This window comes from Salvia miltiorrhiza, chromosome 2 (assembly GCF_028751815.1).
Source record: "Salvia miltiorrhiza cultivar Shanhuang (shh) chromosome 2, IMPLAD_Smil_shh, whole genome shotgun sequence".
NCBI lineage: Eukaryota > Viridiplantae > Streptophyta > Magnoliopsida > Lamiales > Lamiaceae > Salvia > Salvia miltiorrhiza.
The window spans coordinates 74,458,309-74,730,900 of record NC_080388.1 but is presented as its reverse complement, the minus strand read 5'-3'; the positions used below and the strand labels follow the sequence as shown (position 1 = coordinate 74,730,900).

The following is a 272,592-nucleotide window of genomic DNA, read 5'->3' as shown; positions in this document are numbered from 1 at the left end:
GAGGTAAGATCGGTCGTGTTTGCATAAAATCATACATCTGTGTTACAAATAGAGTTAGAGGGATTTTTAGGACAATAACTTAGGTTGATTTGGAAATTAGGACAATAACTTTCAGACTTGTAAAAATAGGACATTAATTAATAAGTGTTGCATCCGCAGGACATTTATGGGCCAATCATCGAATTTTGGGACTTTTTTCGCACGGATCAAGCACATGACAACTCGCATGGAGGACACGTGATTTTTACGGCTCCGGGTAGGATGTCACGTGCTTGGTCCATGCGGGAAAGTCCGAAAATTTGATAATTAGCCGAGGAATGTCTTGCGGGTGCAACACTTATTAATTAGTGTCCTATTTTTACAAGTCCAAAAGTTATTGTCATAATTTCCAAATCAACCTAAATTGCTGTCCTAAAAAACCCTCTGACTCGTTACAAATATACGTGGTCGTTGGGTGCAGGGTTTAAGCATACTGAAAGCGGCTCTTACATCGACTACTGCTTTGACAGATGGCCTCATCAAGCCCTTTTTGAAGAAGAAAGCTCATCCAGAAATGGAGGTATTTTGATTGTATCCTTTGATCATTGTTAGGTGATGTTTTTATGTCTTTCACATGTTGAGATTCTGTGATTTCTGCATATTGAAGGTGTCGAAGAAAAGACCGAAGCTCGAATGCTGAATAGGGTATGGATCAGTGGATTGTTTTTAGGTGCTGCCATTTTCTGGAACTCTGCTTATTATGGATGGATTTTACCTAACTGAAAACAAGTGATTTTGGTGTATTCTGCGCTGCTTGTTATGAATAAATCCAGCAGAAAACAAATGATTTTGGTGGGATTTTGATGTAATCTGCTGTGTTTGTTAATGATGGATAAATCTAGCAGAAAGCAAACTCACTGCTTTAGAGCAATTGTTAACCATGTTAGATTTCAATATCAAGATCATCACATCTCATCAATTTATGAATGCAATAAAAGATGAAACATGGAACTACGTACATCTTTTGGTAATAATATTGTTAGTCTGAAAATCCCTTCACTTTTGCATATGTTTAATTACGGCCTTACGGGTTATTAGCATGTAAATACACGAACTTTTTTCATTTTCTGAAATTTAACATGACTTTTATTTTCTGCCCACAAATACATGAACTTAGCATTTTTTCTGATTTTTGACACCGACAAGAAAAAATCTCTAATTTATTGTTGACGTGTAGGCCGTAATACCATGCCATTCACTCTCCAATCAAAATGATGAATACAACTACTCTATTCAAGTGCATATTCCGCAGTCCACGTCATGTATTCCGACCTCCACGTCAATGGTAAATAGAGTTTTTCTTTATCGGTGTCAAAAATCAGAAAAAAAAAAAGCTAAAGAGCTTTGCCGAAAAGAGCTTCACAACCACTTTTCTCTTGAGCTCGGCTGGAAATAGGAGTTTGTGGCGGCGATGGATGAAATGGAGAGCAGAAAGAGCTTTGCAACCACTTTTCTTGAGCTCCATTTGTAGTTTAAAGGGGTTATAGTAAAAAAATACACTACCTTCGTAAACAAATTGTAATTTTCAATTAAACTTTCAATGAAGTTAAAAAATATATGAATTTATGTTTTTGTTGTAATTTTCATCTAAAGTTTGAATTTCGGTGAAATTAAAACTTAATTAACAGCCAAAAATTCATCTATTATTGGTCTAACTTCTGATGATTAGGAGTATTTAGAAGTTCAGAGATCTAAAAATGCAAGAATTAATATATTTGACTTAATTTTAACTGTCAACTAAGCTCTAATTTCATCGAATGTCAAACTTAAATGAAAGTTACAATAAAAATATTGCTTAAAAAAAATTACAACAAAAATATGAATTTATGAAATATATTTTTTGACTTAATTAAAAGTTTAGATGAAAATTGCAACTTTAAAAGATACGCGTGATATTTACTTAATTAGTTAACTTTAATCACATTCTGAATTTGTATACAAACATAAAATGTAACATGATAATTATCGAATTACTGATTTAATCTTATTTTGGCTAGCTGAATAATTTACGTGACATAATCGGCGAGGGAATAAAACGTACGTGTGTTATTACACATCACAACCATGCACTATTTAAAATTATGCAAAATCAGATTATTCGACTAGCAATATCGATAATTGGTAGAAAAATCAGATTAAATCAATAGTTCGATAATTACCATGTTATTTTTTTTAAGTTTGTATGCAAAATTAAAATTCGATGAAAATTCATTAATTATCACGCTGCCTTTTAACTTTCGAATGCAATTTCTTAAAATTTGTATGCCAAATCAGAATTCAATGAAAACTCATTAACACGCCATCTTTAAAAGTGTGTATATAATATTAAAATAAAAAATTTAATAAAAATTCAGTATTCTTACATGCTTTAACTCTTATTTTAATCAAATAGATTTTTTTTTTTGACAAGAATTTTAATCAAATAGATATCACATAGGATTACAACTAGCTGGGTATATATAAAAGCAGTCCAATTCCAAATAGACCGCCATTATCATCCCTCCAACATCTTCTCTTCTGTTCGACTACAGACTTCGTAAAATACCGCTAACCCTGTGTTGTTCACGGCGGCGGAGACTCACGCTGCGTCGCCAAAGTAAGTGTTTCTCAACATCTCTCATTGCGTTTCTCAATATTTCGACCGAGAATGGGGGTTTCCTCGCGTGGTTCCTTATCTTGTTTTGATTCTTTCCCCCTTCTTTTTTGTGGAAGGTAGGGGACGACTTAGGGTTTCTGGAGCTTGTTTTAATTTTGCGGGCTCAAATTTGCTTCTTTATAGTAATGATCTTTGATTTGATGATCATATATGCCTAGTTAATCAAATTTTTGTGTCGTGTTTTTTTATCCGTACATAGTTCAATCCTTTGTGTGTGTGTGTGTGTGTGTGTTTGTTTTTTGTTTGAATCAATGTTATGTATAGAGTGTAATACTTTAATGCTTTTGGTGGTTGTTTCTTTCTTTTTGATGAACAAGGTTACTGTAATAATGTTCTTGTAGAAGTAATTCGTGGCACTGTCTTTAAATTTACTTACTCTCTCCGTCCCCAAATTTATTCTTAGAATTTTTCGGCACGAATTTTAATAAAAGTGATTGAAAAAGTTTTACCGAGTGTATTGATAATGAATAAAAAGTATTGATAGTAGAGAAAAATCCGACCTTGAGAGTATGGATTGTAGAGACAGGGTAGTGTCCCAAAATAGAAAGAGAATACAATTTGGGGACAGACCAAAAAGAAAATAAAAGAATAAATTTGGTGGACGGAGGGAGTATTTAATTGTCAATTTATTGAAGAGGAAAGAAAAAAAAGGATGTAGTTTCTTTGTAGAAGTGATGATTGTGGTTTCCCTCTTAGAACTAATGATCCTTCTCTATTTTATATGATTGTAGGATGTATGAACCTTTCCTTGATTCAGATTCCAAGCAGAATAAACGAAGCCGTAAAAAGTCCATGGTTTGGGATCACTTCACGGTTGAAACCGTTAATCCTGATTGTGTGAGGGCATTTTGTAACCAGTGCAAGAAGTCGTTTGCTTATATATCAGGCGCAAAGCTATCCGGAACGAGTCATCTAAAACGTCACATTTCTTTGGGGATCTGCTCTGTTGGCCGTAGTAAGCAGGCGAAAGATCAAATCGTTCCCCACGTACCAAGAAAACGTTGTCGTGCTTCAAATGCAGCCCCAAGGAGTCATTTTGATGGTGATAGCTGCAGCTACGACCTTGCAAAAATGGTAATTCAGCACGATTATCCTCTTGGTTTGGTTGAACAATCTGGTTTTGTGGATTTTACACAGTCTCTCCAGTCTCAGTTTAGTATTCCTAGCGTGAGCCGATTGCAAGAGCAAATTATGGTTGTATACGAGAGAGAGAAGCAAAGGCTTGTAGACCTTCTTAGTGGAATTCCGGGGCGTATAAACCTTACTGTAGAATTGCTCACTTCAAATCAGAGCTTTGCTTATGCATTGCTAACAGCTCACTTTACTGATCATGATTGGAAGTTGCAAAGAAGGATCTTCAATGTTGTACAGTTTCCTGATTCTGAGACAGCCTTCGCGAATGCTATCTCTGCTTGCTCAGGCGATTGGGGCATCGAGGATAAGTTGTTTAGTATCACTCTCGACCTCAGTCGTGCCACTGATCAAAGTGCAAGAAAAAAGATTATAAATCTTCTGCCTGTCAAGAACTCCACTATTCTCAGCTGTTATGCATCTACGGTGAGGAGTCTGGCTCAGGATTCTATATCTGCAATGAGGGAAACCATCAAGAAAGTGCGGGAGAGTGTGAAGTATGTAAAAACCTCGTATGCGAATGAGGAAAGATTTAACAAACTGAGACAACATCTTCAAGTTTCCAACACGAAGAGCTTGATGCTTGATGATTTGTTGAAATGGAATACCACCTACCAAATGTTGGTGGCTGCTTCTGAGCTGAAGGAAGTGTTTCATTGTTTGGATAGTTATGATCCGGATTATAAGCTGACTGTGACCATGGATGAATGGGGAGAGGTGGAAGCTCTATGCTCGTACTTGAAAATATTCAACGAGGCAGCCAACGTGCTAACCTCACCTGTTTATCCAACAACGAACTCATTCTTTGATGTTGTGTGGGAAATTTACTTTGAGCTACTGCACGCTGCTGCGAGACTGGATTCGTTTGTAAGCACGCTGACAAGGCCGTTGCTGGATAAGTTCACCGGATTCTGGGAAGATTGCAACTTGATTCTTGCAATTGCAGTGGTGATGGATCCAAGGTTCAAGATGAAGTTTGTGGAGTTCAGCTTCTCGAGGATATATGGTTATGGTGCCGGGGCTTGGGTCAAGGCTGTCGATCAGGGCCTGCACGAGCTGTATCTCGATTATGTGATGCAGTCCCTTCCTGCACCCGTCGTAGGAGCAGGGGATGGCGTTCTCTCCGATGATGGTGGCTTCTTGGATTTTGATGTGGATATCTCGGATATCGTGGGTGAAACGCACGTCAAGTCCGAGATCGAGCAGTATCTCGAAGAGCCGGTGTGGCCCCGGGTGCAAGATTTTGATGTATTAGGTTGGTGGAGGGTGAATAGTTTTAGGTATCCGACTCTGTCGAAGCTGGCTTGCGACGTGCTGTCTGTTCCGGTCTCGACCATCCCCCCCGAATCGGTGTTCGATTCGGGGGAGAGGAAGATGGATAGCTACTTGAGTTCATTGGGACCTAAAACCATTGAGGCCCTCATGTGTGCAAAAGATTGGCTTCAACATCAGCAAACATCTAATCTGCACACTGATTTTTTGTAGAGGTATAGGTTAATATTATTTTCTCTTCACACTGATTTTTTTTAGAGGTATATTATTTTTGATAGTCCATAGGTTAATATTCTTTGTTCATTATAATATGTAAATAAGAATATTTTTCCCTTTGGGGGGTTTAGCCATGTTTTATTTTTGCATATATAGGTTGTCTTATTATGCTTTTCCCTTTTTAGGCTTCTCCCTTATGTGCATATGGAGAATAATAATATACATGAAATAAAAAAGATAAAAAAATATTATTATGGACCGAGTAGGGCTAGTGTTACGTTATTTTGAATTAAATTGATGGATGGAAAAAGGAGGGATAACAAAAATTTATGCCTTTAAATGTCTACTTTTTTATCCCACATTTTACACAAAAGAGAAATTCGCCATTTTTGTGTGATAATATTATCTCTCCTTGAAGTGAAAATAAGTAAAGAAAAATGGTGAGCTTCTCTTTTGCGTAAAATGTGAGATAAGAAATGAGACATTTAAAAGCATAAATTTTTGTTATCCCTTCTTTTCCCGTCCATCAAAGTGAACACACCCTTATAGTATAGCATATAAACTTTAATCGTCTAAAGAATTGAGTTGCCTAATATTCTTAATTCAACCCAGAACCTTTGGCCTTGGGCATTAACAACCTACCACTAGGCCAACGGACACACTAAACACATGATCTTTCGATCAAAAAGTTGCTAAACAACTAATTAAATCACTCATTGGTAAAACAAACATGATGTTTAAACGTGCAAACACATTAGAATTTGAAGATCAACTTCTCTAGCAATTATTCTTATGTTGAGACATTTTCGTTTTTTTTTTTTACTTAGGGAGTTGGGGAGGAGGAACAGTAGGGTTTGAACCAAGGACCTCACTGTTCACACACAGAAAGTCGCACCGCTTAATGTAATTCGCACTAATTGATCATTACCCAATATCTAGAATTTTGAACATTGAATTAATCCCTTACAATAATAGTTGTGTCCAATAACCCAGGAGGCAAAAATATCATAAACTACCATAAGATTTCAATCATGAATCATAGCATCATCAAGCCTTGAAGAGAAGCTCTCAGTATCTTCAAAACCTGCATCACCACACCAAACAAGGTATAAATTAAACATATGATAAAACCAACACACAAACACACACAAAATGATTTTGAGGGGGCTTAAGCCCCCTCCCAACTACATGTGTCTTCTTCATTGGATCTCGATCGACCTCGTTTCATGGGAATGATCAATCCATTTGTTAAAGCTGAAGTTGATTCAAGAGAAGCTCTCAGTATGCTCAAGCCCTTCACAATCCATCACAAGAAACACAATCAAACATGATAGAATTAACAAACACACATTAAAAAAAAAAAACCAATTTCTACCTCTTTCAACCCAATCTGCACCTCCACTTGTTCCACATCATATGAAGGGACCTCCATATTTCACCTAATGAAACTGATTGAGGAAACACACAACGGTTTCACAGTTAAATCGTCGTACACCATAAACATCTTGGGTTGCCTCGCGTAGCATCCTTGATCGCCCTTTGGGTCTTTGTAACGCATCCAGAAGCCTTTCTCGACTGTCCGGTTTGAAAAATCTGTAGCACTCTCGTGGTAATATATATGAGGAGCAATTTGTTCAGACAGAGAGAAGATTTGGTTCTTGGAAACATAGTAAGGAGGGAGCTCTGGTTCTTGCAGCCTTCTCTTCCCATCTTTTGTAATAAAATGTTTCTTTTTGATGAGATTTGTTGTGCTGTTGTACAAATTGTTGATCCCCTTGAAGCAAGTCTTGCCCTTCAAAAGAGACTCAACTCCTCCCAATGGGATAGTCAAGAAACTGAGAATGAAATCCACAAAATCATCCTTTGCCTCAACAAACAACAATTTGTTTGTAGATTTTTGCATTAGAGCTGTCACAGTCATTCTTGACTCCACCTCCATCTTGTCTAGTAGAAAATCATCTTGCACGAAACCCGTATTGTCTTCGTTGCTAACACGAAGAACGACATCCGTTAGTGGAGTCTCTGAGAGCAAAGATCCCTTGAGCAAATCCACAATCTGATAACATAACACAAAACAGATCATACAAGAGTCATAATATGATAAAAACAGAGTTCAACTGAACTTGCCTCATTGTATCCAAGAATCACATTCAACTCCTCCGCGCCTTCTGCCACAAAAATGCCAAGATTGATGAGAGTTTGGATCACGGATCCCGGCTCACAGGGGCTCAGCCGAAGATCATCAGTTACTAAACAATGCAGCCCTTCAACAAGAATCCCATCACCACCTGGCTCGACTATTTCACCCATAGCTCTGTTCAACGCCTTGCCACAATCGCAGGTAGCTGAATCATAGTACATGCTCACATTCGGGGAGATTTTCTTCTCACAGGCCGCGTCTCCACATCTGAAGTGCTTCACTGGTCCACTCATGAATGAGCTTCTTGGATTGAGTAGCATCTTCCTACCACCGTCTGTCCAAAAATGGTCGCTTCTGAGATGATCCGTTAAGCCCGTGTACAGCGTGGTTAAGCTTCCAACAACGGGCTGCTCATCCGCGTATCTCTCCTTCAAGACTCTCACAATCTTCCCCAATGGCAGCACCAGAAAACTTAGAATGATCTCCGCGGATTTGCTGTCGGCTTCTGCAAAGAGTACCTTTGTTTTCTCTTTATTCATCATGACTTTGAGAGAGATCTTTGCATCCTTGGGTAGTGCAGAACTCATGTTTGGTTCTACAATGTTAAATTGAATGGCTTAGTGAATAAAATTTCCATATTTGCAATATCATAACTTAGTAGTACTATCAATTAGTAGCATTTTTTTTTCTTGCTTCTATATTAATTTGTTTCTCACATAACTACAACATGAATACTCAGCTCATACATTCCATTTTCTTTATATCAAATTCTGCAGCATGATTCCATATTTGTTTCACATAACTACAACATAAATACTCAGCTCATACATTCCATAAATATCAAATTATGCGAATATCAAATTCTGCAGCATTTTAAACCCTTGAGTAGGGTTCTTGGCCTTGCATTAAAATAAAAGAAATGATATTAAGTCTTGAAAAGCTAAACCTACCTCAACTTTTCTGGCCGGAAATAGGAGTTCGAGGCGGCGGCGGCCGGAAATAGGAGTTCCTGGCGGTGTGGAGAGCTGAAAAAGTTTCACAAGAATCACAACCACTTTTCTTGTAAAAGATAGGTCAACGTGTTTGTTAAAGATGACCTTGATAATCTTTTCAAAAAAAAAAAGTATATCTTGATAATCGTTGAAGATAATCGTAAATCTTGATACACGGATTTTTCTGAGACAAGTATCTATATTGTTTAGTATGAAAAATGAGAATTTTGTTTTTATATATAAATTGCTTAAATAAATAAAGAAATTTAAAGATCGCCGTAACGAAGGACTCGAATTCAAGATCTTAAAAAAATGAGAATTGTTATAATATAACGAGTATTATATCATTTACTTTAAAGATACATTTGGTGTAAAATACATAAACTTTTAACAAAATTTGATTTTTCCCACAACCTTTAAAATTTGAAAAAATATACCACATTTTGATTTGAGTTGGAAAAATAAAAAAAATCGAAAACGAACGGGCTGGCCCGGTTGACATCCCTAGTGACTAGGGCTGCGTCTTGCCTATAAAAACGCAGTAAAGGGAGAGACGACTGTGGAATTTTTGTGAGACTACAGTCAAGATTCCATGAGCAGAATGTCCAATTACGGCAAGGATGCGGCGGCGGTATCGTTGGCGGTTATGGTGAATAAAGAGAGAAACAAGGTGCTCTTCGCCGTCGCCGACAACCACTTCGCAGACATTTTGATCAGCTTCTTGACCTTGCCGTTGGGAAGAATCCTCAAATTCCTCGAAGCAAACCACAACGCTGCTAAGGGGCCACGCACCATTGGAAGCTTAAGCAGTTTTTACCGCAGCATAGCGAATCTCGACGCCTCCGAATTTGTGACGGACGGCGCTAAGCAGGCGCTGCTCAACCCAAGAAGCTCATTCGAAGCCGACTGCGAGAGGCTGAAACTCGACATCTCTCGAACTCCGCCGGCTGAATATTTCCGTTGTGCCAACAATGATCATCCAAAATATCGTAGTCTAAGCTTGTATTATGATACATTGGGTGGTCTTGTTCTGTGCCCCACCTATCGCCGCTGCGGAATTATGACAAAAGTAGTAGCTCAAAAGAGCTCTGCATTTAGAGTCTTCACTAAGCAAGAAGCATCTTTCATAATATATGATGATCTGCAGATATTTCCAAATGACACAGGAATCTCTGGGATCATGAGCTTTCTTGGCATTGGAGATTGCAAGGCCGAGACTATTGAAGTGTGATGCATTTATCTAGAATATTCTAGGTGAGAATAAGCTATGTATATTCTAGAGAATTCACCACACTCAAACCTCTATATAATCACCTCCATTTTCTAACAAGTGGCATCAGAGCTTGTTCGATCATAAGCGGGCGTTATGGCGTCGTCAAGTCTCTCCATCACGACTCCAATATTCAATGGAGAAAACTATGACTATTGGAGTGTTCGTATGAAGACTTGCCTTGAATCCCATGATCTTTGGGATGTCATTGAAGAAGGAATCACCATGCCGGGAGAAGATATCGACAAGACATCCTCATCCGAGGTACGTAAGAAATTAAAGCAACAAAATGCTAAAGCTCTTTATCTTCTCCAACAATCTGTTAGTGATTCTATCATGGCAAGAATTATTCGAGCCACTACTGCAAAAGAAGCTTGGGATATCCTTAAGGAGGAGTTCCAAGGAAATGTTAAAGTTCGAACCATTAAACTGCAAAGTTTAAGGCGAGAACTAGAGAATCTTAAAATGAAAGATTCAGAAGCTGCAAAAGATTATTTCTCAAGAATAATGGAAATAATCAATCAAATGCGGTCATACGGAGATAACGTCTCCGATGAAAGGATCATACAGAAGGTCTTAATCAGCCTTACCGAGAAGTATGATCCAGTAGTGGCGGCGATTGAAGAATCAAAAGATTTATCAAAAATGTCTGTCGCGGAGCTGATGGGTTCCTTGGAAGCACACGAGCAACGATTGAGCAGGCGACATGAAAGTTCACTAGAGAGTGTCTTTCAGTCCAAGCTCAACGTTAGAGGCAATAAGTCAAGAAGCGGCGGAAATTTTAAAAGCAATCACAAGGAAGGAAGCTCCAGCAACAAGGAGAGCAAGGCAAATTTTCCACCATGTGGAATTTGCAAGAAGACAAATCACTTGGAGAAAGATTGCTATCATCGAGGAAAGTCACAGTGCAAAAACTGCAAAAGGTTCGGGCACATGGAAAAAGATTGCAGAGATAGAATAAATCATCAAGCCAACTATTCAGAAAAACAAAATGAGAAGGAGTACATGTTCTATGCATGTCACTCGGCAACGGAAGCAGGAGAAGAAGAATGGTACATCGATAGCGGATGCAGCAACCACATGACATCCAACGAGACCATCTTCCGTGAGTTAGATACTTCAGTCAAGACGAAGGTGAAGATGGGCAATGGAGAACTGGTGGAGACGAAAGGGAAAGGTACAATTGCCATAGAAACTAATAAAGGTACGCGATTTATTAGAAATGTTCTCCTAGTACCTCGTCTTGCACAAAGTCTATTAAGTGTTGGCCAAATGATGGAAAGTGGATATGCCCTCCACTTTGAGAAAGATTCTTGTCGAATTTACGACAAGAAAAATAACCAAGATATTGCAGTAGTAAAAATGGGAAAAAATAGAAACTTTCCCATTCAATGGCAATATCCACAAAAGGCAATGGTGGCTCAACTCGACGATACGAGTCTATGGCACCGGAGATTTGGGCATTTCAACCTAAATGCCTTAAGGCTACTTCATCAGAAAAATATGATGAGAGACATGCCTCTTCTAAATGAAAGAGAAGGTGTATGCGAAGGATGCATGATCGGAAAGCAACACAGACAACCATTTCCAACGGAGAAAACATGGCGAGCCAAGGAGATACTAGAGCTTGTCCACACCGACGTTTGCGGTCCAATGCGCACACCTTCAGTAAACCAAAACAGGTACTTCATACTCTTTATTGATGACTACTCTAGAATGACTTGGGTATATTTTCTCCAAGAAAAATCAGAAGTCTTTAGAATCTTCAAGAGATTCAAGAACTTTGTGGAGAACCAAAGTGGTCGCAAAATAAAGAAACTGAGAAGCGATCGAGGTACCGAATACAACTCAAAAGAGTTCGACAAGTTCTGTGAAGATGAAGGTGTGGAGCATCAACTAACCGTGGCCTACACTCCACAACAAAATGGCGTGTCGGAAAGAAAGAATCGAACAGTCATGGAGATGGCGAGATCCATGTTGGCGGAGAAAGGATTGCCAAAGAAGTTTTGGGCAGAGGCAGTGTATACATCAGTCTACCTACTCAACCGATGTCCAACAAAGGCCGTGCTAAACAAGACGCCGATCGAAGCTTGGTCAGGACAAAAGCCTTCAGCCAAACATTTGAGGGTCTTTGGAAGTATCTGCTATATCCACATTCCCTCAGTAAAAAGACACAAACTGGAGGACAAGACGGAGAAGGGAATCTTCCTCGGCTACAGCTCTAAATCCAAGGGTTATAGAATCTACAATCTTGAGACCAAGAAGCTGGTGACAAGTCGAGACGTGGAATTTGACGAACAAGCCTCCTGGAATTGGGAGACAGAAAGTGTTGAAAGGCAGACAACAACTACACTGCTGAAAGAAGTCACAGAACATGAAGAGCAAGATCAACAAAGCCCACCAAGGTCCTCTTCAGAAGCCAATACCTCAAGTGGATCCGACTCAGACTCCTCACCAGACTTTCCACCTTTTCGGGTAAGAACTCTAGCAGATTTATATGAATCCACTGATATATATGAGACATGCAACTTTTGTTCTTTGGAGCCAAATAACTATGCAGAAGCATCCAAAGAGAAAGTTTGGATTAAAGCAATGGAGGAGGAGATAAAAATGATAGAAAAGAATGATACTTGGGAGTTGGTGGATCTTCCAAGTGACAAGGAAGTCATTGGAGTCAAATGGGTGTTCAAGACAAAGCTGAATCCTGATGGTTCGATCCAGAAGCATAAGGCAAGACTTGTCGCAAAAGGATATGCTCAAATACCAGGAGTCGACTACACAGAAACGTTTGCTCCAGTGGCACGGATGGACACAATTCGAGCACTCATAGCTCTAGCGGCTCAGAAGAAATGGAAAATCTATCAGCTTGATGTTAAGTCGGCATTTCTCAATGGAGATCTAACAGACAAGATATATGTGGAGCAGCCAGAAGGATTCACAAAGCAAGAAGGCAAAGTTCTTCGCCTCAAGAAAGCACTCTATGGGCTCAAACAAGCGCCACGAGCCTGGTACAGCAAAATAGACGGATATTTCACCGGTCAAGGATTCAGGAGGAGCAAGAACGAAGCAACTCTATACATCAAAACTCAAGGTACGGACATCCTGATTGTCTCTCTTTATGTTGATGACTTAATTGTCACAGGAAATAACACAAAATTGATCGAGGATTTCAAGAGAGACATGATGAGCACCTTTGAGATGACGGACTTAGGATTAATGCACTATTTTCTCGGAATGGAGATAAGTCAAGAGGAAGAAGGCATCTTCCTATCACAAAAGAAGTATATTGAAGATATGCTCAAGAAGTTCAAGATGCAAGACTGCAAGCCAGTGGTTACACCTCTCATTCCAAATGAGAAGTTGAAGAAAGAAGATGGGTCTAGACCGACGGATTCTACCAACTATCGAAGTTTGATTGGGAGTCTACTATATTTGACGGCAACAAGGCCTGACATCAAGTATGCAACAAGCCTTCTATCCAGATTCATGGAAAGTCCGAAGGAGACCCACTATGGAGCAGCAAAGAGACTTCTCAGATACCTGCAAGGTACGCTCAACTATGGTATCTGGTACAAACCAAAGTCTGACTCACAGATAAGTGGATATAGCGATAGCGATTGGGCTGGATCTCAAGATGACATGAAAAGCACATCAGGCTATGCTTTCAAGCTCGGCTCAGGAATTTTTTCTTGGGGATCAAAGAAGCAAGACTCAGTTGCACTATCAACAGCAGAAGCTGAGTATGTTGCAGCAGCCGAAGCAGCATGTCAAGCTATATGGCTTAGAAGAATACTAGCGGATATGGGCGAACCGCAAGACTCATCGACAGAGATCTACTGCGATAACAAGTCAGCTATAGCAATGGCTAAGAATCCAGTTCAGCACAATCGCACGAAGCACATCGACATCAAGTATCACTTCTTGAGAGATGTTGAAGCAAAGAAACTTATCGAGATGAAGTATTGTCCAACAGAAGAACAGTTGGCGGACATCTTCACCAAAGCACTACCAAGGGACAGATTCCAGTTTCTACGAAGAATGCTTGGAGTAACCGATAAATGCATCAAGGAGGAGTATTGAAGTGTGATGCATTTATCTAGAATATTCTAGGTGAGAATAAGCTATGTATATTCTAGAGAATTCACCACACTCAAACCTCTATATAATCACCTCCATTTTCTAACAGAGACAATCAGAATGGAATTTGGATTCGATGAGGTGATTCTTGTTTCTCTATATATCAAAATCTTTGTTTATATATACTCGAGGATGTGCTATCTTTCATGGGAAAGAGTAGAAAATAATTACTCCCTCTGTCCTGCGAAACGTGAGTTGAGTCGTGGTTAACATGAGTTGAGTCGTCGTTTCTTTTGGGCACGGAATTTGATAAAGTAGTATTTATTAGTGTTAATTGTGATTGGTGAAAAAATGAATAGAAACAAGTTTTGTGGATGGCCTAAAAGAGTTGAGTCTTCGTTTCTTTTGGGCACGAAATTTGATAAAGTAGTATTTTCTGTGTTAATTGTGATTGGTGAAAAAATGAATAGAAACAAGTTTTGTGGACGGCCTAAAAGGAAATATGACTCGTATCCAAGGCCCCTAAGTAAAAATACAAGTTCATTAATATTTGCGTTCTAGTATGTCTCGATAAAAGTTAGATGGGTTAGCGATTTTATGCATTGAACATGAGGGTATTAGAAAGGTTTGGTCTTGACGAGGTTGATGAGGTTATTGATGATTTATTTCTCTGGATAGGTTTCCTTTTTAGTCTAATCGTTGATAATAACATTATCACTAGAGGGGAAAAACTCAAAAAACATGATAAAATATTCTCACAGCAATATAATATTATCATGAATACTAGAGTGAAAAAGGGACTGCCCCAATTTTCTTTATCTATGCTACCTAACATGTGAAAATCATGTTTTCTACTCTTATTGTTTTGTGAATTGTTTGTTTTGTGTATTGTTGTTAGATTATGAATTTGTTTTTGGCATCCTTGACGTCCCCAACTCCATTGTCGGACATCATCTTAAAGAAAACAAGAAACACAATCTCTGCAATGCCGGAATCTAAACCAAAGATTCCATCACATGATGTTAAACAAGAAGAAAATCCTAAACAAGAAGAAAATCCCAACTCTAAGAATCTAAGCTTGAAAATGACGATACAAAAATCTACTGGCAAGCTGCTGTATGCCGAAGCCAAGAAAGAGTTCGTAGAGTTTCTGTTTAGTCTCCTCTTTATCCCACTAGGAGGAGTTGGGAATCTTCTTGGAGGTAACACTAGTTTTAAGGCCATCGACAACTTGTACCGGAGCACAGCCAACGGAGAGATCTTCGACTCCGGAGATATAAAGGAGAGACTAATGAAATTTAATCTGGTTCATGGCTGTATTTCCGAAAGCCACATTCTTCCCATCACTGAAGAAAATTGGCACAAAGATTTCAAGTCGTTTACTTCTGCTAAGTTTCCTAATGGCAAGGGGAGTTATCTTCAACGACCAACTTATAAGGTGATGGATGATTTAACTGTTGTGCCCTATTGCTTAGTCTCCATCCTTTGTTGTCTCAATGAGCAGAAGATCCTGATATCTGATGTCAAAGAAGTCGAGCTGCAAATCGGATTGAAAGAGGTAATATATTGAGTTAGATTATAGTGAGAATGCCCAGGTTGAATGGTTATTCATGCATTACAAGTAGCTTATTCAATCGTATATATTGGTTTATTCATATCACTTCTCATATATACTGGTTTATTCATATCAATTCTCATTCTCACGAAAGATAGTATTCTCACTGGATCCTTTTTCTCTCTGTCTCTCTCTATATATATGTGTCTGTGTTGAGATGAAGTTTATTTGTTGGCGCAGGGTTGGTTATTCATGCATTACAAGTAGCTTATTCAATCGTATATATTGGTTTATTCATATCACACCTCATATATATTGGTTTATTCATATCAATTCTCATTCTCACGAAAGATAGTATTCTCACTGGATCCTTTTTCTCTCTGTCTCTCTGTATATCTATGTGTGTGTGTTGAGATGAAGTTTATTTGTTGGCGCAGGGTTTGAGCATATTGAAAGCATCTCTTACATCCACTTCTGCTCTCTCCGATGCTCTGCTCAGTCAAACATTGAACAAACGGCCTCTTACGTCCACTCCTGCTCTCTCCGGTGCTCAGCCCAGTCGAATATTGAACAAACGACCGAAGACTGAAGTCTGAGTCGTCTCTATACGCAGGGGCGGACGCAGAAAAAATCTTTTGTGGGAGCTATGTTTTCAAATTTTTCTTTGAGAATATACATTTTTCATGAGATTTGGTTCATTAATTGGGGCTTTTATAAAACAATTTTGCACAAATTCAGTTATTTAAAGATCCTATAAAGTAGATTTCTTTTTTTGGCTTCTCATACTCATGTGCAAATTGTTGTTTCTTTATCCGCTCTGAAACGAGTTTTTTGAAGGCTAGTATTGTAGTCATAGTTTATGAGTTTTCACAGAGGTATTCTTCCATGTGTCTTTCTAAGTGTTTGATTGATGATTCTAATAGTAATACATGGTTTTAAACTTTTAATCAAATCTTCGGAGATGATTCCAAGTGTTCGAGTAAATTGTTTTGGCAATCTGCACAATAATTAAGATTAGTATCAAATTGTTATCTAGATGAAGACTCTTCGGCTATATATAAAACACTAATTATTGTTATTGAAAAACTAATTTCATACTTCATATAACTAATTAATGGTACGCTTTAAAATTTGAAAAAAATTATGTCACTTTTTGATTTTTTCTTATTTTTCCCAATATAAAATACCCCAATAAAAGCTGATTTTAGGACTTTTGCCTTAGATTTTTTTGATACCTAAGCGTGAAAGAATAATAAAAAAATTATGCCACTTTTTGATTTTTTCTGAATTTTCCCAATATAAAATACCCCCAATAGAAGCTGATTTTAGGACTTTTGCCTTAGATTTTTTTGATACCTAAGCGTGAAAGAATAATAAAGGTGATATAACAAAAATGTATCTATGTATTGAAAATCCTCACCTTAAATATCAAAAAATTTAAGTCAAAAGTCCTAAAATCAGCTTTCATTTGGAGTATTTTTATACATGTTGGAAAAATAAAAAAAAATCAAAAGATAGATGTATTTTTTATAAAAATTTTAAAGGTCATAGAAAAAACCAGAATTTAATATACGTTTGGAAACTAGATACTAAGAAGTAACTACATATCCTAATCGTATATAACGAGGAATTCTTGTATTATTTGATTCTTAAAATTTTATTAATATATGAGGACGAAAATTCTTGTAATATAAATGACTGATCGTCGAATTTTAAATTTAAAACTAATTCTTAAAATTTTAAAATATTAAATTATATGAGCACGAAAGTAATCTAGTTCTTAAAATTTTAAAATATTAATGATACGAGGACGAAAGTAACCTTAGTCAACTCATTTTTCTTTAAGTTCATAAATTTGATGCAAGTGTCTAAAACAAAGCGAAATGTATTAATTAAAAAACATACGGCATATTTTTTATTACAAAAATATGATTATTTATATATTATAAAACACATAAAATTGTAAATTTGCAGGCCCAACGAACTAGCCCGAAACCCAGCGGGTTAGAGTTAGGGTTAGGATAGAATTATTTTAGTCCGAAAAATAAAAAAAAATCGATTAGCCCGAACCAAGAAACAGTCCAAAATCAAACGGACTGGCCCGATTGACATCCTTAGTGACTAGGGTCGTCTTGCCTATAAAAACGCAGTAAAGGGAGAGACGATTGTGGAATTTTTGTGAGACTAGGATAATTTCTTGGCGATAAAAAATCAAGATTTTATGAGCAGAATGTCCGATCATAGCAAGGATGCGGCGGCGGCGGTGTCGTTGGCAGTTGTGATGAATGAAGAGAGGAACAAGGTGCTCTTCGCCGTCGCCGACAACCACTTCGCAGATATTTTGATCAGCTTCTTGACTTTGCCGTTGGGAAGAATCCTCAAACTCCTCGAGAAGCACTACGGCAAGGAGGCGCCCGCCATCGGAAGCTTAAGCAGTTTTTACCGCGGCGTAGCGAATCTCGGCGCCTCCCATTTTGCGACGGAGGGCGCTAAGCAGGCTCTGCTCAATCCAAGAAGTTCATTCGAAGCCAAATGCGAAAGGCTGAAATTCGATGTAACTGATCCTCCGCCGGCTGAATATTTCCGTTGTTCCAACAACAACCATAAAAAATATCGTAGTGTAAGCTTGTACTATGATACATTGGGTAATGTTCAGTGCAGCACTTGCTGCTACGGCTCTGTGTCGAAAAAAGTAGTTGAAAGCTCTGTGTTGAAAAAAGTAGTTGAAAAGAGCTCTGTATTTACTCCTAGTAGTTGTGGAGTCTTCACTAAACAAGAAGGATCTTTCATTATATGTGATGATCTGCAGATATTTCCAAATGACACAGGAATCTCCGGAATCGTGAGCTTTCTTGGCATTAGAGACTCAGATTGTAAGGGCGAGGCAATCCGAATGGAACTCGGATTCAATGAGGTGATTCTTGTTTCTCTATTTATCAAAAATTTCTCTTAAATAATCACTCCCTCCGTCCCGCGAAACATGAGTTGAGTCGTTGATTTTGGGCACTGAATTTGAAAAAATAATATTTTATATGTTAAGTGTGGTTGGTGAAAGAGCGGAAAAGTGACAAGTTTCACGCGAAACATGAGTTAGAGTGGTTTCTTTAGGGCACGGAATTTGAAAAAGTAATATTTTGTGTGTTGCGTGGTGAAAGAGTCAAAAAGTGAATAAAAAAAGTTTTGTGGGACGGCCTTAAAAGAAATATGACTCTTATTTTGTGGGATGGAGGTAGTACAATTTTCGTAACCAGGGTCGAATGACCCCCTAAATAAAAATACAAGTTCATTAGTATTAATTCTATTAAAAGTTTCATATTACTTTTTCGATGTTTTTATTATATATAGAATATTGTTGATTATATGGCTTCAGCACTAAAATTGATAAAATCATATTTGCGTTCTACTATGTCTCCATAAAGGTTAGATGGATTAGCGACTTTATGCATCGAACATTTGGTATTAAAAAAGTTTGGTCTCGACGAGATTAGTGATGATTAAAAAGGTTGTGATAAACTTTTTTTCTACCTTAGTATGATAAAATTTTCATCTTTTCTTATCCTTTTTGGTCATGTTGCAATTTGTTTTTTTTTATCTATCCTACCTAACAAGTGAAAATCATGTTTTCTTTTTCCAAAAAAAAAGAAAATCATGTTTTCTTCTCTTTTCCATCGAACAGAAACCAGACTTAGTTGTTTTGTGAATTGTTTGTTTTGTGTATTGTTGTTTAGGTTATGAATTTGTTATTGGCATCCTTGACGTCCCCAACTCCATTGTCGGACATCATCTTAAAGAAAACAAGAAACACAATCTCTGCAATGCCGGAATCTAAACCAAAGATTCCATTACACGATGATGCTTCAGAAGAAGAAAATCCCAACTCTAAGAATCTAAGCTTGAAATTGACGATACAAAAATCTACCGGCAAGCTGCTGCATGCCGAAGCTAAGAAAGAGTTTGTAGAGTTTCTGTTTAGCCTCCTCTTTATCCCACTAGGAGGAGTTGGGAATCTTCTCAGAGGTAACACTAGTTTTAAGGCCATCGACAACTTGTACCGGAGCACAGCCAACGGAGAGATCTTCGACACCGGAGATATAAAAGAGAGACTAACGAAATTTCATCTGGTTCATGGCTGCATTTCCGAAAGCCACATTCTTCCCATCAGTGAAGAAAATCTGCCTAGTTACTACAAAGATTTCAAGTCATCGTTTTCTTCTGTTAACTTTCGCAATGGCAAGGGGAGTTATCTTAAACAACGGAAAACTTATAAGGTGACGGATGATTTAACTGTTGTGCCGTATTGCTTAGTCTCCATCCTTTGCAGTCTCGGTGAGCAGAAGATCCCGATAACTGATGTCGAAGAAGTCGAGCTGCAAATCGGATTGAAAGAGGTAATAACATTGGGAAATATATGAGTAGTTTTTCGTAATTCAGTTAATTGATGAAATTTTTGCTGAACTCAGGTTTGAATGGTTACTTATGCATGACAAGTAGTTTATTCGATCGTATATATTGGTTTATTCGTATCAATTCTCATTCTCATGAAAGATAGTATTCTCACTGGATTCTGTTTCTATCTCTCTCTATATAAATATGTGTGTGTTGCATGTGATGAAGTTTATTTGTTGGCCTAGGGTTTGAGCATATTGCAAGCGTCTCTTACATCCACTTCTGCTCTCTCCGATGCTCTGCTCGGTCAAATATCGAACAAACGACCTCTTACATCCACTTCTGCTGTCTCCGATGCTCTGCCGAGTCAAACGTTGAACAAACGACTGAAGACAGAAGACAAGACCGAAGTCTGAGTTCTCATGTATGCAGGGGCGAACGCAGAAAAAATCTTTTGTGGGAGCTATGTTTTCAAATTTTTCTTTGAGAATATATATTTTGGGGACTTTTACATAACAATTTTTCACAAAATCCAGTTATTTAAGGTCCTACAAAGTAGATGTTTTTGGGCTTAGTGGGGGCTTAAGCCCCCTCCTCACACACACCCATGTGCAAATTGTTGTTTTTTTATCCGCTTTGATATGATTTTTTTGAAGGCTAGTATCGTAGTCATAGTTTATGAGTTTTCAAAGAGGTATTCTTCCTTGTGTCTTTCTAAGTGTTTGATTCCATGTTTGGAACCTAAGGAACAATGATTCTAATGGTAATACATCGTTTTGATCAAATCTTCGGAGATTATTCCAAGTGTTCGAGTAAATTGTTTTGGCTATCTGCACCATCTATATATTACTCCCTCCGTTCCACTTTCTATTTTGGGCGTCCCACTGTAAGTGTGACTTTTTTCTTTTTGGGTAAAAGTTTTTCCCTTTAAACACCTTTTCACCTACACACAAAATACACATTTCTTAATTCTCGTGCCCAAAAAAATGTCTCACTTACAGGGGACGGAGGGAGTATATAAAAGATTAGTTTAATGACTATTTTTTTCCTGTCATAATTTAATAATTCAGTTATTTTTAAATTTCAGTTGTTATAGTATATTTTTTTTTCCAAGTTAAACTTTGTAGATGAAAAATTAGTTATATATGTTTAAAATATAATTTCAAATGTAATTTTTTATTTATGTTTGTGTATGAAAAGATTTATTTATTTATTATGACGTTAAATACTCTATAATAATACTAATTATAATTATCATAATATTTCATATAAAATCGAAAATTTATGTTTTCAATAAATAGATGATATTGATTATTTTATTTTATTTTATTTTTAAAACATATACATACAATCTTCGCTTGTACTCGACGATTTCAACTTAAGATAATCTCATCATACATAGTAATGACTAATGAGTGCATAATAACCAATAACTATAAACAGTACTCACATATTAAAAATTACTAGTTAAAAACCCCTCAATGTCGTCATAAATTATTCAAAAAGTACTTGCATTTATGTGTTTTATATCTCCAAGAAAATTAATACAAACTAGGATGTTAAGAATTTACTAAATCCCTTTAAATCCACTGCAAGAGCGGTGAATTGCACCATTAAAAGAAAAAAAAAATCATGGGCCTACTATAAAACATATTTCAGGATACGAAAATATAAAACTATTAAATAAAGATTATATAAAGTGACAAATTTACCAAACAAAAAAAAATTACAACTACTCTAATTACTTGATAAATATAATAAAATCAAATAATGAATATATCTAATAAAAAGAACACAAAAACTCCTATGAATGGCGAAAACCGTTTTCACCATAAAATCGGTTCGGTTTTACAGGAGACCACCTTCCATCTGAAGAGAAAATCTAGATAGTCTGTGCGTTTTCAAGATATCACTGCCTTTGATCTCCCATTCCATACCACTGCTTCTGATCTTGAGGCGCGGCGCAACGAAATCACAACCAGCACTAATTTTAAAATTTTGAATATTTGGAACATCAAACTCCCCATTCCAGATTCCTTCCCAGAATCTTCTGCTACAGAATATGCGTAAGGTTATGCGCTCAAGCGACGTGCTGCAAATTCTCACGTGATCGGAGCTGTAATCCCAAATCACCAACACTTTGAGGGAAGGAGACTTGTTCCACAGCTCATCACAATCATGCAGTTCAGCACCCAAACCAATCAAACGCAAACACTTGAGATTACGAAACTGGTCATGAGAGGGACTCCATCTTCTTCTTCTTCTCTCTTCTTCTCCAAACAACCTCGTGTGAATAACTGTTAATACCTCAATGGCTGGGCATCTCGAGATCAAATCCCTAATCAAATCACCTTTCACACTCGAATGGGATAACCAGAGGTGCTTCAGATTGGGACAAGCTACTGCTTGATTCCTCCTCTCGAGATCAATCCAGAGCCCTAAAACGGATAACCTAACTAGGGTTTTGGATTCGAGCACCTCATCTGGTAGAACAAAAAACCTACGAGCCTCCGAGAATGGAAACTCAATGGTGAGATCAGTAGCTCCCAGTTTGATCGCTGTCAAAATCAATTCTCTAGCTAGATCGGAATCGTCGTTAGCTTTTTCCATCCTTTGCTTGGAGCTCTGCATAGTCTTCTTCTTCTTCCTGAATATCGCTTTCAAAATCCGTGCCCTAGCCGGAGGATGATCTTGATGATGATCTTGATGTCGCTCCCTCATCATCGTCATCGTCAGCCTGAAACTCTTGATATTTAGGTTCAAGTCTTGATACCTCTGCATGGTCTTCTTCGTGAATATGGGGAACTCATCCACGCGATTCCGGAACATGATTTGATCGAAACTGAGGTTGGGGCGCGTGGTCCACGCGCCGTACCAGGACTTGGATAGGAGGGAGGTTCGAGCAGCTTCTTTTTCGAGCAGAAGAGATTGTATGTGCTGAATGATTTCTTGTGGAAGTTTGTCGGATTCGCCATCTGCATCTGCAGCAGTTTTCCTGTGATCATTCCCCGTGATTTCTTCTTGAAGTTTGCCGGCTGCTGCGATTTTGCTGTGATCATTCCCCATGTGATGAAAACCTCCAAATTTTGAATGGTTTTTTAGGGTGATTTTGCTGTGATCATTCCCCATGTGATGAAAACCTCTAAATTTTGGATGGTTTTTTAGGGTGATTTTGCTGTGATCATTCCCCATGTGAAAACCTCCAAATTTTGGATAGTTTTTTAGGGTTTCAAATCTTGGAAGGCTTCTGTCTCTCTTCTTGCCCCATATATATAGTCTTCCAAAATTTAATACGAATTGAATTCATACATAAAACTTTTCTTCTTCTTTTTTTTTGAAAGGGAGAGTCCTATAATAGGACTCTCCTTTGGATATATTTATAATGGTAGATGGATCAAACAAAATCAATGATACATATAATGGCTTAGGTTATTACGATAGAAGAAACTTTTATTTGAACCACCTCATGTATATTTACGTGTTAAACTCAAAGAAGATTGTGTGAAAATTATTGTATATATTCAATATTAAGGAGACATATATCATCTCAATCTTCTTTGAGTTTGTATGAAAATTAATATTCAAAATTATTCACAATTGAAATTAATTATTATATTAAATATTTAATATATATTTTAAGTTTTTTATATTAATTATATTTTATTTTTTATATTAGTTTTTATGATTCTATTTACATTTTTTTAAAATTATAATAGTACTTAGTTTTTAGTGCAATTAAGAAGAAAGAAATTATATTTATTCATTTTAAAAATCTTTTATTTTAAAAAACATAAAAATAAATTTAGAATGGATAAGTTATGTTAATTTAAAGTTTTAAAATAATTTTTTTCTCTTTACTCTTGCTCTCTTTAATGTTTTTTTCTCTCCTTATAAATGACATGTTTATTTTATTTCTACTATCTTAATTTTATTTGTTTTTCTATTTTTCTTAAAGGGAAAATAAGTAGATATCATATTTTTTGTTTTACATATTTTTTTAATTATAATAATTTAGACTGTATATTACTGGTGAAGGAAAATATATTGGTTTATTTTAATCTCTTTTTAAAAAATAAACTTTTTGTGTTAATACATTTTCGAATTCGATTTTTAAAATTTGAAATCAATTTGTATTCTCTCTTGATTTTGTTTTATTTTTTGTTATATCCTCTACTTTTTTTTTCGTTTAAATATTTTTATTATCTTTTGTATTTTGATTTTATCTTCTTCTTTTTTGTGTATATATGTTTAAGTATAATTTCATAGATATATCTGTAACTTTTTCTTTGCTAAGATTTCATAGAAATTTTAAGAACTTTTAAAATTTCCAAATCATAAAAATAAATTTAAAATAAATAAGTTATAGTAATTTAAAATTTTAATTTTTTTTTTAATCTTTCCTCTCTACTCTCTTTAATGGTTCTTTTAACCCTCCCTGCTTAATGAAATATTTACTTTTTTCTATTAAGTTTGTTTCTATATATGCATTTATTTTTATTTTTGTGTTTTAAAAGGGAAAAATAAGTAGATAACATGTTTTGTGTTTTATATATTTTTTAATTTTAATAGTCCGATATCGCCTGAAAATAACTCGCAACCCTATAGGGCTAACCTGAAAATATTGTGTTCGCTTGATTATATTAAATTTTTCTTGTTATTTGATTTTCAACTTCATTGTTTTGCTTATGCAAATTAGCATAATAAGATATTTTTTTCAAAAATTTATGATATATATTTTGATTCAATATTAAAAACTCAATATTAGAAAGTTATACTCATCATTTAATTTCTCTGTATTTTTAATTCAATACTTCACATAAAATATTTATTCGTAAAAGTTAAAAAATGATAATTATTTAACAAAAATATTACTACATCTTCATATCTCCAAGAGAAACATATTAGTAATTTTTTTTAATAAATTTTCAAACCCGACTAGCCCGATGGATTAGTCTAAAACCTGAACATTTAGGGTTAGAGTTGAAACCTGAACCCGACTAACCTGATGGATTAGTCCGCACTCGAATAACTTGCTAAAATGCGCTCTAACCTCCAAAACTCCGTTGACCGACGTGTTCATCAACTCCGGCGCGATCACCACCCCGGCTCCGGAATACGAGCACGGCGTTTCGTCAGATCATATTGAGAAACAAGCAGACCGCAACATGATGATCTTGAAGGTTTTTTCGCAACACTCTACCGGCAAATTTCTGTTTGCATTGGCCAAGGATGATTTCCTAGATTATCTTCTTAGTTTCCTTACAATCCCGTTGGGAAGAGTTTGTAGCATTTTGAAAGGGAAGACTTGTCTCAACAGCATCGACAACTTGTACAAGAGTGTGTTAAATGGCATCGATGCCAGCTATTTTAAGGAACCTAACGCCGAAGCTAGCCTAATCAATCCGACGCTAGCTTATATATTTGTGAAAACCCGTTTCTGCCCCTGGCTCATGAAAATCCTCCTCGTCGGGGATGCTACGTGAGGAAACCGACGGAGTATATTTTGCGCGACGATTTGACGGCGACGCCTTATAGTCTAGCATCGAGGATTTCCATTCTCAAAGACCTCCGAGTCCCTTTGTGTGATGTGAAAGAGAGATCGTATTCCGTTGGAGTGAATGAGGTAAATCGAGCTTATGCCCCATATATATATATACTCACTCCGTCCACTAATTCAAGACCTATTTTCCTTTTTGGTTCGTCCATCCCTTTTTCCACTCAATTAATAAAAATACATTTTTTTTAAAACTCGTGTTTTGCCTCTTAGGTCTTGAATTAGTGGACGGAGGGAGTATGTTGTTTATTTCGTATATAAAGTGATGGTATGCTTTGAGGATGTTTTGTGTTCGGTTTGATGAATTAGATATAATTGTGTTTTGTGATATACAAGAAAACATGCCGGACACCGACGAAATATTTGATTTTACGATAGAATTTTTTATTTTATCGACAATTTTTTTTGTCAGTATCTGACCAATTTTTTGTAGTGGTATGTATACTTGGTTAACTCGGTCAGTTCAATTTCAGATAATCTTGAATCAGTTTAATCTGATTAAACCGAACACCCCCTTTGTTGATTTCATATGATGAAGTCCGGATTTTGTTGGTGCAGGGATTGAGTATACTGAAAGCTTGTCTTACTTCATCAACTGTATTGACTGATGCTGTCATCAATCCTGTGCTGGAGGAAGAAGAAGAATATTAGAGGTAATAACATTGGGAAATATATATATAGGTTTAGGATCAGTTGATGAGAACTAAGAACATATGCACAAATAAAAAATCGACTCAGATTGAACGATCAAATAAATATAACACATGCACAACCATAATGGTCATGAATGTTATATTTAATTTGTATATGTTGAGGCTAATTTTATTTGTTGGTGCAGGGTTTGAGCATATTGAAAGCGTTAAAGTCACAAAATTTACAAACAATCAAGTTAAGACAGAAGACGAAGTCTCATATATGCTTCCATATCTTGTGTTGTTATTGTTTCTTTCTGTAGGGCTGGTGAACTAAGAAAAAATCATTTGTGGGAGTTATGCTTTCTAAATTTTCTTTGACAACATATACTTTTCATGAGATTTGGTTCATTAACTTTTTCACGAGATTTTGATCATTAATGGGGATTTTTACATAACAATTTTCCACAAAATTCAGATAATTTAAAGATTGCAAATTGTTGTTTTATGAAACTAAGGAATAATGAATCAAATAACCAAACTAATTCTAATAGTAAATCTTTCGTGCGAGTGTTCGATTCCATGTTTGGAAACTAAGGAATAATGAATCAAATAACCAAACTAATTCTAATAGTAAATCTTCCCCTAAAAAAAATTTGTAATAGTAAATCGTGCCACTCAATATTTTAATCAGAATTAAAATTATTTTAACATAATCTTATTTAATTGATTAGTTTGTTCAAGAATTAGGCTATACTTGGGATTAAATTGGGGCATAATGAATCCTATTTTTGGGTCTCTCAACTAGTATTCTCAAATATATTTTACAATTGGTTTTTGTAATAAAAGTTAAGTACAATTTATAATATTATAACGATTTTTTAACAAAAAAAATTATTAAAATATTAAAAATAATAATAGACACACTGACATACAAACGATTTAATAATAAAATGATGGATTAATTGCCTGTAAATACACGAACTATACTCAAAATTTGGTTTTTGATCAAATCTATTTTTTTGGTCAAAAAATACATAAACTTTTATATTTTTGGAATTTGACCGAAATCGAAAGTTCGTCGGCTAATAAATTGATTGTCTGAATTCTGATGGGCAATCTGAAGGTACCGTTAGAAAGCTCTTAATGTTATCTTTCTAATGATACTTATATTGGTGGGTTTTGATAACCGGAAGTGGTAAAAAAAATGGCATGAAAGTCGAGGTCACGAAACTCTATATTTTTTTCTTTTTTTCGACCACTTCCGGATACCAAAACCCAGCAATATAAGTATCATTAGAAAGACAAGGTCAATAGCTTTCCAACTGTACATTTAGATTGGTCATCAAAATTCAGTCATTCAAGTTATTGGCCAACGAGCTTTTGGGGTCATGTCAAATTCCAAAAAATTAAAAGTTTATGTATATTTTTTGACCAAAAAAATAGATTTGGTTAAAAATCAAAATTTGGGTATAGTTTATGTATTTATAGGCAATTATCCCTAAATTAAAATATATCATATTCACTTTTGTATTTATTGTAGACGGAGGGAGTAATTGTTTTCCACCTTTTTTCCATTAAAGAGGATACACTTAAGTGTAAACAAAAATATATAGAGAAACCAAGAAAAGAAAGATATATAGAGAAATAAGAATCACCTCATTGAATCCGAATTCCATTCGAATTGCCTTATAATCCGAGTTTCTAATGCCAAGACAGCTCATGATTCCTGAGATTCCTGTGTCATTTGGAAATATCTGAAGATCATCACAGATTATGAAAGTTGCTTCTTGTTTAGCGAAGACTCCACTACTACTACTAGGAGTGAATGCACAGCTCTTTTCAACTACTTGGATCTTCAGATATTTCCAAATGACACAGGAATCTCAGGAATCATGAGCTGTCTTGGCATTAGAAACTCGGATTATAAGGCAATTCGAATGGAATTCGGATTCAATGAGGTGATTCTTATTTCTCTATATATCTTTCTTTTCTTGGTTTCTCTATATATTTTTGTTTACACTTAAGTGTATCCTCTTTAATGGAAAAAAGGTGGAAAACAATTACTCCCTCCGTCTACAATAAATACAAAAGTGAATATGATATATTTTAATTTAGGGATAATTGCCTATAAATACATAAACTATACCCAAATTTTGATTTTTAACCAAATCTATTTTTTTGGTCAAAAAATATACATAAACTTTTAATTTTTTGGAATTTGACATGACCCCAAAAGCTCGTTGGCCAATAACTTGATTGACTGAATTCTAATGGCCAATCTGAATGTACAGTTGGAAAGTTATTGACGTTGTTTTTCTAATGATACTTATATTGTTGGGTTTTGGTAACCGAAAGTGGTCGAAAAAAAGACAAAATATAGAGTTTTGTGACCTCGACTTTCATGCCATTTTTTTTACCACTTTCGATTATCAAAACCCAACAATATAAGTATCATTAGAAAGATAACATTAAGAGCTTTCTAACAGTACCTTCGGATTGCCCATATCAGAATTCAAACAATCAATTTATTAGCCGACGAACTTTCGGCTTCGATCAAATTCCAAAAATATAAAAGTTTATGTATTTTTTTTATCAAAAAAATGGATTTGGTCAAAAACCAAAATTTGAGTATAGTTCGTGTATTTATAGGCAATTAACCCTTTAATTTATAATTTTTTTGATTATTTTATCTTACTTTTTCTTCCTTTTTCACTTGATGATAAAATTATTATGAAGAGAACTGTTGTGCTAAGCTTTTTCTCTACTTTATAGAACATGCACTAAAATGTGATTAAATGTTCATATTTTCTTATCAATCAAATATATTCAGGGAATTAATAACATGGAAAAATATTATCATGAATACTAGAGTGAAAAAAAGGTACTGTCCGAATTTTTTTTATCCATCCCACCTAACATCTGAAAATATATGTTTTCTACTCTTTTCCATCAAAGAGAAACCAACCATAATTCTTCTGTGTATTTTTTTTAGGTTATGAATTTGTTGAAGGCATCCTTGACGTCCCCAACTCCATTGTCGGACATTGTGTTAAAGAAAACAAGAAACACGATCTCTACAGTTGCGGAATCTCAACCGATTCCACTAAAAAATATTAATCCCAAGTCTAGGAATCTATTCTTGAAAATGGCGATACAAAAATCTACTGGCAAGCTGCTGCATGCCGAAGCTAAGAAAGAGTTCGTAGAGTTTCTGTTTAGTCTCCTCTTTATCCCACTAGGAGGAGCTGGGAATCTTCTCGGAGGTAACACTAGTTTTAAGGCCATCGACAACTTGTACCGGAGCACAGCCAACGGAGAGATCTTCGACTCCGTATATATAAAAGAGAGACTAACGAAATTTCATCTGGTTCATGGCTGCATTTCCGAAAGCCACATTCTTCCCATCACTGAAGAAAATTTGCCTAGTTACTACAACGATTTGAAGTCGCCGTATTACTACAATGATTTGAAGTCGTTTTCCTCTGTTAACTTTCGCAGTGGCAAGGGGAGTTATCTTCAACAACGGCAAACTTATAAGGTGACGGATGATTTAACTGTTGTGCCGTATTGCTTTGTCTCCATCCTTTGCAGTCTCAGTGAGCAGAAAATCCCGATATCTGATGTCGAAGAAGTCGAGCTGCAAATCGGATTGAAAGAGGTAATAACATTAGGATCACTTGATGAGAATTAAGAACACATTCACAAACACAAAATTGACTCGGATTGAACAAATAAATGTAACACGTGCACGACCATATTACTGAAGTTCGCTAATTTGGTGCAGGGTTTGAGCATATTGAAAGCGTCTCTTACATCCACTTCTGCTCTCTCCGATGCTCTGCTCAGTCAAACATTGAACAAGCAACCGAAGACGGAAGTCAAGACAGAAGTCTGAGTCTCATATATGCTTCTATATTTAGGAGTGAACGCAGAAAAAATCTTGTGGGAGCTATGTTTTCTAAATTTTCTTTGAGAATATATATTTTTGCATGAGATTTGGCTCTTTCTTTTTTTTGGAGACAATATATATGTTTTCTAAATCTTTTGGCTATTTTTTTTCTGAATATAAAATTTTCATGAGATTTGGCTTATTAATGGGGAGTTCTACAAAACAATATATTGACACTTTGTTTATAAGTTTTCAGAGAGGTATTTATTCCATGTGTCTTTGGAAACTATGATACCTTGTTTATAATTTCTACAGCTATATTGATCCATGATAAGAAGAGAAGATACATCAAAATATTCCCATCAAAATAATCTGTTTTCTGCTAGAGAGATTTATACATAACAAGTAGCTAGAGCAGGTTACAGCAAAATCATATGTTTCCAGCTAGATTTATACATAACAAGCAGAGCAGATTGCATCAAAATATCTATCCATAATAACCACAGAAGTTACGAATGCCATCGCTTTGAGCAGAAGTTATAACCACAGACGCCTTTGTGAGGGGTTTGATGAGGCCATCTGTCAAAGCAGTCGTTGATGTAAGAGCTGCTTTCAGTATGCTTAAACCCTGAGCAAACGAAACAAATGGATACTTCAGCACAAGAAATAAATAATTTCATGTAATATAAGTAACACAGATTCCAAAGAAACAAACATTTTTACCTCTTTCAACCCAATTTGCACCTCCATATATTTGACATCAGAAGAAGGCGCGTTCCTCGTTGAGAGAATGAAAGAATATGAGAAACGACATTCTGTGACAGTTAAATCATCGTATATTCTAAAGATATCAGGTTTGACATAGCATCCTTCATCGCCCTTGGGGTCTTTGTAACGCATCCAAAACCCTTTGTCAACTGTCTGGTCAGAGGAGTCTATAAAGCTCTTATAGAAATATATAGTTGGAACAATTTGTTCAGATAGAGGGAAAATCTGGTTCTTGGAAACATAGTAGGGAGGAAGCTTTGGTTCTTGCAGCCTTCTCTTCCCATCTTTTGTCATAAAATGTCTGTCTTCGATGAGATTTGCAGCGCTGTTATACAAATTGTCAATGCCCTTCAAACAAGTCTTGCCCCTCAAAAGGGAATCAACTCCTCCCAATGGGATAGTCAGAAAACTGAGAATGAAATCCACAAAATCTTCCCTTCCCTTTACAAACAACAATTTGTTGGTAGATTTACGCATTACAGCTGTTACAGTCATTCTCTTAGAGATGATTGATTCTAGATCAATCTTGTTGAGTGAATCCTCTAGCACATAATCAGTGTTTTTGTTGCTAACACGAAGAATGGCATCAGTTAGCGGAGTCTTGGATTGTAAAGACCCCTTGAGCAAATCCACAATCTGATAACATACAACATTCATAGATAATGCTATGATGCATAATGGCACTGGACTTGCTAAGAAAGATAAACACACACACACACAAAAAAAAAATTGAACTGACCTCATTGTATCCAAGAGTCACATTCAATTGCTCTGCGCCTTCTGTTACAACAATGCCAAGATTGATGAGAGTTTGAATCATAGATCCTGGCTCAGAGGGGGCCACCTGCAGATCATCAGTTACTAGAAAATGCAGTCCTTCCACAAGAATCCCATCACCACCAGCTTGAGGTTTGGATTCAATTTCGCCCATAGCTCTATTCAATGGCTTGCCACAATCACATGTACCAGAATCATAGTACATACTCACGTTCGGCTTCTTCTTACAGTCCATGTCTTCACATCTGAAGTGCTTTTCTGGTCCATTCATGAATGAGTTTCTTGGATTGAGTAGCATCTTCTTACCACCATCTGTCCAGAAATGGCCGCTTTCAATATTCGTTAAGCCCGTGTACAGTGTGTTTAAGCTTCCAACAACGGGTTTCTCATCCTCGTATCTCTCATTCAAGACCCTCACAATCTCCCCCAACGGCAATATCAGAAAACTTAGTATAACCTCTGCAGATTTGCTGTCGGCTTCTGCAAAGAGTACCTTCGTTTTCTCTTTATTCACCATAACTTTCAGGGACATCTTTACATCCTTGGGTATTGCAGACCTCATGTTTGGCTCTACAAGCGACGAAATCTCAGAGACGCTATCAGCAGGGGAAATTTTAAGCCACTAATATTGTGTATTGAATTGAATGGCTTAGTGAATGAATGGTGTATATTCATAACTTAGTAGTATCAACTATTTTTTCTCCATATTTGTTTCTCACATAACTAAGACATAAATACTCAGCTCATACATTCAATTTAAGAATACCAAATTCAGCAGCATATTAAACCCTTGTAGGGTTCTTGGCCTTGCATTAAATTTAAAGATAAAGACAAATCAAGAGGAAAATGAAGAATCTTGTCAATGCTAGCGGCACACTATTTCTACCACACAATCAATAAAACAATTGCACAAGCTTAAACCTTTTCTTTGATCTTGATCTCTTCTAAGATAAAATCATCTAAAACAATTTTATGAGATCATACCACTTCAACAATTTATGGATCTGGTGTGTGTGTGAGTGTGTGGTTAACATCTACAGAAGCTAAGCTTGCAAAGAAGAAATGATAACAAGTCTTGAATAACTAAAACTTACCTTAACTTTGTTGGCCGGAAATAGGCGTGTTGTGGCGGCGGTGGACGAAAATAGAGACCGGAAAGAGCTTCGCAACCACTTCTGCGTGAGCCCCTTTTAGTGTTCCATTGAAGATGATCTTGAAAGGAATGATTTTTCTGAGACAAAAGTGTCTTTTGAGTCTTTGAGCGGAAGCCACTTTTGTAAGAAAGTCTAATTATATTTTAAATAAAATATATAAAATTATACAAAAAAAAAAAAAAAAAACTATATCAATATGCACAAAACATTGAAACTCCAATTTTATTTTGAACCAAAACTTTAAATGAATCATTTTTTTTTCATTTTGATTAGTTCATAATCCACTATAACGTGGCTGCATAGATTTATTATAAAATATGACGAGTACTCCCGTCGTCCAACACAAAATTATCATTTTTGTCTTTCTACTACTTATTTCATATTTTTATTTTTAGTAGATATACCTCACTAATTATAACTATCAATATTTCTATATATTTATTAATATTGTATTATTGGATTTATTACTTAATCAAATTAATTTATTTAAAATTATAATAAAAATAGGACTCTTATTCCACCCACATAATTTACTTAATTATAACTTTTAGTATTATCACTTATTTATCGATATTGTCACTATTGGACCTACAACTTAATTAAATTAAAATTACAATAAAAATAGAATTTTTATTCTATTCACAAGATTCAACTAAATATTAAAACTCGTGCTATTATGAAATGAGTATTTTCATAGTGGACGGAAGAAGTATTATTTATCATTTACTTAAAAAAATAACTTTTTTATATAATCTAATTATAGAATAATTAACTATTAAAAATAGAAACTAAATACTAAGAAGTAACCAGAAATTCTAATGGTGTATAACTAATAATTTACGACAGTCTTGTGTTTTTAAACGAGTGATTGCTGAGTTTTAAAAATTTAAACTGATTCATAAAATTTAAAAAATGTTTATAATGTCGAGGATGAAACTAACCTAGTTAATCATAATTTTGTGGCCATAAGCCATGTTATACTTCCTTCTATCTCATAAAAATATACTCTTTCCATCCACCAAAAATTTATCACAATTTCTTTTTTGATAATTATCTTTCAAAATGTGGTAAATATTTTATGAACGAATAGAGTATCACATTTTTCATTTTCGTTCGTGCCAAAAAAATATTTATTTAAATTTAAATAATAATAATAATAATACGTAATAAAAGTTTTAAGAAGACTTTGATTCTAAATATAATTCAGACGAAATGTTTTATTTGAAAATTTATTTTAAAATCTTTCTCCATCAAAATTGAAAAATAATGTATATTCTATTTGAACAAATTAGTAGGAAGTTGAATCGAATAATATAAATTTTTGAAGCGAACATTCGAGATACATTGTTTAAAATACACTTGTAAAAAAAATAAAACGAATATTTGATTCGATTCGATTTGAGTATTCACGAATCAATATGTGAATCGAATATGATAGTAAATAAGATTCAAAAGATATTCGAATACCAATTTAAATATGTCATTATTTTTATGAATATGAATTGAATCCAATGATACTCGATTCAACATCCTACTTACATCCATTCGACACATTATTTACCAAATATTTCTTAAAACTCACGTCATTCTTCAAATGATACATTTTTATGGGATGAAGGGAGTGTAAGATTAACATTTCTAATCTAATCTGATCCTTGTAAAAAAGAAAAAACATAAACTCAGATAGTTCAAAATATATACAAAAATTTAAATGGTGTGACTAAGTTTTAGTATCAAAGCAAACCAAATCGATCTTGGGTTCCATCAAATTACCCTAGATCAAATTAATTTGTGTACAGCTAGATTTATCCATGATAAAGCATATACATCAAAACATTCCCATCAAAATAATCTGTTTTCTGCTAGATTTATAGATAACAAACAGAGCAGATTGCATCCAAATGTCTATGCATAATAAGCAGGATCCAGAAAATGGCCAGTGAGCAAAAACAAATTCTAATACAATGTACAGCATGATCAGTGAAGCTCACAGTGTCACCTCTGTCTTTACCCTTTTGTTTGATGTTTGCTTTTGAATGCCATCGCTTTGAGCAGAATTTGAAGCCACAGACGCCTTTGTGATATGTTTGACGAGCCCATCCCACAAAGCATTCTTCGATGTAAGAGCTGCTTTCAGTATGCTTAAACCCTGAGCAAACGAAACAAACGGATACTTCAGCACAAGAAACAAAACATTCATGTAGTATAAGCACCACACACATTCCAAAAAAAACAACCATTTTTACCTCTTTCAACCCAATTTGCACCTCAATTTCTTTGACATCAGATGGAGGGACCTTTATCGTGCAGAGAACGAGAGACTTTATTACATCATAATCATATGATTGTAAGACAGCTAAATTAGGGCATATCATAAACGTCCCAGGATTGACATAGCTTCCTTGATCTCCCTTTGGGTCTTTGTAATGCATCCAAGAACCTTTTTCAACTGTCCGGTCGGAGGAATCTATAATCCTCTCTTTGATGAGATTTGCTGTGCTGTTGTACAAATTATCAATGCCCTTGAAACAAGTCTTGCCCCTCAAAAGGGACTCAACTTCTCCCAGTGGGATAGTCAGAAAACTCAGAATGAAATCCACAAAATCTTCCCTTCCTTTCACAAACAAAAATTTGTTGGTAGATTTTTGCATTAGAGCTGTCACAGTCATTCTCTTAGAGCTGGCTGATTCTGGCTCTATCTGGTCTAGTAATAAATTCTCTACCACATGACCCGTGTTTTTGTTGGTAACACGAAGAATGGTATCAGTTAGCGGAGTCTTGGAGAGTAACGATCCCTTGAGCAAATCCACAATCTGATAACATAAAACAGTAAAAGGTAATGCATAATTCATAAATCCATGGACTTACTAAGAAAGATAAACACAAAAAATTTCAACTGAACTCACTTCATTGTATCCAAGAGTCACATTCAATTGCTTTGCGCCTTCTGTTACAACAATGCCAAGATTGAAGAGAGTTTCCATCACAGATCCCAGCTCATAGGGGGCGAGCTGCAGATCATCAGTTACTAAAAAATGCAGTCCTTCCACAAGAAGCCCATCACCACCAGCTTGAGGTTTTGGCTCGATTTCGCCCATAGGTTTGTTTAATGGCTTGCCACAATCACATGTACCAGAATCATAGTAGATGCTCGCGTTTAGGAATCTTTTCTTCTTACAATCCATGTCTCCACATCTGAAATGCTTTACTGGTCCACTCATGAATGAGTTACTTGGATTGAGTATCATCTTCTTACCACCATCTTTCCAGAAATAGTCACTACAAAGAGTTGTTAAGCGCCTATACATCGGTGTTAAGCTTCCAACAACGGGTTTCTTATCCAAATAATGCTCCTCGAAGACCCTCACAATCTCCCCCAATGGCAACATCAGAAAACTTAGTATAACCTGTGCAAATTTGCTGTCGGCTTCTGCGAAGAGAACCTTTGTTATCTCCCTATTCACCATAACTTTAAGGGACATCTTTACATCCTTGGGTATTGCAGACCTCATGTTTGGTTCTTCAATGGCAAAGACAACAAAAATCAGCAGGGGAAATTATAAGCCATCACTAATGTATATTGAATTGAATGAATGTTCCATATTCATAAGTTAGTAGCATCAACTATTTTTTCTTGCTTCCATATTTGTTTCTCACATAACTAAAGCATAAATACTCAACTCATGCATTCCAATTTTTTTAAAAAAATTCTTCTTACGCGAAAGAATACAAAATTCTGCAGCATGTTCTCGGCCTTGCATCAAAATTTAAGGGGAAAACAAGAAAAATATAGTAAATAAAAATCAAGAGGAAAATGAAGAATCATGTCAACGCAATTTCTACCACTCAATCAATAAAACAACTGTACAACCTTAAAGCTTAAACCTTCCTTTGATCTTGATGAGCTAAAGTCTCTTCTGAGATAAATTCATCTAAAACAATTTTATGAGATCATAACACTTCAACAATGTATGGATCTAGTGTATGTGTTAACACAACTACAAAAGATAAGCTTGCACAGTAGAAATGATAACAAGTCTTGAATAACTAAAAGTTACCGTAACTTTGTTGGCCGGAAATAGGAGTTCGTGGCGGCGGCTGCGGCGGCAGCGGCGGCGAAAAATAGCTTCGCAACGTGGGTCCCTTCTAGGGCTCAATTGAAGAGTTATTTTTCTGAGACAAAAATTCTTATGGCAGAAAATCAATATTAAAATATAATGACTTTTTGAGCGAAATTAAAGGATATTGATAAAGTTGAAGATAACTCATTTTCAGTTGTAAAAAATTAAACTTCCATTTATATACATAACGATTTATAATTTTAATTTTCGAGTTCTCATATAGTGGTGCAAAAAAATATTGAAATTTAATACTCCCCCAGTTAAAATGTCTCATTTTTTATTATAAAAATTTAAAAAGGGCTCAATTCATAGATTGAGAAAAAATATACTCCCTCCGTCTACGAAAAAACTTCCTACTTTTCCTTTTTGGGACGTCCACAAAAGAACTTCCTACCTATCTATGGACTATACCCCACCACTTATAATCCTCTTACTTTTCACTTTCCACAACTCTCAATATTAATTATAACACATTTTCACCACTTCCAATACACTTAACTACCTTTTATCCACTCTCAATACACTCAACAATATTTTTTCTTAAAACCCGTGTCACTCCCTCTTAGGAAGTTCTTTCATGGACGGAGGGAGTATATCTTTAATTTTGGATTGTTTCATTAGAAATATCTCATTTATATTTTTGTCACACAATTTTTATATTTTATGCTTATTCTTTTGAGACATTTCAAATGAAATAGAGAGAATACTTCCTATGTTCCAATTAATTTGACGTCTTAGTATGCTTTTGTTTTAAGATTATTTTATTTAATTTGACCTATTTTTATTTGAAATGTTTAATTTTTATTACAATAAATATGAACTCATAGAAGTGATTACAATAAATTCACCGAGACTCAAGAGTCCTAATTTTTGTGTGCGTGTGTTAATCTAGTAGTAGGAGATTAATATTCAAGATTTAGTGGAGTTGTTTGTTGCGTTATCTTAAAAATTTCTTTAAATTAGCTATGCAATTTAAAAAGAAAAATCCTAAATTCTTGGACCTTGTGCATTCAATATTTTTTTATGAGCAAGAGTATTTAATTAATCGATACTTATTTGATTTGATTGCCCGCCGATTTCCAAGAAGCACTCGAGTGTGCCTAGATATATGAGCATGACCAACTGCACAAGGCATCACGCTAGTATTAATTAATGCTCCTCCGTCAACTCACTCAAAACTTTTCGACACAAAAATTAATAAGAAAGTATAAATATATTAAAGTGATAGAATCTTTACTTTTTTAAAGGGTTAAACTTTATGAAAAATAAGTCATTTATAATGAAACGATTCAAAATAAAATATAGGCCACAAGTGGAACGAAGAGATTAAAAGAAATTAATGATAAATAATTACTCGATGCTATGTAGCATTGTTGTCTAATAAATTAGGATAAATAATTACTTGATTCGTCCCCCAAAAATGATGATCTTATTATTATATGAAAATATCTTTAAAAAATTTGGTCTTTTTTTATTTAAAATTAATTCCACATTTTTTTTACTACTCCCTCCGTCCACAAAATGAGTACTCATATTTCCTTTTTTGTCCGTCCACGAAACGAGTACCCATTTCCCTTTTTGGCAAGTGTACCCCACACATTTCTTTAATTAATACACTCAAAAAGTGAGACCCTTAAACTATTCACACTACACTCCATACATTTCTTAAAACCCGTACCGTCCACAAATGGGTACTCATTTCGTGGACGGAGGGAGTATTTATAAAGAAAGTGTGGATCATACTCACTCCGTCCAAATAACAATAACAGCATCCCAAATTTTTTTATTAAACATTTCATTTATAATGTCTGAATTCAAGATATGAAATAATTTATTTTATCTATTTTCTCCTCGTTTACTTTTATTTTTTTTCTTACTTTTTCACTAGTCATTATATCTCTATTTGCATATTTTTTATCCTTTTTTGAATATATATCTCTCTTCTCATTTATTTTATCTTTCTTTTTTCTTTTAGGTTTGTACTTCTCACTTTATCTCTCTTCATTTAATTTAAGAGTATAATACTCCCTCCGTCCCAGCTTAAATGTCTTGTTTCTTTTCGGCACGGAGATTAAGAAATGTGTATAAAGTAGATAAAGTGGGTTGATGGAAATTACTCCCTCTGTCCACGAAAAAGTGCCCTACTTACCCCTTTTTTTTTGTCCACGAAAAAGTGCCCTGTTTACCTTTTTGTACATTTATACCCTTTACTTTTCAATTTATTTACAACTTATGTCATTAATAAATCCACACTTTTATTGAATCTATGCAATTAACCCACACAATTAACTCACTAATTAAAAGTTTATTTATTTATTTATTTATTTTCTGTTTATTTAATCTATGCAATTAACCCACAGAATTTATTTATTTATTTTCAGTTTATTTATTTATTTATTTTCTGAATTTCAAGTTTATTTATTTATTTATTTTTGAATTTTCAGTTTATTTATTTTCCAGTTTATTTATTTCCAATTTACTTACTTATTTATTTATTTATTTCCAGTTTATTTATTTATTTATTTTCTAATTTTTCAGTTTATTTATTTATTTATTTTCTGAATTTCAAGTTTATTTATTTTTTAATTTTCAGTTTATTTATTTATTTATTTATTTATTTATTTTCGAATTTTCAGTTTATTTATTTTCCAATTTATTTATATATTTATTTTCTGAATTTTCAGTTTATTTATTTATTTATTTTCTGAATTTCAAGTTTATTTATTTATTTATTTTTGAATTTTCAGTTTATTTATTTTCCAGTTTATTTATTTCCAGTTTATTTACTTATTTATTTATTTATTTCCAGTTTATTTATTTTCCAGTTTATTTATTTATTTATTTTCTGAATTTTCAGTTTATTTATTTATTTATTTTCGAATTTTCAGTTTATTTATTTTCCAGTTTATTTATTTATTTTTTTTCTGAATTTTTCAGTTAATTTATTTCCAGTTTATTTATTTATTTCCATTTTATTTATTTATTTTCTGAATTTCAAGTTTAGTTATTTATTTATTTTTGAATTTTCAGTTTATTTATTTTCCAGTTTATTTACTTATTTATTTATTTATATATTTATTTCCAGTTTATTTATTTATTTTCTCAATTTTCAGTTTATTTATTTATTTATTTTCGAATTTTCAATTTATTTATTTTCTGAAAATTTTATTTCCAATTTATTTATTTTCCATTTTTTTATGTATTTATTTATTTTCTGAACTTCAAGTTCATTTATTTATCGAATCAGCACTTTTGTTTAATGTTTTCTCATTTAAATGCTTTCATTTAATTCACCTAATAAAATAATGCCAAATAGTTAGTGCAAGATTAGTAAAAGTAACCACAATACATTAACACTACCCTTTTAGTCTTTTACACCACCTTTACACCACCTTTACACCACCTTTTTCAGCTTCCTTAAAACCCGTGTCAGCACCCAAATGGGGCACTTTTTCGTGGACGGAGGGAGTATTTAAATATTAAGTATAGAGAGAGAGTGTTTGCCAAAAAAGGAAACAGGACATTTCAGCTGGGACAGAGGGAGTAGCTAGGAGATGAATGCGGCTATATTAACTCTGGTGGCTCTTGGAATTTGGTGTCCCTTGCATAATAATTTCTCAATTCTCAATGCTCAATTCTCTTGCATAATCTCTCTTTAATCTTCGTTTTCTGCCATTTTTTAATTGAGGGACTTTGTTTTTTACCATTAATACTAGCAGAATGTGTGAAACAAAGGAGGATGTGAAGCTGTTCTTGAAAGCGATAATCAACAAAGACAAAAACAAGGTGTTCTTTGCAGAAGCCGACAGCCATTTCGTCGACATTTTGTTGAGCTTCTTAACTCTGCCGTTGGGAAGAATCATCAAAGTCCTCGACAAACACTACGGAGACGAGGCTCCCGCCATCGGAAGCTTGAGCAGTTTGTGCCGTAGCTTAGCCAGTCTTGATCACTCCCATTTCTGGGAAGAGAATGCTAAGAAGGCTCTGCTCAATCCACCCAGTTCGTTCGAAGACGAATACGGGAGGCTGAAACTCGACATCGCCGAGTTTCAGCCTGCCGAATCATTCTATTGTCCCAGATGCCTTTATAGTTTTCGTAGTGTCAGCATGTACTATGATGATCTTGTCGGTCTTTGCAACAGTTGCAGTAAGGGTTTCATGAAGAAATATGAAGCTTCAAAAGCATCTTTCACAAGCTGTGATAGGGTTTTCGTGGATAACAGAGCTTCCTTCATAATCTCTGATGATCTGCAGATTTTCCCGAGTGTGATGGGCCTCTGTCAAATCATCAGCATTCTTGGCATTACAGACATGGATGAGGCTAAGGCGATCAAAGTGACGATGGGGATGAATGAGGTGATTCTTGATTCACAATTATTACATTTCTTTACTGTTTATACTTACAAATTGTGCTTACATATGTGTTAATGGTTAAAAATTCACACTTTTATAAAAAACTTGATCATAAGTGAAGGGTTTAGATCGATTTTGTGTAAAGTCTTACACTTTTCTTACACGAGTATAATTGTGTAAGAAAAGTAGGCTGTCGTCCGGACGACTATCTCGCCAAAGGCTACTTTTTCGATCGATAACCTACTTTTTCAATTGAAAATTTTAATTTACTATGAGAAAAAGTAGTCTTTGGCGAGGTACGCATCTGGGCGGCAACTTACTTTTGTCTTGCAAGTATATTGATCGAGACATTAAGGAAGAAGTTGCATTTTTCATTACAATTTTAAGAAAGTAAGCATTTTTTAATTATTTCTTGCGTATTGTGATTAGATGATGAGTTTTCTGAAGGCTTCCTTCATTTCCCCAACTCCATTGTCAAACCTCATACTAAAGAAAGTAAGTGTAATTCTTGATTCTGAGCCAAAGACTTCAGTTGATCAGATTGAAATCCAAGAAAATCCCAAGTCGAAGAACATAGTATTGAAGGTGATGGTGCAGAAGTCTAGCGGGAAGTTTTTGTATGCTCAAGCTGAGAAAGATTTTGTTGAGTTTCTATTTGGTCTAGTCTTTATCCCACTAGGAGGCGCTCATCATCTTCTTTCCGGTGAGACTTGTATTAAGGCTATAGACAACTTGTACCGGAGCGCAGCTGATCTCATCCACGACGAGGATTTCATGAGCCCGGATACGAAAAACAGGCTAATGAAACCTAAGGTGGTTCATGGTTGTGTTTCCGAAGACTACATTCTTCCCCTCAATCAAGAGTGCTTGCCTGCTTCTTATGTTAAATTCTCCGGGTTTCGTTCTACTATGTTTCCTCAAGGGCGGGGGAGATATCTTGATCGACCCACAACTTATCTGGTGATGGATGATTTAACTGTGACACCTTTTTGTATTTTTTCCATCTTTTCCAGTCTCAATGCGCAGAAGGTCTCTATGTCTGATGTCAAAGAAATCGAGGTGCAAATTGGAGCGAAAGAGGTAAATATTACTCCCTCCGTCCACGACATGTGTTTTAAAAAAACAGTGGAAGATGTGTATAAAGTAGAGAAAAGGTCCCACCAGAAGTTGAATTGTTAGTTAATTAATAAATGGTGTGATGAGTTTTTTTTGTAAATATTGTGTGTGAAATGGTATTGTTGTTTTTTTGGAATGTGTGTTGGTTATACTACATGTATTGTTGTTTGGTGTGGCGCAGGGTTTAAGCATACTGAAAGCAGCCCTTGGATCGACGACTGCTTTGACGGATGGGCTCGTCAAACATATCACAAAGGCGCCCGTCGCTTCAAATTCTGCTCGAAGCGATGGCCTTCATAATAAGACATCAACTTCTGCTCTCACTGATGCTCTGCAGAAGAAACAACCAAAGACTTCTGCTCTCAGTGATGCTCTGCTGAAGAAACAACCAAAGACTTCTGCTCACACTGATGCTCTGCTCAACGAAAGCCTAGAGACTACTCTGCTCATGAGCAAAGCTGGTGCTGTGCTCAACAAACAACCAAAGACTTCTGCTCTCAGTGATGCTCAGCTCAACAAAGAAGCAAAGAGTGACAGGTTGAACAAGAAACGAAAGACAGGTTTATGAGTTCTGCTTTGTTTTGTTTTGTTTGCAAATTATTGTCGTTTATTTCCTAGTAATTTCTATGTTTATGTTCATCTTGTAATCTATTACTCACCTCTAAAATTGATGTTATTGTGTTTGGTGTGATTGTACCTAAGTTTTCTCATTTATTGATCATCAGTTAGGTGAGAAGTCTACAATTTGGAGTGCTCTAGCAATGAAGAAAATGCAGATTCAGTACAATGAAGTTTTTTTGAGCTAATAGATAAATCCTTACATTCTGAAAGTGTTGCTTGGTCTGGAATACAATGTTGTGCACGATGTTGGAACAACACGCACAACAATACAGAGTATAAAGCAGCGGAAATTTAATGAAAAATGTGATACAAGAATGAATTTTTCCGCAAGTTATAATTATAACTTGTGGATGCCAATGTGGCGAAATAATTCACTAAAAAAACTTGGTGAATTTTTACAAAAACAAATTCCTAAACTTGGTGAATACAAGAATCGTCTTTGGCTAGGCTCACAAGCTGAGAAAACGACACATTAAAACACAATACAAGATCTCCCGCTTCACTCGTGACTAACCAATAGCAAACTAGCGTGAAACACAAGACGTTGTAAAGAATGTTACGAAAACACACTCAACAACGTACGAGATTTCAACAGAATCTCTCGAACTTGATGCACACTGAATAAGAACTCTTTCCCAGCTTTGTACATTTGTAATTTTGTTACTTTCTAATTGCATTTGCATTGTATCTAGATATCTATCATTATTTTCTTTTCTTTTCTTTTGAAAAATTAAAAATATAAATAAAATAAACAAATCAATTGATTTTTGAATGCAACATTTGCAACGAATGCTCAACATCACATTGTAGAAGTCCAAATTTCCCCAAATAGATATCGACAAGTTTAGAAATCGTTTAAAATTATTCTAATAAAAATGAAACTCTTATTTTACCCATACAACTAACCTTAATTATTTTATATTGTCATTATTGGACCTATCATTTCCCTAAATTAATTAATTTGATGCTATAATAAAAAAGACACCCTTATTTTACCGCCAATGTATCATTATTTATTATATACATATAAAAATTAACTTTTTATATATTCTAAATATACGTTAATTAATTATGAAAAATTATAAACTAAATGCTAAGATGAACTAGAAATCCTAATGGTATATAATGAACCTAATTAATAAGTAATTTACAAAATTCTTGTGTTTTTAAACGATGCTGGCTAGAGTTGTAAATTCATACTCCCTTCGTCCCACGAAACATGACCCAGTTTCCTTTTTTATTTGTCCCATGAAACTTGACATGTTTCTAAAAATGGCAAAAAATTTACCATTTATTCATCTTTTCACTTTTTTACCTACCATACTTAACAAACAAAATACCAACTTCTTAATTCTCGTACCGAAAAAAACTGGGTCATGTTTCATGGGAACGGATGGAGTATTTCTTTGTGTTTTCTCCGTCTTGTCTCACTTGGGTTTGTTATTTTTAGTACAGTTATTTTTTGAAATAAAATTGTAATGTAAAAATATATGACCCATATTTATGATAGTACTAATTGATTACTTATAAAGAAATCAGATCATAAATGTGACAATTCTAAATGAAAACAAGCCAAATAAAGTAGAACAAACTCTCTCAGAAAAAGAAAAGTAGTCTCATTTGATAGGTAAATTGTGTGATCCACCAAAAATTAAGCAATTAAGTGTTCTCTTATTTTTTTCTTAATCTCATTTGATTACTTTGGTCATTGAAATGCATAAATCCTTTATTCCTTTCTTCATCATATTCTGCCAAAATTCACTCGTCCTCAAGCTTCAAGCAACAACTAATCAAGAACCCATTTCACAAAAATTATTCATTTCACGAAATCACGAAATCAAGAAATCATTCATTTCACGAACCCATATAATGCCTAAATTCATTCATTTCACGGAATCAAAAAATCAACTAATCAAGCAACAAGAACTCATCACAAAAATGAACGAAAATTACCCATTTCACGAAAATTTCTAAGAACTCATCGTCTTCCTCAGAAAATCAAGAACCCTAAATCAAGAACTTAGAAATCAAACTATGAGAAAGAAAATTCGAGATCAGCAACCCCACCAAATATCTGCGGTTTCAGCCACCACATCGTCTCCCTCACCAGATCTGGGGATCCCGGTGTACGCGGTGGAGGCGGAGAATACGGTGGAGGTGGCTAGAGACGGCGACAGAGGAAGAAGAAAATGGTGGAGAGGAGACGGCTTGGCAGAGGTTTCGGGATCTGGAGGGGGAGAAGACCGCCATGGCTGGGAGATGGGAGAAGGAAAGCGGCAGAGGCGGTGGAAATGGCGGTGGGGTTGTGAGTATGGGCAGCAGCGGTGCTTGTGGCCATTGAAGAATCGACGGAGGCGCTGGGAAATGGCGGTGGGGTTGTGAGTATGGACAGCAGCGACGCTCGTGGTCGTTGAAGAGTCGGCAGAGGCACTGGGGACTGTGTGGCCGGAGCTCTGGAGAGTCAGCGGCGACGCTCGTCGTTGAGAGAGAGAAGGGAAAAGGCAGAAAGAGTGAAGAAAAAATGGGAGCTTTTAGGGTTTTAATTAGGGGTGTATATCTATTTAATTAAGTAGTTATAATTTTAATTAGAGCCCTAATTATTTCTAATTTTAGACTGGGCCTATTGGAGTGTGACGTCCCAAAAAGGAAAACGAGTCTATTGAAGTGGGACGGAGGGAGTATTATGAATAAAATAATTTAATTAATTATCATTAACTTTTTTAATTCGTGGGATTTTTTTTCACTGATTAAATATATAATTTGCTTTTTTTTTTAACATAATTTGATTTTCTTAAAATTTAATTATGCTTACTCTTTTAGAAAAATTGTGCAAGCTTGATTATAAAATATTATCTTAAAAATTATATTCATATATTGATGCGACTAGCAAAGAATTAGTTATAGAAAATAACACAACATTATCCGGATTAATTTATAATTTTTGCACCACTTTAATTAGAATGTCATAATTTTACTACAATTGTAAAACTCGGTTTTTTTTCCATCAAAAATTACCTTGAATGTGCAGCTCAACGACAAAACAGTTTGATTGACGATGAAACAATTTTATTAACAAAAAAAAAAAATGTATTCCCTTCGTCTTATGAAGCATGATCCAATTTTTTTGGGCACGAAAATTAAGAAATTTGTATTTTATGTGTTAATTATGGTATGTGAAAAAAATGAAAAGGTGAATAAATGATAAATTTTTTATTATTTTTAAAAATATATCAAGATTCGTGAGATAAATTAAAAAAGAAACTGAGTCATGTTTCGTGAGATGGAGGCCGTAAAATTTTGTTGATAGGAAATTACACACTTTTACAATAATCTTATGCTAATTCCAACTAATTACACTTGGTTAAAGCTTAAAGGTAAAATTTGAAAAAGATAAATTAAAGCGATGCGGTGGAATTGGATAATACTCTCTCTGTCCCTGAAATAAGTTCATATTTTTCCTTTTTGGGATGTCCCTCAAATAACTTTCTCTTTCTTTCTTTTCATTTTTGGACAACTACCCTACCACTAATAATAAGTACTTTATTTATTGTTATTTTTCACTTTTTCACCACTTCCAATACTAATTATAATATTTTTTCACATTTTCATCACTCCCAATATTAATTATAACATATTTTTCTCCACTATCAATACACTTTACTACTTTTTCTTAAAACTCGTGCCGTCCCGAAAGAGAAACTTATTTTAGGGAATAAGGGAGTATCAAAGCTCAAAGGGGAAGTGAGGTCATTCATTTTTTTTTCTCTCTTGAAGCAAAACAATCAGTCTTTTTCAATTTCCAACAGCCTATGCTCTACTGCTCTAGCGTATAAAGGAGTATAACCTATTTGTCATTTATAAAAGGAGAAATCATTAGAAATAATTGTTTTCCTTGTCTAAAAGTTTTTTTTTTTTTTGGTGTGTGGGGGTGTGTGTATTTATGAATACCAAACAAAGACAATTATATTACGAGATTAGATATTTCCGTCTGTGTATATATTATTTTTTAAAAAATGTATTTTTATGTATAATTATTTTATTTTTATTTATTTTCTCCGTCAACGGAATATTTTTCTAAGGGAGCGTGAACACAAATTTTAAGAAAATTAAATTATGTGAAAAAAAATTATATATTTAGTTAGTGAAGAAGAGATCTCACAAATAAAAAAAAAAAACGATGATAATTAATGGAGTTATTTGATATTGTATATGAATATGTAATAATTAGTGAAGTTTTTTTCAAAAATAGATTATGTTTCGCAAATGGATAAAAACAAAAACTTAGAAAAACACTTCGTAGGATGTAGGAAGTACTCTCTCCATTTTAGTATATTGAGCTCTTATCTTTTATCCCTTATTTTCATGCTTATTTACAAAAAAATCATCATGGTTCACCACTATTTTTTCTTAATTAATTCATTACTCTCGCAACACTTTTTAAAGTGGGACTCATTTTTCACTCAAAATAATTTTTAACTAACATTTATTAAAATTCGTGTCACTCCTAATTGTTCATTTTTTTGTGAGACAGAGGGAGTATTATTTTTTTTATAAATATTTAAAATATTACTTAAGTAGAAAACGATAATTAAAACAATTCAAATGGAGTATACTATTGAACATTTTAAAAAAAAGATGATTAATTGTATGAAACCGAGAAGGAAGAGTTAGTACTTATATTTAACTCTAAAAAAATTATGGACGTATCAAATAGGAAAAAAAAGGGTACTAATATAATAATAAGAATGGAAAAAACAATAAAATTAGCAAATTAAATTATTATTTTAAATAAAAATATTTTTTAAAGGTTATATTTTGTCCATTTTAAAAGTTTTGCTTCCACAGTTGGCTTCCGCTGAAAGACATTTGTCTCTTGAAAAAGTAAGTGATTTTGCTCTTCTCGTAGAAGGAAAGATTGATTTCACAAGTCTTCCTTTTGCACCACTAAATACTAGTAGCAGAATGTCTGAAACTAACGAGGATGTGAAGCTGTCGTTGAAGGCGATGATCAACAAAGAGAAAAACAAGGTGCTCTTCGCAGAAGCCGACAGCCATTTTGTCGACATTTTGTTGAGCTTCCTGACTTTGCCGTTGGGAAGAATCATTAAAATCCTCGACAAACACTACGGAGACGAGGCGCCTGCCATTGGAAGCTTGAGCAGTTTGTACCGTAGCTTAGCAAATCTCGACAGTGCCCATTTCGTGACAAAGGGTGCTAAGCAGACTCTGCTCAAACCCAGAAGTTCATTCGATGAAGAATGCGAAAGGCTGAAACTGGATATCTCTGATTCGCATCTTGAATATTTTCACTGTACTACTTGCTCTTGGGAAATCTTTCGTAGTGTAAGCTTGTATTACGATAAATGTATTAGGCTTGATTTTTTTTGCTCGGGCTGCTCTCATTATAGCAGCACCAGTACAAGGGTAGCTGAGAAGAGGCGTGAAACAGGTAGTGTTGCAGTCTTCACCAAACAAAATACATCTTTCATAATCTCTGATGATCTTCAGATACTGCCAAACGAGATGGGGATTGTGGGAATCGTCGCCTTTCTTGGCATTACAGACATGGATAAGGCTGAGCTGATCAATGTGGATTTAGGGTTCAATGAGGTGATTCTTGATTCTTGATTCTTTATCTTTCTCATAGCATCTGCAAGTTTTTATTACTTATTTGATTTTGTGTGTATTGTTGTTAGATTATGAACTTGTTGATGACATCCTTGACGTCCCCAACTCCACTGTCGGATGTCATCCTAAATAAAACCAACACTTCAATCTTGGAATCTCCACCACTACTGCAGAATGTTGCAACGGAAGAAAATCCCAAATCTAAGAACTTAAGTTTGAAATTGATGATACAAAAATCTAGTGGTAGGTTTTTGTATGCTCAGGCTAAGGAAGAGTTTGTAGAGTTTCTGTTAGGTCTCCTTCATATCCCACTAGGAGCAGCTGAGTACCTTGTTGCTGGAAAGACTTGCATTAAGGCTATAGACAACTTGTATCGGAGCGCAGCTGATCTTGTCCTTGACAAGTATTTCAAGAGCCCAGATACGAAAAAAAGGCTAATGAAACCCAATCTGATTCATGGTTGTATTTCTGAGAACTACATTGTTCCCCTCACTCAAGAATGCTTGCCTGATGACTATAGTTATAAAATGAAGTGGTTTCCTTCTTCTATTAAGTTTCCCAATGGCCAAGGAAGTTATCTTACACAGCCTCAAACCTATCGCGTGGCGGATGATTTAACTGTTACACCTTTATGTATTGTCTCCACCCTTTCCTCACTCAGAAAGCAGAAAATCCCAATATCTGATGTTGAAGAAGTGGAGCTCAAAATTGGGTTGAAAGAGGTAAATATCTTTTGGTGTATATTTTTTAGTATTATGTTTACATGTTGAGATTGATTTTGTTGGTGCAGGCTGTGGGCATTCTGATAGCGTCTCTTACATCCACTTCTGCTCTTTCTGATGTTCTATTGAGGCACAAATCAATCGAACAAGCAAAGGAGAAGTCTGCTGAGTGAGAACCATGCTTTTGGATCTTGTTTTGCTGCTCATATATGTGCCATTGTTGGCTTAAGTTGATAGCTATGCGTGTTGCTTTATTTTATTTCAACTATGGTTCTTGTTTTCCAGTCATCATTTTCGAACTATTTTTCACCTTTTGTACTATTTGCCAACTGAATGATCATTTTTTCCAGTCATCAAATTAATGTGAGTTGTTTTCATGTTATAATTTCATTATTTAATTACTATTCTATACTGAATGATCATAATACAAGTCAAGTGAAATTGTTTGAGAATTTCTACTTACTCATAAACTCATAAACATTGTAGCAATCTACAAAGTAAAATTACAATCTACTTAAATATTTTTAAGACATTATGCATCATATATACACAGTGCATTCAACCTGAACATACATCGAGGCATATACAATGTACATACAAAAGACAACCTCAAAACATTAATAAAATGACACTAACATGGTGTAGTACTACCAAAAGTAATAGATAGAATTGTAATACAAGTGTTGGTGTTTAGTTAATGACAAACAATAATTAATGTATTTGCATACTATTCTATATCGTTGATGACTTCATTTAACTATTAACATCGTTGTTTCCATGTGGAATATTCACCACTATTATACTCACCTTTATTTTGCTCGACAACCACTGCAATGAACATGTGGAAATAAATTCAATCACATAAAAATAAGCAGCAACCACCCCAAACAAGTCTTTTACGATTTCCTTTTTCATGTACTCATTTTTTACTCTGAAAACTCTTGCATACTAATCAACTTTAGTTTCTAGTCATTTTGATGTTTTTGTTCATCTAGTAAATCGATTATTCACCTCTAAAATTGATGTTCTTGTGTTTTATGTGATTGTCTTGGTTCTCTTTATTGATCATCACTTCCAGCGAGAACACTACTGCTTTGGAGGGCTCTAGCAATGAAGAAAATGCAGATTCCTTACATTTTAACCCCTAATGAGCCTTAATCCGTGATACAAATTAAGGTCATCACACATTCATTTGATTCAATTTGCACAATTTTTCATTTACGAAAGACGTTTAATCTTCAAAATTTCCCCAAACAGAGACTGACAAGTTTCGAAAGTAAGAGGCATTCAGCTTTATCTCAGCTGCATTTCATCGAATATATTGCTTACAATATTTTTCATACAACACCACCACTGCTGCATTCAGCATAATGCATTAATATTTCCATAAAACTCAATGGATGGTTCCTGACACGAATGCTTGAGCTCTCAATGAAAGCGGCAATACGATTTTCGGCGATGGATTTGGGAGACGGCTGAGCATGGGAGTGATTAAGGCATCAGTCAGAGCAGTTCTTGATACCAGAGAAGCTCGCAGACTCTCCAAAGCCTGCACCAAGAAAATTAATCACAGTCGCAACGGCAAGATTCCCTCATCATAAAAAATATAAATAAACACAAAAATGTGAAATAAGCAATCACCTCTGTCTCTCCAATGTGTATCTCCGTTTCTTTCATATCGGACAAGGAGATTCCGAGGCCGTTGAGTTTCAAAACCATCGTTGCTATACTAAAAGGCTCCACTGCTAAATCATCATTTACAAAAAACACGTTTGATTCGTGATTGCCATCGGTTTCTACAATGTGTTTCAAGGAAAAGTAACCGCGATCAATTTTGGGATTGAGTAGACTTCTTTTGGTGTCGTGATCCCTAAAATATTCTTCGTCGATGAAATCTGCAACACTCATGTATAGATTGCCAATATTCTTGAAAGGAATGTTACCATCCAAGCGGCGCACAGCTTCTGCTAGAGGAAGAGCGAGTAAACTAAAAAGAAACTCTATGAAATCCTCCGTAGCTTCAGCAAACAAAAATTTATTCGTCGATTTTTGCAACGTGGCTTTCAAAATCATCTTGGCAGGGATGATATGCTCTCTCCCAATGTGAATAGGTCGACTCTTTGTTGCGATGAAGTTACTCCGAGAGTTTTTGAATACCAGGTCCGTCAACGGGGTCGAGGAAATCAAAGACAGCTTCAGCAGATTCACAACCTAATGCAAACACAGTTAAACGAATAGAACAAAAGAATTAATGATAAATCTGAAATACTTACATCATGAATCCCAAGACTCAAGCTAATTGGCTGTGCGCCATGGATGTCTGAAATGCCGAGATTGCTGAGTGTCTGCAAGAAACCAGAGCGCATAGGGGCGACAAGCAGATCATCGGAGATTACAAATGTGGCCGTCTTGATTGTGAGAGCACGACCACGTTGAGGTTCTCCGCAGACGCAAATACCTATTTCAGAAACCTTGTTTACCTTTGTGTCTCCAGAATGCGGGCAGTTGGAGTCTGAGCAAATAGGATCAGCTAATGGAAAAATATCGTATAACAAATTATAGAATTCCGATCCCAACGACATGCTCCCCATATACACCGGCTGCTTATCATCGCTCACACTCAAATATTTATTGTAATTAAGTATATTTAAGTACACAGAGCTTAAACATCCAATAACTGGTTCCTTGTCGACGTATAACATATCATACTTTTCCAGAATTCTCAAGATTTTTCCTAATGGCAAGGTGAGGAAGCCTAACAGAGCGTCGGCCACGAAGCTGTTGGCTTCAGCAAATAGTACCTTGGATTTCTGTTCGTTGATCATGACTTTGAGAGACAACTTTGTACCATCAACGCGTGACATTGTGTGTGAATCTTGCAATAGAAGAGAGAAAAAAGTGGTACAGAAGATCTGATAAAATGAGACCAAAGTCAGGATACAAGAAGTCACTCAGTCAATTAATAAACTATGTAACAAAAAAAGAAAAAGAAAATACTATTATGAGAAAAATTAAGATATCAACTCCAAAAGCTGCAATAGCATGAGAACATCGGTGGGAGCACAAGCAAGCAAACCGAGAGGGTATCAATAGAAACTAATCAGACACCTAAAATAACGATATCTCTGAGTAACACAAAGTAATGAAACCATAAAACACCTAGGGAGGTGTTTGGTTTGGTGGATGAGATAGATAAGATTGATAAGAGTAATGGATTGGAGTGGTGATTAAATAATCCACCCAACTTTAGGGTGATAAATAATCACTCATTTAGGTGATTAGGAGCGGGCCGAATTATCAATCACGGACTCAATCATGCAAACCAAACACTTGATTAAAGTGGATTATTTTATCAATCATAATTTATCACTCGAACCGAACGGCTCCCTAAAGGCTAGAGGCGGAAAACCAATCTGGGCCTAATCCTAGAGTAACAACTGCATCCCCCAAACCTAAAAACAAGCACTATCACAAAATGATCATGCATATTTAACAACAATGGAAGAGGGCAAATCCATGAAGACAAAGTATTAGTGTATTACAACACAAATAAAAAGTAAAACAAAACTAAACACACTTTGGAATCTTGAAACCAGTGCCAGTAACTCTAATCCAGATCAGATAATTAAGAAAACTAAACTAAACTAAACCATTGCCAATATATGGCTTATATAAAATGAGTGATGGTTCTGATTGTGATTGAAAAGGTAGGATTTTGAATTGAGATGTGGTTTGTTTGTACATTTGGCATGATAATTTTGGGCTATATATATATCTGCAGTTAAGTTTATATAACCAAATTTATGTAGCTTAAGTCGACAAGAAATAAATGATTTACAAATTAAAACTATATTCCATTATTATCAATTAAAAATTGAGTCTTAATTTTCGGCGAATAACCCAAAATTCAGCCGAAAATCAGCAGCCTCCGACCAGCAACAACACAAGAAGCCTAGCCCCACTCAAAAACTCTGGTCAAGACTTGATTTTTTGTAAAACAGGGAGCAACCTTTCCTCTTTGATTTATTAAAATCATATTCGTTTCAAGTTTTCGTGATAAATATATAGTTCTAGGGTAAATAACAAAAAATTAATGAAAGGAAAGCAGGTTTAAGAAGATATCAAAAGCTCACCTTTTGTTTTGTTGCTGTAATGGCGTTTTCAGAAGTACTTGTTGGTTGAGCTTGATCTGACTTTGCACCATGGATTTCAGGATTTGTAGTCAATTTCTTAGAGTAGAATTTGAAAAGAGAAAGAAGCCATAGAAAGTAAAAAGGGGGTAAAAAAAAATCATCGGCCTGTGAAGTGTGTAAGATAAAATCACTAGCTTTTAAAAATCAGCCTCCAAATGGCATAAAATTACAAAAATGCCATGATACATTAATTTTCGACACTAATAACATTCCTACCATATTTTTTTTTATAAATTAATATTATTAAATAAATAAATTTAAAGACAGGGTCGAGACTCGAATTTAATAAGATCTTTGATTTTAGGCATTAAATTTTTATGGATCGTTCAACATATGCACACCACACTTCTTATTAAAATTGTTAAATATCAATATTCAATGACATATACTCCATCCGTCCACTAAAGATATGTCACAATTTTTTTTTTGTCTGTCCACAAAAAATATGTCACATTTATTTTTAATAAGGGAAAATTGCACCTAAATACACAAACTTTGCCAAAAATCCATATTTGACGCGAAATTAGGATTTTACATTTTAATACACCAACTTTCGTTGTTGTCCAAATTTGACACGACTTGATTCTTAAAAATTCAAAAAACAACCCATTTTTGTAAATAATTATACAAAGACCCACTTATGTTATAATTTGGGACATTTAAACCAAAATAAGATATTTCCTTATGATATTTTCTTTAAACCATTTTAGGCGCGTATCAAAGATTAAAAGAAAACCTCATAAGAAAATATCTTGTTTTGGTTTAAATGTCCCAAATAATAACATAAGTGAGTCTTTCTATAATTATTTACAAAAAGGGGTTGTTTTTTGAATTTTTAAGAATTAAGTCGTGTCAAATTTGGACAACAACGAAAGTTGGTGTATTAAAATGTAAAATCCTAACTTCGCGTCAAATATGAATTTTTGGCAAAGTTTGTGTATTTTCACGCAATTATCCCTTTTAATAATAGGATCCACACCATTCCACTCATATTTAAAATGAGACCCTTACTCCAATATCAACTTCATTCACATTATATTAAAACTCGTGCTGAAAGTAAACTTCATTCACATTTTATTAAAACTCGTGCTAAAAGTAAAGTGATATTTTTGGTGGACTGAGGGAGTAAGAAAGAGGTGATCTTGGGTACACCCGAATGTACCGTGACTCTGAGTTGTATTTTTACTTAAACTTTTAACCCATATCGTGACTCAAACTATATAAAAAACATTATTTTAAGTACGGATCAACGTGTACCCAACATTATTTGACTGTTGGTCAATGCCACATCGTACTGTTCCAAGCTTTCAGAGCAAGCTTCAAAGCCCCGACCATATTTTACCGTTCCAAGCTTTCATAGCAAGCTTGAAGCTACTTTTTTGTATATTCCACTCGCCACCGGAGCTCCGCCGCGCTCAGCCAGCATCTGCTGCGTTTTTTCTCCGTACCTCAGGCTCCAAGCCTTCCTATTTTCGTCAAAATCCTCCGTTGTCGAGCTGCAGTCGCCGGTAACCCTAATCCCCTTTCCTCTGTGATTAGGTAAGTCGCGATTCTAGATCTATAGATCTAAACCTCTTTAAATTTCTTCTTTTCAAGAGATTTTAGAAGAGATTTAAGCTGTGTGATTAGCGGCATTGACATTATTCTTCATTTTCCTCTTGACATTATACCAGCAGAATGTCTGACGATGTGAAGAAGGATGTTACGTTATCGCTGAACGTGATGATTCACAAAGAGAAAGCTAAGGTTCTCTTCGCAGAAGTCGATAACCATTTTGCAGACATTTTGCTAAGCTTCTTAACTTTGCCGTTGGGAAGAATTGTCAAAGTCCTTGACAACCACTATGGAGACGAAGCAGAGGCAGCCACCATTGGAAGCTTAAGCACTTTGTACCGTAGCTTAGCAAATCTCGATAGCTCCCATTTTGTGACTAAAGGTGCTAAGCAGACTCTGCTCAATCCAAAAAGTTCATTTGAAGCTGAATACATAATGCTGAAATTGGATGTCAGTGATTCTCCTCCTGCTGAGTATTTCCACTGTACCAAAAAATCTTGTCACAATGAATTTCGTTGTGTAAGCATCTACTACGATCAACTGTTTCATTGTAGCAGTTGTAGATCTTTCAGAATGATAAAAAAAGTATTTCCAAAGACCTATGTAGATGCTGCTGCTGCTGCTTCCTGTGATGGAGTCTTCACTCTACACAAAGATTCTTTCATAATCTCTGACGATCTGCAGATCTTGCCCAATGAGACGGGAATCTTAGGAATCAACGCCACTCTCGGCATTGCAGACATGGATGAGGCTGAGATAATCAAAGTCGATTTAGGGCTCAGCAAGGTGATTCTTCACTCTCTTTTAATCTCAGTATCTTCTTCCAATCTGTGTGATAATATATTACTCTTTGAGGTGAAAAGAAGAAATAACAAAGATTGATTTTTGTAGAAAATGAAGGGAAAAAAAGAAGAATTTAAAGGGAGAAAATTTGTTTGTCTCTCATTTTCGCATCATAAATTTACATCACCCTTATAAATTGTCTATCTTTATTAGATTACGAAGCTTTTAAAGGCATCCTTGACGTCTCCAACTCCATTATCAGACCTCATTATGAATAAAACACAAGATATGAACATAAACTCTAGAATGATGGAATCGGCTCAACCAAATATCTGCTTACCTGAGGTTGCAAAGGAAGAAAATCCCAAGTCTAGGAAATTGAGTTTGAAAGTGATGATACAAAAGTCTTCGGGTAAGTTTTTGTATGCTCAAGCTAAGGATGAGTTTGTGGAGTTCCTGTTTAGTTGCCTCCATATTCCGCTAGGAGGAGTTGAGCATCTTCTTTCCGGCAAGGCTTGCGTTACAGCTATAGACAACTTGTACCGGAGCACACTCGATGTTATAGATGGCAAGTATTTCAAGACAAATACCATGAAAGAGAGACTAACGAAACCTAATGTGGTTCATGGTTGTATTTCCAAAGACCACATTCTTCCCCTCGTTGAAGAACCCTTGCCTGATGCTTACCATGAAGATGATTTCTATCCTTCTGCTTTCCCCAAAGGCCGTGGGAATTATCTTCGAGGACCGCGAACTTATGAGGTAAAGGATGATTTAACTGTGGTGCCCTTTTGTATTGTCTCGATTCATTCCGGTCTCAGGGCGAAGAGAATCTCCATATCTGATGTCGAAGAAGTGGAGATGCAAATCGGACTCAAAGAGGTAATACAATTTGAAATCTTTGTCATTTGATTCATTATGTGTATGTTTAGATGTTGAGATGAATTGTGTTGGTGCAGGCTTGTAGCATACTGAAAGCCTCTCTTACTTCTTCTACTGCTCTCACTGATGCTCTACTGAGTGGCAAATCGTTCGAACAACCTCAGAGAGAAGAAGAAGTCTGCGTGTGATATGATATCCATGCTTCCAATTATATTTTGCTGCTCCTGTATGTTGCAATGCCAATTGTGCTGCTTTTTTTATTTTGAATTATGGATCTTGCTACTCCAATCATTTTGTCCTGTAAGAAATGACTTTATGGAGGCTAGTATTTTGGCTGTTATGTTTTTCAAACTTTTTCACTAATTAATGCAACATGGGCTTTAATTATGGGATGAGACTTTGTAATTATGAAGACTTTAAATATGACTCCCTCTGTTCACGATATTGTTTCCACTCTAGTCATTTTGGTCCGTCCACAATATCATTTTCACTTATGTTTATAGTAAAAGAGTCCACAAACTTCACTCACAACAATATCAATTACTATCCACCACTTTTCTAAAACTCGTGCTGTCCACAAAGTTGAAACGATATCTGGAACGGAGAAAGTATAATTTTACAGAAAGACAAAAATGATAAAAATATTTTTTTTTTGTTGGACAAAGGAAACACTCGTAAGATTTTACAATAAATCCATGTGGCCACGTTGTGACTGGCCATAAATTAATCAAATTACAAAAAAAATGTGATTTATATGGAATTTTGGTTCAAAATAAAATTGGCGTGTCAGTATTGTGTACATATTGTAGCTATTTTTTATTTTTTTTTTGAAAATAAAATATTGAAAAACTACAATATGCACAGAATTCTATTTTGATTTTAAAAAAATTAAATAAATCATTTTTTTTTTAATTTGGTTGATTTTATGGCTGGCCATAAACCCAAACAGTACCACTCTATATTTTAATATTGAATTTCTTCCATAAGTGGCTTCCACTGAAAGACTCAAAGACACTTTTGACTTTTGTCTCAGAAAATCAGGCCTTTGAAGACCATCTTCAATAGAACTCTAAAAAAGGGGCTCACGGAAAAGTGGTTGCGAAGCTCTTTCCGGCCTCTACTTTCATCCACCGCCGCCACAAACTCCTATTTCCGGCCACCAAAGTTAAGGTAATTTTTAGTTATCAAAGACTTGTTATCATTTCTTCTTTGCAAGCTTACCTTTTGCAGTTGTTAACACACACTAGATCCATACATTGTTGAAGTGGTATGATGTCATAAGATTGTTTTACATGAATATATCTTAGAAGAGATTTTAGCTCATCAAGATCAAAGAAAGGTTTAAGCTTGTATCCTTGTACGAAAACTTGAGCTTTATATTTTGGCAATAATTTAGTTTAGTTTTCTTAATTATCTAATCTTTAGTAATAACTTAAGTTTTATTTATAGATCTGAAGAAGAGGTCTGGCGTCCATCCATCATCATCTCCATTTTGTTCAATAAAATGGTGAACAAAATAAACGAAATAAATTCTGAAGGATCTTCATCCGGGGTACCCGTGGTAAGAGTCTACAATTTCGATTCCAATCTATGAATCTATCACCGCAAGTGTTCTATTTTTTTAATAATTTCGTAATTGCATGCTTAGATTGCTCAAATATGGGAAGAATTAGGGCTTATGTATTTTAGTTGGAATTCTGAAGTAGAAAATATGTAGGCCATATTCTTAGTTTGTAGATTTCTTAGGATAAAAAAGCATCTTTAGTTGAGGGTTGAGGTGTGGTTTAACAGAATAAGAAGGGTTTTTAGGCTAAGAGGATAAGTTAGATTTGTTAACATGTAACAAAAGTAAAGTATTTGTACATAGTAGATTTCTTAATTAGGGCTTGTGTATTTTAGGAATTTGAATCTCTACTGTGTAAATTTTGATATAAAGAAAGTTTTTCTTCAAGTGTGCCATTTGATCAAATACCTTTACTGAACTTTTACATACCTTAAATCATCAATGCAAAAACGAAAGTGGATTCAGGAGACTTCTTCTCAGGTATTTATTTCATATGTTTTAAAGATAGTTTTTCGAAACGAAAGCGGATTCAGGAGACTTCTCAGGTTTTTTCTTATAATCAAAAAGTAAACAGAAAAATCAATCAAAATTCGAAAAAATATTTAATTTTGTAAGAGTTCTAATTATCATACTAGGTTATGAAGTTCTTTTACGAAAGTTTATATAGCTTATTAGTAGTAAATAAACATCACTTAGGGTCCCACAATATATAGCTTAACCTAATGGCTTGTAAATTTTGAAATGCAGAAACGAAAGCGGATTCAGGGGACTTCTTCCCAGGTATTTTCTTCATATGTTTTAAAGATAGTTTTTCTTCAAGTGTGTCAATTGAATATCTTTACTGAACTTTTACATACCTTAAATCATCAATGCGGCTATATCAACTCCGGTGGGTCTTGGAATTTGGTGGGGCTATATTAACTCTTGCATAATTAATCTCATGCTCACAAGTAGGGAGTGAATGCGGAAGGTCTCGGAATCTGGAGGGACTATCGACTATTACTTTAACTTCTTCCACCATTGAAATACTCCATCTTTATCCCTCATTAGTCTTTGTTTTGTACCACTAATACTAACACAATGTCTGATTCTAAACAGGATGTGAAGCTCTCGTTGAAAGTGATTACAAATAAACAGAGAAATAAGGTTCTCTTTGCAGAAGCCGACAACCATTTTGTCGACACTCTGTTGAGCTTCTTAACTTTGCCGTTGGGAAGAATCATCAAACTCCTCGACAACCACTGTGGCGATGAGGCACCCGCCATTGGAAGCTTAAGCAGTTTGTACCACAGCTTAGCAAATCTCGATACCTCCCATTTCTGGACAGAGGGAGCTAAGGAGGCTCTGCTCAATCCAAAAAGTTCAGCCGAAGTTGAATACGAAATGCTGAAACTCGATATCAGTGATTCTCCGCCCGCACGATATTTCGATTGTTATGGGATCCGTTATACATTTCGCAGTGAAAGCATGTACTATGATAAGGCCAGATGCAGCTTATGCAATTGGTTACATTATGTGGTGGAAGAAAAAGGCGGAGAGCATGCGTGTCCTTCTGGAAGTTTCATCACTAATATAGCATCATCTTTCATAATCTCCGATGATCTGCAGATATTCCCCATTGTGACAGGACTTTGTCAAATCGTCACTGTTGGTGGCAGACAAAACTCATTAAGTGGGAGACATCACTTTTGCTTTTACTGTTTTGCTTTTTCTTTTGTTGACTTCTTTCCATAGTTGTTTGGGGATGTGTCGTGAATGATTCATTCCTAGAAAAAATTCAGACGAGAAAAAAAAGTTGAGCGCAGAGAGAGCTGTGAGAGAAAAACAGAGAGATTGGGGTGAGATATACACGAGTGATCGTGAGGTGATTTAAGAGGGTTTTTCCAGCGTGGGTTTGAGAGTGTACGAGAGTGAGAGGTTGATCTCATCTTGGGTGTAATTCTCGATTCATTGTGTGACGAGTTCGCGGGTTGTGCGAATCGTCGGAGTTCTTCAATATTGCGATTGGTGTTGCTCCCGTGGACGTAGGCATTTGCCGAACCACGTAAATCTCTTGTCTCATTTATCGTCTTGCATATTATCTTGATTACTTGTGGAGATTTTCTTGTTTGCTAAGATTGGGGACGTTTCTCGGTTGTATGTGCGTTATAAATTGTTTCCGCTGCATTGGTATTATTGTATGGATTTGCATTTGATACCAACAATTGGTATCAGAGCTTGATATCAAATTTGGGTGGTTGAGCTCACATTTGAGGGGTATTGGGCTGGTCCTAGCAGAGGCGCATACCAGGTGTTCGACGAAATTCCTGAGAGAAACGAAAATCTGAAACAAGCTGAAAAATGACGTCTACGAGTGGTGCGGTCAAGATAGGAAAGTATGAGATAGCAAGGTTCAATGGGAAGAATGATTTTTCCTATTGGAGGATGCAAATGAAGAATTTGCTAATTTCACAAAAGCTACACAAAGCTTTGGCGGGTAAAGAAAAGAAGCACGAAGACATGTCGAATGAGGATTGGGAAGAGTTAGATCTTGAAGCACGAGCGTCGATCATTCTCTGCCTAGAGAGGGATGTTGCTTTCTTGGTGGACAATGAGGTAACCGCCGCGGGAGTATGGTTGAAGCTAGAGGCGAACTTCATGACGAAGACTCTAACGAATCGGATCTACTTGAAATCCAAATTGTACACTTGCAAGATGGAGGAAGGTACACCTATTCAGGAACATTTAAACAAGTTTGATAGGTGCATATCAGACTTGAAGGATATTGATGTGAAGGTGGAAGATGAGGATCAAGCTCTCATGCTACTACTCTCATTGCCAAAATCGTATGAAAATCTTGTACAAACCTTGATGCTCATGGGCGACACTCTGACGATGGATGAGACTAGGACTTCACTCCTAGCGGATGATCTTCGAAAGATTGCAACTAGTGGCATGGCTACTAGTGGGAGCAAGGAGCAGGCACAGGGATTGTATACGAGGGGCAAGACAAGTGATCGAGAGAAAGACAAGGGAGGAAAGGCTAGATCCAGTCCAAAACCTCTTGCAGAGAGACCATGTTTTAAGTGCGGGGAACTTGGGCATTTCAAAGCGAATTGCCCCAGCAAGAAGACAACTTGGAAGAAGAACAAGAACAAGTACAACAACAGCGGGAAGGGAAAAGGAACACAAGAAGCTGGTTTTGCTTCGCAGGAAGGGAATATCGGTGATTGTTTCAATGCCACGGGTAACGAGGAAAGCGCCGGTAAGTGGATACTTGATTCGGGATGCTCTTATCATATGTCTCCGAATAGGAAGTGGTTTACTACCTATGAGGAAATAGATGGTGGAACTGTTTTGATGGGAAACAACCATTCCTGCAAAATAGTGGGGGTCGGTTCGATCAGAATCAGGATGCATGATGGGGTTATCAGAACCTTAAAGGATGTGAGACATGTCCCGGAACTATGTAAGAACCTTATTTCCGCTGGCACTTTGGACTCCGGTGGATGCAAAATTATCACTTGGAATGGAGTCATGGAGGTTGTTCGGGATTCTTTAGTTGTGATGAAGGGTATCCGTCAAAGAAATTTGTATACGCTTTTGGGTACAACAGTGACGGGAAGTGCGGCAGTTGGAGCAGATGGAACTAGTAGAAATCCAGGGGACTACACCCGGTTATGGCACAGGAGACTCGGACACATGTCAGAGAAGGGCCTGCATCTACTTTGTCAAGAAGGTTTGCTGAAGAACTTGAAGAAGCCTTGCATGGAATTTTGCGAGCATTGCGTGTACGGGAAAACACACCGAGTTCAGTTCAGGGCCAGCAAACACAGGAGCAAAGGCATCTTAGATTATGTGCACACTGATGTCTGGGGGCCAGCTACAGTTACCTCCAAGGGAGGCTCCAGGTACTATGTCACGTTTATTGATGATTATTCTAGATATGCTTGGATTTATTTCTTGAAGCATAAGAATGAGGTGTTTGACACATTCAAGAAGTGGAAAGCAATGGTTGAAAACAGGACAGGAAAGAAATTGAAGACATTGAGATCTGATAACGGTACAGAGTATACAGATGGTGCCTTCAAGAAGTTCTGTGACCAGGAGGGAATTGCTAGGCACTGGACTGTCAGGAATACACCGCAGCAGAATGGGGTCGCGGAGAGACTGAATCGCACGCTGCGAGAGCGAGCAATGTCCATGCGGTCTCATGCAGGGCTAGGCAGAGAATGGTGGGCAGAATCGATGTTTACAGCACTTCATGTCATAAATCGATCTCCACATTCGAGCTTAGGTGGAGATACTCCATACAGGCTATGGTCTGGGGAACATGCAGATTATGAGAGACTCAGAACTTTTGGATGCACAGCATACTATCACGTCAGCGAGGGAAAGCTTGAGGCGAGGGCCAAGAAGGCAATATTCTTGGGGTATGCAACTGGAGTGAAGGGTTATCGCTTGTGGTGTTTAGAAAATTCAAAGTTCATAATCAGCAGGGATGTTATCTTTGATGAGTATTCCATGGCAGCTAAGTTTAAAGCTACAATGCCCGGTGAAGATGAAAATGAGACGGTCAAGTCTCAGGTGATCGAGATAGAACCTAAGGATCAACCAGGTTCTAGTCGTGTTCAAGAAGCAGGTCATGGAGACACTCGAGAACAGAGTGATGAGGAGTCTGAGCTCGAGGCTCTTGATCAAGAGAATGTAGATGTTTTACACCAACAGCGGCTCTCGGATGATTTGGCTTCCACTAGGCCAAAGCGAGCATACAAGAGAGTTCAAAAGCTGGGGTCAGATCAGCCTTTGAAGCATTATGGGCAGGCAAACTTGGTCAGGTGCGCACTACCAGAGGATGATGCGGTACCAGCATCATACCAGGAAGCTATTCGGGATAAGAATAGCGCAAGCTGGTTGGCTGCGAATGAAGAAGAGATGGAGTCTTTTCGGAAGAATCAAGTTTTGGAAGGGGTTCTACCTTTGCCCAAAGGAAAGAAGGCTATTGGTTGTAAGTGGATCTACAAGAAGAAAGAGGATAATTCTGAGCTCGGTGGGATCAGGTACAAGGCGAGGTTAGTAGCAAAGGGATATGCACAGAAAGAGGGAGTGGACTACAATGAGATTTTTTCTCCAGTAGTGAAGCACACTTCTATTCGGGTGTTGTTGAGTGTTGTGGCTCACAGTGATCTTGAGCTGGAACAACTCGATGTCAAAACCGCTTTCCTGCACGGAGACTTGGAGGAGGAGATTTATATGCGTCAACCTGAGGGCTACAAGGTTGAGGGTAAAGAGGATCATGTTTATCGCTTGAGGAAATCCATGTATGGATTGAAGCAATCTCCTCGACAGTGGTACAAGCGGTTTGATTCTTTCATGCTGAAGCATGGTTATTCCAGAAGTGATTATGACTGTTGTGTCTATATTCGGAGACTTCCTGGAGGTGAGTATATCTATCTTTTGTTGTATGTGGATGACATGCTTATTGCCTCGAAGAGCAAGGTGGAGATAGATAGACTGAAATCTCAACTTGGTAAAGAGTTTGAGATGAAGGATTTGGGCGTTGCTAAGAAAATACTGGGTATGGAGATTAGAAGAGAGAGGACAAACTGTGTTTTGTTCCTGAGCCAGAAAAGCTACATTGAGCGGGTTGTGCAGAGATTTGGGATGCAAGATGCAAAATCGGTGGCAACTCCATTAGCTCCTCATTTCAGGCTCTCTAGAAAGCAATCTCCCACTTCACCTGAAGAGAAAAAATTGATGGAGAAAGTGCCTTACACTAGTGCAGTTGGCAGTTTGATGTATGCTATGGTGTGTACACGTCCGGACATTTCACAAGCAGTTAGTGTTGTGAGCAGGTTTATGGCTAATCCTGGAAAGACACACTGGGAAGCTGTGAAGTGGATCCTTAGATACTTGAAGGGTACCAGCGACACAGGATTGTGTTTTAGTGGAAATACATGTCAGGTTAATGGGTTTGTGGACTCGGATTATGCGGGTGATCTAGACAGACGACGATCTACTACGGGATATGTGTTCTGTGTACACGGTGCCCCCGTTAGTTGGAGATCGATGTTGCAGGCTACAGTGGCTCTTTCCACTACCGAGGCTGAGTACATGGCTTTGGCAGAGGGGGTTAAGGAAGCTTTGTGGCTGTGGAGTCTTCTGGGTGATTTTGGGATTAAGCAGGATCGCGTGGACCTGTGGTGTGATAGCCAGAGTGCTATACATTTGGCAAAGAATCAGGTTCATCATGCTCGTACCAAGCATATTGATATCAGGTATCATTTTGTGCGGGATGTCATAGAGGAAGGTGATATTTCTCTTATGAAAGTGCACACTGATGAAAATCCAGCAGACATGTTAACCAAGGTGGTGACGGGTGGTAAGTTTAAACACTGTTTGGACTTGCTACATATCAACCCGTGTTGATAATCAAACGGGACAGCCTTTCGGGGCGGTGATGGGGTGAGGTGGAGCTTATCCTTTTGTGTTCGAACTACAGGAGCTTGATCCCTGGATTGGGTATGTAGGCAACCATGGAAAAGTGGTGCAGCTTGTACGGGTGTCCATGTTCGTGGGCGGTGCTCGTATTCGTCCTACATTTGAGGTTTATCAAATGAAGTACGAGGTGGAGAATTGTTGGTGGCAGACAAAACTCATTAAGTGGGAGACATCACTTTTGCTTTTACTGTTTTGCTTTTTCTTTTGTTGACTTCTTTCCATAGTTGTTTGGGGATGTGTCGTGAATGATTCATTCCTAGAAAAAATTCAGACGAGAAAAAAAAGTTGAGCGCAGAGAGAGCTGTGAGAGAAAAACAGAGAGATTGGGGTGAGATATACACGAGTGATCGTGAGGTGATTTAAGAGGGTTTTTCCAGCGTGGGTTTGAGAGTGTACGAGAGTGAGAGGTTGATCTCATCTTGGGTGTAATTCTCGATTCATTGTGTGACGAGTTCGCGGGTTGTGCGAATCGTCGGAGTTCTTCAATATTGCGATTGGTGTTGCTCCCGTGGACGTAGGCATTTGCCGAACCACGTAAATCTCTTGTCTCATTTATCGTCTTGCATATTATCTTGATTACTTGTGGAGATTTTCTTGTTTGCTAAGATTGGGGACGTTTCTCGGTTGTATGTGCGTTATAAATTGTTTCCGCTGCATTGGTATTATTGTATGGATTTGCATTTGATACCAACAGTCACCATTCTTGGCATTAAAGACGCGGATGAGGCTGGGGCTGAGGCGAACGAAGTGACGATTGGGTTGAATGAGGTGATTCTTGATTCTCTGTGACTCTATCTACAGTTTCATTCTTTTTCTGTTTTTGCTTACAACTCTTTTGATTACATATTGTGATTAGATGCTGAGTCTGCTGAAGGCTTCCTTCATTTCCCCAACTCCATTGTCAAACCTCATACTAAATAAAGCAAGTGTAATTCTTGATTCTGAGCCGAAGATCACTTCAGTTGATCACATTGAAATCCAAGAAAATCCCAATTCGAAGAACATAGTATTGAAGGTGATGGTGCAGAAGTCTAGTGGGAAGTTTTTGTATGCTCAAGCTGAGGAAGATTTTATCGACTTTCTAGTTAGTCTTCTGTATATCCCACTAGGAGGCGCTCATCATCTTCTTTCTAGTAAGACTTGTATTAAGGCTTTAGACAACTTGTACCGGAGCGCAGCTGATCTCAAACACAAGTATTTCATGAGCCCAGATATGAGAAACAAGGTAATGAAACCTAATGTGGTTCATGGTTGTATTTCCGAAAACTACATTCTTCCCGTCTTTGAAGAACCCTTGCCTGAGTATAGTGATTTCCTGATGTTGCCTTCCTCTAAGTTTTTCAATGGGCCGGGGAGATATCTTTGCGAAACAACTTATCTGGTGATGGATGATTTAACTTTCGTCACACCTTTTAGTATATATTCGATGTTTACCAGCCTCAATGAGCAGAAAATCCGTATGTCTGATGTGAAAGAAATCGAGGTGCAAATTGGAGCGAAAGAGGTAACTATTATATTCGAAATCATTGTTACCTTTGTGTATGTTTTAGATGTTGAGTGATGAAGTTTGGTGGTGCAGGGTTTGAGCATATTGAAAGCAGCCCTTACATCAACTTCTGCTCTCACTGATGCTCTGCTGGAGAAACAACCAAAGAGTGACATGTTGAACAGAGAAGCAAAGAGTCACAGGTCGAACAAGAAACCAAAGAGAGGATTATGATTTCTGCTTTATTTTATTTTGCTTTCAAATTGTTGACGTTTATTTCCTAGTCATTTCGATGTTTTTGTTCATCTAGTTAATCTATTATTCACATCTAAAATTGATGTTCTTGTGTTTTACTATGTGTTTGTACCTTTGTTTTTCTCTTTATTGATCACCACTTTCAGTGAGAACTCTACTTCTTTAGCATTGAGCATTTTGGTGTGCTCTAGCAATGAGGAAAATGCAGATTGAGTACAAAGAAATTGCTTGAGCTAATAATTAAAAATAATCCTTTACATTTTTAGCCCCTAATCATACATTAATTTAATTCAATTTGCATGAAGATCTGGTTCTTGGAAACATAGCAGGGAGGAAGCTCTAGTTCTTGCAGCCTTAAAATGTTTGTCTTAGATGAGATTTGATGTGCCTTTTTACAAATTGTCATTGTTGTGCTGTCGTAGAGCATCTACAAGAGAGAGTCACTCCTTGCACAAAAGGAAATTTTATTGATTTTTTTATCTTTGATGACAAATTTTTTATAAATTAAATCAAATTATCATCAAATTTTAGAAACAGAAATTTATTAAATTTAATTCAATAATTGCAATATTAAAAACTAAAAATATATAAAAAAAAAAGAAGAAGAAGAAGAAGACAATGTTGAATGGTCAAAATTTAAAAAGAAAACATTTTTTTTTAAATAGGTGTGTGTGTAAGCATGGTTAATTCTCTGTAGCAGAAAACATATTATTTTGATGGGAATATTTTGATGAATCTGCTCTTCTTATCATAGATGAATCTAGCCGTAAATATGGTTAGTATTGAAGTGTGATGCATTTATCTAGAATATTCTAGGTGAGAATAAGCTATGAATATTCTAGAGAATTCACCACTAGCTAGATTAATCTAGAGTATTCTAAATAATACTAGGACAAGTATGAGTATTCTAGAGATTAGATATTTTTCATATAGTATCTAGAGAATTCTTTAAGTAGATGCTAGTAGAAAATTCTAGATACAAACTAATGTAGTGGGATCTAGAGAGATCTTCCCACACCTATAAATAGAGCTCTTGTGAGCCATTTGTAACCAATCTCACATAATCTAAAACATCTCAAAAACATCACTCTATCTAATATTATCTAAGTTCTTTGGAGACAAGAGCTCCACTCTAAAATCATTCTCTCTATCTTCTACACACACTACACTCACAATATTCTCTACACCACTTCACTACAATCACTCACCACACTCAAACCTCTATATAATCACCTCCATTTTCTAACAAGTGGCATCAGAGCTTGTTCGATCATAAGCGGGCGTTATGGCGTCGTCAAGTCTCTCCATCACGACTCCAATATTCAATGGAGAAAACTATGACTATTGGAGTGTTCGTATGAAGACTTGCCTTGAATCCCATGATCTTTGGGATGTCATTGAAGAAGGAATCACCATGCCGGGAGAAGATATCGACAAGACATCCTCATTCGAGGTACGTAAGAAATTAAAGCAACAAAATGCTAAATCTCTTTATCTTCTCCAACAATCTGTTAGTGATTCTATCATGGCAAGAATTATTAGAGCCACTACTGCAAAAGAAGCTTGGGATATCCTTAAGGAGGAGTTCCAAGGAAATGTTAAAGTTCGAACCATTAAACTGCAAAGTTTAAGGCGAGAACTAGAGAATCTTAAAATGAAAGATTCAGAAGCCGCAAAAGATTATTTCTCAAGAATAATGGAAATAATCAATCAAATGCGGTCATACGGAGATAACATCTCCGATGAAAGGATTATACAGAAGGTCTTAATCAGCCTTACCGAGAAGTATGATCCAGTAGTGGCGGCGATTGAAGAATCAAAAGATTTATCAAAAATGTCTGTCGCGGAGCTGATGGGTTCCTTGGAAGCACACGAGCAACGATTGAGTAGGCGACATGAAAGTTCACTTGAGAGTGCCTTTCAGTCCAAACTCAACGTTAGAGGCAATAAGTCAAGGAGCGGCGGAAATTTTAAAAGCAATCACAAGGAAGGAAGCTCCAGCAACAAGGAGAGCAAGGTAAATTTTCCACCATGCGGAATTTGCAAGAAGACAAATCACTTGGAGAATGATTGCTATCATCGAGGAAAGCCACAGTGCAAAAACTGCAAAAGGTTCGGGCATGTGGAAAAAGATTGCAGAGATAGAAGAAATCATCAAGCCAACTATTCAGAAAATCAAAATGAGAAGGAGTACATGTTCTATGCATGTCACTCGGCAACGGAAGCACGAGAAGAAGAATGGTACATCGATAGCGGATGCAGCAACCACATGACATCCAACGAGACCATCTTCCGTGAGTTAGATACTTCAGTCAAGACGAAGGTGAAGATGGGCAATGGAGAACTGGTGGAGACAAAAGGGAAAGGTACAATTGCCATAGAAACTAATAAAGGTACGCGATTTATTAGAAATGTTCTCCTAGTACCTCGTCTTGCACAAAGTCTATTAAGTGTTGGCCAAATGATGGAAAATGGATATGCCCTCCACTTTGAGAAAGATTCTTGTCGAATTTACGACAAGAAAAATAACCAAGATATTGCAGTAGTAAAAATGGGAAAAAATAGAAACTTTCCCATTCAATGACAATATCCACAAAAGGCAATGGTGGCTCAACTCGACGATACGAGTCTATGGCACCGGAGATTTGGGCATTTCAACCTAAATGCCTTGAGGCTACTTCATCAGAAAAATATGATGAGAGATATGCCTCTTCTAAATGAAAGAGAAGGTGTATGCGAAGGATGCATGATCGGAAAGCAACACAGACAACCATTTCCAACGGAGAAAACATGGCGAGCCAAGGAGATACTAGAGCTTGTCCACACCGACGTTTGCGGTCCAATGCGCACACCTTCAGTAAACCAAAACAGGTACTTCATACTCTTTATTGATGACTACTCTAGAATGACTTGGGTATATTTTCTCCAAGAAAAATCAGAAGTCTTTAGAATCTTCAAGAGATTCAAGAACTTTGTGGAGAACCAAAGTGGTCGCAAAATAAAGAAACTGAGAAGCGATCGAGGTACCGAATACAACTCAAAAGAGTTCGACAAGTTCTGTGAAGATGAAGGTGTGGAGCATCAACTAACGGTGGCCTACACTCCACAACAAAACGGCGTGTCGGAAAGAAAGAATCGAACAGTCATGGAGATGGCGAGATCCATGCTGGCAGAGAAAGGATTGCCAAAGAAGTTCTGGGCGGAGGCAGTATATACATCGGTCTACCTACTCAACCGATGTCCAACAAAGGCCGTGCTAAACAAGACGCCGATCGAAGCTTGGTCAGGGCAAAAGCCTTCAGCCAAACATTTGAGGGTCTTTGGAAGTATCTGCTACATCCACATTCCCTCAGTAAAAAGACACAAACTGGAGGACAAGACAGAGAAGGGAATCTTCCTCGGCTACAGCTCTAAATCTAAGGGTTATAGAATCTACAATCTTGAGACCAAGAAGCTGGTGACAAGTCGAGACGTGGAATTTGACGAACAAGCCTCCTGGAATTGGGAGACAGAAAGTGTTGAAAGGCGGACAACAACTACACTCCTAAAAGAAGTCACAGAACATGGAGAACAAGATCAACAAAGCCCACCAAGGTCCTCTTCAGAAGCCAATACCTCAAGTGGATCCGACTCAGACTCCTCACCAGACTTTCCACCTTTTCGGGTAAGAACTCTAGCAGATTTATATGAATCCACTGATATATATGAGACATGCAACTTTTGTTCTTTGGAGCCAAGTAACTATGCAGAAGCATCCAAAGAGAAAGTTTGGATTAAAGCAATGGAGGAGGAGATAAAAATGATAGAAAAGAATGATACTTAGGAGTTGGTGGATCTTCCAAGTGACAAGGAAGTCATTGGAGTCAAATGGGTGTTCAAGACAAAGCTGAATCCTGATGGTTCGATCCAGAAGCATAAGGCAAGACTTGTCGCAAAAGGATATGCTCAAGTACCAGGAGTCGACTACACAGAAACGTTTGCTCCAGTGGCCCGGATGGATACAATTCGAGCACTCATAGCTCTAGCGGCTCAGAAGAAATGGAAAATCTATCAGCTTGATGTTAAGTCGGCATTTCTCAACGGAGATCTAATAGACAAGATATATGTGGAGCAGCCAGAAGGATTCACAAAGCAAGAAGGTAAAGTTCTTCGCCTCAAGAAAGCACTCTATGGGCTCAAACAAGCGCCACGAGCCTGGTACAGCAAAATAGACGGATATTTCACCGGTCAAGGATTCATGAGGAGCAAGAACGAGGCCACTCTATACATCAAAACTCTAGGTACGAACATCCTGATTGTCTCTCTTTATGTTGATGACTTAATTGTCACAGGAAATAACACAAAATTGATCGAGGATTTCAAGAGAGACATGATGAGCACATTTGAGATGACGGACTTAGGATTAATGCACTATTTTCTCGGAATGGAGATAAGTCAAGAGGAAGAAGGCATCTTCCTATCACAAAAGAAGTATATTGAAGATATGCTCAAGAAGTTCAAGATGCAAGACTGCAAGCCAGTGGTTACACCTCTCATTCCAAATGAGAAGTTGAAGAAAGAAGATGGGTCAAAACCAACAGATTCTACCAACTATCGAAGTTTGATTGGGAGTTTACTATATTTGACGGCAACGAGGCCTGACATCAAGTATGCAACAAGCCTTCTATCCAGATTCATGGAAAGTCCGAATGAGACCCACTATGGAGCAGCAAAGAGACTTCTCAGATACCTGCAAGGTACGCTCAACTATGGTATTTGGTACAAACCAAAGTCTGACTCACAGATCAGTGGATATAGCGATAGTGATTGGGCTGGATCTCAAGATGACATGAAAAGCACCTCAGGCTATGCTTTCAAGCTTGGCTCAGGAATTTTTTCTTGGGGATCAAAGAAGCAAGACTCAGTTGCACTTTCAACAGCAGAAGCTGAGTATGTTGCAGCAGCCGAAGCAGCATGTCAAGCTATATGGCTTAGAAGAATACTAGCGGATATGGGCGAACCGCAAGACTCATCGACAGAGATCTACTGCGATAACAAGTCAGCTATATCAATGGCTAAGAATCCAGTTCAGCACAATCGCACCAAGCACATCGACATCAAGTATCACTTCTTGAGAGATGTTGAAGCAAAGAAACTTATCGAGATGAAGTATTGTCCAACAGAAGAGCAGTTGGCGGACATCTTCACAAAAGCACTACCAAGGGACAGATTCCAGTTTCTACGAAGAATGCTCGGAATAACCGATAAATGCATCAAGGAGGAGTATTGAAGTGTGATGCATTTATCTAGAATATTCTAGGTGAGAATAAGCTATGAATATTCTAGAGAATTCACCACTAGCTAGATTAATCTAGAGTATTCTAAATAATACTAGGACAAGTATGAGTATTCTAGAGATTAGATATTTTTCATATAGTATCTAGAGAATTCTTTAAGTAGATGCTAGTAGAAAATTCTAGATACAAACTAATGTAGTGGGATCTAGAGAGATCTTCCCACACCTATAAATAGAGCTCTTGTGAGCCATTTGTAACCAATCTCACATAATCTAAAACATCTCAAAAACATCACTCTATCTAATATTATCTAAGTTCTTTGGAGACAAGAGCTCCACTCTAAAATCATTCTCTCTATCTTCTACACACACTACACTCACAATATTCTCTACACCACTTCACTACAATCACTCACCACACTCAAACCTCTATATAATCACCTCCATTTTCTAACAGTTAGTTATCTACCATATTTAGTTTTCTACCATTATTTCTTTTCGTTTTTCTTTTTTGAATAAAAAAGATATATATATAAAAAAAAAAAACAAATCAATTGCTCTTCATCCCCCTAACCCCTCCTTTATTCTCTATCACACCATGAATTTGTGGGTAGCATTAAAACGGGAAAAAAAAGGGATCTTGAAATTAGAATTGAAACCAGATTTCATAAAGCAACATTTGCAACCTTGAAGAATTCCGAATTTTCCCCAACAGATATTGACAAGTTTCGAAATCGTTTCTACACTCCACAAGAAAATTGGAAGCATTTCATCGAACAGATTGCCTACACTTTTTTCACACACCACCATCACAGCTGCATTTTACCGAACAGATTAGTTGCATTCTCGAGCTGTGGTTTTGGGAGTCAGCTGAGCTTGGGAGTTATTAAGGCATCAGTCAGCGCAGTATTTGATACCAGAGAAGCTCGCAGAATCTCCAATGCCTGCACCAATAAAATTCATCACTATCGCAACGGCAAGATTCCCTCATCATAAAAAAAAATTGAAAAATAAATAATCACCTCTCTCGCTTCAATTTGTATCTCCGATTCTTTCACATCGGACAAGGAGATTCCGAGGCAGTTGAGTTTCGAAACCATCGCTGCTATACTAAAAGGCTCTGCTGTTAAATTATCATATATTATAAACACTGTTAGAAAGTGTATAATAACCCTTTTTTTTGGCTTCCAACTTTTAATTTTTCCCTTTTGAAAGTTCTTGGATTCCAAGGATAAAAACAAAATGAAAAAATTGAAAGTTGAACGCCTAAAATACCAAAGGATTTCAAGTGTCCTTTAATTTTCTGGTCCCAAGACATTCTCGAGTGGTTCTTGGAAATCGGTGGGGCAATCAATTCACAGTTATTAATAAAAATTTAAAACGACTCTTGGTTTAACTTCATCTTCCACTATTAAAACGGGAGTGGTTGCAGAAGAATCTTAATCTCTCATTAGTCTTTGTTTTGCACCACTAAATACTAACAGAATGTCTGATGCTAAAGAGGGTATGAAGCTCTCGTTGAAAGTGATAACAAATAAAGAGAGAAATAAGGTTCTCTTTGCAGAAGCCGACAACCATTTTGTCGACATTTTGTTGAGCTTCTTGACTTTGCCGTTGGGAAGAGTCTTCAAAGTCCTCGACAACCACCGTGGAGATAATGAGGCAGTTACCATTGGAAGCTTAAGCAGTTTGTACCATAGCGTAGCAAATCTCGATAGCTCCCTTTTCGTGACGGAGGGTGCTAAGGAGGCTCTGCTCAATCCAAAAAGTTCATTCGAAGATGAACACAAAAGGCTGAAACTGGACATCGCTGAATTCCAGCCGTATGAATTCTTCTATTGTCCTAGCGGCTGTAGTATATTTCTTAGTGAAAGCATGTACTATGATAATGCCGGTCAATGCCTAAAATGCAGATATGGTTTCTCTTCCATGAAAAAAGAAGTAGTTAAAAAGGTGCCTCAAGCTGCTTTTGAAGACGGAGTTTTCACCATGTATAGATCGTCTTTCGTAATCTCTGATGATCTTCAGATATTCCCCAACTTGACAGGACTCTGTCAAATTTTCAGCATTCTTGGCATTGCAGACACGGATGAGGGTGAGGCGATCGAAGTGACGATTGGGTTGAATGAGGTGAATCTTGATTCTTCTATCTGCAGTTTCATTCCTTTATCTTTGTTTTTGCTTACAAACTGTACCTGCATATTGTGATCAGATGTTGCGTTTGCTGAAGGCTTCCCTCATTTCCCCAACTCCATTGTCAAACCTCATACTAAATAAAGCAAGTCTAGTTCTTGATTCTGAGCCGAAGGCTTCAGTTAATCAGATTGAAATCCAAGAAAATCCCAAATCGAAGAATATGGTTTTGAAAGTCGTGGTACGAAAGTCTAGCGGGAAGTTTCTGTATGCTCAAGCTGAGAAAGATTTTGTTGAGTTTCTATTTGGTCTCCTCTTTATCCCAGTTGGAGGCGTTCATCATCTTCTTTCCGGTGAGACTTGTATCAAGGCTATAGACAACTTGTACCGGAGCGCAGCTGATCTCATCCACGACAAGTATTTCCGGAGCCCGGGTACTAAAAACAGGCTAATGAAGCCTAATGTGGTTCATGGTTGCATTTCTGAAAACTACATTCTTCCCCTCGATCAAGAATGCTTGCCTGATGAGTATACTAAATTCTGCGGGTTTTCTTCCAGTATGTTTCCCAAAGGGCAGGGGAGATATCTTTACGAAGCAACAACTTATATGGTGATGGATGATTTAACTGTGACACCTTTCTGTGTTTATTCAGTTTTTTCCAGTCTCAATGAGCAGAAAATCCCTAGGTCTGATCTCAAAGAAATGGAGGTGCAAGTCGGATTAAAAGAGGTAAATATTATTTGAAATCATTGTTACCTTTGTGTATGTTTAGATGTTGAGTGAGGAAGTTTGGTGGTGCAGGCTTTGAGCATATTGAAAGCGTCTCTTACATCAACTTCTGCTCTAACTGATGCTCTGCTGAAGAAACAACCAGAGAGAGAGCTATGATTTCTGCTCATCTATGTAATAGTTTGAACTTGTTATTGATAGCTATGCTGCTTTATTTGATTTTGCTGACAAATTATAGTCCTTCATTTTCTAGTCATTTCCATGTTTTTGCTCAAGTTTATGGATTAATGAATATTCACCTCTAAAATTGATCGATGTTCTTGTGTTATATGTGATTGTACCTTAGTTTTCTCTTTATTGATCATCACTTTCAGTGAGAACTCTTGCAATGAAGAAAATGAAGATTGAGTAGAAAGAAATTTATCAAGCTAATAAATAATTTCTGGCATTTTACCACCTAATGGGCATCACACATTCATTTAATTCAATTTGCACAAATTTTTCATTTACGAAAAACGTTTAATCTTTAAAAGGATATGCTTTGCAATTTTATGAGTTTTATAATAAAGTGCAATTAAATATAGGGCAAATAGTGCCAAAATTCACGAACTTTTACCTGATTTTCGTTTTTCCCATGACTTTTAAAAATTAGACAAAAATATATAACCTTTTGATTGTTTTTGATTTTTCCCAAGATGAATTTTTCCAGCAAAAATTAAAGTTGACGTGGCTTGATAATGCTAATGAGGATACCTTTTACTGTTTCATGTTATCAGATTGTGGATTTGCTCAAGCGATCTTTACTCTCCAAGACTCCGCTAACGGATGTTATTGTTTGTGTTATCAACAAAAACACGGGTTATGTGCTAGAGGACATTTTACTAGACAAGATAGAGCTAGAATCAACCAGCTCTAAGAGAATGACTGTGAGTCTGTGACAGCTCTAATGCAAAAATCTACCAACAAATTGTTTGTGAAGGGAAGGGAAGATTTTGTGGATTTCATTCTCAGTTTTCTGACTATCCCATTGGGAGGAGTGGTGTCCCTTTTTGAGGGGCAAGACTTGTTTCAAGAGCATTGACAATTTGTACAACAGCACAACAAATCTCATCAAAGACAAACATTTTGTTACTAAAGATGGGAAGAGAAGGCTGCAAGAACCAGAGCTTCCTCCCTACTATGTTTCCAAGAACCAGATTTTCTCTCTCTGAACAAATTGTTCCTTCTATATATTATTATGAGAGCATTACAGATTCCTCCGATCAAACAATTGGAAAAGGTTCTTGGATGCGTTACAAAGACCCAAAGGGAGATCAAGGATGCTATGTCAAACCTGGGATGTTTAAGATATCCGATGATTTAACTTTTTTAAAATGTTTTTTCTCAAATTCTGCCATTCTCTCCAAGTTGAAGATCCCTCCATCTGATGTCAAAGAAATGGAGGTGCAGATTGGGTTGAAAGAGGTAAAAACGGTTGCTTTTTGGAATGTGTGTTGGTTATACTACATGTATGATTTGTTTCTTGTGCTGAAGTATCCATTTGTTTCATTTGCTCAGGGTTTAAGCATACTGAAAGCAGCTCTTAGATCGACGACTGCTTTGACAGATGGGCTCGTCAAACATATCACAAAGGCGTCTGTGGCTTCAAATTCTGCTCGAAGCGATGGCCTTCATAATAAGACATCAAACAAAAGGCCAAAGACAAAGGTGTCACCATGAGCTTCACTAATCATGTTGTGCATTGTAGTAATAGAACTTGTTTCCTGCTTATTATGGATAGATGTTTTGGTGCAATGTGCTCTGCTTGTTATGTATAAATCTAGCTGGCAATATTTGATTTTGATGTAATCTGCTCTACTTGTTTATGTATAAATCTCTCTAGCAGAAAACAGATAATTTTGATGGGAATATTTTGATGAATCTTATCACAGATAAATCTAGCTGTAAATATGGCTAGTTATCTACCATTATTTTCTTTTCGTTTTTCTTTTTTGAAGAAAAAAGATATAAAATAAATAAACAAATCAATTGCTCTCCATCCCCTAACCCCTTCTTCTTTATTCTCTCTCACACCATGAATTTGTAGCTAGCATTAAAACGGAATAAAAAAAAGGGATATTGAAATTAGAATTGAAACCAGATTTCATAAAGCAACATTTGCAACCTTGAAGAATTCCGAATTTCCCATAACAGATATTGACAATTGTCGAAATCGTTTCTACTCACCACAAGAAAATTGGAAGCATTTCATCGAACAGATTGCCTACACTTTTTTCACACACCACCATCACAGCGGCAATTTACAGAACAGATTAGTTGCATTCTCGAGCTGTGGTTTTGGAATTCGGCTGAGCATGGGAGTGATTAAGGCATCAGTCAGCGCAGTTTTTGATACCAGAGAAGCTCGCAGAATCTCCAATGCCTGCACCAATAAAATTAATCACAATCACAACAACAAAAAAATGAAAAATAAATAATTACCTCTCTCGCTCCAATTTGTATCTCCGTTTCTTTCACATCCGACAAGGAGATTCCGTAGTCGTTGAGTTTCGAAACCATCGTTGCTATACTAAAAGGCTCCACTGTTAAATTATCACTTACAATAAACACTTTTGATTCGTCATTGCCATCAATTTGAACAATCTGTTTCAATGAAAAATAACCGTGATCTATTTTGGGATTGGTTAGACTTGTTTTTGTGTCGTAATCCCTAAAATATTCTTCGTCGATGAAATCTTCTACACTCGTGTATAAATTATCAATATTCTTGAAAGGAATCTTCCCATCCAAACGGCGCACAACTTCTGCCAGAGGAAGAGCGAGCATACTAAAAAGAAACTCTACGAAATCCTCCTTAGCTTCAGCAAACAAAAAATTATTCGTCGATTTAAGCAAAGAGACTTTCAAAATTATCTTGGCTGCATGGTTAATAATTCCTCGCCCCATGTGAATAGGATCAATCTTTGGGGAGATGGAGTTTATCTCAGAGTTTTTGAATACTAGATCCGTCAATGGAGTCGAGGAAATTAAAGACAGCTTCAGCAGATTCACAACCTAATGCAAAAACCAGTGAAATTAATAGATAAAACTATCCACATTTATGTAAAAAAACCTACTTCTATATAAATATGAAAAAAAAAGGGGGAAATAATGCGAGGCCATACACTTTTTTAAGGTTAATTTTTGTTATTTATGAAAACACACCAGACAATTCAAAATGAAATACAATCCAATTTTAGTTGGAAACAAGAAAAAAAAATTACATATAAAAAAAAAACATTTCAAACAATCAATGTCAAAGCATTACTAATTTTCCAGTTAAAATTATTTCAGGCCATTATCTTAGGGCGATTTGCATGCTATTTTTCGGACTTGCAAAAATAGGTCAATTATTTAGTTTTTGGTATTTTTAGGCCACATGTGTACCCAATCAGACTATTTTGGGCCACATTTTGACCCCAAAAAGTGGCCTATAAATGCTGAATTGAGCTCAAATATGGCCTAAAAATGCCAAAAACTAAAATAATTGGCCTATTTTTGCAAGTCCGTAAAATAGTGGCCTATTTTTGCAAATCGCGATAATGGCCTAAATAATTTTAAACTCCTAATTTTCACGATAATGTTACTATTCAATTCAAGAGCTTCAAATTATACATAAATAATGTGGGTATTTTTAATTTTCACCAAATTAATATTGTTGTCAAATAAATTAGGAAAAATGATGAAAGAGAATGAATTCTAAAAACTCACATCATGAAACTCAAGATTCAAGCTCTTCGGCTCCGCGCCATGGATGTCTGAAATGCCGAGATTATTGAGCGTCTGCAAGAAACCAGAGTGCATAGGAACGACGCGTAGATCATCGGAGATTACAAATGTCGCCGGCTTTGTGAGAGCACGACCACATTTAGGTTCTCCACAGACGCAAATACCTATTTCAGAAACCTCTTTTACCTTTGCGTATCCATAATGAGGGCAGTTGGAATCTGAACAAATATAATCTTTTGGAAAAATATCGCCTAATAATTTCCTGTATTCAACTTCCAACGACATGCTTCCCATAAACAACAATTTATTATCATCGTTTTTACTGGAATTATCACTACAAAATAGATTTATGTACAAGCGGCTTAAAGATCCAATGACTGGTGCCTTGTAGCCGTAGTACATCTCATGATATCTCAGAATTCTCAAGATCTTTGCTAAGGGCAAGGTTAGGAAGCCTAACAAAGCGTCGGCGACGAAGTTGTTGGCTTCTGCAAATAGTACCTTGGATTTCTGTTTGTTGATCATCACTTTGAGAGTAAACTTTGTACCATCAACGCTAGACATTGTGTATATATATATATATCTTGTAAGGGAAGAGAGAAATCAATGGTGATTGATGTTTTGATGCAGCGTAGCGTCACGCAGAGAATAGGGAAAACCCTAGATTTTCATTCATAAACTTTTCTGTCTTGCATCATACGTAAAACTCATACTTATAGTAAAAAATAAAAGGCCAAGCCCACAAGTCTTGAACTATAAACTAAATACTTAAAGAAAAAAGCCCATAAGAATTATTGAAAATAAATAATGAAATCACTTCTTTGCTTCCAACTTCAATAAACGACCATGTTTTTCCATGAATGCACAAACAGCTTCATCTCCATCATGTTTAGAATTGGTAGAGAGACGGCCTTCTGGTTTTATATATAAGTGCAAGAGAATTAATCAAGAGTCTCTTCTCTTGTCTCACCAAATTCTACTACATCTTTTCAACTGCTTTCATCATAACTAATTACATTTAATTAGTGCAACATGGTATTTAATTACGGAATTATGAGCCTTAATTTGTAATTTCAATTTTTACTTTTTTTAGAAACACTTCTGATCCAAAAAAAAAAATCGGATGGGATCATTCGTCCAACAATTCATTGTGTATCATCGTGTCTCATTCTTTTTTTTTTTGGAAGGACACTGTGTCTCATTCTTAATTTCTCTATTTTTAAGTATTAATTTTACATAAAAAAATATTATTATATGATGAACTCTAATTAATATTTATCATTAAAAACTAAAATTTCAAAAAATATATATATCCTAATTATTTGAATTAATTAGTTCAAATAATCTATTATTAATTCAAATAAATATAAACATTAATTATAAACACTAATGAATGGACCCTAGCTAATTATATTAAAATTATACTAAAATATAATGAATTAAAATTTTAAAAATAATTATAAATATAAGAAATTAAGAGTGAGATATGGTAGTACACATTAAATTGTGAGAGGATCCCATTCAAAAATGGATAAAATAAAAATAACAAAAGGGAAAAATTAAAAGTTGGACGCCTAAAGTTCTAGAGGATTCCAAGTGTTCTTTAATTTATTTTTGGCTTTCTCAACAAAAAATTGGAACTACAAAGGCTCATCCCGTAATTAAATCCCATGTTGCATTAATTAAGTCTAATTAACTGATTCAGATGAAAGCAGTTGAAAAGTGTAGTAGAATTTTGATGGACAAGAGAAGAGACTCTTGGTTAATTAATTCTCTTGCACTTATAAAACCAAACGGCCATCTCTACCAATTCTAAACATTAATCACCATTGTTTTCTCTCTTCCCTTACAAGACATATACACACACAATGTCTAGCGTTGATGGTAACAAGTTGTCTCTGAAAGTGATGATCAACAAACAGAAATCCAAGGTACTATTTGCAGAAGCCAACAGCTTCGTCGCACGCTCTGTTAGGCTTCCTCACCTTGTCATTAGGAAAAATCTTGAGAATTCTGGCAGATTTCATCGACGACGAACCGATTATTGGATGCTTAGAGTACTCTGCGTACTTCAATATGATTATTGATTATACTCCCTCCGTCCACCAATTCAAGGCCTACTTGCCTTTTTGGGACGTCCACAAGGCCTACCTATTTTTGGTAAGTTTTTATTCATTATTCACTACAAAAAAACGCGAAAATAGCGGCCAAAATTACCGACGGCGGCGCCGCCGCCGGCAATTACCGACGGCACGGCGGCGGCAAAAAAGGCGACCCGCCTTTTGACTATTACCGGCGCATTACCGACGGCAAACGGGCCGCCGCTAATTAGCGGCGGTTACGCCGCCGCTAATTTAAATATATATTAATATAAATATATATTATTTATTACCGACGGCAATTGCCGTCGGTATTTACCGGCGGCAACCGGCCGCCGCTAATCACCACCGCCGGTTACATCCGGCGATAGCACCACCACCGTCCGGCCAAAATTACCGACGGCATTTTTCCGCCGCTAATTACCGACGGCAAATGTTAATTACCGAGGGCAAATGCCGTCGGTAATATATTATTTTTTTTTTTTTTTTTTCATTTTTTTTATTTTTTTTTATTTTTTTTCATTTTTTTTTTCATTTATCATCTAATAAATTGATCAAAGATAAAAATACAAAAACATTAAAATCAAATATATATTGAAATACAAGTGAATTTAAACATTGATTATTACTAATCTAAGATTATTACTAAGAATTCAAGATTCTTGGTAAGAAACTTATAATTATAACTTAAGAATGTTAATTTGATTAGTGATTCACTCATCAATCATCACTAATCCAAGATTATTACTAAGAATTCAAGATTCTTAGTAATAATCTTATAATTATAACTTAAGAATGTTAATTTGATTAGTGATTCATTCATCAATCATCACTAATCCAAGATTATTACTAAGAATTCAAGATTCTTAGTAAGAATCTTATAATTATAACTTAAGAATGTTAATTTGATTAGTGATGCACTCATCAATCATCACTAATCCAAGATTATTACTAAGAATTCAAGATTCTTAGTAATAATCTTATAATTATAACTTAAGAATGTTAATTTGATTAGTGATGCACTCATCAATCATCACTAATCCAAGATTATTACTAAGAATTCAAGATTCTTAGTAAGAATCTTATAATTATAACTTAAGAATGCTAATTTGATTTGTGATTCACTCATCAATCATCACTAATCCAAGATTATTACTAAGAATTCAAGATTCTTAGTAATAATCTTATAATTATAACTTAAGAATGTTAATTTGATTAGTGATTCACTCATCAATCATCACTAATCCAAGATTATTACTAAGAATTCAAGATTCTTAGTAAGAATCTTATAAGTATAACTTAAGAATGTTAATTTGATTAGTGATGCACTCATCAATCATCACTAATCCAAGATTATTACTAAGAATTCAAGATTCTTAGTAAGAATCTTATAATTATAACTTAAGAATGCTAATTTGATTTGTGATTCACTCATCAATCATCACTAATGTTATGAATGTTGTATAAACTAGATTGATAAAAAAAAAAATCGAAAATTATTAATAAATTAATTAATAAATATTTTTCCGACATAAAAATAAGAACGGAAACGAGCCCAATCCGTAATTAACAACATTTTTTGTATATCATCTCGACATATATCTAAGGTTATGAATATATATGATATTGTATATTGAAGTAGACTTTAAATGAATTAATAGATACTATATATATCAATAATACGAGTGTTCTGTACTGGTGACCATTCGAAAAGAACTTCAAGGTTAAGCGTGCTTGACTTAGAGCACAACTAAGATGGGTGACCGACTGGGAAGTTCGTCTAAATTATGCAATACTGTATAAATACCGAAATAAATTGTGGATATACAATAAAATAAATAAATAAATAAAATAAATAAATAAAATAAATAAAATAAAAAAAATAAATTAAAAAATATTACCGAGGGCAAATGCCGTCGGTAATGCCGTCGGTAATTACCGACGGCATTTTGCCCTCGGTAATACCGCGAACAACTCCGGCGTGTGCGCCACCGCCGTCCGGTGGGACTTACCGACGGCGGTCGCGCCGCCGCTAATTAGCGACGGCAAACGCCGTCGGTAATTTTCCGGCAACTCTCCGCCGTTCAACGGCGGAAATGCCGGCGGCTTCGCCGCCATTAATTGCCGGCGGCGGCCGATCGCCGTCGGTAATGGCATTGCCGACGAACCGTTTAGCGACGGCGAGTTGCCGCCGGTAACACTATTTACCGGCGGCCGTCTTTTGTTACCGACGACATTTTGCCGTCGGTAATTCACGATTTTTTTGTAGTGATTTAATCAAAAAAGTCAAAGATTCTTTACAAAAAAGTGGGACCTTTTCTCCACTCAACTAATAAAAATACACTTTTTCTTAAAAAAGTGAGACTCTTTCTCCACTCAACTAATAAAAATACATTTTTTCTTAAAACTCGTGTTTTTTCCCTTAGGCCTTTAATTGGTGGACGGAGGGAGTAATAAATATTTCAATGTGATCGATGATAAGCCGCCTGTGTATATTGGAAGCAAGTCGTTGGCAGCTGAATTGCATGAGCATTTATACGATATTCTTCGAACAGCAGATCCTATTTGCTCAGACTCCGACTGCCCGCATTCTGGAAACACAGATGAAAACTATGTTTCAGATATAGGTGTTTGTGTCTGTGGAAAACCTCAACTTGGTCGAGCTTTTACAATCAAGACGGCGACTTTCGTCATCTCCGATGATCTGCGTGTCGTTCCTATGCACTCTGGTCTCTTGCAAACGCTCAACAATCTCGGCATTTCAGACATCGATGGCGCGGTGCCGAAGAGCTTGACTCTTGGGATTCATGATGTGAGTACTCTTTAGAATACATTTTTCAACATTGATTGTTTCAAATGTTTCATTTTTGATAAAAGTGGCTTGTATTTTCATTTTGAATTGTCTGGTGACTCTGGTCTGTTTTCATAAATGACAAAAATTAACCCTTAAAAAAACGTATCTCTCGGAATAGAAGTAGGTTTTCTTACATAAATGTGGGTATTTTTATCTATCAATTTCTCTGTTTTTGCATTAGGTTGTGAATCTGCTGAAGCAGTCTTTAACTTCCTCGACTCTGTTGACGGATCTAGTATTCAAAAATGAGCCTATTGGAGGGGGCTGAGGGAGTTATAAACATTTATTCTACTCCTCTTGTCCACAAAAATAGTCTCAATAAGAGGTACTGCGGATTTTAATAAAAATGATTATTGTATTGTGAGTGGAAAAATGATTATACTTCAAAAATTATATTTATAATGATAATTAATTGTATTGTGAGTGAGAAATAAGGCCCATTATTACATGGTAGATAGTTTCTGAAACTGAAAATTGATTAATTTTTGTGGATATTTAAAATAATAAAAATAGATTATTTTTTGTGGGAAGAGGGAGTATTTTTTTTTTTGTATTAACATTATTTGTGTTCAACTTAAAAAGAAAATATACAATAGTACTTTTTGTGAAACCTGGGTTCGATCCCTCTTGGGAACGAATTGAAGATTGGAGATATAAGGTGAATTTTGGTGAATAGAGAGATAAGGTGGTTCTTGGAGTGGATGGGGAACTAATTACTAACATCTAACATGACTTTGCCCGATAAAAAAAAAAAAAGTACTTTTTGTGAAACCGACAAACCAAAAACAAGAAAGAAAAAGTTGAAAAACCGAAAAAGAAGTTCAAAAAAAAGGGGAAAAGCAAAGATTCGCCAATGGTGACTGTAGCTCGCAGCATGAAGGAAACACTAAACTTAACTTTTTTTTTTTTTTTTTGAGGAAAACACTAAACTTAACTTCAAAGCATTAACAATTGGCATAGTGGCAAATATTTTACTCTTTTCTATTGGCAAAACTATACTGTTTGCTCCATTTTGCTTTAGTAATGCGAGTGCTTCTCTCTCTCTCCTCTCTTCACTTTTAGCAGCTCAGAACCACCGCCGCAGCCACCCTTCCTCCGCCGCGCTCTCAGCCACCCCCATCCAACAACACTTTTTCTTCTGGGTTAGACTTGAAGATCAGTATATTTCTCTGAAAAAGTGAAAATCCCCAATTTTTATAAATTGGAAGTCAGGTAATTCTTGACTTATTCATCTCTTGTTCACTGTGTCTATTTTTTTTTTAGAATTTCACTGTGTCTATTTTTAATTGTTCATTAATTAGTTAATTAATTAGTCGCTGAAAATCCCCAATTGATTGTGATTAGGTAAGTCGTGGTTCTATATTAATCGATTAAAAACCTCTTAAAATTGATGTTTTTAGTAGAGCTAACACACAATCACCGCAGCTAATTGCTCTCCAGCTCCTCCTCAGGGAAAATCTCATAGTTCTAGGTTAGATAAAAGAACTGTTTGTTCTAGAAATTTCAGTAAATACCTTATTGCATTCATCCTCATTTGATAAATGTCTACCTTTTACTTTGCATTTTACTCTGCTTTGCTAACAGATTCGTGCATTTGTAGAATCACCAAAAATGTCTGATGCATTTGTAGAATCACCAAAAATGTCTGATGCTGAAGAAGTAGAGTCTTTTTTGAAAGTGAACGAGAAAACTAAGGTGCTATTAGCAGAAACCTCCATTTTGTAGATGTTTTGTTAAGCTTATTTTGTAGATGTTTTGTTAAGCTTAATCAATCCAACGAGTTCACTTCACTCAGCTTGTGCACACAAAAATTTGCCTTTAGATTTTTGTATCACTTTCAAACTTAAATTCCTAGACCTGGGATTATCTTCACTTGTAAATTGTAATATGTGGTTGAGATTCCACAATTGCAGTGTTCATCTATGTTGTTTTATTTAGGATGACGTGTGACAATGGAGTTGGAATGTGAGAGTGGGACTTGTGAATAAGGAGTGAAAGCAGAAGGTTGGTTTTGAAGTCTTCATCTGTAATTTCATCCCTTGCACCACGGTTACTTTCAGGATGTCTGATTCCAAGAAGGATGCTACGTTCTCGTTGAAAGCTATGGTGAATGAAGAGAAAAGGAAGGTTCTATTCGCAGATGTCGACAGCACCTTTGCAGATGTGTTGTTGAGCTTCCTCACATTGCCATTGGGAACGATCGTGAGAATCTTGAAGAAGCACTATGAAGATGAACAGCCTGTGTTTGGAAGCTTAACCACTTTGTACAATGGTTTAGAAAATCTTGATAGTGTCCATTTTTGGACAAAAGGTGCTAAATCGATTCTGCTCCATCCACAAAGTTCATCCGATGCTCCACGTAAAATGCTAAAGCTTGATGTTAGTGATTCCCCGCCAGCTGAGTACTTCGTTTGTGAAAAGGACTGCGATAAAAGTACTAGGTTTTACAGCAAAAGCATGTACTATGATAATGTCATAGCATGCAAATACAGCAAATCTCATTCAATGAAAAGAAAAGTAGCTGGTACTCCAACTGCTCCTTGTGATGATGGAGTTTTTACCATTAATACAGCGTCTTTCGTTGTCACTGATGATCTACGTATAGTTCCTACTTCTTCGGGGCTGTTGCAGATTGTCAGCTTTCTTGGCATTACAGACATGGACAAGGCCAAGCAAGTAAATGTGACTTTTGGGTATGCTGAGGTTAGTCTTGATTCCTATATCAAACAATTTTCTTTAACTTTTTGTTGGTTATTTGTTGTAGTAATTTTACTATGATATATATTAGGTTATGGCTTTGCTCAAGGCTTCCTTGATGTCCCCGACCCCATTGTCGGATGTCATATTCAATAAAACAGGACAGATGAAGTCTACAACATTGAAACTTCAACATATGACTTTATCGGATCAAATTGGAAATGCACCAACATCCAACTCCAAGAAGATGACTTTGAAATTGGTTGTACAAGAATCTACTAATAAGGTCTTGTATGCTCAAGCCGAGGAAGATTTCGTAGAGCTTTTGTTCAGCTTCCTCATAATCCCACTAGGAGGCGTGCAGCGCCTTCTAGCGAGTAACTCTCTTAATAAGTGTATGGACTTATTATACATGAGTGTGGCTGATCATATACACAGAAAATACTTGAAGACTGGTGCAAGAAACTTGCTAATCAAGCCCAAGATACCTCACGGCTATGTTTCCGAAAACCACATTCTTCCTCTCCCTGAAGAAGGCTTGCCTGGTTTCTACCAAGATATGTTGAATCTTTTTTCCTCTGTGAAGTTTCCAAATGGCCGGGGGAAATACCTCAAGGCACCGAGAACTTTCATGGTGACCGATGATTTAACTGTTACACCTCTTTGCATTACTTCGGCGCTTTCCTTTCTCAACGAGATGAAAATCCCTATGTCTGATGTCAAAGAAGTTGAACTGCAAATTGGATTGAAAGAGGTAATATAATTTGAAATCTTTGAATTTCTTGGTCATGTCATATTTTCTGGTCATATTATATACTACTCCATTTGTTATTTTTTTGGTGGTGCAGGCTTTAGGCATATTGAGAACATCCCTTACATCTGATTCTGTTTTATCCAATGGTTTGAATCTGAGCAATCAAATATCTCAAAAACAAAAGAACCAATTGTTTGAATCCCAAGTTGGCTTATGATATTACTAGTCATATTTTGTTTCGTGGCCATTTTCTTAAGCAGATTGTGTAGATCTGCTTCTTAATTTTCTGTCATTTTGTATCTGATTTTTTGGCCTTGCTTAATCATATGTTTTATATATTTATTGATTATAAAATCATCTAGTCTTCATTGCTATCACCGCAAGTCAAAATTTACTGACCTTTAGTATGTGGTTAAGGCCCAAGGCTTGAGATTATAAGTTTGAGTCTAATGTTGTGTGATCTTTAAATTTATTTATTTACTCATGTAATTTATCAAAAAAAAAAAAAAAAATCTGACCTTGTGTGTGTTGGCCTAACTAGCGGAAAGTGGTTAATATCTAAGGTCTGAGGTTTTGGGTTTGAGTTCACTGTTTGCGGTCTTTAAATTTTTTTATTTTACTATGGAGTAATTTATCAAAAATAAAATAAAATTGATGTTAGCAACAATTGCGGCATTCGAACTTTTTATCGAACATTATATTTATTTAACAATCTTTCCACCAAAACACCGTACACTCAGTCTTGCAGTTGTAATAACCAATGATCACTTGTCATCTTTCCTTAAAAAATATAAAAACACTTACATTCGTTGAGTCGGTTGGAGGCTCATCTACGAATTAGTCGGTTATAAGTCAACCCCCCTGCATTAATCGACTCATCCACAAATCAACTCATTCAGATAAAAAGTGGATGAGTCGGCTATGAGTCGACTACCTACATTGGTTGAGCCCGGATCATCCTATAAAAGTGGCGCTTACATTGCACGCACATGCATAAAATAACGGATGAGTCCAACTCATCCACACGAGTCGAGCTCAAGTCGACGATGGCCTACATCAGTCGACTCATCGGAAAATCGGCTCGAGTCACCCTGGATGAGTCGACCGATGTGGTAGAGCCCGATGTGAGTGCTCTAAGTGATTTAATTTTTCTCATAAAATTAAAAGATTAATTAGTAATGATTAATTAAAATATTAGTGGACGATTACTTTGATGTTATCGAATTTTAAATATTGAATCAAATATAACCATGAATTTTCTTAAAGCCACAAAATTGCCATCGAATTGATTTCCAACCCATTATAATTTTCATCTTCTTGGTAAAAAAAAATCTATTCAAAAATAGCAAATCAGTCCTAAAACATAAAAAAATGATCAAATTTAGTGGTTTTTTAATTAATGGCCAAATATTGTGTTTTCTTCTTCAAAAATGATTATGAGATTATATTGTTTCATTAGATTTTAACAAATAAAAATAAAAATTAATTTAACAAAATCGGAAATAAATACAAACATAAATATGGCAAAAATCTCAACATTAATTCTATTCCAAGCTTGGCAAGCTTCAAGCTACTATTTTATCTATATAATATTCCAATCGCCGCCGCTTCAGTCGCCGATAATTCCCATTCCTTTGTGATTAGGTAAGTCGTAATTCTAGATTTATAGATCTAAACCTCTTTAAATTGTTCTTATTAGTAAACTGCATATATCTCATTTAATTCGAAAATTGTATTTGTACTGCTCCAGCTCTTCTATCTCTTAGTTCTAGGTTAAATAAATACCATCATGATTAGACAAAATTAGACAACCTTTAAAAAATTAGACAAAAATACACAACCTTTTGATTGGTTCTGATTTTTCCCAAGATGAATTTTTACAGCAAAATTAAAGTTGACGTGGCTTGATAATGCTAATGAGGATACGGCATCGTTACAATTTAAAGTAAAATGTTGTTCTATCATAAATTCTAATCCTGCCCTTATTTTATATCCCAACAATTGTATTTCTTTTTGATTTATCTTCTTCGAAAGAAGCATTCATCATGTTGCTTTTCATCCACCAACTCTCTGGTTCTGGTTCTCTTTTCATCCACCAACCCTCTGGTTCTTAGATGCTCCAAAGCATTGTCCCTTTCAAGCTTTAACTTCTGAAAACAGAGCTTGTAATACAATGTAAGCTTCGGATCAATCCATTTGCATAATTTATGAGTTGCAACCAATTTCTACGATTTTTAACACAAAAAGAGAGTGTTTTTAACAGCTGTAAACAGCGTCGTTTGATTCGCCGGATGACGTTGCCATGTTGGCAATTCCGTGTGCCACCTAAGCTTTAAATTGGACGAAATTAACAACCGTGGGAAAAATTAGAATCAATCAATATGTATTTTTGTCTAATTTTTAAAAGTCGTTGAAAAAACGAGAATCAGGGTAAAAGTTCGTGAATTTTAGTGCTATTTGCCCTTAAATCTATTTCATTTGTGGGGATTGTGTGATGATAGGGAGAAGGGAGTAGTAATTTGTTTTCAAAAATTTAAAAATAATACTCCCTCCGTCCCAATCAAGATGACACATATTTCTTTTTGAACTGTCCCAATCAAGACGACACATTTCTATATTAAAAAAAATTAAAAATTTTAATTGCATAATTATAATCAATTAATCACTCTCTTATTATCTTCCATCTCCTACTTTATCACTTTTATACTATCTACTTAGGGCTCTACTTTATCACTTTTATACTATCTACTTATCTTCCATCTCCTATTTTATCACTTTTATACTATCTACTTAGGGCTCTACTTTATCACTTTTATACTATCTACTTATCTTCCATCTCCTACTTTATCACTTTTATACTATCTACTTAGGGCTCGTTTGGTTTTCAGTAAAGGATTATGTAGGATAATTTGTAACCAAGATTTGTAGCGTGGATAATGACAGATTATTAATATTGAGTTGGTGTTTGCCATCATGGCTAAATACAAAATATTCTGGTTTAAGTTAATCCTAGGGGAGAGGTGATATTATTAATCCTAAGAAATCTGGATTAATAATACTGGGTCGTGAAATTAAACCGGGTCATCCGCATTATTACTAAATAATACCAAACACTAAACTGATCTGTACTACATTAGTTAATACAGTGTATTAGCCAATATCAAACATGCCCTTAAAATATTAATCTAAAACTCCTTAAATCTCGTGCCAAAAAGAAATGTATTATCTTGCTTACATAAAAATTAAAGGGGATCTAGAAATTAGAACTGAAATCAGATGGGAAAGCAACCAGCAAATGCTCAACGTAATCTAGTAAAATTCCGAATTTCCCCAAACAGATATTGAAAGTTAAAAAGCATTTCATCGAACACATTGCCAGCACTTTTTTGCATACACAATCAACACAGCTGCATTTTGCAAAATGTATAAATAATTCCATAAAACTCAATGGATCGTCCCTGACAAGCAAACTTGAGCTCTCATCGCCGCAAAATTAGGTGCTGAAAGCGGCATTACAGTTTTAGGCGATTGATTTGGCATTACAGTACTGAAATATTTATTATAATCAATAATCATATTTAAGCACGCAGAGTCTAAACATCCAATAATCGGTTCCTCGTCGATGGATAACATATCATGCTTTCCCAGAATTCTCACGATTTTTGCTAGTGGCAAGGTGAGGAAGCCTAACAGAGCGTCAGCCACGAAGCTGTTGGTTTCTGCAGATAGTAAGTACCTTGGATTTCTCTTTGTTGATCATCGCTTTGAGAGTCAACTTGGTACCATCAACGCTAGACATTGTGATTATATATGAGTTGTAAGGGAAGAGAGAAAACAATGGTGACTGATGTTTAGAATTTGTAGAGAGATGAGCGTCCGGTTTTATAAGTAAAAGAGAATTAACAAAGAGTCTCTTCTCTTGTCCATCCAAATTCTAGACTTTACAAGATTTAATTACATTTCGTTAATTTAATTACATTTCACTAATGCAATATGAGATTTAAATAAATGTAATTAACTGATTCTGATGTAGTTGAAAAGATGTAGTAGAATTTGGATGGACAAGAGAAGAGACTCTTGCTACTAATTATAAAAACCAGACGGCCATCTCCTACCAGATCCAAACGTCAATCACCACTGTTTTTTCTCTTCTCTTACAAGATTTACACACAATGTCTAGCGTCGATGATACCAAGTTGTCTCTGAAAGTGATGATCAACAAGCAGAAATCCAAGGTACTATTTGCAGAAGCCAACAGCTTCGTCGCCGACGCTTTGTTAGGCTTCCTCACCTTGCCACTAGCAAAAATCTTGAGAATTCTGATATATCATCAGATCTTCTACGGCAACAAGGCACCAGTCATTGGATCTTTAACCTTTGCGCTCCTAAATCTATTAGTAAATCGTAACTATCTTAGTAAAAACGATGATGATAAATCGTTGTATATGGGAAGCATGTCGTTGGCAGTTGAATTCTGGAATTTATCAATCAATGTTTATTCAAAAGAAGATCATGTTTGTTCAGACTCTAACTGCCCTCATTCTGGAGACACAAAGGTAAAAAAAGTTTCTGGAATAGGTATTTGCTTCTGTGGAGAACCTCAACGCGGTCGTGCTCTCACAAAAACGGCGACATTTGTAATCTCCGATGATCTACGTGTCATTCCTATGCACTCTGGTTTCTTGCAGACGCTCAATAATCTCGGCATTTCAGACATCCATGGCGCGGAGCCAAAGACCTTGAATCTTGGGTTTCATGATGTAAGTTTTTAGAATTCTTTCTTTTTCATCAATTTTCCTATTTATTTCACAACAATATTAATTTGGTGAAAACTAAAAATGCCCATATTTAATTACTCCCTCCAATTTTTTATAAGTGTCCCCTGCCATCCAAAAACGTATACTAAGGAAACTATTAAATTTACACTTGTAACCCTATTAATTACTTAATTTTTGCATGAAAATCTATCCCTCTTTTATTTTATAAATTCAATGCATTCTATCATTAAATTTTTAATCAAAAGTAAATTATGACATCCACTTCTACGGCTCTCTCCTATGACTAAAGGTAAGGCAATTTTTAAATATTTTCATTTTTAAATTTTTAAATATTTTCATTTTGCTATATAGCGCCAAATCGAAAAAAAAATTGTATAAACTATGGAGAAATCACAAATAATCATATGTATATTCTTGTGAAAAAGCTCAAAAAAATGTTTTCAAATCCACACAATCATTCATCTTTGCAAGAAATTGATCCAAATAAAAGGCAAAATGTTTTCAAATTCACAAAATGTTTTAAGCAAAATACATGAACAATCATCAATCCTCTAGTTCTTTGGCATTTCTTCATTTAAGTAGTAAATAAAAGGCCATTTTGTTGAAGAAGTCAAAAGGAATTTTACTTGATACATGCATACATCTATTTATTTTAGTCAAATTACGAGAATGCTTAAATATGATTGAGAAATATTGAATAGGGTTAAAATGGGAACAATACGATGAAAATGTTCTAAATTTTTTAAATAGGACACTTATTGAGAAACAAAAAAATGAGCTAAATGGGACACTTATAAAAAAATGGAGGGAGTATGTGTCGGTAAAAATACCAATTTCTTTATGAAATGTTAAACACACTCTTGAATTCAACAACATTTTCGTGAAAATTAGTGATGCTTTGACATTGATTGTTTGAAATGTTTTTTTTTTTTTATATAAAAGTGGCTTGTATTTTCATTTTTAATTGTCTGGTGACTCTGGTCTGTTTTCATAAATGAAAAAAGTTTAACCCTTAAAAAGGTGTATCTCGAATAGTTTTCATCTTTTTTTTTTCTTCATATTTTTATAGTAGGTTTTATTTACATAAATGTGGATAGTTTTATCTATTAATTTCACTGTTTTTGCATTAGGTTGTGAATCTGCTGAAGCTGTCTTTAATTTCCTCGACTCCGTTGACGGATCTAGTATTCAAAAACTCTGAGATAAACTCCATCTCCCCAAAGATTGAACCTATTCACATTGTGAGAGGAAATATTAACCATGCAGCCAAGATAATTTTGAAAGTCTCTTTGCAAAAATCGACGAATAAATTTTTGTTTGGTGAAGCTAAGGTGGATTTCGTAGAGTTTCTTTTTAGTATGCTCGCTCTTCCTCTAGCAGAAGCTGTGCGCCGCTTGGATGGAAATATTCCTTTCAAGAATATTGACAATTTATACACCAGTGTAGCAGATTTCATCGACGAAGAATATTTTAGGGATTACGACACAAAAACAAGCCTAACCAATCCCAAAATAGATCGCGGTTACTTTTCCTTGAAATCGATTGTTCAAACTGATGGCAATCACGAATCAAAAGTGTTTATTGTAAATGATAATTTAACAGTGGAGCCTTTTAGTATAGCAACGATGGTTTCGAAACTCAACCTCCTCGAAATCTCCTTGTCGGATGTGAAAGAAATTGAGATACACATTGGAGCTAAAGAGGTGATTTTTATTTTTTTTATGATTCTGCGAACAACGATAGTGATTAATTTTATTGGTGCAGGCTTTGGAGATTTTGCGAGCTTCTCTGATATCAGAAACTGCGCTGACTGATGCCTTAATCACTCCCATGCTCAACCGACTCCTAAATCCATCGCCTGAAACTGAAATGCCGCTTTCAGCAACTGAATTTGCGGCGGTGAGAGCTAAAGCATGCGTGGCAGGGACCATCCATTGAGTTTTATGGAATTATTTATACGTCATGCAAAAAGCAGCAGTGATGGTGTATGAAAACAGGTGTAGGTAATATGTTCGATGAAATGCATCTGTGATGGTTGTATTTGAAAAAATAGTAGGCATTTTGTTGGATGAAATGCTTCTTTCTTGTGTGATGTCGAAACGATTTCGCAACTTGTCAATATTTGTTAGTGGAAATTTGGACTTCAACAAGATGACGATGTGAATTCGTTGCAGGCTTTCCGAAATCTGATTTCAGTTCTAATTTCAAGATCCCCTTCATTTTTAAGGTATATCTTTTAATTATTTCAAAAAAAAAGAAAATAGAGGAAAAGAAATAAAGATTTTTTAACTAATAATAAACTTTTATTCTACTCCTCTCGTCCACAAAAATAGTCCCAATAAGAGGTACTGTAGATTTTAATAAAAATGATTATTGTATTATAAATGGAGAAATGATTATCCTTCATAAATTGTGTTTTTAATGATAATTAATTATAATGTGAGTGGAAAATAAGATTCATTATCACATGATAGATAGTTTCTTAAAATGAAAATTGATTATTTTTTTTTGGATATTTAAAATAATAAAAAGAGATTATTTTTTGTAGGAAGAGGGAGTATTTTTTTAATTTTTTTTTTTGTATTAACATTATTTGTGTTCAACTTAAAAAGACTTTTTGTGAAACCGACAAACCAAAAACATAGAAAGAAAAAGTTGAAAAACAGAAAAAGAAGTTCAAAAAAAAGGGAAAAAGCAAAGATTCGCCAATGGTGACTGTAGCTCGCAGCATGATTGCATGAAGGAATCCCTAAACTTAACTTCAAAGCATTAACAATTTGGCTTAGTGGCAAATATTTTACTCTTTTCTATTGACAAAACTTTACTGTTTGCTCCATTTTGCTTTAGTAGCCAAATAATGTAAGTGCTTCTCTCTCACTCCTCTCTTCACTTTTAGCAGCTCATAACCACCGCCGCAGCCACCCTTCCTCCGCCGCGCGCTCAACCACCCCCATCCAACAACACTTTTTCTTCTGGTTTAGACTTGAAGATCAGTATTCTGAAAATCCCCAATTTTTATAAATTGGAAGTCAGGTAATTCTTGACTTATTCATCTCTTGTTCACTGTTTTTTTTTTTTTTTTTTTGAGAATTTCATTGTGTCTATTTTTAATTGTTCATTAATTAGTTAATTATTATGTTTATTAAGGGAGGTTGTGCTCCAACTTTAGAAATTGGGCTTTGCTTCCGTTGGATTTGTGGGTGAATTAGTCGAAAGGGGAAAAAAGGATAGAAAAAAAAAGTACCATTATTTGTGGCTTATCAAACTGAAATTAAATGAAAAAGATATTTAATTGCATTCTTTTAGAAACTAGATTTTGGTTTTGGAGGATGATAGGAATTTGACGAAAATCAATTTTTATGTTATTCTTAACGCTGGAATTTTGTAAATGAATAATTGCACGTGCAAATTAAATCAAATGAATGTATGGTGACTTAATCAGTTTGTTAGCATATTGAAGATCTGCCTTCTTACATTACAATTGAAGTCAATCTGTATCTTCTTCATTGCTAGAGCACTCCAAAATGTCTGATGCTAAAGAAGTAGAGTTCTCACTGAAAGTGATGATAAATAAAGAGAAAACTAAGGTACTCTTTGCAGAAGTTGATAGCCATTTTGCAGACATTTTGTTAAGCTTCTTGACATTGCCGTTGGGAAGAATTATGAAAATCCTCGAGAAGCACTATGGCGATGAAGCACCTACCATTGGAAGCTTAAACACTTTGTACCATAGCTTAGCCAATCTTGATAATGCCTATTTCTGGACAGATGGTGCTAAGCAGACTTTCCTCAATCCAGCAAGTTCGTTTGAAGCAGAATATGAAAGGCTTAAACTCGACATCACTGATTACCAGCCTGCTCGATATTTTGTTTGTACATATGGTCATAGATTTCGTAGTGTAAGCATGTACTACGATAGTATCAAAAAATGTACAAAATGCCATCGTGATGTGTTTGGTGAAGAAGTAGCTGAAAAAGGGCCTCAAACTGCTTCTAGAGATGGAGTTTTCACCATACATACAACATCTTTCATAATCTCTGATGATCTGCAGATACTGCCAAATGAGACAGGAATCTTAGGAATCTTTAGCATTCTTGGCATTTCAGACATGGATAAGGCCGAGCCAATCAATGTCACTTTTGGATTCAGTGAGGTGATTCTTGAATCTCTACCAACAGTTTTCTTCAAAATTTTTTGGGTTAGTAGTGTTGTGTGTCTCAAACTTTCAACGTTTTCTATAAAAAGTCCCGAATTTTAGTTTTCTCCTAAAAATCCTAGAACTTTCAGCATTTTTTAGTAAAATGAGAACTTTCATTTTCTCCTAAAATACTTCGAACTTTCAAGCGTTTTTCATAAAATGTCCCGCTATACAAAATTCAGTGACAGAAATATGACTTTTTTCAAACTAATTGCAATCAAGTTATGAATCCTACATCAGCGAGTTGATAATTCAAGACTTCTCCAGCAAGATGAGTCGTCTTTCTGTCACAGAATTTTGTATACCTCGATATTTTGTGAAAAACGATGAAAGTTGTTGGATTTTTTAGGAAAAAATGAAAGTTATGGACATTTTATGGAAAACACTGAAAGTAAGGAGATTTTTAGGCAAAAAACACTATCAACCCATTCTTTTTACCTATTCTAACCTTTAGTGTTCTTACTTCTTAGATTATGAGTTTGTTGAAAGGATGCTTTATCTCCACAACTCCATTCTCGGACCTCATACTGAATAAAACAAGACAGGCGAACTCTGTAACTGTGGAACCTGAAGCCGAGACCTCATCACTAAACCAGATTGAGAATGAACATAATCCCGACTCCAAAAAGATGATTTTGAAAGTGATTATACAAAAATCTACGGGTAAGTTATTGTATGCACAAGCTAAGGAAGATTTTGTAGATTTTCTATGCAGTTTCCTCTTCATCCCACTAGGAGGAGTTGAGCATCTTCTAGGCGGTAAGACACCTATCAAGGCTATAAACAACTTGTATCAGAGCACAAGTGACCTTGTAAACGACGAGTATTTCAAGACCCCAGATATGAAAAATAGGCTGATCAAACCCAATTTGATTCATGGTTGTACTTCCAAAAACAACATTCTTCCCCTTGCAGAAGAATGCTTGCCTGTTGAGTATGTCTCACGGTTTTCTTGTGTTAATTTTCCCAAAGGCCAAGGGAGTTATCTTGAAGGGCCACGAACTTATAAGGTAACAGATGATTTAACTGTGGCACCCTTTTGTATTGTCTCTATCGTTTCCGGTCTCAATAAGCAGAAAATCCCAATATCTGATGTCAAAGAAGAGGAGCTGCAAATCGGGCTGAAAGAGGTAATGTAATATGAAATGTTTGTTGATTTCCCCCTCGAGTTGAGTAAGACGATGTTTTTTGTACATATGTTTAGATGTTGAGACGGATTTTGTTGAGACGGATTTTGTTGGTGCAGGGTTTGGGCATACTGAAAGCGTCTCTTACATCCACTACCGCTCTCACTGATGCTCTGCTCGATCAAACTTCGATCAAACAACTGAAGCAAGAACTCTTAGTTTGATCACAAGATTTCAATCATTTTACTGCCTAGATAAGTAATCTTGTTTGCTTGTATTTATAGCTGCAGTTCTTGATTTAGGACAGGGAAATCTGTTCACTATCTGAACTTTAAATCATTTTATTGAGGGGTCAGTTTTTTCTGATATATTTTATCATCTTGTATTGTGATCATTCCAGTCTTGAGCAAAAAATGGAGAGCAAATGGTTGCAGCTACATTTACACATTACAAACTAAAACAAGATACAATCAAATAAAACACAAGATCATCAATTTTAGAGGTGAATAGTCAAGTAACTTGAAGAACAAAAACATCAAAATGACTAGAAAATAAAGCACCATAGCTATCAATAACAAAGTTCAAACTATTTCATATAGGAGCAGAACTCATAGTTCTCTCTTTGTTGTTTGTTCAACATGTCACTCTTTGCTTGTTTGTTTAGCAGAGCATCAGTGAGAGCAGAAGTCGACGTAAGAGACGCTTTCAATACGTTCAAACCCTGCACCACACCACCAAACTTCATCACTCAACATCTAAACATACACAAAGGTAATAACAATGGTTTCAAATAATATTACCTCTTATCAATCCGACTTGCACCTCCATTTCATTGACATCAGACATAGGGATTTTCTGCTCATCGAGACTGGAAAAGATCGAATGAATACAGAAAGGCGTCACAGTTAAATCATCCTCATCCACATCCACATCCGTGTCTGTAATATCCGCAGATCATCAGAGATTATGAAAGATGGTGCTCTGTAAATGATGAAATCTCCATCTTTCTAAGCAGCTTGAGACACTTTCTCAGCTACTTCTTTCTTCATAAAATGTCTTCTGCATTTCTTGCAACGACCGGCAAGATCATAGTCCATGCTTACATTGAAGTATATTGTTTAAGAATATTTTATATTTCCTTTAGATTTTAAAATTGAATTTTTTGTGTTAAATTGCAAAATATTTGCTAACATACTGCAGACAGAGCATCAAGGAATTTATTGGTTTGGTCAGTAAGAGATGACTAATTTTTTATTTTTTTTGTAAAATTTACTTTTAACAGTATTAAATTGGATATTATGCTTAATCATGCACAAATAAACTCGAAGCAAACGAGATAGTATTTGCATATAGAAAAAAGATTCAAACGAATGGAAAATCAAGATACATAATTTATGAGTTTCCAAAGAAGTATTCTCTTGTGCCAGTTAATTAAGATCTTCGAGTCTAAAATAGACGTCTTAATTTTGTTATTTGTTCATTTATTAAAAACTCTGATTTTGCTAATATCACTGTGGATCTAGTTTCCACCAATTTATAATTTATTCATAGTGTGTTTAATTTCACATTTAATATAAATTAATTTCAAAGCTATTTCTAATTAATATAAAATAAATTAATTATTTTATAAATATTGTATAACAAAATTAGTAATTATTTTAGTTTTTACTTTTTATTTGTAATTTTTATGCTTTAAAAATAATAAATTTTTTAAAAAATATTAAAAATTATAAAAAAATAAAATATGGAGAAAATAATAAAAATAACTATTTTTTTAATCAAAAGTTTTAAATAAATATATTTGTTAAAGTATTTAACTACTTTTTTGTTCAAACATACTACCTCCGTCCGCCAAAAGTGGACCACTTTGGCTCGGCACGGGATTTAATAAAATTGGTGATAATTTTAATGTAGTGGAGAAAGGGTCCCACCACTTTATGAGATGTGTGGTTGAGATTGAATTTGAAGTGATTTTTTTGTAAATAAAGAGTGTTTGTAAGGATAAAAGATTAAAGTGGATGGTGGGACCATTTCTATAAAAGGAAAGTGGTATACTCTTTGCGGACGCCCAATATAGTAAAAATGGTCCACTTTTGACGGACGGAGGGAGTATTAAATTACAATTGCGTCAAATAAAGTCATGCAATAGTACTTTTTGTGAAACCGACAAACCAAAAACATGGAAAAGAAAAAGTTGAAAAACAGAAAAAGAAGTTAAAAAAAAAAAGTGAAAAAGCAAAGATTCGCCAATGGCAGTGCTTCTCTCTCACTCATCTATCCACTCCTCTCTTCACTTTTAGCCGCTCAAAACCACCGTCGCAGCCGCCCTTCCTCCGCCGCGAGCTCAGCCACCCTCATCCAACAACATGTTTTCTTCTGGGTTGACTTGAAAATCTGTCTTTTTCTCTGAAAATCCCCAATTTTATAAATTGGAAATCAGGTAATTCTTGACTTATTCATCTCTTGTTCACACTATGTCTATTTTTAATTGATTATTAATTAGTTAATTACTACTATGTTTATGCGTAAATTGCCGCAAAATACATAAAATTTAGACGGATTTTGATTTTGCTCGCAATCTTTAAAATTTGAAATAAAATACACCAAATTTTAATTTTTTTCTGAAAAATAGGCTTTGATATAGATAGAATTACCCGAGTAAGAGATGTTTAATTCGAGCTTCTTTTAGTCTTTATGAAGGATTTAATTGGACTCTCAGGAAACTAGATTTTGGTTTTGAATAATGACAGAATTTGACGAAAAGATGGGTTTTTTTGGGTCCATGAATGAATAATTTTAAAGATCATTTGGCAGGGGATTCGAACTTAACAAATATATACAAAATAGAATTAATTTAAAATTTTCGATTTAAAAAAAAAAAAAAAATTAGCTAGTTTTAAAATTTTGTTCACATTGTAGCTGTCTTTATTTTTAATTAACTAAATTAATCCTTTTTTATTTTGAGCCAAAATTTTTAAATTAATCGATTTTTATATATTTGACCATTTTATATATGAACATATTATGTCCAAATAGCAATCTTGATACCTTTAACCTCAAACATTAATTATATTCTACTATTAGATCAATACACATATAAACTAATTAGTGCAGTGACGACTTCTGTATCAAATTCAAGTTTAAATATTTTAGTTATTAGACCTCACCTTTATGTTTATTTTCTGTTGAGGTATATCATGTATATTATGGAATTATTTTTTAGCTCAAGATTTTTTTTGAGGAGGAGATTGGAATATTTTACAAGTCCGTGCCACGGTGTACTCGAACTTGAGCTTAAATGCCTCAAACGTTAACTATTTTACCGCTAAATCAGCACACGCATGCAAGAAATTTTATTGTATTCTTATTGATGCAGCTTACATATATGAACATCTTTTCGGCATAGTGAAGATCTACCTTTACTTGCATAATAATTGAAGTTTTCAGATTTAGTGAGGCAATGTACTTGTGCTTGATCTAAATATCGTCAATCGGAATTTTCTTGATTTGTAGGACCTCGAGAATGGATGATGCTAAAGCTGCAGAGTTCTCATTGAAAGTGATGATAAATAAAGAGAAAACTAAGGTACTCTTTGTAGAAGCTGACAACCATTTCGCAGACATTTTGTTAAGCTTCTTGACTTTGCCGTTGGGAAGAATTATCAAAGTCCTTGAGAAGCACTATGGAGACGAGGCACCTACCATTGGTAGCTTAAGCAGCTTGTATCATAGTTTAGTAAATCTTGAAGTTGGCCCCTATTTCGTGACAGAGGGTGCTAAGCAGACTCTGCTCAATCCAGCAAGTACATTCGAAGCTGAATATGCAAGGCTGAAAATTGATTACAACGATTATCACCCCGCAAAATATTTCACATGTGGAATTTTGTTGTGTCGTCGTATTCGTAGAGTAAGCATGTACCATGATAATAATGCCAATATATGCCCAAACTGCAGAAATATTAGAAAACTGCAGAGCAATTTATGGCACGATGGAAAGAAGCTTAAAGATGCTTCTGGAGATGGAGTTTTCACCATGAATACATCATCTTTCATAATCTCTGATGATCTGCAGATATTGCCATATAAGACAGGACTCTTAGGAATCATCAGCATTCTTGGCATTACAGATGTGGATAAGGCTGAGCCAATCAAAGTGACTTTTGGATTCAGTGAGGTGATGCATTAGCATTTTTTATTTTTTCTTTTCAATTCTTGTTTTCACTTATGCTACCGCTATTATTAGATTATGAGTTTGTTGAAGGCTTCATTGATCTCCCAAACTCCAATCTCTGACCTCATAATTTTTGTTTTCACTTATTCCACCTCTATTGTTTAGATTATGAGTTTGTTGAAGGCGTCATTGATCTCCCAAGCTCCATTCTCGGACCTCATACTGAGTAAAGCAAGACATGTGAACTCTGTAGCTGTGGGATCTGAACCCGAGACCTCATTAAATCAGATCAAGAATGAGGACAATACCGACTCCAAGAAGATAGTTTTGAAAGTCATGGTACAAAAGTCTTGCGGTAAGTTATTGTATGCTCAAGCTGAGGAAGATTTTGTCGAGTTTTTGTTTAGTTTGTTCAATATTCCACTGGGAGGAGCCGAGCACCTTTTGGCCGGCAAGACTTGTATTAAGGCTATAGACAACTTGTACCGGAGCACAGCTGTGGTTATCGATGACAAGTATTTCAAGGCACCAGATACGATAAATAGGCTAACCAAACCCAATGTGGTTCATGGTTGTATTTCCGATGACAACATTCTTCTCCTCACTGAAGAGTGCTTACCTGATGACTATAGTGATATGTCGTGGTCTTCTTCTGATAAGTTTCCTAATGGCAAGGGGAGTTATCTTAAAATACCGCAAACTTATCATGTGGCAGACGATCTAACTGTGACACCTTTATGTATTTTCTCGATCCTTTCTAGTCTCAAGAAGCAAGAAATCCCCATATCTGATGTCAAAGAAGTGGAGCTGCAAATCGGGCTGAAAGAGGTAATGTAATAAATATGAAATCTTTGAGTTAGATGATGTTTTTCTGTATATGTTAGGATGTTGAGACAAAGTTTGTTGTTGCAGGGTTTGAACATACTGAAAGCCTCTCTTACATCCACTACTGCTCTCACTGATGCTCTGCTCGATATAGTCAGAATAAAACACAAGATCATCAATTTTAGAGGTGAATAATCAAGTAACTTAAGAACAAAAACATCAAAATGACTAGAAAATAAAGCACCATAGCTATCAATTACAAGTTCAAACTATTTACATATAGGAGCAGAACTCATAGTCCTCGGCTCATGAGAATCAAGAACTACACTTGCTTTATTTAGTATGAGGTTTGACAATGGAGTTGGGGAAGTGAAGGAATCCTTCAGCAAACTCAACATCTAATCACAATATGTAAGTACAAAATTGTAAGCAAAAAAAACAGAAAAAAAGGAATGAAACTGTAGATAGAATCACATAGAATCAAGAATCATCTCATTCAACCCAATCGTCACTTTCATCGCCTCAGCCTCAACCTCAACCACATCTGCATCTGTAATATCTTGTAACACCCGGCATTTTCACTAGTATGTATCATTAATTTATTTTCTATTTTCTTTTATCTAAAAGAAGAAAGAGAAGTAGAATCACTGAGATGAGATGAGATGAGATGAGATGAGATGAGATGAGATGAGATGAGATGAGATATTATTATAATACCTTGAGCTTTTAATTCAGTGATTGCATAATTTGAATAATTAAGTATTCTTGCATTCTTTGTTATTTTCATTCTTGGAAGCAAGTTTATAATTCCTAGTTAAAGAGATTATTTTATTATTTTCAGAGATGAGATTGGTGATAAATACGAAATATTAATAGTCGACTTATTGTTCGATTAATTGTAGTGACAGATGTTATTTAATTATTGAGTATTTCTTACTAATGAGTCTATTGATTTAGTAATCAAGATCAACTACTAAATCAATAGTGGGAATAGTATGTGAATATTTGTTTATTTTTAGAGTATGAGATTTATTATTATTTCATTATAGATTTTTCCACTATTAAATTTTTAATTTAGAATTCCATTATATTATATATATATATATACTAATATCTCTCCTTTTCCCAAATGGGCCGAGTAACAGTGGCCACCAAATTGGGTTCCTAATTACATGATAACAAATGGGTTTTATAAGATTTTTAATGCACAATTCCCAAAAACAAAAGAAGGATAAACTACGCATGTTATTAGAATTGAGGAAGAAATCATTTTTCCTTCTACTAGCTGATACTGTCGAGTTTTTCCCCCAAAAGCAAAATCACCATTTTCTTCCTTCAAGTTCAATTCGGAGATAGTAGCTGCAATACTTTGATAATAAAGGTGAATTTCTTTGATCCTCTGTTATCTCTGCGATTTTAGCTTGAAGAAAATTTATTCTTTTAATTCTAGGGTTTTCGAAAATTTGGGAGTTTTATGCTAGAGTTGAAGTATGATCTTAATATTGAGATATATTAAGTTTTTGATGATCCTAAGCATGGTTATGGTGGCTAATTGTGTTAATTCCTACTTGATTTTAATTTTGCTCAAGTTAGTTTGAACCCTAGGTTAGAGTTTGAGAGTTATGATTATGTTCTTGAATAATTGAGTTCATATATGTGTTTTTGAGCTGGAATTATGTCATATATGAATAAATTATGAGTCTACACCACATAGTTTGTGAGATTGACTTTGTTAGTTTAAGTGGATTTGAGAATTCTTGATGTAAGATAGCTATATATGTTTGAAGCTTGTATAATTGTACTCTTTGAGTTGTAAAATGAGATTTTATGATAATAATTGGAGGATATTAAGCATGCTACTATATGTTGATGTGTTGAACATGAATTAAGTTAAGCTAAAGCATGCTAATGTGTATTAAGATGATGTATTTGAGTTCCTATAGTTTTTATTTGAGAAAAATATGAGTGATATGTCAATGAGCATTTCTGTCAGTTTTCGGGTTGGACAGAACAGTATGTTTCGGGGTACTTTAGATGATGTTTTCGTAGTCCAAATAACTTGAAATTTTTACTGTAATAACTTCATCATGTGTAGTCGTTCTCTGCAAAATTTCAGCTAAATCCGAGACCATTAGATATGCTAAATTATTTTCTGAAATGTACTGCGCGAAGCAGCGAAGTTCAGTGGCAGATTCTGCCTTTTGTGATATAACTTCTCATACACTTGATGTATTGTATTTTTGTAACTTTCTAATAAAAATAGACTCTGAGAGATTTCTAAAAATGTAAAGTTTGTATTTTTCTTTAAAGAGGATGATTTTATATGATATTTCAAAGTTGAGATTCATATATGATTATATATTTGAGATTTCTTACTTGAGCAAGTTATGAATAGAACAATGCTAAGTGATTGATGTTTCAGTTATTAATTGTAAGCTAATCTACATAGAAGAACGAATTCGGGTCCTGAGCGAGTCAGGATTTGTGTACACAGAGTTGACAGTTAACCTTTGTGTTAGCTTGTCATCGTGTTTGAGAAGGAGGCCTACTTCTCAACACTCAGAGTTATATGATGCGTAGATATGGTACATACATGTTAATTGTCTGCAGACGTATATGATGTTATGAGTTTTACAGAGAAGTTTTACAGTTTTTGCATGCACATGTTATTTAAATAAAACTCATGTGTGATGCTTGAGATGGCAAGTTCAATATATAGCTCTAAGAGCAAGCTTTAAAGTTATTTCGGCATGACCACTGAGTGCTTTTTGGTACTCAGCCCTGCGTATGTTTCTAAATATGCAGGTTAAGCTGCGGTGTAGATGGAAGCGAGCAGAGCAAAGTCTTGATGTATATGTATTAAATTAGGCTCAGGATTTCATGTCTTCATACATGTAATCCACTTAAGTTATTCCGCTACAACACTTAGAGTATTTTACTTTGTGGTCGTGTTGTAAAGATTGCAACTTAATAGCTTTGAGAATTGTCACTTGATACTTGGACAACTTGTTGTTCTATTGTTGTAAGTTGTCTACTTACTAGTTTATAAACGTGATTGCTTATTGTACCAGACCATACGGTACATTGTTGTTAAAGCAGGTTTATTATATTATTACTATTATTATTGAAACCTCTTTTGTTTTTGCATTCTCTTTCTCCCTTTCCCCAGTCACACATTTTTCCCCGACTTTAACTGTTGTTAGTTTAGGTCGGGCTGTGACATATCTGCAGATCATCAGAGATTATGAAAGATGGTGCTCTGTAAATGATGAAATCTCCATCTTTCTAAGCAGCTTGAGAAACTTTTTCAGCTACTTCTTTCTTCATAAAATGTCCTCTGCATTTCTTGCAACGACCGGCAAGATCATAGTGCATGCTTACATTGAAGTGTATTGTTGCATTGTTGAATATTGTTTAAGAATATTTTATATTTCCTTTAGATTTTAAAATTGAATTTTTTGTTTTAAGTTGCAAAATATTTGCTAACATACTGCAGACAGAGCATCAAGGAATTTATTGGTTTGGTGAGTAAGAGATGACTAATTTTTTTTTTTTTTGTAAAATTTGCTTTTGACGGTATAAAATTCGATATTATGCTTAATCATGCACAAATAAACTCGAAGCAAACGAGATAGTATTTGCATATAGAAAACAGATTCAAACGAATGGAAAATCAAGATACATAACTTAAAATAACAATGAAGCACAATAACTATTAATATAACATATAAGCCAATATTTGCAACATATATAGGAAGAATGGATATCACACTTCTCTCTTTGGCTGTTTGATTGATTTGCCACTCAGAAGAGCATCAGTGAGAGCAGTAGTAGAAGCAAGAGAGGCTTTCAGTATGCTTAAAGCCTGCACCAACACAATTCATCTCAACATCTAAACATACAGAAATATAGCAACCAAGATTTTAAATGAAAGTTTACCTCTTTCAGCCCAATTTGCATCTCCACTTCTTTGACATCAGATATCGAGATTTTCTGCTCTTTAAGAGAGGAAAGTGTCGAGGCAATGCAGAAAGGCGTAACAGTTAAATCATCAGCCACGTGATAAGTTGGAGATCCTTTAAGATAACTTCCCTGCCCATTGGGAAACTTAACAGAAGAAAAATACGACAGCCGATCACTATAGTCAGCAGGCAAGCATTCTTCAATGAGAGGGAAAATGTGGTCTTTCGAAACATAGCCATGAGGTAGAGTGGGATTCATTAGCCTCTTTTTCGTATCCGGGGTGATGAAATGATTGCTATCTATAAGGTTGGATGTGTTCCCATATAAGTTGTCTATAGCCTTAACACAGGTGTTACCGGCAAGAAGATGCTCAACTCCTCCGAGTGGGATGTAGAGGAAACTAAACAGAAACTCTACAAACTGTTTCTTAGCTTGAGCATACAAAAACTTACCAGTAGATTGTTGTATCATCACTTTCAAACTTAAATTCCTAGAGCTATTGGGATTCTCTTCGTTTCCGGTGTGTGGTTGAGTCACCATGAGTGTAGAGTAAATCAGCTGTGTTGTTTTATTCAGGATGACATCCGACAATGGAGTTGGAGACGTCAAGGATGCCTTCAACAAATTCATAATCTAACAGAAATAAGGATAACAATTGAAGTCAGTAAAGAAAAATGAGGGAGGAATATTGAGATTATGGAAACAAGAATTACCTCACTAAAGCCCAAATCCACTTTGATTTGCCTTGCGTTATCAATGTCTGTAATGCCAAGAAAGCTAATGATACCTAAGAGTCCTGTCTCATTTGGAAATATGTTGAGATCATCAGAGATTATGAAAGATGATGTATTCATGGTGAAAACTCCATCTCTAGATGCAGCAGCTTCAGATCCTTTCTTAACTACTTCTATTTTCATAGCACCATCAATTGAGCAAACTTTGCACCTCTTGATGTGATCATAGTAGATGCTTACGCTACGAAATCTAGTACACCGAGAGTGATAGATGGGATCATATCTATTACAACAGAAATATTTAGCAGGCTGAAAATCAGTGATGTCGAGTTTGAGCCTTTGGTATTCAGCTTCGGATGAACTTGTTGGATCGAGAAGAGTCTGCTTAGCCCCATCTGTCCAGAAATGGGCACTGTCGAGATCTACTACGCTACGGTACAAACTGCTTAAGCTTCCAATGGTAGGCGCCTCGTCGTCTCCATAGTGCTTCTCAAGGACTTTCACAATTCTTCCCAACGGCAAACTCAAGAAGCTAAACAAAATGTCTGCAAAATGGCTGTCAGCTTCTGCGAAGAATACCTTAGTTCTCTCTTTATTGATCATCACTTTCAACGATAATGTAGCAACCTTTTTATCATCAGACATTCTTGATGATATATGTGTGGTACAAAGGAATATTAGGATAATGTAATCGAAAGTTGATGGAAAGATTTCAGCAAGTCGTCTCTTTTATGGGTGAAGAAGTTAACCGAAGAGTCGTTAATTAGTCCCTCCAAATTCCGAGACACTCTACAAATTACAAGAATCATTACAGAAATTAACCAAGCGCCACTAGTCCCACCAAATTCCAAGACTCATCGGATTGTAATTAATGTTATACAGCCACATTGTAATGTGACCACTTTGATTTATTAAATTTATTTTTTAAAATCAAAATAATTATTATTATATTGTAATGTTCATATTGTATTTATTTATTTTTTGAAATTTTTTATTTTATTAAAAAAATAAAATGAAAAATAGATACAATTAATATAGACAATACAATAAAATAATTAAAAGCTATTTTTGTGTGGATTTATTGAATTTTTATGTTTTAGTATTGATTACAAACAAATCGAATTTAATTAATTATATTAGCTTATCTAAAATCTGTTTGATATATATATATATATCTGAAACTCTTTTTAAAATCCTAAAACAGATAAATATCCTGTAAAATCTAACTACTTAACTAGATAAATGAAAAACTTTTGGAACTAAGGATTTTATTAATTTATAGAGTGTTTTCTAAATTTTGAAAATTATAGTTTTAAATCAAGCTATAATGCATAAACACAAATGGATGATAATATCAAAATTAAATAAATACATGTATCCATCAATTCATTGTGGCTGATTTTTCTGGAGATCATAATAATAATCAAGTTGAAGATGATTAAACAATAGGTTCATAATTGAACTATTTTAACAATTATTAATTTATAAGATTTAAATTAAGGACCTATATTTATAAATGGATTATCTAAAAAACTATTAAAATTAAATTTATTATTTCATTAAAATTGATGATTTTTTAAACTGATCTTCAAATCGAAACCAAAGAAATTTATTAGTTTATAGAGTTTATTAATTTATTTGATTATTATTTTAAAGATGTTTAGTTATAGAATCAAATAGAACAAATTCTAATTAAAAATTTAAGTATTATAAATAATATATTTATGTATTTTGCTTTTATCAAATAAAATAATACAACTGCTAGTTGAGAAAAAAAGATATATATCACAACGAATGGAAAATCAAGATCCATAACTTAAAATAAAAATGAATCACCATAGCTATTACATTGCAACATAAAAGGCGATCGAGAAAAACAATATTTGGAATTGGAAGCATAGATCGGATCACACTCAGACTTCTTCTCTCTTAGGTCGTTTGATCGATTTGCGAGTCAAGAGAGCATCGGTGAGAGCAGTAGAAGAAGTAAGAGAGGCTTTCAGTATGCTTAAAGCCTGCACCAACACAATTCATCTCATCAACATCTAAACATACATTCAGATATATAACAACCAAGATTTCAAATGATGCAGTTTACCTCTTTTAGCCCGATTTGCATCTCCACTTCTTTGACATCAGATATCGAGATTCTCTGCTCTTTAAGAGAGGAAAGGGTCGAGGCAAAGCAGAAAGGCGTAACAGTTAAATCATCGGCCACGTGATAAGTTGGCGATCCTTTAAGATAACTTCCCTGCCCATTGGGAAACTTAAACGATGAAAACAAGTTCAGATTATCACTGTACCTAGCAGGCAAGCATTTTTCAGTGAGGGGGAAAATGTAGTCTTTGGAAATATAGCCATGAGGTAGAGTTGGTTTCATTAGCCTCTCTTTCCTATTCGGGGTAATGAAATGCTTGCTATCTAGAACGTCGGATGTGTTCCGGTACAAGTTGTCTATTGCCTTAACACAAGTGCTACCGGCAAGAAGATGCTCAACTCCTCCTAGTGGGATGTAGAGAAAACTAAACAGAAACTCTACAAATTGTTTATTAGCTTGAGCATACACAACCTTACCAGTAGATTGTTGTATCATTACTTTCAAACTTAAATTCCTAGAGTTATTGGGATTCACTTCCTCTGCAGTGTGTGGTTGAGACACCGTGAGTGTAGAGTAACTCTTTGTTGTTTTGTTTAGGATGATGTCCGACAATGGAGTTGGGGACGTAAAGGATGCCTTCAACAAATTCATAATCTAACAAAAATAGAGATAATAAGGTAAAGAAAAACGAGTTGGAAGAAGATAGAGATTATGGAAACAAGGATCACCTCATTGAAGCCCAAATCCACTTTGATTTGCTCGGCGTTATCCATGTCTGTAATGCCAAGAAAGCTAATGATTTCTAAGACTCCTGTCTCACTTGGGAATATGTGGAGATCATCAGAGATTATGAAAGATGATGTATTCATGGTGAAAACTCCTTCTCTAGATGCAGCAGCTTCAGTCCCTTTCTTAACTACTTCTTTAATCATACTATCTTGCAAGCAAATTTTGCACTTCTTGACATGATCATAGTAGATGCTTACGCTACGAAATCTATAAGACTGAGAGTGATAGATGGGATTTTTACTACACTTGAAATATTCAGCAGGCTGAAAATCAGTGATGTCGAGTTTCAGCCTTTGGCATTCATCTTCGGATGAACTTTTCGGATCAAGAAGAGTCTGCTTAGCCCCGTCTGTCCAGAAATAGGAACTGTCGAGATTTGCTACGCTACGGTACAAACTGCTTAAGCTACCAATGGTAGGCGGCTCGTCTGTAGGAACCGTATTTTGACATACGGTTCGTGTGCCCACGATCCATTTCGGATATCTAACAAGTACATACAAAAACCATAATCCTACAAGGTAGTAAAAGAAGTATACCTACGAAACGAGAAGTGATCGACTCCAGAGTTGATCTTCCGAATTGTTCCCACGGCAAGATTCGACGTTGGATGGCAACGATCTTCGAATCCTATCTCAACTCCAATGAACAAAAACTCTCAATCTCTTTCTTTCTCAATTTCTCTCTTTCTCAAATTGTCTACAATTGCTACGTGATTCTTCATTCTTAAGAATGATATCACATACTTTTCTTTTCTTTTACTTTTGATTAAAATAGCAAAAGATAAGAATAATAGCAATTATTATGTTTGCCATTTATTTATTTCACTTTTGGCAAAGTGATATCTTTAGCAATTATTTATGAGAAAGAATCTAGAGATAATGAATTGTTTGCCCACTTGAGATTTAAGCCTTAATTTGGGCCAATCGGGGATCTACTAGCTCGAATAAAGTTTGGCCTCCCAGTGCTCGATTTTTCTTATTCAGCCCAGAATATAAATCGAGACACTAGTATTAATTTATTCCACTAGAAAATTAATACTGAATTACCTCTTTATTCTTTAGGTGAGTCGGGGCTAGTATTAGACTTAATTAATCTCCGTGTTTAAGATATCGAATATCCATTAATTAATTAATTCCTCTGACGGTCAATTAATTAATTAATTAGTCGTTTAATTATAAACGACATCTCGAGTGCTACCACTTAAACTTATTATCGTATCGGAACTAATTCCACCTGCAGGGTTTAATACGATAAACTTATTAAGTTCCTCGAGAGGATATTATCATCCTGTTATTAGCAGGACACGGATCCTTATTGCAATATAATCGCATGTCAAATAATAATTGCTATCACCCAAAGTATCGAGTATATTGAGCTTCAAGAGAACTCTCACCCATGATAAATCAAAGCAATAGTCAATCTATTATTCACACCGATTAATCCAACTAAGGTTAAGACTATTTAAGTCGCCGAGATCTTGATTCTTAATTAGTCAGAATATAAGAATTCATCTCACTGTGATCCTGTTCAATACACGAAGGTACTAGCATAAATAAATAGCCAAGACAAACTATTTATCCATTTATGCTACAATCTAAACCAGCAACTCGTCCATAGTTGCCTCGATTGTGAACTCAATTTATATCTCAACTTTTTCCAATTATATGATCTTCTGTGATCTACAACACACCATATAATCTATAGTATGAGATAAATTGGACTATAATAGGATTATGCAATAACAATAATTCAGATAGGAAAATAGTAGTGAATAAGGTATCAATATATACAAGCATAAAAGCGTTGCTTTAAGTATATAACCCTTCAATTCTCCCACTTATACTAAAGCAAACTTTTAGTATACAACGTGACTAATAAACTGATAATATCCTCTAGCTATCCACTCGCTTGTAAATCTCTATTACAAATTCTCCCACTTATACTAAAGTTTAGTTTAGTATCGGGAGGTCACGAACTCCAAGGTCTTCAACATGCTTGTTGAACACCGCACCAGGAAGACTCTTCGTGAAGGGATCAGCAAGATTATCAACTCCCGCAATATGTAGTAATGCAACATCACCATGCTTGACCACTGACCGAATGTAATGATACTTGCCATCAATGTGTTTCATGGATTGATGACATCTTGAATCCTTGCTATTCGCAATAGCAGCCTCGTTATCACAATAAATTGTGATGCACTTCGGCAAACTAGGAATCACATCAATCTCAGTTAGGAAGTTCCTGAGCCATATAGCCTCTTTAGCAGCTTCACAAGCAGCTACATACTCAGCTTCCATGGTGGATAGTGAATTGCATTTCTGCTTTACACTTCTCCACACAATGGCTCCACCCCCAAACTTAAACACATAGCCAGTAGTAGACCGCCTCTTGTCCTTATCACCTTGATAATCGGCGTCTACATACCCTACTGGTGTCAGATCATGAGACTGGTAAACTAACGCATACTCCTTAGTCCGTTTAAGGTACTTGAGTATGTGCTTTACAGCAGTCCAATGAGCTTGACCTGGATTCGCCTGATATCTTGCTGCAATGCCAACGGCAAAACAGATATCAGGCCTGGTACACTGCATCGCATACATGAGACTTCCTACAGCCGAAGCATAAGGAACTGTCTTCATGCTCGCTATTTGCTCAGGTGTTGAGGGACACAAAGCTTTAGATAGCGGAACACCATGTCTGAAAGGTAGAAAACCTTTCTTAGCATTCTGCATGCTGAACCGTGCCAAAACAGTGTCAATGTAGGATGCTTGAGACAAACTTAACATTCTCTTAGATCGGTCACGACCAATCTTTATTCCGAGAATATATGCTGCCTCTCCCAGATCCTTCATTTCAAACTGTTGGGATAACCACTCCTTAATGCCAGACAATACATTCACATTATCACTAATGAGAAGTATGTCATCCACATAGAGTATAAGGAAAACCAAACTCCCATCGATACAGACCCTATAAACGCAGCTATCGTTGACACACTGCTCAAAACCATAAGTTTTGACCACGTCATCAAAACGTTTATTCCAGGATCGTGAAGCTTGCTTAAGTCCATAAATAGACTTCTTAAGCTTCCAAACTAGATGCTCTTCACCTTTCTTGATGAACCCTTCTGGTTGTAGCATATAGATATCTCTATCTTTTTCAAGATACCCATTCAAGAATGCGGTCTTGACATCCATTTGCCACACCTCAAGGTTCATATGGGCTGCCATGGACAAGAGAAATCGGATAGACTTAAGCATGGCTACTGGCGAAAAAGTTTCCTCAAAATCGATACCAGGTCGTTGAGTATAACCTTTCGCCACCAGTCTCGCTTTGAAGGCCGTAACCTTCCCATCTGGTCCTCTCTTGCGTTTGTATACCCATTTGCTACCAATGGCCTTTCGACCCTCAGGTAGCAAACATTTCTCGTATACATCCATGGCAGTTATGGATTCAAATTCTGAAACCATACATGCCTCCCACTCAAGAGCATCCGGATCTGCTAGTGCTTCGGAGTAAGTCCAGGGATCTTCTTCGATAAGCCCATCGTCAATTGAATCTTTAGATTTATTGACAAATGCATATCGACTGGGCAGTTTGCCCTTTGATTCCCTCTCACTTCGACGTGGCACTATTTCAGATTCGGTATCGACATTCTGTGCATTTTCTGATGAGACTTGCGTTACTACATCTTGCACAGTTGGCTGAATTGGCTGACTTGTCGTGCCAATTTCTTTGACCTCTCCGAATATAATTTTACTCTTATTTTTATGGTTATTTATGTAGTCCTCTTCCAAGAATCTTGCGTTAGTGCTAATAACGACTTTTTGATCCTTAGGACAATAAAAATAACCCCCTTTCGTTCCTCTAGGATATCCTATAAACAACTTTACTTCAGTTCTAGAGCTCAACTTATCGGCATCCTTGTTCAGCACGTGTGCTGGACTGCCCCAAACCCGGATGTGGTTAAGAGAAGGCTTGCGCCCTGACCACAGCTCGGACGGGGTCTTAGCAACCGACTTAGAAGGCACTAAGTTTAGAATGTAACCAGCTGTTTCTAAGGCATATCCCCAAAACGAAATGGGTAAAGTAGCAAAACTCATCATCGATCTAACCATCTCAAGAAGAGTTCTATTTCTTCTCTCTGCCACACCATTCTGTTGGGGTGTACCCGGTGTAGTCAACTGAGATGTAATCCCAGATTCTAACAAGTATGCTCTAAACTCGTTACTGAGGTATTCGCCACCGCGGTCAGATCGCAATGACTTGATACTTTTACCTTGTCGCTTTTCTACTTCCGCCTTGAATATTTGAAACTTGTCAAAGCATTCAGACTTGTAGCGCAACAAGTAAATGTACCCGTACCTTGAGTAATCGTCAATGAAAGTGACAAAGTACTCGTACCCTCCACGAGCTTGAGTGGACATAGGTCCGCACAAGTCAGAATGAACCAGTTCCAACACTTCTTTGGCCCTATACCCCTTGGCCTTGAAAGGCCGAGTCGTCATCTTTCCTTCTAGGCAGGATTCGCAGACTGGGATTGGTTCTACTTGAAGAGACTCCAAGATACCATCGGAAACCAGTCTTTGGATCCTCCTTAGATTGATGTGACCCAATCGTAGGTGCCAAAGAAGAGTTTGGTTCTCTAGAGAAGAAGCTTTTCTCTTCTTTTGGTTTGTAGTCAAAGTAAAAGCAGATGAAGAATAATCAAATGGACATGTAAAAGTATAAAGAGAATCAGCTGTACTTCTAAATAAAACTTGACCATCTTTAATGAATACTGCACTGTCTTCTAAAAGAACAGAATATCCATACTTTCGTAATTGAATGGTAGAAATCAAGTTTTTCCGAAAACCCGGAACATAGAGTACATCTCTTAAAACCAAAACATGTTCATCAATTAATAAATTCACATCTCCAGTTGAAACAACGGGTAAGCTTGCTTCATTTCCCATGGAGAGTGCTAGCTCGCCTTTACTAAGCTCCCTTGTCCGCAGGAACCCCTGCAAGGTGTAACAAACATGGTCAGTTGCACCCGAGTCAACAACCCATTGATGGGAAGATCTCGAAACTGAATATGTTTCCGTTACTAGAGCAATAGAAATACCTTGAGCTTTCTTCATCAAGGGACAGTCGGATTTCCAATGTCCTACTTGTTGACACTTGAAGCATTTCCCTTTCCCCTTTGGCTTGCCAACGCCTCCGGTCGGGCCTAGCTTCTTCTTGCTCCCACCTTTTTCTTGGCCTTTCTTGCCATGGGGCCCTTTCTTCTTCCTACCTTTCGGTGGAAAACTGGGTCCTGTGGCAGTGGCCAAAGCCTGTGGACTCTTTCCCATGACCCCTTCGGCCGCTACCAACTCATTAAGCAGTTCATTTAGAGTGAACTTTTTCTTGCCCATTACGGCATTGAGTCGGAAGTTTTCGTAGGATTTGGGCAGAGTGTGGAGAACCATGTCTACCTTAATGGCATCCTTGATTCCTCCACCGAGCACGTCCAGCTCATTGAAATGATTAATCATTCCAAGCACGTGCTCGCGCACAGACGAACCTTCCGTCATCTTTGAAGACATGAGTTTCCTCATGAGTTCAAAATGGACCGATCGGTCTGATTCCCCAAAGAGCTCCTCGAGGTTCCTTATAATTGCAGCCGCAGTCTCCAACGACTGATGTTGCAGCTGCAACGCAGAAGACATAGTGGTCATAATATAAGCTTTCGCCATATTATTCGCCCTATGCCACCGCTTATGGGCCTCCCTTTGCTCTTCGGAAGACCGAGTAGTAAGGTTCGCGGGAGCAGGAGTAGTAAGCACAAACTTATACTCCTCCGCGTCTAGGACAAATCCCAGATTGCGCTTCCATTCCGAAAAATTCGGACCAGTAAGCGGCTTAGCAGATAAAACATTCAAAAGCGGGGTAATAGTCATATCTGAAATATTAAACAAACAAATGCAAATAAGAAAACACGTTATTGCATAAAGATTCGTAGCAATAATATTGTAACCTTTTGATAAAACAATATTATTGAAACCTCCGTTAGCCCAATCGAATTACACGCAAGCCACGTTCGTGTGGACGTTTACGCGCTCTTCGTTTGACCAGACACCCAGTCTTTGGTCTCATTCCATTTTCAACTTATCCTTATGAAAAAATGGGACCAATAAACGGACCTTGTCTAGACCACGCAATTTCAAGAAGGGACTCCGTTGGGGAGTTGTACTTGAAATAAACGCCTAAGCTATGACCACAGTTTAGTCAACTTTATGACTATCTTTTATTTTAACCCCTTCTAGAATAATCCATGAAAGACTAACACGTGCAAGCCACGTTCGTGTGGACGTTTACACGAGAAGCTCCCACTATTCTCAAGGTTAAAATAATTAATTTTAATCATTTCTAGAATAATTCGCAGAAATTAATACATGCAAGTCACGATAGTGTGAACGTTTACATGCAAAAACTCCCACTTATTCACAAGATTAAAATATTTTTTAATTTAGAAGTTTAACCGACAAAAGCTGCAAATTAATAACAAGTGCAAGCCACGTTCGTGTGGACGTTTACACCAATTATCAATTTACTTTGTCTTAAACCAACTGTGGAGGTCTATATCAATTTTATTTAAAAAATTGAATTATCCGCTTAGTCTTTTACTTCAAAAGGTTTACAGGTTAAATCACGTTAACACGGAAAACCTAAGCATGCATTTCTATAACACATGTAATAAAACATGCTCGCTTGAAATTCTAAAACATGCTTAGAGAAAACGTGATAACACATAGCATGATATACTATGCGCATTTAAAACCACATAGAGCAAAAAACATCATGCTATTAAAACACCTTAACGGTGATTAAATTCCACGACATAAAAGAAACCCGACAAAAAAAATGTCGTCTTATCGTGGAAACCTGGAACCTGTTCTTCCCTGCCTATTTTATTACAAATGAATAAAATAAGGGAAATTAAATTCTAATCTATTACATAATAGATTTCTTCGTCTTTTAGCAAGTCTCGTCGTCCGCGAAACACTCCTTCCATTAAGTAGCCCAAATTAAATAAAAGATCCCAAATTAATTAAATCAAAGAGGCTCAAATTAATTAAATAAAAGAGCCCAAATTAATAAGCTCAAATTAATTTAATTAAATAGGCCCAACTTAATTTAATTAAATAGGTCCAATATATTTAATTTAAGAGGCCCAAAAGAGAGCCCAATGGAATTAAATCATAGAAGTCCAAAAGATAGGCCCAATTCGTCAATCTGTTGCTGAACAGGTCAGCCAACTTCAACGCTCCGTTTGACCCCTCAAACGAACTCCAATCGTATTTTATGCAGAAATACGACTTCTTCGTCTTTGAAAGAGCTTTCCGTGGCCACTTGTTTCACCTCAATCGGACTTCTGTAGAGGAAGTTATAGCTGTTCTTCGGAGACTGCCAGAACTTGATTTCCTGCGAGAGGCACGGCGGCACCGGCTGAATTCCGGCACCGGCTGAATTCCGGAATTTCTGTGCTTCTCCATTTTGCATTCTATCACCCTCTGTTCTTGATTTCTATTGTTCTCCAATAGATAAACCAACAAAGAAAAAATACAAATGGAAATCCTAATCTAATCACGCATAGCTTGTCGTGATTTTAAGATTACAGGCCAAGATCGACAAATCAAATAAATGATCCACGATAAGACGACGAACAATATACAAAACCTGCATATTGATATAGCAAAGTTCTACCAAGATCTAATGGTTTTACTACTCATTAATCCGATAGAGCCGAAATGTCCGGACCTTGGCTCTGATACCAATTGTAGGAACCGTATTTTGACATACGGTTCGTGTGCCCACGATCCATTTCGGATATCTAACAAGTACATACAAAAACCATAATCCTACAAGGTAGTAAAAGAAGTATACCTACGAAACGAGAAGTGATCGACTCCAGAGTTGATCTTCCGAATTGTTCCCACGGCAAGATTCGACGTTGGATGGCAACGATCTTCGAATCCTATCTCAACTCCAATGAACAAAAACTCTCAATCTCTTTCTTTCTCAATTTCTCTCTTTCTCAAATTGTCTACAATTGCTACGTGATTCTTCATTCTTAAGAATGATATCACATACTTTTCTTTTCTTTTACTTTTGATTAAAATAGCAAAAGATAAGAATAATAGCAATTATTATGTTTGCCATTTATTTATTTCACTTTTGGCAAAGTGATATCTTTAGCAATTATTTATGAGAAAGAATCTAGAGATAATGAATTGTTTGCCCACTTGAGATTTAAGCCTTAATTTGGGCCAATCGGGGATCTACTAGCTCGAATAAAGTTTGGCCTCCCAGTGCTCGATTTTTCTTATTCAGCCCAGAATATAAATCGAGACACTAGTATTAATTTATTCCACTAGAAAATTAATACTGAATTACCTCTTTATTCTTTAGGTGAGTCGGGGCTAGTATTAGACTTAATTAATCTCCGTGTTTAAGATATCGAATATCCATTAATTAATTAATTCCTCTGACGGTCAATTAATTAATTAATTAGTCGTTTAATTATAAACGACATCTCGAGTGCTACCACTTAAACTTATTATCGTATCGGAACTAATTCCACCTGCAGGGTTTAATACGATAAACTTATTAAGTTCCTCGAGAGGATATTATCATCCTGTTATTAGCAGGACACGGATCCTTATTGCAATATAATCGCATGTCAAATAATAATTGCTATCACCCAAAGTATCGAGTATATTGAGCTTCAAGAGAACTCTCACCCATGATAAATCAAAGCAATAGTCAATCTATTATTCACACCGATTAATCCAACTAAGGTTAAGACTATTTAAGTCGCCGAGATCTTGATTCTTAATTAGTCAGAATATAAGAATTCATCTCACTGTGATCCTGTTCAATACACGAAGGTACTAGCATAAATAAATAGCCAAGACAAACTATTTATCCATTTATGCTACAATCTAAACCAGCAACTCGTCCATAGTTGCCTCGATTGTGAACTCAATTTATATCTCAACTTTTTCCAATTATATGATCTTCTGTGATCTACAACACACCATATAATCTATAGTATGAGATAAATTGGACTATAATAGGATTATGCAATAACAATAATTCAGATAGGAAAATAGTAGTGAATAAGGTATCAATATATACAAGCATAAAAGCGTTGCTTTAAGTATATAACCCTTCATCGTCTCCATAGTGCTTCTCAAGGACTTTGACGATTCTTCCCAATGGCAAAGTCAAGAAGCTTAACAAAATGTCTGCGAAGTAGCTGTCGGAGTCTGCAAAGAATACCTTAGTTCTCTCTTTATTGACCATCACTTTCAACGAAAATGTAGCACCCTTTTTATCATCAGCCATTCTTGAAATATATATGTGGTACAAACAAAGAAACATTTGAATAATGTAATCGGAAGACTTCAGCAAACCCTCCCTTTTTATGGGGGAAGAAGTTAACCAAGCGCCACTAGTCCCACCAAATTCCAAGACCCATCGGATTGTATTTTATTAACTTTCTCCTATTTTATTTAATCCAAAAAAAATCGATTTTATTTTAGATTGAAAAAGTGAGGTAGAAGTACCTCTTCCAACTAAATTGCCGATTTAGTGTCAATGTAGAACACAGTTTAAATTTAAATAAGTTTCATTTTAAATATAGGTTTATAAATTTGATACATGCATGTGATCGATAACAGTTTCATAACTTTTTTAATGAAACGATTTCATAAATATTAGGAGATCAAATGCATCCCTTCTCGAGTCGAGGAGAATAATCTTGTTAATTAATTGTATTCTGTATATATTGGTTTCAATAAGTCCATACAGCCACATTGTGGTCCCCATAATTTAGTTTAATATATAGGGAAAATTTCAATTTATTTAAATTATTACTATTTTTTACTAATAAAAATTGGATTTAGTTATTTTATTGTATTCTCTACATTGTAGTTATTTTTTTATAATTTTTTTTGCATCTTTTATTTTTTAATTTATTTTTTAATAAAAATAAGAAAATTACAATAAAATATTAAAAAATAATTATAATGTAGAGAATACAATAAAATAAGTAAATTTTATTTTTATTTAAAAAAAAAATTAAATATATTAATTTAATTTTTATTTAACCGATTTATGGGTGGCCACAGTGTGGCTATATAATCAACATGATACATTAAAGTTGAACAGATAAACTAATTTCTAATTTATATAATTTGATTATTGCAATTGAATTTAGCGAATCTAAACACGCAATGTGACAAATAAATAATTAAAATATCCTGAGCTTTATGTAAAGTAGTATATATCACAATTGCATCAATAAAAAATTTCAACGAATAACCAACCAAAAACTAAAGACATAATACTAATTAATTTCTTTTAATAAATTTACGGATTTAATGTTTGTGCTCTTTTCTTTATAGCGTTTTAAGTTATACCATACTATCACTTTATCTTTTGATCAATTTTCAAATTACATGTGACAACAATTCCACAATTAATCAAAGAGTAATGCTAAATAGCCACATTGTGGCCACCCACTAGGGTTGTAACCGAATCGAATACTGACGAATATCTCAATATTCGATTCGTATTCGTGAAATAATTCGTATATTCGATTCGGTATTCGTTTAGGTTTCGAATACAAAATGCGATTCGATATTCGATTCGATTTGATTTTGAAATTATTCGCTTCGATTCGTGTATTCGATTCGTTTTTTAAAATTACTCTAAATTAAAAAATTCGAATATTCGATTCGAATATTCGATTCGTTTTCCCTTCTATTCGATTCGATTCGAACTATTCGATTCGAAATTTTAGAGAAAAAAATATGTGAAATAATATTCTAAAAAATATAGTGATATATTTCAATACATCTACCTAATAATGACACACATCAAAAAAAGCTCATTTGATGATTCCACCATTTAAATTCTCAATACACATCATAACATTCAAAAGTTTGCAATACATAAAATAAAGATAGGTTTCAAATTCATCAAAACAACACTTCAATAAAACAATGTCAAACATCCAATCTTCCACCAAGCTTGTAAACTAAGTGGACTTCAACATCACATGGAAAGGTTCTTCTTGCTCCTACAAGAAGTAATAAAATAATTAAATGTATGCTTTATTAAATTTGAAGCATCCATATTCCTGCAAAAATATTAAATAAGCCTCACAATAACAGTAAATCTAATTCCACATTTCCAAATTCCAACCATCTAAATTCATAATAACAGTAAAATAAAATTAAAGCTCCCTAACATGCAAGCTTGCTATCGGACTATTATATCAGAATGCTTAATCATCATATTAGGATTATTGGAATCATAATCAAAACACTTAATAAATTTCCCAATGTTTTACCAATTCGATAATAACTGTTTGGATGAAAATTACATGGAAACAGTGCTTGATAGCCACTATAACTTGATTTAATCCATTAAAGACCTTACTTTCTTCCTTCCCCAACCCCAAAACCAAACTCCACAGACAACAGACACGAATTAATTAGTTCGATGACAAAAGAATCCAAGAATCCAAGAATTAAAAGTAAAAGTATACTACAGCATACATCACATTCATCAATGCAGCTATTAGATTTCATAAAACACTAGATTTCTTAAACAGAAATCACATTCAGCAATATGTAATATCTGCGTTCTTGCAATAACTCAAAAAATAAAGTAGCGGCGCAACAGAGGAGAGGGAATGGGAGATTTCTTAAACAGACATCACATACTAACCTGCTAGTATACGGCAGCAGCAGACGACAGTTGGAGGAGAGGCGACGCCGTGGCGGGGTGCTGGCGACTGGAGACGAGCGACGTTAGTTGCTGGCGAGTGGCGACGGGCAGCCCGCAGCGGAGAAGGCTGAGGATCCAACGACGTCAGTAGGGTGTGGGCGGCGGCGGCAGAGAAGGCTGGCTGGAGCTGGCAGCGTGTGAGCCGTGAGGGCGGCGATAGTGGTTTGGTGTGTGGGGGGCGGGGCGGCGGAAACAAATAGGTGTGTGTTTCAAATTTAGGTTAATGAAATGAGAGAGAAAAAGCAATGTAAAGGGAAAATGCGTGTGTTTCAAATAATAGGGATACAGGCGTGGCCCGCGTGGGATAGGTGTGTGTTTGAAATTTAAGGAATAGGCGTGTATCTCAAATTTTCAATTTTTTTAATATCTAATTTAATATTTTAAAATTAGATAGATATATATATATATATATATATATATATATATATTTATCTATTTATTTATTAATCGAATCGAATACATACGAATATCGAATCGAATATCAAAATTTCATATTCGATTCGTTTATTAATCGAATCGAATCGAATATTTATAATCGAATACGAATCGAATAATTTCGAATACGAATATCAAAATTTCGAATCGAATATCGAATCGAGCAAAAATATTCGATTCGTTTACAACCCTACCACCCACACACTAGTATAATAAGAAAAATTTTAATTTATTTAATTTATTTTTTAAAATAAAAATAAGATTTAGTTATTTTATCATATTCTTTACATTGTAATTATTTTTTTGTAATTTTTTGGTAACTTTCTTATTTTTATTAAAAATAAATTAAAAATAAAAAATGCAAAAAAAATTAAAAAAAAATAAGTACAATGTAGAGAATATAGTAAAATAACTAAATCCTTTTTTATTTTAAAAAATAAATTAAATAAATTAAGATTTTCCTTATTATACTAGTGTGCGGGTGGCCACAATGTGGCTGCATAGATTTATTGTTAATCAAAATGGCGAATCTTCTTCCAAGCTAGACTCTGGTGGGACTAGTAGCGACGTTTGGTTAGTTTGAATATCTCGAGAAAAGGTAGTGATTAATGCATACAATCTTTGGAATTTGGTTGGACTAATGACTTGGCCTTGGGTAATTAGGATAATAATTTCTTGCCCTTTAAAAGCGAGGGTCTGCAGAAAAATCTTGATAGCAATCTAAGATTACATCTCTATTACCACAAATTAATATTACTACACATTTTAGCAGAATGTCTGATGCAGCTAACGAGGATGTCAAGTTCTCGTTGAAAGTGATGGTCAATAAAGATAAAACCAAGGTACTCTTTGCAGAAGCCGACCCCCATTTTGTAGACATTTTGTTAAGCTTCTTGACTTTGCCGTTGGGAAGAATTATCGAATTCTTCGACAACCACTATAAAGGTGAAGAGACACCCAGCATTGGAAGCTTAACCAATTTTTCTCGCAGCTTAGACAATCTCGCTGATGCCCATTTTGTGACGGAGGATGCTCAGCAGGCTCTGCTCTATGTAAACAGTTCATTCGAAGATGCATACAAATGTCTGAAACTGGACATCTCTAATTCTCAGTCTGCCAAGTATTTCTGTTGTTTCTTAACCTCTCATGGAAGTATTCCTTGTGTGAGCATATACTATGATAATCTCACTTGCAAAGTCTGTGGCAATACGATGAGAAAAGAAGCAGCTGAAAGGCCGTCTATAGCTGCATCGAGTGATGGAGTGTTCGTTAAAAGTAAAGCATCTTTCACAATCTCCGGTGATCTGCAAATATTTCCAAATGAAATTGGGCTCCTGTCATTCATCACCCTTCTTGGCATCACAGACGCGCATGAGGCGCAGGAAATCCAAGTGTCGTTTGGGTTCAATGAGGTGATTCTGGATTCTCTAATCTCAATTTTCCTTTATTTTGGGTATTAATTGGTTATAATCCAGAAATTGAATTTCAAAAAATTGGGGTTAGAATTGTAATTTTATGAAATTTTCGAAAAGAATCCAAGTTACTATTCTTTATTCTCTCAATTTAGTAATTTATGCCTATTCTAAAATTCTATTCGCTTATAATATCTGTCATATTCATATATTTTTATTTTAAGGTCTATTGTATAATTTAATATTTTATATATTTTAATAATTATTTGAGTGGTACTATCTATTAGGACTCTTTATCCACATTAAGTTACTATTCTTTATTCTATTAGAAGAATTCTTGGATTAAAATTAATTTTTCCGCAACTTTTGATTTTGATTCGTTCTACGATTAGATCTTAAGTATATAAGACAAAATTTAGATATTACATTAAACTTTTAAAAAATGTATTGTCACAAAACGTTGCTATATGAAAGTGATTCATTTTTACGTGCAAAAGCAGTCATTTCTGCTAGTTATCTATATAAATTTGTAGCCAATTAATGCAATGTTGTTAGATAATGGACTTGTTGAAGGCATCATTGACGTCACCAACTCCATTGTCGGACCTCATCCTACGTAAAAAAACAAAGAGTTCAACTGCAGCTATTTCAATGCATGAAATTGTGAACGAGATAAACCCCAGGTGTAGGAATCTAAGTTTGAAATTGATGATACGAAAATCCACCGGTGAGCTTTTGTACGCTCAAGCTCAGGAAGATTTCGTCGAGTTTCTATCCGGTTTGCTCACCATTCCACTAGGAGGATTGGAGCATCTTCAAGCCGGCAAGTCTTGTTTTAAGGCGATAAACAACTTGTACCGGAGCACGGCTGAACTAGACGACAAGTATTTCAAGACCTCGGAGACGAAGAAGAGGCTAATGAATCCCCATTTGCCTCATGGTTGCATCTCCCCAAACCAGATTCTTCCCCTCACTGAAGAATGCTTGCCTGCTGAGTACATTGATGATCTCTCGCTCTTTTCTTCGGTTGCGTTTCCTGAAGGCCAGGGAAGATATCTCGAGCGACCAACAACTTATTTGGTGAGCGATAATTTGACTGTGACTCCTTATTTTACTGCTTCTGCTCTTTGCCGTATGAATAAGGAGAAGATTCCGATATCTGATGTTGAAGAAATGCAGCTGCAAATTGGATTGAAAGAGGTAAATACAACTTTGATAGCTTTTAATTGTATATATGTTTAGATGTTGAGAGCAAATTTGTTGATGGGTGCAGGCTTTGAGCATACTGAAAGCTTCTCTTACATCCACCACTACAGCTCTCTCCGATGCTCTGCTCAATGCTTACCCATCGCACAAACGACAAAAGAAATAATTTTGAGGCCGGTTCTTGGTTGCCTCACTGCTGCATGGAGTTTGCATCGTTTGAATGTCCCTTGATGGAAAATATTGATACCTAATAGGGTGCTTTGTTTGTTATTTCTGTTATGAACCTTGCTTGATTAATTTCTTATCCGCTGTGAAATGAGCTTATGAAGGCTAGTATTGTAGACATAATTTATGAGTTTTCAAAGAAATATTCTCTTGTGCGAGTTAATGAAGATCTTCGACTCTAAAATAGACGTCTTAATTTTGTTATTTGTTCATTCATTAAAAAAAGCATTTTCTCCGTCCAGGAAATATGTTTTTAGTCGGCACAAATTTTAATAAAAGCTGCCTGTTGATTGCGATAAAGCCATTTTTTCTTGAGGAAGCAGCCACTTATATAAGGTGACAGATGATTTAACTGTGATTTTCTTTACAGGTGTATTGAGTGATGTCACACTAATCTTTATTCTTTTGAATTTTTGAATGAATTATATGTGACAACAATTTCATAAATATTAGGAAGTCAAATGCATCCCATCTTGCTGCTTAATTCCAAGTTAGCTACTGACGTTTAATTTGATTTTGTATCTCATAAAGAGAGTGAATGCAGAGAGTCTTGGAATTTGGTAGGACTAATGAATCTTAGGTTAACTTCTTCGCCATAATTAAAAAGGGAGGGTATGGTGTTAAGAAGGATGTCATGTCGTTGAAAGTGATGATAAATAATCATAGTTATGCATCTATTGATCTCTTTGATGTTGCATTGTTTAAATCATTTGAAGATTCAATAAAAGGTCTATGACATAAGCATAAATGCAAAAAAGTACATAACATTTCAAGAAATTCATGTTTCTATTCCAAAAATTATTTCTGACAACCAAGATAGTGTTTGCATATTGAAAAAAGAACCAAACGAATGGAAAATCAAGATTCATAATTAAAATAAAAATGAAGCACCATAACTATTAATATAACATATAAGCCAATACTTGCAACATATATACAGGAAGCATGGATCACACTTCTCTCTTTGGCTGTTTGAGTGATTTGCGAATCATCAGAGCATCAGTGAGAGCAGTAGTAGAAGTAAGAGAGGCTTTCAGTATGCTCAAAGCCTGCACCAACACAATTCATCTCAACATCTGAACATATATACATTCAGAAATATAACAACCAAGATTTCAAATATACAGTTTAATTACCTCTTTCAACCCAATTTGCATCTCCACTTCTTTGACATCAGATATCGAGATTTTCTGCTCTTTAAGAGAGGAAAGTGTCGAGGCAAAGCAGAAAGGCGTAACAGTTAAATCATCCGCCACGTGATAAGTTGGGGATCCTTTTAGATAACTTCCCTGCCCATTGGGAAACTTAACCGAAGACGAGTTCAGATAATCATTGTACTCAGCAGGCAAGCATTCTTCAGCGAGGGGGAAAATGCAGTGTGCTGAAATGTAGCCATGAGGTAGAATGGGTGTCATTAGCCTCTTTTTCGTATCCGGGGTAATGAAATGCTTGCTATCTGCAAGGTCGGATGTGCTCCGGTACAAGTTGTCTATAGCCTTAACACAAGTGTTACCGGCAAGAAGATGCTCAACTCCAACCAATGGGATGTAGAGGAAACTAAACAGAAACTCCACAAACTGTTTATTTGCTTGAGCATACGCAACCTTACCAGTAGATTGTTGTATCATCACTTTCAAACTTAAATTCCTCGAGTTGTTTGGATTCTCTTCCTCTGTAGTGTGTGGTTGAGTCACCATGAATTTAGAGTAAATCAGCTGTGTTGTTTTATTTAGGATGATGTCCGACAATGGAGTTGGGGACGTCAAGGAAGCCTTCAACAAATTCATAATCTAACAATAACATGATATACACAAATTAAATAAATAACTAGTTATAACAAAGATTGAGATTAGAGAAAACCAAAAATTACCTCAGTGAAGCCCAAATCCACCTTGATTTGCTCGGCGTTATCCATGTCTGTAATGCCAAGAAAGCTAATGACGCCTAAGAGTCCTGTCTCACTTGGAAATATGTGGAGATCATCAGAGATTAAGAAAGATGATGTATTCATGGTGAAAACTCCATCTCTAGATGCAGCAGCTTCAGATCCTTTCTTAACTACTTCTATTTTCATAGTACCACCACATAAGCCAAATTTGCACTTCTTAACATGATCATAGTAGATGCTTACGCTACGAAATCTATAAGAGCACTGATAGAGACCGATACAATAGAAATATTCAGCAGGCTGAAAATCAGTGATGTCGAGTTTCAGCCTCCCGTATTCATGTTCCAATGAACTTGTTGGATCAAGCAGAGTCTGCTTAGCTCCATCAGTCCAGAAGTAGGAACTGTCGAGATTTACTAAGCTACGGTATAAACTGCTTAAGCTACCAATGGAAGGCGCCTCGTCTCCATAGTGCTTCTCGAGGACTTTCACAATTCTTCCCAATGGCAAACTCAAGAAGCTTAACAAAATGTCTGCAAAATGGCTGTCGGAGTCTGCAAAGAGTACCTTAGTTCTCTCTTTATTGATCATCACTTTCAACGAAAATGTAGCACCCTTTTTATCATCAGCCATTCTTGAATTTGATACAGAAGTCGTCACTGCACTAATTAGTTTATATGTGTATTGATCTAATAGTAGAATATAATTAATGTTTGAGGTTAAAGGTATCAAGATTGCTATTTGGACATAATATGTTCATATATAAAATGGTCAAATATATAAAAATCGATTAATTTAAAATTTTTGTCTCAAAATAAAAAAGGATTTAGTTAATTAAAAATAAAGACAGCTACAATGTGAACAAAATTTTAAAACTAGCTAATTTTTTTTTATTTTTTTTTAAATCGAAAATTTAATATTAATTTTATTTTGTATATATTTGTTAAGTTCGAATCCCCTGCCAAATGATCTTTAAAATTATTCATTCATGGACCCAAAAAAACCCATCTTTTCGTCAAATTCTGTCATTATTCAAAACCAAAATCTAGTTTCCTGAGAGTCCAATTAAATCCTTCATAAAGACTAAAAGAAGCTCGAATTAAACATCTCTTACTCGGGTAATTCTATCTATATCAAAGCCTATTTTTCAGAAAAAAATTAAAATTTAGTGTATTTTATTTCAAATTTTAAAGATTGCGAGCAAAATCAAAATCCGTCTAAATTTTATGTATTTTGCGGCAATTTACGCATAAACATAGTAGTAATTAACTAATTAATAATCAATTAAAAATAGACACAGTGTGAACAAGAGATGAATAAGTCAAGAATTACCTGATTTCCAATCTATAAAATTGGGGATTTTCAGAGAAAAAGACAGATTTTCAAGTCAACCCAGAAGAAAACATGTTGTTTGATGAGGGTGGCTGAGCTCGCGGCGGAGGAAGGGTGGCTGCGACGGTGGTTTTGAGCGGCTAAAAGTGAAGAGAGGAGTGGATAGATGAGTGAGCGAGAAGCACTGGCATTATTTGGCTACTAAAGCAAAATGGAGCAAACAGTTGAGCTATGCCATTGGCGAATCTTTGCTTTTTCACTTTTTTTTTAACTTCTTTTTCTGTTTTTCAACTTTTTCTTTTCCATGTTTTTGGTTTGTCGGTTTCACAAAAAGTACTATTGCATGACTTTATTTGACGCAATTGTAATTTAATATGTTTGAACAAAAAAGTACTCCATCCGTCCTAATAATTTTGTCCGACTTTCCTTTTTGGGTTGTCCCAATAATTTTGTCTCATTTTCTTTTTAGGTAAATTTTAAAGTTAATTAACTCTCACTTAAACATGATTCTAATTAAACTTACTCCTCTAAATTACTCTACTCGCCTCTCTCTCTCTCTACCATCTCCCTCTCTAAAGCCGCCGCTCACTTCCCCTCTGCAAATCCACCGGCGCCGCCGCTCACTTCCCCTCTGTTCCACCGGCGCCGCCCCCCTCTGTTCCGCCGCCGCCGCCTCCGCCTCCCCCCTTCCCCCTATGTAAATCCGCTCCCCCATGAATGCTCCGCCGGCGCCGCCCCCCTCTTCCCCCTCTATTCATGGTGCTTCGCCTCTACTCCTCTGTTCCGCCGCCGTCGCCGCCTCCCTCCTTCCCCCTCTGTAAATCCGCTCCCCCATGAATGCTCCGCCGGCGCCGCCCCCCTCTTCCCCCTCTATTCATGGTGCTTCGCTTCTCCTCCTCTGTTCCGCCGCCGTCGCCGCCTCCCTCTTTCCCCCTCTGTAAATCCGTCGAGCACAGATCTAAGCCCTAAACTCCCTCTTCTCTTGCCTCGCCATCAACTTCCCTTCTCCGTCTCCACCTCTCTCTCCACCTCCGAGCCCTAAATCCCCAAATCCAAACGCCACCCCTTCGATTCCGGCGACTGTACAGCCATAGGGCTGCAGCCGCGGTGCCTTCTCCTGGTTAGCGAAGACGATGGAAAACTTGTTGAAGAAATTTGGCTTTTCTGTTCTTGGTTAACGATTTGTTGAAGAAATTCGTTTTTCTATTCTTGGCTTTTCCAGATGATGAAAAATTTGTTCTTGGTTTTTCTGTTCTTGGTTAGCAAAAATTTGTTGAAGAAATTGTTCTTGGGCTAAAGATTTGATTTTTATTCTTGTTCTTTTGCTTGATTTTGTTCACTGCTCCGGATGGAGAAAGGCGGCGATGAGGCCGGTGGCTGTGCCGACGCCGGGGAGGGAGGTGGCGCAGGTGTGGCTCCGCCGCCTACTGTTGCCGAGAGGAGGTGAAGAAGAAAGAAGATAAACACAAAGATAATTAGTTCATACTTACTTTTTCTAAAACAAGTGGGACCTTACAATTTACAACACTAACTCAACACTCCTTAATCTGCGTGCCCAAAAGAAAGGGGACAAGATTACCGGGCCGGAGGGAGTAGTTAAATACTTTAACAAATATATTTATTTAAAACTTTTGATTAAAAAAATAGTTATTTTTATTATTTTCTCCATATTTTATTTTATTTTATAATTTTTAATATTTTTTTAAAAAATTGTTATTTTTAAAGCATAAAAATTACAAATAAAAAGTAAAAATTAAAATAGCACCTTAGATTTCTCTCTATTGATCATCACTTTCAACGAAAACGTAGCATTCTTGTTCTTGTTTAATTTTTCTCAGACATTTTGGTGGAGGCGAAGATTTTTCTACAATTCTATTTTCTTATTTGTGAAACATCATCCTTTCAAGTTCCACCATATTAATATTCCATTTTCAGGTGTCTTGAAATTCGGAATTTGTTGGGGCTATTAATTTGGGAGTGAATGCAGAAGGTGTGGCTTTTAGTGGGACTAGACTAGTGACTCTTGGTTAACTCCTTCCTCATAAACAAGGGAGTGAATGTAGAAAAAAATCGAATTAGTATCTTCATCTGTTATTTAGATAATTAGATCTAAATCCAAACACAGCCAAATATAAAACCTATTAAAAAAGTGACTTGTTTTACAAAATTTGATTTGCTTATTATATTCCTCATATATACTTAATTTAAGGTTCATTGTGTAATTTAATATATTATACTTATAGATATATTATAGTTTATCTTTTATATTTTAATAGTTATTTAAGTAGTAGTATCCATTAGGACTCTTCATCATATAAGTTATTATTATTTTTTATTACATAATTTTAATAATTTAGAATTAAAATACAAAAGGATTACTTAAGTAGTAGTATCCATTAGAATTAGTAAATCGAAAGATTTCAGCGAGTCCTCTCTTTTATGGGGGAAGAAGTTAACCGAAGAGTCGTTAATTAGTCCCTCCAAATTCCAAGACACTACAAATTACAAGAATCATTAGAGAAATTAACCAAGCGCCGCTAGTCCCACCAAATTCCAAGACATAAACTTGTTAAATAGGTTTGATTTATTTAATTTATTTTTTAAAATAAAAATAATTATTATTTTTCTTTATATTGTTTACATTTTATTTATTTTTTGTATTTTTTTAGAAATAAAATAGAAAAGTGCAAAAAAAAGGTACAATTAATATAGACAATACAATAAATTAATTAAAAGCTATTTTTAATTTTAAAAATAAACTAAATAAATCAAAAAAAATCCTATTGAACTAATTTGTGAGTGGTCCTAATGTGATTGCATATATTTATTGTTTGGTTAATTTCCCGGTTTTATTTACTATTAAAAAAGTGAAGTAGAAGTATCTCTTCCAACTAAATTACCGATTTTGTGTGTAGGTGGAACACAATTTAAATTTGAATAAGTTTCATTTTAAACGTAGGTTATACAAATTTGATGCATGCATGTGATTTTCTTTATAGGTGTATTGAGTGATGTCACACAATTCTTTATTCTTTTGAATTATTGAATGAATTATATGTGACAACAATTTAATAAATATTAGGAGATCAAATGCATTCTTGCTGCTTAATTCCAATTAGCTGCTGACGTTTAATTTTGTATCTCATAAAGAGAGTGAATGCAGAGAGTCTCCGAATTTGGTAGGACTAATGACTCTTAGGTTAACTTCTTCCCCATAAAAAGGGAGGGTTTGGTGTTAAGAAGGATGTCAAGTTGTCGTTGAAAGTGATGATAAATATAGAGAGAAATGAGGTACACAATATATATTTCGAATTTTTACTCATCCTACTCCAATAACATTTATGATAATTCTTATTTCAACCAACAAATAATAGTTACTCCATCTCATTGTGCAACTTAAATTTTTTGATACTCATATATTATTAAATAATTAATTGAATTTTAAATATAAACCAGTTAGGTCATCTAGCTGCTTAATTCGAAGCTAGCTACTGCATGGAGTTTAATTTGATTTTTTATCTCATATAAAGAGCGAATGCAGAGAGTCTTGGAATTTGGTGGGACTATGTTACTCCAATAGCATTTGCAAAATGGAAAAAGATCCAAATGAATGATAAAACCAAGATCCATAATTTAAAATAAAAATGAAGCAGCATATTGCTATTAAAATAAGCAGAAAAACAATACTATTTGGAATTGGAGCATGGATCGCAGTCAGACTTTTTCTCTCTTAGGTCGTTTGAGTGATTTGCGAGTCAAGAGAGCATCAGTGAGAGCAGTAGAAGAAGTAAGAGAGGCTTTCAGTATGCTTAAAGCCTGCACCAACACAATTCATCTCATCAACATCTAATTACATACATTCAGAAATATATAAGATTTCAAATGATACAGGTTACCTCTTTCAGCCCGATTTGCATCTCCACTTCTTTGACATCAGATATCGAGATTTCCTGCTCTTTAAGTGAGGAAAGTGTCGAGGCAAAGCAGAAAGGCGTAACAGTTAAATCATCGGCCACGTGATAAGCTGGCGATCCTTTAAGATAACTTCCCCGCCCATTGGGAAACTTAACAGAAGAAAAATTTGATGTTTGATCATAGTCAGCAGGCAAGGATTCTTCAGTGAGGGGGAAAATGTAGTCTTTCGAAACATAGCCATGAGGTAGAGTGGGTTTCGTTAGCCTCTTTTTCATATCCGGGGTAATGAAATGCTTGCTATCTATAACGTCGGATGTGTTCCGGTACAAGTTGTCTATAGCCTTAACACCAGTGCTACCGGCAAGAAGATGCTCAACTCCTACCAATGGGATGTAGAGGAAACTAAACAGAAACTCTACAAACTGTTTATTAGCTTGAGCATGCACAACCTTACCAGTAGATTGTTGTATCATCACTTTCAAACTTAAATTCGTAGAGTTATTGGGATTCTCTTCGTTTCCGGTGTGTGGCTGAGACACCATGAGTGTAGAGTAACTCAGCTGTGTTGTTTTATTTAGGATGATGTCCGACAATGGAGTTGGGGACGTCAAGGATGCCTTCAACAAATTCATAATCTAGCTAACAGAAAGAGAGATAATAAAGGTAAAGAAAAATGAGTGGGAGAATAATATACAACAATATTTACTAAATACGTTGTCTATAGCTTAATAGACAACTACTTTACTATATATCTTTAAATGTTGTCTATGTTATATGTCTATATACGTTTTTCAGGTAGTGTGGAAACAAATTAAAATTACCTCATTGAAGCCCAAATCCACTTTTATTTGCTCGGCGTTATCCATGTCTGTAATGCCAAGAAAGCTAATGATTTCTAAGAGTCCCGTCTCACTTGGAAATATGTGGAGATCATCAGAGATTATGAAAGATGATGTATTCATGGTGAAAACTCCTTCTCTAGATGCAGTAGCTTCAGACCCTTTCTTAACTACTTCGTTAAGAATATCAAGTAAGCAAACTTTGCACCTCTTAACATGATCATAGTAAATGCTTACGCTGCGAAATCTATCATGATAGTTTTCGTAGATATATTCACTACAACAGAAATACTTAGCAGGCTGATAATAAGTGATGTCGAGTTTCAGCCTCCCACATTCATCTTCGAATGAACTTGTTGGATCAAGCAGAGTCTGCTTAGCTCCATCAGTCCAGAAATAGGCACCGTCGAGATTTGCTAAGCTACGGTACAAACTGCTTAAGCTACCAACGGAAGGCGGCTCGTCTCCATAGTGGTGGTCGAGGATTTTGACAATTCTTCCCAACGGCAAAGTCAAGAAGCTTAACAAAATGTCTGCGAAGTGGCTGTCGGAGTCTGCAAAGAATACCTTAGTTCTCTCTTTATTGATCATCACTTTCAACGAAAATGTAGCACCCTTTTTATCATCAGCCATTCTTGAAATATATATGAGGTGCAAACAAATAAAAATTTGAACAATGTAATCGGAAGATTTCAGCAAACCCTCCATTTTTATGGGGGAAGAAGTTAACCTAAGAGTCGTTAGTTTAGTGCCTCCAAATTCCAAGAATCGTTAGAAAAATTAACCAAGCGCCACTAGTCCCACCAAATTCCAAGACACCCATCGGATTGTATTTGATTAACTTCCCAATTTTACAAAAAAATAAAATAAAAAAAAATCGATCTATTTTAGATTGGAAAAGTGAAGTAGAAGTACCTCTTCCAACTAATTAAATTACCGATTTAGTGTCAATATATACCACAATTTAAATTTAAATAAGTTTCATTTTAGATATAGGTTTACAAATTTGATGCATGCATGTGATATAACAATTTCATAATTTTATTTTTTTTGAAACAATTTCATAAATATTAGGAGATCAAATGCATCCCATATGTAGCTGCTCAATTCCAAGTTAGTTACTGACGTTTAATTTGATTTTCTATCTCATAAAGAGATAATTGAATGCAAGGGGTCTTGGAATTTGGTGGGACTAATGACTCTTAGGTTAACTTCTTCCCCATAAAAAGGGAGGGTTTGGTGAAAACTATCGATTACATTATTATCTCAAGAATGTCTGATGTTGAGAAGGATGTCAAGTTGTCATTGAAAGTGATGATAAATAAAGAGAGAAATGAGGTACTCTTTGCAGAAGCCGACAACCATTTCACAGACATTTTGTTAAGCTTCTTGACTTTGCCGTTGGGAAGAATTTTCAAAGTCTTCAAGAAGCACTATGGCGATGAGCTTCCTACCATTGCAAGCTTAAGCAGTTTGTACCATAGCTTAACGAATCTTGATAGCGCCCATTTTGTGACGGAGGGTGCTAAGCAGATTCTTCTCAGTCCAGCCAGTTTATTTGAAGATGAATACAAAAGGCTGAAACTCGATATCACTGATTCTCCGCCTGCTGAATATTTCTATTGTTCAGGCCGTGCCCCTCATGGTAGATTACATATTGTAAGCATGTACTATGACTCTGTTGAGCGTTGCATACTTTGCCATCGTACGATGAAAAAAGAAGTAGCTAAAAAAGGGTCTGAAGCAGATTCTTCTAGTGATGGAGTGTTGACTATACGTAAAGCATCTTTCACAATCTCTGATGATCTTCATATATTTCCAAATGAGATTGGACTCCTACCAATCATCACCCTTCTCGGCATTACAGATGCGCATAAGGCTGAGGAAATCAAAGTGGATCTTGGCTTCAATGAGGTGATTTCTTGATTCTCTTTAAATTAAATCCCAATCTTTGTTATAACTAGTTAATTATATAATACAGTAATTAATTAATTTGTGTATGTATTGTTGTTAGATTATGAAATTGTTGAAGGCATGCATGACGTCCCCAACTCCATTGTCGGACGTTATCCTGAATAAAACAACACACTTGAAGTCTGCAGAGGTTCCATTGCACGAGATGGTAGTAAAGGAAGAAAACCTCAACACTATGAGTTTGAAAGTTACCATACAAAAATCCACAGGTAAGTTGCTGTATGCTCAAGCTAAAGAAGATTTTATCGAGTTTCTATTTGGTTTCTTCAACATCCCACTAGGAGGAGTTGGGCATCTTCTGGCTGGCAAGACTCGTGTGAAGGCTATAAACAACTTGTATCTGAGCACAGATGACCATGTAAACGACGAGTATTTCAAAACCTCGGTTATGAAAAGAAGGCTATTGGAACCCAATGTGGTTCATGGATGCATTTCTGAAAACAACATTCTTCGCCTTACTGAAGAACCTTTGCCTGTTGACTACACACGCTATAACGACTATTTTTCTTCAGTTAAGTTTCCCAAAGGGAAAGGGAGGTATCTTGAGAGACCAGCAACTTATAAGGTGACAGATGATTTAACTGTGACCCCTTTTTGCACTGTCTCCATTCTTTCCTCTCTCAATAGCTTGAAAATCCCCATAACTGATGTCCAAGAATTGGAGCTGCAAATCGGATTGAAAGAGGTATATAATACAATTTTAAATATGTGATTATGTTTTGTAGCATGTGTTGAGATGAAGTTTGTTGGTGCAGGGCTTGAGCATACTGAAAGCTTCTCTTACATCAACTTCTGCTCTCACAGATTCTCTCCTCAGTCATAAATCGAGCAAGAAACCGAAGAAAGAACTCTCAGGCTGATCCTTGGTTGCTTTAAGCATATTAAGAGCATCCCTTACATCTGATTATGATTATGCTTTATCCAATAGTCTGAATTTGGCATTATCATAAAAGCTTAGGCACAAAAAATCTCTCTTTTGTAAGAGGTCATTAATTATTTCAATTTCCACGGCCGTGAGTTGTATTTTCATTTGATTGGATATTTAGTCTAGTTTGTTTCACTAGTATTGTGAGCATTAATTCAGTATGAAATAGTGATATGAAATTACATTGTGAAAACAACTGGTGATAGGAAGGCGAACAATTTGAACATAGAAAAAGTGAAATAGTTTTAAAATGATGACTGGAAAAACAAGAACCATAGTTAAAACAACATAAAAGCACAATGCAAAGCTATGAATGTAAGAAAACAATGTCACATATATGAGCAGCAAAACAAGATCTAAAAGCATGGATCACACTCAGACTTCTCTCTTTGGTTGTTTGATTGATATGTGACTCAATAGAGCATCAGAAAGAGCAGAAGTGGATGTAAGAGAGGCTTTCAGTATGCCCAAAGCCTGCACAAAAGAAAGCAATCTCAACATGTAAACATATGCTCAAAAATATAGTACCAACAGATATTTACCTCTTTCAACCCGATTTCAAGCTCCACTTCTTTGACATCAGATATCGAGATTTTCTGCTCTCTGAGAGAGGAAAACATGGAGACAATACATAAAGGTGTAACAGTTAAATCATCCGCCACGTGATAAATTTGAGGCCCCGTAAGATAACTTCCCTTGCCATTGGGAAACTTAATAGAAGAAAACCAATTTATATTATCAATGTAGTCAGCAGGCAAGCATTCTTCAGTGAGGGGGAAAATGTATTTTCCAGAAATACAACCATGAACCAGATTGGGTTTCATTAGCCTGTTTTTCGTATCCGGGCTCTTGAAATATTTGTCAATAAGATCAGCTGAGCTCCGATACAAGTTGTCTATAGCCTTAAAACAAGTCTTGCCGGCAAAAACGTACTCAGCTCCACCTAGTGGGATATGAAGGAGACCAAATAGAAACTCTATAAACTCTTCCTTAGCTTGAGCATACAAAAACTTACCAGTAGATTTCTGTATCATCACTTTCAAACTTAACTTCTTAAAGTCGGGATTTTCTTCCATTGCAACATTCTGCAGTAGTGGTGGAGATTCCAAGATTGAAGTGTTGATCTGTCTTGTTTTATTTAGGATGACATCCGACAGTGGAGTTGGGGACGTCAAGGATGTCATCAACAAGTTCATAATCTAACAAAAATACACACAAAATCAAACAAGTAATAAGAAAAGAAGCTGTGAGAAAGATAGAGAATCAAGAATCACCTCATTGAACCCTAAATCCACATTGATGAGCTCAGCCTTATCCATGTCTGTAATGCCAAGAGAGACGACGATACCTACAATCCCCGTCTCATTTGGCAGTATCTGCAGATCATCAGAAATTATGAATGATGCTTTATGTACGGTGAAAACTTCATCTGTAGAAGTAGCTTTAGGCCCTTTTTCATCTACTACTTTCTTCAACTTACGATCACAGTCCCAACTAGGGCAAGTGCTCCTAGTAGTATCATAGTAAATGCTCACACTACGAAATCTTTTAGAGTGAACGCTACAAGAAAAATATTGAGCAGGTTGAAAATCAGTGATATCGAGTTTCAGCCCCGCGTACTTGTCTTCGAATGAACTAGTTGGATTGAGCAGAGCCTGCTTAGCACCCTCAGTCACAAAATGGGAGCCAACTTCAAGATTTGCTACGCTTCGGTACAAATTGCTTAAGCTTCCAATGGTGGGTGCCTCAACTGATCCATAGTGCTTCTCGAGGACTTTCACAATTCTTCCCAACGGCAAAGTCAAGAAGCTTAACAAAATGTCTGCGAAATGGCTGTCAGCTTGTGCAAAGAGTACCCTAGTTTTCTCTTTATTTATCATCACTTTCAATGAGAACTCTGCATCTTTAGCATCATCCATTCTCGAGGTCCTACAAATCAAGAAAATTCCGATTGACGATATTTAGATCAAGCACAAGTACATTGTCTCACTAAATCTGAAAACTTCAATTATTATGCAAGTAAAGGTAGATCTTCACTATGCCGAAAAGATGTTCATATATGTCTGCTGCATCAATAAGAATACAATAAAATTTCTTGCATGCGTGTGCTGATTTAGCGGTAAAGTAGTTAACGTTTGAGGCATTTAGGCTCAAGTTCGAGTACACCGTGACACAGTCTTGTAAAATATTCCAATCTCCTCCTCAAAAAAAATCTTGAGCTAAAAAATAATTCCATAATATACATGATATACCTCAACAGAAAATAAACATAAAGGTGAGGTCTAATAACTAAAATATTTAAACTTGAATTTGACACAGAAGTCGTCACTGCACTAATTAGTTTATATGTGTATTGATCTAATAGTAGAATATAATTAATGTTTGAGGTTAAAGGTATCAAGATTGCTATTTGGACATAATATGTTCATATATAAAATGGTCAAATATATAAAAATCGATTAATTTAAAAAATTTGGCTCAAAATAAAAAAGGATTTAGTTAATTAAAAATAAAGACAGCTACAATGTGAACAAAATTTTAAAACTAGCTAATTTTTTTTTATTTTTTTTAAATCGAAAATTTAATATTAATTTTATTTTGTATATATTTGTTAAGTTCGAATCCCCTGCCAAATGATCTTTAAAATTATTCATTCATGGACCCAAAAAACCCATGTTTTCGTCAAATTCTGTCATTATTCAAAACCAAAATCTAGTTTCCTGAGAGTCCAATTAAATCCTTCATAAAGACTAAAAGAAGCTCGAATTAAACATCTCTTACTCGGGTAATTCTATCTATATCAAAGCCTATTTTTCAGAAAAAAAATTAAAATTTAGTGTATTTTATTTCAAATTTTAAAGATTGCGAGCAAAATAAATATCCGTCTAAATTTTAGTGTTAATAGGCAAAAATGCCCTTTTCTTATAAACACTTGTAAAAATGCCCCTTTTTCATGAAAAAGGGGCATTTTTACAAGTGTTTATAAGAAAAGGGCATTTTTGCAAATGCCTCTAAATTTTATGTATTTTGCGGCAATTTACGCATAAACATAGTAGTAATTAACTAATTAATAATCAATTAAAAATAGACACAGTGTGAACAAGAGATGAATAAGTCAAGAATTACCTGATTTGCAATCTATAAAATTGGGGATTTTCAGAGAAAAAGACAGATTTTCAAGTCAACCCAGAAGAAAACATGTTGTTGGATGAGGGTGGCTGAGCTCGCGGCGGAGGAAGGGTGGCTGCGACGGTGGTTTTGAGCGGCTAAAAGTGAAGAGAGGAGTGGATAGATGAGTGAGAGAGAAGCACTTGCATTATTTGGCTACTAAAGCAAAATGGAGCAAACAGTTGAGCTATTCCATTGGCGAATCTTTGCTTTTTTACTTTTTTTTAACTTCTTTTTCTGTTTTTCAACTTTTTCTTTTCCATGTTTTTGGTTTGTCGGTTTCACAAAAAGTACTATTGCATGACTTTATTTGACGCAATTGTAATTTAATATGTTTGAACAAAAAAGTAGTTAAATACTTTAACAAATATATTTATTTAAAACTTTTGATTAAAAAAATAGTTATTTTTATTATTTTCTCCATATTTTATTTTATTTTATAATTTTTAATATTTTTTTAAAAAAATTGTTATTTTTAAAGCATAAAAATTACAAATAAAAAGTAAAAATTAAAATAGCACCTTAGATTTCTCTCTATTGATCATCACTTTCAACGAAAACGTAGCATTCTTGTTCTTCGAAAGAAGCATTCATCATGTTGCTTTTCATCCACCAACTCTCTGGTTCTGGTTCTCTTTTCATCCACCAACCCTCTGGTTCTTAGATGCTCCAAAGCATTGTCCCTTTCAAGCTTTAACTTCTGAAAACAGAGCTTGTAATACAATGTAAGCTTCGGATCAATCCATTTGCATAATTTATGAGTTGCAACCAATTTCTATGATTTTTAACACAAAAAGAGAGTGTTTTTAACAGCTGTAAACGGCGTCGTTTGATTCGCCGGATGACATTGCCATGTTGGCAATTCCGTGTGCCACCTAAGCTTTAAATTGGACGAAATTAACAACCATGGGAAAAATCAGAATCAATCAATATGTATTTTTGTCTAATTTTTAAAAGTCGTTGAAAAAACGAGAATTGGGTAAAAGTTCGTGAATTTTAGTGCTATTTGCCCTTAAATCTATTTCATTTGCGGGGATTGTGTGATGATAGGGAGAAGGGAGTAGTAATTTGTTTTGAAAAATTTAAAAATAATACTCTCTCCGTCCCAATCAAGATGACACATATTTCTTTTTGAACTGTCCCAATCAAGACGACACATTTCTATATTAAAAAAATAAGAAATTTTAATTGCATAATTATAATGAATTAATCACTCTCTTATTATCTTCCATCTCCTATTTTATCACTTTTATACTATCTACTTAGGGCTCGTTTGGTTTTCAGTAAAGGATTATGTAGGATAATTTGTAACCAGGATTTGTAGCGTGGATAATGACAGATTATTAATATTGAGTTGGTGTTTGCCATCATGGCTAAATACAAAATATCCTGGTTTAAGTTAATCCTAGGGGAGAAGTGGTATTATTAATCCTAAGAAATCGGGATTAATAATACTGGGTCGTGAGATTAAACCGGGTCATCCGCATTATTACTAAATAATACCAAACACTAAACTGATCTGTACTACATTAGTTAATACAGTGTATTAGCCAATATCAAACATGCCCTTAAAATATTAATCTAAAACTCCTTAAATTTCGTGCCAAAAAGAAATGTATTATCTTGCTTACATAAAAATTAAAGGGGATCTAGAAATTAGAACTGAAATCAGATATGGGAAAGCAACCAGCAAATGCTCAACGTAATCTAGTAAAATTCCGAATTTCCCCAAAAAGATATTGAAAGTTAAAAAGCATTTCATCGAACACATTGCCAGCACTTTTTGTCATACACAATCAACACAGCTGCATTTTGCAAAATGTATAAATAATTCCATAAAACTCAGTGGATCGTCCCTGACAAGCAAACTTGAGCTCTCATCGCCGCAAAATTAGGTGCTGAAAGCGGCATTACAGTTTTAGGCGATTGATTTGGCATTACAATACTGAAATATTTATTATAATCAATAATCATATTTAAGCACGCAGAGTCTAAACATCCAATAATCGGTTCCTCGTCGATGGATAACATATCATGATTTCCCAGAATTCTCACGATTTTTGCTAGTGGCAAGGTGAGGAAGCCTAACAGAGCGTCGGCCACGAAGCTGTTGGCCTCTGCAAATAGTACCTTGGATTTCTCTTTGTTGATCATCGCTTTGAGAGTCAACTTGGTACCATCAACGCTAGACATTGTGATTATATATGAGTTGTAAGGGAAGAGAGAAAACAATGGTGATTGATGTTTAGAATTTGTAGAGAGATGAGCGTCCGGTTTTATAAGTAAAAGAGAATTAACAAAGAGTCTCTTCTCTTGTCCATCCAAATTCTAGACTTTACAAGATTTAATTACATTTCGTTAATTTAATTACATTTCACTAATGCAATATGAGATTTAAATAAATGTAATTAACTGATTCTGATGTAGTTGAAAAGATGTAGTAGAATTTGGATGGACAAGAGAAGAGACTCTTGCTACTAATTATAAAAACCAGACGGCCATCTCCTACCAGATCCAAACATCAATCACCACTGTTTTTTCTCTTCCCTTACAAGATTTACACACAATGTCTAGTGTTGATGATACCAAGTTGTCTCTGAAAGTGATGATCAACAAACAGAAATCCAAGGTACTATTTGCAGAAGCCAACAGCTTCGTGGCCGACGCTTTGTTAGGCTTCCTCACCTTGCCACTAGCAAAAATCTTGAGAATTCTGATAAATAATCAGATCCGCTACGGCTACAAGGCACCAGTCATTGGATCTTTAAACTTTGCGCTCCTAAATCTATTAAATCGTAACTATCTTAGTAAAAACGATGATGATAAATCGTTGTATATGGGAAACATGTCGTTGGCAGTTGAATTCTGGAATTTATCAATCAATATGTTTTCAAAAGAAGATCATGTTTGTTCGGACTCTAACTGCCCTCATTCTGGAGACACAAAGGTAAAAAACGTTTCTGGAATAGGTATTTGCTTCTGTGGAGAACCTCAACGCGGTCGTGCTCTCACAAAAACGGCGACATTTGTAATCTCCGATGATCTACGTGTCATTCCTATGCGCTCTGGTTTCTTGCAGACGCTCAATAATCTCGGCATTTCAGACATCCATGGCGCGGAGCCAAAGACCTTGAATCTTGGGTTTCATGATGTAAGTTTTTAGAATTCTTTCTTTTTCATCAATTTTCCTACTTATTTCACAACAATATTAATTTGGTGAAAACTAAAAATGCCCATATTTAATTCAACACAATCTTGAATTCAACAACATTTTCGTGAAAATTAGTGATGCTTTGACATTAATTGTTTGAAATGTTTTTTTTTTTTATATAAAAGTGGCTTGTATTTTCATTTTTAGTTGTCTGGTGACTCTGGTTTGTTTTCATAAATGAAAAAAGTTAGCCCTTAAAAAGGTGTATCACGAAAAATAGTTTTCCTCTTTTTTTTTTCTTCATATTTTTATAGTAGGTTTTATTTACATAAATGTGCATAGTTTTATCTATTAATTTCACTGTTTTTGCATTAGGTTGTGAATCTGCTGAAGCTGTCTTTAATTTCCTCGACTCCGTTGACGGATCTAGTATTCAAAAACTCTGAGATAAACTCCATCTCCCCAAAGATTGAACCTATTCACATTGTGAGAGGAAATATTAACCATGCAGCCAAGATAATTGTGAAAGTCTCTTTGCAAAAATCGACGAATAAATTTTTGTTTGCTAAAGCTAAGGAGGATTTCGTAGAGTTTCTTTTTAGTATGCTCTCTCTTCCTTTAGCCGAAGCAGTTCGCCTCTTGGATGGGAATATTCCTTTCAAGAATATTGACAATTTATACACGAGTGTAGCAGATTTCATCGACGAAGAATATTTTAGGGATTACGACACAAAAACAAGCCTAACCAATCCCAAAATAGATCGCGGTTACTTTTCCTTGAAACCGATTGTTCAAACTGATGGCAATCACGAATCAAAAGTGTTTATTGTAAATGATAATTTAACAGTGGAGCCTTTTAGTATAGCAACGATGGTTTCGAAACTCAACCTCCTCGAAATCTCCTTGTCGGATGTGAAAGAAATGGAGATACACATTGGAGTGAGAGAGGTATTTTGTTTTTTTTTTTTGGTTTTTTTTTTTTTTTGGTTTATGATGAGGGAATCTTGCTGTTGCGAATGTTATTAATTTTATTTGTGCAGGTATTGGAGATTCTGCGAGCTTCTCTGATATCAGAAACTGCGCTGACTGATGCCTTAATCACTCCCATGCTCAGCCGATTCCCAAATCCATCGCCTAAAACTGAAATGCCGCTTTCAGCAACTGATTTTGCGGCGGTGAGAGCTAAAGCATGCGTGGCAGGGACCATCCATTGAGTTTTATGGAATTATTTATACGTTATGCAAAATGCAGCTGTGATGGTGTATGAAACAATGTGTAGGTAATATGTTCGATGAAATGCAGCTGTGATGGTTGTGTGTGAAAAGAATGTAGGCATTGTGTAGGATGAAATGCTTCTTTCTTGCCTGATGTCGAAACGATTTCGAAACTTGTCAATATCTGTTTGTGGAAATTTGGACTTCAACAAGTTGACGATGAGAATTTGTTGCAAGCTTTTCAGTTTTAATTTCAAGATCCCCTTCATTTTTAAGGTATATCGTTTATTATTTCAAAAAAAAAAATAGGAAAAGAAATAAAGATTTTTTAAGTAATACTCCCTCCGTTCCACCATTTTAGTCCCCTCTCACTTTTCACACATATTAAGAAAATGCATTTAATTTTTATATTTTTATCTTTTATATCCTTATTTATTATTTTCACACATCTTTTTCACATTTAAGTGAAGCATTAAATAAGGTTAATTTAGTAAAAACAATATTTTTTATAGTATTAATTAGAAAAGTGGATTATCTTTTTGGGACATCTCAAAATGGAATAAAGGACTAAAATGGTGGGACGGAGGGAGTAATAAACTTTTATTCCACTCCTCTCGTCCACAAAAATAGTCCCAATAAGAGGTACTGCAGATTTTAATAAAAATGATTATTGTATTATAAATGAAAAAATGATTATACTTCATAAATTGTGTTTTAATGATAATTAATTATAATGTGAGTGGTAAATAAGACTCATTATCACATGATAGATAGTTTCTAAAAATGAAAATTAATTAATTTTTTTGGATATTTAAAATAATAAAAAGAGACTATTTTTTGTAGGAAGATGAAGTATTTTTTTTTTTTTTGTATTAACATTATTTGTGTTTAACTTAAAAAGACTTTTTGTGAAACCGACAAACCAAAAACATAGAAAGAAAAAGTTGAAAAACAGAAAAAGAAGTTCAAAAAGAAAGGGCAAAAGCAAAGATTCGCCAATGGTGACTGTAGCTCACAGCATGAAGGAATCCCTAAACTTAACTTCAAAGCATTAACAATTGGCATAGTGGCAAATACTTTACTCTTTTCTATTGACAAAACTCTACTGTTTGCTCCATTTTGCTTTAGTAGCCAAATAATGCAAGTGCTTCTCTCTCTCTCCTCTCTTCACTTTTAGCAGCTCAAAACCACCGCCGCAGCCACCCTTCCTCCGCCGCGCGCTCAGCCACCCCCATCCAACAACACTTTTTCTTCTGGGTTAGACTTGAAGATCAGTGTATTTCTCTGAAAATCCCCAATTTTTATAAATTGGAAGTCAGGTAATTCTTGACTTATTTATCTCTTGTTCACTGTGTCTATTTTTAATTCTTCATTAATTAGTTAATTATTATGTTTATTAAGAGAGGTTGTGCTCCAACTTTAGAAATTGGGCTTTGTTTCTGTTGGATTTGTTGGTGAATTAGTCGAAAGGGGAAAAAAAGGATAGAAAAATAAAATTAAAACGTACTATTATTTGTGGCTTGTCAAACTGAAATTAAATGAAAAAGATATTTAATTGCATTCTTTTAGAAACTAGATTTTTTTTTGAGGGAATTTTAGAAATTAGATTTTGGTTTTGGAGGATGATAGGAATTTGACGAAAATCAATTTTTATGTTATTCTTAACGCTGGAATTTTGTAAATGAATAATTGCATGTGCAAATTGAATCAAATGAATGTATGGTGACTTAATCAGTTTGTTAGCATATTGATGATCTGCCTTCTTACATTACAATTAAGTCAATCTGCATCTTCTTCATTGCTAGAGCACTCCAAAATGTCTGATGCTAAAGAAGTAGACTTCTCACTGAAAGTGATGATAGATAAAGAGAAAACTAAGGTACTCTTTGCAGAAGTTGATAGCCATTTTGCAGACATTTTGTTAAGCTTCTTGACATTGCCGCTGGGAAGAATTATGAGAATCCTCGAGAAGCACTATGGAGACGAAGCACCTACCATTGGAAGCTTAAACACTTTGTACCATAGCTTAGCCAATCTTGATGATGCCCATTTCTGGACAGATGGTGCTAAGCAGACTTTCCTCAATCCAGCAAGTTTGTTCGAAGCAGAATATGAAAGGCTTAAACTCGACATTGCAGATTATCAGCCTGCTCGATATTTTGTTTGTACATATTGTGGTCAAAGATTTCGTAGTGTAAGCATGTACTACGATAGTATCCAAAGTTGCAAAAAATGCGGTCATAATTCGATGCATGAAGCAGTAGCTAAAAAAGGGCCTCAAGCTGCTTCTAGAGATGGAGTTTTCACCATACATACGAAATCTTTCATAATCTCTGATGATCTGCAGATACTGCCAAATGAGACAGGAATCTTAGGAATCTTTAGAATTCTTGGCATTTCAGACATGGATAAGGCCGAGCCAATCAATGTGACTTTTGGATTCAGTGAGGTGATTCTTGATTCTCTTACCAACATTTTCCTTCATTTTTTTTTCACTTATTCTAACCTTTAGTGTTCTTAATTCTTAGATTATGAGTTTGTTGAAGGGATGCTTTATCTCCCAAACTCCATTCTCGGACCTCATATTGAATAAAACAAGACAAGCGAACTCTGTAACTGTGGAACCTGAAGCCGAGACCTCATCACTAAACCAGATTGAGAATGAACATAATCCCGACTCCAAAAAGATGATTTTGAAAGTGATTATACAAAAATCTACGGGTAAGTTATTGTATGCACAAGCTAAGGAAGATTTTGTAGATTTTCTATGCAGTTTCCTCTTCATCCCACTAGGAGGAGTTGAGCATCTTCTAGGCGGTAAGACACCTATCAAGGCTATAAACAACTTGTATCAGAGCACAAGTGACCTTGTAAACGACGAGTATTTCAAGACCCCAGATATGAAAAATAGGCTGATCAAACCCAATTTGATTCATGGTTGTACTTCCAAAAACAACATTCTTCCCCTTGCAGAAGAATGCTTGCCTGTTGGGTATGTCTCACGGTTTTCTTGTGTTAATTTTCCCAAAGGCCAAGGGAGTTATCTTGAAGGGCCACGAACTTATAAGGTAACAGATGATTTAACTGTGGCACCCTTTTGTATTGTCTCTATCGTTTCCGGTCTCAATAAGCAGAAAATCCCAATATCTGATGTCAAAGAAGAGGAGCTGCAAATCGGGCTGAAAGAGGTAATGTAATATGAAATGTTTGTTGATTTCCCCCTCGAGTTGAGTAAGACGATGTTTTTTGTACATATGTTTAGATGTTGAGACGGATTTTGTTGAGACGGATTTTGTTGGTGCAGGGTTTGGGCATACTGAAAGCGTCTCTTACATCCACTACCGCTCTCACTGATGCTCTGCTCGATCAAACTTCGATCAAACAACTGAAGCAAGAACTCTTAGTTTGATCACAAGATTTCAATCATTTTACTGCCTAGATAAGTAATCTTGTTTGCTTGTATTTATAGCTGCAGTTCTTGATTTAGGACAGGGAAATCTGTTCACTATCTGAACTTTAAATCATTTTATTGAGGGTTCTGTTTTTTGTGATAAACTTTATCTACTTGTATTGTGATCATTCCATTCTTGAGCAAAAAATGGTGAGCAATTGGTTGAAGCTACATTTACACATTACAAATTAAAACAAGATACAATCAAATCAAACACATGAACATCAATTTTAGAGGTGAATAATCAAGTAACTTGAAGAACAAAAACATCAAAATTACTAGAAAATAAAGCAGCATAGCTATCAATAACAAAGTTCAAACTATTACATATAGGAGCAGAACTCATAGTCCTCTCTTTGTTGTTTGTTCAACATGTCACTCTTTGCTTGTTTGTTGAGCAGAGCATCAGTGAGAGCAGAAGTCGACGTAAGAGACGCTTTCAATATGTTCAAACCCTGCACCACCACACCAAACTTCATCACTCAACATCTAAACATACACAAAGGTAATAACAATGGTTTCAAATAATATTACCTCTTATCAATCCGACTTGCACCTCCATTTCTTTGACATCAGACATAGGGATTTTCTGCTCATCGAGACTGGAAAAGATCGAATGAATACAGAAAGGCGTCACAGTTAAATCATCCTCAGCCACATCCGTGTCTGTAATATCTGCATATCATCAGAGATTATGAAAGATGGTGCTCTGTAAATGATGAAATCTCCATCTTTCTAAGCAGCTTGAGACACTTTTTCAGCTACTTCTTTCTTCATAAAATGTCTTCTGCATTTCTTGCAACGACCGGCAAGATCATAGTGCATGCTTACATTGAAGTGTATTGTTACATTGTTGAATATTGTTTAAGAATATTTTATATTTCCTTTAGATTTTAAAATTGATTTTTTTGTTTTAAATTGCAAAATATTTGCTAACATACTGCAGACAGAGCATCAAGGAATTTATTGGTTTGGTGAGTAAGAGATGACTAATTTTTTATTTTTTTTGTAAAATTTACTTTTAACAGTATTAAATTGGATATTATGCTTAATCATGCACAAATAAACTCGAAGCAAACGAGATAGTATTTGCATATAGAAAAAAGATTCAAACGAATGGAAAATCAAGATACATAATTTATGAGTTTCCAAAGAAGTATTCTCTTGTGCCAGTTAATTAAGATCTTCGAGTCTAAAATAGACGTCTTAATTTTGTTATTTGTTCATTCATTAAAAACTCTGATTTGGCTAATATCACTGTGGATCTAGTTTCCACCAATTTATAATTTATTCATAGTGTGTTTAGTTTCACATTTAATATAAATTAATTTCAAAGCTATTTCTAATTAATATAAAATAAATTAATTATTTTATAAATATTGTATAACAAAATTAGTAATTATTTTTAGTTTTTACTTTTTATTTGTAATTTTTATGCTTTAAAAATAACAATTTTTAAAAAATATATTAAAAATTATAAAATAAAATATGGAGAAAATAATAAAAATAACTATTTTTTTAATCAAAAGTTTTAAATAAATATATTTGTTAAAGTATTTAACTACTTTTTTGTTCAAACATAGTATATTAAATTACAATTGCGTCAAATAAAGTCATACAATAGTACTTTTTGTGAAACCGACAAACCAAAAACATGGAAAAGAAAAAGTTGAAAAACAGAAAAAGAAGTTAAAAAAAAAGTGAAAAAGCAAAGATTCGCCAATGGCATAGCTCAACTGTTTGCTCCATTTTGCTTTAGTAGCCAAATAATGCCAGTGCTTCTCTCTCACTCATCTATCCACTCCTCTCTTCACTTTTAGCCGCTCAAAACCACCGTCGCAGCCACCCTTCCTCCGCCGCGAGCTCAGCCACCCTCATCCAACAACATATTTTCTTCTGGGTTGACTTGAAAATCTGTCCTTTTCTCTGAAAATCCCCAATTATATAGATTGGAAATCAGGTAATTCTTGACTTATTCGTCTCTTGTTCACACTGTGTCTATTTTTAATTGTTTATTAATTAGTTAATTACTACTATGTTTATGGGTAAATTGCCACAAAATACATAAAGTTTAGACGGATTTTGATTTTGAAAAATAGGCTTTGATATAGATAGAATTACCCGAGTAAGAGATGTTTAATTCGAGCTTCTTTTAGTCTTTTTGAAGGATTTAATTGGACTCTCAGGAAACTAGATTTTGGTTTTGAATAATGACAGAATTTGACGAAAAAATGGGTTTTTTTGGGTCCATGAATAAATAATTTTAAAGATCATTTGGCAGGGGATTCGAACTTAACAAATATATACAAAATAGAATTAATTTAAAATTTTCGATTTAAAAAAAATAAAAAAAAATAGCTAGTTTTAAAATTTTGTTCACATTGTAGCTGTCTTTATTTTTAATTAACTAAATTAATTTTTTTTTTATTTTGAGCCAAAATTTTTAAATTGATCGATTTTTATATATTTGACCATTTTATATATGAACATATTATGTCCAAATAGCAATCTTGATACCTTTAATGACCTCAAACATTAATTATTCTACTATTAGATCAATACACATATAAACTAATTAGTGCAGTGACGACTTCTGTATCAAATTCAAGTTTAAATATTTTAGTTATTAGACCTCACCTCTATGTTTATTTTCTGTTGAGGTATATCATGTATATTATGGAATTATTTTTTAGCTCAAGATTTTTTTTGAGGAGGAGATTGGAATATTTTACAAGACCGTGCCACGGTGTACTAGAACTTGAGCCTAAATGCCTCAAACGTTAACTATTTTACCGCTAAATCAGCACACGCATGCAAGAAATTTTATTGTATTCTTATTGATGCAGCATACATATATGAACATCTTTTCGGCATAGTGAAGATCTACCTATACTTGCATAATAATTGAAGTTTTCAGATTTAGTGAGACAATGTACTTGTGCTTGATCTAAATATCGTCAATCGGAATTTTCTTGATTTGTAGGACCTCGAGAATGGATGATGCTAAAGATGCAGAGTTCTCATTGAAAGTGATGATAAATAAAAAGAAAACTAAGGTACTCTTTGTAGAAGCTGACAGCCATTTCGCAGACATTTTGTTAAGCTTCTTGACTTTGCCGTTGGGAAGAATTATCAAAGTCCTTGAGAAGCACTATGGAGACGAGGCACCTATCATTGGTAGCTTAAGCAGTTTGTACCATAGCTTAGTGGATCTTGATATCACCTGTTTCTGGACAGAGGGTGCCAAGCAGACTCTGCTCAATCCAGCAAGTTCATTCGAAGATGAATACGCAAGGCTGAAACTCGATTACAACGATTATCACCCCGCTAAATATTTCACGTGTAGATATCTTTCTTCTCATAGTATCCGTAGTGTAAGCATGTACCATGATAGTGCCCCTATGTGCCTACGATGCGAATATATGCATCAGAGGATAATAAAGCAAGATGAAAAAGAGTGTCAATTTGCTTCTGAAGATGGAGTTTTCACCATAAATACAACACCTTTCATAATTTCTGATGATCTGCAGATATTTCCAAATAAGATAGGACTCTTAGGAATCATCAGCATTCTTGGCCTTACAGATGCGGATAAGGCTCAGCCAATCAACGTGACTTTTGGATTCAGTGAGGTGAAACATCAACACTTTTAATTTTTTCTTTACAATTTTTGTTTTCACTTATTCCTCCTCTATTGTTAGATTATGAGTTTGTTGAAGGCGTCATTGATCTCCCAAACTCCATTCTCGGACCTCATACTGAGTAAAGCAAGACATGTGAACTCTGTAGCTGTGGGATCTGAACCCGAGACCTCAGTAAATCAGATCAAGAATGAGGACAATACCGACTCCAAGAAGATAGTTTTGAAAGTCATGGTACAAAAGTCTTGTGGTAAGTTATTGTATGCTCAAGCTGAGGAAGATTTTGTCGAGTTTCTGTTTAGTTTGTTCAATATCCCACTGGGAGGAGCTGAGCACCTTTTGGCCGGCAAGACTTGTATTAAGGCTATAGACAACTTGTACCGGAGCACAGCTGTGGTTATCGATGACAAGTATTTCAAGGCACCAGATACGAGAAATAGGCTAACCAAACCCAATGTGGTTCATGGTTGTATTTCCGATGACAACATTCTTCTCCTCACTGAAGAGTGCTTACCTGATGACTATAGTGAGATGTTGTGGTCTTCTTCTGATAAGTTTCCTAATGGCAAGGGGAGTTATCTTAAAACACCGCAAACTTATCATGTGACAGACGATTTAACTGTGACACCTTTATGTATTGTCTCGATCCTTTCTACCCTCAATAAGCAGGAAATCCCCATATCTGATGTCAAAGAAGTGGAGCTGCAAATCGGGCTGAAAGAGGTAATGTAATAAATATGAAATCTTTGAGTTAGATGATGTTTTTCTGTATATGTTAGGATGTTGAGACAAAGTTTGTTGTTGCAGGGTTTGAACATACTGAAAGCCTCTCTTACATCCACTACTGCTCTCACTGATGCTCTGCTCGATCAAATATCGATCAAACAACCGAAGCAAGAACTCTTAGTTTGATCACAAGATTTCAATCATCTTACCGCCTATGTAAGTAATCTTGTTTGCTTGTATTTATAGCTGCAGTTCTTGATTTAGGACAGGGAAATCTCTTCACTATCTGAACTTAAAATCTTTTTATTGAGGGTTCTGTTTTTTCTGATATATTTTATCTACTTGTATTGTGATCATTCCAGTCTTGAGCAAAAAATGGAGAGCAATTGGTTGCAGCTACATTTGCACATTACAAACTAAAACAAGATACAATCAAATAAAACACAAGATCATCAATTTTAGAGGTGAATAATCAAGTAACTTGAAGAACAAAAACATCAAAATGACTAGAAAATAAAGCACCGTAGCTATCAATTACAAGTTCAAACTATTTACATATAGGAGCAGAACTCATAGTCCTCGGCTCATGAGAATCAAGAACTACACTTGCTTTATTTAGTATGAGGTTTGACAATGGAGTTGGGGAAGTGAAGGAATCCTTCTGCAAACTCAACATCTAATCACAATATGTAAGTACAATTTGTAAGCAAAAAAACAGAAAAAAAAAAGGAATGAAACTGTAGATAGAATCACATAGAATCAAGAATCACCTCATTCAACCCAGTCGTCACTTTCATCGCCTCAGCCTCAACCACATCCGCATCTGTAATATCTGCAGATCATCAGAGATTTATGAAAGATGGTGCTCTGTAAATGATGAAATCTCCATCTTTCTAAGCAGCTTGAGACACTTTTTCAGCTACTTCTTTCTTCATAAAATGTCTTCTGCATTTCTTGCAACGACCGGCAAGATCATAGTGCATGCTTACATTGAAGTGTATTGTTACATTGTTGAATATTGTTTAATAATATTTTATATTTGCTTTAGATTTTAAAATTGAATTTTTTGTTTTAAATTGCAAAATATTTGCTAACATACTGCAGACAGAGCATCAAGGAATTTATTGGTTTGGTGAGTAAGAGATGACTAATTTTTTTTTTTTTTTGTAAAATTTGCTTTTGACGGTATAAAATTCGATATTATGCTTAATCATGCACAAATAAACTCGAAGCAAACGAGATAGTATTTGCATATAGAAAAAAGATTCAAACGAATGGAAAATCAAGATACATAACTTAAAACAACAATGAAGCACAATAACTATTAATATAACATATAAGCCAATATTTGCAACATACATAGGAAGAATGGATATCACACTTCTCTCTTTGGCTGTTTGATTGATTTGCCACTCAGAAGAGCATCAGTGAGAGCAGTAGTAGAAGCAAGAGAGGCTTTCAGTATGCTTAAAGCCTGCACCAACACAATTCATCTCAACATCTAAACATACAGAAATATAGCAACCAAGATTTTAAATGAAAGTTTACCTCTTTCAGCCCAATTTGCATCTCCACTTCTTTGACATCAGTTATCGAGATTTTCTGCTCTTTAAGAGAGGAAAGTGTCGAGGCAATGCAGAAAGGCTTAACAGTTAAATCATCAGCCACGTGATAAGTTGGAGATCCTTTAAGATAACTTCCCTTCCCATTGGGAAACTTAACAGAAGAAAAATATGACAGACGATCACTATAGTCAGCAGGCAAGCATTCTTCAATGAGAGGGAAAATGTGGTCTTTCGAAACATAGCCATGAGGTAGAGTGGGATTCACTAGCCTCTTTTTCGTATCCGGGGTGATGAAATGATTGCTATCTATAAGGTTGGATGTGTTCCCATATAAGTTGTCTATTGCCTTAACACAAGTGTTACCGGCAAGAAGATGCTCAACTCTTCCGAGTGGGATGTAGAGGAAACTAAAGAGAAACTCTACAAACTGTTTCTTAGCTTGAGCATACAAAAGCTTACCAGTAGATTGTTGTATCATCACTTTCAAACTTAAATTCCTAGAGTTATTGGGATTCTCTTTGTTTCCGGTGTGTGGTTGAGTCACCATGAGTGTAGAGTAAATCAGCTGTGTTGTTTTATTCAGGATGACATCCGACAATGGAGTTGGAGACGTCAAGGATGCCTTCAACAAATTCATAATCTAACAGAAATAAGGATAACAATTGAAGTCAGTGAAGAAAAATGAGGGAGGAAGATTGAGATTATGGAAACAAGAATAACCTCATTAAAGCCCAAATCCACTTCGATTTGCTCGGCGTTATCCATGTCTGTAATACCAAGAAGGCTAATGATACCTAAGAGTCCTGTCTCATTTGGAAATATGTGGAGATCATCAGAGATTATGAAAGATGATGTATTCATGGTGAAAACTCCATCTCTAGATGCAGCAGCTTCAGATCCCTTCTTAACTACTTCTATTTTCATAGCACCATCACATGAGTAAGATTTGCATTTCTTAACATGATCATAGTAGATGCTTACGCTACGAAATCTATAAGAGCACTGATAGAGACCGATACAATAGAAATATTCAGCAGGCTGAAAATCAGTGATGTCGAGTTTGAGCCTTTGGTATTCAGCTTCGGATGAACTTGTTGGATCGAGCAGAGTCTTCTTAGCCCCATCTGTCCAGAAATGGGCACTGTCGAGATCTACTGCGCTACGGTACAAACTGCTTAAGCTTCCAATGGTAGGCGCCTCGTCGTCTCCATAGTGCTTCTCGAGGACTTTCACAATTCTTCCCAACGGCAAACTCAGGAAGCTTAACAAAATGTCTGCAAAATGGCTATCGGCTTCTGCGAAGAATACCTTGGTTCTCTCTTTATTGATCATCACTTTCAACGAAAATGTAGCACCCTTTTTATCATCAGCCATTCTTGAATTTGATACAGAAGTCGTCACTGCACTAATTAGTTTATATGTGTATTGATCTAATAGTAGAATATAATTAATGTTTGAGGTTAAAGGTATCAAGATTGCTATTTGGACATAATATGTTCATATATAAAATGGTCAAATATATAAAAATCGATTAATTTAAAAATTTTGGCTCAAAATAAAAAAGGATTAATTTAGTTAATTAAAAATAAAGACAGCTACAATGTGAACAAAATTTTAAAACTAGCTAAATTTTTTTTATTTTTTTTTTAAATCGAAAATTTAATACTATTAATTTTATTTTGTATATATTTGTTAAGTTCGAATCCCCTGCCAAATGATCTTTAAAATTATTCATTCATGGACCCAAAAAAACCCATCTTTTCGTCAAATTCTGTCATTATTCAAAACCAAAATCTAGTTTCCTGAGAGTCCAATTAAATCCTTCATAAAGACTAAAAGAAGCTCGAATTAAACATCTCTTACTCGGGTAATTCTATCTATATCAAAGCCTATTTTTCAGAAAAAAATTAAAATTTAGTGTATTTTATTTCAAATTTTAAAGATTGCGAGCAAAATCAAAATCCGTCTAAATTTTATGTATTTTGCGGCAATTTACGCATAAACATAGTAGTAATTAACTAATTAATAATCAATTAAAAATAGACACAGTGTGATTGTGTGAACAAGAGATGAATAAGTCAAGAATTACCTGATTTCCAATCTATAAAATTGGGGATTTTCAGAGAAAAAGACAGATTTTCAAGTCAACCCAGAAGAAAACATGTTGTTGGATGAGGGTGGCTGAGCTCGCGGCGGAGGAAGGGTGGCTGCGACGGTGGTTTTGAGCGGCTAAAAGTGAAGAGAGGAGTGGATAGATGAGTGAGAGAGAAGCACTTGCATTATTTGGCTACTAAAGCAAAATGGAGCAAACAGTTGAGCTATGCCATTGGCGAATCTTTGCTTTTTCACTTTTTTTTTTAACTTCTTTTTCTGTTTTTCAACTTTTTCTTTTCCATGTTTTTGGTTTGTCGGTTTCACAAAAAGTACTATTGCATGACTTTATTTGACGCAATTGTAATTTAATATGTTTGAACAAAAAAGTAGTTAAATACTTTAACAAATATATTTATTTAAAACTTTTGATTAAAAAAACAGTTATTTTTATTATTTTCTCCATATTTTATTTTATTTTATAATTTTTAATATTTTTTAAAAAAAATTGTTATTTTTAAAGCATAAAAATTACAAATAAAAAGTAAAAATTAAAATAGCACCTTAGATTTCTCTCTATTGATCATCACTTTCAACGAAAACGTAGCATTCTTGTTCTTGTTTTTCTCAGACATTTTGGTGGAGGCGAAGATTTTTCTACAATTCTATTTTCTTATTTGTGAAACATCAACCTTTCAAGTTCCACCATATTAATATTATTTGTATCTCATAAAGAGGGTGAATGCAGAGAGTCTCGGAATTTGGTAGGACTCTTAGGTTAACTTCTTCCCCATAAAAAGGGAGGGTTTGGTGTTAAGAAGGATGTCAAGTTGTCGTTGAAAGTGATGATAAATATAGAGAGAAATGAGGTACACAATATATATTTCGAATTTTTACTCCAATAACATTTACGATAATTCTTATTTCAACAAACAAATAATAGTTACTCCATCTCATATATTGTGCAACTTAAATTTTTTGATACTCATATATTATTAAATAATTAATTAAATTTTAAATATAAACCAGTTAGGTCATCTAGCTGCTTAATTCGAAGCTAGCTACTGCATGGAGTTTAATTTGATTTAGTATCTCATAAAGAGAGCGAATGCAGAGAGTCTTGGAATTTGGTGGGACTATGTTACTCCAATAGCATTTGCATAATGGAAATAGATCCAAACGAATGGAAAAATCAAGATCCATAATTTAAAATAAAAATGAAGCACCATATATAGTGCTATTAAAATAAGCAGAAAAACAATATTTGGAATTGGAGCATGGATCACAGTCAGACTTTTTCTCTCTTAGGTCGTTTGAGTGATTTGCGAGTCTTCAGAGCATCAGTGAGAGCAGTAGCAGAAGTAAGAGAGGCTTTCAATATGCTACAAGCCTGCACCAACACAATTCATCTCAACATCTAATTACATACATTCACAAATATAACAACCAAGGTTTCAAATATACAGTTTAATTACCTCTTTCAGCCCTATTTGTATCTCCACTTCTTTGACATCAGATATCGAGATTTTCTGCTGTTTAAGAGAGGAAAGTGTCGAGGCAAAGCAGAAAGGCGTAACAGTTAAATCATCGGCCACGTGATAAGTTGGAGATCCTTTAAGATAACTTCCCTGCCCATTGGGAAACTTGACAGAAGAAAACATCAATATATTATCATAGTCAGCAGGCAAGGATTCTTCAGTGAGGGGGAAAATGTAGTCTTTCGAAATGTAGCCATGAGGTAGAATGGGAGTCATTAGTCTCTTTTTCGTATCCGGGGTAATGAAATGCTTGCTATCTATGAAGTTGGATGTGTTCCAGTACAAGTTGTCTATAGCCTTAACACATTCGCTACCGGCAAGAAGATGCTCAACTCCTCCAAGTGGGATGTAGAGAAAACTAAACAGAAACTCTACAAACTGTTTATTAGCTTGAGCATACACTACCTTACCAGTAGATAGTTGTATCATCACTTTCAAACTGAAATTGGTAGAGCTATTGGTATTCTCTTCCTTTGCAATTTGTTGTTGAGACACCGTGCACGTGAGTGTAGGGTAAATCTTTGTTGTTTTATTTAGGATGATGTCCGACAATGGAGTTGGGGACGTCAAGGATGCCTTCAACAAATTCATAATCTAACAGAAATAGAGATAATAATGTAAAAAAATTAAAAAAAATAATGAGTGGAGGAAGATTGTGATTATGGAAACAAGAATTACCTCATTGAAGCCCAAATCCACTTTGATTTGCTTGGCATTATCCATGTCTGTAATGCCAAGAAAGCTAATGATTTCTAAGAGTCCTGTTTCACTTGGGAATATGTGGAGATCATCAGAGATTATGAAAGATGATGTATTCATGGTGAAAACTCCTTCTCTAGATGCAGCAGCTTCAGACCCTTTCTTAACTACTTCTTTAATCATACTATCATGCATGCAAAGTTTGCACATGATGACATCATCATAGTAGATGCTTACGCTACGAAATCCATAAGACTGAGAGTGATAGTAGGGATATTTACTACACTTGAAATATTCAGCAGGCTGAAAATCAGTGATGTCGAGTTTCAGCCTTTGGTATTCAGCTTCGGATGAACTTGCTGGATTGAGCAGAGTCTGCTTAGCCCCGTTTGTCCAGAAATAGGAACTGTCGAGATTTACTAAGCTACGGTACAAACTGCTTAAGCTACCAATGGTAGGCAGCTCGTCTCCATAGTGCTTCTCGAGGACTTTGACAATTCTTCCCAACGGCAAACTCAAGAAGCTTAACAAAATGTCTGCGAAATGGCTGTCGGAGTCTGCAAATAGTACCTTAGTTCTCTCTTTGTTGATCATCACTCTCAACGAAAATGTAGCACCCTTTTCATCATCAGCCATTCTGAAATATATATGTGGTACAAACAAAAGAAATATTAGAAAAATGTAATCGAAACTATTCAGCAAACCTTCCCTTTTTATAGGGGAAGAAGTTAACCAAGCGCCACTAGTCCCACCAAATTCCAAGACCCATCGGATTGTATTTGATTAACTTTCTCCTATTTTATTTAATCCAAAAAAATCGATTTTATTTTAGATTGAAAAAGTGAAGTAGAAGTACCTCTTCCAACTAAATTGCCGATTTAGTGTCAATGTAGAACACAGTTTAAATTTAAATAAGTTTCATTTTAAATATAGGTTTATAAATTTGATACATGCATGTGATCGATAACAGTTTCATAACTTTTTTAATGAAACGATTTCATAAATATTAGGAGATCAAATGCATCCCTTCTGGAGTCGAGGAGAATAATCTTGTTAATTAACTGTATTCTGTATATATTGGTTTCAATAAGTCCATACAGCCACATTGTGGTTCCCATAATTTAGTTTAATAGGGAAATTTTCAATTTATTTAAATTATTACTATTTTTTAATAAAAATTGGATTTAGTTATTTTATTGTATTCTCTACATTGTAGTTATTTTTTTATAATTTTTTTTGCATCTTTTATTTTTAAATTTATTTTTTTAATAAAAATAAGAAAATTACAAAAAATTATTAAAAAATAATTATAATGTAGAGAATACAATAAAATAAGTAAATCTTATTTTTATTTTAAAAAATAAATTAATTTAATTTTTATTTAAGTGATTTATGGGTGGCCACAATGTGGCTATTTAATCAACATGATACATTAAAGTTGAACAATATTAGTATAAACTAATTTCTAATTTATATAATTTGATTATTGCAATTGAATTTAGCGAATCTAAACACGCAATGTGACAAATAAATAATTAAAATATCCTGAGCTTTATGTAAAGCAGTATATATCACAATTGCATCAATAAAAAATTTCAACGAATAACCAACCAAAAACTAAAGACATAATACTAATTAATTTCTTTTAATAAATTTACGGATTTAATGTTTGTGCTCTTTTCTTTAATTATAGCGTTTTAAGTTATACCATACTATCACTTTATCTTTTGAATTTTCAAATTACATGTGACAACAATTCCACAATTAATCAAAATGGCGAATCTTCTTCCAAGTTATACTCGACGTTTGGTTAGTTTCTCTATCTCGAAAAAAGGTAGTACTGATTAATGCATACAATCTTTGGAATTTGGTTGGACTTGGTCTTGGGTAATTAGGATAATAATTTCTTGCCCTTTAAAAGCGAGGGTCTGCAGAAAAATCTTGATAGCAATCTAAGATTACATCTCTATTACCACAAATTAATATTACTACACATTTTAGCAGAATGTCTGATGCAGCTAACGAGGATGTCAAGTTCTCGTTGAAAGTGATGGTCAATAAAGATAAAACCAAGGTACTCTTTGCAGAAGCCGACCCCCATTTTGTAGACATTTTGTTAAGCTTCTTGACTTTGCCGTTGGGAAGAATTATCGAATTCTTCGACAACCACTATAAAGGTGAAGAGACACCCAGCATTGGAAGCTTAACCAATTTTTCTCGCAGCTTAGACAATCTCGCTGATGCCCATTTTGTGACGGAGGATGCTCAGCAGGCTCTGCTCTATGTAAACAGTTCATTCGAAGATGCATACAAATGTCTGAAACTGGACATCTCTAATTCTCAGTCTGCCAAGTATTTCTGTTGTTTCTTAACCTCTCATGGAAGTATTCCTTGTGTGAGCATATACTATGATAATCTCACTTGCAAAGTCTGTGGCAATACGATGAGAAAAGAAGCAGCTGAAAGGCCGTCTATAGCTGCATCGAGTGATGGAGTGTTCGTTAAAAGTAAAGCATCTTTCACAATCTCCGGTGATCTGCAAATATTTCCAAATGAAATTGGGCTCCTGTCATTCATCACCCTTCTTGGCATCACAGACGCGCATGAGGCGCAGGAAATCCAAGTGTCGTTTGGGTTCAATGAGGTGATTCTGGATTCTCTAATCTCAATTTTCCTTTATTTTGGGTATTAATTGGTTATAATCCAGAAATTGAATTTCAAAAAATTGGGGTTAGAATTGTAATTTTATGAAATTTTCGAAAAGAATCCAAGTTACTATTCTTTATTCTCTCAATTTAGTAATTTATGCCTATTCTAAAATTCTATTCGCTTATAATATCTGTCATATTCATATATTTTTATTTTAAGGTCTATTGTATAATTTAATATTTTATATATTTTAATAATTATTTGAGTGGTACTATCTATTAGGACTCTTTATCCACATTAAGTTACTATTCTTTATTCTATTAGAAGAATTCTTGGATTAAAATTAATTTTTCCGCAACTTTTGATTTTGATTCGTTCTACGATTAGATCTTAAGTATATAAGACAAAATTTAGATATTACATTAAACTTTTAAAAAATGTATTGTCACAAAACGTTGCTATATGAAAGTGATTCATTTTTACGTGCAAAAGCAGTCATTTCTGCTAGTTATCTATATAAATTTGTAGCCAATTAATGCAATGTTGTTAGATAATGGACTTGTTGAAGGCATCATTGACGTCACCAACTCCATTGTCGGACCTCATCCTACGTAAAAAAACAAAGAGTTCAACTGCAGCTATTTCAATGCATGAAATTGTGAACGAGATAAACCCCAGGTGTAGGAATCTAAGTTTGAAATTGATGATACGAAAATCCACCGGTGAGCTTTTGTACGCTCAAGCTCAGGAAGATTTCGTCGAGTTTCTATCCGGTTTGCTCACCATTCCACTAGGAGGATTGGAGCATCTTCAAGCCGGCAAGTCTTGTTTTAAGGCGATAAACAACTTGTACCGGAGCACGGCTGAACTAGACGACAAGTATTTCAAGACCTCGGAGACGAAGAAGAGGCTAATGAATCCCCATTTGCCTCATGGTTGCATCTCCCCAAACCAGATTCTTCCCCTCACTGAAGAATGCTTGCCTGCTGAGTACATTGATGATCTCTCGCTCTTTTCTTCGGTTGCGTTTCCTGAAGGCCAGGGAAGATATCTCGAGCGACCAACAACTTATTTGGTGAGCGATAATTTGACTGTGACTCCTTATTTTACTGCTTCTGCTCTTTGCCGTATGAATAAGGAGAAGATTCCGATATCTGATGTTGAAGAAATGCAGCTGCAAATTGGATTGAAAGAGGTAAATACAACTTTGATAGCTTTTAATTGTATATATGTTTAGATGTTGAGAGCAAATTTGTTGATGGGTGCAGGCTTTGAGCATACTGAAAGCTTCTCTTACATCCACCACTACAGCTCTCTCCGATGCTCTGCTCAATGCTTACCCATCGCACAAACGACAAAAGAAATAATTTTGAGGCCGGTTCTTGGTTGCCTCACTGCTGCATGGAGTTTGCATCGTTTGAATGTCCCTTGATGGAAAATATTGATACCTAATAGGGTGCTTTGTTTGTTATTTCTGTTATGAACCTTGCTTGATTAATTTCTTATCCGCTGTGAAATGAGCTTATGAAGGCTAGTATTGTAGACATAATTTATGAGTTTTCAAAGAAATATTCTCTTGTGCGAGTTAATGAAGATCTTCGACTCTAAAATAGACGTCTTAATTTTGTTATTTGTTCATTCATTAAAAAAAGCATTTTCTCCGTCCAGGAAATATGTTTTTAGTCGGCACAAATTTTAATAAAAGCTGCCTGTTGATTGCGATAAAGCCATTTTTTCTTGAGGAAGCAGCCACTTATATAAGGTGACAGATGATTTAACTGTGATTTTCTTTACAGGTGTATTGAGTGATGTCACACTAATCTTTATTCTTTTGAATTTTTGAATGAATTATATGTGACAACAATTTCATAAATATTAGGAAGTCAAATGCATCCCATCTTGCTGCTTAATTCCAAGTTAGCTACTGACGTTTAATTTGATTTTGTATCTCATAAAGAGAGTGAATGCAGAGAGTCTTGGAATTTGGTAGGACTAATGAATCTTAGGTTAACTTCTTCGCCATAATTAAAAAGGGAGGGTATGGTGTTAAGAAGGATGTCATGTCGTTGAAAGTGATGATAAATAATCATAGTTATGCATCTATTGATCTCTTTGATGTTGCATTGTTTAAATCATTTGAAGATTCAATAAAAGGTCTATGACATAAGCATAAATGCAAAAAAGTACATAACATTTCAAGAAATTCATGTTTCTATTCCAAAAATTATTTCTGACAACCAAGATAGTGTTTGCATATTGAAAAAAGAACCAAACGAATGGAAAATCAAGATTCATAATTAAAATAAAAATGAAGCACCATAACTATTAATATAACATATAAGCCAATACTTGCAACATATATACAGGAAGCATGGATCACACTTCTCTCTTTGGCTGTTTGAGTGATTTGCGAATCATCAGAGCATCAGTGAGAGCAGTAGTAGAAGTAAGAGAGGCTTTCAGTATGCTCAAAGCCTGCACCAACACAATTCATCTCAACATCTGAACATATATACATTCAGAAATATAACAACCAAGATTTCAAATATACAGTTTAATTACCTCTTTCAACCCAATTTGCATCTCCACTTCTTTGACATCAGATATCGAGATTTTCTGCTCTTTAAGAGAGGAAAGTGTCGAGGCAAAGCAGAAAGGCGTAACAGTTAAATCATCCGCCACGTGATAAGTTGGGGATCCTTTTAGATAACTTCCCTGCCCATTGGGAAACTTAACCGAAGACGAGTTCAGATAATCATTGTACTCAGCAGGCAAGCATTCTTCAGCGAGGGGGAAAATGCAGTGTGCTGAAATGTAGCCATGAGGTAGAATGGGTGTCATTAGCCTCTTTTTCGTATCCGGGGTAATGAAATGCTTGCTATCTGCAAGGTCGGATGTGCTCCGGTACAAGTTGTCTATAGCCTTAACACAAGTGTTACCGGCAAGAAGATGCTCAACTCCAACCAATGGGATGTAGAGGAAACTAAACAGAAACTCCACAAACTGTTTATTTGCTTGAGCATACGCAACCTTACCAGTAGATTGTTGTATCATCACTTTCAAACTTAAATTCCTCGAGTTGTTTGGATTCTCTTCCTCTGTAGTGTGTGGTTGAGTCACCATGAATTTAGAGTAAATCAGCTGTGTTGTTTTATTTAGGATGATGTCCGACAATGGAGTTGGGGACGTCAAGGAAGCCTTCAACAAATTCATAATCTAACAATAACATGATATACACAAATTAAATAAATAACTAGTTATAACAAAGATTGAGATTAGAGAAAACCAAAAATTACCTCAGTGAAGCCCAAATCCACCTTGATTTGCTCGGCGTTATCCATGTCTGTAATGCCAAGAAAGCTAATGACGCCTAAGAGTCCTGTCTCACTTGGAAATATGTGGAGATCATCAGAGATTAAGAAAGATGATGTATTCATGGTGAAAACTCCATCTCTAGATGCAGCAGCTTCAGATCCTTTCTTAACTACTTCTATTTTCATAGTACCACCACATAAGCCAAATTTGCACTTCTTAACATGATCATAGTAGATGCTTACGCTACGAAATCTATAAGAGCACTGATAGAGACCGATACAATAGAAATATTCAGCAGGCTGAAAATCAGTGATGTCGAGTTTCAGCCTCCCGTATTCATGTTCCAATGAACTTGTTGGATCAAGCAGAGTCTGCTTAGCTCCATCAGTCCAGAAGTAGGAACTGTCGAGATTTACTAAGCTACGGTATAAACTGCTTAAGCTACCAATGGAAGGCGCCTCGTCTCCATAGTGCTTCTCGAGGACTTTCACAATTCTTCCCAATGGCAAACTCAAGAAGCTTAACAAAATGTCTGCAAAATGGCTGTCGGAGTCTGCAAAGAGTACCTTAGTTCTCTCTTTATTGATCATCACTTTCAACGAAAATGTAGCACCCTTTTTATCATCAGCCATTCTTGAATTTGATACAGAAGTCGTCACTGCACTAATTAGTTTATATGTGTATTGATCTAATAGTAGAATATAATTAATGTTTGAGGTTAAAGGTATCAAGATTGCTATTTGGACATAATATGTTCATATATAAAATGGTCAAATATATAAAAATCGATTAATTTAAAATTTTTGTCTCAAAATAAAAAAGGATTTAGTTAATTAAAAATAAAGACAGCTACAATGTGAACAAAATTTTAAAACTAGCTAATTTTTTTTTATTTTTTTTTAAATCGAAAATTTAATATTAATTTTATTTTGTATATATTTGTTAAGTTCGAATCCCCTGCCAAATGATCTTTAAAATTATTCATTCATGGACCCAAAAAAACCCATCTTTTCGTCAAATTCTGTCATTATTCAAAACCAAAATCTAGTTTCCTGAGAGTCCAATTAAATCCTTCATAAAGACTAAAAGAAGCTCGAATTAAACATCTCTTACTCGGGTAATTCTATCTATATCAAAGCCTATTTTTCAGAAAAAAATTAAAATTTAGTGTATTTTATTTCAAATTTTAAAGATTGCGAGCAAAATCAAAATCCGTCTAAATTTTATGTATTTTGCGGCAATTTACGCATAAACATAGTAGTAATTAACTAATTAATAATCAATTAAAAATAGACACAGTGTGAACAAGAGATGAATAAGTCAAGAATTACCTGATTTCCAATCTATAAAATTGGGGATTTTCAGAGAAAAAGACAGATTTTCAAGTCAACCCAGAAGAAAACATGTTGTTTGATGAGGGTGGCTGAGCTCGCGGCGGAGGAAGGGTGGCTGCGACGGTGGTTTTGAGCGGCTAAAAGTGAAGAGAGGAGTGGATAGATGAGTGAGCGAGAAGCACTGGCATTATTTGGCTACTAAAGCAAAATGGAGCAAACAGTTGAGCTATGCCATTGGCGAATCTTTGCTTTTTCACTTTTTTTTTAACTTCTTTTTCTGTTTTTCAACTTTTTCTTTTCCATGTTTTTGGTTTGTCGGTTTCACAAAAAGTACTATTGCATGACTTTATTTGACGCAATTGTAATTTAATATGTTTGAACAAAAAAGTACTCCATCCGTCCTAATAATTTTGTCCGACTTTCCTTTTTGGGTTGTCCCAATAATTTTGTCTCATTTTCTTTTTAGGTAAATTTTAAAGTTAATTAACTCTCACTTAAACATGATTCTAATTAAACTTACTCCTCTAAATTACTCTACTCGCCTCTCTCTCTCTCTACCATCTCCCTCTCTAAAGCCGCCGCTCACTTCCCCTCTGCAAATCCACCGGCGCCGCCGCTCACTTCCCCTCTGTTCCACCGGCGCCGCCCCCCTCTGTTCCGCCGCCGCCGCCTCCGCCTCCCCCCTTCCCCCTATGTAAATCCGCTCCCCCATGAATGCTCCGCCGGCGCCGCCCCCCTCTTCCCCCTCTATTCATGGTGCTTCGCCTCTACTCCTCTGTTCCGCCGCCGTCGCCGCCTCCCTCCTTCCCCCTCTGTAAATCCGCTCCCCCATGAATGCTCCGCCGGCGCCGCCCCCCTCTTCCCCCTCTATTCATGGTGCTTCGCTTCTCCTCCTCTGTTCCGCCGCCGTCGCCGCCTCCCTCTTTCCCCCTCTGTAAATCCGTCGAGCACAGATCTAAGCCCTAAACTCCCTCTTCTCTTGCCTCGCCATCAACTTCCCTTCTCCGTCTCCACCTCTCTCTCCACCTCCGAGCCCTAAATCCCCAAATCCAAACGCCACCCCTTCGATTCCGGCGACTGTACAGCCATAGGGCTGCAGCCGCGGTGCCTTCTCCTGGTTAGCGAAGACGATGGAAAACTTGTTGAAGAAATTTGGCTTTTCTGTTCTTGGTTAACGATTTGTTGAAGAAATTCGTTTTTCTATTCTTGGCTTTTCCAGATGATGAAAAATTTGTTCTTGGTTTTTCTGTTCTTGGTTAGCAAAAATTTGTTGAAGAAATTGTTCTTGGGCTAAAGATTTGATTTTTATTCTTGTTCTTTTGCTTGATTTTGTTCACTGCTCCGGATGGAGAAAGGCGGCGATGAGGCCGGTGGCTGTGCCGACGCCGGGGAGGGAGGTGGCGCAGGTGTGGCTCCGCCGCCTACTGTTGCCGAGAGGAGGTGAAGAAGAAAGAAGATAAACACAAAGATAATTAGTTCATACTTACTTTTTCTAAAACAAGTGGGACCTTACAATTTACAACACTAACTCAACACTCCTTAATCTGCGTGCCCAAAAGAAAGGGGACAAGATTACCGGGCCGGAGGGAGTAGTTAAATACTTTAACAAATATATTTATTTAAAACTTTTGATTAAAAAAATAGTTATTTTTATTATTTTCTCCATATTTTATTTTATTTTATAATTTTTAATATTTTTTTAAAAAATTGTTATTTTTAAAGCATAAAAATTACAAATAAAAAGTAAAAATTAAAATAGCACCTTAGATTTCTCTCTATTGATCATCACTTTCAACGAAAACGTAGCATTCTTGTTCTTGTTTAATTTTTCTCAGACATTTTGGTGGAGGCGAAGATTTTTCTACAATTCTATTTTCTTATTTGTGAAACATCATCCTTTCAAGTTCCACCATATTAATATTCCATTTTCAGGTGTCTTGAAATTCGGAATTTGTTGGGGCTATTAATTTGGGAGTGAATGCAGAAGGTGTGGCTTTTAGTGGGACTAGACTAGTGACTCTTGGTTAACTCCTTCCTCATAAACAAGGGAGTGAATGTAGAAAAAAATCGAATTAGTATCTTCATCTGTTATTTAGATAATTAGATCTAAATCCAAACACAGCCAAATATAAAACCTATTAAAAAAGTGACTTGTTTTACAAAATTTGATTTGCTTATTATATTCCTCATATATACTTAATTTAAGGTTCATTGTGTAATTTAATATATTATACTTATAGATATATTATAGTTTATCTTTTATATTTTAATAGTTATTTAAGTAGTAGTATCCATTAGGACTCTTCATCATATAAGTTATTATTATTTTTTATTACATAATTTTAATAATTTAGAATTAAAATACAAAAGGATTACTTAAGTAGTAGTATCCATTAGAATTAGTAAATCGAAAGATTTCAGCGAGTCCTCTCTTTTATGGGGGAAGAAGTTAACCGAAGAGTCGTTAATTAGTCCCTCCAAATTCCAAGACACTACAAATTACAAGAATCATTAGAGAAATTAACCAAGCGCCGCTAGTCCCACCAAATTCCAAGACATAAACTTGTTAAATAGGTTTGATTTATTTAATTTATTTTTTAAAATAAAAATAATTATTATTTTTCTTTATATTGTTTACATTTTATTTATTTTTTGTATTTTTTTAGAAATAAAATAGAAAAGTGCAAAAAAAAGGTACAATTAATATAGACAATACAATAAATTAATTAAAAGCTATTTTTAATTTTAAAAATAAACTAAATAAATCAAAAAAAATCCTATTGAACTAATTTGTGAGTGGTCCTAATGTGATTGCATATATTTATTGTTTGGTTAATTTCCCGGTTTTATTTACTATTAAAAAAGTGAAGTAGAAGTATCTCTTCCAACTAAATTACCGATTTTGTGTGTAGGTGGAACACAATTTAAATTTGAATAAGTTTCATTTTAAACGTAGGTTATACAAATTTGATGCATGCATGTGATTTTCTTTATAGGTGTATTGAGTGATGTCACACAATTCTTTATTCTTTTGAATTATTGAATGAATTATATGTGACAACAATTTAATAAATATTAGGAGATCAAATGCATTCTTGCTGCTTAATTCCAATTAGCTGCTGACGTTTAATTTTGTATCTCATAAAGAGAGTGAATGCAGAGAGTCTCCGAATTTGGTAGGACTAATGACTCTTAGGTTAACTTCTTCCCCATAAAAAGGGAGGGTTTGGTGTTAAGAAGGATGTCAAGTTGTCGTTGAAAGTGATGATAAATATAGAGAGAAATGAGGTACACAATATATATTTCGAATTTTTACTCATCCTACTCCAATAACATTTATGATAATTCTTATTTCAACCAACAAATAATAGTTACTCCATCTCATTGTGCAACTTAAATTTTTTGATACTCATATATTATTAAATAATTAATTGAATTTTAAATATAAACCAGTTAGGTCATCTAGCTGCTTAATTCGAAGCTAGCTACTGCATGGAGTTTAATTTGATTTTTTATCTCATATAAAGAGCGAATGCAGAGAGTCTTGGAATTTGGTGGGACTATGTTACTCCAATAGCATTTGCAAAATGGAAAAAGATCCAAATGAATGATAAAACCAAGATCCATAATTTAAAATAAAAATGAAGCAGCATATTGCTATTAAAATAAGCAGAAAAACAATACTATTTGGAATTGGAGCATGGATCGCAGTCAGACTTTTTCTCTCTTAGGTCGTTTGAGTGATTTGCGAGTCAAGAGAGCATCAGTGAGAGCAGTAGAAGAAGTAAGAGAGGCTTTCAGTATGCTTAAAGCCTGCACCAACACAATTCATCTCATCAACATCTAATTACATACATTCAGAAATATATAAGATTTCAAATGATACAGGTTACCTCTTTCAGCCCGATTTGCATCTCCACTTCTTTGACATCAGATATCGAGATTTCCTGCTCTTTAAGTGAGGAAAGTGTCGAGGCAAAGCAGAAAGGCGTAACAGTTAAATCATCGGCCACGTGATAAGCTGGCGATCCTTTAAGATAACTTCCCCGCCCATTGGGAAACTTAACAGAAGAAAAATTTGATGTTTGATCATAGTCAGCAGGCAAGGATTCTTCAGTGAGGGGGAAAATGTAGTCTTTCGAAACATAGCCATGAGGTAGAGTGGGTTTCGTTAGCCTCTTTTTCATATCCGGGGTAATGAAATGCTTGCTATCTATAACGTCGGATGTGTTCCGGTACAAGTTGTCTATAGCCTTAACACCAGTGCTACCGGCAAGAAGATGCTCAACTCCTACCAATGGGATGTAGAGGAAACTAAACAGAAACTCTACAAACTGTTTATTAGCTTGAGCATGCACAACCTTACCAGTAGATTGTTGTATCATCACTTTCAAACTTAAATTCGTAGAGTTATTGGGATTCTCTTCGTTTCCGGTGTGTGGCTGAGACACCATGAGTGTAGAGTAACTCAGCTGTGTTGTTTTATTTAGGATGATGTCCGACAATGGAGTTGGGGACGTCAAGGATGCCTTCAACAAATTCATAATCTAGCTAACAGAAAGAGAGATAATAAAGGTAAAGAAAAATGAGTGGGAGAATAATATACAACAATATTTACTAAATACGTTGTCTATAGCTTAATAGACTATATATCTTTAAATGTTGTCTATGTTATATGTCTATATACGTTTTTCAGGTAGCGTGGAAACAAATTAAAATTACCTCATTGAAGCCCAAATCCACTTTGAATTGCTCGGCGTTATCCATGTCTGTAATGCCAAGAAAGCTAATGATTCCTAAGAATCCTGTCTCATTTGGAAATATATGTGGAGATCATCAGAGATTATGAAAGATGATGTATTCATGGTGAAAACTCCATCTCTAGATGCAGCAGCTTCAGGCCCTTTCTTACCTACTTCTTTAATCATACTATCATGTAAGCAAAATTTGCACCTATTGACATGATCATAGTAGATGCTTAGGCTACGAAATCTATTAGGCTGATCAGTGTGATACCGAATGATGGGATATTTACTACAATAGAAATATTCAGAAGGCTGAAAATCAGTGATATCGAGTTTCAGCCTCCCGTATTCATCTTCCAATGAACTTGTTGGATCAAGCAGAGTCTGCTTAGCTCCATCAGTCCAGAAATATGCACTGTCGAGATTTACTAAGCTACGGTACAAACTGCTTAAGCTACCAATGGTAGGCGCCTCGTCTCCAAAGTGCTTCTCGAGGACTTTGACAATTCTTCCCAACGGCAAACTCAAGAAGCTTAACAAAATGTCTGCGAAGTGGCTGTCGGAGTCTGCAAAGAGCACCTTAGTTCTCTCTTTATTGATCATCACTTTCAACGAAAATGTCGCACCTTTTTTATCATCAGCCATTCTTGAAATATATATATGTGGTACAAACAAAGAAATATTTGAATAATGTTAACGAAAGATTTCAGCAATCCCTGCAATTTTATGGGGGAAGAAGTTAACCTAAGAGTCGTTAGTTTACTCCCTCCAAATTAATTGGCAAATTCCAAGAATCGTTACAAAAATTAACCAAGCGCCACTAGTCCCACCAAATTTCAAGATCCATCCGATTTATTTGATTAATTTCCCGATTTATTTATTCCAAAAAAATAGATTTTATTTTAGATTGAAAAAGTGAAGTAGCAGTACCTCTTCCAAATAAGTGTCAATTAGTCCAACAAAATTCCAAGATTATCTGCATTGATCACTCTCCCTTTTTACGAGACACAGAAATTAACCAAACGTTGCACCAAATTCCAAGACCTTCTAGAGTCGAGAAGAATAATCTGCTTAACTGTATATATTGGTATTTATCATACGAGAATAATTAGAAAGTCAAATTAACAAGTGTTAATAGGCAAAAGTGCCCCATTCCTTATTCATATTTTGAAAAATGCCCACCCTTATCATGCAAAGCACTACATGACCTAAATTACTAATTAACCCTTAGGTGGGTCAACATCTTAAGTAATCATTTCGGTCTTCTTACACAATCTTACACATTTGAGGGTTCCCATGCATTTTTGTACAATAATTTGTGATGTTGACCGAAATGATTACACATTGAGTGTCCGAAATGATTTTTTTAAACTGTATATATATACAATGTTCATATGTTTAAATTGAAAATATTATAGACCGCACACTAATTAACACTTAAACAATATATTAAATTAAATTCAGCAAAATAGTAAAAATTAATATAAAAATACAAATAGATAGAATACAAACTTTTGAGTCGATATATCATCGATCCGGCCGGTGAAATGGCCAGATCAATGAATCCGACCGGGTATATTTCAGGTACACATCGACCCGGCCGGATACATTTTTCCTTGACAATTACCGGCCGGATCGATATTATTTAGGCATAAAATATTCTATTTTATTCAATTTAAAAAAAAAAAATCAAGACGCTAATAATATATATCCATTCGTATCTATCTTAAATTTTTTATTTTTTTTCCCTTTAATATCTTAATTTCAATACATATATTCTTTGAAATTATTTGTATATATATACCTCTATATATATTGTGTTATTCTTGAATGTTGATATATAGTACTATATATATCGTGTAAATCAATTGATATCTTTAAATTTAAAATATATATATATATATATATATATATATACTCAATATCCGTTGTAACCCTATTAACACATTTAAATGCATGCTTGTTACCCAAAAAAATCATGCATGTTACCGATACATAAAGGTAAAAAATATCTTGCTTCAAAATTTGATTCCCTTTTGATAGACATAAAGCCGATTGTATCGGTCCGTTCACTTACTTTAAAAAAGACTAGGGTTTTTTAATATCGGCTCCTTCACCACACACCTCTATCGGCTTGTTCACTTTTACCCACCGCCTTCTTCACTTTTACCCACCGAGAGAGAAAGTTCAAAAGATTGAAGCACTCATCCATGGCATCTTCTTCACAGGTATTTATTTTTAATTTTCATGAAATTGAATATAATAATGTATGCTAAAACACGATCGGTCCGGCCGGTGAAGTGGCCGGATAAATCGAACCGGCCGAGAACATTATTTAAATGAAACATACGGCCGGATCGATTTATCCGGCCACTTCACCAGCCGGACCGAGCCTGTTTTAGCATAAATTATTCCATTTTAATTAGTTGTATGTTTATATTAATCATTAGAAATTTACTGAATTTAATTTAATTATATTTGTTTAAGTAATCATTATTGAATTATTATTGCGAGTTTTGCTGGGTATTACATTGCATTGTTTGTGTGGTTTTTGTGTAATTTAATAAAATAAAGTATTTTATGCCTATAGAAAAACGATCCGGCCGGTACTATGCCCGGAATAATGCGTCCGGCCGGAACAGTTTCAATCTGAAATGTACCCGGCCGGATACATTTTACCGGTCACTTCACCGGCCGGCTAGTTTCTTTTTAGGCATAAAATACTTTACTAAATATATCTGTATGTTTACGTTAATTATTGAAACTGTTATTTTACTGAAACTGTTATTGTTTAATTATTGAAACTGTTATGTTTAATTATTGAAACTGTTATTAAATAATTATATTTAATTGTTTAATTATTAATTATTGAAACTGTTATTGCTTGGTTTACGAATTAAATTGCAGTTTTTTAATATTTTACTGAATTTAATTAAACTGCTTGGTATTAATTGCAGTTTAATAATTTACTGAATTTTTACTGAATTTAATATTAAATTGCTGAATTACTCGAATTTTACTGAATTTAATTTTAAATGTTTTAATATTTTACTGAATTTTACGATTTTACTTGAATTTTACTATTTTACTGAATTACTGAATTTTAATACTATTTAATTTAATTGCTTGGTATTAATTAATTTCGCCTCTTTTTTAATTATGCCTATTTGTATTATTTTTAAATATTTTACTGAATTTAATATGTTTTTATTTTGTAAATGAATAGGCGAATGTCCCATATCTTCGTCGCGACACTATAGACCAGACGGAGGTTGCTATCAGCACCTACTATAGGGATTCACATTTTCCGGAGCTGGTTCAAACTTTAAATGTGGTCGGCGAACAGTGCAATTCAGATTTATTGGGAAGATTTAGAGCATCATGTTTTGGGCATTTCACTGATTGGAGGCCCGGCGCGAAGAGCAATAAAGCATTACACCAGATTGTATCGAGGCAGATTGTGTCAGAAGAAAATGAGATCTGCTTCTTTCTGTGCGGAGCACGAGTCAGATTTTCCCCTGCGGACTACGCATTAGTGACTGGGCTCAATTTCGGGGGATCGAGTTTCGATGCGACATTACAGCACGACTGCAGTCGCGTGGAGGCATACCGACGATTCTGCGGTGTGCGAAGCATGACCATACAGTCGCTCATCAAACGCATGTGCGATTTGGATCGTCGAGTGGATGATGAGGATGGGAGCCTGTACCTTCGTGCTGTCCTCGTGTGTGTGGCTCACACCCTTGTTCTTGGGTTGGATGCGCGGGTACAGCCGTGGCTTTGGGTTTTGGTGGATGATCTGGCTGCGTTTGATAGATTCCCCTGGGGCGCGTATTCGTATAAGATGTTATGCCATTATACGACAGATGTAGGAACCGGCGAGAAATATCACTTCTACGGTCCTTCGTGGGCTTTATATGTCTGGGCATTGGAGCGCGTCCCGGGCTTCGGACACATGGTCGCAGCATCTAGCGGTGATCCGACAGCGCACCCTCGGTGTTTGAGATGGACTTTCAGGGGTAAGCCGAAGCTTCACGGTCTGCGCGATCTATTCGAGGGACAGGTAATCAGTTATTTAAGATTATCCTCCACACCGTTACTGGTTTTACTTATGTTCTAATATATTATCTTTGTTGCTTTCTAGGGTGGTGTCATGCCCCTGGAGCCCGATGCTGACGATCTGGAGAGTCACTACTTCATATCAGCGCTGACACCGGGCGAACTCTCGGTGAGCTTCAGCCCCCCCGACAACCCATTAGCTCGGGGTGTCCAATTTCCACAGGGCACCGGAGCCCGTGTTGTGGAGGAGCGCGGGGACGAGGAGGATGTACCTAGACAGCCTCGTACGACTCGCAGTCACAGTGTCCGGGGCCCTGTGAGGGATGCTCGACAGCACGAGCCGGCTCGTCATTCAGTAGAGACGGGCTCGCGCCCTGTGAGGGATGCTCGACCCCACGAGCCGGCTCGTCATTCAGTAGATCCGGGCAAGCGCCCAGCGCCGCATACTTCTTCATCGTCGAGCGGATCTCGGACTGTATCCAGTCCCAGCGAGGGTGAGGTGGATCGTAAGTGGGTGAAGAAGACGATCCGTCAGGAGATTAAGAAGGCCTTCGGCAAATTCGTGGAGAAACTGAAGAGCAAGGGTAAAAAGGATAGGTGCAAGAAGAGCAAACATTTCCGAGTGCCCGACTCCCCTGATGATGATGACCAGCGACGGTCCCCTGATCCTCCACAGCCACGGTCTCCTCCACAGCCACGGTCTCCTCCACCCAGTGCTTCAGGGCCCGACGCTTCAGGGCCAAGCGTTTCACGTCCCTGCGACGACGACCCCCGCGATGAGGAACCACGCCATTCAGAGACCCAGGCCTACCCATCACGCCCTTCAGATTATGCCCATTCCCGCCCAGCAGAGACCCCGGATTACAACGAGCAGTGGCGGGCCATGAATCAGTCTGTTCAGGGCGACTACACACCGGCAGCGCAGACTTTTGACTGGTCGACCCAGGTCTACCCTCATTGGTCTTCCCCATTCCTGAAGCCGCAGTATAGCACAGAGACCCCGATATTCTTTGCTGAACCGCTCACTTCTATTGCACCACATGAGTGGGGACAGTCCAGTTCGGCAGGGCAGGCTCAGACGGAGGAGCCTGAGCCACAGGCAGAGCAGCCACAGGTACTGCTGCTGCAGCACCCAGAGCAGCCGCCAGCAGAGCTCCCGCGTCGCAGTCAGAGGGTGAGGCGTCCGTCTAACTTTCAGAGATCGCCTTGGGTTAATAGCCAAATGCCACGTCCAGTGACACAAACCTGCAGTGACCATTATGAGAAGTGGATGGCTAGGTGTCGAGAGGGTAGGGGTCGTGAGATTTATGTCAAGGCAAGTGGTGGTTTGCGGGAGTACGACGACTTCGCGCGGGTGGATAATGTCAGCCAGGAATTCACAACTGGGGTAAATCACTTCTATTGATTTTAACATTGTTAAATTACTGTCTACTAACTTATTGATTTTAACATTGTTGCAGGATATTGACTTGTATTTCTTGACCTTGAGAAATAGACTTCGAGGTTCCCTGGATTTACTGGATGACGTAGATATGAATAACACAATCATAGTAGACACGGATTGGTTTGTAAGTAAACTTTCATTATTTATATGTTTTCATTGGTGCGGATATAAATTATTAATTACTTATTTGATCTGTAGATATACCTCAAGAAAGAGTTTGACGCTCTATTGGATAAGTGGGCAGGAAGTGAGTTCGGCCCCAAGGAGTTTCATGTATTGACTAGTACAGCACTGGCTGATGATTGGCAGCCTGCTATAGAGTGGGTCTGCCAAGTACGTGGAAAATCACTTAAGGGCCATGAACTTCCTCCTGGTCATATAGGATGGATGGATGCCGCACAGGTTATGAGTTAAACAATTATTGTTACTTGTCATTTGTGATTTATCGTTGTTTCTTATCAATTCATTGTGGTTTGTCATAGGTTCTCATGCCAGTCATAATTGGCCACCATTTTATCCTATGTCGGATTCGGTTAGGAGACGCCGTATGCGAGGTCTATGACCCAGTATTCCACAAGCTAACACCTCGACAACAGAATGATCGAGTTGGTGATTTATTACCTTTACTGAGATTGTTGCCAGCTGTCCTTCAGGTGTCGAGGTGGCTAGACGACACATCCATTGATGCGACAGTGGCAAAGAGCAAGTGGCCACTTATGACGGCAGTGTTTGCTCCAGCGGAGGTTCAGTTTCACCAGCAGGACTCTGTCAGCTGCGGGCCTTTCGTCTGCATGTATGCTGAACGACTGATATCTGGCTCTCCATCCATTGAGTGGGGTAACCACAACGTGGCGGCATACAGGGCCAAGATTGCTAGATCTATATTTTCGTTGTGTGAAACTAGGACACATCGTATCAATAGACTTGGTTTTGCATAGTTTTGTATATTGTTACATTAATGGATGCTTCTATTTGGTTATTCAACGAGCATTATTTCCTGTAAATCATTCCAGCTTATCGAATATTAAGATAATTCAATCAATATCATTAACTGTTACAGCACACAAATGGATCCCACTACTAGACGGGCTCAGTCGCCCTGCCAGCGCACGTTCTCTTGCTGTGTCCTTCTTCATGGCAGATGCTGCACTTCTTTGGTTTACGACGCCTGATACTAGAAGACTCATCGGCTTGTGTGCTGGTGCCTTCACCACCGCCTCGATGTCTACCTTCTTTTGGGCGCCCCGCTTGACCTTTTACAATCAGAGGTAATACAACCTGCTCCGCGATGTGCTCGGGAACCAACCACTGGCGTCTCGGCGGGAGATTATTAACTTCGCGAGAGTAAGTATCGATAAAAAAGTCATTCGTGTAGTACGAGTCTACATACTCCGCGATCGTATCACCGGCTTCACTATAAAAACAAACAAACTCCGATAGTAATCAATATAACGAACATTAGAACATATTTCATGATCGTACCTTATTGCAGCGATTGAATGAGAACAGGGCAGTTGGTCTAGCTGAAATACTCGACATTCGCATTTTTTCTTCTCTAGATCCACCTTGAAGCTTCTGTCAGCAGTTTGCACCTTATACTTCATGCCACTCAACCTTTGTGCAGTGTATCGACGACTTTTTTGGACTTCAATAGCTACCCTTTTACCAGCCTCAACAGTCAAGCCTTGCTCGATTTGTTGTGCAGCCCTTAGTCGCTCGCTGAACCATTTCTCAATAACAATTCTGATTGCCTCTAACATCGAGCATATAGGAAGTCTTCTTGCCCACAACAATCTGGAATTAAAAGCTTCAGCAGCATTTGATGTCATAAAACTGTAGCGTCGCACAGGCATAGGACACATCGAACGAGCCCACTTCTCCGGCCCAATCCCCATTAGTTTATCGTACGCGGCTCTCTTCATAACCTTCAGGGCGTTCATAGCCCTATTGAAGTCGGACTTCTCGTACGCAAATGCAGCTTGTCGATACACCTCGACCACTGCCTTACCGTAATGCTTCAGGTTATTTTGCAAATGGTAGTAGCATAGGCCGTGGGTTGCATTTGGTAACTCATTCCTGATAGCATTGGCAATGGAGATATGCTGATCAGAGACAATCAAAAGTGGATCGGCTTGGCCATAAACACGTCGAATGCGAGACATGAAATAACTCCACGATTCATCGTTTTCTTTCGGGCCAACACCATACGCGAGTGGGAACAAACTCTCGTTGCCGTCCTTCGTCACTGCAACAAACAAAATACCCCTATTCTTGCCCTTCAAGTGTGTGCCATCGACGACAATCACTGGCCGTAAGCTGAACATGAAAGGGGTAGCCGAAGCTGCAAGAGCAACAAATAAGTGTTTGAATCGGCCATCATCGTCAACTTCCCACTCCACCCTCGAACCGGGATTGGATTGTCTCAACATGTATAAGTACTTGGGCAGCATCTCGAAGGACTGATCATGTCGACCATAAACCATCTCAGTGGCTCGATTACGGGCTCGCAATGCAACATCGTACTTGATCTGTACGCCAAACTCACGTCGCAGCTCCAGCTGGATGGCCTTCGGCTTCAAGATCTCGCAATCGTCGTGTATCTTCTGTGCTAAATATGCTGCGACGACTTTTGCGGGGGCCTTTATTCGCGCTACGCGCCCTAGCTCACCGTCGCATGAGTGCTCATTGGTGAACTTATACACTCCCCAAATGACTCCATCTTGTGACGATGCATGGAGCTTGAAGGGGCACGTATCTGAATGCTTGCATTTGACGTAGACTCGTCTGCTGTCTGATTTGCTGACAGAAAATTCCTTGCCCTGCTTCATGTTCCACAGACCGATTGCAACGATCAGATCATCTTTGCTATTGAAATACATATTCTTTGACAACTCCCGAGGCAATAGCTGATAATCTTCAATATCCACAACTGCCGCTGCGGCGTCCAACGGGATAACCGGAACTAACCAATTAGTTAGTTCATCTGCTCCAGGAACCTGTTCGTCATCATCCTCGTCGATCTGCAAATTCTGCCAACCTGCATATTCAATCCCCGCCCTTCTCACGTTCTCTGGCTCCGACAAGTCTTCAGAGGCGCTTGTATCAGTCTCGGCTTCAGACGATGGAACATAATCTTCATCTACATTACCAGCATCCTCCACGAACTGAGGCTCGTACGTATATTGATCATCAGCTGGACCCCAACAACGATCAGTTATTAGGCGATCGTACTGGTACGGATTTGGCTCATCCCATGAAGGCCAACCCGTTGACTGATCATTACCCCAAGTGACCGACGGTTCAACACTTTGTTGCGCCGGTGAATCTCCGGCTGATAGGTCTAAATAAGCATATCTTTGGATTGCTTCCAATCCGTCCCCACCTTCGAATGTTGCACTGGATTCACCTCCATACCCGGAAGATTGAGGGAGATCGAACGAAGGAACATACACTCCTCCACTGTAATCGTCTTCAACAACATAAATCTCAGGAAAATGTGGCTGCGACGCCAGCAACTGAAGCAAATCATTGTCATCGGCAAGAATATTTTTACTGTATACCCTGCCATTTAATCTTTTCGTCAAATAATACAAGCTGTAATTAGTGCTCAATGAATTCTCCATCATCAGGTAATTTATCATGTACACCGTACTGGCCATTGTGTCTCCGAAAATATGCAAATTCTTAGAAGAGCCGCCGATGTACTCATAACCATTGAAGGCACCTCCATAATTAACCACAAAGTATCTCCCATATTCATTCATCTACAGAAAAAATAATAAATAAATAAATATATGATGTAAATGGAATACAATGTTAAAATACAACATATAACATGTTAATACACTCGAAAAACATCTATCCGCCCGGGGAAGTAGCCGAGAAAATGTGTCCGGCCGTGTATTACATGATATACAATTACACACGGCCGGACACATGTTCAAGGACACTTGTCCGGGCGGATACATAATTTTCGAGCATAATAACATGAGTTATGTAGCAATATATATGTATAGAACTAAAATGCAACTAATAATTACTAATTAATACTTTAAAACATGATAGAATTTGCTCTAATTCACATGTATTTCCTTCAAACGTGGCTTTAAATCATAGTATGCTATAATATGCTAATAATTCACATAAGCATATACGATCAAACAAAACATTGAAAATAAACAATAACCAACTTAAATTACATTTCAAACGTAAAATGACATACCTTTAAACGTTCGGATGAGAGAATTCACAAATAATAGCTTCACCACTTGGAAAATATTAGAATTTCTAATGAGTTTGAGTGTTTTTTCACTTTGAGTGTTCGGATGAGAGGATGAGAGAATGAGAGAATTCACTCATATATAAACAAAGATTTCTTCATTTCAGGTGAATTTCAATGAAATTAGAGTGTTTGACATGAATACTTTACTGACAAAGCTATTTCACATCATATTTGTCGTTTATCATCAATTTAAAAAAAAAAAAAAATTATGTCCCTTAATTGAATGCTAATTAATCGATGGAATATAAATACAAAAAATTAACACAATCCATATTAGCACTCAAAACACACATAGGAACCAAAAAAACATCTATCCGACCGGAACATATATGTGTCCGCCCGGTGAAAACTTGTGTCCGGTCGGACACTTGTTTTTCCCGGTCGGACGCTTGTTTTTTTTTTTCCAATGTGTGTTTTGAGTGCTAATATCGATTGTGTTAATTTTTAGTATTTATTTTCCATTGATTAATTAGCCTACGATTTACTTGTAAAACCTTCGATTTTAATTCAAAAATAAATAAATATTAACTTCTCTGTCAGTATTTCACATGTTCCAACACATATTTGACCGATTTCAATGTTTAAATTGTTGAATTGATGTTTTTCTTACACTTTAACAACTTTTGTCATAGATGTGTAAGTACTTTTGCGGAAAACAATGCACATCCATCACATTCAAAGGGCATTTTCGGTTCTTCACTTATTTAGGGCATGTAGTGCTTTGCATGATAAGGGTGGGCATTTTTCAAATTATTCATAAGAGAAAGGGCACTTTAAATTTTGCCTCAATTAACAATATGTATTCTTGTGCTAAATAATACCAAACACTAGATTGATCTGTACTAAATTAGCTAATACAGTGTATTAGCCAATATCAAACACGCACTTAGTTTAGTTTGGCTTCTATTTAGTGTTGAACAATATATATTCTTGTGGTTGAATGTTTTTGCGTTGTGATTGTCTATTCATTTAAGCAGTTTGCAATAGCTTTGGTGCTTGTATTGTTGTGCAAATTTTGATCTTGTTTTAGTGATTTCACTACGGATCAATGTTTTTGTTCATTTTGATATTGTTATGCATCTGTTTCCTTTGTTTAATATTGCAGAACTTCGACATAATGAGGCTCTTTCTAGTAGTATATAAAGTTGATTTTAGAGGAAAGATAAGGTTGAAAATAACAGAATTTGTGCAAGTTTGATTCCAGTTATAAAGGAAAAGGTCCAAATGAACAAAACACATAAATTAAGTCATTCCAAAAGGGAAAATGAAAACTTTGCAAACAGACAAAAGGTCCAAATGAAGCACTGCACCAAACATAATTTAAAATAAAAATGAAACACCATAGCTATTAAAAAACAAGCTGAGTTTGCAACATGTAGGAGCAGAAAAAACATATTTGGAAGCATGGATCACAGTCAGTCAGTCTTCTCTCTTAGGTTGTTTGAGAGAGGCTTTCAATATTCTACAAGCCTGCACCAACACAATTCATCTCAACATCTAAACATATATATATATACAAAATCAATCAAATGATACAGATTTCAAATTGTATTACCTCTTTCAATCCAATTTGCAGCTCCATTTCTTTTGCATCAGATATTGAGATTTTCTTCTCCCTGAGACTGGAAAGGATGGAGACAATACAAAAAGGCAACACAGTTAAGTCATCCTTCACCTGATAAGTTCGTTGTCCTCGAAGATAACTCCCTTGGCCATTGGGAAACTTAAGAGAAGAAAACAAGCATACTTCATTAATGAAGTAACGGGGAGGCAATGATTCTTCGGTGAGGGGAAAAATGTGGTTATCAGATATACAACCATGTGGCAAATTAGGCTCCATTAGCCTCTTTTTTGTATTTAGGCTCTTGAAATACTTGAAATTTATAGGATCAGCTGTGCTCCGGTAAAGGTTGTCTATAGCCTTAACACACGTCTTGCCGCCAAGAAGATGCTCAACTCCTCCTAGTGGGATATGGAGGAAACTAAATAGAAACTCCACAAAATCTTCCTTAGCTTGAGCATACAAAAACTTGCCGGTAGATTTTTGTATAATCACTTTCAAACTTAAAGCCCTAGAGTTGGCATTTTCTTCTTCAATATTTAGTTGAGATTCCACTGTTGAAGAGTTCATCTGTATTGTTTTATTCAATATGAGGTCCGACAATGGAGTTGGAGACGTCAAGGATGCCTTTAACAGGTTCATAATCTAACAAAAATACACAATTAATAAGCCTTGGAAACATAGATTTGAAGATTGAAATTAGAGAGTCAAGAATCACCTCACTGAACCCTAAATCAACTTTGATCAACTCAGCCTTATCCATGTCTGCAATGCCAACAATGGTGATGATTCCTGATATTCCCATCTCATTCGGAAAGATCTGCAGATCGTCGGAGATTATGAAAGAATCTTTATGTATAGCAAATACTCCATCACTGGAAGCAGCTTTAGAACTCTTCGGAACTATTTTTTTCTTCATAAAATTAAAACATTTCTTGCAACAAGAAAGTAGTAGAAGTTCATCATAGTAAATGCTCACACTACGAAATTCATTATGATTACTCTTGGTGCAGTAGAAGTATTTTACAGGTGGAGAATCACTGATATCAAGTTTCAGCCCTTCGATTTCATCATCAAAAGAGCTGATTGGATTGAGCAGAATCTGCTTAGCACCATCCGTCACAAAATGGGAGCTATCGAGATTTGCTAAGCTACGGTACAAACTGCTTAAGCTTCCAATGGTGGGAGCTTCATCACCATAGTGCTTCTCGAGGATTTTGAAAATTCTTCCCAAGGGGAAAGTCAAGAAGCTTAACAAAGTGTCAGCAAAATGGTTATCTGCTTCTGCAAATAGTACCTTACTTTTCTCTTTATTAATCATCACATTCAACGAGAACTTAACCTCCTCCCTATCGTCAGACATTCTGCAAAAGGATGAAATTTTAGACTTATGCTAACATCAAGATTTTTCCTCCCTTTTATGAGAGAGAGAGAGTCCCACTAAATTCAAAGATCCACCGGTTCACTTCCTATTATATTTTGTGAATTTATTAAAATTAAAATTATATATATTAGAGATTGAATTTAAAGGTCGCATTAAAGGTGAGAATAAAAAGTACATGTTTTTCCCATTTCAAATTTGTTACGTCTGATTATCTTCACATCTTTGTTACGTCTGGTTTATTAATTTCTTGCTTGTAAAAAGGGGGAGAATGCAGAAGGCCGTCTTGGAATTTAGAGAGACTAATAACTCTTCGTTAACTTAATTATTCTCCATTAAAAAGGGAGTGAACGTAAATCTTTCAAATGTCTTCTTCATCTCTAATCTCTTCTCGTGCCACTGATACTAGCAAAATGTCTCGTGCTGGTAAGGATATTAAGTTTTCATTGAAAGTTATGGTGAATAAAAAGAAAGGGAAGGTTCTATTTGCAGAAGTTGACAGCAGCTTTGCAGATGTGTTGCTAAGCTTTCTCACATTGCCACTCGGAACGATCGTGAGAATCTTGAAGAAGCACTACGGAGACGATGCACCCGCCTTTGGAAGCTTGAGCACTCTCTACAACGGTTTAGCAAATCTTGATAGTGACCATTTTTGGACAGCAGGTGCTAAGTCGATTCTGCTGCATCCACGAAGTTCATCCGATGCTCAATGTAAAAGGCTAGCGCTCGATATTAGTGATTCCCCATCATTTCAATATTTTATTTGTCCAAAGGGATGCTATAAAGTTAAACTCCGTGGCGTAAGCATGTATTACAATTTTGCTGGTAAATGCAAGTTCTGCCAAAGTTATCTTATAAAAGTAGTAGATAATAATGATGCTCAAATAGTTGCTTGCGAGGATGGAGTTTTTACGAAGACGACAGTGTCGTTTCTGGTCACTGATGATCTGCATATAATGCGTAATGCGGGGCTCTTGCAAATCGTGAGCGTGCTTGGCGTTACAGACATGGAAGAGGCTGAGAAAATTCACATCACCTTTGGATTCTCTAATGTGAGTCTTGTTCCTAGCTATTTGATTTTTGTAGCTCATTTTTCTGGTTTAATTGTTATAGTTTTTGTTTTGATTATCATGCTATTAGGTTATGGATTTGCTCAAGGCATCCTTGACATCCCCGACTCCATTGTCTGATGTCATATTCAAGAAAACAACAGAAATGAGCTCTGCGAAAAGGATTTATGTAGTAGATATAAATTCATCGATTTCAAACTCCAAAACGATGAATGTAAAACTTGTGGTACAAAACTCCACAAACAAGTTGTTGTATGCTGAAGCTGAGGAAGACTTTGTAGAATTTCTATTCAGTCTCCTCGTAATCCCACTAGGAGGAGTCGAGTCCCTTTTGTCGCGTAACTCTAATGTTAAGGCTATAGACAGCTTGTACAGGAGCGCAGATGATCTTATCCATGACAAGTATTTCAAGAATCGTGGTGCAAAATTTAGGCTAATCGAGCCCAATATACCTCATGGTTATGTCTCTGAAAACCACATTCTTCCCCTCAATGAAGAAAGATTGCCTACAAATGTTGCCTACGCTGATTACAGTTTGTTTCCTTCTACAAAGTTTCCCAAAGGCCAAGGGAGTTATCTTGAAGGACCTCAAACTTATAAGGTTGCAGATGATTTAACCGTGACACCTTTTTGCATTGTCTCCATTCTTTCCGGTCTCAAAATGCAGAAAGTCCCAGTGTCTGATCTCAAAGAAGTGGAGGTGCAAATCGGATTGAAAGAGGTAATATAATGTGTGTAAGATCATGTTTTTTGTATAATTTTTTTTTTTATGATGAGAGAGATTTTGATAATTTGGTGCAGGCTTTGAGCATACTGAAAGCATCTCTTACATCCACCACTGCTCTCTCTGACGCGCTGCTCAGTCAAATAGTGAAGGAACTGTTAGGAAATTAGACGCAACTAATTCCGCCCTGGATCTAGTGTGACGCAAAATTTTGGATATCGACCGATATGAAACGAGAAAAAAAAAAAATGACACCGATATTTTTAACGTGGTTCGGCCAAACTGCCTACGTCCACGGACCCACACCAATATATTAGAGAATCTCAAAAGGAGGAGTACAACAAAATATCACACTGTATTTTGTATCTGCCTACGCAGAGGCTATCTCTCAACTCTCTTTTATCACTCGTGTATAACTTCCACACTGAAGTTTTATCTCACAAGATTTTTTCTCTCTCTATTTCTATCTCTCTCTAGATAGCTATGGTTGTGATTTTGGTGTTGTGTTGTGTTGCTGCTGCGAGGAAGGATTTTATAGGGGATGAGAGGTGGTAGGTGGCAGATGGTGGTAGGTGGCAAAGAGTGGGAGGTGGTAGGTGGCTTACCTACTTCCATTTTTTACTAACAATCTCCCACTTGAAGACTGATTTCAATCTGTCTTCACACCTCGATCAACGCAACAGCCTTTCTGTCTTTGTCATTCTAGCAAACCAATTGAAGCTGAGCACAACTTCAATTTATCAATGGTTACTGCCTTTGTAAGCATGTCGGCTGGATTTTGAGCTCCTTGGATCTTTTCAAGTATTAACACCTCATCCTCCAACAGAGATCTGATGAAATGATAACGAAGTCCAATATGCTTCGTTCTAGAATGAAATGCTGAATTCTTTGCCAGATGTATCGCACTCTGACTATCGCTGTGCAAGACATTCTTCGTCTGATCAAAACCCAATTCTGCCAACAACCCTTGTAACCAGATCATTTCTTTGCTAGCCTCGGTGATTGCCACGTACTCTGCTTCTGTAGTGGATAAAGCAACAATCTTTTGTATCTGCGAGATCCAACTAACAGCAGTCGTGCCAACAGTAAAGACATAACCGGTAGTGCTTCTCCTGCGATCTACCTCACCGGCAAAATCTGCATCTACAAAACCTTGTAGTGCTACATCACCTCGTCGAAAGCATAAGCATCTATCAGTAGATCCACGTAGATATCTCAATATCCATTTTACTGCTTCCCAATGCTGCTTTCCTGGATTTGCCATAAATCTGCTCACAACTCCCACTGCATGAGCGATATCTGGTCTAGTACAGACCATGGCATACATCAGACTTCCAATGGCTGAGGCGTAAGGAATTTTAGCCATGAAGTCTCTTTCCTCCTTAGTCTTTGGAGAGTGCTCTTTGGATAGGCGGAAATGGTTAGCTAATGCTGAGCTAACCGGCTTAGCACTGCTCATGTTGAATCTTTGCAAGATTCGATTGACGTAGTTGGCCTGAGACAACTGCAAAACACCTTTTTGCTTGTCTCTGTAAATTCTCATCCCGAGAATTTGCTTTGCTTCTCCTAAGTCCTTCATCTCGAACTCCGCTGAAAGCTGTCTTTTCAACTTCTTGATTTCGTTCAAGTCTGAGCCGGCTACTAACATGTCATCAACATAAAGTAGCAAGATGATATAGCTGGACTCGAACCTCTTGAAGTAACAACAATGGTCAGCATTGCACTTCATGTAGCCATTTTTCTGCATGAATCCATCAAACTTCTTGTACCATTGCTTTGGAGCTTGCTTCAAGCCATACAGGCTCTTTTTCAACTTGCACACCAGCTTCTCCTTTCCTTTGACAGAGAATCCATCTGGTTGTTGCATGTATATTTCCTCCTCTAAGTCACCATTGAGGAAAGCAGTTTTCACATCTAACTGCTCTAGATGCAAGTCCTCCGTTGCGACAATACTCAGGACCGACCGGATTGTTGTCAACTTTACAACCGGAGCAAAGATATCTGTGTAGTCAATTCCTTCTTCCTGTTGGAAACCTTTGACTACCAATCTTGCCTTATATCGCTTTGAACCATCATGCTCTTCTTTGATTCTGTACACCCATTTGTTGTGTAGAGCTTTCTTTCCTTTGGGCAACTCAACTAGTTCCCACGTCATATTAGAGATAAGAGATTTTATCTCTTCTTTCATTGCAAGCTCCCACTTGACAGAATCTCCGACTTGACATGCTTCTTCATAGAATTCAGGTTCACCAGCATCGGTCAGTAACATTTGATTCATGTACTTCCTGTTTGGAACATGAGGTCGAGATGACCTCCTGGGTATAGGAGTTGGAGCTGGAACTGGAGACTGTGGTGGATCAGCCTCAGAGTTGGGCTCCTCCGTCTGCAAACCTTCATCTGTTTGCTTTGATGTACTGCACTCTGCAGTATCATCTGGATCAACGTATGTTGGATCGTCACTTGTTGTGTCGGTGGACTGCACTGCATTCCTGTCCTTGTACATCACATTTTCATTGAATATGACATTCCTGCTTCGAATGACCTTCCTGTTTTTGTCATCCCAAAAACGGTACCCGAACTCATCTCCACCATATCCAATGAAAGTACATTTTAGTGATTTGGAGTCGAGCTTACTCCTGGCATTATCACTAATGTGTACATATGCGACACAACCAAATACTTTCAAGTGAGAAAGTTTAATTTCTTTGCCGCTCCAAACTTCCTCAGGTATTCTGTACTCCAATGGTACAGATGGCCCATGGTTAACGAGATATGCCGCTGTGTTGACAGCTTCTGCCCAAAATTGTGTTGGCAGTCCTGCATGTATCCTCATGCTCCTAGCTCTTTCTGTCAACGTCCGGTTCATGCGTTCTGCAACTCCATTTTGTTGTGGTGTCCCTGGCAACGTCCTTTCTAACTTGATGCCATCCTGGTAACAAAATTTCTTGAACGCCATATCTTCGTATTCTCCACCATTATCGGATCTCAACTTCTTTATCCGTAAGCCAGTTTCATTTTCCACCATGGCCTTCCACTTCTTGAACGCCTCGAACACCTCTGACTTGTGTCTCAAGAAGTAAACCCACACCTTTCTCGAGTGGTCATCGATGAAAGTCACAAAGTAAGACTTTCCGCCATTGGATGAAACTGCTGCTGGGCCCCAAACATCTGTGTGGACTAACTCAAGCTTTACTTGCTTCGGAGTTCTACCACTGGTATTGAAACTCACCCTCTTCTGCTTCCCGTAGATACAACTTTCGCAAAAGTCTATATCAACAGACTGAAGCTCTAGTAGTTTCCCTTTCGAATGCATATACTTGAGCCCTTTCTGGCTCATGTGCCCAAGTCTTTGGTGCCACAAATTTGCATTCTTCTTGCTATCAGCAACTGCAATTGTCACACACGCATTCATCGTTGTGTATAGGCTTCCAGTATCCTTGCCACGTGCAAGAATCATTGCGCCCTTAGTGATTTTCCAATAATCACCTGAGAAGTGTGTATCACATCCTTCTCTTGACAATTGCTTGACGGAGATCAAGTTCTTCCTCAACTCTGGAATGTGTCTCACGTCTTTCAATTTCCATACAGATCCATTGAGTTTGATCTGTACTTCTCCTATGCCCACCACGCTGCATGGGTGATCATCTCCGAGATATACTTCTCCGAAATTTCCCGACATGTAATTTATGAAGGAATTTCGATTCGAGGTGGCATGGAAAGATGCTCCAGAGTCTATGACCCAATACTCGGCCCTTTTCTCCATGGAACATATCAAGGCATCGCCTTCTTCTTCAGCCACAACATTGGCTTCGGTCTTTGTCTCGTTTCCCTTTGAAGGTACTTTACACTGCGTTCTGTAGTGTCCGACCTGACCACAGTTCCAACATTCAACAGACTTTGATTTGTTGGAATTCTTGTGGATCCTGGAGCTCTGCCTGCCATTCCTTGACTTGCTCCGTCCACGCCCTTGACTTCTGTTTGAGTTTCTGCCTCTGCTTTCTGCATTTAAAGCGGCACCTGAAGTGGAGACTACATCTGACTGCCTCCGGATCTCCTCGGTTAAGATCATGCTCACGACATCATCGAACTTCATTTTGGACTTACCGGCAGAGCTGCTAATGGCCGTGACTGTGCCATTCCAGCTCTCAGGTAACTGCCCAAGAATTAACAAAGCCCGGACCTCATCATCGAATTTGATGTCCACCGTGGTAAGTTGGTCCGTCACTTCGTTGAACTCGTTCAAATGTTCTCCAAATCTTCCGCTCTCCGTCATTTTCATATTGAACAATTTCTTGATCAAATGAACTTTATTTGCTGCAGACGGCTGCTCGTACATGCTGGATAAAGCTTTCATAAGAGACGCTGTTGTCTTCTCATGCTTTATGTTGAAGGCGACTGACTTTGACAAGGTCAGTCTGATTGCGCCGAGTGCTTTTCGATCAAGCACCTCCCACTCGTCGTCCTTCATATCCACTGGCTTTTCCTTCAAGGGCTTATACAGGTCCTTCTGGTACAAGTAATCCTCCATTTGCATTTTCCAAAATCCAAAATTCACACCATTGAATTTTTCCATTTTGGAAATTTTATCGTCTGTCGACATTGCTCCCACTCGATCAAAAAACACGATAATTTTCTCAAAAAATTCGTTTCTGATGTGGAGGTTCAGTTTACACTGCAACCACAGAGCATACTAAGAATTTTAAAAGAATAATTACCGTTGCGCACGAAACACTGTTCGCAAAATTTACTATTCACGAATTCACTATTCACGTGAATAGTACCAGCGCAAGAAAAAAAAATTTCGCTTTGATACCAGTTGGATTCCTGTTGGAAACCTTTGACTACCAATCTTGCCTTATATCGCTTTGATACCAGTTGTTAGGAAATTAGACGCAACTAATTCCGCCCTGGATCTAGTGTGACGCAAAATTTTGGATATCGACCGATATGAAACGAGAAAAAAAAAAATGACACCGATATTTTTAACGTGGTTCGGCCAAACTGCCTACGTCCACGGACCCACACCAATATATTAGAGAATCTCAAAAGGAGGAGTACAACAAAATATCACACTGTATTTTGTATCTGCCTACGCAGAGGCTATCTCTCAACTCTCTTTTATCACTCGTGTATAACTTCCACACTGAAGTTTTATCTCACAAGATTTTTTCTCTCTCTATTTCTATCTCTCTCTAGATAGCTATGGTTGTGATTTTGGTGTTGTGTTGTGTTGCTGCTGCGAGGAAGGATTTTATAGGGGATGAGAGGTGGTAGGTGGCAGATGGTGGTAGGTGGCAAAGAGTGGGAGGTGGTAGGTGGCTTACCTACTTCCATTTTTTACTAACAGGAACCATCAAAGAGAGAATTTTGAGTACTTTTATCCTTGGTTGGAATTACTGGTTTTATGCTCTAATATATGTGACAGTGTTGGCTTATATTAATAGCCTTTGCAAATTGTTTATTATCCTGATTTTATGGAAGCTAGTAGTTCATGCATGATGTTATATTCTATACAAATTTAAATCTAGCAAATTAAGAAATCAGTAACTTATAATATGAATTCCCCAATTCTTTGTGGAGATGAGGTTATTCAATTCAAACCACTTGAAATTGTTGTAAAGATACCCCATTTCTTTCGAAATGCAAACACAAGAACTAAATATGTAAGCATGGACTAATTTCTCTTTAGCTTCTTTCCCATAAAAAAAGGTGTGAATCTGCAATTTCTTGCTTTTGCCACTGATATTAGTAAAATGTTCTATAAGAACCTGTTTCTATTGTAGAATTTGCTAATGGATTTATTCTTGGCGATATGAATTTGAAGCCTCTTTGTGTATGTTCTTTACGGATTTGTGCTTCTCTCTAGACTAGAAGTGCATTACAAATTCTTAAAACCAGAATTTACAATCAGACCGTGAATTACGAGGATAAAATAGTTAGTAAAATTATTTTTATATGAATAATATTTTTTATTTTTATTATTTTAATTTGAATATTTTAAAAGTACACTCTTTTTTTTTTGATGAAATTACATTATAAATAATACAAATCACACACACCCCACCTAGTGGTTATTGTGGCCGAGAGTATTCGAATCTGTGACCACTTGGACAACAGGCAACCACCCCAACCACTAGGTCATCCCAAAGGACAAAAAAAAAGTACACAACACTCTTTTCATTTTAGTGGAAGGAGGTTATCGTTACCTCAAACTTTATTTACAGATTACAAAGCCAGATTCAAAACGATTAAATATTAGCCAAATGTTTGGGATATATATTAGCCAAAACGTTTGATCAGATAAGAAAGGCAAGCCAGATTCAAAACGAGTAAAACAAATCTACAGCAAGTTTGCTTAGAAAAAGGGAAATCCAAACTGAAGCAATTAATTAAGCCAACAAAATTAAGGTGCAGAAAAACAAATATTGGGAAGAATGGATCAGATTCAAAGTTCTCTCTTTGGTTGTTTTTTGGGCAAAAGAGAGAGCAGAGCATCGGAGAGAACCGTAGTCGATGTAAGAGACGCTTTCAATATGTTCAAAATCTGCACCAATTAACAAATTTTATCTAAACACAATAACCACTTTCAAAATTTTATTACCTCTTTCAATCTCATTTTCAGCTCCACTTCTTCCACATCAGATATCAGGATTCTCCGCTGTCTAAAACTGGAAAGGAGCGCGACAAAACAATAGGGTTCGACACTTAAATCATCCTTAACTACATACGACCGTGGTCCCTTGCCTTTCGGAGACAAAGAGGTTTCTGGACACACTCCCATGAGGCAGTGTAGGTAACTTGAGCCTATTCTTAACACTTGCGCTCTTGAAATGCTCGTCGCCTATAAGATCGACAGTGCTCCGGTGCAAGGGGAAGTCAAGAAGCTTAACAAAATGTCAGCAAAATGGTTATCTGCTTCTGCAAAGAGTACTTTACTTCTCTCTTTATTAATCATCACATTCAAACAGAGCGTAACCTCCTCCTTATCGTCAGACATTCTGCTACTAAAACAAGTGTGCAAGGGATGAAATTTTAGACTAATAATATCAAGATCTTTCTCCCTTTTATGGGAGAAAGAGAAATCAACCAAGAGGCAATAGTCAAGATCCACCGGTTCAATTCCTATTCTACTTTGTGAATTTATAAATAAAAATAAAAATTTAATACATAGGATTGAATTCAAAGGTAGGAGTAAAAAGTAGTAGTTAGTATGTTTTTCCCATTATAAATTTGTTACGTGTGATTATCTTCAAACCTTTTTGAAGTTGCAGCATATTACTACTTAATTACTAGTATTTCAAATTTTGGGTTTTTGAAAATTGTTGCGACCATTAACTCTTGGTTTATTCATTTGCTGCTCGTAAAAAGGGGAGAATGCAGAAGGCCGTCTTGGAAATTAGAGAGACTAATAACTCTTCGTTAACTTAATTATTCTCCATTAAAAAGGGAGTGAATGTAAATCTTTTCAATGTCTTCTTCATCTCTAATTTCTTCTTGAGCCACTGATACTAGCAAAATGTCTCATGCTGGTAAGGATATTAAGTTTTCATTGAAAGTTATGGTGAATAAAAAGAAAGGGAAGGTTCTATTTGCAGAAGTTGACAGCAGCTTTGCAGATGTGTTGCTAAGCTTTCTCACATTGCCACTCGGAACGATCGTGAGAATCTTGAAGAAGCACTACGGAGACGATGCACCCGCCTTTGGAAGCTTGAGCACTCTCTACAACGGTTTAGCAAATCTTGATAGTGACCATTTTTGGACAGAAGGTGCTAAGTCGATTCTGCTGCATCCACGAAGTTCATCCGATGCTGAATGTAAAAAGCTAGGGCTCGATATTAGTGATTCCCCACCATTTGAATATTTTGTTTGTTCGAAGGAATGCTATAAACTTAGACTCCGTAGCATAAGCATGTTTTACGATATTACTGGTAAATGCAATTCCTGCAAAGGCAATCTTATAAAAGAAGTAGTAGATAATAATGATGCTCAAATAGTTGCTTGTGAGGATGGAGTTTTTACGAAGACGACAGTGTCGTTTCTGATCACCGATGATCTGCATATAATGCCTAATGCGGGGCTCTCTCAAATCGTCAGCGTGCTTGGCATTACAGACATGGACGAGGCTGAGACAATTCTCATCACCTTTGGATTCCCTAATGTGAGTCTTGTTCCTATTTGATTATTTGATTTTTTTTTTCTAGCTAATTTTAATTACCATGCTATTAGGTTATGGATTTGCTCAAGGCATCCTTGACATCCCCGACTCCATTGTCTGATCTCATATTCAAGAAAACAACAAAAATGAGCTCTACAAAAAGGATCTATGAAGATGGAACTTCATCGATTTCAAACTCCAAAACGATGAATTTAAAACTTATGGTACAAAAGTCTACGAACAAGTTGCTGTATGCTGAAGCTGAGGAAGATTTCGTAGAGTTTCTGTTCAGTTTCCTTATAATCCCACTAGGAGGAGTTGTGTCCCTTTTGTCGCGTAACTCAAACCTTAAACCTATAGACAGCTTGTACAAGAGCGCAGCTGATCTTATCCATGACAAGTATTTCAAGAATCCTGATGCAAAAAATAGGCTAATCAAGCCCAGCATACCTCATGGTTATCTCTCCGAAAACCACATTCTTCCCCTCACTAAAGAATGCCTTCTTCTTGCTCCCTACAATATTTTCAGTTGCGGTTGGCGTTCTTCTACTAGGTTTCCCAATGGGCAAGGGAGTTATCTTAAAGGACCGCGAACTTATAAGATTGCAGATGATTTAACCGTGACACCTTTTTGCATTATCTCCATTCTTTCTGGTCTCAAAGATCAGAAAATCCCAGTATCTGATGTCAAAGAAGTGATGCTGCAAATCGGATTGAAAGAGGTAATATAATGTGTGTAAATTAAATTATGTTTTTGTACAAGTTTTTTATGTTGGGAGGGATTTTGTTAATTTGGTGCAGGCTTTGAGCATACTGAAAGCATCTCTTACATCCACCACTGCTCTCTCCGACGCTCTGCTCAGTCAAGTAGTGAAGGAACCATCAAAGAGAGAAGTTTGAGTACTTTTATCCTTGGTTGGAATTACTGTTTTTATGCTCCAAATATGTGACAATCTTGGCTTATATTAAAAGCCTTTTATTTGAAGTTTCCTTTCCTATGTATTCATTTTGACCTATTGTCTTTGCAAATTGTTTATTATCCTGTTTGAAATGACTTTATGGATGCTTCACGATGTTATATTCTACACAAACGAGATATATATATATATAGCCAAAATGTTTGAATAGATAAGAAGGGCAGATTAAAAACGAGTAAACAAATCCACAGCAAGTTTGCTTAGAAAAAGGAAAATCTACATATGGATTGGTTGAAAAAACCAAAAAATAAGGAACTATCTATAAATTTCGAGAATTAAAAAACAGAAAATACAATACAATAACAATAGGAAACTTAATAAGTAAATACACAAATCAATTAAAACCGACTCATTTGGGCTAATTCAAAAAAGCCCGGTTTTGACCGAGTGTCTTTGGTCGACACACATGTAGTCGTTGCGAGGTGGGTTTAAGCTCTCGCCAAGTCAGTTTTTTTTTTTTAATTATTTATTTTGTAGAATTTTTAAACTAATCCAAAATTTGCGAACATTGTTATGCAGAAATCAAAATCAATCAATTGAATTGCCAGAAAAATATATCATCGCCAAGAAAATACTACATCCATCCATAAAAAAATGTACCATAATTATCCCTCTGGGCGTTCATAAAAAGTATACCATTTTCATTTTTGAGACATAATCTCATTTTCTTAAGATCACTCATTTTCATATGACCTCACACTCAATTCAACCACAGTCAATTTTTTCTACTTAACATATCTACTAACTATTTTCTTAAACTTCATTTCCATTCAACCACAGTCAATTATTTCTACTTAACATATCTACTAACTATTTTCTTAAACTTCATTTCCATTCAACCACAATCAATTATTTCTACTTAACATATCTACTAACTATTTTCTTAAACGTTAGTAGATATGTTCATTTCCATAAAAAGTGATACCTGATGGCGAGAGACAGACATCTTCTACATCAATTGGCTCGGGATCAAACATGAGATGAAGGTCTTCCTTAACCCAACGCTCTACACAGTCTTGATCTAAGTTGATGTGGTTGCACAAGAGAGCTGTCACGGTAGGTGTGATTCCTCTGATTTCAAGATACTTGTGGAAGGCTTTCTGCAGATTCTCATCCAAATCCCTGAGAAAATCAATCACCAAACCACGACTTTCAGACACATTGCAAGGAAGTGCCAAACAACATACCATCAGATTAACCAATATATATTTAGTCAAAAGTAGAACTAGGGATGGCAGTGGATCTTGGACCCGGTCCAGATCCATGGATCCAGATCCGTTTTTATGGATCTGGATCTCAATTTTTTGGACCCGACAGATCTGAATCTGGATCTCAGTTTTGAAAACGGATCTGGATCTGGATCTTGAAATTTTAGATCCGAATCCGGCCCAGATCCGACCCGTGGATCCGTTTTATTTTATATATATTTTTTATATTTTATATTTAGTTTACTAATAATATTAACTAAATTAAAAATAATAAATAAATTATATTCAAAAGAATAAAAACTAAAAGTAATTAGATAAAAGTATTTTGTGTTATATTTTTCATGATGGAAATTATAGGTTGTTGATTTTGTGAAATTTTTCAATTTAATTTAAAAATAGTAGATCCATGGATCTGGACCCGTGGACCCGCGGATCTGGATCCAAAATTTTCAGATCCACGGATCTGGATCTGGATCTAATATATGAAAACGAATCTGGATCTGGTATTGGCCAGACCCGGTCCAGATCCGGCCCGTTGCCATCCCTAAGTAGAACTCACCCAAAATCAGGTCCTTCATATGCTATTTGATCCTCAGAGACCTCGGGGTCTTTGATGCTCATGCTATCAATAGTAGTCCCATCAAAATAAGCACCGCAAGAAAACTCTAAGCTCGGTGAATTAGGCTTGGAGACTTTAATGAGCATCGGCAAACAATATTGTGTTATCTGTCGATCATCCTCATCAGGTATTCCGACATCAGGTATTTGGACTTCAACACTGATGTTTTCTCTATTATATTCTCTGACCAGTGTTATAGTCTCTTTAGGACAAGGAACGTCTATGATGTGGAAGGGGAAGGATTCGGGAATCTCGATCTATAAAACAATCGAAATGTGAGAACAATTAAAATAAGCTCCTCTCAATCAAGCTTGTAAGTTGAGAAGACATACACAAAAATTCTTCAAGATCAAATTGATGGGCAACGAATCAACCACGGTGACAGATACCCTCATATCCCATTAGGTTTAGTAAAAAGTTTTTAACTATAACAATGCATTCTTAAATCTCAGGTAAGTACGTCTTCATATCAAGCAAGGTGAGATGCATAACTTGACAGCCTTAACAGGTGAGTCTTGCCTTCATGAAGACTTAATTCCAATCAAAATCTTACTTTAAAAAGGAAACTACAAAATTAGCAGCTCAATGATTCCCCAAAGCTGAAGATCATTAAATATAGTTGGAATAATACATTTCAAACATAATAACAGAATACAAACCTAAAGCTACATATTGTCCTTGTCCCATACAGGAAGATCGTAAGCGAAAGAATACGAGCATTTCATCAAAATATAAACAAAAAACTATATAAATTACGTATAAAATATTCCAGGTGTGGTAGATTGTTTCAAGTAAAACTACAAGCAACAACTTAATAAACTCACACTGAACAGCCTCGTTCAGAATTATATAGATCTTCACAAATGATCACGTGGAATGATTTTCTCAATCATTTTTGTAATAATTAATCAGAAATCGAACCTAATTGCAGTCAGCAAAATGTAGAATCTAACACTAACAAGTTAATTTAAAAGAGCATTCAGAATTATCTAGATCTCCAAAAATGATCATGTGAACCATTTTTGTAATAATTAATCAGAAATCGAACCTAATTTCAGTCAGCAAAATGTAGAATCTAAGAATTCAAAAGAGACAACAAAATTTTCCCTTTCAATCTCAGGGACGGAAAAATCTGAGAATCTAAACGAAAAAATAGAAATTGAAAAAGATTTCAAACCTCTTCTTCAGTCTGAGTCTCGATAATCTCGGACTTGAGAACTCGGAGGAGCAACTCGTCCGATTTGGGCTTGGTGGAGTAGTGGTGAAATACCCTCGGAAAGAAATTGCGTGAAGTTTGATTGACGGCGGCGCGAACGGCTGCGCCATGATGGTGGTTGTGCAGGTACCTCTGACTTCCGGCGGAAGCCCTAATGGCCAAAGGTACGACTCTCGAAGCTCTGCGTATCACGCTGTTTAGGACCATTTTTCGTGGAGATGGAGAGAGAAGGAGAAATGAGGATTTTGTGAAGTGAGAGAAGGAGAGGCGTCATATTGTTTTTGCAGTTTTAGTTTTAGGGTTAATAGTGTTTTTGGTAAATTGTCACGAACTTTCAGTGTTTTTTATAACATTTTACTAATATCAGAGTTAAAGATATATACAAAAGTGTTGTAGATTTAAATTCACTCCCTTTTTTACGGGGAATAAATTAATTAACTAAGAGTTAATGGCCCCATCGATTTCGAAGACTCACTTATTTTTGTGGAGAAAAAGAGTAACCCTAATATAGGAGAGGGGTTTTTTATTCAATGTGGTTGTGAAAAAGAGCAGTAGTAGAAGTAAGAGAGGATTTCAATGATCTTAAGGTTGTATGATGCTAATATGGATATCAAGCTTTCATTCAAAGCTATGGTGAATAAAAAGAAAGGTAAGGTTCTATTTGTAGAAGTTGACAGCAGCATTGCAGATGTGTTGCTAAGCTTCCTCACATTGCCACTCGGAACGATCGTGAGAATCTTGAAGGAGCACTACGAAGATGATGAATCTACATCTTATGGAAGCCTGAGCTCTCTCTACAACGGTTTATCAAATCTTGACGGTCACCATTTTTGGACAAAAGGTGCTAAGTCGATTCTGCTGCATCCACGACGAAGTTCATCCGATGCCGAATGCATAAAGCTAATGCTCGATGTTAGTGATTCCCCACCGTTGGAATATTATATTTGTCCGAACAAATGCAACAATAGATTCCAGATCACAAGCATGTATTATGACAATGCTGGTAAATGCAGATGCTGCAATCGTCATCGAATGAAAAGAGAAGTAGCTGAGAACGATGCCCAAATTGTTCCTTGTTGTGATGGGGTTTTCACGAAGACGACGGCGTCTTTTGTGATTACTGATGATTTGCAGATAATGCCTAATGCTGGGCTCTTGCAAATTGTCAGTGTTCTTGGCGTTACTGACATGGATGAGGTCGAGACGATCAACATTACCTTTGGATTATTTGAGGTGAGTCTTAATTCTATTTTGTTTATTATCTCTTAGGGCGTGTTTGGTTTTGGGTAAGGGATTAGTTAGTATAGTTAGTAAACTAGATTATTAGCGTGGATAAATATGTGTTACTAATATTGGTTGGTTGTTTGCTATTATGGTTAATTAATCATGATTTTCGTTTGGTATCCATATTTCTAGGTTTGATAAGCTTAAAAATAGACACAATTGCAGAGCCGTATTAATTATCCTGCGTAATCCGAGGGGGGAGGCGGTATTAATTATCCTGCGTAATCCGGATTTTTAGCTCAGGGCCTTCACATATCGCAGGGTCGTCCGTATAAGTGTTATAGAATACCAAACTCTTTACTACTCTGTATTAACTTAACTAATATGCTGTAAAACCCAAAACCAAACACGCCCTAAGGCTCGTTTGATTTTCAGTAAAGGATTATGTAGGATAATTTGTAACTAGGATATTTAGCATGGATAATGACAGATTATTAATACTGAGTTGGTGTTTGCTATTATGGCTAAATATAGAATATAGTACTGGTTTAAGTTAATCCTAGGGGGAGGTAATATTATTAATCCTAAGAAATCTGAATTAATAATACTGGGTCTTGGGTTTAAACCGGGTCATCTGCATTATTACTAAATAACACCAAACACTAGACTGATCTGTACTAAATTAGCTAATACAGTGTATTAACTGTATTAGCTAATATCAAACACGCCCTTAATAGTGTTGAGACGTATAGTAAACGCTTTAAGTTTGGGACATAAAACAGTATTAACCCGCAGTTTTACTATGCAAGTTATAGGTCGTGGAGTTGCTCGAGGCATCCTTGATTTCCACGAATCCATTGTCCGTCGTCATACTCGACGAAGAAGTGCTAGAAATGAGCTCTACAGAAGGGAAATATGAAGATCAGAGTCCATCAACAGCTGCAAACGCATTGATTTCAAACTCCAAAACGATGAATGTAAAACTTGTGGTACAAAAGTCCACAAACAAGTTGCTGTATGCTGAAGCTGAGGAAGATTTCGTAGAGTTTCTATTCAGTTTCCTCGTAATCCCACTAGGAGGCGTCGTGTCCCTTTTGTCGCGTAACTCAAACCTTAAACCTATAGACAGCTTGTACAAGAGCGCAGCTGATCTTATCCATGACAAGTATCTCAAGAATCCTGATGCAAAAAATAGGCTAATCAAGCCCAGCATACCTCATGGTTATCTCTCCGAAAACCACATTCTTCCCCTCAATGAAGAAAGGTTTCTTGCTGATCTCGCCTGCAATTATTACAGTTTGTTTCCTTCTACTAAGTTTCCCAATGGGCAAGGGAGTTATCTTGAAGGAACGCGAACTTATAAGGTTGCAGATGATTTAACCGTGACACCTTTTAGCATTGCCTCCGTTCTTTACAGTCTCAAAGAGCAGAAAATCCCAGTATCTGATCTCAGAGAAGTCGAGGTTCAAATCGGATTGAATGAGGTAATATAATGTGTGTAAGATGATGTTTTTTGTATATAAGTAGTTGTTTATGTTGAGAGGGATTTTTGTTAATTTGGTGCAGGCTTTGAGCATACTGAAAGCATCTCTTACATCCACCACTGCTCTCTCCGTCGCTCTGCTCAGTTGAATAGTGAAGGAACCATCAAAGAGAGAAGTTTGAGTACTTTTATCCTTGGTTGGAATTACTGTTTTTATGCTACAATATGTGAAAATCTTGGCTTTATCTTAATAGCCTTTTATTTGAAGTTTCCTTTCCTATGTATTCATTTTGACCTATTGTCTTTGCAAATTGTTTATTATCCTGATTTTATGGAAGCTAGTAGTTCATGATGTTATACTCTATACAAATTTAAATCTAGCAAATTAAGAAATCAGTAACTTATAATGAATTCCCCAATTCTTTGTGGTTGAGGTTATTTTATTCAAACCATTTTAAATTGATGCATAAATTCCCCATTTCTTTCAAAATGCATACACAAGAACTAAATATTGAAATCTAAGCATGGACTAATTTCTCTTTAGCTTCTTTCCCATAAAAAAGGGAGTGAATCTGTAATTTCTTGCTTGTACCACTGATATTAGTAAAATGTTCTAAAAAATCTGTTTCTATTGTAGAATTTGCTAATGTGCTTCACTCAAGACTAGAAGTGATCAGTTACAGATTTTTAAAACTAGAATTTACAATCAGACCGTGAATTACGAGAATAAAATAGTAAGTACAATTATTTTTATATGAATAATATTTTTTATTTTTATTATTTTAATTTGAATATTTTAGAAGTACACTCTTCGCATTTTGGTGGAAGGAGGTTATTGTTACCTCAAACTTTTATTTACAGATTATTACAAAGCAAACAAAATAAATAAAGGGCCAGATTCAAAACGATAAAATATTACCCAAAATGTTTGGGATACATTAGCCAAAATGTTTGATCAGATAAGAAGGGCAAGCCAGATTCAAAACGAGTAAAACAAATCTACAGCAAGTTTGCTTAGAAAAAGGGAAATCCAAACTGAAGCTATTAATTAAGACAACAAAATTAAGGTGCAGAAAAACAATATTGGGAACAATGGATCAGATTCAAAGTTCTCTCTTTGGTTGTTTTTTGGGCAAAAGAGAGAGCAGCGCATCGGAGAGAACCGTAGTCGATGTAAGAGACGCTTTCAATATACTCAAAGTCTGCACCAAATTAACAAACTTGGTCAAAACAAGATTACCAGATATACAAAAATGGCAAAGATCATTAATTAAAATAGTACTATTACCTCTTTCGATTCGATTTTCAGCTGCACTTCTTCCACATCAGATATAGGAATTTTCTGCTCTCTCAAACTGGAAAGGATGGTGACAAAACAATAGGGTACAACAGTCAAATCATCCTTAACTAGATAGGATTGTGATTTTTGGAGATAAATCCCCTTGCCTTTCGGAAACTTAACAGAACTATATTTCCTGTCGCGATAATATACTTCTGCAACAGAGCCAAGAATGATGAGGTTACTGGACATACACCCATGAAGCAGCATTGGTAACCTTAGCCTATCTTTCACATCTCCATTTTTGAAATGCTTGGCATCTATAAGATTGGTGGTGCTCCGATACAAGTTATTTATAGCCTTAAAACACATATTATCACTGCTTAGAATTAGAAGGTGCTCAACTCTTCCTAGTGGGATACTGAGGAGATTAAATAGAAACTCTACAAAGTCTTCGTTAGTTTGAGCATACAGCAACTTGCCTGTAGATTTTTGTATCATCACTTTCAAAGAAAAATACCTACTGGAGTGATTACTTCGAGATTCCACAACTGGAGTACTGTTATTCATCAGTGTTGTAGATTTATTGAGGATGAGGTCCGACAGCGGAGTTGGGGACATCAAGGATGCCTTCAACAACTTCATAATCTAACAACATTATATACACAATTAAGTAGTGATGATAACAAGAATATGAGGAAGAATATTGAAATTAGAGAATGAAGATCCTCACCTCACTAATCCCAAAATCCACTTTGATTGACACAGCATTATCCATGTCTGTAACAGTAATGCCAAGAATTCCGACTGTTGTTAAGAATCTTGCATTCTTTGGTAGTATGTGCAGATCATTGGAGATTAGGAAAGATGATGTATGCTTGGTGAAAACGCCATCACTAGGACCATCAGCTTCACAACTCTTCTCAACTACTTCTTTACTCATCGTATCCTCGCAATAATAACAAGAAATGCTATCATAGTAGATGCTGTCACAACGCAATCTCCTGTTAGCACAGCTGCTACAAACGAAGTATTCGGCAGGCGGAGAATCACTGATATCCACTTTCAGCATTTTGTATTTATCTTCGAATGAACTTGCTGAATCTAGCAGAGTCTGCTTAGCACCCTCCGTCACAAAATGGGAGCTGTCAAGATTTGCTAAGCTGCGGTACAAATTGTTTAAGCTTCCAATGGTGGGTGCCTCATCTCCGTAGTGTTTCTCCAGAACTTTCACAGTTCTTCCCAACGGCAAAGTCAAGAAGCTCAACAAAATGTCTACAAAATCGCTGTCGGATTCTGCAAATAGCACCTTGGATTTCTGTTTGTTCATCATCACTTTCAGTGAGACCTTTACTTCTTCAGCATCAGACATTTTCGGCGATTCTACAAAGGCAGGATGTAAAATGCAAAGTAAAAGGTAGAGATTTATAGTATTTTGCAATTGAAGCCATAAACGGATTATAATCATGATGATATTTATCTAACCTAGAATTACGAGACAGAAGAGCTGGAGTCATTTACAAGTACAATTTTCTAATTAAAAGAAATAAATTCGGTTATAGCTAAAAAGAAGAATTTAAAGAGGTTTAGATCTATAAATCTAGAATCACGACTTACCTAATCACAGAGGAAAGGGGATTAGGGTTACCGGCGAGTGAAGCTCGACAACAGAGGTTTTTGATGAAAATAGGATGGCGTGGAGCCTGAGATACGGAAAAAAACGCAGCAGACGGTGGCTGAGCGCGGCGGAGCTCCGGTGGCAGTCGGGAAGGCGAGAAGCGGTGGCGAGTGGAATATAGAAAAAAAGTAGCTTCAAGCTTTGCTCTGAAAACTTGGAACAGTAAATTATGGTCGCAGCTTCAAGCTTGCTCTGAAAGCTTGGAACAGACAATATGGCATTGACCAACAGTCAATAAATTCACTTTTATTTCGAATTTTTTAAAATGGGTTATGGCAAAATAAATACGACTTTATATAATTTTTACCTGAATTTTTAATTAAATCAAAAACATACATAAATTTATATTTTTTTTACAATTTTCACACAAGTTTGACTTTTGACAAAAATTAGATCTTAGTTAGCAATTGAATATTCATCTGATGTTGGTCTATCTTGTATCAAATGGGATCCTCTGTCCCAAAATATAGTGTGTACCACGTGTACCACTCTTCATTTCTTTATATTTATAAATTATTTTTTATTTCATTTTAATTTATTATGCTTTTATATATTATAAAGATAATTAACAAGGGTTCACTCATCCATTTAGGGTTTATAATTATTTTTTATATTTATTTGAATTAATAATAGATTATTTGGGTTCATTAATTCAAAGTTAGAGTATATAATTTTTAAAATTTTAATTTTTCAATGATAAATACTAATTAGAGTTTATAATAATATAATTATTTTTATTTTTATAAAAAATAATTTATAAAATAAAGAAATGAAGAGTGGTACACGTGGTACACACAATATTGTGGGACAGAGGATCTCATCTGATCTTGTATAGGTGAGTTGTATTAAGAAGTTCGGAGGTTTAAAAAAATAAAATTAATATATTTAACTTAATTTCGACTATCAACTAAACTCTAATTTTAGGTAAAAATTGCAACAAAATTGAAAGATCATAAAAAATATAATATGAGAAAATATTATAATGAATTGAAGTGAAAATGTGGGAACTGTCCCAAAAAAAATCCCTCCTACCCGAGGACAATTTTTTTTTTGATGAACTTACAATATTAAATAAAGAAAAACAGGCCGTGCCACAGAGGACTCGAACCCAAGACCTTTGGCCTTAGGCATATAACCCCGAGGACAATTTTTCAACCAAGAGAACGTGTAAAAAGAGTGGGAAAAGAGTTTTGTCTCCTAATCGACAAAAATTTCAAACAAAGAAAATGTGTGAAAGAGTGAAAAAAATGAGAAAATATATGTATTCCGCCGTTTTTCATCAAAGAAAACGCATCATCAAAATATTGATTTTAGTTGTAAAGAAAAATTAGATTATGCTCTACTAAATTACTAATACACGGATAACATGGAACAGGAGTTACAGGACTCCATAAATTAAGTCATTCCAGAAGAGAATGAACACTGCAAATTGACAAAAGATCCAAATGATGCACCATACATAATTTAAAAATAAAAAAGAAAAATGAAGCACCATTGACATTGCAACATGCAGCAACAGCAAAACAATATTTGGAAGCATGGATCACACTCAGACTTCTTCTCCCTTTGGTTGTTCAAGCGATTTGTTGTGAGTCAAGAGAGCATCAGTGAGAGCAGTAGTAGAAGTAAGAGAGGCTTTCAATATGCTACAAGCCTGCACCAACACAATTCATCTCAACATCTAAACATATACGTATACAAAATCAATCAAATGATCTCACCAACAAACTGTCACAACACATAAACATATACAAAATGAATCAAATGACACAGATTTCAAATTGTATTACCTCTTTGAGTCCGATTTGCATCTCCACTTCTTCGACATCAGATATGGAGACTCTCTTCGCCCTGAGACTGGAAAGAATCGAGACAGTACAAAAGGGCACCACGGTTAAATCATCCTTCACCTGATAAGTTCGCGGTCCTTCAAGATAACGCCCGGGGCCTTTGTATAACTTAGAAGAAGAAAAGTAACAATCATCATAGTAAGCAAAAGGCAACGGCTCTTCAACGAGGGGAAGAATGTGGTGTTTGGAAATACAACCATGAACCACATTAGGTTTCGTTAGTCTCTCTTTCATAGTATTTGTCGTGAAATACTTGTCATCTATAACATCGAGAGTGCTCCGGTACAAGTTGTCTATAGCCGTAACGCAAGCCTTACCGGAAAGAAGATGCTCAACTCCTCCTAGCGGAATATTGAGGCAACTAAATAGGAACTCCACAAACTCTTGATTAGCTTGAGCATACAAAAACTTACCCGAAGACTTTTGTATCATCACTTTCAAACTCAATTTCCTAGACTTGGGATTTTCTTCCCTTGCAATCTCAGGTAAGGACATATTTGGATGACCAGATTCCATCATTCTAGAGTTTATGTTCATCTCTTGCGTTTTATTCATGATGAGATCCGATAATGGAGTTGGAGACGTCAAGGATGCCTTTAAAAGCTTCGTAATCTAATAAAGATCGATAGACAATCAATAAGGGTGTTGTAAATTTATGATGCGAAAATGAGGGATAAACAAATTTTCTCCCTTTAAATTCTTCTTTTTTTCCTTCATTTTCTACAAAATCATATCTTTCTTATTTCTTCTTTTCACCTCAAAGAGCAATATATTATCACACCAAAAATGAAGCTATAATTATCACTCCAAAATTAAACTTTATAAAAAAGGAAGAAATTCTTTTGATCCGTATAACACAAGATAATGAGATTAGAGAGAGAAGAATCACCTCACTGAGCCCTAAATCGACTTTGATTATCTCAGCCTCATCCATGTCTGCAATGCCGAGAATGGCGATGATTCCTAAAATTCCCGTCTCATTGGGCAAGATCCGCAGATCGTCAGAGATTATGAAAGAATCTTTGTGGAGAGTGAAGACTCCATCACTGGAAGCAGCAGCTTGAATTTTCTTCGGCACTACTTTTTTACTCATCATACCAAAACATCTACATTCGTGGCAATAATTAATTTTATCATAATAGGCGCTTACACAACGAAATTCATGATGATTTACTTTGGTGCAGTAGAAATACTCAGCAGGTGGAGAATCACTGACATCCAATTTCAGCTTTTCGTATGCAACTTCGAAGGAACTAGTTGGATTGAGCAGAGTCTGCTTAGCACCTTTAGTCACGAAATGGGAGCTATCGAGATTTGCTAAGCTACGGTACAAACAGCTTAAGCTTCCAATGGTGGCTGCCTCTGCATCGTCTCCATAGTGGTTGTTGAGGACTTTGACAATTCTCCCCAACGGCAAAGTTAAGAAGCTTAGCAATATGTCAACAAAATGGCTATCGGCTTCTGCGAAGAGTACCTTAGCTTTCTCTTTGTGAATCATCACGTTCAGCGATAACCTAACATCCTTCTTCACATCGTCAGACATTCTGCTGGTATAAGAGCTGCAAGCAATGGAATTTTTTTGTTGATTTCACAAACGATGAAATTTTTGACAAATGGAAGCAAGATTTTTTCCCCCTTTTACTTTTGTGGGCAAGAATTTAACCTAATTGTCGTTGGCGCCATCTCCGTTTTTATGAGAGAGAGAAAAATAAATTATTAAGCGGGAGTGGGCCGGCCCACTACTTGAAATCCTATATCCTAATTTTGATATCATTTATTTTTTTAAATTAATCTTTTTACATTTTTTTCTTATTATTTAAGATTCACTTATTTAATTAAATTTTATAATATTAATTTAACATTTAATTCGGATTTTTTAGTTTAAAAATATTTACTTGAATGGATTGTTTAGGGTATAATATTTTAAATTTTCAATTTTTTTAATAAATATTAATTTAAGTTTCTAATATATAAAAGTACTCCCTCCGTCCCACGAATCTTGACAGGTTTGGATTCGGCACGGGAATTATGGAGTTGTAGATTAGTGTTTTAAGTATGTAGTTAATAAAATATAAAAATGATAAAGTAGGAGAGAGAAGGTAATAAAAGTGATAAAGTAGAAGAGATAATGTAATAATTATTACCCAAAATGGAAACGTGTCAAGATTCGTAGGACGACCCAAAAAGAAAAACGTGTCAAGATTCGTGGGATGGAGGGAGTAATTTTTATTTTTTATTTTTTAATAATTATTAAAATAATAAAATTGATATTAGGACACATACAAGATGACTTATTCCGACCTTCACATTAATAGCAAATTAGAGTTTTTCCTTGTCGATATAAAAAAAATGCTAAATTCATGTATTTGTGGACTGAAAATCTAAAAAATTTATGTATTTATAGGCTAATAACCCAAACAAATAAATAAATTCTTTATCAATCATTCTATTACTAGAAAGATGTCCCTTAATCAAGCACCACGGTCCATAACAATTGTTGTAAAGTAACATCGTTGCATATTGTAGAAGGAAAAAATGGATCAAGCATTTTAACAAACAGTTGGTACCCAAAACATTGAAAATTGCCTCAATTCTTCCAGCAGCTAAGAAGACTAAACAACTTATTTGAATTTGCATTACTTGTTCACACCATCACCAAAGTTAAGCAGAGCATCAGTGATAGCAGCAGTGGATGTGAGAGAGGCTTTCAGTAGGCCACAAGCCTGCACCATTTCAAAAAAAAAAAAAAAAACTTAATTACTCTCAATATCTAAACAAATACATACATAAAAACATCATATCTTACTCAAATTGTATCACCTCTTTCAATCCTATATGGACCTCCAGTTCCTCGACATCCCTCACTGGTACGTTCTGCTCAACGAGACTCGAGAGAACCGAGACAAAGCAAAAAGGCGAAACAGTTAAATCATCCTTCACGTGATAAGTCCGCGGCCCTTCAACATAACTCCCGTGGCCATTGGGAAACTTGTGAGTGCAAAGCCACGAGAAATTAGGCGAGGGCGCTTGAGTGAGGGGAAGAATGTGGTTTTTGGGAATACAGTCATAAACCACATTGGGTTTGATGAGCCTGTTTTTCGTATCCGAGCTCTTGAAATGCTCGTCTTCGATAAGATAGGATGTGCTGAGGTATAGCTTGTCTATAGACTTAACATGAGTGCTACGGTGAAAAAGATGCTCGACTCCTCCTAATGGGATATTGAGGAAACTAAATAGGAACTCTACGAAATCATTCGTAGCTTGAGCATACAAAAACCTACCTGTAGATTTTTTTATCATCACTTTCAAACTTAAATTCTTACAGTTGGGATTTTCTTCCGTTGCCAGCAGCTGTTGGGATGCCATGGCTGCGTAGTCCGTTTGTGTCGTTTGATTTAGGACAACATCCGACAATGGAGTTGGGGACGTCAAAGAAGCCTTCAACAACTTCATGATCTAATCAACAAACGTAGTCAAAATCATGTATATACACAGATACACTACACACACAGTAGACAGAGATTTCAAAAACTCGATCATAGACTACAATTGTGTTAGGAAATTAGACGCAGCTAATTCCGCCATGGATCTAGTGTGACGCAATATTTTAGATATCGACCGATATGAAACGACAAAAAAAAATGACACCGATATTTTTAACGTGGTTCGGCCAAACTGCCTACGTCCACGGACCCACACCAATATATTAGAGAATCTCAAAAAGAGGAGTACAACAAAAAATACCACACTGTATTTTGTATCTGCCTACGCAAAGGCTATCTCTCAACTCACTTTTATCACTCGTGTATAACTTCTACACTGAAGTTTTCTCTCACAAGATTTTTTCACTCTCTAACAGAAGAAGAACTGCTTCTGTATTGGTGGTTCTGGGGGTGTATCAAGCTGTTGCAAAGCACTTCAATTTATAGCCAAAAACTGAATAGTGTTAGCCTCCATATGAATAGTATTGTTGCAGCAAATGTTGAAATACATTGTACTGCCGCAAATCTTGAAAGAAAAAATTGTAGAAGCATTAAATGCTTGGTAGAGCTATGCACTAGCCCTTTGACTAACAAATTGGACGTAGTTAATTTTTTTTTTGATGCTGGACGTAGTTAATTGACTACTTTAAATCAAATAAAGGCACTCATACACTACGGTTTAAATCAAATAAATGTGCTTATACACTACATAAAACATACTCAGTAGACAATGTTTGTGAACAACACACGAATACATTGTAGACAAAGGTTTCAAAAAGACGATCATACACAACAGTTTTACGCCAATCATAGTAATTTCCTACTTTAGACTACTTCTCCTATATAATCGTATAAAAGCACTCATACACTACATTGAAGTGTAGTCTATACGAATAGACTACCATAATAAAATAGTTATAAGTGTGGAGAAAGGCAAATTTGTAGTAGTGCTTCAACTTCATAATCTAATTAACAATAAAAATACACCATACAAATAAGTAGTTATAACAAAAATAGAAGGGAGGTTGAGATTGAGATACGAGAGACAAGATAATCACCTCACTGAACCCAAAATCTACTTCGATCGCCTCGGCCTTATCCGCGTCTGTAATGCCAAGAAAGTCGATAGTTGTTGAGTATGCTTTGTCATTTGGCAATATCCTCAGATCATCGGAGATTATGAAAGATGCTTTAAGCTTAGTGAAGACTCCACCACTAGCAATTTTACACCTCTTATCAGCTCCCTTTCCACTCAAAGTCAAAGGGCACTTGCTACATCTGAAATATTCAGCAGGCGGAGAATCAGCGAAATCCAGTTTCAATCCTTTGATTTCATCTTCGAATGAACTTGTTGGATTGAGCAGAGCCTTCTTAGCTCCCTCCGTCCAGAAATGGGAGCAAGCGAGATCTGCTGCGCTACGATACAAGCTGCTTAAGCTTCCGATGGCAGCCGCCTCGTCTCCGTAGTGTTTGTCGAGGATTTTGATGATTCTTCCCAACGGCAAAGTCAGGAAGCTCAACAAAATGTCGACAAAATTGCTGTCGGATTCTGCAAAGATCACCTTGTTTTTCTTTTTATCGATCATCACTTTCAATGAGAACTTGAAATCTTCACTTGCATCAGACATTTCTGCTAATTAAAGGAAGAAATTTTGGACTAAGTTATGAGAGTAAGAAATCAACAAAAGTAGTCCAACTTACAAGCAGATGGTATGCATTCATATATATAGACCTCAGCCTATTGTTGATTTCTAGAATTTTCTGCAGCTGACGCCCCCTTTTCAATGGAAACTGCAGAAGTTAACCAAGAATCCAAGAGTCCTTCATTCAATCCCTTTTATGAGCAATAAATTAATTAATTAACCAAAATTTGATTGCCCTGCCATTTTCCGAGACCCACTCGAGTTTGCCTTGGAACAAGAAATATAGATCACCAACTGCACAAGGCATCAAAGCTCTAGCTAATCCACTAATAATAGTATCAATTTTTGTCTGCAGTGAAGCTCCATTTTTTCGAGAAGAGAATAAAATAAAGCTAATAAAAGTAAATATAGAAAACAAAATAAACTAAACTAAAAGATATAAAAGATACTAATATACAAAAATATAGAGAAAAAAATTATTTGCCTTCCAAAATATATTTTACATCTGTTTATAATATAGTATTATATATCAAATTAAAAAAATTATCGTATTTTTAAAATTTGAATACATACTAAATATTTTACAAATTAATCAAAATATATTTAAAAAAGAAAAATAAAATAAAAGAAAGAATAAAAATAGAACGTGCTCAAAAAGTTTACCCTAATTTACTTTGAAATATCTTCAAACAGTTTGTCACAATATTTTTATCTTTTATTTTTGTACATAATTCACCATCAATTTTATAATTACAATTTTTTAGATATTATTTTTGTACATGATCACACTAGCAAATACATTTTTGTCAATTTTTGATAAAATTCGTATCATTTTTTCTAGGGCAAACTTTTGAGGGACCGAGAAACTAATAGTTAATAAAAGTAATTAAAATTTAGATAATTATCGTTATATTATAATTATAAGGGTCAAGTATGAAATAAGCCCCTATCATAGTGGCCCTTATCACGTTCAGCTCCCTATAGTTGAAGTTGGGCCAACTAAACCCCCGAAGTCCTTAATTTCAAACAATTAAGCCATCTGCCCTAACAACGACTTAACACCGTTAACTATTTTAATATATATATTATACCTCCGTCTCTGAAATAAGTTCATCTTTTTCTTTTTTGGGACGTCCCCCAAATAACTTCCTCTTTCTTTCTTTCTATTTTTGGACAATTACCCCACCACTAATAATACTTATTTATTCTTACTTTTCCCTTTTTCACCACTCTCAATATCTTTTCACAACTTCCAATAATAATTATAATATTTTTTTCTCCACTATCAATACACTTTACATCATTTTCTTAAAACTCATGCGGTCCCCAAAGAAGAACTTATTTCAGGAACGGATAGAGTATATTTTAATTTTACACGTTAATTTTTGCCGAAAACTGGTCGAAAACTCGTCGGAAACACTGTTTTGGAGAAGCCCTTCACCACCACCACCCACGGCGGCGAACAATGGCGCCACCTTCCAAAGCCTCCGCCCCTCCATTTTCTTTCCCTCGTCCTCTCTCCCGCACTACGTCTTCTCCCTCCTCCTCCCCCACCTCCGCCTCTCTCATCGACGCCGCATCCCCCTCTCTCCCCTTCCCCACCTCGTCCAATCCCTAGCCTCTAGCCTCCGCCGCAAATTCACGTTCCCCTTCTCTACCTCTCCATGCTCTTCCTCGGCGCCATCATCTCCCCTTCCAATCCCCTCTCTTCCGACTCCGACATCTCCCACCAGATTCACCTCACTAGACCGACAATCGCCTTCGTCACATCTGCAACTGTCTCCAGGTTGCTGCCGCTGCCCCAGGGGACGGTGGTGCTCGACTTTCCTAAGTTTGAATCCCTCCTGTTTCCCTGCGGCGCCGAATTCGATCCGCCGGAGGTGTTCTAGGACGACACGGTGGCGATTCTCTATTCCTCGAGCACTACGGGAAGGGTGCAGGAGGTGTTTCCGGCCAGTTTCTGGCAAAAATTAACGATGTTGAAAAAAAAATTAACGGTGTTAAACGACCGTTAAGTCGGAGGGCCTGATTGTTTGAAATTAAGGACTTCAGGGGTTTAGTTGGCCAAATTTCAACTATAGGGAGTTAAACGTGATAAGGGCCACTATGATATGGGCTTATTTGATACTTAACCCTAATTATAATTATGGAGTACTTATCTCCCATCTGTTGAAGCGCCTTTTTTTTACTTCACTTTGAAATTCCAGTCGCCGCCGCAGCTCAAGACCGCCAGCCCCGCCACCCGAACTCTGCCGCGCTCAGCTACCTTCTACTGCGTGTTTGCCGAATCTCATGTTCCACGCCTTCCTATTGTCATCAAAATCCTCCTTCGTCCCACAATCTCGCCACTCAAACACGATTTTCTTGCTTCAGTCGCTGAAAATCCCCAATTCATTGTGATTAGGTAAGTCGTGGTTCTATATTAATCGATTAAAAACCTCTTAAAATTGATGTTTTTAGTAGAGCTAACACACAATCACCGCAGCTAATTGCTCTCCAGCTCCTCCTCAGGGGAAATCTCATAGTTCTAGGTTTGATAAAAGAAATTTTGGTTCTAAAAATTTCAGTACATACCTTATTGCATTCATTCTCATTTGATAAATGTCTACCTTTTACTTTGCATTTTACATCCGCTTTGCTGAAAGATTCTTGCATTTGTAGAATCACCAAAAATGTCTGATGCTGAAGAAGTAGAGTTCTTATTGAAAGTGAACGAGAAAACTAAGGTGCTATTATCAGAAACCGCCATTTTGTAGATGTTTTGTTAAGCTTAATCAATCCAACGAGTTCACTTCACTCAGCTTGTGCACACAAAAATTTGCCTTTAGATTTTTGTATCCCTTTCAAACTTAAATTCCTAGACTTGGGATTATCTTCACTTGTAAATTGTAATATGTGGTTGAGATTCCACAATTGCAGTGTTCATCTATGTTGTTTTATTTTGGATGACGTGTGACAATGGAGTTGGAATGTGAGAGTGGGACTTGTGAATAAGGAGTGAAAGCAGAAGGTTGGTTTTGAAGTCTTCATCTGTAATTTCATCCCTTGCACCACGGTTATTTTCAGGATGTCTGATTCCAAGAAAGATGTTACGTTCTCGTTGAAAGCTATGGTGAATGAAGAGAAAAGGAAGGTTCTATTCGCAGATGTCGACAGCACCTTTGCAGATGTGTTGTTGAGCTTCCTCACATTGCCATTGGGAACGATCGTGAGAATCTTGAAGAAGCACTATGAAGATGAACAGCCTGTGTTTGGAAGCTTAACCACTTTATACAATGGTTTAGAAAATCTTGATAGTGTCCATTTTTGGACAAAAGGTGCTAAGTCGATTCTGCTCCATCCACAAAGTTCATCCGATGATCAACGTAAAAGGCTAAAGCTTGATGTTAGTGATTCCCCGCCAGCTGAGTACTTCGTTTGTGAAAAGGACTGCGATGAAAGTACTAGTTTCGACGGCGAAAGCATGTACCATGATAATGTCATAGCATGCAAATACAGCAAATCTCATTCAACGAAAAGAAAAGTAGCTGGTATTCAAACCACTCCTTGTGATGATGGAGTTTTTACCATTAATACAGCATCTTTCGTTGTCACTGATGATCTATGTATAGTTCCTACTTCTTCGGGGCTGTTGCAGATTGTCAGCTTTCTTGGCATTACAGACATGGACAAGGCCAAGCAAGTAAATGTGACTTTTGGGTATGCTGAGGTTAGTCTTGATTCCTATATCAAACAATTTTCTTTTAGTTTTTGGTGGTCACTTGTTGTAGTAATTCTACTATGATATATATTAGGTTATCGCTTTGCTCAAGGCTTCCTTGATGTCCTCGACCCCATTGTCGGATGTCATATTCAGTAAAACAGGACAGGTGAAGTCTACAGCATTGAAACTTCAACATATGACTTTATCGGATCAAATTGGAAATGCACCAATATCCAACTCCAAGAAGATGACTTTGAAATTGGTTGTACAAAAATCTACTAACAAGGTCTTGTATGCTCAAGCCGAGGAAGATTTCGTAGAGCTTCTGTTCAGCTTCCTCATAATCCCACTAGGAGGCGTGCAGCGCCTTCTAGCGAGTAACTCTCTTAATAAGTGTATGGACTTATTATACATGAGTGTGGCTGATCATATACACAGCAAATATTTGAAGACTGGTGCAAGAAACTTGCTAATCAAGCCCAAGATACCTCACGGCTATGTTTCCGAAAACCACATTCTTCCTCTCCCTGAAGAAGGCTTGTCTGGTTTCTACCAAGATATGTTGAATCTTTTTTCTTCTGTGAAGTTTCCAAATGGCCGGGGGAAATACCTCAAGGCACCGAGAACTTTCATGGTGACCGATGATTTAACTGTTACACCTCTTTGCATTGCTTCGGCGCTTTCCTTTCTCAACGAGATGAAAATCCCTATGTCTGATGTCAAAGAAGTTGAACTGCAAATTGGGTTGAAAGAGGTAATATAATTTGAAATCTTTGAATTTCTTGGTCATGTCATATTTTCTGATTATATTATACACTATTTGTTATTTTTTTGGGTGGTGCAGGCTTTAGACATATTGAGAGCATCCCTTACATCTGATTCTGCTTTATCCAATGGTTTGAATCTGAGCAATCAAATATCTCAAAAACAAAAGAACCAAGGATGTCAAGTGCAGCCCCAAGTAGGCTTATGATATTACTAGTCATATTTTGTTTCGTGGCCATTTTCTCAAGCACATTGTGTATATCTGCTTCCTAATTTTCTGTCATTTTGTATCTGATTTTATGGCCGTACCTAATCATATGTTTTATATAGTATTTATTACTTATAAAATCATCTAATCTTCATTGCTATTACCGCAAATCAAAATTTTCTGACCTTGTGTGTGTTGCGTCTAGCGGTAAGTGGATAATGCCCAAGGTCTGAGGTTTTGGGTTCGAGTCCATCGTCGTGCGGTCTATAAATTTCTTTATTTATTTGTGTAAACTATTTTAGCAGGTCGTGCGATCTTTAAATTTCTTTATTTATTTGTGTAAAATATTTTAACCGGTTCTTTTATGTACAAACCTATATGTCAATACCTTTTACTTTAATTAATAGTCATTGCTTACGACACAACCCGTTGAAATGGTGAACGTTAGAATTTGAATGATAATCTTGGATATGATGTTGTTAGCAACAATCAAGGCATTCAAAATACTATCTCCGTCGCACTGAAATTTGAAATGAGTAGTTGAGATTGAATTAATTTTTTTTTTATATAAATAAGGAGTGTTTGTAAGGATAAAATGGTTAGAATAAGAAAAATTGGTGGGGTTATGTCTTAAAATAGAAAGTGACAAGAGATTTTGTGGGCATCCAAAATGACAAAAATGTCATACTTGTCATGATGGAGGGGCCGAGGGGGTACTAATTAGTGGTTTAATTGTTCTTATAAAATTAAAAGATTAATTAGTACTGATTAATTAAAATATTAGTGGACGATTAATTTGATATCATATATTTTTAAATTGAAATTAATTTTAAATATTGAATCAAATATAACCATGAATTTTCTTAAAATCACAAAATTCACATCCTGGCTTTGATTTCCAATACATTATAATTTCCATTTTCTCGGTAATAATAATAATAATAATAATAATAATAATAATAATAATAATAATAATAATAATAATAATAATAATAATAAATCTCAGATTAAAAAATAGGAGTATTCATTTATCTATGTTTATATATTCACAAAAAAAGAGCCCAAATCTTCACAATTAGGGCACGATTGGAAGGCCCGAGAATTTTAATATAAATACGAAATCACATATCACTCTTTTTGAACACGAATTTTAGAGAGACAGTGTTTGTTCATATTTTACATTCAACTCAATTTTATCATGACTGATCCGAATATGGATATTAAACTTTCATTCAAAGCTGTGGTAAATAAAAAGAAAGGGAAGGTTCTATTTGCAGAAGTAGACGGCAGCTTCGCAGATGTGTTGCTAAGCTTCCTCACATTGCCATTGGGAACTATCGTGAGAATCTTGATGAAGCATTGCGAATCTATGCCGCCAGCATTTGGAAGCGTGGCCACTTTGTACAATGGTTTAGCAAATCTTGATAGTTCCCATTTCTTGACTGAAGATGCCAAGTCGATTCTGCTGCATCCACGAAGTTCATCCGATGCTCAATGTAAGAAGCTTGGACTCGACGTTGGTGATGGTTATAGTAATCGAATGAAAAGAGAAGTAGCTAAAAGCGATGCTCAAATTGCCCCTTTTTGTGATGGAGTTTTCACAAGGGCGACGGCGTCGTTTCTGGTTACAGATGATCTGCAGATACTCCCTAATGCTGGGCTCTTGCAAATTGTCAGTGTTCTTGGTGTTGCAGACTTGGATGAGGCTGAGACTATCAACGTTACCTTTGGATTATTTGATGTGAGTATTTTTGCTTATTTTTGTTAGGAATAATAGTTTGTAAATTACTCCCTCGTCTTACAAAAATATGAACATTTGCAAGTGACGTGCATCTTAAGAAATTATTAGATAAAAGTGGAAAAGGTGTCTCACTCTATGCAAAATTATAGAAAGTAAAGGGATGTGATGTGGTAGTGGTAGTTTAAAAAAGTAAAAATTAAAATGTGTTTGTTTTTTTAATACGACCCCAAAATGACAAAATATTCATGGTTTTGTTAGATCGACCAACTAAAAAATCTGTGTTGTTACTGAACTTTCAAATTCATCTGTTGTGGCCGACGAGCTTGATTCCGAATTTGCACTGAATGAGGGATTCGGAATTTTGCGCGACATGTCATTTTCTAATTTGGTCGGAATCAAGCTCGTTGGCAAAGTCAGATGAAATTGAAATTTCAGTACCAGAATTTAGTGAAAGTTCAATAATTTTAAGGGCTATTATATATCCCTTTTTTTTCTTATACTCTTGAAATCTCGTCCGCATATCGTTGTCACTGGAGTTTGTGGATATTATTGTGACTGGAGTTTGAGTCCCATTATTATTGTAAGTAGAGTTTGTGGACTCTATTATTACAAATGGAAGTGACATCTTATGAAGCAAAAGTGACAAGGATATTATGGACGGATGGAGTACTCTAGTTTGATTTTTACCATGTAAACTAGGTCTTGGAGTTGCTCGAGGCATCGTTGATTTGCACGAATCCATTGTCCGTCGTCATACTCCACGAAGGAGGGGAATACGAAGAGCAGAGTCCATCACCAGCTGCAAATGCATCGATTTCAAACTCCAAAACGATGAACTTAAAACTTATGGTACAAAAGTCCACCAACAAGTTGCTGTATGCTGAAGCCGAGGAAGATTTCGTAGAGTTTCTATTCAGTTTCCTCGTAATCCCACTAGGACGCGTCGTGTCCCTTCTGTCGCGTAACTCAAACCTTAAACCGATAGACAGCTTGTACAAGAGTGCAGATGATCTTATCCATCACAAGTATTTCATCAACTTTGATGCAAAAAATAGGTTAATTCAGCCCAACATACCTCATGGTTATATCTCTAATGACCACATTTTCCCTCTCACTGAAGAATCCTTGCCTGATGCCTACAGCAGTAGTTACAGTTGGTTTCCTTCTGCTATGTTACCCAAAAGGAAAGTGAGTTATCTTATAGGGCCAAGAACTTATAAGGTGAGTGATGATTTAACCGTGACGCCTTTTTGTATTGTCTCCATTCTTTCCAGTCTCAATAAGCAGAAAATCGCAGTAACTGATGTTGAAGAAGTGGAGCTGCAAATCGGATTGAAAGAGGTAAATAAACTTTGCAATTCATATGATATTCCTTCGGTCTCAATTTAATAGGCCATAAGACTTGGGTACGGATATTCAGATAAAAAAGGAGAGAGAATAACTTTTTTTAGGGTGTATTTGTCATAAAAGTGGAAGAGGATCAAGATTTGGTGTATATTCTTTTTTAAGTGAAAAAAAGAAATAATTATTTATGGGTTACAATGATATCTGGTGTAAATAATTATTTGTGAAGTGGTCTATTGAATTGGACGAATGCAGTATATATTTTAGATGTTGAGACAGATAAATTGTTGGTGCAGGCTTTGAGCATACTGAAAGCATCTCTTACATCCACCACTGCTCTCTCCGACGCCTTGCTGAGTCGAACATTGAACAGAAAACCAAAGAAAGAAGTCTGATCTTATATTGTTTTTATGTTCTAATTTGTGACAATCTTCTGATCTTATGGCTTAGATTTAGATCCTTTGCTCAACATCTTATTCGTATTTTTGCTTCTGAGACATCCGAGCTTATGAATACTTCTACTCATTAGAAATTAGATCAATACCGAATGAATTTTCGACTGCTAATTAAATTCTAATTTCGTCAAAAGTCAAATTTATGTAAAAAAATTATAACAATAATATAAATTCATGGTTTTTTTTTTTAGTTAATTAAAATTTCAGATGAAAATTACAATTTATTTTCCAAAATTTTGAATTTCTTGACCATAACTCCTTTTAAAAAATCCGAAATTAAAGTTAATTTAAATAGTTAATTTATTGACGGTTGGTCAATGCCATATTGTAGTGTTCCAACTTCCAAGCTTTCAGAGCAAGCTTGAAGCGCCGACCATTGTTTACTGTTCAAATCTTTCAGAGCAAGCTTGAAGCGCCGACCATAGTTTATTCCACTCGCCACCGAAGCTCCGCCGCGCTCAGCCACCGTCTGCTGCGTTTTTTCTCCGTATCTCAGGCTCCGCGCCATCCTATTTTCATAAAAAACCTCCGTTGTCGAGCTTCAGTCGCCGATAACCCTAATCCCCTTTGCTCTGTGATTTGGTAAGTCGTGATTCTAGATTTATAGATCTAAACCTCTTTAAATTCTTCTTTTTCGTAGAAGTAATAAACTATAACCGCATTTATTTCTTTTAATTAGAAAATTGTACTTGTAATTGATCTCCAGTTCTTATATCTCTTAATTCTAGGTTAGATAAATATGATCATGATTATAATCCGTTTATAGCTTCAATTGCACAGTACAAATGTTTTCTCGAGAAATTTCAGTGTTTATATTGTTGTATTCATCCTCATTTGATAATAATATGAAATCTCTACCTTTTACTTTGCGTTTTACATCCTGCCTTTGTAGAATAGCCGAAAATGTCTGATGCTGAAGAAGTAAAGGTCTCACTGAAAGTGATGATGAACAGACAAAAATCCAAGGTGCTATTTGCAGAATCCGACAGCGATTTTGCAGACATTGTGTTGAGCTTCTTGACTTTGCCGTTGGGAAGAATTGTGAAAGTTCTGGAGAAACACTACGGAGATGAGGCACCCACCATTGGAAGCTTAAACAATTTGTACCACACCTTAGCAAACCTTGACAGCTCCCATTTTGTGACGGAGGGTGCTAAGCAGACTCTGCTCGATTCAGCAAGTTCGTTCGAAGCTGAATACAGAATGCTGAAAGTGGATATCAGTGATTCTCCGCCTGCTGAATACTTCGTTTGTAGCAACTGCTCCAGCAAGAGATTTCGTTGTGCAAGCATCTACTACGATAGCATTTCTTGCTCAAATTGCAAGGATAGGATGAGTAAAGTAGTGGATACCAGTGATGCTCCTAGTGATGGCCTTTTCACCAAACATACATCATCTTTCATAGTCTCTAATGATCTGCACATTCTACCAAAGGAAACAGGATTCTTAACAACTGTCAGAATTCTTGGCATTACTGTTAGAGATATGGAGAATGCTGAGACAATCAAAGTGGATTTTGGGTTCACTGAGGTGATGATCTTCATTCTCTAATTTCAATATTCTTCCTCGTATCTTTGTTATCACTACTTAGTTATTTGTTTTAAAATGTGTAATGTTGTTAGATTATGAAGTTGTTGAAGGCATCCTTGACGTCCCCAACTCCGCTGTCGGACCTCATCCTCAATAAAACAACTACAGCAGAGATGAATAACACTCCAGTTTACACTCCGGTTGTGGGATCTCAACGGAATCAATATACTCGCTACATTGGGTGTTTTTCTTTGACCTTGATGGTACAAAAATCCACAGGCAAGTTGTTGTGTGCTCAAACTGACGAAAACTTTGTAGAGTTTTTATTTAATCTCCTCAGTATCCCACTAGGTAGAGTTGAGCACCTTCTAGCCGGTAAGAATACGTGTTTTAAGGCCATAAACAACTTGCATAGGAGCACTACCGATCTAATAGATGACAAGCATTTCAAGAATGCGAATGCGAAAAATTGGCTGAGGTTACCAGTGCTGATTCATGGGAGTATTTCCACAAACCTCTTCATTCTTGCCCGCCCTAGTGCAGCAGAAGTACCTTATCGCGGCAGTCCATATAGTTCTGATAAGTTTCCGAGAGGCAAGGGGGTTTATCTCGAAGGATCACGATCCTATATAGTTAAGGATGATTTAAGTGTTGAGCCCTATTGTTTTGTCACGCTCCTTTCCAGTTTTAGACAGCGGAGAATCGTGATGTCTGATGTGGAAGAAGTGGAGCTGGAAATCGGAACAGACGAGGTAGAACATTTTTAATTAATCTTTGTCATTTTTGTATATGTGGTTATTGTGTTTAGACAAAGTTTGTTAATTTGATGCAGTTGTTGGGCATATTGAAAGCGTCTCTTACATCGACTACAGTTCTCTCCGATGCTCTGCTCACTCTTACAAAACAACCTAAGAGAGAAGAACTCTGAATCTTCATCTAAATGGTGTTGGTTTAATTAATAGCTTCTGTTTGGATTTTCCCTTTTCTAAGCATACTTGCTGGAGATTAGTTTAGTCTTTTTGAATCTGGCCCTTTTTATCTCATCAAGCATTTTGGCTAATATATATCTCGTGACCCTTATTTATTTATTTTGTTTGCTTTGTATTCTGTAAACAAAGTTTGAGCTAGATTCCCAGCTCTCTTTATCCCTAATTTTGTCCATATTAAAATCAAATAATTATGTACCATTTGCTTTGTTGTAGGAATTAATTTGTCCGAATTAAAATTTCGACAACAATTAATTTTATATGAATATCGAAATTTTATTATGTATGATGTTTTACTCGATAATTAAAATATTGCGATGTAGTTTTCCTCTTCTAAAATCACGTTCTTTGAACCCTATTTGCAACATAATACTTCTTCCGTTTCGGTTATCTTGAGATTTTTTTTGCACGAGAATTAAGAAAGTAGTGTTGTGTGTATAAGTGAAAAAATGAAAATATGAATAAAGGGTAAAGCTTTTGTCAAATAAGGAAATGTCTCAAACTTTTGTTGCTATTTTCAGCTAAGTTTGACTTTCAACGAAATTATAGTTTAATTGACAGTCGAAATTAAGTCAAATATATTAATTTTTGTCTTTTTAAACGTCCGAGCTTCTAAATACCCTTCATCAACAGAAGTTAGACTAACATCAGGTTAACTTACGATCGCCAACTAAGTTCTAATTTCGTCGAAAGTCAAACTCAGGTGAAAATTGCAATAAAAATATAAATTCATATATGTTTTGACTTGATTGAAAGTTTAGATAAAAATTACAACTTTTTTCTAAAATTTGTGTATTTTTTAGTCATAATCCCATAAAAATATTACTCAGTATTAAAATAAATACAAGAACGAAATCTACATGCCATGACCGCAAAAACTTCATCTCATAAATATTTTTTTTTTTTGAGGAAACGACCAACCAATATATTAAAGATCTCGAACGACAACATCAAGCAACCAGACCGGAAAGTCCGATCGCCAAATCTTTACATCATCACACCAATAAGCAAAATTCGCAAGACAATGCGCGGCTCTATTAGCCTCTCTACGAGCATGGCAAAAATCAACCACCACCACCTTCTTCGCATGAGCGAACGCATCAAGCAACTCGTCGCATAAGGAGTCCGTACCTCTATAAGTATCAAGCACAACATGAATTGCCAAGAGGGAATCCGTATGAACCTCAATAGGACCAATGTCGTTTTCAATGCAAAACCCAATTCCCAGCAGCATGGCGTGGAGTTTGTTGGAATATAAGTATATATAATGGAGAATTTATTTATTTGGTAGGAGGAAATTTGGAGAAATTGGTTGTGGACGTGTGTGTGCTTAAGAATTTGAGTGGGAGGATTGGAGTTTGCTAACACAATCTTTCTTCAATTCACTTCCTTCTTAACAATTGATACAACCTCCACATATATATAGTAGTCAAGTGAGAATTCTAGAATTCTCTTGATTTCTATCTAGATTTTTATACTTATTTTACTATTACAAAATATCTTCACTTAGTCACTTTTTCTAGAATTCTCTATATTTTTCTTTCTTTCATTTTCTTCTTAAAATATCTTGATTCTAGATATTTCTAATACAAATATCTTCATTCTAGATATTTCTAATACAAATATCTTCACTTAAAAAATCAAGTTTATTTTTTATATTCCAACACTCCCCCTTAAACTTGATTTTTCATTCCGAGCAAACTTCTGAATTTGGCGAAATCCTTTCACAACGTGCCTTGCTTTATATCTTTCAACTTCACCTTTGGAATTCTTCTTAACCTTATGCACCCACTTGACTCCAATGGCCTTGTGCCTTTCCGGTAGTGTCACGAGCTCACACGTATTATTCTTGTTTATAGCTTTGATCTCTTCGTCCATTGCAACTCGCCAATTTTCACTATTTGCTGCTTCAGGTTCATAATCAGCATATAGGCAAAACAAGGTGAGATCTTCTAACCTTTCAGTGTCTTCATATATCTCATCCAAATTCCTTGCTCGTGGTGTGGCTCTTTCATTTAAGAAAGATGGTGGCGAGTCGTCAGTAACTTGTATAGGTGAAGCTGGCGGAGTCACTACCTCTTGTTGGACTTCTCCAACTTGCTCGACTGTACTTTCATCATCGAATTGTGGGATGAAGGTGAAGTCACCACTGGGATTAAAATCCCACACTCCTTCTTCGTCGAACTCCACATCTCGACTTATCACTATTTTCTTGGTATTTGGATTATATAACTTATAGCCTTTAGAGTTAGAGTCGTACCCGATAAAGATGAATGCTTCACTTTTATCGTCGAGCTTCTTCATTCTCTGGTCTGGTACATGCACGTAGGCTTTACTCCCAAATACCTTTAGGTGGGAAATTCCTGGCTTTCTCCCGCTCCAGGCTTCTTGTGGAGTCATTCCCCACACGCTCCTTGTCGGCGATCGGTTGGACAGGTACACCGCGCACGCCACTGCTTCGGCCCAAAACTCTTTAGGCAGATTCTTCGTCTTTAGCATGCTCCTCGCCATCTCCATGATTGTCCTATTTTTTCTTTCCGCCACTCCGTTCTGTTGGGGGGATCTCGGAACTGTCAGGGGCCGTCGAATTCCATTTGCTTCGCAAAATTCTAGAAACTCCCTTGACGTGAATTCTCCACCTCGATCAGACTTCATGCCCTTGATTTGTCGTCCGCTCTCCTTCTCGACGGCAACTTTGAATTTCTTGAATACATCAAATACTTCTGACTTCTGCTTCAAGAAATATACCCACGTTTTTCTAGAAAAATCATCAATGAAGAGCAGAAAATAATTATTTTTACCGAGTGAGCTTGGATTTATTGGCCCACACACGTCGGCATGAATCAACTCCAGTGGCTTTTGAGCTCTTGAGCTTGACTCCTTTGGGAATGGCTTTCTGAACTGCTTCTCGAGTAGACAACCTTCGCAGAGTTGATCGGGATGCTTGATGGATGGTAAACCTCTTACCATCTCTTTCTTTGATAACAACTCCAAGCCGCCAAAATTTAAGTGCCCAAACCGAAGATGCCACAACCAAGACTTATCTTGGTAACATGCTTTCAGGCATTTTGCCACGTCATTTCGAATATTCAATAAGAACATTCTATTTTTAGACATTGGCACCTTGGCAATAAGATTATTTTTGTCATCTCTTATTGAAAGGTTATAATCTCTCATGTGAATATCATAACCTTTCTCTAAGAGTTGTCCCAAACTCAAGATATTATTTTTCATATTGGGCACGTAATAAACGTTGGAAATAAATTCATGATTTCCATTCTTCAAGCGAATTAAAATTTTCCCTTTTCCTTTAACTGGAATTTTAGATTCATCACCAAAGGAGACGTTGCCACTTACCGACTCATCGAGCTCCACGAACATGCTTCTCTTCCCGCACATGTGGTTGCTTGCACCGGTGTCGAGGTACCACGTGTCATCTCTTCCAGCTTCTCCTTTATATGCCAGAAGCACACTACCATTTGCTTCGCTCGTGTTCTCGGCATAATTGGCCCTTTCTTCAATCCTTACTTTTTCACTTCTGCACTCGGAAGCATAGTGCCCAAATTTATGGCAATTATAACACTTTATCGAAGATTTATCGTACCTTGACTGCGGGTTGCTCCTCCCCCGACCACTTGTAAACTCATTTCTTTCACCATTGTTGACGAAGCCTCCTCGTCCTCGACCACGTCCACGTGCTCGGCCTCTGCCTCGATCTTGCGCTTGGCCACGTCCTCTCCCGGACTGTCCATAGCCATTGCTCGGACCTTCTTCTTTCTCTTTCGGGCTTATGTGCAACTTTAAAAGTTGCTCTGAAATCTCTTGCTTCTTCTTTTGCTTCTCCTCATATGCTTGCAACGACCCCAACAAAAGATCGATTGTCATCTCCTCCAAATTTTTAGTTTCTTCAATCGTCACCACAATGTGCTCAAACTTTGGGATTAGTGACCGCAATATTTTCTCCATAATTCTTACATCCTCCAATTTTTCACCATTTCTTTTCATTTGATTAGACACAGCCAAGACTCTTGAAAAATAATCCGATATCGATTCGGACTCTTTCATATGTAAAGACTCAAACTCTCCTCTTAAAGTTTGAAGTCGTACCTTTTTTACTTGCTCCGCTCCTTTGCACGCGTTCTGGAGCTTCTCCCATGCTTCTTTGGCGGTACTCGCATTTGAGATCTTCTCGAAATCGTCGTCCCCCAGTGCTTGATTAATGAGATAGAGAGCCTTCTTGTCTCTCTTTCTCGCATCTCGCAATCTATCCTTTTGTTGTTGGGATAGTGCGGCCTCGTCCTGCGGCTCCTCGTAGCCGTTCTCCACGATCTCCCAAACGTCGTGGGCTCCTAATAGCGCCTTCATCTTGATACTCCAATTGTCGAAGTTGCTCTTGTTGAGCATGGGGACTTGAAACGATTGTAGGTTGGCCATTCCACAGGTAGGATTTTATGGCTCGGATACCACTTTGTTGGAATATAAGTATATATAATAGAGAATTTATTTATTTGGTAGGAGGAAATTTGGAGAAATTGGTTGTGGACGTGTGTGTGCTTAAGAATTTGAGTGGGAGGATTGGAGTTTGCTAACACAATCTTTCTTCAATTCACTTCCTTCTTAACAATTGATACAACCTCCACATATATATAGTAGTCAAGTGAGAATTCTAGAATTCTCTTGATTTCTATCTAGATTTTTATACTTATTTTACTATTACAAAATATCTTCACTTAGTCACTTTTTCTAGAATTCTCTATATTTTTCTTTCTTTCATTTTCTTCTTAAAATATCTTGATTCTAGATATTTCTAATACAAATATCTTCATTCTAGATATTTCTAATACAAATATCTTCACTTAAAAAATCAAGTTTATTTTTTATATTCCAACAGAGTTCTCCCATAAGCGTAGTGTCAGTACGGCCAATACGTCGAGAAACCGCTGCCACAATCTCTCCTTCATGGTTCCTAATTAGAAAACCAACCCCCGTGATCAGTCCATCAAGATGAATAGAGACGTCAACATCGAGCCGAAACAGCCCCGGGCTGGGAGGTTTCCAGCGCCGAGGCCCTTCGCGGGGCAGCAACTGCTGCTGCACAACCAGTTGGGTTCTCGCATCCCGGAAGGTGGTCAGGAACAAATCGCATTTACTGAGAATGTCGTAATCCAGGTGTTTGCGTCCCTCATGCTTCAAATCACAGAGTCCTCTCCAAATCCACCAGATACAAATCCCAAACAGCTCAAAATCAACATCCCCAAACTTAGCATGAATAGATCGACAAATATCTTCAAAAGAAAGCGTGTTTTTTCCTTTCAAGCATAACCACCATTTCGACTGCTTCCAAATAGATCTCACCACCTCACAAAAAAACAAGCAATGAACAGTAGATCCCCAATCACACTTACACCAGGAGCAAATCCCGTTAACTGGGATGTGGTGAGACCGCAAATTTAAATCGGCAGCTACCCAATTGTTAGCAGCCCTCCACAGAAAATTCTAACTTTTGGTGGAAGGTTCGAGCTCCACACAATATTTAGGCCCAAAGTTGGTCATTTCAAATCATATCCTAGTAAAGCCGAACAACATACTTGCATATAATATAACCCATTTAATTCCAAATAAATAAACAAAAAATATATAAAAACAATATTACTCACATCATAGGCTACTCTAAAAAATTAAAGTGTGTCCATTTCTTTTACTAATGTTTATTGGTTGAAAAAAAAATGGTAGGTCATGACACTTGTGTCATAAATTACTCACTTGGAGGAAATTATTTTAGTATTGATTACTTATAGGGGTGGCACGGTACGGTATACCTTATTAAATCGACCATACCTTATACCTTACCTTTACCTCCGGTATGGAGAAAATTCATACCTTTACCTTACCTTTACATACGGTATACCTTAGTTCGGTATACCTTAAGTACGGTATGGAGAATATACAAAACCTTTACCGTACCTTTATTTCGGTATACCTTACCGAATTTCGGTATACCGTACTTTCACGGTATACCGCACTTTAACGGTATACCAAAATAATCGGTATTACCGAAATCGAAAAAATTTAATACGGTAAAAAATTGATAACTAACTTATTTATTTAAAACATGTTTAGATAATGAATAATATTTAACAAATATAATAATGACATAATAGTTATATCAAATTGTATAACTCATGGAAGTATATAATTTTATTATATTTATAGTCTCATACTTATATATTCATAAATTATATTTATGTTATAAGTTGGGTATAATTTAGTTTAGAAAAATAATCATAATTATATATACTATACAATATAACTATGTAACTCACGTCACATGATTATGATAATAAAACTATGTTATTATATATATATATATATATATATATATATATTAATATAAACAACACTATCATATAATTATAAGATACTTATATTATTTGATTATATCTATAATCTCGTACTTACATGTTCATATATTATATAATAAGTTGTATTAATGTTGTAAGTTAGATGTAATTTGTTTTAAAAAATTATTCATATACTACACAAAATAACAAAATTAACATTGTCTACATCTCAAGTCTCATCAATTAAACTTCAACAAAAGCAAATTCAAATATTATATTATAACTGTGTTACAATATCAATATAAATAATTCAATTATATTAAATCATAAACTATATGTAACTTATAACATCTATATAATTTACTATATATTACATGAATGCATACAAGTATGCGAATATAAATATCATCAAATGATATAAAAGTGAATAAAATATAATATAGTATGTAAGTTATATCAATATACTGTGTTATGATATCAATATAAATAATTTATACTCCCTCCGTCCCACGAAGCATGACACAGTTTCCTTTTTGGTCTGTCCCACGAAGCATGACACGTTTCTAAAAATGGCAAAAAATTTACCCTTTATTCACATTTTCACTTTTTCACCTACCACACTTAACACACAAAATACCAATTTCTTAATTCCCGTGCCGAAAAGAAGTGTGTCATGCTTCATGGGACGGAGGGAGTACTATATTAAATTATATAACTTACATACTATATTATATTTTATTCACTTTTATATCATTTGATGATATTTATATTCGCATACTTGTATGCATTCATGTAATATATAGTAAATTATATAGATGTTATAAGTTACATATAATTTATATGTTAGATGTAATATTATTTATAATATAATACTAATATTATAACTATGCTATTATATATGTAACTATTATAAGTTAGATGTATAATCTATTGTAAAACAATAATTTTAGTTATATATTATAACTATACTATAATATCAAAATAAACAATTTTATTTTATTGTATCACTTATACTATATATTGTATTTTATTTGTTTTTGTATCATTTGATGATATTTATAAATTCATGTACAATTGTATATATTCACATAATATAGATTATATACATCATTTTATAAAATTTATAAATACTTTTAAAAATATAAACATAAAAATATATATTATATATTTTAAAACTATAGATTTTGATACGATATATACCGCGATTTTCGGTATACCAATATATACGGACAACTGCGGTATATCAGAATAAGGTATTGTACCTTATTATCGGTATATACTGAATATTAAGGTATACCGGAATAAGGTATGATACCGCATCACCGGTATATACAGTAATATTCGGTATACCAGTAATACGGTATCATACCGTGTTCCGGTATATACCTTTAATACGGTATTTATTGATTTTTTCGGTATATACCGCGGTATCGGTATGCACCGGTATACCCCGGTATCTGGAAAATCCATACCTTTACCTTACCGTAAATCTTCGGTACGGTATCATACCTTACCAAAAAAACCGGTATACCTTAAATTCGGTATTTTACGGTATTTTACGGTACGGTATGACCGGTATACCGAGTTTTCGGTATATTTTTCCAGCCCTAATTACTTATGAGTTTTGATTTTTTTTTTACCTAAATTAACCATAATCAGTGCTAATTAATCCTAATTAATCCTTAATCCAAATCTAGGTATTCAATGACATAAATCACAACATTGACTTTTGGTCAATGCCTTATTATACTGTTGCAAGCTTTTAGAGGAAGCTTCAAGCTTCGCCATTTTTACTGTATCAAGCTTTCAGAGCAAGCTTCAAGCTTTATATGTATAAAATAGAATATAGTATATTGCAATCGCCACCGCTTCTCGCTCTCCTGACCGCCACCGGAGCTCGGCCGCGCTCAGCCACCGTCTGCTGCGTTTTTTGTCCGTATCTCATGTTCCAGGGCATCCTAATATCATCATAATCCTCCTTCGTCGAGCTTCAAGCTTCAGTCGCCGATAACCCTAATCCCCATTCCTCTGTGATTAGGTAAGTCGTGATTCTAGATTTATAGATCTAAACCTCTTTAAATTCTGCTTTTCAGTAGAAGTAACGAACGATACCTGCATATATTTCTTTTAATTTGAAAATTGTAGCTGTACTGCACCTAATTGATCTCCAGCTCTTCTCTCTCGTAGTTCTAGGTTAGATAAATATCATCATGATTATAATCCATTTATGGCTTCAATTGCAAAATAAAAATGTTGTCTCTAGAAATTTCAGTATTTATGTTGCTGTATGCATGTATTCACCCTCATTTGATATTCATATGAAATCTCTACCTTTTACTTTGCATCTTACATCCTGCCTTCGTAGAATTGCCGAAAATGTCTAATGCTGAAGAAGTAAAGGTCTCACTGAAAGTGATGATGAACAAAGAGAAATCTAAGGTGCTGTATGCAGAATCCGATAGCCATTTTGCAGACATTGTGTTGAGCTTCTTGACTTTGCCGCTGGGAAGGATTGTGAAGGTTCTGGAGAAACACTACGGAGATGATGCACCCACCATTGGAAGCTTACACAATTTGTATCACTGCTTAGCAAATTTTGACAGCTCCCATTTTGTGACGGAGGGTGCTAAGCAGGCTCTGCTCTATTCAGCAAGTTCGTTCGAAGCTGAATACAGAATGCTGAAAGTGGATATCAGTGATTCTCCGCCTGCTGAATACTTCTTTTGTGCCGATTGCGACGACAATGCATTTCGTTGTGAAAGCATCTACTACGATGTCATTGATTGCACCTTTTACGGTAATATGATGATTAAAGTAGTTGGGAAGATTTATGAAGCTGATGCTCCTAGTGATGGCGTTTTGACCAAGCATACATCATCTTTCCTAATCTCTAATGATCTGCACCTACTACCAAAGGATGCAAGATTCGTAACAACTATAGGAATTCTTGGCATTACTGCTACAGACATGGATAATGCTGAGTCAATCAAAGTGGATTTTGGGTTAAGTGAGGTGATGATCTTCATTCTCTAATTTCAATATTCCTCATCCTGTCTTTGTTGTCACTACTTAGTTATTTGTTTCAAATGTGTGAATGTTGTTAGATTATGAAGTTGTTCAAGGCATCCTTGACGTCCCCAACTCCACTGTCGGACCTCATCCTCAACAAAACTACGGCACAGATGAATAACACTCCAGTTGTGGGATCTCAACAGAACGAAGATAAGCGCTACTATGGGGATGTTTCTTTGAACGTGATTGTTCAAAAATCTACAGGCAAGTTGTTGTGTGTTCAAGCTAACGAAAAGTTTGTAGAGTCTCTGTTTAATCTCCTCAGTATCCCACTAGGAAGAGTTGAGCACCTTCTGGCTGGTGATACGTGTTTTAAGGCTGTAAATAACTTGTATCGGAGCACTGTCGATCTTATTGATAACGAGCATTTCAAGAACGCTCGTGCGAGAAATAGGGTAAAGGAACCCAGTGTGCCTCATGGGTGTATGTCCAGAAACCTCTACATTCTTGGCATTACTGAAGATTGGCCTTGGTACATGAATAATGATAACAAAAACAATAATTCTGTTATGTTTCCTGAAGGCAAGGGGATTTATCTCCAAGGACCAAGATCCTATATAGTTAAGGATGATTTAACTGTTGAGCCCTATTGTTTTGTCACGCTCCTTTCCAGATTTAGAGAGCTGAAAATTCCTGCATCTGATTTGGAAGAAGTGGAGCTGAAAATGGGAAAGAAAGAGGTAATTTAATTAATCTTTGCCATATTTGTATATGTGGTTATGGTGTTTAGACAAAGTTTGTTAATTGGTGCAGGTTTTGAGCATACTGAAAGCGTCTCTTACATCGACTACGGTTCTCTCCGATGCTCTGCTCACTCTTTTACCCAAAAAACAACCAAAGAGAGAAGAACTCTGAATCTTCATCTTCATCTTCAGTTTGGATTTTCCCTTTTCTAAGCAAATTAAACTTGCTGTAGATTAGTTTACTCGTTTTGAATATGGCCCTTTTTATCTTATTATCAAACATTTTGGCTAATATATAGTATCTCGCTCGTTATCCCTAAATTTGTCCATGTTGAAATTAAATAATTAGGTACCATTTGCTTTGTTGTAGGAATAAGCATGTATCGGCTTTATGCTATCGTCAATCTGATATGTGTTACTCTGTGCACAAAAAAAATTGTCACATTATGAACGACACGCGCGTGTTTTAGTAAAATGTGAGTGAAATTGTGAATGAAGTAAGAGTTTCACTTTAAATATGAGTAAAATTGCGTGGACCCTATTATTATAAATGAAGTGACAATTTTTTTGTGGACGGATGGAATATTATAATATGTTCAGCCCATAATTTGTAGGGTTTTTTTTATATAGTTTATATATTAATTTTTCTTTATAGATCATGATATCATAATTCATTATATACTCCCTCCGTTCATGAAAAATGTGGCACAATTGCTATTTTTGTCGTTCACGAAATATGAGGCGTTTTCTATTTCAGTACATTGCTCCACGTGTTTTCGTTATCTTTTATCCGTACAAATATTTCTCATTTATAAAAGAATCATTTCTAATTCAATCTCAACAACTCATTACATATAATGGCGGGATTATTTCTCCACAACACTAAAATCATCATCCATTTTATTAAAACATGTGTCCAAAAAATGCACCTCGTTTTTCATGGACGGAGGGAGTAATATTTATTAACAGTTTTCAATTGTATTATCATAATCACAAGATTCCTAAATTCGATTATGCAAGAATAAGAAATTGTGTGTCATCTTTTTTTTTTATTAGACGTTCTCGTAATAAACTATGAAATCCACCCAATACAAGTTGGGCCTGTCAGAATCCATCAAAGCCCAGTTAATGTTTTTTAATGAAGCCCAGTAGTTTGTTTTTATTGCTTAATAAAGGACTTTGAAACACGTTTTAGTGTAGTTTAAGGATAGTCGAATGAATGTGGGCTCTAGCACTTGAGATTCTTTATTCTACTTTTAGTATTTCATTCTCTATTTTATTTTAAAAAAATTATATTCATTTATTCAAAATTAGATTTCATTAATTTAATCAGGGTTTGTAATTGATTTTTGGCATTTAGTTTGTAAGTTTTTAGTCAAGAATATATTTTTAGGGTTAATTATTTCATAATTAGGATATAGTATAACTTTTTAAGCTTTAAATTTTCATAACTACACGTGACATTTGCCAATAAATTGAATTTCAATAATATTTTTAGTTACCTGAATAACGAACTCGAAAATTACAGTTGGTTTGCTCGTGAGGTGGGGAAGGTAACGAAGGCAAAAAAATAAAAATAAATAAATAAATAAAGTGCAAGAAAAGATCACTTGCACGTGAATTTGACAAAAGGCTAAAGGTTTCTTAATCATCGCTCTCTTAAAAGCCACGCAATTTACCCAATCATCACCTAAAATATTATGGGAGGGTCTTTATTAATTAATTAAATCATAATGAGCAATTTATTTGATTGAGTTACCGTCCCCATAAGTTTAAATTTTAATAAAAGAAATTCAAAATAGATTATTCAAGACTAGAGCTGTCAAATGAGCAGGACTGATGAGTGAAATCGGGCCGACCCGGCAATTTTTGTGCCATATTTTCTAGCCCAACTCGGTTCGAAAATTTTTCGAACCGAAATTTATATAGCCTAATTTATCGGGTCAAACCATTTTTTACTATTATTATATATTCAAAACTAACGAAAAAGAGAGATTTAAATATAGTGTAAGATTGAATCTTTTACATGGTTCAACTAACCCATATAGTGGTCCAATAATTACAACTAAATTCCACCTATTGTTGCTTAGTGTTGGAAGAATATTTGGTTGCGGATTTAATTGGTAAAATTAGTTGCAACTTATTTCGAACTCTTTCTGTTTGTTTTCTTGATGGCCTTTTGACTTTTATTTCAAAGTCTAATCATATTCTTCTTTATTTTGTCTTTCTTGAATTTAGACCAATTCATTAACTTTTATTTACTGTCTCCCAAACTGAACCCCTCTTTGGAATGCAATAATACAAAATAATTTATTTATTTTTTTAACTATTCACTAAAGTTACTCATAGATGGGGATTAATGGAGGAGTATGCGCTTGTAAATATTTGAATTTTTCCTATTTTTTGATTTTGCGCACAAACTTTAAAATCAGCCTATAAATATATGAACTTTGTATTCTTTTTAATTTTGCATCCGACTTCAAAATACCCCCAAATCGTTGCTGATATGGCAGTCAAATTAATTGACGTGACATGATCGCCGCACCGGCCGAGTTTCAACTTGCATCATCGCTTGTCCGGTGGTCATGCCTCGTCAATTTAATCTGATTGCGACGTTAGCTAACGATTTGGGGTATTTTGAAGTTGGGTGTAAAGTTCGGGTGCAAAATCAAAAAAATAGAAAAAAAATCGAATATTTTCAGACCAATACTCCCATTAATAAATGCCTTCTTAATTCATAATTTACTTTTTTTTTATCAAGCTCAAACACATTCTATTTCTAATTATAATTTCTAGAAGCTTTAATCTGATGTGTTAATCTTCGTTTTGAAGTATGGCATACATAACTAATTGAAAACTTTGACATGTCACAAACTTATTACTTAATTAAGAATTAAAAAGCGATCACTTTCAATCCTTTAGCAACATTGGTTGGATTAATAGTGGTTTGAGGTGTGACATGTCATTTCACATTTATGACAAGTGTTTCGACATTTTAAATAACTTTGATAATAAGTACTAACCAATCATCATACGCAATGATGCTATTAATTTTATCATTCGAATCATTATACACTTTAATTTCGTTTTTATTATATAAAAGTTCAATAAAAATCTTGTTTTCAAAGTTATGGAACCACTATAAACCAACAAGTTAGTGTGGAGATGGTTTATATCTTAAGATTCAATAAAATCATTATTTCTTGCTCGCGTTTCCTCTAGAAGAGGTGATGATTAAAAGAGCAAAATCAGAATCCAAGATTTAATCATAACCAGAAATCTTAGTGCAATTTAAATGGTTGAAATGGTTGGAATTGAATTAAGTTTGATGACGTCACATCTTAGTAGATCTTCGTGATAACACCATGCTTGATTTTGGTCTTCTCTCTTGAGATCTATTTCTAAATCAACATATCAATATTAGTTGGTACAACAATAATACATTTTTTAGATATTAAACACAAAACAAATGTACTATAAAATAAAGCCTTAATGGTTGAGAATGATAAAAAGGAAAAAATATCCACTATAAATGAAAATTATAAAAACTACTCATTTTGAACTTGAAATGACAACATTGCCGTCACTTAAATCTCAAACTTTGTTGAAATCACGAGCAGCTCGATCAATGCAAGTCGAACATTAATAATAAATGTACTAATATGCTCGATCATTGCGAGTCGAGTATATGGAGCATTAGTGTATTTGAAGTAAATACATTAATGCTCGACATGTTCAACCATTACGAGTCAAACAATCGATCATTAGTAATCGAACATTTTTTAAAAAATACACTGATGCTCGACATTTATCGATTGCGAGTCGAGCATCAGTAGAAAATATATTAATATCCGATATAAGGGTAAAAAAAATTCTAAATAAATATAATTTATTTGTTTAGTCAAATGTGTGTATCTTTTTAAATTTTATCGTATACTATCATTTTGCCCCTAAAATAAATCATGCATATCATATCATAGTCGACAATAATCTGGACACAATTCACATTATTAAATTTCAACAACTAATATTTGAAATTCGAACAGATAGGCATGAAAACTGAGGATCAAAGTTCCCTTTTGGTTGGAGCTTAGTGGCTCCATTTTATACAATTTTCAGTTGACTTTCCATGTGGAAACAAAATATTATTCTTGAGAATTCACCCCTAAATAAGTGTCAACCAAACAAAGGTATATATATATAATGTATGCTCACACAAAATTAATATTAAAACATGACCCCCAAAAATTATATTCCCTTTCTCCTACTTCCCTTTTCGGGTCGTTCCACCAGACTTGGCCTGTTTTCTTTTTGAGTAACAAATTTTCACTACAATAGATATAGGGTTAACATATTTTACACTATAATCTTACTTTTCATAATAATCGTGCTGAAAAGGAGTAGGCCAAGTGAGATGAGACAGATTTGTCCTGTTTTCTTTTTGAATAACAAATTTTCACTATAATAAATATAGGGTTAACATATTTTACACTATAATCTTACTTTTCTTAATAATCGTGCTGAAAAGGAGTAGGCCAAGTGAGATGAGACGGGTGGAATATATAATATATACTACTAAATAAAATGAAAGAGAAATCAAGATTTGTTGGTTGGCTCAACCCACTTCAGCAGTCACCCACCTCCCACAACTCCCAAAATTTAATTTCTCAAAAGTCATTATCCACTCCAATACAAAACAAGGCATCCAAATTTAACATTTTTGGATTATCCAATCCCATCTCTCCACCTACCCCCTAAATAAGCTCACCACCCTTTTTTTCACACCATAACTAATTATTAATATGTTACGTGCACCATGACGTGGTGCAATAGTATATCACTTGTCGGTCATAATAAATACATTTATCATAATAACGAATTTCGAGAGATGATGGAATTTGAGCATCACCATTTATTTTTTATTTTTTTAGTATAATAAATTAATAATTGTATGAAATATAAATGTTAGAATTAATTCACAAAAGTAACATGATGAAAGATTCAGATAATAACTCCGAATATAAAAGTAATGTTTTCGAAAAAGACATATGAAAATGGACTACTTTACAAATGGCATTACTTGTGTTTTAAAAAGTAAGTATTACTTTTTTTGTTTATCATGAATTTTGATTCGTGAGATAGCTAAAGGACATGTTCAAGAAGTTTTTATATGTCAGGCCTACGTGTGAGAAATGTTAGTTATTTGGTAACTTATTTGGTATGAATTTAGGGTGTAAATCTAGAAAAAAGTAAGACCTTATATGTCATAGTAAGATATATTCTTGGCCAAACAATTGACAATTCCTAGTGCACTTTTTGAAAATTTCATAGAGCTAATGTCTACAAACAAATATCCAAGTTCAAATTCCATCTAGATCTTCTCAATCAAAGTAATATTTATGAGTAATTAAAATAAATATCTCAAGAACAACGAATAAAGCAGCTCATAGATTGACGCAAGTTGCTGCGTTTGATAGTCAGTCGATAAGTTAGATTGATATTTTATCTTCTTAATTGTAAACGATGATATTATTGAATATATACCATCTATTTTTCCCTTAAAAAATCTCTTAAGTATGATCTAATAGTACAATCAAGATCATCGTACAAAAACGATCTAAAGTTTCACTGTCAAATCTAAAGAAGAGCCGGGGCGACTTGTGCCCCATCATTAAAATCGTTAAATTATCGATATTTTTATGTAAACTGTTATACAGTAATCATAGCATCAGATCAAATCGTAAGAAAATTATCTCTTCGAAACCTCAGACCGTATAACTTTCTTTAAAAACAAAATTAAAAAGTTTCTAATTCACCAAACTTGTGGAGACATGTGGCAAACAAAACAATCTGTATATGCAAAAACGTGACTTATTTTTTTTTCTCCTACCTACTACTATTCATGTTTCGAATTTCAATTGGGGCAGAAATTATGGTGGAGTATCGTATGTGCAAACATGTTCTCGATTCTTCATCCTAGCTCCCAAATCCGCCACGTGGCGCCATACCCTTCCGCCATGTCAGCACCCGGTTTGCCTAACCCCCCCTTTGATAAAAACCAGCTAATAACCACAGCAAATTCGCCACGTTTTTAGTTCCCGTTAAAGCAACCCTCAACTCAACCAGTTCCCAACTAATTTGGACAACATAAAAAATATCAAAATTTCTAATATGCCAACGTGCCACCTTATTCTCATCATTGGTCTCACACACACACACATACACACACTTGTATATATATGTAATGCATAGTACAACAAAGGTCACAAATTACCAAACAAAAAAAACTTCCAAGAAAAAATGGAGTGGACTAGAGGCCACATCATAGGCCACGGCGCCTCCGCCGCCGTCTCGATCGCGGTCTCCCGCATCTCCGGCGACGTCTTCGCCGTAAAATCGGCCGAGTTAGCTAGGTCCGAGTCACTACAGAGGGAGCAGAGGATCCTCTCCACTCTGAATTCCCCGCATATAATTGGCTATAAAGGGTTCGACATAACCGTAGAGAATGCTACGAGCGTGTTCAATCTGATGATCGAACACGCCCCCGACGGAGCGCTGACGGACGCGCTCCGTCGCGGCGGGGGCCGCCTCCCCGAGGCGGCCATCCGCCGCTACGCCCGAGGGATCGTGATCGGATTGGAGCACTTGCACTCGAGAGGGATAGTGCATTGCGACATCAAGGGGAGCAACGTGTTGGTGGCCGGCGGCGGCGCCGCCAAAATCGCGGATTTCGGCTGCGCCAAGGCGGCGGGGGAGGCCGCGGCGATTGCCGGGACTCCGATGTTCATGGCGCCGGAGGCCGCCCGAGGGGAGGAGCAGGGGTTCGCCGCGGACGTGTGGGCGGTGGGGTGCACGGTCATCGAGATGGCCACCGGCCGCGCGCCGTGGCCCGAGGCGGCGGAGACGCTCCGACGCATCGCGTTCTCCGGCGAGGCGCCGGAGTTTCCGGCGGTGTTGTCGGAATTGGGGAAGGATTTCTTGAGCAAGTGCTTGAGGGTCGATCGGAGAGAGAGGTGGACGGCGAAGGAGCTGCTCCGGCATCCATTTCTCGACGATTTTGAATTGATCGGAGATGGAACTGATTCTCCGACGAGTGTTCTTGATCATGGGATTTGGAGCTCGGTTGAGGAAGAATCTTCGCATGATTCGATTGAGATGGATCTTGCAGAATTTTTTAGATTCAAAGAGATTTGTATGAATTCAAGAATTGAAAAGTGGGATTGGACAGAGAGCTGGATAACGATCAGAGACGGTGAAAACGTTGACTTCGGCAGTAACGGTAGATTTTTAGAAGTGAAAAACAGAGTTTTTTTACTTAGTTGAAAATTTCGAAGTTTCAGGGGGAGATGTACAGAGTTTTTAGTGTAGGATCAATTTGATTTTTGGATAAATTGGTACTCACTTTTACAGTTCATTTCTTGTTTCGATCATTTTTTTTTTTTTAGAAAAAAAGAAAAACAAAAACAAAAAAAAAGATTTGGTCGGCGATTGATTCTGCTGCAGTGCAGAAGAACTAGAATTTTATCGGGAAGCTGAAGCCCGCATCTCGAAAAATCCCATTTTGATGGAATTAAAAAAAATATTTTTTTTAGGATCATGGAGGTTAGAGTTCATGGTGGATAACTTTTTTTTTTCTTTTTTTAATTTCACAAGTAAATAAAAAAATAAATAGATTGCACGACAGTGGACTCGAACTCAGAATCTCAGGCCATAGGCATTAACCGACTAAAGATAGGTCAACGCACGCACACAATTCATGTTAAATATTAGTGCTCTTTCTGTCCACAAAAAATAGTCATTTTTTGTTATTTTGAAAACTATTTATCGCACGGTGGACCCTATTCTTCACTCACAATACTATTAATATTGTAAACACTATTTTTTTTAAGTATGACTTATTTTTCACTCACAATATAATAATAATAATAATTATTAAAACTCGTGTCATCCCTTACCAGGACTATTCTTTCGTGGATGAGAGGAGTATTATATATATTTAAGTGGCTTTAGTAATATGCATTAAGTATATTTAATTAGCTGGTGAATTAGGTACCAATATGAACTTTTTTTTCCTTGACATTGTGCTTTTCTCTCAACTAAACTTAACTGTCACCAATAATATATGCTTGAACTTCTTTTTCACGTGTTGAATTATATTCCCAAATTATCAACACAAGGTACATAAGTATACTTTATACATGAACGTATTATCTTTTTAGGGGTTGAAAATTATGTTGCCTAAAATTTTTAGGCTTGAACAATTTAATTTGACCTATTTTCTGGTGGGCTTTTAACTTTTAAATTTGTTGCGGTTAAAATCCCACTACAGCAGAGACAAAATTTGCAAGATTGACATATTGTGTAAATTTGATATAAAATATGGCATCGATTTATATATATTTTACAAATTATATATGCCAGACTGTCTAAATTATCTATCATTAGAAGCATTAATTTTTTTTGAGTAATTAGAAGAATTATATTAAATTGCAAATAATTTTATAGAGGTCCCACAATAGGTTGGCCTAGAATATGGGCTGGATTGGTCCAAATTTGTAGATGTTTTAATTGGCAAGAGATAATAATTGAATATCTATTATCCATGAGTCCATGACGGTATCAATTATCACATTTATGACTTATACTAACGTCAACAATATAATATACTTAAATATAAGTAGAATGATAATGATAACATTAACTCGAATCGCAAAAATGAATTAAGTGAAGCCCAACTATTGTAATGGGCTTGGAACAATAAGAATAATGGCCCATTGGCCCATAACATATTTAAAACTCCTGTGAACGTGTATTAAGAAAAAGGTTAATGGGCATGTAAATACATAAATTATACCTAAATTTATTTTTAACTAAACATATTTTTTTATAAAAAAATTCACAATTTTTTATTTTTTTAGAATTAATTAACCTAAGCTCAAAATTCAACAACTAATAATTTAATGAAGTGGTATCCTGTACACCCGGGCATAAAAAACACTAAATGACACTAAAACTAACAATATCTTGGAATCACACTAACGCTATTTTATTTTACAAATGACACTATCATATTATATAAATAATACTATCTCAAAATGACACTAACATTATATTACACTAACACTAAATGGCATTATCACTATATTAGAGGAGATTTTGTATAATTTAATTATTTGAAGTCCAATATGGAATCTGAAAGTATCATTAGAAAGTTCTTGACTTTATTTTTCTAATGATACTTATATTATTGGGTTTGATCTTGACTTTATCTTTCGAAAGAGTTGCATTAATTGACCATTTTCTTAGATTAAATAACAATTAAAATACAATAGAAAAAAGAGAGAGAGAGAGAGAGAGAGAGAGAGTTGAAAAGGCTATTTCTCCAGTTTTGGTGCTTTGTATAGCATGGGATTGATGAGCGCATCAGTTAGAGCAGTCTTTGATGTAAGAGAAGCTTTGAGTATACTCAACGCCTGCAACCCAAAACCAAAAGCAGAATCAACTAACAAAACAGGGATTAATTAAACATACAAACATGATTAATTATTTAGCGACGAGATTATTAATTCACCTAAAAAGTTTGATAAATTACCTCTTCCAATCCAATGTGCAGCTCCATTTCTTTCACATCCGACAACGCGATTCCTAAACCATTGAGAATCGAAAAGGTTGATGCTAAACTAGGAGTGACGGTTAGATCGTCGGTAACGAAACAAACCGTCGGTTTCTTGACATAACCCCGCCGCCGCCGGCCCCAATTGAACGATCGAATCACATTCGCCGGCGAGGGAGACTGATGCTGTCGGCGGCGCAAAACAGGAGATTCTTCTTCGGTGAGAGGTAGAAACTGATTATGGGAAATATACCCATGAGCTAGTTTCGGATTCATAAGCCTATTTTTGGTATGTGGAGTTTTAAAATTTTCGACTTTGATGAAATCTGTCACGCTCTTGTATAGATTATCGATGTTATTCAAACAAGCTTTGCCGCCCAAGAGGAACTCGACGCCTCCGAGAGGAATGGTGAGGAAACTAAACAGTAGCTCCAAAAAATCATCGGTAGCTTCGGCAAACAAAAATCTGTTGGTCGATCTCTGCAATGAGGCCTTCAAAGTCACCTTCTTGGAGCTGCCGGAAACTGCTTCTTTAACGATACGGAGCGGCGGCTCGGGTTTTGCCGCGGCGGAAACCGCCTTCTGACCGTTCTTGATTATCAGATCCGTAAGAGGGGTTGCAGAAACTAGAGAGAGCCTTAACAAATCCATTATCTAATTCAAAAAAAAAAAACAAACACACACACACACAAAAATTAAATAAGACTGAAACTCTTTAGTTGTGATTTTACATCTATAAGGTGAAAAATAAGGTTTGTTCCACTCTTATATCTATTGTTTTAATAATATTTTTATACAAAAAAAAAATTATTATAGTATTATGAATTATGCTAAACTTTTATTTCTGAAAACTAAAAAATTTAAAAAATTATATAGACAAAATTTAATTATCAATGCTAATAATGGATTATTAACTAACAAAAAAAATGATAAAAAATTATTATGCATCCAAATATACCCTAACAATCCTAATAACGGAGTATTAACTAATAAAGTGAAAATAAATGATAAAAAAATAATTATATATTTTAACAAGATGGAATGAACTCTAGTTAATAATAATAAAATTAAATTAAAACATATGAAGTTGAAATTAAAAAAGTAAATGAAACACCAAGTGATAATTTTCCATCATTTTCTATAATTTTCCATCATTTTCTATAAGAGCGGGCCTCTCCCTTAATGCGGCCATTCTTGTTAATCAATACGGCCCTTCTTGTTGCGGCCATTCTTGTTAATCAATATTGCTATCAAACGCTTAGATAAAACATGATTATTTATCTATTTTGCTTTATATAGGGCTATCAAACATGCCATTTAAATGCATAAGAATGTTAGAAAATATAGAATTTATAGACTCACATCATCGATGCCGATGCTCAAAATCCTCGATTCCGCCCCTTGAGTGTCTGCGACGCCGACATTTTCGAGAACTCGCATAACTCCGGCCACCGCCGGTGTTTGCAGGAATCCGGGCTCAACGGGGACGACGCGAAGATCATCGGAGATTAGGAAAGACGAAGAATTCTTCGTAAAAACACCAAGATTTGCATCACGAGCTACTGATATTTCAAACGCAGATGTTTGTTTATTCAATAATGATCCACAAACACTGCATTCAGCTATACCAGAATACATGCTTATGTTAGCCACTGAAAATCGACCGCAGTAATTGTTTCCACAGACAAAGAATTTGGTAGTTTCGCTATCGGTAATATCAAGAATTAGGTTACTGCATTCAGCTTCGAAGGGATTTCTTGGATTGAGAAACATCTCCTTCGCTCCTTTCAAAGAGAAATGGGTGCTATCGAGATGATGCAGACCTTCGTAGAGAGTGATGAAGCTTCCATTAATGGCGTGTATCGATTCTTTTTTGTGGTGTTGTAGAATTCTGACGATTTTTCCCAATGGCAGAGTTAGAAAGCTTAGCAAAACGTCGACAAAATCGTTGTTGGCTTGGGCAAATAGGACTTTTGATTTCTGTTTGTTGATCGTGACTTTGAGAGACAGCTTGGAATCTCTAGGGTTAGACATCTGTGAATTGATGTGTAAATTTTGTAGAGATCGTCTGTGTTTTATAAGGGTGAAAAACACCAAAAGTCTCGTCTCAACAAATTCCTCAAGGTTAACGAGACACCTACGAAACACTAAAGATTGTTTAAAAAGTAGTATAGTTTCCCCAGTGGAAGCCTTTAATTTTTTTTATTTGATACTGTTAATTTATAAATAAAAAATAATAATATAGTTTATTTCGATCAAAGGGAGAAAGCATATCGAGTTCGAGACACTTATATATATAAAATCGGAGGCAAATTCTAAATTCTAAATTTGATTAATAAGTAATACACCATCATGATTAGGGCTGGGAATCGGGTTGGGATCGGGTACCCTACCCGAAAAAATTGAATACCCGATCCCGAATAAAACCAAAACCCTATACCCGACCTCGAACCCGAAAAATAATCGGGTACCATAATACCCGACTCGAGTATCCGAATCGGGTATTCGGGTACCCTAAATTACCCGGTCAAAATTGCATCTTTCAAGTCAAACTGTGAAAATCAGGTATTAGGGTACCCTACCCGAAATACCCTATTTTCTTTTAAAATTTTTTGATTTTTTTTGTAAAATAGCCGAAATTAAAATTGAATTTCAATTCAAAATTTTACAGTTTTAAATTAAATTTAATTAAATAATTTAAAATTATTAATTAAAAAAATAAGGTATTTCGGGTATACCCGATACCCGATTTTTTAGCACCCTAAATACCCGACCCCGACCCGTAATTTTTCGGGTATAGGGTACCCGATACCCGATTTTTTCGGGTCGGGTAATCGGGTACCCTATACCCGAACCCTATCTTCCCACCCCTACTCATGATAATTTAGTGTCATACTTTTTCCAAGCCCAAAAATTTAGTTTTCAACTCATTTTAGTTTCGAGTAAATCCAAAACTCTTAAAACATCTTGAGAATTGTCCTGCATGTACATATATATTTATTAATTAGTAGTACTATTCTATTTTTGCAAGTCCAATTTTTTTAAATTTATATCCTTATGTAGCTAGTTTCTAATTTTCTAATAGTAACAATATTTTTCACTTTTAACGAGGATCACCAATTGACGGGTGAGAATTGTAATCGTGCGTCGCTTTGTTCTTGCGACTATGAAAACTACATGTTAATTGCATTTATATATGCTAATAAAATCTAGTAACTGATTTTGATATAATCAAAGTAATTGAAAGATTAGTGGAATTTGGTGGGACAAGACAAGCAACTCTTGCTTATATATCTGCACAAAAACCCTTCATGTTCAAGACAACCACTCTTCTTCTCCTCTCCTCTCTTACAAATCACACACACAATGTCTAGAGATAATACCAAGCTATCTCTCAAAGTCATGTTCAACAAACACAAGTCCAAGGTTCTCTTCGCCGAAGCCAACACAGATTTCGTCGAAATTTTGCTAAGTTTCCTCACATTGCCATTGGGAAAACTCGTCACAAATATTCGAAAACACTACGGAGACGAAGCACCCGCCATCGGAAGCTTGAACACTTTGCACCAAGGCTTAGCTAATCTCGACAGCGCCCATTTCTCCTTGCCAGGAGCCAAGGAGATGCTGCTGAATCCAGAAACTTCTTTTCGAGCCGAATGCCGAAACCTAGCGATTGATATCAGCAGCAGCCTCCGCGAGAGAAGATACTACGTGTGTGAGGACTGGGAATGCCCTAAATCTGCTCACAAGAATATAAGCCTTTATTCTGATATAGCAAAGTGTGCTTGCGGTGGATCGTTGAAGACAGTGGCGGAGCCAGGATTTTTTTGGGGGGGGGGGGGGCTGAACTGTTACGGGACCGCCCCCGAAATTTTTTTTTTGGGGCATTCAATACATTTTAGACATTTTTTACTAGAATACAAATATAATAATAATAATAACAACATTTTCATAGATAATATAGTTCAAAACATTTACTAAAATTTTTTTTGGGGGCATTTTAGACATTTTTTACTAGAATACAAATATAATAATAATAATAACAATATTTTCATAGATAATACAGTTCAAAACATTAACTAAAATTTTTTTGGGGGCATTCAATACATTTTAGACATTTTTTACTAAAATACAAATATAATAATAATAATAATAACAATATTTTCATAGATAATATAGTTCAAAACATTTACTAAATTTTTTTTTGGGGGCATTCAATACATTTTAGACATTTTTTACTAAGATACAAATATAATAATAATAATAATAATAATAACAACATTTTCATAGATAATATAGTTCAAAACATTTACTAAAAATTTTTTTGGGGGCATTCAATACATCTTAGACATTTTTTTACTAAAATACAAATATAATAATAATAATAACAACATTTTTAGACACATTATAAAAAAAAATTTTTTTTTTTTTTCAAAATTTGGGGGGGGGGGGCTCTAGCCCCCCTGGCTACGCCCCTGGTTGAAGAGAGGAATACGTGTCGAGGAAGGCGTAGACGGCGGCGCGGCTTTCCTAATCAATCCTTCCACTTTCATCATCACTGATGATCTGTGTGTGTCGTCTATGACTGGAATTGTTCAAACGCTCAACAATCTTGCTGGCGCAGACACTCGAGGAGGAGAGATGGAGACTTTGAGCTTTGGAATTAATGAGGTGAAATTATTCTTTTCAATTACTATATTGGAAGCAACACTCTATTCTAGCAAAAAAGTATATAATACTAGGATTCTATAGCTATATAGATAAAAATATGGAAATATATATAGTAGCCATTTTTTTTTTACTATTATACATGCATGAATTTATTATTTTGTGTAATATTGTTGTTTATATTTTACATGAGTTTTGGTAACATACAAAATTGGTGTAAATAAAGGGCATAATAGTAAAAAAAATAATTTCATCGAATTAGAAGGTTTTTTAGTACAATAATTTAGACTAATTTGTAAATTAGGATAAATTTTTTTGGGTTTACTACTACTCTCATATATCTCATATATAGGTTTGTTTTTCTTTTTCAGATGTCATCCTTGTTTTCTTTATCGGATATCCCATTTATATAAATTTATTTCCATAAGAAGTAATATTTTTTTTTACTTATTTATTATAATATTCCTATTTAATTTTTAATTTACTTTCAATGATTTTCTTTTTAATCCTTGTAAAAATCTTAATTAGTGTATATATATGGGATGGAGGGAGTATAATATTGCACCACAAATTAATTTTCAGCTCATTTTAAGAATTTCAGGCTTTCTAGCTTGGAAAAAAAATGGATCGAGAACTATATTTTTGGGCTTGTAAAAGTAAAACATTAATTAATTTTTTTTTTCATTAGGTTATGGAGTTGCTCAAGTTTTCTTTAACTTCTGCAACTCCTTTGACCGACGTGATAATCAAGAAGACTCAGACCAGCTTCACCGCTGCAACGGGACCTGAGACTTTCTTACCTGATATTCAAAGAGATGATCATGCAAACCCTAGAAATTTAGTCTTGCAAGTGTGCTTGCAGAAATCAACCAACAAATTTTTGTTTGCTGTTGCTACGGCTGAGTTCGTGGAGCTTCTCCTCAGCTTCCTCACCGTTCCTTTAGGTGGAGTCGAGTTCCTTTTGAGAGGCAACACCGGTTTGAAAAACATCGACAATTTATACCGAAGTGTGACAAATGGGATCGATGATAAGTATTTTGAGAGTTTAGACATTAAAAATAGGCTGATAAATCCGAAGGTAGCTCAGGGTTTCTTTGCCAGAAATGATCAGTTTCTACCTCTCAGTGAAGCCTCTCCTACGCTGTATTTCGATTTTAAGAAGAACGAGCAGAAGAAGAAGATGGAATGCAGTTTTAGTGAGAGAGATGGAAGTAGAGTTGTTCGTTCATTCAACTTGAATGAGGAAATTAGTAGCAATTATGTCAAGAAACAAACAATGTGTTTTGTTAAAGATGATTTAACTTTGAGCCCTAATTTGGAATCAACCTTCTCCATTCTTGACGGTCTCGGAATTCCTTTCTCGGATGTGATAGAAATGGATTTGCAAATCGGACTTAAAGAGGTAATATTTCTCATTTTTATTTTGTGATGAAGAGGTAAATTTTCTTATTTTAAAAGCTTGGGTTATGAATTTTTGATGCAGGCATTAGGGATACTCAAGGCTTCTCTTATATCGAAAACGGCATTAACTGACGCATTGATCACACCAATGCTAAACAAAAGAGTAAAATTAGAGCGTCAGCCCAAGCAAGAGCCTTGATCCTTGAGTTAATTAATTTCTTTTAGTTTGTGGTGTTTTGAACTACTGCAATCCATAGTATTTTAGTTATTTTTGAGTTAAATATCTGGTGCAATTATTATAGTAATGTGATCTTTGGTTTGTTAGTTAAATATGTGATGCAGTTATTATTGTAACTTTCCCTCTCTACCATTGACTACACTGCGGATTCGAATCCTCAAACCAGTTGAATGTGGTTTAACACCTCCTGTTTAAAATACTACTAATACTAACACAATTTTTGTGTTGTCTTACTCCACTGTTTTTAATTGTTAGATTGGGAAATTGCTTATTTTCTGTTTAACTTCTGCAACTCCCTTGACCGACATGATATTCAAGAAAACTGTGGTTAGCTCTCTAGTTTCAACATGCATGGGTTCAATGATGGCATCAGTTAGAGCTGTTTTTGATGTAAGAGAAGCCTTCAAGATACCTAATCCCTGCACCATTAAAAAAAAGTAACACATCAAAATAATGTACAAAACACATCTTCAAATAACTGTACCTCTTCAATTCCAACACCTAACTCCCTTTCCTTCACATCTGAGAGAGGCAGAGACTGCTCAGAATCGAAACCTTTGTAGCGAAGTTGGAAACACGGTTAAATCATCCTTTACAAAACACAAAATATCTTTTTGATCAATATTAATCACATCCTCATCAAAATACATAACTCCTCTCGCACCAAATTTAGATTTCTCATTAAAAAATTGGGTGATGGGTATGTAACCGTAAGGCATCTTAGCTTCCGGTGAAGTGAAATACTTGTCTTCGATTCCAGGAGAGACACTTCGGTATAAACTGTCGAGACTGTGAACACCGGTGTTGCCACTCAAAAGGAACTCAAGTGCAGCTAAGGGAAGATGAATGAAACCATAAAGAAACTCCATGAAATCATCAAATATTGCCTCCGCATACAGAAATTTAATCGTAGACTTCTGCAAGCACACTTGCAGATTGTACACGTCTACATTTAATAATGTCTCAACTTCTCAAAAGAAAAGAAAAGGAAAATTAAAGGGCAAGCTAGCACGCTTACAAGGGGTATATCATGAGACTAGCAAAGTTAAAATTTACACCGAATGCAATCTTTCGATCGAACAGTTATTGTGTGTGTCGTAAAAATTAATTGGCATGTCATGGTGTAGCTAATTACTAATAGTTAACACTTCCAAGTGCTACTAATTTGTATTACAAATATTAACTATCAAGTCTCATGTCACTAATTAATAAAAACTTTTGTTGTAGTGAATTAAAGCTCAACATGCAATGGCCTAAACAAAAGTTGAAATTGCAATACCCCTTGTACACGTCTATATATATTGTGACGGTTTCTGTCATATATGAACCATGTTTATCCAAGAAAATTAAAGAACAACATAGAATCACAAGAAAAAAAATTCGATCGAAAAATCCATTTCGAACAGGAAAACATAAATTACTAGAAAAGGGATAAATTGCCACAGCAAAAGCCCGCAGAAACATAACCCAACGAAAATTAAACAAAGAAAATTCAGCGCTCTTGTTTGGGCTGGCGCTCTAGTTTCAGCATGGGTGTGATGAGCGCATCCGTTAAAGCCGTTTTTGATGTGAGAGAAACCTTCAATATACGTAATGCCTGCGCTAATACAAAATCAAATCTTCAAAAAAAAAAAACAAAAATTAATAATATTATGCATCAAAAAAATTAAAATAATTTTTTTTTACCTCCTCCAGTCCAATGTGGAGCTCCATTTCTTTCACATCCGAGAGAGGGACGCCGAGACCGTTGAGAAACGAAATGTTTGTAGCTAAACTAGGGCTCACGGTCAAATCATCCATCACAAAACACATAGTTTGTTTCTTAACATAAGTTTTCTTGCTCGACTTGAATGAGGAAACTGCCATTAATTAACCTTTCTGACTATGATGAAAATAAGTTCTTTCAGGCTTCAGTATTTTACTATACCTATGGCATTTGATCATCTCTTCTTTGTAAAAAAGTTTAGGAGGGCCATCTTCGCTGAGCGGTAGAAAGGGATATTCAGATCTATAACCGTGAGGTAGCTTGGGATTTATGAGCCTGCTTTTCATATCTGAAGTAGTAAAATACTTTGCATCGATGCCATTTGAGAGGCTTGTGTATAAATTGTCGATGTTTTTGAGGCCAGTTTTCCCTCCCAGAAGAAACTCAACTCCTGCTAATGGAAGAGTGAGGAAGCTACAGAGGAATTCAACAAACTCATCCATTGCTTCCGCAAACAGAAATTTATTCGTCGACTTCTGCAAGCAGATCTTCAAAGCCATTTTTCTAGGGTTTGCGTCGCTCTTCTGAATATGATGCAGCAAAATCCCAGGTTCCGGTTTTGCAGCAGTGGAGATTACCCCAGTTTTCGCGAATATCATGTCGGTGAAAGGGGTTGTCGAAGTTAAGCATAAGTTAAGCAATTTCTTAATCTAATCAATAAAAAATGAAATAGGGTAAGACAACAGCGAAAAAGTATCAATATTACAAAACGATAATCTAAATTTATACTATACTATTATAAAAAGTGTCATGGTCTACTATAAAACAACCTTATTTACAAAATTTAATTTGCCTCAAGTATTTGTTGGAATATAAGAATATAACGAGAATTTATTTAATTGGTAGGAGAAAATTTGGAGAAATTGGTGGTGGACGTATGTGTCCTCATCATTCTCAATTATTCTATAGAATTTTCTTCTTTTTCTATCTTATTCTCAACTATTCTAGATTTTTCTTTTTCTTCTACTTTTCAAAATATCTAGAATACTCTTTATAAAATATCTATACAAATCAAGTTTATTAATTATTCTAACAGTATTATATTAGGGTTTATTTTTTATACTTTTAACTTAATTATTTAGAACTACAATACAAAGGATTGATTTGTTATTTTTACTTTGCAAAGGAAAAACCTAGAAAATAAACAAAAATTTCATATCAATCTTCTCTTCTTTTCGACCTTTATATTACCTATAGATAATTTTCTTATTTCAATTTTATGAGTTTTATAATATTATAATTTTCAAATATTATTGAATAATTGGTTCAAAACAATATATTAAAATGAAATACTCTCCCTCCACGAAATAAGTACTCGTATTTCGTTTTTAATCTGTCGAGTATTCATTTCTCTTTTCCCCAAACAACACTTTAATTAATACTCCCTACATCCCAAACGAAATTTCCTGTTTTCCTTTTTGGGTTGTCCCAAACGAAATGTTCTGTTTCCTTTTTTGGTAATACACTCTCTCTTTATACTTAATATTTAAATAATTTTCATCAACCCATTTTATCTACTTTATACACATTTCTTAATCTCTGTGCCGAAAAGAAATATGACATTTCGTTTGGGACGGAGGAAGTATTTGGCCTAAAAAAGTGGAACCCTTATTTCACTAACACCACACACAATACATTTCTTAAAATTCGTGCCGGAAGGAGTGAAATTATATGCACATAATCACTGCTAGTAATATTTAATGATTTGGAAGTGGAGATACTCTAACCTCATCAGCATCAAAGCTCAAACGCATGAGCTCTGCTCCTTCAGTTTCTGTAATGCCAAGACTGTTGAGCGTTTGAATAACTCCGGACACAATCGGCGCCACACGCAGATCATCGGTGACGACGAAAGACAACGGACTGATCGTGAAAACTCCGACGTCTAAACGCTCCTCGACGGATACAGATCTGTTGAGCGATTTCCCACATTCACATGTAGCTATATCAGAATACATGCTCACATTCCTAAAACCTGATTTAGTACAATCACCGTCTTCACAGACGAAGTATCGGCTAGGGTTGCTAGCAGTGATATCAATCGCGAGTTTACGGCATTCGGCACGAAACGAACTTTGTGGATTCAGCAGCATCTGCTTTGCGCCTCGCGTAGAGAAATAGGATTGGTCGAGATTACTTAAAGATGAGTTCAAAGTGTTCAAGCTTCCTAGTGGAATGTAGTTTTCCACGATTTTCCCCAAAGGCATCGCCAAAAAGCTTAACAAGACGTTGATGAAATCACTGTTGGCTTCTGCAAAGAGGACCTTGGATTTCTGTTTGTTGATCATAACTTTGAGAGGCAGCTTTGCATAGGTGTTGTATGACATTGTTACAGTTTACACAGAGAAGAAAAACTGTGGGAATTCTTGTAGATGTTCCAAACTTATAAAGGCGAGGAGAGGAATATAATGCTAAGGGGCCGTTTGATTTGCAGTTTAGGATTGATTAGGATTAAAATTATCTTGAGAAATTAGTGTGGATTAGTATGGATTTATATTATTTTATGGGTGTTTGATATCATGGCTACTTAATCCTATATTGTGTTTGATATCCATAGGATTATGTTGGATTATATTATTAATACCAAAACTATCCTCATATAATTTTAAAAATATCATGTGTGTCCACCATTACTTGGGCATTTGCATCGATATGCGTGAGGAAGGGTAGCAGAATTTTTATCCAACTTCGTAGTATTAAAGTTATCCGAGGGGGAGGCCGGATTATTAGTATGGGTTATTCCCACAAAATAGCATGTAGAAGTAGGATTAAGTAGGAGTTGACCACATTAATAGAACATGATATCAAACATTACACTAACCTGTATTAATTTAACTTATTCTACCTATAAACTCATATCAAATATGCCCTAAACAGCCACATTGTGGCACCCACAATTTTCTAAATAGAAAATAATTTAATTTATTCAACTTATTTTTTAAAATAAAAAATAAGATTTAGTTATTTTATCATATTCTCTGCATTGTAGTTAATTTTTTGCAATTTTTATGCATATTCACTAAATATAATTAATTAGTAACGGTGGGACAAGAGACTCTTTGTTAATTCACCAAGCACGAGAGATGGAAATTAAAGCTGACAACTACCGAGAAAATCAAAAGGCATAGTATTTATTATTATGCATTTCCCACTTCTTCTAAATCAAGATGAATGAGACCCGGCGGTCCAATTAGGATAAAATGAAAACTTGGTTAATTACTTTTGTAACGCCAGTCTTAAATTATTTTTACAAGATTCATTTCTAATAAATCTACATTCACTAACCTCATCAGGGTAATTCACCAATTGGTTTATTAAAATCGATCATATATATTGAACATACGTTACAAACCTGTAGTTTTTATTCTAAATTATCAAATTATTTGACACATGGAAGTGCTTCAAAGACCCACATCAAGATCAAGATCCAATAATAGTTTATATCTCCAACCCTAAAAAAAAAAACTCTAATAAAGGCGTGTAGCGTGTTTGATATTGGCTAATACACTTTATTAGCTAATTTAGTACAGATCAGTCTAGTGTTTGGTATTATTTAGTAATTCGGATGACCCGGTTTAATCCCACGATCTAGTATTATTAATCCAGATTTCTTAGGATTAATAATACCACCTCCCCCTAGGATTAACTTCAATCAGAATATTTTGTATTTAGCCATGATAGCAAACACTAACTCAGTATTAATAATCTGTCATTATCCACGCTAAATATCCTGGTTACAAATTATCATACATAATCCTTTACTGAAAACCAAACGACCCTTAGTATACGTTATAAATTGAATGTCATTGATAACCACAAATGTTAATGAAGTTGAGTATTTTGATCGAAAGATCAGTGGAATTTTGTGGGACGACAATAGACTTTTGGTTAACTACTTGCATGCTCTTATAAAACCTGCCTATCTTCACAAATTCTAGACATCAACCAACACAACACTCTATCTTTTTCTCCCCTACAACCGAAACAATGGTTACGCTGCCTCTTAAAGTAATGGTCGACAAAGATAATACAAAGGTGTTATTCGCGGAAGCCAACAGCGATTTCGTAAACGTTTTGTTAAGCTTCCTCGCGTTGCCTTTGGGCATATTTGCGAGAAAATTCTATGTAAAAAGCCTATACACTTTATACAGAGGTTTATACAATATGGATGAATCCTACTTTAGCGTTCGAGGCGCTAAGGAGATGCTGCAAAATCCACGAAGTTGTTTCAGAGCTGAATGCCGCAAACTAGTGCTTGATATTACCGGCAGCCTCCCCAATGATTTCTACGTTTGTTCGGACAAAGAATGTCCTAAAACTGAAGCATACAAGAATGTCAGCATGTATTCTGATATAGCTACATGTGCCTGTGGGAGATCGTTGAGCAGAAAAATAAGCGTTGGGGAATCTGTTGATGGAGCTTTCGTAACCAATCCTTCGTCTTTCATCGTCACCGGTGATCTGCGTGTGGTGCCTATTTTATCTGGATTGTTTCAAACCCTCAGCAATCTTGGCATTGCAGTCACTCAAGGTGCATCCATGAGGAGTATGAGTTTTTATATTGATGAGGTATTCTCTTGATCTGTTCCATCTCTTAATTATTTAACATTTTTTTTAAAAAAAATCTACAATATTATATAAAGAAATTAAATTTACAATATTATTTAACATAATTGTTTCTCTACTAGCTAGGCTCATGCATGTAACAATGTTAATTTTGTTAACCAACTGGTTTTCATTATATTAGAAAATTGTTTGACTTCAATTATGGGATTAATATTAATCCAATGTTTAATTCTTTCTTGGGATAAGAAAGACAAATTATACCCGATACTATTAGGCCAATAATGCTATTTGGACAAAATATCAATTTTCGAATAAAAAATGGTTAAACAATTACTTAAAAAATATACTCTCTCCGTCACACAAAATATATATGTTTGTGAATAAGTATGAAAAGGATGGATAAAAAATAAGGGTATAATTTACAAAAATGGAAATGTTCATATTTTTGTGACACACCAAAATACTAGTAAAATGTTCATATTTTTGTGAGATGGATAAAGTAGTATTTACTTTATTTTTTATTTAAAATAAAAAAAATTAAAAATAAATTTATTTAAATTTTTTGTTTCCCTCCAAAAATAAAAAGTTATTTGGACTTTTATTTTGTGATAGAAATAAAGATGATTAAAGCATATATTTATTAGCTTCACACATATTTATAGGAGTATTTTTTTATTTATCATATTTACTACTTTTGCTATATTAACCAATTGTTTTTCATTAGATTGAAAAATTGTTCGAGTTGTGTTTAACTTCTGCAACCCCTTTGGACGACATGATATTCAAGAAAACTGGCTTGAGCTCCACAGTCTCCACTGCTGCAAAACCTGAGCCTGGGATCAATCTGTTGCGTCACATTCCGAAGGATAAAGCTCACTCTAGAGAGATTGTTCTAAAAGTTTTCTTGCAGGAATCAACGAATAAATTTTTGTATGCAGAAGCTATGGATGATTTCGTGGATCTGCTTTTTAGCTTCCTCACTATTCCAATGGGAGGAGTAGAGGTCCTTCTTGGCGGGAACACTGGTTTCACAGGCATTCACAATTTATACAGAAGCGTATGTGATGACTTCCATGATAAGTGTTTTAGGACTCCAGAGATTCGAAATAGGCTCATTGATGCAAAGCTACCTCACGGTTATATTTCGAAAAACCAGTTTTTACCCCTCAGTGAAGATAGTATACCTAATCTATATTACAGCTCAGTTAATTGGAGGATGGATTTGGTAATTAAAAACACTTCTTTTGATGAGAAGGTAGGCAGTATGATTAACCAATTCAAATACTCGAGGGAATTATTTGTCAAGAAACATACAAAGTGTATAGTAACTGATGATTTGAAGGTGGATCCTTGTTTGTCTACCGCGTTTTTTATTCTGAACAAGCTTGGAATCCCTCTCTCGGATGTGAAAGAAATGGAGTTGAACATTGGTTTGGAGGAGGTATAGTTTCTAACAAATTTCTTGTGTTGTTTATTTGATGATTTTTTTACCTTTGTTTTTTAAGATATGATTTTGTTATTGCAGGCATTGTGTATACTGAAGGCTTCTCTTACATCAACAACGGTTTTAACTGATGTCCTTGTAAAACCTATGCTTACAAAAAGGCAAAAACTAGACAAGCAGACTAAGCAAGAACCCTAATTAGTTTCATCTTATTGCTGAATCAAAGTTATGTCTTTATGAGTTTTTATTATGGTTGTTATCATATTTGATTTCTCGGTTTTGAATGCCTGATTGAAATATAAATTTTATAAGAAAGAAAAAGGAGGGAAAAGGACTTAAAAAACCCTTGAGAGCACAGACCCTAACAAAGGGTCGAATCTCAAAGAATCTGTCTAAAAGCAAAAACAAAAACCACGTAAAAACAACATTTGTCTAATAGTTATCTCATTCATTCCTGAATATGTGCTATGAAATTTGTCACTTTAGAATATATGATATGTGCTTTTCATCTATCACAAGAAAAATTAATCGACATTAAAAGGAAAGTGACATTAACAACAAACCTAATGGAATAGAACACCATGAGTGATCTTTGATCATATATACATAACATCAGTCAAAGTGGTTGCGGAAGTGAAAGAGAACTTGACCAAATCCCTTATCTAATTAATGAAAATAAGTATTCTGTTTCTTGATCATAACTTTGAGAGGCAACTTAGTACTTAGACATATATGGTTTTTTTTTTTTTTGAGAGAGAAGACATTTTGTTTGTAAGAGAAAAAAACTAGATGTGGGTGGTGATTGGTGATTAAAGATGATTTTCGGTTTTTATGAAGGAATTTACCAAGTGGTAACGATTCCCACCGTTTATATATTGGTTGCATCTTCCGACTTTTGGGAAATAAACAAGAGTCTTGAAATATTCTAATATTTCAATTAATCAAAATAAATAAGAGATTAATTTTATTATTTTATCTATCAAGACTAATTCTTTAAAGTAGAACGCTTTTTTAATGTCTAATTAAAGTCGTAAAATACTTAACGTCGATGTCATTTGAGACGCTTCAGTGTAAAAAGGAGAGAAAAATAGTGAAAAAAATATAGAAGAAGAGAGAGAAAAAAAAAGAGAGGAAAAAATAGAGATAAAAACTCATTTTATATTACTCTCTCCATCCCACGAATCTTGAGTCACTTTCTTTTTTCGATCGTCTCACGAATCTTGAGTTTCTTACATGACAAAAAAATTTCCCTTCATTCACCTTTTCACTTTTTCAACTACCACATTAAATATTACTTGACTCAAGATTTGCGGGACGGAGGGAGTATTATTATATAAATATATAGATTAGGCATTGGGGGTGATTAATGCTAGACGCTATATTATCTATATTATAGATAGTTTTTTATTTAATTTTTTTAAAAAAGTAAAATATATATATATATATATATATATATATATATATATATATCTATAAAATACTTAGATATGACATTAAAAACACTGGCAACCTTATACATATAAAGTTGCCTTATAATCTAGCTAAAACGAGATGTGCAAACACATGAGTTATCAGTCGAGAAAAGAGATAATTATATATATATATAGGCCAAGGTTAAATGAAGAATGCATAAATGTAAGAATCCCCTATATATATATATGGAAGGGATCAATGAAGAATGCTAAATGTAGAAGGAAACAACGAAGGCTGAATAACTCAATACATTTACTGAATAAATCACGCGAACGCATAAACGAAAAACTATATATATATAGGGTTGAGTTCAATAGAGAATGATCTTTTTATTCATTATGAACAAATCTATTCATTTTACGAACAGATTAACATAAGTAATGAACAGTCGTATTTAGTAAAAATAAAGAAAAACTCGCCACCAGCAGGATTCGAACCCTTGGCAAATTTCTGTTCATGTGGTACATTGATCTGTTCATTAAAATTATAGATCTGTTTGTTTTTATTTTACGAATTCTCTATTCTCCACAATATTTAGCTTCTCTGTTGAATCCTTCTATATATATATATATATATAGAAAATTAAAGGCCACGCACGCTTACTATTCCCATGCTTGTATTGGTTCCATTCGCGGCTTCGCCGACTCCCAAGAAGACACAAAAGTACTAAATTTGAATTTTCCGGAATCCACATTGATAGAAACGAATGAAATTATTATTTGTTTAATTAATGCTAATTATTATACATTTCCGCCTTCTTCCAAATCAAGATGAATGAGACCCGGCGGTCCAATAAGGATGAAGGTTTGCTTGGACATGAAAACTTGGTTATTTAATTACTTTTGTAACGCCAGTCTTAATTTAGTACTTATACACGATTCATTTTCTAAAATTCTGATAAATCTACATTCACGATCCTAATCAGGCATTTAAAAAGAAAACATGTTCGATATTCGTCTTCATGGAGTATAAAATATTTTGACGCACATGCTTCAAAGACCCACATCAAGATCAAGATTCAATTTAATTCTGACGAAGATAGAATTAATTATATAATATATTATATATTTAATTATTGATTTGTTTTATTGGTCAAGTTAGTTTGTTTCCTTTTAAATGTTTAGAGTTTTTATTACTCCCTCCGTCCCGCGAGTCTTGACACGTTTGGGTTCGGCACGGGAATTAAGGAGTTGTAGATTAGTATTTTAAGTGTGTAATTAATAAAGTATAAAATTGATAAAGTAGAAGAGAGAATATAATAAAAGTGATAAAGTAGGAGAGAGAAGGTAATAATTATTGTCAAAAAAGGAAACGTGTCAAGATTCGTGGGACGGCCCAAAAAGAAAAACGTGTCAAGACTCGTGGGACGGAGGGAGTATTATAAATAGGAGTTTTATTTATATTTTATGGGAGTCGAATTGAGAGTTAAAATGTAGAGAGTGAGATCATTCCCTTCTCGCGGTGTTCTTTCGGTATTCATGAGTGAATCAACGAATTAACACTTATTGTACGTATTCGGATATACCATGTTTATCAACGGAGTTCGTATATTTATCAGTACCAAATATATTCCACGCTTCTACCTTCATCAAATTCCAATCTACATCAAGATCCAATATTATGTCCAACCCTAAGAAAAGGCTAATCCTCGTTTATCTGCATTCGGGCATAAAAAAAATATTTATTAAAAAAAATAAAAAAAAATTATTTATTAAAAATTAAATTTAAACTTCATAAAAAATTATTTATTAAAATAAATTTTTTTATGCCCGAATGCAGATCATCTTTGTTAGTGGAGTTTTGTGGGACAATACATAGACTCTTGGTTAACTACTTGCATGCTCTTATAAAACCTTCACAAATTCTAGACATCAACCAACACAACACACTCTCTTTCCTTCTCCCCTTGAAAACCGAAACAATGTCTAATACTACTTTGCCTTTGAAAGTTATGGTCGATAATGAGAATACAAAGTTACTATTTGCAGAAGCCAACTGCGATTTCATAAACGTACTGGGAATTGCAATAACATCTTTTCATGAGAAAATAGGCGATTATTGGGTTAACCAACTCAAACTGAGAAAGGATTTATTTATCAAGAAACATACGAAGATATAGTTTCTTACATGAAAATTATTTTTTTGTGTTATTTTGGATGAATTGAATTTGTTTACTTTTGTTTTTAAAGAGTTAATTTTGTTGTTGCAGGCATTGTGCATGCTTAAGGCTTCTCTTACATCAACAACGGTTTTAACTGATGTTCTCTTTAAACCCATGCTTAGTAAATTGGTAAAACTAGAGAAGCAGCCAAGGCAGGAACCCTGATTAATTAATTTCTTCTGTTTTTGAGCAGAACCAATGTAATTTCTTCTTCTAATGTTTTTGAGTTGTTATTATTAATTATGATGATCTATCATATTTGATTTCTAACCAGGGGGCTTAGCCCACTGGCCACCGGGTCTCACTTAAGTGAAGTGACCCGGGTTCGATCCCTCTTGGGAGCGATGTAGCATATCCTTGTTATCTTCTCTTTGAAGGAAGTACTACCATTGTTCGAGGAATTCGATGGGACTATTGTTAATTGGACAAATTGTTTTTTTTTTTTACTTGATAATGGACAAATTTTTAATTAGCATAAATAGATAAAATAATATAAATTAATTGAATATTTATTGAGATAAATTATAACAAATGAAATATTTATTGATATTGTATCTGATATAAATTAATTGAATATTTATTGAGATAAATTATAACAAATGAAATATTTATTGATATTTTGTTAATTAGCATAAATAGATAAAATAATATAAATTAATTGAATATTTATTGAGATAAATTATAACAAATGAAATATTTATTGATATTGTATCTGATATAAATTAATTGAATATTTATTGAGATAAATTATAACAAATGAAATATTTATTGATATTTTGTTAATTAGCATAAATAGATAAAATAATATAAATTAATTGAATATTTATTGAGATAAATTATAACAAATGAAATATTTATTGATATTGTATCTGATATAAATTAATTGAATATTTATTGAGATAAATTATAACAAATGAAATATTTATTGATATTGTATCTGGAGGAAGTACTACCATTGTTCGAGGAATTCGATGGGACTATTGTTAATTGGACAAATTGTTTTTTTTTTTTACTTGATAATGGACAAATTGTTAATTAGCATAAATAGATAAAATAATATAAATTAATTGAATATTTATTGAGATAAATTATAACAAATGAAATATTTATTGATATTGTATCTGATATAAATTAATTGAATATTTATTGAGATAAATTATAACAAATGAAATATTTATTGATATTTTGTTAATTAGCATAAATAGATAAAATAATATAAATTAATTGAATATTTATTGAGATAAATTATAACAAATGAAATATTTATTGATATTGTATCTGATATAAATTAATTGAATATTTATTGAGATAAATTATAACAAATGAAATATTTATTGATATTGTATCTGGAGGGTGATTTTTTTTCGCAAGGTTCGAATCCTGGAGGGAGCAGAATATTTTAAATTTTGTTATTCATCAGTATATACTGCATTTTAAAATAGGGGGTTTTGTACTGATGAACAATGCAGTATATACTGATGAATAACAAAATTTAAAATATTCTGCTCCCTCCAGGATTCGAACCTTGCGAAAAAAAATACCCTCCAGATACAATATCAGCCATATGATTGATAAAATAAACGCACCAGATCGTGCCCTAGATCTCACTAAAATTAGGGGGTCTCATTGGAGCGGCCCCCTATATATATATATGTCTTATTCATTGTACTCATGTTACACGAAAAATAGGGGATCTCACTGGAGCGCGCCCCTATATACCGATAAACAATACAGTATATACTGATGATCATTCACCTGAATCGCAGGTTGTGGGGTTGCCTCTGTGGAGATCGTGTGAGTGTTCTTGATTATGAAGTCGGTTAAAGGAGATGCAGAAGTTAAGGAGAGCTTGAGCAGCCAAAAAATCTAGTGAAAAACAGTTTGTTAATTATCAACAGTGAACACTAATTAGAACTTTAATATACAAAGATGGAAGTTAATAGTATTTTTAGTTATGGTACAATAATAAAAACTTATCAACCCATGAAGCCGAAGCCTACACAACATGGATGATAAAGATTAAAGAAAAATAATACTCACTCCGTCCTATTGATAATAACGATAATAAAAATGAGGTGTAATTAAATTAAGTTTATATTGTAAAATAAATGCTATTATTGGACTAGGTAATCAATGAGAAAGAAGAAAAAGAAAAATGAGTAACAAATTAACAAATAAGTCATGGGTAAAATATCATATAACAAATAAGGTTCGTGTAACGTAATTTACAAAAGTTATGTGAAAACTATATATATTTACAGGACTTATTATAATCAATTTGCTCCTCTGATATATTCTCATTTTAAAGAATTAAACGCACTGTTATGATTAATATAATTATAATAATTTGAAGCATATATCCACCCACAATAAAATTAGTTTTCATGTTATAAGGTATACCTTCCTAATTTCGTTTCAAAATTTTAGTGAGGCCCACTGCAGAACCCCAATAATGAATTTAAATTGAAATTGAGTAATAAAAAATAAATATATACCCTAATATGGAATGAACCTAGTTAATAACCATATAATTAAATTAAAACATACAAAATTGAAATTGAAGAAAAAAAAATATATGCAAAAAAAATACTGAAAAATTGGAAGTAAGACACCAAATGTGGTCTCCCTCTATTTTTTTTCTTCTCAAAATCAAGAACATTTAGGCAATAAAAAAAAAAAAAATTAAAACTAACGACTTACCTCATTAATACCTAAGCACTCCTCATTTCTGCCCCTTGCGTGTCTGTGATCCCCAAATCGGCGAGAACTTGAACTATTCCGGTCACAATAGGCGCCACGCGCAGATCGTCGGCGACGACGAAAAACAACGGACTGATTACGAAAGCTCCGCCGTCGCCGTCGGCTAAACATTCCCCAACGCGTATTTCTCTGCTCAACATTTTCCCACATTCACACTTAGCTACATCAGAATACATGCTGATATTAACGCAAGCATATTTCGAACATTCCACGTCTGAGCAAAGGAAGTATTTGCGCGGCGCGGCGGCGGCGGCGGTGACATCAATCGCTAGCTTACGGCACTCGGCTCGAAACGAGCTTCCCGGATTCAGAAGCATATCCTTAGCGCCTCGCACGCGGAAATGGGCGACGTCGAGATCGGCGACGCCTTTGCGCAGCGTGTTGAGGCTTCCGACGGCGGGCGCTTGTTCGTCGCCGAAGTGTTCGCGAAGAATCGCGACGGCTTTTCCTAATGGCAGCGCGAGGAAGCTTAGCAAGACGTCGATGAAATCGCTGCCGGCTTCCGCGAATAGGACCTTGGTTTTGTCTCTGTTGAGCATGAATTTTAGAGAGAGGTTAGACATTGTGTGAGGTGTGGGAGAGAAGATTGAAAGTGTGTGTGTGTGTGTGTGTGTGTGTGTGATATGTTTGGATTTGAATCGATGGAGATGATGGTTTGGTGTTTATGAGGGAAACGAAAGAGAATTGCAGTGACCTTTCAACTACTTAATTTTTTTTTAATCAGATTCCTCTTTTGGTTGCGATTCCCACCCTTCATGATCACCTCTGGTCTTCTTAAAAACATGCGATAGAGTGAATGACACAGATTTTAAGAAATGTTAAATGATACTCCCTCTGTTCCACGAAGCTTGATCACTTTCTTTTCGACACGAATTTTAAGGAGCTAGTATTTAGTGTGTTAATTGTAGAGGTGAAAAAATAAAAAGGTGAATAAAGGGAAAAAACTTTTGCTATATAAGAAAAATGATCAAGATGGAACAATCGAAAAAAAAATATTGATCAAGTTTCGCGAGACAGAGGGAGTATTGTATTGTGAGTGGCAAATATGTCTCATTTTATAAACGATTATGTTAGATGTTAGAGTGTATTTTGGTGGGCCATGATGATTTTTTGTGAATAAGTACGAGAAGAATGGATAAAAATAGGGGTGGGAAGATAGGGTTCGGGTATAGGGTACTCGATTACCCGACCCGAAAAAATCGGGTATTGGGTACCCTATACCCGAAAAATTAGGGGTCGTGGTCGGGTTCAGGTATTTAGGGTGCTAAAAAATTGGGTATCGGGTATGCCCGAAATACCCGATTTTTTAATTAATAAATTTTAGATTATTTAATTAAATTTAATTTAAAAATCTGTAAAATTTTGAATTGAAATTCAATTTTAATTTAAAATTTTAGACTTGGGAGTTGAGATTTGTGCTTGTTGATTTTTGATTTGATGTTATATATTATTTGTTAATACAGGGATTTAAAAACTTATACAATTATATAGAGGCTGAAAATAGGGGCTACATTTTTGAAAAAAATTAAAAGAAAATAGGGTATTTCAGGTACCCTAATACCAAATTAAGCCAAATCAGGTAACCTAATACCCGCTTTTCACAGTTTGACTTGAAAGATGCAATTTTGACCGGGTAATTTAGGGTACCCGAATACTCGACTCGGGTATTAGGGTACCCGATTTTTTTTTTCGGGTTCAGAGTCGGGTATAGGGTTTTGGTTTTATTCGGGATCGGGTACCCGATTTTTTCGGATAGGGTACCTGATCCCGACCCGATTCCCAGCCCTAATTGTGACGGGATAATATTCAAAAATGAAAAATGCATGTTTTTGTGAGACAATTCAAAATGATAAAATATGCATATTTTTAAGAGAAAGGTGGACTAATATTAAAAATTACAACTTTTAATTTGAAATTAATTTAAAAATTAAGTGACAATTTTAAAAGACTCATGCATATTTACAAAGTGAATGCATAGGAATTATGAAAGATTTTTTTAAAAAAAATGTAAACATTCATTAATTAAATATATATGATTAATAAAAAATATTTTTAATATATTTTTGCATGGAATATTTATTACTCCCTCCGTCCCAATATTCAAGTCTCCTATTCCTTTTTTAGCCGTCCCAATATTCAAGTCTCATTTCCTTTTTTGGCATAAATTACAATACAATTAGTTCAATTAATTAGGTATTCTCTCTCTCTTTCTAACTTTAATCTCACTCTCTCTCTCTCACTCTATTTCCCAAATCTGCCACTCTCTCTCTCTCTCTCTCTCTCTTCGCCTCTTCTCTCTCTCGGACACCTCACCACCACCGTTCCTCTTCTCTCCCGGTGACCGCAGCGACAAGGCCCCTGCCTCGCCGCTCGTTCTCCGGCGACCAGGACTCTGCCCTTTCCTGGCGTCGGCGAGGCGCCGCCGCCTCCTATCTCTCCACCGCCTCAACCCTCTGCATCCACCGCCTTCGCCTATGATCTCCTCCGGCTCCACCGACTCCCTCTCCCAGACACATCCGCGCAGCCAATCGCCGCCCGTTTTTCTAGCGGCGGCGTTGCCCTCTACAAAAGGCGAAATGCACCGACTCCAACGCCAACGCCTTCGCCGCCTCCACCATCCTCCAGCGCCGCCTTCTACCGCCTGCACCGCGGCAGATCTGCTCGAATAATTAGGGTATTTCTGAGCTTGATTTCGGTATTTCGTTGTCCTGGTACTCTGTATCATAGCTTGAGTAATTAGGGTTTGGCTCTCTGCCCATGGTGGTGTCTGCGTCGGATTGAGAGGTTCGGAGGAGGGAACGGGGCAGCGCCGAACTCCCTGGTCCCTCAGCGGCGACTCGCCAACCCCTCAGCGGCGGCGGCGGATTCCAGATGGAGGAGGAAGTTTTGGGGCTGAACTTGCATGTTTCAATTTTGGGAAGGAAGGTTGAACATGATTTAAGAGAGGGAGTTAGGGATCGATTGAGTGTATGTGTGGGGAACGGAGTCACGGCCAACAGCCGGTGGCTGAAACAGCCGGCGAACAGCAGCGGCAGTCACGTACAGAGAGAGAGAGAGAGAGAGGAGCAGAGACTTGATTAGTCATTTTAATTAAGAAATAAAATAACATTAATTAAAGCACTAATTATGTGGTCCCTATTACTTTTACATCTACTTTACCTCTCCTAAATATCCGTGCCCAAAACAAAGGAGACTTCATTATTGGGACGGAGGGAGTATTTAACAAATTGAAATACAGCTTTCCTTCAATATATAATACTTAGATGGATTAGTTGTGGCATCTATAATTTTAATAAATAAATAGTTGGTACAAACATATAAATGCAAATAAAGTCCGAGATTTTGGTATTTTCAATAATAATAATAAGTCAAGGATTACACTTTTTCCCAAAGTATGTTTGTCTTGTTTATAATGACGGGGTTTTGTTGACGTGACGACGACATGTCACTTACGCCAAATAATAATAATAATAATAATATAACTAAATTGCATTGTGAAAATTTCCCTACATAACAATAATAATAATAATAACTAAATCGTATTGTGAAATTTGGCTCACATGAGTTAGATCCATATTTTTCTATCTAATCATGCAAACTCTAATGTTCAACTGTTATTTAGATCTACATCTATTGTATTTTATCATCCATACTTTTACTATATGCTGCCACAGATATTTATTTCTCCTAAATCAAAACTTATCACTTCACCAACTTCACCAACCAAAAGTTTCCAAAAGACTGATATTTATTCAATAAAAATAAAATATAAAATAAAATCAATATATCTTCAATCTTTTTTAGTACTCCCTCCGTCCCAAACGAAATGTCTCATTTCTTTTAGGCACGGAGATTAAGAAATGTGTATAAAGTAAATAAAGTGGGTTGATGGAAATTATTTAAATATTAAGTATAGAGAGAGAGTGTATTGCCAAAAAAGGAAACATGACATTTCGTTTGGGACAACCTAAAAAAGAAGACAGACATTTTGTTTGGGACGGAGAGAGTAGTATTTTATTTTATTTTATTTTTTCAAGTGTCACGACTCACGATAACGCTTTCTCCCCAATACCGTTTATAATAGGCAAGAATATACTAGCCTTTTCCCGCCGCGAAATTTCTCCGTAACCACCACCACCACCCCACCCCACCCCCTAAACCCACCACCACCCACCCCCGCGCTTTTTAACTTTCTTCTGCTTTTTTAATGGCCGTCTGCACAAATCACACTGATTATCGTTTCAATCAAGCAGGAAGCTAAAATTTTCAAACCCTAATTTTTTTTATCTTCGTCATTACTCTGCTTTTTCCAATTGCAAAATGAAGCTCCGCTCTCATGGCGATGGCGCTTCTTCTTCCAAAGGTACTTTTTTATTTTTATTTTTGCGGTTTTCTGATTTTTAGGTTGAATTTTTCTGTTTGTGGAATTGTTATGTTTGTTACTGTTTCTTGACTTTGAGAAGTGAAATTTGTGCAGGGAAAGCGAAATTGAAGTACGGAGACAGTTCTGATGCGGAAGATTATGGAGCGGCGTCATCCGATTCTGATTTTAATGTGCTGAGTGGTGATGAAGGTGCGTAATTGACCGCGTGTGATGTTTCAGTTGAGATTGGGGTATTGACAGACTAAATGTGCTGTTTTGTGCGTGTGTCCTTGTGCTTCTCTTTGAAGCCGTAACATTGTTTGGTGATCCTCGGTTCAATATGGTGATAAATAGTTTGCGGAGAAAGAGATTATCATGCTATTTTTAATTTTATCTGTTTGTTTATGCTGGGTACACAGCATTGTGAAAAGGAAAATCGTAGCATGTTCTTGCCAGAGACTTCCAGTGCAGTTTTTCTCTCTTTTACTTTTGTAAACTTAATTTTTCGCGAGCCATTCCCAATTTATTTCTGAAATCATTCATGCCTTACGAACAATTGTTGTTTTGCAATGATGTCTGCATCCAGGCATTAGTTGCATACTTGAACTTGGCTATTGAAATCTTGTGCTGGCTTGGGTAATTGATTATGGTTGTCTACCTTCTTTTTGCTAAATGTGGTGTATCAATTGGTAATTCCCTTTTTCCATCAATCTAACTGTCCTAATAGTCGTCTAGGTGAAATTCAATTTTGTTACTCTACTGTCTCTCTTCTCCCCCTTCACCCCAACCACATATATGGAGGAGTCACTGACTTTTCATCTTGAGTTTAGGTGAAGATCTGCTTGATGTACTTGCATACAGCGCGGAGGTTTTCAATTTGAATTATGTTAGTGATGAAGATGGTGTCCCGAAAAGGAGGAAAAAGAACTCCTACGGAAAAAGGGGAAGTCAGAGTAGTAAAAAAGCTGAGGAAGAAGAGAGTGAGAGAGGCACCGGTGCACATATTGAGACTGTTATTGGCATCGATCCAGGGAAAATTGAATTTGCTGGTGGCATAGCTGAGAAATCTTGTAGGAAAAAGAAGGGTAGGAAGAAAAAAGATAGGCCTATATTAATGTGGGAAGTATTAGAACAAGAAAATGATAGATGGATTGAAGAGAATTTACAAATAGATATGGACTTGATAAATCAGAATGAGATAGTGATGGAAACTGTTGAGCCTTCAGATGACTTGATAATACCACTACTAAGATACCAGAAGGAGTGGTTAGCTTGGGCTTTGAAGCAAGAGGAATCTACTGCCCGAGGTGGCATACTTGCAGACGAAATGGGAATGGGCAAGACTCTCCAGGCAATAGCGCTCGTTCTATTCAAAAGAAGTTTCTCATCAGGAATTCCCGATCCTGCTTTACCCTCATCTTCAATCAGTTCCTCAAGGGAGTTACCACCGATAAAGGGTACACTTGTTATATGTCCCTTGGTCGCTGTGATGCAGTGGGTTAGAGAGATTGATCGGTTCACTTCCAAGGGAAGTACCAAGGTTCTTGTGTATCATGGTGCCAACCGAGCAAAATATCTTTATCAGCTTTCAGATTATGATTTTGTTATAACAACATATGCAATTGTTGAGGCAGAATTCAGAAAATATGTGTTGCCTCCTAAAGACAAATGCCAGTATTGTGGAAAATTGTTTTATGAGCATAAGTTGAAAATTCACTTGAAATATATGTGCGGTCCTGGTGCTGTTCGGACGATTAAGCAGGCAAAGCAGCAAAGAAAGGAACTAAAGTGCAAGAAAACGCCGGATCTTGAGGTTCATACAAGTGAGATAAAAAAAGGGAATAAAAATGGCAATGGTCGCAAGGAAATGGAAAATGATGATTCAATTGAGAGTTCAGATGTGACTGGCCTAACATCTTCCAAGGGAAAATCTATTTTGCATTGTGCAGCTTGGGAACGCATTGTATTGGATGAGGTAACTCTCATATTTTGACCTTTTCATATGAATCTATACTCTATTTTCTTTGAAAGACTGATGATTATGCTTGCCTGCTGATGGTGGATATTTATACCACTTTTTTTGCACGTAACAGATTATTTATCTATTTTGTTGAAAAGATCTGATAATCCATTTATACAATTTTGTGAACCAGCGATATTCATAGATTCATACTAAGAGAAAATTACTTCCTTGTAGACTAACTATTTTTTCTGCCACAGGCTCATTGTATTAAAGAAAGACGTAGCAATACAACTAGAGCTGTTCTTGCTCTACAATCTAAATATAAATGGGCTTTAAGTGGTACTCCCCTTCAGAATCGTGTGGGCGAGCTCTACTCCCTTGTAAGTTATGGTTGAAGAGTGGCATCCTCTAACTTATTGCACAATACTAACAGGTTTGAAATTCCTTTCAGATTCGCTTTCTACAGATAGTACCTTTCTCGTATTATTTCTGCAAGGATTGCGATTGCCGTACTCTTGATTACAGGTATGGTACGACTCTGGTAGAGATATCCAACATCAGTGATCTGCTTTTGTTTCCTTTAGCTTATCTTTATATTTTAAATCCAATTGTGTCCAGCAGTTTAAATATCTGAACCTTTTGTGTGTTACAGTTCAGCAGAATGCCCGGGTTGTGAGCATAAAAATGTTCGGCACTTCTGCTGGTGGAATAGAGTAAGTTAAATTAATACTATCAACACTTCTGTATTTCCTGAAAATTTTGTACTTAGGCATATCGTATTGACCAGAAACTTTTTCATTCTTTCAGTATGTTTCCACGCCAATACAAGATTCTGGCCGGAAGGGGGGGCGGTAGAGGTGCTATGATTTTGTTAAAGCACAAAATCTTGAAAAGCTTAGTGTTAAGGCGTACAAAAAAGGGCAGAGCAGCTGATCTTGCACTACCTCCTAGAATTGTATGATTTTCATGTTAAACAATTTGAATTTATTATTGAATTGTTTCAGTATTGTCATATATCTTAAGTGTTCTCTGCTCTGTTTCAGGTTACCTTGAGAAGAGATTCTCTCGATATTGTGGAAGAAGACTATTATACAGCACTCTACAATGAAAGTCAAGCACAGTTTAATACGTATGCCATCTAAATTCACCGTCTATCATTTTGAGGTTTTGATGTATGGACTAATGTTTTTCATGATATATCCCATGACCCATATACTTTGTAGTATTGATACGGAGTTTAGTTTCATTTGCTTGAAGTAGTCAAGAGGCCTATCATCTGCTAATTTAATGCGTGCTCACCTAGCTCCTCAAAGTTTTTGCTGGTGTAGCTAGCTTTATCGATTACATTTCCCTTTGTATCTAGGATCAGGTCACATGCTATTCCGATTGTTGTGGTTATCAGTTGTAGATTTTTGTTTCCTGCACTTGACTATATTGTTTGAAGTCAGTAATATCAAACTGTTCATTGCACAAAAGTTTACCCCCTCCAAGAATGTTAATGAAGGTTAACTTTTGTCATACCATATTCTTGTCTTATTGGCAGATATGTCGATGCAGGAACGTTGATGAATAACTATGCCCACATATTTGACCTACTGACACGCCTTCGTCAGGTTATTGTTGGATCAGCCTTGTACTAAGATTTTGGTTCATTTCATGTTCAACATATGTATATATTATGTATATATTGTTCAAGACTTCAAAAACAATATAAGCAGGATTTGTCATCTAATTTTAGCATGTCTGAATTTCTATAAATAAATGCCTGTAATCAAGGTTAGTCTAGTGAACTATTTTATCTTTTAAAGATTGCTCGAGGTAACAAATGATGATTTAAATGACAAATTTGGAGAAGACATGTGGAAGACAACATATAAAGAAAATGGGATAGCGTCAAACTGATCCAGTATAACATAAATTTTGTGATTATTACATACAATTAAGTGCATTTGCAACATGGATCTTTTTATGGCTCCCCAACTCCATCCATATCTCAATCTTCTGATCTTTAACTCAGCCAACTAAAATGCAGGCAGTTGATCATCCCTACCTTGTGGAATATTCTCTTACTGCAATGGAAAGAAAGGGCAAAACCGTTGATACTAGAAGTGATGCAAAATGTGGTTTGTGTAATGACACCGAAGAAGACACTGTGGTGAGTTCAGTACAATTAGTTGTAATTATTGGTATCCCTAAGCTATGAAGATACTGGTAGAAAATTCAACTGTACAGTCTGTACATTATTTGCAGTTCTATATCCTCACTTTCAGAATGTTCTTCATTTTCATTTGCCTTAGCATCCACATCTTTAGCTCAAACATATCTACTGAGATACTTACATATGTATCTATGTACCTAGGACTTATGATGCTAATTGGTTTTTCATTTTGCATGGGTTATTACTTTTTTCATTTTTTATTTTTCTGTGTTTTGAAAGTCTGCTGATTACTCATGTGGCACAACAGGTTACATCATGTGGGCATACCTTCTGCAAGCCCTGTTTGATTGATTTTAGTGCTAGCATGGGACAAAACTCGTGCCCTACTTGTTCAAAGCCACTTACTGTTGATTTCACCTCCAACAAAGATGGGAAAGAACAGAGGTCAAAAACAACCATTAAAGGATTCAGAGCATCAAGTATTTTGAATAGAATCCAACTTCATGATTTTCAGACAAGTACAAAAATTGATGCCTTGGTATGTGAATTTTAAATATCTCCTCACCCGTTCAATGTGAAAAAAGGAAATAAGATAATTTGATTTTGCTATAAAAATTATGATACATGCATCACCATTTTGCAGTGTTCCTATATTTTAGCTTTTGGTTTAGGTTAAATATTTTTTTTTAGATCTCAATTTATTAAGTATTGATAGTGCTCTAGCCTAGAGCAGCTGTTTACTGTGTCAAGAGGTTCTGTTTTTATTGTGTCCAATTAGAGTTCTGTAGTTTTCTTGGTATATACTGCAGTTTAGATTTTAGATGAATCTGTTGCATCTGCTCAGTTGTGAGTTTACTTTACTACAGAGGGAAGAAATTCGATTTATGGTTGAAAGGGATGGCTCTGCCAAGGCAATTGTCTTCAGCCAGTTCTCGTCTTTCCTGGATCTCATTCACTATTCCCTTCAAAAGGTAAGTTGGTTTTGCACTTGTGAAAAATTTTGTCGAATGTTTTTGTGTTTATTATAATAAAGGAAAACCGTGTAACAGTTATTTTTTCTTTTTTGGTAGTCTGGAGTGCACTGTGTCCAGTTAGATGGGTCCATGTCCATGGGAGCTAGAGATGCTGCTATCAAAAAATTTACTGAGGATCCTAGTTGCAGAATATTTTTAATGAGCTTAAAAGCAGGGGGTGTTGCTCTCAATCTCACAGCAGCGTCACATGTAAGAATTTCATTTTCTGTGATCCGATTTGATTACAATTTAATCATTGTTAACTCTTATATTAACGAAAGGTGATTATATCAGCAGTGCTGTGAGTATAAACTATAAAGTAATTATGCTATTGCCACTTCTTGGATCTCTAGTGCCCTTTAATATTGACTTCCTTGTAACATGCCTGAATTAAATTCGCATAATTTGATGTTTACTAAATGTGTGTGATACTGATATATTTGGTGATAAGTTAATAAATGACTCATTTTGATGTCACTAGGTTTTCTTGATGGATCCGTGGTGGAATCCTGCTGTGGAGCGGCAAGCGCAAGATAGAATACATCGAATAGGCCAATACAAACCAATCCGGTATGTTAAATGAGTTGTGCATTCCTGACAATTCTCATATCGTATAATAAGTAATGTACACGTGTTTGCATGTAAGTCTTACATTGGTTCTAATCGGCTATTCCCATTTATTCTTTTCAAGGATTGTAAGGTTTATTATTGAAAACACCGTTGAGGAAAGGATTTTAAAGTTGCAGGACAAGAAGGAATTAGTATTCGAGGGGTAAGTTGATTTGATTTGTTCGGATTACTTCGTCGTTTCATGATACTACCTATATTATTCATAACCGAGTTACTTTGAATGCAGCACGGTGGGCGGGTGTTCGGAGGCTCTGGCAAAATTAACAGAAGCTGATCTGAGATTCCTGTTTGTGACCTAAGTTGCAGCAGTCTGCTGGAAAATTGTAGGATTTTGTCGTGTCGAATGTCGATTGGTTAGTGTTTCTTTTTGATTAACAAATTGCTAAAACTAGTCTGGTATTTTTGGCTCCTTTTGGCAAAGAAAGCTCACTAACTGTATCAGTTCAATAGACTTTTGATGATATAAGGCATTGATATGTTAAATAGATGTGTTACAGTTTTTGGCATCTTAGTGAAGCTGCAAGAAAGGTTCTCCTAATTTTGGGTGTTTTTTTTTTGGTTTATTTGATTTGGTTTACTGTTTTTGAAACCAAACTGAATAAACTATTTTTTTTCTAATTGAATCGAATCCAATAACTGATTTTTTTTTTTTTAATTTTAATTTAATGAACCAAATTGAATGTATGGTTTGGTTTTTGGCTAGTTTTGGATTAAGTTTTCTGGGGGAAAAAATTAATCGTTATATTTATTTGATTTGTTTGTTTCCTAACGTCTCTTAATGGTATCATGCAGCTAATTTATTCTATTTTCTATTTTGAAAAGCAAACCGAAAATTGAAATTCGTTAAATTTTACTTATGATTTAGTATATTTTAATTTTAACTGCAAATTAATAGGGACATAATTATATGTGGGTGAGATTCGTGAGAATTGAGGATCTCATCGATTGCGTTTATGCAGAGAAAAGGAGAGGGGACAAGGTGTCCTATAATAAGTGAAGATGCTAATCGTGTGAGTCGCAAATTTTAAAATAAATTAAGAATTTAAAATTGAGGAAATTTAAATTAAATTAAGATTAAAAAAAATTTACTAATATTTTTGTGATTCACGCAAATCTGGTGAGGGCATGATCATAGGCTTAAATTGTGGTGACGAGGAATGTAGTATTGAAATGAAGTAATATTTTGAAATGAAGTGTCACAATACAATGCAGTAAATTAAATATCCAGTAAAAATCACTGAGAATACAATGAGCAAGAAGTTTAAAAAAAATAAAAATAAATAAATAAATTAAAAGCTAGAATCTAGTAATTAGGTAATTGGCATTATTTTTGGATATTCATTTCAAGCTGTGGAAATTTGTAGTGGAAAATACTCAATATTAGAAAAATTGTAGTGGAAAATCTAGGCTGTGGAAACAATAGCAAAACCAACCAATGTCCACTTTTTTTTTTGATAAATTACATAAATAGATAAAAAAAAATTTAAAGACCGCGCGATGGCAGACTCGGACCCAAAACTTCAAGGTCTTTTAGCATTAACCTCCTACCATTATGTCAACACACACTCACGCCAACGTCCACTTCTAGGTTGCAAGTAGTTGGTTAAGTCTTTAACTAGGTATCGTATAAAATTAGCTGAGATTGCAGAAAATTGAAGTTAATAGAGAACAAATGGAAGATTCAAATTTTAAAATGTAAAATATTTACTATCTGCAACCTCAAAATCTAATTTATTTTTTTTAATAAAAAAATTACATTTAAAATAGCTTATCATGGTTTTGGCGTGACAGCCCATCTATTTTTGGAGAAGAAATGTGGAGAAGGCTGAATTTATACATCACTCTTTTTTCCGCCACTTGCTTCACTTCGATCCCTTTTTGTATAAGTTATGCATATTTTGTTGTTTTCCTTAAAAAAAAAAGTTTATGCAACCAATCAATAGTAATGTAAAAGATAATTGTTAATAAAATTTGATTTGTCTATTATATTTCTAATATGTATTCAATTTATGGACAATAACATAGTATGGTATATTCATCTATAATTATATTAAATACCGTCAAATTAAGAATAATTCTATAATACAATATTACAATGTATTCCCCTGCTAGACTGATAATTAAAATTGTTACTGAGTTATATGAAACTATACAAAATTAGATATTTAATTTATCATATTGACATTAAATGCTATTTAAATCCCACAATCTATTCATACTAGAAAACCTTAATTTCGTAATTGGATAGACCCTAGCTATCTTTTATTTTGGCCATCCCTTCAATCCTCAATTTTCTTTGGCCGACTAATCTATTTATTTATTTATTTTGGGATGAAATTATGGACATGACGTTGTATTGAGGCTTTTTCTGAAAGCTCCCAAATTAAAGTACTAAAATACAATGTATAGAACGTGAAAGTTGCTTCAATCACCCATTACATAAGCCTCATCTTTTCTTTAATTCTTTATTTTTATTTTATTTCACATAATAATAATTGAGAGAGAGAGAGAGATAGAAGTTGGCGATGGTATGGCCTGCGTGAACCCTCTTACAACCTCATAATTAGGAAAGAATATTGAACGTTTCAAATTCCTACTTAATTTGCTTTGGCCACTTGTAAAATATTACACTATTTTAGTCAAAAGCATTAATAATATGAAATTATAGTTTTATACGTAGATTTTTTTTTTTTGACTTGGGGGAAGGAGTGCGGTGAAATTTAAACCATAAACCTCACTGCTTATTGACAGGAGTTCGCACCCCTTGGTGTTCCCTCAAAGACAGTTATATAGATAAGAATATGAGATCTAGTATTTATTTTTTACTTAATACTCTCATACGAGAAATTCAATAATTACACGAAAAATTTCAAATATATTCTTGTAACAATGTTATTTATATCATTACACGAAAAAAATCATGTCGTAATCGTATAAGCGTGTAAATGTATAATAGTTAAATATTACTATTTTTTTCACATATTTATCTATATATAAATTAGTTAAAAATGGCTAAAAATTGGATATTGTATTTAAATTGCGTATATAACTATCTATAAGACGTATTTGTTGTATAAAACGTTACATTTTATACTCAAACGTATTTCACATGCTCGCGAATCTATCAAATTATCTTACATTAACACTTTCATAGGTTTATTAATTGACTGACTAATTAAAAGAGTATTTAATTATTAATTTTGAGAAAAGTATTATTACCAGCTTTGTGATAAATGAATATTATATGGATGAAAAAGCCCACAATAAATGAGAATAATTTGGAAAAGACTTGCTAAATATAGCTAAGACAAGGTGCTGTGTTTTTGCGAGATTGCGGATAAAAGTAGACTATTAATCCTGTTAATTTTATTTGTGTATATATATATATAATAGTATCCAACTGGAATTTATTCATTTTTCTCATTTTCATATTTGTTGGCTTTTCTTGAATGTGACGATTGTTATGTATTGGACCAAGAACTAATGACTCCCAAGAAAAAATATTTATCCTATTTTTTTATTTTTATTTTTGCAACATGGATATAGTATGATACTGTCGATATATAATTTTTTAATGAACTGTAATCTTTCGTATTAAGTAAATAAATAGTTAGATTTAATATTACTACGATCAACAATTATAAATACAACTACCTAGCTCCACACCTATGATGCACGGATTC

At 35.6% G+C, this 272,592-nt stretch overlaps 48 protein-coding genes and 3 long non-coding RNA genes across 63 annotated transcripts in view; 29 read left to right on the top strand and 22 right to left on the bottom strand.

The window, feature by feature from the left end:
• LOC131009389 (uncharacterized) overlaps nucleotides 1-939 on the top strand; it is a 3,172-nt gene extending 2,233 nt beyond the window's left edge. Inside the window, exons 3-5 of the mRNA XM_057936693.1 lie at nucleotides 1-3; nucleotides 461-559; nucleotides 647-939. The exon at nucleotides 1-3 is cut by the window's left edge and continues 567 nt beyond it. Of these exons, the coding sequence (XP_057792676.1) occupies nucleotides 1-3; nucleotides 461-559; nucleotides 647-679 (135 nt within the window). The 3' untranslated portion in view covers nucleotides 680-939. The remainder of the gene's footprint in view (nucleotides 4-460; nucleotides 560-646) is intronic.
• A 1,577-nt stretch (nucleotides 940-2,516) lies between these two features.
• LOC131009388 (zinc finger BED domain-containing protein DAYSLEEPER-like) lies at nucleotides 2,517-5,439 on the top strand. The gene is made up of 2 exons (XM_057936692.1): nucleotides 2,517-2,635; nucleotides 3,427-5,439. Exon 2 carries the CDS (start codon nucleotides 3,428-3,430, stop codon nucleotides 5,309-5,311), a length of 1,884 nt encoding a protein of 627 aa, XP_057792675.1. The 5' UTR covers nucleotides 2,517-2,635; nucleotide 3,427; the 3' UTR covers nucleotides 5,312-5,439.
• An 809-nt stretch (nucleotides 5,440-6,248) lies between these two features.
• LOC131009387 (uncharacterized) lies at nucleotides 6,249-6,722 on the bottom strand. Its single transcript, XR_009096440.1, has 3 exons — nucleotides 6,690-6,722; nucleotides 6,503-6,608; nucleotides 6,249-6,398 (listed from the first exon to the last, which is right to left on the bottom strand). It is a non-coding gene; the product is annotated as an uncharacterized LOC131009387 (long non-coding RNA).
• Nucleotides 6,723-9,047: 2,325 nt separating this feature from the next.
• LOC131010017 (uncharacterized) lies at nucleotides 9,048-9,677 on the top strand. The gene has a single exon (XM_057937412.1). It carries the CDS (start codon nucleotides 9,048-9,050, stop codon nucleotides 9,675-9,677), a length of 630 nt encoding a protein of 209 aa, XP_057793395.1.
• Nucleotides 9,678-13,907: 4,230 nt separating this feature from the next.
• Nucleotides 13,908-16,120, top strand: LOC131009385 (uncharacterized). Its single transcript, XM_057936691.1, has 3 exons — nucleotides 13,908-13,934; nucleotides 14,692-15,351; nucleotides 15,786-16,120. The coding sequence occupies exons 1-3, from the start codon at nucleotides 13,914-13,916 to the stop codon at nucleotides 15,942-15,944; spliced, it is 840 nt and encodes a 279-aa protein (XP_057792674.1). The 5' UTR covers nucleotides 13,908-13,913; the 3' UTR covers nucleotides 15,945-16,120.
• A 1,410-nt stretch (nucleotides 16,121-17,530) lies between these two features.
• Nucleotides 17,531-20,329, top strand: LOC131009383 (uncharacterized). The gene is made up of 3 exons (XM_057936689.1): nucleotides 17,531-18,262; nucleotides 19,077-19,736; nucleotides 19,980-20,329. The coding sequence occupies exons 1-3, from the start codon at nucleotides 17,570-17,572 to the stop codon at nucleotides 20,148-20,150; spliced, it is 1,524 nt and encodes a 507-aa protein (XP_057792672.1). The 5' UTR covers nucleotides 17,531-17,569; the 3' UTR covers nucleotides 20,151-20,329.
• Nucleotides 20,330-31,325: 10,996 nt separating this feature from the next.
• Nucleotides 31,326-32,092, top strand: LOC131009386 (uncharacterized). The gene is made up of 2 exons (XR_009096439.1): nucleotides 31,326-31,489; nucleotides 31,588-32,092. It is a non-coding gene; the product is annotated as an uncharacterized LOC131009386 (long non-coding RNA).
• A 15,511-nt stretch (nucleotides 32,093-47,603) lies between these two features.
• Nucleotides 47,604-49,346, top strand: LOC131009384 (uncharacterized). Its single transcript, XM_057936690.1, has 3 exons — nucleotides 47,604-48,332; nucleotides 48,419-49,072; nucleotides 49,141-49,346. The coding sequence occupies exons 1-3, from the start codon at nucleotides 47,685-47,687 to the stop codon at nucleotides 49,243-49,245; spliced, it is 1,407 nt and encodes a 468-aa protein (XP_057792673.1). The 5' UTR covers nucleotides 47,604-47,684; the 3' UTR covers nucleotides 49,246-49,346.
• A 23,683-nt stretch (nucleotides 49,347-73,029) lies between these two features.
• LOC131010016 (uncharacterized) lies at nucleotides 73,030-75,488 on the top strand. Its single transcript, XM_057937411.1, has 4 exons — nucleotides 73,030-73,674; nucleotides 73,757-74,407; nucleotides 75,184-75,333; nucleotides 75,387-75,488. Exons 1-4 carry the CDS (start codon nucleotides 73,030-73,032, stop codon nucleotides 75,486-75,488), a joined length of 1,548 nt encoding a protein of 515 aa, XP_057793394.1.
• A 1,206-nt stretch (nucleotides 75,489-76,694) lies between these two features.
• Nucleotides 76,695-78,739, bottom strand: LOC131010015 (uncharacterized). The gene is made up of 3 exons (XM_057937410.1): nucleotides 78,158-78,739; nucleotides 76,889-77,461; nucleotides 76,695-76,829 (listed from the first exon to the last, which is right to left on the bottom strand). Exons 1-3 carry the CDS (start codon nucleotides 78,737-78,739, stop codon nucleotides 76,695-76,697), a joined length of 1,290 nt encoding a protein of 429 aa, XP_057793393.1.
• A 5,220-nt stretch (nucleotides 78,740-83,959) lies between these two features.
• Nucleotides 83,960-86,953, top strand: LOC131009372 (uncharacterized). Of its 3 annotated transcripts, XM_057936671.1 has the most exons (5): nucleotides 84,071-84,340; nucleotides 84,729-84,823; nucleotides 85,067-85,831; nucleotides 85,917-86,579; nucleotides 86,674-86,953. In XM_057936671.1, exons 3-5 carry the CDS (start codon nucleotides 85,190-85,192, stop codon nucleotides 86,794-86,796), a joined length of 1,428 nt encoding a protein of 475 aa, XP_057792654.1. In that variant the 5' UTR covers nucleotides 84,071-84,340; nucleotides 84,729-84,823; nucleotides 85,067-85,189; the 3' UTR covers nucleotides 86,797-86,953. The 3 variants fall into 3 exon arrangements, with proteins under 3 accessions (XP_057792656.1, XP_057792654.1, XP_057792655.1); XM_057936673.1 differs by lacking the exon at nucleotides 84,729-84,823 and having other exon boundaries at nucleotides 83,960-84,340; XM_057936672.1 differs by lacking the exon at nucleotides 84,729-84,823 and having other exon boundaries at nucleotides 85,189-85,831.
• Nucleotides 86,954-90,751: 3,798 nt separating this feature from the next.
• LOC131010014 (uncharacterized) lies at nucleotides 90,752-93,295 on the top strand. Its single transcript, XM_057937409.1, has 4 exons — nucleotides 90,752-91,135; nucleotides 91,268-91,339; nucleotides 92,488-93,060; nucleotides 93,122-93,295. Exons 1-4 carry the CDS (start codon nucleotides 90,752-90,754, stop codon nucleotides 93,293-93,295), a joined length of 1,203 nt encoding a protein of 400 aa, XP_057793392.1.
• An 854-nt stretch (nucleotides 93,296-94,149) lies between these two features.
• On the top strand, nucleotides 94,150-146,331 carry LOC131009378 (uncharacterized). The gene is made up of 6 exons (XM_057936685.1): nucleotides 94,150-94,390; nucleotides 94,871-95,511; nucleotides 96,027-96,686; nucleotides 96,803-97,185; nucleotides 97,351-97,454; nucleotides 146,081-146,331. Exons 2-4 carry the CDS (start codon nucleotides 94,882-94,884, stop codon nucleotides 96,905-96,907), a joined length of 1,395 nt encoding a protein of 464 aa, XP_057792668.1. The 5' UTR covers nucleotides 94,150-94,390; nucleotides 94,871-94,881; the 3' UTR covers nucleotides 96,908-97,185; nucleotides 97,351-97,454; nucleotides 146,081-146,331.
• On the top strand, nucleotides 98,862-104,809 carry LOC131009373 (uncharacterized). Its single transcript, XM_057936674.1, has 5 exons — nucleotides 98,862-99,123; nucleotides 100,197-100,857; nucleotides 101,020-101,682; nucleotides 101,767-101,866; nucleotides 104,485-104,809. The coding sequence occupies exons 2-5, from the start codon at nucleotides 100,207-100,209 to the stop codon at nucleotides 104,487-104,489; spliced, it is 1,419 nt and encodes a 472-aa protein (XP_057792657.1). The 5' UTR covers nucleotides 98,862-99,123; nucleotides 100,197-100,206; the 3' UTR covers nucleotides 104,490-104,809.
• LOC131009380 (uncharacterized) lies at nucleotides 105,297-106,310 on the bottom strand. Its single transcript, XM_057936687.1, has 2 exons — nucleotides 105,619-106,310; nucleotides 105,297-105,544 (listed from the first exon to the last, which is right to left on the bottom strand). The coding sequence occupies exons 1-2, from the start codon at nucleotides 106,270-106,272 to the stop codon at nucleotides 105,446-105,448; spliced, it is 753 nt and encodes a 250-aa protein (XP_057792670.1). The 5' UTR covers nucleotides 106,273-106,310; the 3' UTR covers nucleotides 105,297-105,445.
• On the bottom strand, nucleotides 106,352-107,021 carry LOC131010013 (uncharacterized). Its single transcript, XM_057937407.1, has 2 exons — nucleotides 106,430-107,021; nucleotides 106,352-106,386 (listed from the first exon to the last, which is right to left on the bottom strand). Exons 1-2 carry the CDS (start codon nucleotides 107,019-107,021, stop codon nucleotides 106,352-106,354), a joined length of 627 nt encoding a protein of 208 aa, XP_057793390.1.
• On the bottom strand, nucleotides 120,182-121,716 carry LOC131009382 (uncharacterized). The gene is made up of 2 exons (XR_009096438.1): nucleotides 121,033-121,716; nucleotides 120,182-120,379 (listed from the first exon to the last, which is right to left on the bottom strand). It is a non-coding gene; the product is annotated as an uncharacterized LOC131009382 (long non-coding RNA).
• Nucleotides 122,301-124,311, top strand: LOC131010012 (uncharacterized). The gene is made up of 3 exons (XM_057937406.1): nucleotides 122,301-122,939; nucleotides 123,495-124,139; nucleotides 124,213-124,311. Exons 1-3 carry the CDS (start codon nucleotides 122,301-122,303, stop codon nucleotides 124,309-124,311), a joined length of 1,383 nt encoding a protein of 460 aa, XP_057793389.1.
• LOC131009376 (uncharacterized) lies at nucleotides 125,138-127,905 on the bottom strand. Of its 5 annotated transcripts, none has more exons than XM_057936680.1 (4): nucleotides 127,591-127,872; nucleotides 126,241-126,917; nucleotides 125,507-126,160; nucleotides 125,138-125,419 (listed from the first exon to the last, which is right to left on the bottom strand). In XM_057936680.1, the coding sequence occupies exons 2-4, from the start codon at nucleotides 126,889-126,891 to the stop codon at nucleotides 125,321-125,323; spliced, it is 1,404 nt and encodes a 467-aa protein (XP_057792663.1). In that variant the 5' UTR covers nucleotides 126,892-126,917; nucleotides 127,591-127,872; the 3' UTR covers nucleotides 125,138-125,320. The 5 variants fall into 5 exon arrangements, with proteins under 5 accessions (XP_057792663.1, XP_057792666.1, XP_057792664.1 ...); XM_057936683.1 differs by having other exon boundaries at nucleotides 125,507-125,751; nucleotides 125,980-126,160; nucleotides 126,241-127,848; XM_057936681.1 differs by having other exon boundaries at nucleotides 126,241-126,922; nucleotides 127,591-127,844.
• Nucleotides 131,246-132,136, bottom strand: LOC131009381 (uncharacterized). Its single transcript, XM_057936688.1, has 2 exons — nucleotides 131,487-132,136; nucleotides 131,246-131,406 (listed from the first exon to the last, which is right to left on the bottom strand). Exons 1-2 carry the CDS (start codon nucleotides 132,045-132,047, stop codon nucleotides 131,305-131,307), a joined length of 663 nt encoding a protein of 220 aa, XP_057792671.1. The 5' UTR covers nucleotides 132,048-132,136; the 3' UTR covers nucleotides 131,246-131,304.
• Nucleotides 132,076-132,977, bottom strand: LOC131010011 (uncharacterized). The gene is made up of 2 exons (XM_057937405.1): nucleotides 132,327-132,977; nucleotides 132,076-132,144 (listed from the first exon to the last, which is right to left on the bottom strand). Exons 1-2 carry the CDS (start codon nucleotides 132,975-132,977, stop codon nucleotides 132,076-132,078), a joined length of 720 nt encoding a protein of 239 aa, XP_057793388.1.
• On the top strand, nucleotides 133,617-135,115 carry LOC131010009 (uncharacterized). The gene is made up of 2 exons (XM_057937404.1): nucleotides 133,617-134,258; nucleotides 134,377-135,115. The coding sequence occupies exons 1-2, from the start codon at nucleotides 133,617-133,619 to the stop codon at nucleotides 135,028-135,030; spliced, it is 1,296 nt and encodes a 431-aa protein (XP_057793387.1). The 3' UTR covers nucleotides 135,031-135,115.
• On the bottom strand, nucleotides 135,397-138,706 carry LOC131009377 (uncharacterized). Its single transcript, XM_057936684.1, has 4 exons — nucleotides 138,370-138,706; nucleotides 136,518-137,172; nucleotides 135,786-136,442; nucleotides 135,397-135,717 (listed from the first exon to the last, which is right to left on the bottom strand). Exons 2-4 carry the CDS (start codon nucleotides 137,160-137,162, stop codon nucleotides 135,619-135,621), a joined length of 1,401 nt encoding a protein of 466 aa, XP_057792667.1. The 5' UTR covers nucleotides 137,163-137,172; nucleotides 138,370-138,706; the 3' UTR covers nucleotides 135,397-135,618.
• LOC131009379 (uncharacterized) lies at nucleotides 143,766-146,331 on the top strand. The gene is made up of 3 exons (XM_057936686.1): nucleotides 143,766-144,095; nucleotides 144,584-145,225; nucleotides 145,305-146,331. The coding sequence occupies exons 2-3, from the start codon at nucleotides 144,593-144,595 to the stop codon at nucleotides 145,971-145,973; spliced, it is 1,302 nt and encodes a 433-aa protein (XP_057792669.1). The 5' UTR covers nucleotides 143,766-144,095; nucleotides 144,584-144,592; the 3' UTR covers nucleotides 145,974-146,331.
• A 1,604-nt stretch (nucleotides 146,332-147,935) lies between these two features.
• On the top strand, nucleotides 147,936-151,587 carry LOC131009375 (uncharacterized). 2 transcript variants are annotated; one of them, XM_057936678.1, is made up of 5 exons: nucleotides 147,936-148,187; nucleotides 149,211-149,859; nucleotides 149,929-150,591; nucleotides 150,676-150,810; nucleotides 151,156-151,587. In XM_057936678.1, exons 2-4 carry the CDS (start codon nucleotides 149,221-149,223, stop codon nucleotides 150,778-150,780), a joined length of 1,407 nt encoding a protein of 468 aa, XP_057792661.1. In that variant the 5' UTR covers nucleotides 147,936-148,187; nucleotides 149,211-149,220; the 3' UTR covers nucleotides 150,781-150,810; nucleotides 151,156-151,587. The 2 variants fall into 2 exon arrangements, with proteins under 2 accessions (XP_057792661.1, XP_057792660.1); XM_057936677.1 differs by lacking the exon at nucleotides 151,156-151,587 and adding an exon at nucleotides 150,957-150,989.
• A 233-nt stretch (nucleotides 151,588-151,820) lies between these two features.
• Nucleotides 151,821-154,509, bottom strand: LOC131009374 (uncharacterized). 2 transcript variants are annotated; one of them, XM_057936676.1, is made up of 4 exons: nucleotides 154,249-154,509; nucleotides 152,880-153,534; nucleotides 152,143-152,799; nucleotides 151,821-152,068 (listed from the first exon to the last, which is right to left on the bottom strand). In XM_057936676.1, exons 2-4 carry the CDS (start codon nucleotides 153,531-153,533, stop codon nucleotides 151,970-151,972), a joined length of 1,410 nt encoding a protein of 469 aa, XP_057792659.1. In that variant the 5' UTR covers nucleotide 153,534; nucleotides 154,249-154,509; the 3' UTR covers nucleotides 151,821-151,969. The 2 variants fall into 2 exon arrangements, with proteins under 2 accessions (XP_057792659.1, XP_057792658.1); XM_057936675.1 differs by having other exon boundaries at nucleotides 152,880-154,509.
• A 1,029-nt stretch (nucleotides 154,510-155,538) lies between these two features.
• Nucleotides 155,539-157,123, bottom strand: LOC131010008 (uncharacterized). The gene is made up of 3 exons (XM_057937403.1): nucleotides 156,467-157,123; nucleotides 155,726-156,364; nucleotides 155,539-155,640 (listed from the first exon to the last, which is right to left on the bottom strand). Exons 1-3 carry the CDS (start codon nucleotides 157,121-157,123, stop codon nucleotides 155,539-155,541), a joined length of 1,398 nt encoding a protein of 465 aa, XP_057793386.1.
• Nucleotides 157,124-158,492: 1,369 nt separating this feature from the next.
• LOC131010007 (uncharacterized) lies at nucleotides 158,493-160,503 on the top strand. The gene is made up of 3 exons (XM_057937402.1): nucleotides 158,493-159,131; nucleotides 159,687-160,331; nucleotides 160,405-160,503. The coding sequence occupies exons 1-3, from the start codon at nucleotides 158,493-158,495 to the stop codon at nucleotides 160,501-160,503; spliced, it is 1,383 nt and encodes a 460-aa protein (XP_057793385.1).
• Nucleotides 160,504-161,329: 826 nt separating this feature from the next.
• LOC131009370 (uncharacterized) lies at nucleotides 161,330-164,097 on the bottom strand. 4 transcript variants are annotated; one of them, XM_057936665.1, is made up of 4 exons: nucleotides 163,783-164,097; nucleotides 162,433-163,109; nucleotides 161,699-162,352; nucleotides 161,330-161,611 (listed from the first exon to the last, which is right to left on the bottom strand). In XM_057936665.1, exons 2-4 carry the CDS (start codon nucleotides 163,081-163,083, stop codon nucleotides 161,513-161,515), a joined length of 1,404 nt encoding a protein of 467 aa, XP_057792648.1. In that variant the 5' UTR covers nucleotides 163,084-163,109; nucleotides 163,783-164,097; the 3' UTR covers nucleotides 161,330-161,512. The 4 variants fall into 4 exon arrangements, with proteins under 4 accessions (XP_057792648.1, XP_057792651.1, XP_057792649.1 ...); XM_057936668.1 differs by having other exon boundaries at nucleotides 161,699-161,943; nucleotides 162,172-162,352; nucleotides 162,433-164,043; XM_057936666.1 differs by having other exon boundaries at nucleotides 162,433-163,114; nucleotides 163,783-164,039.
• A 3,340-nt stretch (nucleotides 164,098-167,437) lies between these two features.
• Nucleotides 167,438-168,693, bottom strand: LOC131009371 (uncharacterized). Its single transcript, XM_057936670.1, has 3 exons — nucleotides 168,508-168,693; nucleotides 167,679-168,332; nucleotides 167,438-167,598 (listed from the first exon to the last, which is right to left on the bottom strand). The coding sequence occupies exons 1-3, from the start codon at nucleotides 168,550-168,552 to the stop codon at nucleotides 167,497-167,499; spliced, it is 801 nt and encodes a 266-aa protein (XP_057792653.1). The 5' UTR covers nucleotides 168,553-168,693; the 3' UTR covers nucleotides 167,438-167,496.
• LOC131010006 (uncharacterized) lies at nucleotides 168,582-169,175 on the bottom strand. The gene has a single exon (XM_057937401.1). It carries the CDS (start codon nucleotides 169,173-169,175, stop codon nucleotides 168,582-168,584), a length of 594 nt encoding a protein of 197 aa, XP_057793384.1.
• Nucleotides 169,176-170,740: 1,565 nt separating this feature from the next.
• LOC131010005 (uncharacterized) lies at nucleotides 170,741-175,014 on the top strand. Its single transcript, XM_057937400.1, has 6 exons — nucleotides 170,741-170,758; nucleotides 171,757-172,593; nucleotides 172,675-173,976; nucleotides 174,050-174,157; nucleotides 174,232-174,435; nucleotides 174,516-175,014. Exons 1-6 carry the CDS (start codon nucleotides 170,741-170,743, stop codon nucleotides 174,969-174,971), a joined length of 2,925 nt encoding a protein of 974 aa, XP_057793383.1. The 3' UTR covers nucleotides 174,972-175,014.
• A 99-nt stretch (nucleotides 175,015-175,113) lies between these two features.
• On the bottom strand, nucleotides 175,114-177,883 carry LOC131010004 (uncharacterized). Its single transcript, XM_057937399.1, has 2 exons — nucleotides 175,516-177,883; nucleotides 175,114-175,447 (listed from the first exon to the last, which is right to left on the bottom strand). The coding sequence occupies exons 1-2, from the start codon at nucleotides 177,795-177,797 to the stop codon at nucleotides 175,114-175,116; spliced, it is 2,616 nt and encodes an 871-aa protein (XP_057793382.1). The 5' UTR covers nucleotides 177,798-177,883.
• Nucleotides 177,884-179,734: 1,851 nt separating this feature from the next.
• Nucleotides 179,735-181,239, bottom strand: LOC131010003 (uncharacterized). Its single transcript, XM_057937398.1, has 3 exons — nucleotides 180,595-181,239; nucleotides 179,871-180,521; nucleotides 179,735-179,785 (listed from the first exon to the last, which is right to left on the bottom strand). The coding sequence occupies exons 1-3, from the start codon at nucleotides 181,237-181,239 to the stop codon at nucleotides 179,735-179,737; spliced, it is 1,347 nt and encodes a 448-aa protein (XP_057793381.1).
• A 431-nt stretch (nucleotides 181,240-181,670) lies between these two features.
• On the top strand, nucleotides 181,671-183,221 carry LOC131010002 (uncharacterized). Its single transcript, XM_057937396.1, has 3 exons — nucleotides 181,671-182,309; nucleotides 182,398-183,048; nucleotides 183,129-183,221. Exons 1-3 carry the CDS (start codon nucleotides 181,671-181,673, stop codon nucleotides 183,219-183,221), a joined length of 1,383 nt encoding a protein of 460 aa, XP_057793379.1.
• A 7,346-nt stretch (nucleotides 183,222-190,567) lies between these two features.
• Nucleotides 190,568-192,106, top strand: LOC131010001 (uncharacterized). Its single transcript, XM_057937395.1, has 3 exons — nucleotides 190,568-191,209; nucleotides 191,278-191,928; nucleotides 192,008-192,106. The coding sequence occupies exons 1-3, from the start codon at nucleotides 190,568-190,570 to the stop codon at nucleotides 192,104-192,106; spliced, it is 1,392 nt and encodes a 463-aa protein (XP_057793378.1).
• A 967-nt stretch (nucleotides 192,107-193,073) lies between these two features.
• On the bottom strand, nucleotides 193,074-195,514 carry LOC131009999 (uncharacterized protein At2g39795, mitochondrial-like). Its single transcript, XM_057937394.1, has 3 exons — nucleotides 195,188-195,514; nucleotides 193,951-194,267; nucleotides 193,074-193,305 (listed from the first exon to the last, which is right to left on the bottom strand). Exons 1-3 carry the CDS (start codon nucleotides 195,431-195,433, stop codon nucleotides 193,074-193,076), a joined length of 795 nt encoding a protein of 264 aa, XP_057793377.1. The 5' UTR covers nucleotides 195,434-195,514.
• A 315-nt stretch (nucleotides 195,515-195,829) lies between these two features.
• LOC131009998 (uncharacterized) lies at nucleotides 195,830-198,082 on the top strand. Its single transcript, XM_057937393.1, has 3 exons — nucleotides 195,830-196,459; nucleotides 197,266-197,934; nucleotides 198,017-198,082. Exons 1-3 carry the CDS (start codon nucleotides 195,830-195,832, stop codon nucleotides 198,080-198,082), a joined length of 1,365 nt encoding a protein of 454 aa, XP_057793376.1.
• Nucleotides 198,083-198,960: 878 nt separating this feature from the next.
• Nucleotides 198,961-201,080, bottom strand: LOC131009368 (uncharacterized). Of its 2 annotated transcripts, none has more exons than XM_057936663.1 (4): nucleotides 200,830-201,080; nucleotides 199,946-200,595; nucleotides 199,222-199,860; nucleotides 198,961-199,135 (listed from the first exon to the last, which is right to left on the bottom strand). In XM_057936663.1, exons 2-4 carry the CDS (start codon nucleotides 200,582-200,584, stop codon nucleotides 199,037-199,039), a joined length of 1,377 nt encoding a protein of 458 aa, XP_057792646.1. In that variant the 5' UTR covers nucleotides 200,585-200,595; nucleotides 200,830-201,080; the 3' UTR covers nucleotides 198,961-199,036. The 2 variants fall into 2 exon arrangements, with proteins under 2 accessions (XP_057792646.1, XP_057792647.1); XM_057936664.1 differs by having other exon boundaries at nucleotides 200,861-201,080.
• Nucleotides 201,081-202,244: 1,164 nt separating this feature from the next.
• LOC131009367 (uncharacterized) lies at nucleotides 202,245-204,341 on the bottom strand. Its single transcript, XM_057936662.1, has 3 exons — nucleotides 203,630-204,341; nucleotides 202,681-203,352; nucleotides 202,245-202,544 (listed from the first exon to the last, which is right to left on the bottom strand). The coding sequence occupies exons 1-3, from the start codon at nucleotides 204,281-204,283 to the stop codon at nucleotides 202,440-202,442; spliced, it is 1,431 nt and encodes a 476-aa protein (XP_057792645.1). The 5' UTR covers nucleotides 204,284-204,341; the 3' UTR covers nucleotides 202,245-202,439.
• A 1,035-nt stretch (nucleotides 204,342-205,376) lies between these two features.
• On the bottom strand, nucleotides 205,377-207,850 carry LOC131009997 (uncharacterized). The gene is made up of 4 exons (XM_057937392.1): nucleotides 207,281-207,850; nucleotides 206,064-206,196; nucleotides 205,561-206,021; nucleotides 205,377-205,463 (listed from the first exon to the last, which is right to left on the bottom strand). The coding sequence occupies exons 1-4, from the start codon at nucleotides 207,848-207,850 to the stop codon at nucleotides 205,377-205,379; spliced, it is 1,251 nt and encodes a 416-aa protein (XP_057793375.1).
• Nucleotides 207,851-210,127: 2,277 nt separating this feature from the next.
• LOC131009366 (uncharacterized) lies at nucleotides 210,128-212,611 on the top strand. Its single transcript, XM_057936661.1, has 4 exons — nucleotides 210,128-210,269; nucleotides 210,932-211,574; nucleotides 211,660-212,322; nucleotides 212,413-212,611. Exons 2-4 carry the CDS (start codon nucleotides 210,933-210,935, stop codon nucleotides 212,539-212,541), a joined length of 1,434 nt encoding a protein of 477 aa, XP_057792644.1. The 5' UTR covers nucleotides 210,128-210,269; nucleotide 210,932; the 3' UTR covers nucleotides 212,542-212,611.
• Nucleotides 212,612-214,081: 1,470 nt separating this feature from the next.
• LOC131009996 (uncharacterized) lies at nucleotides 214,082-216,202 on the top strand. Its single transcript, XM_057937391.1, has 3 exons — nucleotides 214,082-214,282; nucleotides 214,982-215,623; nucleotides 215,923-216,202. The coding sequence occupies exons 1-3, from the start codon at nucleotides 214,082-214,084 to the stop codon at nucleotides 216,019-216,021; spliced, it is 942 nt and encodes a 313-aa protein (XP_057793374.1). The 3' UTR covers nucleotides 216,022-216,202.
• A 213-nt stretch (nucleotides 216,203-216,415) lies between these two features.
• On the top strand, nucleotides 216,416-218,693 carry LOC131009365 (uncharacterized). Its single transcript, XM_057936660.1, has 4 exons — nucleotides 216,416-216,663; nucleotides 216,974-217,611; nucleotides 217,704-218,363; nucleotides 218,444-218,693. Exons 2-4 carry the CDS (start codon nucleotides 216,985-216,987, stop codon nucleotides 218,537-218,539), a joined length of 1,383 nt encoding a protein of 460 aa, XP_057792643.1. The 5' UTR covers nucleotides 216,416-216,663; nucleotides 216,974-216,984; the 3' UTR covers nucleotides 218,540-218,693.
• Nucleotides 218,694-226,787: 8,094 nt separating this feature from the next.
• LOC131009364 (uncharacterized) lies at nucleotides 226,788-229,014 on the top strand. The gene is made up of 4 exons (XM_057936659.1): nucleotides 226,788-226,976; nucleotides 227,304-227,950; nucleotides 228,043-228,690; nucleotides 228,764-229,014. Exons 2-4 carry the CDS (start codon nucleotides 227,315-227,317, stop codon nucleotides 228,863-228,865), a joined length of 1,386 nt encoding a protein of 461 aa, XP_057792642.1. The 5' UTR covers nucleotides 226,788-226,976; nucleotides 227,304-227,314; the 3' UTR covers nucleotides 228,866-229,014.
• Nucleotides 229,015-234,890: 5,876 nt separating this feature from the next.
• On the top strand, nucleotides 234,891-236,107 carry LOC131009363 (mitogen-activated protein kinase kinase kinase 18-like). Its single transcript, XM_057936658.1, has one exon. It carries the CDS (start codon nucleotides 234,994-234,996, stop codon nucleotides 236,014-236,016), a length of 1,023 nt encoding a protein of 340 aa, XP_057792641.1. The 5' UTR covers nucleotides 234,891-234,993; the 3' UTR covers nucleotides 236,017-236,107.
• Nucleotides 236,108-238,067: 1,960 nt separating this feature from the next.
• On the bottom strand, nucleotides 238,068-240,340 carry LOC131009995 (uncharacterized). The gene is made up of 3 exons (XM_057937390.1): nucleotides 239,669-240,340; nucleotides 238,286-238,960; nucleotides 238,068-238,166 (listed from the first exon to the last, which is right to left on the bottom strand). Exons 1-3 carry the CDS (start codon nucleotides 240,338-240,340, stop codon nucleotides 238,068-238,070), a joined length of 1,446 nt encoding a protein of 481 aa, XP_057793373.1.
• A 1,332-nt stretch (nucleotides 240,341-241,672) lies between these two features.
• On the top strand, nucleotides 241,673-244,574 carry LOC131009994 (uncharacterized). The gene is made up of 3 exons (XM_057937389.1): nucleotides 241,673-242,113; nucleotides 243,663-244,376; nucleotides 244,458-244,574. Exons 1-3 carry the CDS (start codon nucleotides 241,673-241,675, stop codon nucleotides 244,572-244,574), a joined length of 1,272 nt encoding a protein of 423 aa, XP_057793372.1.
• A 290-nt stretch (nucleotides 244,575-244,864) lies between these two features.
• On the bottom strand, nucleotides 244,865-248,705 carry LOC131009993 (uncharacterized). The gene is made up of 5 exons (XM_057937388.1): nucleotides 248,106-248,705; nucleotides 246,488-247,028; nucleotides 245,323-245,559; nucleotides 245,098-245,168; nucleotides 244,865-245,032 (listed from the first exon to the last, which is right to left on the bottom strand). Exons 1-5 carry the CDS (start codon nucleotides 248,703-248,705, stop codon nucleotides 244,865-244,867), a joined length of 1,617 nt encoding a protein of 538 aa, XP_057793371.1.
• A 1,660-nt stretch (nucleotides 248,706-250,365) lies between these two features.
• On the top strand, nucleotides 250,366-252,586 carry LOC131009992 (uncharacterized). The gene is made up of 3 exons (XM_057937386.1): nucleotides 250,366-250,947; nucleotides 251,669-252,385; nucleotides 252,470-252,586. Exons 1-3 carry the CDS (start codon nucleotides 250,366-250,368, stop codon nucleotides 252,584-252,586), a joined length of 1,416 nt encoding a protein of 471 aa, XP_057793369.1.
• Nucleotides 252,587-262,895: 10,309 nt separating this feature from the next.
• On the top strand, nucleotides 262,896-269,447 carry LOC131009362 (DNA repair protein RAD16-like). The gene is given in 17 exon segments (XM_057936656.1): nucleotides 262,896-263,145; nucleotides 263,260-263,355; nucleotides 263,976-265,120; nucleotides 265,366-265,488; nucleotides 265,560-265,633; nucleotides 265,761-265,821; nucleotides 265,916-265,933; nucleotides 265,935-266,063; nucleotides 266,152-266,237; nucleotides 266,652-266,721; nucleotides 267,141-267,263; nucleotides 267,574-267,804; nucleotides 268,133-268,237; nucleotides 268,337-268,489; nucleotides 268,761-268,849; nucleotides 268,971-269,051; nucleotides 269,136-269,447. Coding segments are annotated over 17 exon segments (2,700 nt in total). The 5' UTR covers nucleotides 262,896-263,102; the 3' UTR covers nucleotides 269,209-269,447.
• The last annotated feature ends 3,145 nt before the right edge of the window (nucleotides 269,448-272,592 follow it).

What these genes read in the sequence shown, in the direction of transcription:
- LOC131009363 (XM_057936658.1), top strand. Translation starts at nt 234,994, where the DNA reads ATGGAGTGGACTAGAGGCCACATCATAGGCCACGGCGCCTCCGCCGCC.
- LOC131010001 (XM_057937395.1), top strand. Translation starts at nt 190,568, where the DNA reads ATGTCTCATGCTGGTAAGGATATTAAGTTTTCATTGAAAGTTATGGTG. An exon ending in TCACCTTTGGATTCCCTAAT is followed by an intron (nt 191,210 to 191,277) that starts GTGAGTCTTGTT and finishes CCATGCTATTAG; the next exon opens with GTTATGGATTTGCTCAAGGC. An exon ending in TGCAAATCGGATTGAAAGAG is followed by an intron (nt 191,929 to 192,007) that starts GTAATATAATGT and finishes AATTTGGTGCAG; the next exon opens with GCTTTGAGCATACTGAAAGC.
- LOC131010011 (XM_057937405.1), bottom strand. Translation starts at nt 132,977, where the DNA reads ATGGCTGATGATAAAAAGGGTGCTACATTTTCGTTGAAAGTGATGATC. An exon ending in TGGATTTGGGCTTCAATGAG is followed by an intron (nt 132,145 to 132,326) that starts GTAATTTTAATT and finishes TCTTTCTGTTAG; the next exon opens with CTAGATTATGAATTTGTTGA.
- LOC131009994 (XM_057937389.1), top strand. Translation starts at nt 241,673, where the DNA reads ATGTCTAGAGATAATACCAAGCTATCTCTCAAAGTCATGTTCAACAAA. An exon ending in GCGGTGGATCGTTGAAGACA is followed by an intron (nt 242,114 to 243,662) that starts GTGGCGGAGCCA and finishes TTTTTTCATTAG; the next exon opens with GTTATGGAGTTGCTCAAGTT. An exon ending in TGCAAATCGGACTTAAAGAG is followed by an intron (nt 244,377 to 244,457) that starts GTAATATTTCTC and finishes TTTTTGATGCAG; the next exon opens with GCATTAGGGATACTCAAGGC.
- LOC131009368 (XM_057936663.1), bottom strand. Translation starts at nt 200,584, where the DNA reads ATGTCTGATGCTGAAGAAGTAAAGGTCTCACTGAAAGTGATGATGAAC. An exon ending in TGGATTTTGGGATTAGTGAG is followed by an intron (nt 199,861 to 199,945) that starts GTGAGGATCTTC and finishes TAATGTTGTTAG; the next exon opens with ATTATGAAGTTGTTGAAGGC. An exon ending in TGAAAATCGAATCGAAAGAG is followed by an intron (nt 199,136 to 199,221) that starts GTAATAGTACTA and finishes AATTTGGTGCAG; the next exon opens with ACTTTGAGTATATTGAAAGC.
- LOC131009381 (XM_057936688.1), bottom strand. Translation starts at nt 132,047, where the DNA reads ATGGTGTCTCAGCCACACACCGGAAACGAAGAGAATCCCAATAACTCT. An exon ending in TGCAAATCGGGCTGAAAGAG is followed by an intron (nt 131,407 to 131,486) that starts GTAACCTGTATC and finishes GTGTTGGTGCAG; the next exon opens with GCTTTAAGCATACTGAAAGC.
- LOC131010017 (XM_057937412.1), top strand. Translation starts at nt 9,048, where the DNA reads ATGTCCAATTACGGCAAGGATGCGGCGGCGGTATCGTTGGCGGTTATG.
- LOC131010009 (XM_057937404.1), top strand. Translation starts at nt 133,617, where the DNA reads ATGTCTGATGTTGAGAAGGATGTCAAGTTGTCATTGAAAGTGATGATA. An exon ending in TGGATCTTGGCTTCAATGAG is followed by an intron (nt 134,259 to 134,376) that starts GTGATTTCTTGA and finishes AAATTGTTGAAG; the next exon opens with GCATGCATGACGTCCCCAAC.
- LOC131009374 (XM_057936675.1), bottom strand. Translation starts at nt 153,533, where the DNA reads ATGGCTGATGATAAAAAGGGTGCTACATTTTCGTTGAAAGTGATGATC. An exon ending in TGGATTTGGGCTTTAATGAG is followed by an intron (nt 152,800 to 152,879) that starts GTTATTCTTGTT and finishes TATTTCTGTTAG; the next exon opens with ATTATGAATTTGTTGAAGGC. An exon ending in TGCAAATTGGGCTGAAAGAG is followed by an intron (nt 152,069 to 152,142) that starts GTAAACTTTCAT and finishes GTGTTGGTGCAG; the next exon opens with GCTTTAAGCATACTGAAAGC.
- LOC131009375 (XM_057936678.1), top strand. Translation starts at nt 149,221, where the DNA reads ATGGATGATGCTAAAGATGCAGAGTTCTCATTGAAAGTGATGATAAAT. An exon ending in TGACTTTTGGATTCAGTGAG is followed by an intron (nt 149,860 to 149,928) that starts GTGAAACATCAA and finishes CTCTATTGTTAG; the next exon opens with ATTATGAGTTTGTTGAAGGC. An exon ending in TGCAAATCGGGCTGAAAGAG is followed by an intron (nt 150,592 to 150,675) that starts GTAATGTAATAA and finishes TTGTTGTTGCAG; the next exon opens with GGTTTGAACATACTGAAAGC.
- LOC131009366 (XM_057936661.1), top strand. Translation starts at nt 210,933, where the DNA reads ATGTCTGATTCCAAGAAAGATGTTACGTTCTCGTTGAAAGCTATGGTG. An exon ending in TGACTTTTGGGTATGCTGAG is followed by an intron (nt 211,575 to 211,659) that starts GTTAGTCTTGAT and finishes GATATATATTAG; the next exon opens with GTTATCGCTTTGCTCAAGGC. An exon ending in TGCAAATTGGGTTGAAAGAG is followed by an intron (nt 212,323 to 212,412) that starts GTAATATAATTT and finishes TGGGTGGTGCAG; the next exon opens with GCTTTAGACATATTGAGAGC.
- LOC131009372 (XM_057936673.1), top strand. Translation starts at nt 85,190, where the DNA reads ATGTCTGATTCCAAGAAGGATGCTACGTTCTCGTTGAAAGCTATGGTG. An exon ending in TGACTTTTGGGTATGCTGAG is followed by an intron (nt 85,832 to 85,916) that starts GTTAGTCTTGAT and finishes GATATATATTAG; the next exon opens with GTTATGGCTTTGCTCAAGGC. An exon ending in TGCAAATTGGATTGAAAGAG is followed by an intron (nt 86,580 to 86,673) that starts GTAATATAATTT and finishes TTGGTGGTGCAG; the next exon opens with GCTTTAGGCATATTGAGAAC.
- LOC131010006 (XM_057937401.1), bottom strand. Translation starts at nt 169,175, where the DNA reads ATGGCTGATGATAAAAAAGGTGCGACATTTTCGTTGAAAGTGATGATC.
- LOC131009371 (XM_057936670.1), bottom strand. Translation starts at nt 168,552, where the DNA reads ATGGATAACGCCGAGCAATTCAAAGTGGATTTGGGCTTCAATGAG. An exon ending in TGGATTTGGGCTTCAATGAG is followed by an intron (nt 168,333 to 168,507) that starts GTAATTTTAATT and finishes TCTGTTAGCTAG; the next exon opens with ATTATGAATTTGTTGAAGGC. An exon ending in TGCAAATCGGGCTGAAAGAG is followed by an intron (nt 167,599 to 167,678) that starts GTAACCTGTATC and finishes GTGTTGGTGCAG; the next exon opens with GCTTTAAGCATACTGAAAGC.
- LOC131009996 (XM_057937391.1), top strand. Translation starts at nt 214,082, where the DNA reads ATGAAAAGAGAAGTAGCTAAAAGCGATGCTCAAATTGCCCCTTTTTGT. An exon ending in TTACCTTTGGATTATTTGAT is followed by an intron (nt 214,283 to 214,981) that starts GTGAGTATTTTT and finishes CATGTAAACTAG; the next exon opens with GTCTTGGAGTTGCTCGAGGC. An exon ending in TGCAAATCGGATTGAAAGAG is followed by an intron (nt 215,624 to 215,922) that starts GTAAATAAACTT and finishes TTGTTGGTGCAG; the next exon opens with GCTTTGAGCATACTGAAAGC.
- LOC131009377 (XM_057936684.1), bottom strand. Translation starts at nt 137,162, where the DNA reads ATGGATGATGCTAAAGATGCAGAGTTCTCATTGAAAGTGATGATAAAT. An exon ending in TGGATTTAGGGTTCAATGAG is followed by an intron (nt 136,443 to 136,517) that starts GTGATTCTTGAT and finishes TATTTTTGTTAG; the next exon opens with ATTATGAACTTGTTGATGAC. An exon ending in TTGAAATCGGGTTGAAAGAG is followed by an intron (nt 135,718 to 135,785) that starts GTAAATATCTGT and finishes TCTTTTGTGCAG; the next exon opens with GCTTTGGGCATACTGAAAGC.
- LOC131010012 (XM_057937406.1), top strand. Translation starts at nt 122,301, where the DNA reads ATGTCTGATGCAGCTAACGAGGATGTCAAGTTCTCGTTGAAAGTGATG. An exon ending in TGTCGTTTGGGTTCAATGAG is followed by an intron (nt 122,940 to 123,494) that starts GTGATTCTGGAT and finishes CAATGTTGTTAG; the next exon opens with ATAATGGACTTGTTGAAGGC. An exon ending in TGCAAATTGGATTGAAAGAG is followed by an intron (nt 124,140 to 124,212) that starts GTAAATACAACT and finishes TGATGGGTGCAG; the next exon opens with GCTTTGAGCATACTGAAAGC.
- LOC131009364 (XM_057936659.1), top strand. Translation starts at nt 227,315, where the DNA reads ATGTCTAATGCTGAAGAAGTAAAGGTCTCACTGAAAGTGATGATGAAC. An exon ending in TGGATTTTGGGTTAAGTGAG is followed by an intron (nt 227,951 to 228,042) that starts GTGATGATCTTC and finishes GAATGTTGTTAG; the next exon opens with ATTATGAAGTTGTTCAAGGC. An exon ending in TGAAAATGGGAAAGAAAGAG is followed by an intron (nt 228,691 to 228,763) that starts GTAATTTAATTA and finishes TAATTGGTGCAG; the next exon opens with GTTTTGAGCATACTGAAAGC.
- LOC131009383 (XM_057936689.1), top strand. Translation starts at nt 17,570, where the DNA reads ATGAGCAGAATGTCCGATCATAGCAAGGATGCGGCGGCGGCGGTGTCG. An exon ending in TGGAACTCGGATTCAATGAG is followed by an intron (nt 18,263 to 19,076) that starts GTGATTCTTGTT and finishes ATTGTTGTTTAG; the next exon opens with GTTATGAATTTGTTATTGGC. An exon ending in TGCAAATCGGATTGAAAGAG is followed by an intron (nt 19,737 to 19,979) that starts GTAATAACATTG and finishes TTGTTGGCCTAG; the next exon opens with GGTTTGAGCATATTGCAAGC.
- LOC131009997 (XM_057937392.1), bottom strand. Translation starts at nt 207,850, where the DNA reads ATGTCTGATGCAAGTGAAGATTTCAAGTTCTCATTGAAAGTGATGATC. An exon ending in AACGGAAGAAAATCCCAACT is followed by an intron (nt 206,022 to 206,063) that starts GTAAGAATTTAA and finishes AAAAATCTACAG; the next exon opens with GTAGGTTTTTGTATGCTCAA. An exon ending in TCCATATAGGATTGAAAGAG is followed by an intron (nt 205,464 to 205,560) that starts GTGATACAATTT and finishes GAAATGGTGCAG; the next exon opens with GCTTGTGGCCTACTGAAAGC.
- LOC131010005 (XM_057937400.1), top strand. An exon ending in GCGATCTATTCGAGGGACAG is followed by an intron (nt 172,594 to 172,674) that starts GTAATCAGTTAT and finishes GTTGCTTTCTAG; the next exon opens with GGTGGTGTCATGCCCCTGGA. An exon ending in GCCAGGAATTCACAACTGGG is followed by an intron (nt 173,977 to 174,049) that starts GTAAATCACTTC and finishes ACATTGTTGCAG; the next exon opens with GATATTGACTTGTATTTCTT.
- LOC131010015 (XM_057937410.1), bottom strand. Translation starts at nt 78,739, where the DNA reads ATGTCTAGCGTTGATGGTACAAAGTTTACTCTCAAAGTGATGATCAAC. An exon ending in TGAATCTTGAGTTTCATGAT is followed by an intron (nt 77,462 to 78,157) that starts GTGAGTTTTTAG and finishes TTTTTGCATTAG; the next exon opens with GTTGTGAATCTGCTGAAGCT. An exon ending in TACAAATTGGAGCGAGAGAG is followed by an intron (nt 76,830 to 76,888) that starts GTAATTATTTAT and finishes TTATTGGTGCAG; the next exon opens with GCATTGGAGATTCTGCGAGC.
- LOC131009998 (XM_057937393.1), top strand. Translation starts at nt 195,830, where the DNA reads ATGGATATCAAGCTTTCATTCAAAGCTATGGTGAATAAAAAGAAAGGT. An exon ending in TTACCTTTGGATTATTTGAG is followed by an intron (nt 196,460 to 197,265) that starts GTGAGTCTTAAT and finishes TGCAAGTTATAG; the next exon opens with GTCGTGGAGTTGCTCGAGGC. An exon ending in TTCAAATCGGATTGAATGAG is followed by an intron (nt 197,935 to 198,016) that starts GTAATATAATGT and finishes AATTTGGTGCAG; the next exon opens with GCTTTGAGCATACTGAAAGC.
- LOC131009376 (XM_057936679.1), bottom strand. Translation starts at nt 126,891, where the DNA reads ATGGCTGATGATAAAAAGGGTGCTACATTTTCGTTGAAAGTGATGATC. An exon ending in TGGATTTGGGCTTCACTGAG is followed by an intron (nt 126,161 to 126,240) that starts GTAATTTTTGGT and finishes TGTTATTGTTAG; the next exon opens with ATTATGAATTTGTTGAAGGC. An exon ending in TGCAAATTGGGTTGAAAGAG is followed by an intron (nt 125,420 to 125,506) that starts GTAATTAAACTG and finishes GTGTTGGTGCAG; the next exon opens with GCTTTGAGCATACTGAAAGC.
- LOC131009385 (XM_057936691.1), top strand. Translation starts at nt 13,914, where the DNA reads ATGGAATTTGGATTCGATGAG. An exon ending in TGGAATTTGGATTCGATGAG is followed by an intron (nt 13,935 to 14,691) that starts GTGATTCTTGTT and finishes TATTGTTGTTAG; the next exon opens with ATTATGAATTTGTTTTTGGC. An exon ending in TGCAAATCGGATTGAAAGAG is followed by an intron (nt 15,352 to 15,785) that starts GTAATATATTGA and finishes TTGTTGGCGCAG; the next exon opens with GGTTTGAGCATATTGAAAGC.
- LOC131009995 (XM_057937390.1), bottom strand. Translation starts at nt 240,340, where the DNA reads ATGTCTAACCCTAGAGATTCCAAGCTGTCTCTCAAAGTCACGATCAAC. An exon ending in TGAGCATCGGCATCGATGAT is followed by an intron (nt 238,961 to 239,668) that starts GTGAGTCTATAA and finishes TTTTTGAATTAG; the next exon opens with ATAATGGATTTGTTAAGGCT. An exon ending in TGCACATTGGATTGGAAGAG is followed by an intron (nt 238,167 to 238,285) that starts GTAATTTATCAA and finishes TTTGGGTTGCAG; the next exon opens with GCGTTGAGTATACTCAAAGC.
- LOC131010002 (XM_057937396.1), top strand. Translation starts at nt 181,671, where the DNA reads ATGTCTCGTGCTGGTAAGGATATTAAGTTTTCATTGAAAGTTATGGTG. An exon ending in TCACCTTTGGATTCTCTAAT is followed by an intron (nt 182,310 to 182,397) that starts GTGAGTCTTGTT and finishes TCATGCTATTAG; the next exon opens with GTTATGGATTTGCTCAAGGC. An exon ending in TGCAAATCGGATTGAAAGAG is followed by an intron (nt 183,049 to 183,128) that starts GTAATATAATGT and finishes AATTTGGTGCAG; the next exon opens with GCTTTGAGCATACTGAAAGC.
- LOC131009992 (XM_057937386.1), top strand. Translation starts at nt 250,366, where the DNA reads ATGGTTACGCTGCCTCTTAAAGTAATGGTCGACAAAGATAATACAAAG. An exon ending in TGAGTTTTTATATTGATGAG is followed by an intron (nt 250,948 to 251,668) that starts GTATTCTCTTGA and finishes GTTTTTCATTAG; the next exon opens with ATTGAAAAATTGTTCGAGTT. An exon ending in TGAACATTGGTTTGGAGGAG is followed by an intron (nt 252,386 to 252,469) that starts GTATAGTTTCTA and finishes TTGTTATTGCAG; the next exon opens with GCATTGTGTATACTGAAGGC.
- LOC131009367 (XM_057936662.1), bottom strand. Translation starts at nt 204,283, where the DNA reads ATGTCTGACGATGTGAAGAAGGATGTTAGGTTATCGCTGAACGTGATG. An exon ending in TCGATTTAGGGCTCAGTGAG is followed by an intron (nt 203,353 to 203,629) that starts GTGATTCTTCTC and finishes GATCTTTATTAG; the next exon opens with ATTACGAAGCTTTTAAAGGC. An exon ending in TGCAAATCGGACTCAAAGAG is followed by an intron (nt 202,545 to 202,680) that starts GTAATACAATTT and finishes GTGTTGGTGCAG; the next exon opens with GCTTGTAGCATATTGAAAGC.
- LOC131010016 (XM_057937411.1), top strand. Translation starts at nt 73,030, where the DNA reads ATGTCTGATGCTAAAGAGGGTATGAAGCTCTCGTTGAAAGTGATAACA. An exon ending in TGCAAGTCGGATTAAAAGAG is followed by an intron (nt 74,408 to 75,183) that starts GTAAATATTATT and finishes TCATGTTATCAG; the next exon opens with ATTGTGGATTTGCTCAAGCG. An exon ending in CCAGCTCTAAGAGAATGACT is followed by an intron (nt 75,334 to 75,386) that starts GTGAGTCTGTGA and finishes TTGTTTGTGAAG; the next exon opens with GGAAGGGAAGATTTTGTGGA.
- LOC131010004 (XM_057937399.1), bottom strand. Translation starts at nt 177,797, where the DNA reads ATGAATGAATATGGGAGATACTTTGTGGTTAATTATGGAGGTGCCTTC. An exon ending in CATTCAATCGCTGCAATAAG is followed by an intron (nt 175,448 to 175,515) that starts GTACGATCATGA and finishes TTGTTTTTATAG; the next exon opens with TGAAGCCGGTGATACGATCG.
- LOC131010007 (XM_057937402.1), top strand. Translation starts at nt 158,493, where the DNA reads ATGTCTGATGCAGCTAACGAGGATGTCAAGTTCTCGTTGAAAGTGATG. An exon ending in TGTCGTTTGGGTTCAATGAG is followed by an intron (nt 159,132 to 159,686) that starts GTGATTCTGGAT and finishes CAATGTTGTTAG; the next exon opens with ATAATGGACTTGTTGAAGGC. An exon ending in TGCAAATTGGATTGAAAGAG is followed by an intron (nt 160,332 to 160,404) that starts GTAAATACAACT and finishes TGATGGGTGCAG; the next exon opens with GCTTTGAGCATACTGAAAGC.
- LOC131010003 (XM_057937398.1), bottom strand. Translation starts at nt 181,239, where the DNA reads ATGTCTGACGATAGGGAGGAGGTTAAGTTCTCGTTGAATGTGATGATT. An exon ending in TTGATTTAGGGTTCAGTGAG is followed by an intron (nt 180,522 to 180,594) that starts GTGATTCTTGAC and finishes TATTTTTGTTAG; the next exon opens with ATTATGAACCTGTTAAAGGC. An exon ending in TGCAAATTGGATTGAAAGAG is followed by an intron (nt 179,786 to 179,870) that starts GTAATACAATTT and finishes GTGTTGGTGCAG; the next exon opens with GCTTGTAGAATATTGAAAGC.
- LOC131009378 (XM_057936685.1), top strand. Translation starts at nt 94,882, where the DNA reads ATGTCTGATGCTAAAGAAGTAGAGTTCTCACTGAAAGTGATGATAAAT. An exon ending in TCACTTTTGGATTCAGTGAG is followed by an intron (nt 95,512 to 96,026) that starts GTGATTCTTGAA and finishes CTTACTTCTTAG; the next exon opens with ATTATGAGTTTGTTGAAAGG. An exon ending in TGCAAATCGGGCTGAAAGAG is followed by an intron (nt 96,687 to 96,802) that starts GTAATGTAATAT and finishes TTGTTGGTGCAG; the next exon opens with GGTTTGGGCATACTGAAAGC.
- LOC131009370 (XM_057936665.1), bottom strand. Translation starts at nt 163,083, where the DNA reads ATGGCTGATGATAAAAAGGGTGCTACATTTTCGTTGAAAGTGATGATC. An exon ending in TGGATTTGGGCTTCACTGAG is followed by an intron (nt 162,353 to 162,432) that starts GTAATTTTTGGT and finishes TGTTATTGTTAG; the next exon opens with ATTATGAATTTGTTGAAGGC. An exon ending in TGCAAATTGGGTTGAAAGAG is followed by an intron (nt 161,612 to 161,698) that starts GTAATTAAACTG and finishes GTGTTGGTGCAG; the next exon opens with GCTTTGAGCATACTGAAAGC.
- LOC131009384 (XM_057936690.1), top strand. Translation starts at nt 47,685, where the DNA reads ATGTCTGAAACTAACGAGGATGTGAAGCTGTCGTTGAAGGCGATGATC. An exon ending in TGGATTTAGGGTTCAATGAG is followed by an intron (nt 48,333 to 48,418) that starts GTGATTCTTGAT and finishes TATTGTTGTTAG; the next exon opens with ATTATGAACTTGTTGATGAC. An exon ending in TCAAAATTGGGTTGAAAGAG is followed by an intron (nt 49,073 to 49,140) that starts GTAAATATCTTT and finishes TTGTTGGTGCAG; the next exon opens with GCTGTGGGCATTCTGATAGC.
- LOC131009365 (XM_057936660.1), top strand. Translation starts at nt 216,985, where the DNA reads ATGTCTGATGCTGAAGAAGTAAAGGTCTCACTGAAAGTGATGATGAAC. An exon ending in TGGATTTTGGGTTCACTGAG is followed by an intron (nt 217,612 to 217,703) that starts GTGATGATCTTC and finishes TAATGTTGTTAG; the next exon opens with ATTATGAAGTTGTTGAAGGC. An exon ending in TGGAAATCGGAACAGACGAG is followed by an intron (nt 218,364 to 218,443) that starts GTAGAACATTTT and finishes AATTTGATGCAG; the next exon opens with TTGTTGGGCATATTGAAAGC.
- LOC131009379 (XM_057936686.1), top strand. Translation starts at nt 144,593, where the DNA reads ATGTCTGATGCTAAAGAAGTAGACTTCTCACTGAAAGTGATGATAGAT. An exon ending in TGACTTTTGGATTCAGTGAG is followed by an intron (nt 145,226 to 145,304) that starts GTGATTCTTGAT and finishes CTTAATTCTTAG; the next exon opens with ATTATGAGTTTGTTGAAGGG.
- LOC131010013 (XM_057937407.1), bottom strand. Translation starts at nt 107,021, where the DNA reads ATGTCTGATGATAAAAAGGTTGCTACATTATCGTTGAAAGTGATGATC. An exon ending in AAATGAGACAGGACTCTTAG is followed by an intron (nt 106,387 to 106,429) that starts GTATCATTAGCT and finishes TGATAACGCAAG; the next exon opens with GCAAATCAAAGTGGATTTGG.
- LOC131009388 (XM_057936692.1), top strand. Translation starts at nt 3,428, where the DNA reads ATGTATGAACCTTTCCTTGATTCAGATTCCAAGCAGAATAAACGAAGC.
- LOC131010008 (XM_057937403.1), bottom strand. Translation starts at nt 157,123, where the DNA reads ATGGCTGATGATGAAAAGGGTGCTACATTTTCGTTGAGAGTGATGATC. An exon ending in TGGATTTGGGCTTCAATGAG is followed by an intron (nt 156,365 to 156,466) that starts GTAATTCTTGTT and finishes AATTTGTTGAAG; the next exon opens with GCATCCTTGACGTCCCCAAC. An exon ending in TACAAATAGGGCTGAAAGAG is followed by an intron (nt 155,641 to 155,725) that starts GTAATTAAACTG and finishes GTGTTGGTGCAG; the next exon opens with GCTTGTAGCATATTGAAAGC.
- LOC131009993 (XM_057937388.1), bottom strand. Translation starts at nt 248,705, where the DNA reads ATGTCATACAACACCTATGCAAAGCTGCCTCTCAAAGTTATGATCAAC. An exon ending in TTTTCATCATAGTCAGAAAG is followed by an intron (nt 245,560 to 246,487) that starts GTTAATTAATGG and finishes TATTAAATGTAG; the next exon opens with ACGTGTACAATCTGCAAGTG. An exon ending in GGAAGCTAAGATGCCTTACG is followed by an intron (nt 245,169 to 245,322) that starts GTTACATACCCA and finishes TTCGCTACAAAG; the next exon opens with GTTTCGATTCTGAGCAGTCT.
- LOC131010014 (XM_057937409.1), top strand. Translation starts at nt 90,752, where the DNA reads ATGTCTAGCGTCGATGATACCAAGTTGTCTCTGAAAGTGATGATCAAC. An exon ending in TGAATCTTGGGTTTCATGAT is followed by an intron (nt 91,340 to 92,487) that starts GTAAGTTTTTAG and finishes TTTTTGCATTAG; the next exon opens with GTTGTGAATCTGCTGAAGCT. An exon ending in TACACATTGGAGCTAAAGAG is followed by an intron (nt 93,061 to 93,121) that starts GTGATTTTTATT and finishes TTATTGGTGCAG; the next exon opens with GCTTTGGAGATTTTGCGAGC.
- LOC131009373 (XM_057936674.1), top strand. Translation starts at nt 100,207, where the DNA reads ATGGATGATGCTAAAGCTGCAGAGTTCTCATTGAAAGTGATGATAAAT. An exon ending in TGACTTTTGGATTCAGTGAG is followed by an intron (nt 100,858 to 101,019) that starts GTGATGCATTAG and finishes TCTATTGTTTAG; the next exon opens with ATTATGAGTTTGTTGAAGGC. An exon ending in TGCAAATCGGGCTGAAAGAG is followed by an intron (nt 101,683 to 101,766) that starts GTAATGTAATAA and finishes TTGTTGTTGCAG; the next exon opens with GGTTTGAACATACTGAAAGC.
- LOC131009999 (XM_057937394.1), bottom strand. Translation starts at nt 195,433, where the DNA reads ATGGTCCTAAACAGCGTGATACGCAGAGCTTCGAGAGTCGTACCTTTG. An exon ending in AGACTCAGACTGAAGAAGAG is followed by an intron (nt 194,268 to 195,187) that starts GTTTGAAATCTT and finishes ATTGTTTTATAG; the next exon opens with ATCGAGATTCCCGAATCCTT. An exon ending in TATGAAGGACCTGATTTTGG is followed by an intron (nt 193,306 to 193,950) that starts GTGAGTTCTACT and finishes TGATTTTCTCAG; the next exon opens with GGATTTGGATGAGAATCTGC.
- LOC131009380 (XM_057936687.1), bottom strand. Translation starts at nt 106,272, where the DNA reads ATGAATTTGTTGAAGGCATCCTTGACGTCTCCAACTCCATTGTCGGAT. An exon ending in TGCAAATTGGGCTGAAAGAG is followed by an intron (nt 105,545 to 105,618) that starts GTAAACTTTCAT and finishes GTGTTGGTGCAG; the next exon opens with GCTTTAAGCATACTGAAAGC.